We start from the raw sequence: 288,358 nt of genomic DNA, 5'->3' as shown, positions 1-288,358 counted from the left end.
GTTTTGTAATTCAAGTCAGTTTTCAAGGGAAAGACTGCTTACCCATGGGCTGTGTGTGGTCTACCAGGGTAATTAATCTGGCCAGCTTCCCAGGATAATTTGGAAGAGGTCTGTAGGCAAAAGAAGTGGTTCTTTGCCTGGGGTAGCCTGCTCCTAGCTATCTCCTTTCTGCTGTCCTTCCCACTTATCATGTTATAGTGTATGAGCAGTATATTTACTTGTGATGGGGGAGGGAAGGCTGAAGCATGTGGCCCTGCATTTAATTAGTGGCACGTAATGGTTAGGCAAAATTGGACTGGGTTGGTTAGGAGAGTTCTGATGTTCTTCTGACTACTTGCAAGCAATGGGGCTTAAAGAGGATGTTCATCAAATCTTTATGGCTCTTCCAAAATTGCGGGGAAACAATGAAAATATAACTGGGGTTAATGCATTTCATCTGACAATGAGGAGCAGGAAATTTATGCAGATGAGTGCTATCTACCTGCACAGGATGTTTTTTTTCTCTAACAGTCACACACTTGCTCCTTAGACATGTAGAAACACCTTCTAGGTATGGGCAGAATCTAAGCCTGACCCAGTGGTGTCTTCCCACAGTCTCTCTACTGGTATTTCCCTAGGTGTGGCAGTTGTCAAGCCAAAGAATATTTATCCCCTTAATTTTCTAGAATCTCTAGACTAGAAAGACTGTTACCTTCCTGCTTGGGAAAGGTGTTAAGCTACTCCTCTCGGAAGCCAAAAAGCTGGTTCGAGGTAGGAGCAGTATAGATGATGCATCCTAGTTGCAGTGGTGGGAGTTCAAGGAAAGTCTCTTCCCTTATTGTCAAGTATTCAATGCAGTTTCTTCCTGTGTGCAGATGAGAGCATAGGATCTTTGATACTGTTTGAGACTTCATGCTTCCCACTGTATGGGTGTTCTGTCTTCTGCAAATTCCGGAAAGTAATAAACCCTTGAGTTAGACAAAACAAATTTGAGCAAAGGAATTGTGTACTGTATCAATAGAGAGGGGATTGTGCAGCTAAGGAAGAGGTGACACTTAATCAGATATATGGTCTTAAATTACTTGTTCCTAACTGTCATGAAGTTCTGTGAACTCCTCTCTTTCTAAATTGCCTGAAGTGGACGTTACAGCCAGCTTGTGTGCCTTGAAGACTGGGTCACAAATCTGTTGTGTTGGCTGGCTTAACCTATCTGATTCTGCCCCCCTGCCCCTACCTGGAGGAAACAAAGCCTACTCTCTGTTTCAGCTCAAGCCACGGGCTACCAGAGTCTTAGGGGACGGTTTACAGTCTGCATCTGGTCCGTCTCTCTAGAGGCATATGGCTATGGTCCTAAAGCTGCCAGGCTCCTCTGGGCAGGTTGGGTGGTGCAGACCCCTTGCATGTGGATCCATACCATGTCCTAAACAAAGTCTCCCTCCCTATGTGTAGAGAAGCTTCCCCCTCTGGGTGCCCTCTATCACTATCTTGCCTACTGCTAGTTAGAGGCTGCTCAGCCCATGAAAATCTAGTTAGTTACTTATTGAGAATTAAAAAGGTTATAATTTGATTTGGTTTCCTTTGCAAGTATGTTAATACTTTACTTTTGATTGAGAGTGTTTGCAGAGGGACTCTATTTAATCATTCAATTTTGAAAGCTGATTCAGGTTAATATTCTTCAGCATGTGTTGTCCCTTCCTTCTTGTCCTGTATACTTGCTCAGGATTTTAATTCTTGCAATATGGGAAAAGCCTGAAATTGTGAACCTTAGCCTGGGATAGCAAAAGCAAAAAAAGTCTTAAGAGAGTAGTGAGAAAATGGTTTTGCTAACCCCATATTCAACTCCTGATATTGGATAAATTGCATGTCTGTGGACCCATCTGGCACTGCAGGGGAGTAATATCCTTTATGACAAAGACATTTTACTTAAGGTTTTCTTCCAGCTCTGGTCCAGAAGGGGGAAATTGATTTAGCCTGTGATGTTAGAAACCAAAATCAAGGAGTGTTGAGACAGAGGGCAAGCTGCACTGTGAAACCTTCTGTGCATTCAGACTAGAAACAGGATCCTTTCCCTATTGCAGTGATCTCTTCACATCTGTTGCTCCCTTCTTGCTCAGACACATGCAAAATCACATGTGCTGTGCTGACAGCACTGCAACTGTTCTCCTGGAATCAAAGGACTGCTCATATGAGCTCCTCTGCTCTTGTTGTAAATGCCAGCCTACATGGGACAAAACTCTGAACTTACCTCATCCCAAGAGGAAACCTTTAGAATAAAAAGGTTTTTACTGGGAGTGTTTAGGAAGAGTGTCCTAAGGGGAATATTTTTTTCTTCTGTTGATTCCTATCTGACTGCTGGCAGCAGTTTCTATGAAGCTGTATTTCTGAATAAAAAGACAAGGACCTTTGGAAAATTTTAGACCCTTTGCCTCACATGGGAAAGTGGGACACAGTAACTAGATTGTGCCTGTTGTATATTTGATGTGTAAAATGATAACAGCTTGTTCATAAAGTGCCAGAGGCTGTAGTCCTTTCCTAAGTAGAAGATTAGGGCTTAAATATACTAGTTTTGAGGTTGCTATTGTTGGTTATTCTTTTCAGAGACACCCTCATGTTACAGCATTCATGAATACTGTGTAGCTCCCTGGCCAACATCAACTCTTTTTCCTCTGATCTTGTGTTTGGAAGCTCCTTGTAGAGCAGGAGGGCTGCACAGCCAGTGATTGTGTCTGGGCTGAACTTCTACATGAAGGGTCTTGTTTTAATTTCTTTTTGCTTATTTAGGTTTATGTAGCTCACATGGTTTCTTCTCTCCAGTAACCAATAGCCACAGTGTTCGTGACAGCAGTGTATCAACCCTTCTTTCTAGGGACTAGTAGGCCTGCCAAAGCTAGTCCAAATCTCTGACAGAAGGCTGTTTTCCTGGGGTAAGTGCTTTATATGAACCAAAATATCATGCCAGATTTAGGTTGATTAGGGACATTGTTTTGGAAGAAGATGAAAAAAATTCTACTGATGTCATTCACATTTCACCTTTTGGGAATTGAAAGTTATTTTCTTTGGGTTCCTGCCCGCCCCCCCCCCCCCATGATTGGAAGCACCTTTTCATTTTACAGAATTTTTTAAATATATGTACAGTATATAACTGAAGTGAAAAACAGACATTTAGATTGACTTGTAATAATTTTATGGGAAATGGTTTCACAAATTTCCATTTGAATTTGGCAGAAAGCCAAAGGTTTGAAAGCTCAGAACCTTTCATGAAACCAAGCCTCTGTTCTTCACACAGCTTTCATGCTTGTCCCTGCAGTGCCTTCCACCTAGATTATTGCAGTATACTGCAGAGAGAACTACATGTGCAGCAAAGGCTTCAGCCTGGTGGGAAGTCTCTGGTCCTCTCCATATGAACACCTGCGTTTTCACTTGTGTGATGCTAAAATTTGGCAGTGACAATTAGCTGATAACATCCTGTTGCTTGCTGGTGACTGTCAAAATTATTGACTGTAATGCTTGGAGTATGAACGAAGTATTTAATGATTATTTTGAGCGATTGTATGAAATTAAGTTTGAAAAATCCTTAATCTCTAAAATACAGGCTCATTCCAACCATCTGTCAGTGCAGTGCTACAAGTGCACCACAGGAGAGCTCATCTAAAAGAGGAGCCGAAGTTGCTTTCAGTACTATTAAAGTCTGTGAAACTTTGTCTCTTGAAGCTTGGACTGTAGCTTGTGCAAATTGTTTCACAAGGTATCCACGTGAAACCCATTCCATAACTATTCTGAGAGCTACATTGACGGGTAACTGTCAATACTCATATTTCTCTCATTTTATCTAAAGAAGAAATCTCACGGTTTTTTCTTCATACGTTGTAGCTTCTCCCAAATCTTTGGGGGAACAAAATACACACAAAAGCAGATGTGAGTCTTCATGTGTGCTGTCACAAATACTCCCCTGAAAAATCATAATGGGAAGGATGAAGATTGGTGTGTTTATTAGGAGAAGCAGCTTGCTAGCAGCAAAACATGGCATGGAACTTCCTCCTTCCCAAGGCTGATAGTTCACACGTGATTGCACATTTATACTCTCTGAGGGATTAAAAACCCAGACTCTCGAAAGGCCAAGATACCCATTATGAAGCTATCGGGCTGGAAAGCTGCCACTTACTAGATTAATATGAGCCTGGTCAATTTTTCAAAACTTACATTATAAAAAGAATAATGCTTAATGTTTTATGTTTTCAAGGTGCTTTCAGCCGTTAATGAAATCATCCTCAGAGATAAAAAAGATGTGCTAAAGCAGAGTTCAGAAAGCATTTAATTCAAGATTTACTTAGTCATTGTAGAAACCAGTAAGACTCTGATTCTCAAACAGTTTTAACTTTCTCCCTTTGTCCTTGTACTCACTGTCATCCTTATTTGAGACTTGTGAACACTGTGGGAGGTGCCCAACTGGTCCACTGTTGTAGAGCCACTAGGAGAAGGTGGCAAGGCAGATGTTGCTGTGGGTGGTAGGACTGGCTGGGAGAGAAGGTGCCCTACAGAAGAGGGATGTTACACGCTTGTCCCAAGTGTTGTTCCTTATCCAGCTTGGCCTGATTCCCTGTCTCTGGGGGGTCTGAAGTGGCCTTCCAGGCTTGCCTGAGCTAAAAGTTCTGCTTTCACTCTTGCTTTAGACTCACTCACTTTCTTTGTTTTCCAGTTTTTCTTTCACCTGGGACTAAGGAGCAGGGACAGGTGGTGGGGAAGGCAGCTGCTCTGTCACTGAGGTCAGGAGGGACTTGGAGTGCCACCAAGCTGGGAGGTATGTGGGTGGAAAAAGCAGTAAAGGGGCTTGAGGTGGTGCCTTCCCCTCTAGATGTTCCCTGTACTTCTTGCTGCCTTTTGCCGCCTTGGCTACTTCATCTCTTGGCTTGGCTCTGCTGCCTCCTTCCAGATACTGCCCAGGTCTGCTTCTTCTGTTCTTTCAGATAATGATTTGTGACGAGAACAAAAATTGCATGTGAACTGTGCTCTGTCCATAGCTGTGCAAGTGCAGGAGTGTCCAGCAGAGAGCAGAGCTGTAGGGACGGGCTGGCCTTCCATTGTGCCTTCCATTGCACCTTCCATTGCGGTGCACAGGGGAATGAAAAATAGCCCAACTATGTCAAAAGACCTCTGGTACAAAACACGCTTTGCTTTAGCAATTGCCCTTATTTTGCCATTAATGGATTAAGAGAAAAACTGTCAGAGTATTGGAACAGGAAGTTAATGACCTGAAAAGTGGAAAATGATGCTTCAGGTGACAATGAGAAAGGGCATTCACAGCTTTAATACAACTTGTAGACTGGTTGGTGAGTTGCTTCATTCTTTGTGTTCTTTTCAGCTTATAAAATGATACAGAGATTAAAGATTATCACGCTCCTTTCTCACAGTTTTGGTGATTTAATATAAACACTTTAGAGATGAATCAGGAGTGTTGCTTTGCTTAAGAAAGTTAGCAACACGAGAAGTTTTTATGAAATTTTCCTTACATGTTTAGAATAGCAGTAAGCATGCGGTATTTCATCCTGTTTTAATGGTCTGGATGTGGCTGCCTGGAAATACAACCCCCTGGGAAAATCTCACACTGTTAAATGTATTTTCATTCTATATCAGACCCTTCTTCTCACCAGTCCTCTCCCCCCAGTTCTCAGGTTTTTCATTAAATGGAAAGTAATTTTTGAGACACTCAGTCTTTTCATTTTACTAATGTAAAAACATAAATATAATCTTACAGTTTTGGTACAACTGAAAATCACATCACTGGAAAAAATAACAAACATTTCTTGCTTCAGTACTTGTCAAGGGAGTTCAGTCATTGAACTATTCTTACAAAATGTTTAGGCTTTTGATAAAACTGTATTTCCAACAGAGAATGTAGTTCTGGCTCACTTTGGCTTTCTAAGACTAGTGCTAGCCAGCAGCAATCCTACTGACTTTGCCTAAGATCTGGGGTACCATTTAAAGCAAAAGCTTCAGTGTGTTTACATGTTTGTGCATTTCTGAGAATGGTGCTTTATATAACTTCAGGGACCTTGTCAACAAGAAAGAACAGAGAAACTTGAAGCAAATTTGGGCTGCTGATGGAGTGATATATAAAAGAATGACAACAACAAAATTACATATAGCATTGCCAGGTGAGATTTTTTTTGTTTTATTGTTGTAGTAGCCAGAATCCATGCTTTTATGCATCATGATAGTTGAAACCAGTTATTTATTTGGCACTCTGAGCGATAAGAAGAAAGAAAATTGATCTGTAATAGCAAAAATGAACAGTCTTGGATCTTAATTCGTGGTTGTTTTTTTTTTTTTTTTTTTTATCCCTGGTGAAGGTTACGGATTCTGGTCTGTTCATTCTGTAAGCTTTTTTTTTTTTTTTTTATTGCTAGCGTATCTTTATGCTTTCTTTTTCTTTTAATTTGAAGACTTAAAGCAATATTTTTTACTGTCTATAAATGAGTGTTTCTTTCAAATATGCCCTGATGTAAAATGCTGAGAGGGTTAGCTTTGGCTTTTTTCTTTACCTACTGTATACTTTTTCTGACATGTTAGATTAACTTTCAGCCGCAGGGCAATCTGTCAAAGAAACAGGGAATGTCTCCTGCTATGACAGATTTGCCAGAGGCTGAGGTTTGAAACAAGCTGGGTATTGCTTCTTACACAAAAGTAATTTCTCCCTACTGAAGAGAGCTATCACTGAATCAGCTGAACAGAAGCCTCTGACTTGCATTACTAGGTTCTGATCAGAAAATCTGCAACGGGCATTTTTTTTTTTTTTTTAATAAACTTATATGCCACAAAGGAGCTCTGGCGGTATGACTGTGGGAGAACTTTCAGCAATATAAGGTCAAAATAATTTCCTCAAGGATATCAGGAATCCAATATATATTTAAAAAAAACTTTCCCTGGTTGACTTCAGTATTGTTATCATGTCGGATGAATATACTGCTGCGAAGATAGACCCATAGGTCAGACTTTAACATACAGGCAGGACTTGCACTATCTTCCTAGCATCTGCTCCAAAAATAACCACCCCACTCCTTAAACCTGACTCAATTTACTGTATGAGCTGAACGAAATTGTGTGCTCTGCACCCCAATTGTCCTGCCTTGGTTGTAGTGCTGAGGGGCTGGAAGATGCTGTGCATCCTGAGCTTCCCTTTGCAGTGTATCTTTTTCCAGGGGGATATAATAGCCAGCTTGCAAAGCAAGTTCAACTGTGCAGCAAAGCCTAAGATCTCTGCAGAAATGGCTAAACAACAATATCTATTATGGGCGTCCCCTAAGAAGCAATCTAGACAATCACGCAACAGCTACACTGCTGCTGGGTAGTTCATGTGGTGAAATGAAGTCACGGTTCATTCAGTTGGGACTCCTTTTGTGGCAGACTGCTGTTTTCTCTTTTCAGGAGTGGCTGGCAGAAGGCGTGTGAATAGCACAAGGAGCGTTATGAGAGAAAAGGAAGGATTAGGCAGGGAGCCCTTGCTGTCTCCTTTGCCTTCCCTGATAGGAGTGTTAAACACTGCGAGCAGTGCACTGCATAAACTGGGAAAATGGCTTTTCTTTTTTCCTTTTTTTTTAAACTGAATTTTAGTACCCCTTACATGTAAGCTAGACTCTAGGATAGTATAAGAAGAACATTTTATTTGGCTTGATGAAGGAATTAATAGATGTCCTCCTCAGGCATGTGTCATAAAAAAGAACTGACTTAGACACGTATAATGGACCCCTTCTGGCACTGGAATAACTGAAGCTATGCCCATTTCCATTGACTAATTTAAGACAGTACAGCTGTATTAGGTTATGCCAGCCAAGGATCTTGCCCAATTAAATTGGAATGACAAACCATGCTAATTTTAAGACTTTCTCCAGAAATGCATGTCTCTGCTGTATTACCTACTGATCACAAAGTTCATAAGCTGCTGATTATAATTTTAACTCCCCTCTATAAAGTGGAATCCCTATTTGGATTTTACTTTAAAAAATATATATTTGTGATGATACTAATTTATATTATCATAGTACCCAGAGGTTCTTGTTTCCCCTTACAGCTGCACAAAACCACAACAGAGTTCAGAGGGCTGTGAGGAGGTAGGAAGCATAGCTTTATATTACTGTTTCTTTACTGAAGTCCTTGCTGCCAGGTAGAGTCCCTGGGTGCGTTTTAAGAAGAAAACACTGTTGACATGTGGTAGGCTTCTGAGGAATAAGAAAGCCTACAAGCTTACAGGTTTAAAAGTTCAAGGAACACCAAAAACAGGTTTCACATCTACTTGAAGTTCCAGAGAATGAAGTCTATGTGGGCAAGGGATCTCCTCTTGCCAGCTCCCCATGTGGGCCCCTGCAATATGACTAGATGTTGTAGAAGAGGTGCGGGAAAAGCAATGTCTTTTTCTTTTTGAGGTAACAAAAATAATAAAAAAAAGGGAGACAGAATGTTTTTAAGCTACAGGAAACAACTGCTGGAAGATCATAGCAAGAGACTTTATTTGACAGAATCATGTAGGGCTGTTTCATTTTGAAAGTGTGCAGGGCTTTAGTGATAACTGTATAGGAACGTGTTTGTACAAGAGATGCCATAGGAAATGTGTGGCAGCTTGTTTTAAGGATATGCCACCAGATACTGAGCGAGGAGGACTTTTACACTGGAATGGCTTAGAAGGTACAGAATTTGCCTTTGCTGCTTGGTGTTTTTTTGGTGTTTTTTTGGTTTTTTTTTTAACAGCTCTTTTGCAAGTCCTGAGAAAGAAGATTGAATTTTAAGGCATATTCAGGACCACTTTATTGTTTTATTTTATTCTTAATAATAAAAAATTATTTAAACACATAAACAGTGAGGATCTGCTGCAGAATATCTCAGGAAGGATGCTGAAATTTTGGGTTTGATGGAACCAGGAGAGTTTTTCATACAAAATAACATTAATGTTTTATATTTCTTGGCCTGTGTCCAACTCTGTTTTGGTGTAAGGTACTTCAGAGTAGGGGGAAAGTGATCAGATTTCATGGATAATGAGATTAGGGAAGAGCTTTTCTAGCTACAACCACCCCATTCTGATTCAACAGGAAAGTTACTTTAGAGTAAGACCCAAAGGACAAAAAATTTTCCTGGGTTGTAGTTTTGCTTGGGAGTTCTAGTGTTGCATCAGTCATTTGCATCCTAGCCAGACTATCAGTTTGGAAAAGACATTTTGAGTAATTCACTGGATTGTGTTGATGGAGGGATTAACCTTTATACCCCCACCTAATTCACTTGAGGCAATGCTAAATACTGTTTTGTCGACCTCAGTTCTACAAATTTCAGATTTATTTGCTTTGTGGACATGAGGTGGCATGTTACAGGTGCTATTTTTTGCTGGAGGTGGTGAAAATCAGTGTTAAAATGCTTTAATTTGAATCTTAATGCTACATGCTCCAAAGGCAGTGGAGTATCTGAGGAGGAGAAGGGAGACACAAAGGAAACACTTATTATAAAAGTTTGTTTTCTGAAAATAGATGTTAAAGTATACTTAGCATCTATGCAGTAGACTATTAGAGGATTACAACATGCGTTAGGAAGGACCAGGAGATATGAGGCTCACAAGTCATCCTGGTGGCTCTCTTGAGCTTAAAAAGTTAAGACAAACGGTAGGAAGCTGACTGAAAGGAGAGAGTTGCCTGTTCTGATAGGGGCTACAGATGGCAGGCTGAGTTGCGTGGGCACTGTGAAAGCTCTAAGATGATAGAATAACTCCTGTTTTACTCTGGGAAGGTCAAAAGAGGGGAATGGTCAAAAGAGGAAAAAGTGCATGTTGAAAATACAATGAGTGAAAAAATAAAACCCAAACAAATGAGTGAGACAACAAAGAATTGAGTAAAGTTTAGCTTCAGTTGTTCCTGCTCACTTTCCTGAAGCTGGAACACAGATAAGAAAGCTCCTCTCCTGCCTAGGAGGGACTAAGAAATTGTAAACCAGCCAGGGTCTTGGTCTGGGTCCCCGAACAGAAAGGTAATAAAGGAAAAGTGTGCACTGTAGGATTCTTCAGGTGAGATGCTCCATGCTGCAAGTGGAGAAAAGCAGAAACGTTATAGTGGCTCTTCCATAAAGAAAATGTGTGTGGAAGAATAACTTTCTGTGGAACAAAGTAGCTGCAAAAGGCAGAACAAGGGAGAGGCTGAGACCTGGGTTCTAACACAAGTTGGGGGAAGTGACTCTAAAAAGCCAGGTGTTAACTTGCAGCTCAGAGGTCTTCAACAAAAAATACATTTTTGCTGCTTGCTGGGCTGATTTACACCAACTTGGTTTCCAAGGTCCAGGTGTAAACAGATGTCTAAAATGGCTACTGTAGCCATGTAAGCTCACCAGAAGAGAGGAAAAACTCGCTCTTTCTTCCTCCATCCCATCTACAGGAGAGGTGGCAAAAGATTTTCCACTTGACCTGAAGCAGTACAGCAGTGCCTTAATGCAGCTAAAATTTTTAGCCCACTGCCAGTATATATGTGCCTGCAGTCAGAGCTGAGCAGTACAAGCCATCTTGCTGACAAACATACCAACCTGGAAATTGTACCATCTGTCATAGCTTCTTACTATTAAAAAAATCCAGCAGAGAGCTGGGAAGAGAACTAAGAACAAAACTACCTGAACAGATTAATGTACAGGTTAAATCCTTGATGCAAAATGCATACCGTGGAAATGCCTCCAGCACTGCAAAATGGCAAATTTGATGGGTCTCAACAGCCTCCCCTTTTTTAATTGCCCCAGTTCTCTGCAGTTTTAATAACTACATGCAGTAGAGTGTTCATATTTACCTTTACAGTTATGCTGCTGCCAGAACTGGAGAGATGCAGCTAGCCATTGGTATTGTGAATCTGTCCTGGTCATCCTGCTGCAGATCATCTGCAAATGGGCTTTTAATCTTTTTATAGACTTAGCCACCATCAGGATTAATCAACAGAGAAGTTATACTGCCATGGTTTAGTCTAAACTCTTTATGGTGACTTCTAAGTTAATTCATTGTTTGCAGCAAATACTGATTGCTGTTGGTTGAACAGGGCACCTGATGTCTGCTTGTGAACTGGAAGGCACCTTACTCATCTGCAGACACTCAGTGTGCCTGCACTGCTGATGTGCAGATTCCAGCCCACAGCAGTGATTCTTATTTGTGATCATTGTGATTCTTAATTCTCCTGAATGTCTCCAGGGCCACAGCCTTAGCTCCTCAAGCAGGCTGAGCGGAGAAGATTGTGCAACCCAATAAACAGACATTGATGGTGGGGGCTTTTGTGCTTGTTCCATGTGCTGCTGCACTCACTGGTATGCTGTGGAATGTTAGGAGACTAAATTACACTTTTGAAAAATAAATGAACAAAGTAAATGATGTGCTGTGATACCCTTGACTGGGCTTTTTAATAGCATTTGTTTGCTTACTTGCTAATTTGCAAGGTCTGGTAATCTGCGATCGGCCTCCTAGTCATTAGCATGAATTAGTGTGATTCTATTATATCAAAGGGACAATAAAGTCAATAAGAAAAAGAGAAGCATTCCACATTAGTGAAGGTATAGGAAAATGGCTTGAATATCTTTGCACTGTTTAGTGTGGTACTTGCCTCAAAACTATTGCATATTAGTTTAGTTCTCAGTTCATTCGCTTGCATGTAAATAGCTGTCCAAAAAAGAAAAGTCTCTCCTAGCCTTTAGTGAAGGTGATCTCTTGTTATTGTTTGTTTGAATATCTCCGTTGTGGGCCTTTTATCATTTTTACGAGGGTGTAAGAAATGTGTCATCTATGTAGCATCTGCACAAGGTTTGCTGAAAATTAAGCTGGTTTAGAGCATTATATTTCAAATCTGTCATAGCGATTTCAGTGGTGATGTTCTTTCATTTTAACCAAATTATTCTGAGGTTTTATGTGTTCAGGTTTTTTTATTTTTTTGAGAGAGATGGGGAATGCTATCTCCTGACAAAGGCCTTAAAACATCTAGTTTGAAACTCAGTAATGTTTACTGCCTTACAAAACTGTTCTGGATTTTAAAACCACCAGTGGACAACACTTCCTATATCCCATCATTAAGACATTCCTACCTGAACTTTGCATGAAAGGATGATTTTTCAGTCATAAATGTAGTGATAAGAGCTCTCAGAAATGTCTTTTCCACCACTTCCCATTTTTCCTTGGACATGCTTAATGTCCTTAAAAAGAGTGTTGTTCAAAAGGCAAGGTGTTAAGTAGTCATTCTTTATCATATATAACTGGCTTATAAAGATCTGTGAAGTTTCAATCCACGAATGTATACTAAATAAACTAGATGCACACACATGTGTAAGAAGTCAATCCTCTATTGCTGGAAATCAAGAGAATAGTTGCTGTTTTTTTCTCTCAAGAATAAGAGTAATTTATGGGGTGATTCTCTGGACTCTGTTTATTCTGTAAGAAAAGAGAAGGAATAGAATAATGCATGTGAGGAACAGAATCAGTAAAACTGGGTGTTGTCCTTGTCTTAAAATTATTGCTGCCAATGAAACTGTATGTGTTAGTGCAAAATATTTTTTTTTTTGCTGTTCAGAACCCTTTAATTGCAGGTTGTGCTTCTGAGGCTAGTGGCAGGCAAGGTTATCCACTGTTTGGAGTTGATTCCCCTTTCCATCTGTCACTTGATCCTCTGTTCCTATAGATGCCAGATGAATATTTCTTCCTCATTTTCCAGCTCCTTTTATTCTGTAATATGCTGATGCATAGTTCATATTTAAAATTCCTAAAATGATATAAAGCAACCTGAATGCAGAAAACATTTTATTCAGGAGCAACTTTATTTTCCTTTTATTGTTCAGCTGACTAAGGCAGAAGACAGTAAGGTGAATTTCCCCAGGGACACATTAAGATTAGCTGGAGATGCTGGCAGATACCTTCCCTTCCCCTCTAAGGTTGGTTATGGGCTGGTTTACACAAGTTTTACTGGCCTGATTTTTGGTTTTACACTTTAAGGTTCCCCTTTATTCATGGTTCAGGGACACAAATAGAATGGGTTATACTGATACAGGTCATTTTGTGCCAGCTTAAGACTGTGAACACCTGGGAATGGAAGGGGATGAGTTGTAATTTACTGTTAAAATTGCACCGGAAAACATTTTGGGTTTTAGTGAGAGTTATCTGATATACTTAGCTGAGAGATTTTTCTGTTTCTGAATGAGGTAGACAGTTTCATTGCTGTCATATGTCTTAGCCTCTTCTTATCTTAGCTTTATTATACAACCTCCATTATCACGGAATCTAAATGATGCACACTTACTAATGGACTGCTTTTACCATTTGTTTGCGAGGGCATTATAAAGATGGAAAGCAGGATCACTTGACTGGTTAAGGGCCAAGTCTGAATAGTTTAGGTATGCCAATTAATACTGAATTTAAATGCAGGAAAGCAGTTGGTGATTGGAACTGTCTGACCTAGAGTGTCTACAGGCAAGTGTGACTGGGGAGCCAAGGTCTAGTGGTCCCACGTGGAAGGTTGCTTTGACTTCTTTAAGCTTTCTTTGTCAAGTAGTAGCACTTGAGTTAGAAACTTTCAATGCATGGTCTAAGCAGTGCCTTGACCTCGGTCTCAGCCACATGATCTCTTGATGTAGCAGAGGCTTGAACCTGAGTACACATTTGTGAATGTCAGAATATCCATCTCGTCTGGTGAGGACCCTTCACGTCTAGCCTAATTTTGTAATATCAGCCAGGAGGATGGGGTCATCTGGTTACATTACCCTAACAAGGTGCAGGGTGCTTCTTGCTATAGCGACGTGTGTGTAATATGTTTTTGTTTTCCATACCATGACTGAAACTTCATGCAGAGGTTTTTTCTCTGGATGTCCCCAAAACTGCAGGTTGATCTATAAAGTGACAAAGAATTGTCATTCCATTCACTTTTTTATTTTAGAAAAAAATCAGCATGGCCCATGCTAGTCAAAGGTGTGTCACAGGAGCCTGCCAAAAATGACCAAGCTTTTACTAAGCTTAAGGGGAAACTGGGCAGGGTTACACTGGATGCTACAGAGCTTTTTGCTCCTCCTTCAAGGCAGCCTAGAGCACTGAACAGAAATGCTCAGTGAATGCAGAAATCTGAATTTCTGTTTTGCATATGCCTTCAGGAAGAAGATGGGTGAAAAATCACCCTCACAGGGGCAGTCTGATGTAGAGCAAGGCATGCTGAGTTGCTGGACTGCTCGTTGTGTTTGTAGCATGTCTTTGGGGAATCATCTTTTCATGCTTTTTTTTTTTTTTACGTTTTTTTGTTTGTTTGTGGTGGTGGGTAAGAGATGAGAAGCATTGTCAGATTCAATCAGCCCTTAACCTAACTAAGCTGGACACAAGTCTTATGAGGAGCAGCTGAGGGTACTGGGGTTGTTTAGCCTGGAGGAAAGGAGGCTCGGGGGCGGCCTTATTACTCTCAACTACCTGAAGGGGGGCTGTAGGCAGGGGAGGGTCTGTCTCTTCTCCCAGATTCCTTTTGTCCCATCGCTAGTTAACAGCCTCAATTTGCACCAGGGGAGGTTTTGATCGGGTGTTAGGAAAAAATGTCTTCACTGGAAGGGTGGTCAGGCACTGGAACAGGCTGCCCAGGGAGGTGGTGGAGTTGCCTTCCCTGGAGGCATTTAAAAAAACGCATAGATGCGGTGCTCAGGGACATGGTCTAGTGGTGGGCTTGGCAGTCCTGGGTCAATGGTTGGACTTGATGATCCCAAAGGTCTTTTCCAACCAAAATGATTCTGTGATTCGATAAGTGTGTATGTATGTGTGTATGTGTATGTATATATAAAATATATGTATGCATAAAATTATTGTTCTATTCCTGTTTGTAGACATTATAGTGCTTCCCGCTGTAACACTTCAGTATAACTACTGTGATGTTTACCCAGTAAGTATATTACTGCTTTTTTTCCTCTCCTTGGAAACTTTTGGTAAACCTTTCTTGTCTGCATGTCTTATTGCTTTGTTTCATCAACCTACACCCACCCTGGCACTTTTTGTCCTTTAAAAAATATCTCGGACAGCATTTCATTAAACTGTATCCCTGTCCGCTTTGTTAAATGCCCTGTCTGTTCTTCTAATGTCCTGGTGTCTCAGAGGTTGGTCTGAACAGGCTTTGTAAACAACACATCTGCTGCTGTTCAGTGGGTTCAGACTACGGTGCTGCTTCGACTGTACCACAGCCAGGCTTGGAATAATTTTTTCTATTCAGACCAAATGTATTAACATTTTAAATGATTATTATGTATGACTCAACTAAAAAGATTAGAGGAAAAAACATCATTGGTGAAACAGCATGAAACGCCTGTGCAACATCTGTGCCAATTCTGGGTTCTTCTTAGTTTAACTCTGATTTGCCAGCCATTGCGGGTGTGTTTGGCTAATGCTTGAGGCAAGGTTTGGTGATGTGGGTAGGATTAGGAGAAAATATTCTTCCCTGTTCTGTATCTTGAGAATATGGTGTCTGTTCTACTGGGTTCTTCAGGAAACATTTGTGCAAAGAAAGTTACTTGTGGGGCTTTTTTTAAATGACTTTATTGTTAATACAAAGGTGAACTGCAGTAATGGCCTTGGCAGGGAAATAGTTGGGGGTTTTTTTTGTTTGTTTGTTTTTTTCCCGAATATCTATCTATGCTTTCTTTTCAAACTCTACATTATCTCTGGTAGTTTTGTTGAGTGATGTTTTAACTATTCAAAAACCATTTGCACTATTCAAGGGTTGTTATACTGAATCATGTGATATGCTATGCCAGTCATGTCACCTGGAGTCACTGAATTTAACGCACTTTTCAAATTTGTCTGGTAGTGACCTTGCTCCCAAGGGTGTTGCAAGTTCAAGTTCATATTCGCAGGGTATTTCCAGGTTCTGAATTTCAGGGTGGCAATGTAAATGCCTCCTGAACAGGACATCTGTGACCCTTAACTCTCTGGACTGTATTAGAAAGATTTGAGAAGACTCTTCATTTCTTCAGAGCTCGTGAATCTGTGTATATATTAAACTGTGCAGACTGAGGAAGCTGTTGTGAAGGAACCAAACTAAAACTTTTTTTTTTCCCCAGCCAAGGACAGTTTAACGTTCATATTAGCATGTTTTAGACAATGGATAGCTTGATGTCTGAGGTCATAAATTTTTTAAAGTAGCCATACTGTGTCACATTTCTTTTTGATCTGCACTTAAATTTTCATTTACTTTTATGTGTTGCTGGCTGAGGGCCACTAGTTTTCTATCATGAGAAATGGTTGCTGAATTAGATTTGCTTTTTTCCCCCAGCTCTGAAGGGATGTGCATTACCAAAGCAGGTGTTTGGTTCAGAATAAGAGAGGAGATGGTTCTGTAGGGAATACACTTAGCAAAGCAATGCCATAAATAGGTCTTGTGTCAGTGTTTGCTGTAATGTCTTGATATGTGTCATCATGAATTATATATTATTTCAGATTTATCACTTCTTCCACTGATAAGGGACATTGCTTCTTTGAGTGAGTTTTCTTCATGGCTTAAAAGATTTACTGATACATTGAAATTCCCTGTATTGGAGATTCAGATGAACTTTGGAAACTTGAGATAAGAACTATAAATCTGCTATAAACTAGGAAGCCATTTTTCAAAGCGTGTATTTATTGACAGAGTTTGTACTAACTTATTCTTCTGCTTCTCATTTGTGTGCATCAGAAGAAGTTTTCTTTTCAACAGTATGAACAAAAAGTGAAAAACTTAATGTTGGTTGCACAATATATAGGCAATTTGTCAACGAAGTAATAGTCTTCATTAGAGATCACCAGGTATTGCGTCAAAAGGGTAATTGGGGAAAGAGTATTCTGAAAGTGTCTCGAGTACTGCTTTCAGATTTTGTTCTTTTGATATACTGTGCTTTTGGGGGTGTATTTAAATACATCTCTAGACTTAAGTCCTTATTTTTGAGCTCTAAAGTAATGTAATTAAAAATTCTGGGCTTGACAGCTTCATTTAATTTAAGTTCTTTATGCAAAGTTGGCTTCACTTAGGCACATTTGACAATAAGATCATTTAATGATTGGTGTAAGGGCAGCAGGCAGAGAAGCCACTATAGAGCTTTCATCAAAAAACCCCAACTGTGCCTTTTAGAGGGAAGGAGACATAGCATATTCTTGATCTAACTTGACAAGACCTAACCTGCATGATCTAACTTGCATGGGAGAGCAATTGGGACAGTATTACATGATGCAACCTGCCGTTGGATCCCCAGCAGGAAAATTGTACCTGAGGAGATACACATATAAGCAAGACCCTGAACTCCAGACTTTGAGCAGATTCATGTAAGGAGAATCTGAAAGTTGTGTAAAATTATGTTTCTTTCCTAGCATTAGTAGGATTTTAATCAGTGTAAAGCTACTGATAATGATATACCTGAACTTGATATTTGAAATCTTAAATTTTAAAAAATCTTTAATGAAGATTAGGCTGTGGAAATGAAATCAGTGAGGAATACCTCATTTTTAGCAGCTGTTTTTCTCTGATCTCTGCTGAGTTACATTTTTTGCCTCCTTCTAGCTCTCTTTATTTTGTAAAATATTGACACAAAAATTGATGTTGAAATTTTGTAACAGGATTTCATAACAAGCAGCTTAGATACAGAATCTGTCTTCTGTTCAGATCTGCTTTCATCACGTTTTATGGTTCAACTGAATTAAAGATAAGATGCAGATGATTTTCCCTGGGGACCTATTAGATCCAGCTGGAGACTTCTCAGTATCACTTCCCTGCCTTTTACCTAAGGGTGTGTTAGGGGCTGGTTTATTCCATTTTACTGATATGGCTATAAGGTGAATAAGCACCACTGGAGAGGTGCTTTGTATTGCTGTGACTTCATCTGCTGTGTTACTTCTGTCCACTGAAAAATGTGGTAAGGTAGCGTTTAAATTTTGTTCTTATTGCAAGAATGAAACCTCTTTCAGACCATGTAAGTCTCAAGATACAGCGTCAGTATTAAAACAATAAGTCTCTTCATGCCGCTCCCTCTTGTCCAAGTAGTCAATCATTTATCAGCTGGCATGGACATTATGGGCAAATTATTGAAAGCTGGAGTCACATTGCAAAATGCACATACAGAACAGAGAGATTCCACATATACAATTGTGGGATAATTCTGTTAAGTCATCTTTGATCCAGGTGTATGCTGGGGAGGGATGAGTAGAAATGTTTTGCATGAGAGTGCAAGGAATACTCAAATTTAGCAGCTGATAGTATGAAGAAAAAGAATGTAGGAATACTTCCCCTATCCCCCAGCTGTGTCCAGAGCTTAAAATCCAAAGCCTTCAGATTCTGGCTATTTATCTATGAGACTTTTAAGGACAATTGGTACTGATTAAATGTTGAAGCAATCTAAATCAAAATAGTGTCACTTCCTGTGCTTTCTAGTTACTAAAGACCTGACTCTTCAGCAGCAGCAGATACCCTGGCATCTGTGCAAACTGTCCAAGGAAAGCATCAGCAGCTGTAAGCTGCTGCTGTTTAGCTTGTGCGCAGCCCCCCTGAATGCATCTCAATAATTTTCAGGGCTGAGTTAGCTCCTGCCTGGCCAGTTTGTCACGTGTGCGTCTCTGCACCTGTCCACAGGTACAAGGTTAATGTGATGCATTGGTGTGTGTTGTAAGCTGTTGCAGTGCTCATGCAGACACAGCCCTGGACTTCACGTAGATCTCCCCCAACTCTGGAAGCCTCTTTCTTCCACAAAGTTTAGGGTTGGATTGCGTTTTGCATCTCAAAACCCCTTCACTCTGCTGAGACTTCCTAACTGCACTTCCAAAGTTTGTATGAATGGAGGTTTTCTGGTTGTGTTTTAAGTGTCAGTCTTGTATTTCAGAAGATGCCAAACTGTAAAGGGGGAGGCTGAATCTTGGCCAGTCATGATCAAGCATACAGTTTGCTGCTCAGCTGGGGATGAGTGGTAATCTTTTAGCGATGGGACATCACTATATGAAAGAATGCTGATTCTATCTTTCAGTACAATAACAACACTTTAGATGGTCCCATGTTATTAAATGGTACTAAATGATAGACAGAATAAAGAAGGTTTTGTATTCAAGCGTCTCTTGCTGAACTTACAAAGCAAGAATGGTTAAGCTCTTTGGAGCTTTAGTTCACACACTGACTGGCTGCTGGGATCAAGAACAATTGATTTTTGGCTACAATAGGTGCCATGAGAAGCAAACAAGGATGTTTTCTTTCTACAGTTGGTTATGAAGGATGAAAGCACTCGGTGGTGTACAGCAATGAATTGGACCAATGATGAATTCTTATGTCCATCTGAATATGTGGTGTTTGTGGAAATGGGAGCAAAATAAAATATCTTTCTCTAGGGGAGCTGGGATGAGGGACTGTGTATTTGTGGGGGTTTGTTTTGTTTTGCTGCAGCTCTAAACCTAGGTGAATTTACAGGAATGTCTTTTGAGATGTTCTTGTCCCAGGCATCCTAGCTCAGAATGTCAAAGCTGGTTTTATTCTTTCTGTCAGACTTTTTGACTGTGATTCTGGCAGGAAACTTATGCACACACAGTGGTCTGTCTGCATAGAGCTGCTTGCAATATCAGGACCTGTATTTTTCATTTTGTCTTCCATAATTGGAAGTAAATCCTCTAGATTGAAAATAGAATGTATAGCTTGTTGCATATGGGGGAAAGTCTGACCAGTGTAATAGTGATGTATTTTTATATTTGCTGAGATGAATTGATTCACTTTCTTGCATTTCGTTTTGCAGAGCTACTTTCCAGCTCTTCTCAGCTGGACAAGATGAGGAGAATAGCATCCAAGTAGGAATTTTCTTACCCAAATCTGTAAGCTGTTTTCAGCATTGCTGATGTGCAAGCTGCTGTTTTGTTTTTTTTTTTCCAACACAGTATAGGTGTGTTTAAATTAAGAAAACTATCACTAGATTTTTAAAGGCAGAATTTGCTATCCTAAATTTTAGTGTGTTACATTTCTATGCATCAAGCCTGATTCTTCTTTGACTTCATGCCAATATAACTGGCAGCTTCACTCAGCCCAGGATTCATCTGTCAGTAATTAGTTTGATGAGAATCAGCATTGTGTCTGTTTTTTCCCTACTAGAATGCATATATTCACATTGCTAGTGTATTAATAGCACTGATGCATTTGCCTGGATCTTGATAAATGCAGTGGGATGTAGTATATGAGTATAAAACACCCACAACTGCTGTAGGCTTAATTTCTTTGGCCAGCAAGGTGTAATTTGCATGTGTAGTCCACTGGCAGGAATGTATTTTAGGTAGTCTTCTGTGTCTGATACAGAAGGTGTGAATTATTACAGCTACTAGAAACAAGCCTTAGTGCTCTATTCAAGTTGGTGCATGACGTGCTTTTAGCTGTGGAGATCCCCAGTGTGCTGCGTGTGGGTTGCAGTTGTCTGTTAGTGTTAGATGTTTTTATAAGCAGTGTACAGAGGAGCACACTGAAGTGTGGGACAAGAAATGTATTTTATTGGATGTTACTTCAGCATTTGCAGTAGTGAACTGAAACTAGTAAACACAAAGTAAGCGTGTTGCAAACTGATACACAACTGATGTTTGGCATTTGTGCAGACCGTTTTGAGGATGCACCCATGAGGATCATCTGTAGGATGCTCTAAGCATCTGCAGAATTTGGAGTAGAGCTGGCTGCTGTTTGCCCAGCTCAGCATGCAGGCAAACAAGCTGTTGCACACGTCCGTCTCCCTGTAGGAGTGCTGTTAATGTTGTTAGCTTCTGGCGTGCTTGTAAAGACCAGGCTGTCTTTGCAGGTAGGTCACATTCAACCTTAAGAGTCTCTCTGCACCCATAAAAATTAGGACTAGGGCTAGGTTTGGTTGCTTCTTAAAACGAAGTCTTGGAGCAAAAAGTGTGGCTGCTGTAGCAGATCAAGCTCCAGTGGCTGTCCTAGCTCAATCACTATTTACGCAGGACGGAGTAATTTGGCCATGTTAGTTGGAAAGAGGCAATGTGGGAAGAAGGTGCCCTCTGCAATTGTAGATTATTTGTTTTATTTTCTTTCCCGGTAGTGAAGGTTACTAGTGTTATGTAAAATATCAGTTAATCAGACAGAACCTGCAGGAGTGAGGCAAGTTCGAAGCACAGCTACTTTCAAAAGACCCCCTAACATCATAAGGGAGTAAAGTCTGGCAGACATTGTAGGTTTACCGTGTCCCTAGTCAAAAAGTTGTGCTGGCTGGCATGCCGATGGGAGTATTGTTGAATAAACATAATACAGTCTTTGCACTCTGATTAAAAAAAAAAAAAAAAAGACTCTGTAAAAGGAACTGGATTTTTTTCCAAGACTTCCTGTTTTATTTGGTTTTGTATTTACTACTAGTATTGCATGGCCATGGGAATATAAACTTGCAACTATCTGGATGCAAGAGATGAGACTTTTCATATTTCACCGAGAGCTTTGTAAAATGGAATCCTTCCAAATGTGTTCCCTCAGTATGGTAGCTACATGCCAAACCCCTGATTCTGTGTAAACCATGGCTCTGGACTACTTTCCTCTTCCACTGTGCCCAGCTTATTTTGTATTATTTCAAGCCTCTACTGAAATATTTTCTCAGTTTACCCTTTCTTGAGCTCTTGTTATAGAGAACTATACTTATAGACCCACCATGGAACGAAGAATTAGCATCGTAAAGCTAAAAATACAAATTTCCGTAACTTGCAAGCCAAAAGCACAGCCGTGTAAGGTATTTTGACCTCTCTGAATAGAAACGTGATGGTCTTAGATCAAGATTCGTGAACTTATTTACAAGAGTAACTTACTTTAATCTTTGCATCATTGGAGTTGGAAGTGTCATGCAGTGAGGATTCAAGGAGGTCTTGTATTTCCTGCATTGGATCCTTGTGCTCTAAAGGCTATAAGGCAAGACCTCACTTTTTTTTTTTTTTTTTCTGTGCAGAAGGCTCTGGTTTATGTCCCTGTACTACTCTGAACAAAAGAAATAATGAAAGGAGGCTGAGAAACAGGATGAAGCATCCCTGTGGCAAGTGCCATGTGCCCATGGGTCTTTGGCCATTTGGGCTGCGCCGTGCGTGCCCGCGGTGGGGCCCCGCTGGCTGTGGTTCGTGCCTTCCTGGCGCTCGCACCTGCAGGTGGCAGCATCCTCCTGCTCTATGGGACGTGGTGGCCAGTTCCCGGGTTCCCAGTGTGACTGGGGAACTGAAAATTAAAAGCCAGATCTTCCCACCCCCTTTTTAAGGTAAACATTCTCCTTTTCTACGATGTAAACGTAAGGCAGGGCTTGTTGACACCTCTGTCAGACTGGCTTGTTCTTTCTCCATTCGCTTTAAACATGGCTCCTCCCTTTGGTTCTGGGTCAGTTTTTCTTCTTGTATTTAACTCCACTCTCTTCTCAGACTTCCAAAGTCTAAAGTCTGTTTGGAGGTAGAACCAGGGACTTGGAGAAGGGCTCTCTGAAATGCCATACTGGCAACTTGGTAAGGAAGAGCAGTTAATGGGTATTGAGAAAACTACATTGTTTCTACTCCTGTTCAAATACATGTAATGTTGTTGGACCCTGAAAAGGTCCAAAATAGCTGGAAACACATTACTTAATGTTTTGACTTTAAGAATGTCATTCTGATTTCCTTTGGATCCTTGTTCTCTGAATTAAGGCTGTCAGGAGAGAGACATTGTTATCAACTTGAATAATAAATGTGTTGCATTAATATGTGAATATTAATAAGCACAATTAAATAAAAAGAGTCTTAAATTTGTTCCAGCAAGATAAAAAGGCAACAGAGTGATAGAAAAAACAGTGGGAGAAATCAGAATGGTAAGAGAACTAGTTCTAGAAAATAGTGAGAGGGGAACAAGAATTTATTCTTTTTAAAAAAAAAAATTAACTACATTAACTACTATTGAATTTAGGCTGCTTTTTCATTAAAACATCAAATCAGATCTCTAGCTGCTCTGTAGGGAGAGTCCATAATAGTTGTAGCATTGGGGCACACTCTCATAAGGATCATCTTCTAGCAATGACACAGGGTGACTACTGCCCCTCATTGCTGGGTAGTTAAATCGGAGTCTGCAAGAGGACCAGGTGTAGGCAATGACCAGAGACAGGGTGGAAAGATGCTCATGTGACGACTCGCAATAAACCCAATCAGCTAAAAAAGAGATGGAAGCAGGTGTCCGATGTCTCTTGTATTGCTTTTCTCTGCCCAGGGATTCCCTTTTCACGGAGGATTCACAGCTACATAATTAGAGCAGCCTTCCAGTACATGAAGCAGCTAGAGAGGTATTCAATCTACTGTGTTTCTCTACTGGTGGTAGGTAAAGTCACTGTTCCAGAAGGACACTACAGTATTGCTTCGGATAATACTGTAGCTTTATCTGCCTGGCTGCTGTCCAGTAACTGCTGCTTATCTCGGCAATGATATCAGACTGCATCTTTAGATTTGCCCTTTGTATTGGAAAATGAGGCCCATGTGTGTTCTCTATACCTGTATCGCAGATTGCTTCATACATGCTAAATCTTTTCTCAAAAGGAATGTAAACAGTACCCCTTTTCTGTGCAAAGGATCCATAATGCTCCTCTACAGCTTTTCTTCTGGTAGATGAAGCTAAGAAATGCCACAATTTTGGACGTCTAACTCATCTTCCTTCATAATGTGTGGATCAAAATTCAAAATCCGTTGTTCATGCTGTGAGGACATGACAGTATGTTTGACAGTGACACAAGTTCAGCCCTCAAAATTCAAGTGCCATGCCCGCTAGGAAGTTGAATGGTATGCAACAAAACACTGGTTGTGGCTAGAAGGCATTTTTGTCTGGTGCAAGTCAGTCTGGGGTGTAACGGATTTGAAATTTGGCTTCAGACACAGACTGTAGAATCCTTGGGAGGGTAATTAAAATAGGAGCTCTCTCACCATCCAGGTATTTAAAGCCTCTTGTTCTAATGTCTTCAAATATGCTATGAAATGTTCTGCTGTATGTAGTCTTCACGTTCAATTACCATCATCTGCCCTGTTCCACACCTCTTGTGCATGTAACTGTGGTGTGAATTACTAGAATTATCCTGCGTGTGCATGTGTCTTTGTTAAAATGTGTGGGTCAGTGCTGCTGTCTCCTCTGCTAACAGCACTGACCCTCGTCTATATCAACTGGCCTCTCTAGAAATTGAAATAATACCCCTGGCAGGTTTTAGTATTGTTGCATAGAAAGTACATTACACATGGGGATGTGTCCTGCCACAAAGAATTGACATCGAAATTAACACAATACCATATGCGACATTTGAGGGTTTGCTTTGCTCTGTGTTTGCAAAGCATTTTTTTTCCTTATATATAAACTGATTATGGGTATCTCTTCCAGAACAGAAAAGAAACTGAGAGGTACTCATTTTCCTGTTTGGTGGTGAGGTGAGTGTAAAGGCACTTGACAAAATGAAACTCTCTCCTGTCATGTTAGTACAGTTGTCAAAAGCTAACCCCTCCAGGCACTTTAATGACTCTCTAAGGAAAATGGAGCTGGAGAGCCTGGTCTCCTGCTTGGTCTCATAGTAACATAGTAACATTGCAACGATGCATCTGTTCACTGTGTAGGTGTGTGAAGATGCTCAATAGTGGGACTCCATAGGGTTAGCTACAGTTTGTCATGATCTGATTCAGACTAGAAAGCAGGACCAAACATTACTATGGATTAATTCCTAGTTATCTTTAACAGGCAAAATCCTTCATTATTTGTCTACTAGAATTGGAGATTCTGCAAGGCTTATCTTCAACCTCTATCTTGATTTCTCAAAACTCCGGTATGTGTACATGCAGAGAAGTCTTGAAGGATGGATATAGTTACTAAGCTTTGGTTATTTGAACATCACTGTCCATGTCTGGTTCCTTTGTATCATCAGTGCTGAGTAGAGAGCAAAGGATGAAACTGTTTGGTCATAAGAGGAATAAAGGCTGTATTAAAAGGTTCAATAAAGGGATGTAAAGTAGGAACAGCTAGACCAGACTTCTCCATGGAATCTAGTACTTTGCTGCCATAGGCTACTGTATCATGAAATCCTGCCAGTGAAGCTATCAAATTCTACCTTGCCCACTTTGCCACCTGTGACTTTTCTGCTACTCTTGTGATGTATAGAATTCCCCCAGGCTTAATTTGCTAATTATGCATAGCAGCATCTCTGCACATACAAAATAAGAGAATACACAAACCGCATGCTTTCGTGTAAGAGTGCCCAATTTTGATAAGGCCTGTCTTCCACAAATTCAAATTAAAGGGGAAAAAAGCTATTCTTGCTATGACTGTTGAGATGTGAGGAGGGGCCAGACCCTTTGATGAGGCTGAGGCTGCCCTGTTTTTGCTGTGTTTTGATCTCAGAGTTGTTACTATTAAAGTGGTGACTATATCTAAAATAGAAGGATCTTGTAGAAAACCTCATATTATTTGCTTCTTTACTAATTATACATAATGCTTTTTTTGAACAGTGTGACACAATACTCAGTAATTTAGTTGTTATTGATCAACTGTCATGTGAATTAATTCTGAATTATGATTTTGTGATAAAATCCAGATAAACGTGCAATTTCTTTTCACTTACATTTAGGTTTATAACACATGGCACTAATTTCCCTGTCTGGCTACAGAACTGGTACAATGAAAGTCCCTTTTGGCGCCTCTCCGGTTTGCTGCAGAGGGCAGAACTGGGATGTGGAGACCCATTTTTTGTGAATTGTTTTCTTCCAGAAAGTAAATGCTTTTCAGTCAGGACCATTTTGAGATTTTCACCAGAAAATCCCGATTTGGCAATAATAATCATGGAACCATGATGGTTCCATCAGTGTTTGACAGGAAGTCATACTTTGCAGGTAGGGAAACATTTGTGTCTTTCAAAACTTAAAGTGTACTTAATATGAAACCAGTACCAACATATTTTGGGATAAGTCCCAGGTTGTGACTCCTGGGAGTCAGAAATGTAATTGTGGCAGGTTCTTCTTCAACAGTGTCTCCTTAGATGACTGCTGAATGTGAAGCACGGACAAATAGCACTCAATTAGTTCTGCAGAGCCTGTAGACATATTTTTTTGGGTTGTATACAGTTAGGTTTATATGACACACAAATGTTCAGTTGGAAGTGAGCCCAAGATGATACTGAACACTTTTTTGTTGTTGTTTTTTTGTTTTGTTTATTCTTTCTGGCTTCTGTGATTAGTGAAGTTAACACAGCACCTTTTGGGTTTAGGTCCCTAAGATTTCTGATAGAGGTACAAAGATTTTTTTCATACAGTGCTTTCCCCAAGGTTCTTTAGTACCCATGGTGTTAGTCACGAAGGCTGATATTTTTCAAAGAGCACAAAACTCAAAAAAAGACCCCACCAAAACAACAAAAAAACCACCCCCAATTTTCCAGCACCACTGACTTTTCATGGGAACCAGGAACTAGGAAGTATTTTTATAGAATAAATAACGGACTATATTGCAGCCTGTGATACATACATAATGGATACATACATTGTTATTTTTCTTTGGAGAATTGTTCTGATTTCAAGAAGTTGATGCCTTATCTAAATGATAGGATTGCACATTCAAGGCTGCATGAGTAAATAGCAAACAGTGACATGTGTTTTTATTTTTGCATTCAGCTAACTTTTCTACCATGATCAAAATTGCAATAAATTGAAATGTTGCTGCTAAGTCACAGCAGAGTCAAACCAGAATGTCTCTTTGATTATTCAGAAGCCCGCTTTTTTTTACGATGTGCTATGATGGTAAAAGAACTTGTGGGCTCTAAATATTTAAACAGCATTTCACCAAACAAAAGCTGGGAAAGTTACAGTAATAGTTTCTGTATCTTTCATTGCTATTCTTTTTAGATTGAAAGAGCAGGTCACTTAATGGTATAATATAATATCAGACAGCCTGTTTCCTCAATAACAAAATGGGGATAATACTGCAAAGGACTGTGTTGTGGTGATTCATCTTTATAAAGCTCTACAGGAATGGTAGGCGTTATTAGCATCCCGTGTGATTACAGTGACAGGATGATGTGGTAGTTTGTCTGAATTGCTATTAAGTGGTACTGAAGATCTCTCAAAAAACCTGTTCCTTCTGGATTTTCAGGCATCAGAGATTTAGAACAGTTTGGATAAACATCTGGACTGAACCGAAATATGTCCGTTTTAAACATTACCTTAAACGACAGATGAAGGAACCGTATATTGTGATAATCTTCTACCTGAAGGATCTCAAAGTACTACAGGAATCAATATACAAACTATATATAGATCATATCAGCTCTGTCAAGTTAGGGCACCGTTTGGCAGAACACAGTGAAACAAAACATGTGATAGAAATGAAAATGGAAAAACACAATGTTAAACTCAAAACCCTGGGAGAATGTAGTCAGAGAGAAAGTAATTGTCAGCTGGGACCTGGCAGGAAACTGGGAGGTGTAGCTTCTTTTCCCACACAATGTACCATGTGAATCGGGGTCTGAACTTACAGGCTCAGAAATGCCTTTATGGCTTGTGTGAAAAAATTGTAACTCCAGGAACAAGCAATTTGCTGGAATGCAGGTTAAATAATGTTTCATATAGAAGAATCATAACTGCCCGTTTGTCAGCATAACATCACAAACCCCATGCATTTTAAACAGTTACATCGCTGACAAAAAAGTGCTGCTTACCAGATTGGGTGGAGCACTTAGAGCAGCAATGTCTTTGGAAGGTGCTCCCTTCTTTAACCTTACTCAGCTTGACTGAGATTGCAGTCACATGTCTGATATCACTTACATTTAGAAAAAATAAAAACGTTTTACAAATACATTTAGTCTAAAAAAAAAAAAAAAATCAAGCATGGAGAAATGTTGACTCATTTTTAAGAAGTTGCTTCTTTTACTTTTGACCTTGTGCAACTGCCTGGTTTTGACTCTTTATGCTCTCTGCAGCAGAGAATTGATGCAGCTCATCTGAATCAGCAAAAGCTGCTTCTCATCCTGCCTTGTTGCTCTGATGAAGATACTGGTAAGAGCAGTCTTAACTAGACTATTGTTTCTAATTTTTTCATCTTCTAGCAAAACAATGAAGCTTGAGAAATTATGCTTTCTGCTTTTCAGCTGCAGAATCCTATTAGTGCTCAACAATATGTCAGAAGATTTGCTGTAAATCTTAACTATCTAAAATAAATGTCCAGGGTTTAATATTTTATAAACAGTGGAGCTGCTCACAGAGATGGAAATAATAGAAGTTCTGTGTTCATTTGCATGATTTTTATCTAATTATCATAGCCCGGCTGTCACCAGACTGTATCTTAGTCCCCTGTCTGGTACATGGGGCATATGACTGACTAGTGATTTACACTGTGCTATGCTAAAATTCCTTCAAGTGGCAATTTGGAAACAGCAATTTAGAAGCTGATCGGTGAAAGCTGGTTGTGCTGAATCAGTCAAAATGTTACACTGGTTCCCATTTAATGGATTTGCTGAAATTAATTATTTAAATGTCCAGTGATTCTCTTTCCATCTTCAGAATAATCTGTTTTCAAGTGGCCCTAAATGAACATAAACATGTGTTTTCCTCCTTTCCCCTTTTTAATATTTCACCAAGTTTTCCTGTCACTGTGATAATTAAAGAAATTGATAATATGTCTTTAGAGGAAGGCCAAAGGGCCCTAAAGGGCAGTATCTGTTCCTTTCAATCACTGCTTAGCATTTGCCAATAAGTAAAGAAATGCTGAAAGTCAGGAAAAGATTTACTCTACATATAGACTAGCCATTGTGTTAGTGCCTATTGTCTGGCACAGAATCTTCTCCTTAGCCCTTCTCCAGGCCATGGCCCGCTTCCAAAAGTTTGAAGTCCTGAGGATTTATCTGGGAATTGATTCCTAAAAACTGTGTGAATCTAAGATTTTGTTAGAAAGGCATCATCAGAGAAGTGGTTAATGGATTTACATGACTAAAAAATGCTGAATAGATTGTAAATAAGTGAATGGAGATGCAGAAACACTCCCAGAACTCTAATGGCAATTCTTAAGACCTAGAGCTCAAGGAAGTAAACCTGGGATGATATTTCTATAGCTAATAACCTGAATTTGCAAGCCTGACTCATGTTTTCAGGTATGCCTCCTCGAGAACAGAGATAAGTGGTGGTGTCTGATAGTATTCAGCTCTGGAGAGAATACGTAGGATTTGTCTGATGGCTTGAGAAGAAACTTCAGGTGTAACTGAAGGATTTCTTCTGCTTTCATTGGTGTCAGGGTTAAGCATGAGTCTCAAAGGAGACTGAACACTCTGCTTTTTCAGGGGAAAAGCAGAAGTAGGTTGATTCATAAGACTTTAGAAGAAGACCTCTAAGCATGCCTGCTGCTGATGGTAATGGCTCCTTCTCTGATGGCTTGAAGACAACTGGGAGCCTTTGATGTAAGACAATTCATCATCAATTATGGTTCTGCTATTAGATGAACAAAACCCAATTTGCAGACTCACAAGTCAAGTGTGTCCCGTTGCTGTAGTGTAACCTCAAAACAATAGTCTGTATGCTGATTTTCTCTAAGGGTATCACAAAAAAGGAGAAGCTTCGGAGAGCTCTGGACTTGAAGGGTGCAACACTGTTCCAAAGAAGTTATTTGTATTCAGCCAGTACGAGAAGGAGATAAGCGTGGCCTCATGATCCTATCTTCATAGCAGTAAAGCAAACAAGTGTGTTGCTAAAAATATCCAATAATGTTTTTTTTGGTAAAAATTCCTTTATAGCAGTATTTCTTAATACAGGCTGTAGTCCTTGTGTCCCTTTTTTTTTCAATCCTATGTATTGCTGTAACTTAAAGCATGCAGCATTAGAATTTCTTCCAAAAAATCATGGTTGTGTGATGGGTTTTTTCCTCTTCCTCACTTGCAGCAAACAAATGCTTTAAGAGGTAGAGACTACTTAACCAATTTGTTGTGCTTTCCCACAAAGCTTCAGTGGAGTTTTGAAATTTTTACTTTTAAAAATATGCTTAGGTTTGTTTACTAGCTGGAACATGTTACAGACTAGACCTACTCTGGTCAGTTTTTTTACATGAGTTACAGCATCAATGGGTGTGCTGAGTTGTTTGAAACCTGAGTAAAAGGTTGCTGACCCATTGTGTCGCGTCCATGTTCATTGTGTTCGGGTCTCTGCCATGTGCCAAGTCTAACTTCATATAACTGTTCACAGGCCTCTTTCCAGACTATCTGTTTGGATCTGTATGTTGCATAGTTTGGGTGAATGAACTCAGTGGGATGAGGTGAGGTGAATTTATTTGTCAGCCTGTACATATGAAAAATTCCTGTTGCTGGGCCTTAGAAAGTTTAACAGAAAACAACTAAAACTGTCAGTACATTTAGTTAATCTTTAGAATGACATACCAAATAGACTTTGAAGGCATACAGGTAATGAAATATTTTTTTTTTTTGTGAGTACAAATATCTATCTCAAGCAAGCAAGCCTGACCACCTTTCAGTATGACCATCTTTAACTGTAAAGATTTTCCTAAGAAAACTAGAGGGCCACTCCTGAACTGGATTGTGCCAGCCCATCACTTCAGTGCTTAGTTTGCAAGGTCCAGATGGTGGCAAGCTGCAAATGGATATTTCTGCAGTTGAAATATCTATCCCCCGGCAGACTCAAGAGACGCTGGTTCTGGCAGATTTAGACTTGTCTCTGGCTATTTAGCACAGTTGTACAGTTAATGGGCTGTTGGACAATTTTGTCAAACTTGCTATTTTCTGGTGACTTGTTTATAATTCTGGGAATGGAGCGCACGGTTAGCCATTTGTGAATAATTGGAAATCCTCTTGAGATCTCAAGAAAAACACTTCCATTGTTAAATAGGGTTGATTCGCCTGTTTATTTAGGTAACCTAGATAGAATCTCAATACTGACCTTTGAATGCTCCATATATTTCTCCAAATTGGATTTTGCCTTCTTGTGTGTGTCTGATGTGTTTTAAGAGGCCAAGGTCTTAATTACTGTTGTTATGCCTAGTTTACCATACGATTATAGTTGATGTTAATTAAAATGGGAACTTTGCAAATGCGAAAGGCAGATCTACAGGTTTTATTTGCTCACATGTACGTTTTCATGTGCATCCACAGGTATATAAATATGAAAGCTTTGTCATCCGCTTTTATTTTTTCCTTTACTAAGTTTTGGTTTACTTCTGATCAGTTCACTGATCTGTTGACTGATCTCCTGGACATCAAAGGTCTTGGCCAGTCTCAAACCAAAGTAAAACCTAACTTAACTTACCTTCCGATTAATGTCCTAAGTACAAATCCTCCATTAGAAACCTGTTTTCAGTACCTATCAGGCTTGTAGATGAGAGCATTGAAAAGAGATGAGTGTCATTGAAAAGAGATGTGATCTAGCTATCCAATAGGACAGACTTTTTTTTTTTTCTTCCTTCCCCCCCCCTCCCCCGCAGTACAATCACAGTCATTCTGTACAGACTGAAGTTGTTTTGGACAGTTCTGCCATGAACTAGAAAGCTAAAACCTTCATCTTCTTCGAAGACTTGCATTATGATCACCCAGCTTTACAAATGAAAATGCATACAAATAGCACTGATCACAGTTTTAAGACCCATGGCCCACGCTTAATGCACAATGATATAATGCTAAGGATAGTACTGTCTCTGGATGAAGATGATACGAACTACTTGTTTGTGTCTCCCTAAACCTGTATAATGAGAATCTGAAATACAGATAACATCATGTGAAGAGATAGATGTAATATTGTACCTGCACAGAAAAACATGTGCTTGACAGAGATTGTTCAGTGGCTGGGAAAACACAATTTATATTTTCAAACTGAATTGTTTTAAAATGCTAGATGATCCTGGGATTGGTATTCTGTGTAGCAGACTGGCATTTTGCTGTATTTTCTTCTCTCAGTATAGTTTAATCTGTATTAAAGCACTGTGCTGTCACAACTTTCATAAATTATTACACAGTTAGCCAATAGAAATTACATAAATACTGCAAATATAATCATCTGTTCTTAGCAGAAAGTCTTAAAGGACTTTTAAACTAGTTACAACAGAAAGTGGTAATCCTTCTATTAAAACTTTCTTACCATGTTATAAGTTTGCTGTTTTGCAACATTCTTCACTTTGTCAGCTGAAAACTGTTTTTCCAAAAGTAATCTAGACCTTGCTTTGCTGAGATGGAAATAAAGGGAAGTTTGTCTTGACTAAGTGCTCTGTTTTCCCGTGACTCTGAGCAAGTAGTAGTTAGAATGAAACATTGGAAACAACAGTAATTTACTAATCAGGAGAAAAATGGTTGTTACTGAAACATACCCCATGTTTACTGCAAAATTGATTTAAAGCGCATTTTAAAATAACAGCTCAAGAAAAATAGGCTCACAGTGAGCTCCAAATTCTAAATGCAACATTTGCAAATATATGATTAAGTGCTGCAGAATGGACTTTGCTCGAGGTTTCTTAGGAGCAGGGAAGATAGCAAGGAATGTGTTGTTGAATTAAACTGCCTTTGGAAGTCTGAGGAGCGCTGAGCTCCTGATCAGGCTTTTTGTTGCCCTTGTGGAAGGTGCTGAAGCAAAGAAAATGCTGGAAATAAACCTGAATTCTATGATACCTTCACCCAAGCCGTAGACTGTGCTTTTACTGGATTTTTAATAACCACAGCACTAAAATGTAATTAGCTTAAATTACTGCTTGCACCCTCACAAAATAAAGATGAGAAGGGAAGAATTATCTGGTGCTAGTGCTTTTCTTGGAACAAAACGGATTAAACATGGCTGTTAATCAGGAATAGACTGAGGAACACAGACCGCTATCCAGGAGAACGAATAGCTGAAGATATGAGATCAAGCAAAAACCTAAGCAAGGAAAAATAGTTCAGTATACACTCTTCTGCACAGCTTGTGAAGGAGGGAGTAGGGGTAGCTTTAAACAGCATTGGCAGAGTGGAGCCTAAAGCAGTGTGCCATGCTGGGTATGGTGCTGGGCTGCAGCAGGGGCTTTGGGGGAGAGGCAAGGACAGAGCCTGATTAATCCCTACAGTGAATTATCCACCCCTAGATCCGCAACAGTTGACAAAATATGGGCACAAGAGTAGTAAAAAGGGGAGATATGTTGAATTAATTTTGTCACTTGTAAAATAAGTTTCATACGAACTTCATTCTGACAGATCTGGTGGTAGAGACAAAAGAATGGAGGTTGCTGCCAGGAGCCGGTTTCCAAAGAAAATGATTTTCAAAAACTTGTGTGGCACACAGCAAAAGTTATCATGAACAGTCTTCTCCCTTTTTGCATTTGTGTACATCCTGCTTTTATACCTGTACGTACTTCATGTGGTAATAAATATTCAAAGATTGATTTACAGTGGTTGCAGCCAAGTTGATGCTGGTTATTCCAGATGGAAAGATCATTGCATCTCAAGGTACTGTAACAAAAGACTTGGCAGTTCATAAGTAGCATTCCTGCTGGGAGCAGGTGTCTTCAGTTTGACAAGATTGCACTTTATCCATGAGTGCTTGAAATGCATTATAGCGGGTATATTACAGCTTCAAACAGGTCTGAATTTTTAAAGAGAGTGTTGTAAGGCTTTGGTAATGAGCTTGAGATGGTGAACAATGACATGCAAAACTAATTACCTGTTTACTAACGTCACAATAATTCAGCCATTTGTCTTGACTGGAGCCATGCTGAGCTTTGGCTCCTTCTGCCAAGCCTACTTTCCAGCCATTGAGTGATTGTATATGAACTGTTTTGCCAGAAAAAGAAGAAAAAAAGAGTGAAAATGGAATTCATTTAACTGTTACAACCTAGATTTTAATTTACTGACCACATAAGAGATAGAGGGATTAGATTTGCTTATATGTGAGGCAGGTCTCTGTGGGAGCAGTGTGTTTTCACTGAAAAGCATAAACTGGACACCCAGCAGAAGAGTTAATTATCTGAGTACTAATGTTCTCAAACAAATATATAATGCATCACAAGTATTAGCGATGAAGTGCTGGCTGGCAGCATAAAATCAAATTACCTCTGGAAGTTTTATTGTTGAAATGTGATCACTACCCTTTGCAAAGCTCCAGGTTACAAACAGACACCCAAGAGCACGGGGGCTGCAAAGCTGTGGTGAATTTTTCACCAGGAATTGCACACAAACTGCTTTCAGTTGCTGAAACTGTGTGTTTGTGGCTGTGGGCTCCAGGAGTTAGGGTTAGACTGGCAACTTCATATGGTTCTCTGGCCTGGTGAACTCAATAGTTGTCCTACTATAAAACAACAAAAGGCAATTTTAAAGAAGTTAAAAGAGAATGTAAAAGGCTGACATTTTTGTCTTTATTCATCATACTCTTTGGCCACACTAGTTTATAGTTCATAAATCAACTTCTGTGTGATTTGGTTGATCTGGATAAGCTGCCTTTGTTTGATTGTATCAAACGTTTAGCCTCTGTAATTCAGTATAAAATTACCCCCTGAAGTAATGTGTATGTATTTCAAACTGCTAGGATTTAGTCAGCAAATAGCTGCACAGCACTTTGCTATCTGCTCGGTTCCCCACCCCACCAAAATGGGAAGATCTCTTTCTTGTGGCTTCAGTGGGCACTAGGTCAGATGCTAATTTTACTATGAGTGTATTCTGTGTTTTGACCACTGAAAGTGAAATGATGGATTACACTTAGAGCTAGCAACTGGGCAAAAATCACCAACTAAAGGCAAGGAAAATGTTTCATAGATTGAAGAATTTGAGCTTGTTTGCCTGTTGGTGTACTGAGGGGTGTGTGTGTGTGTCTGTGTCCATCCAAGGGATGTGTTCTGAAAGATTAGTACCTGTCTCAGAAATGAAAATCCCTTTTTTTCCTTGAATGGCAATAATTAAAAAAAGAGTACTTTGGGGCTCAACAGCAGAAAAACTAGGAGACTCTGACTGTTTTCCATGAATTCTGTTTCTAGCATTTCTTATTTGTAAAAACTTCATCTTTTATAAATCAGTCTTCTGAATTATTCAACATGTATTTCATGCAAATAGTTTAAGAATACTGAACAAGGAAGCATTTTTCTCACCTTACCAGAGTATAGCAGATAAGGTGTGTGATTTGGAACTGGATTTTATAACAGGTGTCAGTGCCCAAAATTGGATTTAAATAAAAAGAAAAAACTCTGATCCAGTGCAGTTGCTTCTTGGCCCTAGAACTGCCTCAGTTCCAGGAATACGTTTTTAGTACTGACATTCCTGATCTTCTTGAAATGCACTGTAAACATCCAGAAAGTTCCAAATCAGAACAGTCCTCTATGCAGGACTTATCCAAATGTGATCAGGAGCAGACGGTGGAATTCCTCCATCTGCCTCCCCTGAGCAGCCTACTTTGGCTGATGTTTGTAGCACATGTAGCGTGCAATGAGAGTGCTGAGCATGCTGTCTGTGCACTAAGGAAGTCAGAGTTCTCGATGAGGGTAACAGAGCTGTTCATGGGAATATTTTCTAATTGGTCTCAGGTATCATCTGCAATCTAAGCTGAACCAAGGTGGTGATAGTGGGGAGGGCAGTAACAGCAGCTGTGAACAGTAACTTCGTCCCTGATGCAGCTAGATCCAGAAAAGGATGTTGGCGTATAGTCTAATTTGTTAGGTAAAGTGATGGAGTGTGAGGGGATGGACAGTGTCTTGGTATTAGCATTAGGGAAACTTAAGTTGAGGTTATGACTTGGGAATTTTATATAACGATCCGTTTTAATGTTGGTAGTCTTTTTTTTTTTTTTTTTTTTTTTTTTTTAAGGTAGGTGTTGTTGAGATGGAAGATGGCATTCTGGTGTTGTAAGAGCATTCTGAGCTATGGATCACAAGCAAACAGATATTTAACTTCAGTTTCAGTCCTGAGGGAAGCTTTCCTGGGTTTCAGTTGCCTTCCTGTCCTTTCCATTTCCTCTTTGCTAGTATTACAGGGTTTCTAGTTGAATATGCACAAGTGGTCCCTGTTTAGTGTGGTGTTTTTTCTGAGACCATTGTTAGTCCCTATACAGTGTCTCAGGAGACATACCTTCTTCCTAGTGCAGGAGCTGATTAGGTTGATGGTGTTGCTAAAGAAATGTTCCTGGAACCACAGACTTGGGTCCAAGCAGCACAACCAGTTTCTGCTACACCCACAAACACCTGAGTCTTATGCCCAAGAAAACAAGGGAAGAAGGAACAGTAAAGGCTTTTCTTCCTCAAATTTTCTTTAAATTCCAAGTGAGCTATCTGCAGTCCCCTGTAGAACTCAAAACAAATTCATTTTTTTAGATTAAGTTTTGGTTATGACTGTGCTGCTCAGACTGGAAATGACATTTTGACATTTTCACATCCAAGCGGGGTCTGAGAAATAAGACTATTACAAGCAACTTTCAGGAAGTGATCACTGTTGCTGTTGGAGATATAACAGGTATTGTCTCCCCAGTTTGGAGAAATTTACTCGTGTGTCTTGAGTCTGCAGAATTTTCCTGGAAATGAACCAACAACAGAATTTCTCGTGAGATTTCTCTTGTATCCTGGCAAGCTTCTTTCCTGGAGTGTGTTTGCAGGCCCCACAGGAAGAAGCTGATGAGAACAGTAAGAAAATCTCATGAAAAATAGACATGTAAACTCTGAGATTAATTCTGGGGAAGAAGTAGCTTGAGGTTTGTTTTTTTTAACCTAATTCAGTCATTTTTACACTTGTAATTCTAACTAAAAAAGGGCCAAATATGAGTCAGCTATCTGAAACTGCAGAGGGTATTCTGTCTAGGTTCAATGGACTTCAGATCTGGTTTAGTCTGCAGAATCACAGCTTAGCTGATAAGCTTTTTGCAAAATCTAAATGGTTTGTGTGTACCAGCTGTACTCCTCGTCTTGGGCTTTGCAAAGACATTTGAAATTTTCTGTGTGCTGCGAATCTAGTAAAAAATAGTTTCTAATGTTTCTGATTGGAGTAGGAGACAGGAACTGAATGGTGCACTAAAACACAATACGTAATTTTCATCAGTGAAAAGTAGTAAGTCCTTCAGTTCTAGTGGATAGTTAATAAGGGACCTAAGGAAGTAAGGTAGATGGATTGCTAGAATGGATGACTAAATAAATATTCATAGCAGCCTAATGTGAAACACATGCATGATTCTTATTTATTCTATGCCTACAGACATGCAAAGCACAGATTTCCTTCTGTTCTGAATGAAAACGTTTCAGAGGATAAAACACTATATTGTAAGCTATAACATTTAGGAAAGACAAGACAGGCAGGGAATCAAGATGGAGAAAGGTGGTCTTAAGGTAAGTTTAGTAGCTATTTGAAAAATCAGAGTTGGGGAGGAGACAGGAAAAAAAAAAAGAAACATAAATTATGCCATTTATGCTTTACTACCTGTGGTAGATACTCCAAGCGCAACAGTACAGAGATGAGAATCAGATGAGCTGAAGGTAATTTGGATCCAGCCCATCGGTAAGGAGGTGAGCACTGACTACAGGATCAGCTCAACAGAGGCCCGTGTTATACTGGTGATTAGGTGGGGGAAAGCACCAGGGCTGAAATCACCTGCAATTCTTAAACAGAAAATGGTATAACTCAGTGCCTGCCATGCAAGAGCACGGAGCAATTACAGTAACAATGCTCAGCCCCATTAACTGGAATTCACGTGGGGCTCAGCCATATGAGGAGATCATTGATAGACTTCAGAGCAAATGCAGAGGTGCTGGGAATCCTGTGGTCGTGTACAGTGCAGGAGCTAAGGAAATCCAGCACAGAGACTAAATGGTGGATGTGGTTTAGGAGCACTTGGAAGCTGCAGAATGTCATGCTGAGAGGCGGTGATGTGATGATAATCTCACCCCATGAAACTGGCTACTGCAGAACCCTTAGCAAAGCAGTAAGGGAATAAGGGCTTACCTGAAATGATAGAATCTTGGTAAGACTGATTCTTATAAGCAGAATGTAGAGTTAGGAAGGTAAAATATTCATAAAGGAGACCTTATGGAGTGGTATTGTCACGATTCAGAAGCATTTGCAGTACTTTTGCAATGTAGTTCAGAGGTGAGGTGTGTGATGGATTGTACCACAGGAATGGCTGTTTTTACAGTGAAACAAAAAAACCTACCCGAGGAAAGGTTCAAGTCTGAGGTGTGTGCTGTAGTTAAGCTGTGTACCTTCTCAGTGATGTGACAGGCAGTAATAACTGTCTGCTTCACAGTTGTTGAACACCAGGCTCCCAGTTTACATGAAGAATTACCTTGTGAAACCTCCTCTTAGGTCATCTGCACCAATGTTCAGGTATGACACACAAGAAAAATACTAGATCCTGGTACTGATCTGGAGCCAATTCAAGTCAAAATTGCACGTCTTTCCATTGTTATGTCTCTGGGTTTGGATCAGACCCAGGCATAAGGAAGCTGAGGGCATGAAACAAAACCAGCATGATGATGTGGATCCTATTTTGTAGATCGCTACAGGCTGAAGAAAATTCAATTCAAAAATAGACGTAGAGTGTGTATGTACAAGTCTAAATTCCTACTCAAGGGACTTATTTAAGCAGATGCATTCTCTTTGAGAGGAAAAGGTGCTGGGTTAGCTTCATTTTAAGTGGGTCCAGATGAACCAATACTCAAGGCTTGTCTTTGGTAGCTGAAGATGTTTGTAACTTGACCCTGAATGCTACTTGTGAAAATTGTACTCTTTGTTCAAGTGCATGAAAACCAGCCCCTTAACTTTGGGATGTTTGACACACGAAATAGGATCAAGTTGACTATAGCTCCATTAACAGCTCGTGACTGTAGCATAGAGGTTTTGACTGATTTGTGTAGTCCAGTGTTAGATACTCTATAAATGTGCCTGGTGTTTACAGGGTGGTTGGTTGGTGGGATACAGTTATGGGACGGATTTGGATTTGGTGGGAGAATCTGACTACCATCTCTTGCATAGTGAAGGAGGCACTACAAGGCAATAGGCAAATCACTTTTAGCTGCTCTTTTTTTCTTTTTTTCTGGTTTTACTCCTAATGTATATTAAAGTTATATCAGATCTGAGGAATGGAAATGGTAGTTGGAGTATGATTTGAATGTTAATAGAATTTTATTTTCTCTGCACTTTTCCTGCATAAGTGTTTTTTGCAAGGTTTGCAAATGAGGGACGTGTGACCCTGCTGTTTGTTGTGCATGTGTATTTTCAGACTTCTAACACATAACAAAACAAGGTAGCTTTACTTTAGGTGTGAACATGAATTGTATTTACTAAATATTCTGAAGAGACAAGTTCAAACAGGAGGAAAAGGTGTAAGGACACCAGAGACATTTTGATCAAGAAAGATATGCTTAAAGCAGAGATCTATCCTTGTACTCAGAGAACAGTAAGAAAGCAGTCTTGATTTTTCTTACCATCACAATATGTCAAGGGCAGTGAGCACACTTTGCCTCTTGATTTTTACAGGCAATGCTGACATGAGCAGAATACTATTAGGGAGGACTGGAATGTTATTAGTGTGCATATATATATATTTTTTTTTTTCTCTCACCCCGGCCTTGGGTCTGATTTCTCAGAAATCCAGTGCAGAATGGTACATGTTTATTATCAGCACAAGCTTATTGAAAGCTACAGCTTAACGGACAGATCCTGCTTCTCAGTGGCTTTGTACACTGGAGGCAGAAACAATCCTTCATGAAGGAGGAAAGATGATGCAAAGCTGTCAGCTGTACATAAAAATTACCCCCAAATTGCAGAGAGCAGATGGCTGTTAATGGCAAGTGTTTTTAAGATAGCTTTATTGTCCCATATTGGGACATTAACTTGTCTCTCTGGTTTTTTAAAAAAGTCACTTTGTAAAAATGACACCTTGGCATGACTTGTATTTTTCCTGTTTGGTTTCCATGTCATGTTTTGCTCAGATATGCTTGCCCAATTTTCTGCACTTGATGTGCTCAGCAAGCCATTAGTGTATATTCTTTCTGTTTCATACATTCTCAATGATTAGTAACAAAAAACAACTATTTTTTGAACAACTGCAATGAGTAATTGTTTTGCTTTATTGGACTGATTCTGACTGCAAAGTAAGAATAAATGCTGCCTGTTTCTACATGCTAGGCTGATATTTACAGGACTAAACACACAACATCAAACTTGCTTGGACTAGCAGATGTGATAACAGAAGAAATAGAAAAATGCATATGGAACACCCTTAGCTTTTCTGTTTTGTTAACTGCAGGTTGAAAGCTAGCTTTTGGGTGATTAAACTTTTCATTTGGTTATTAAGTGATAGACATCTTGCTGAACTCAAGCATGCTGCTACAAGCACAGGAAAGAGTGTTTATTTAAAGCAGACACAAAAGATTGCACAAAGAGACCCTTAAACAAAACACAAATGTCAGCAAAACTAAACAAAGTAATCATGCACAATTTAAGACAGATAGAGGCAGGCAGTAAATTGATGACAGTTCCTGAATAATCCTTTAGAAAAGAGTCACCCTGGTGAGCTGGGAAATCTATTTGTTTGTTGCAGTTTCTTATCTTTTCCCAAGAGGAAATCTAGGAAACCTCTATATTACAGCAGTGCGTTCAGCAGGATGGGCCTGAAACTGCTCAGTTGACATGTGGGTAGCAGTGTCCCGCAGCAGTGCAGTGCTTGTGTGTGCGTTCCCTGGAGATTTCAGACTGGAGAGCTGCAGCCCAGCTGGGGTGCTGGGGTTGGTGCAGGGAGGAGCCTGGCTAGCTTTGCCACCTTCTCTGTTGGTTCATGCTGTTGGTGTCGGAGCTGACTGGTGCATTTCAGTGCTGTGTTAGAGGCTGCCCATCAGAAAGGTTACGGTCAGTCCTGCCAAGAAGTGGGGTGACGGCTAAGACACTCAGCTTGTGCTGGAGCTTTGTGCTGCCGTGACTATGCTACAGATGTTTTTGCTCTGAGCTGTCATCAGCAGAGGAAACTTGTAGGGACTTTGTGGGGTCACTGTGACACTGGGAACCAGAAGATCTTAGCCAGGGCTCTGGTCTTGCCTTACTGTATGGGAAAATCATCTAACCTTTCCGTGACATGATTTTCCTCCTAAGTGAACGGGTGATGTTATTTGTTATGAGTTCTGTGGATTAGGAACACTACGCAAATATCCAGTTCTGTATTTTGAGTGGGGTTTTGGACCTGGGAAAAGCCACATAGCTGGCGATTACTCTGTAATCAATTCTTCTCTGTTATGAATAGAACGGTAGTCATCATCTTGAAAATCATCCAGCTTCCCTCTTCCTGCCAGTCTCAGCTTCTATTCTTCTCTCCAGAGCCCTTGGCACAGCCATTAACCACACCAGAGTTTCACCAGTTGCAACATGCCGCTCCTCTTGAGTGAGAGAAAGGCTCTGAGAACGTGGCAGGGAGGGAGGGAGTAGTCACTGCAGAGAACAGAAAACTAGTAACAAAACAATACAAAAATTTTCTTGCCCCCCCCCAGCTTTCTTTTCTTTTTTTTTTTTTTTTTTTTTTTTTAAGAAAACCAAGGAGAATGGATGGGAGGAGGAGAGGTGGAAGAGCATGAGATTGAGAGAGATATTTTGGTGGTAGTTTCAAGAATTGGTGCAAAGCAATTCTTGGAGAATAGGAAAGATGCATTTCTTGGTCAAACAGTCTCTGAGGGGCATTACCAGTAAAGAGCTGGGGGGATTCAGAAAATTAATTGGAACATTAATACTACCAAGAAATCCACTGGACTGAGGTCACATTAGCCTCATTTCCAGAAAAGGAGCTCTTCTTGTATTCGTTCTGCCTGGACGGAAAACCCAAGTCTTTCAGATAATTAACAATATTTTTTTTTGTGTGTGTTAACCTAAGGCCTATCTTTTTTTGTGCTTTCATTGCCAAATTTCAGTTCCAGCAAGTAGCTGACATGCATGGATAGCAGCTATGTTGCATCGTATTGAAACTGAATTTCATAAAGCAAGATGAAGGCAATAATCAGTGCATTTCCTTGTTCTGCAGTAGAAATAATTGTACAGCTGTCAAATTCTCACTCAGGAAAACAGATCCAGGACACTGCAGCAGTGAACGTGTATTGGCCAGTACAACAGCTGACAAATTCTCAGAAAACAAACCTATACAGTGTAGGAATAGATCTCAGTAGGCTAGGATAACTCAATTTCTATGTGTACCTTTGTGTTTTCTGCTGCTTTGAAAACATCTGCTCCTATTTCATTGATCAGTAGAAGTCGCTGATTTGTGGTTTCCATGTATAGGCATGAAGTTGCTCCATAAAACCTGTTTAAAAACAGGAAAGTATCTGTAATGGCACCAATGACCCAAATAATATAACTTTCAATGGGCTGTTTCTGCACTCTTTTAATATTGGCATTTTTAATTAAATGTCTTTTTGCAAGTCAGTGACTGAATTGCAATTGTGAAGTAGGTGCTGTTGAAAGAAGTGCTAAAAACTGATCAAAACAAAGGGTTGGAAATAGTTGCACACACAAATGCTTTGGTTCCAGAGCTTTAAATCAAATTAAATGGGGGATCAAATTTTCCAGTCACTAAATTCAGTGGAAAGCTCTGTATGACGTATGCTGCTGTATAGATTTTAGAATCATTAAGAAGCCTAATTCTTCTAACACAGTATAATCTTTTTCTTTCAGTACGCAGTACTACAGCTAGCAGCATTTTTTACTGGCTTTACCTACAATGTTTGGAGTTATATTTATTTTTCCAGTAGCATTGTAGCTGCAAATTTTGTATTAATCTTTGGAATACTTGGTCAATTTATGTATTTGAAAAGTACGATTTTGAATTGGGGGAGTGTTTACTTAAATTATGACTATGATACTAATGTACTTTACAAATACTGATTTTATGCAGCTCAGAATATGGCCAGGTTTCTTTTTATGGCTAAGATTTGAAGGATCCCCTTATTTGTATTCTTAAAATTACTTTTTTCATACCAAATGGGATTCTGTGGTTTCTAATGAGTAGTCGACTCAGCATTTCATTGAGCTGTTGCTTCTTAAGAAGATTTTGCAGTTGACAAAAATTTTACCAACCAGTATAAAATGAAAATAGCAACAAACTATAAATCCTATTCCATAGAAAGAAGCTTGCACATCAACCTGGTATGATGCATTTAATTTTTTGGTAGTCTAGCAGTAACAAAAAGCCCTGGTTCTTGACCATAACCCCAGTGTCAGGTGGTGTACAAGATCAAGTGAGGATGTGACAAGAGGCAGCCATAAGGTATAGGTGTGGAACTGGAAGGACTCAGGAAAACTGTCTCAGGCTGTACAATATGCAGTGATGGCTGCTTGCTGCTGTTTAACTATGGTTAAAATCATTAATCTCTTGATATTAAGGCTGTAAGTATGTTAGTTGGTGCTTAATATATAGGTAGTGTAGTACCATTGTCTGTAATATGAGTGCTGCTTGTCTTTCAAATACATTTAAGTCAGGGGTTGAAATGTAAAGTAGAAACAAAACTCATTATCAGGTTGGAAGAAAAAAGAAATGGTAGCTTTCGACAGATGCTCATTGCCAGTCATTTAAGCTGGACTCTGAAGAAGATTTTGCTGCCTATGATAAAGCACACTGTGCATGTAATTCAAAGGTTCTTGTTAGTACATTGTCAGTTCTTTACAGTAAATAATATAGAACCTATTCTGAACTGTAAAACAAGGAACACTTGTAGGTGTATACCAAGCCAGAAGTTCCTGTCAGATGGCGACAAGAATGTGGCTATTCAGGTCTTGCTGGAGACTTCAGCTAAATCCAGGCCACAGAGTAGCTGAAACTGTTGGGATCCTGTTCTGCGAGAGCCGATTAGATTCCCTGTTCTCTTTTGTGTCCCAACAAATTGAAGAAGATTTTTGTCAAAATAAACCTTGCGAAACTGTATCCAACTGCTAATGTTAAATTTAAAAAGAATAGGAAACTATGGTTACTAGGTCATTTACTGAGTCTACACCTGAAATTCTGGGAGTCAGATGAATTTTCTACAACTCGTTTCAGTGGATTTTTACCTTGGACTCTGCAGTAGTTTTGAAACTCTCTGCTTTTATTAGTTCAGTCTTCCTGCCTGGAAAGGAATTGTCTGGAGGAGGTGACTGAGGCTATAAAATACTAACTGATCTCACTTATTGAACTATGAATATTTTAGCATAACAAATGATGCTATTCCAGTTCAATTCAGCAGGAAGTTGGAGAGAGAAGTAAAATTTCAGGTAATGTGCATGAATAAGTTACATTAAAAAAAAAATTTCAGTAATTTTGTGCATGGATTTGAGTTCATGGCAAACTTTTGTTGTGTGCAATTTAGGTAAAGCAGGACAAATTGGTCTAAAATTCTAAAAATAGAATAATAAAATTCTCAAAATGTAATTATTCTATTCTAAAATTCTAAGAATTCTAAAAACATGGGCCAAATTACTTTTTGCTGCAGTAGGTACTGCATATTGGATCACTTGAGACAAAAGTGATACTAGTTAGTGCAGTTCCTATTTTCTCAAAGGAATAATTGCCAAGCTCCTTTGCTGAGTTGTAATACCTGAGTATGCTTGATCCAGCTTAATTGTCTCTTTAGACAAATTAAAAGCATTACAGCTAGTTTATGTAGCTTAGGCTTACTAGGTAAGCTTTGCAATAATACGCTGTGATGTTACTTAAAGCATTAAATGTTTTTTGTATGGAAAAAACAGGGCTTAGAATATATTGCTTAGACTTTTTGTTAAGACTTTCATTGGAACAAAAGAATAATGTCTTTCCCTAGTCATACTTAAACATTTCAGGGGGGAGTTTTCTTACCTGATGTTGCTTGAATATCTGTGTCATTTATAGAAAAAATGCAAAATATAGTCAATGATAGTGCAATGGTGACAACAGGAAACCATCCATTTCATGTTTAATAATAAGCAACACCTTACTTTAGGGTGAAATGTTGTATTAATGGAATTCATTTTATCAAAACACCCTCTCTTGACTCCTAATTGCGCCTTAAAAGAGCCCAGGACCTTACATGAGAGAATTTTCTGGTGAACCTTAAAAGACAACATTTTCTATGCAAAATACTCTTAAATTTATAGGCAGTGTTATTTCCTTTCAACTACTTGGTACTAAAGGACAAAGTCACTTTGGAACCATACTGCTGAGGTCACTCCTCTGAAACAGAAAATGCCAGGGTTGCTACTGATATAAACTCATTGCTTACATGATTGCGCAAGGTGTGTGTCAGGAAAAGGCCCCTGCCTCGAAGAACCTGTAGTCAGGACAAAGAAGAGGAAAATGTTAGAGCGCAGCAGGGCTGCAGGTAATGCACTCCCGTGATCGTGAAGTGGAGAATGAAATGCAGGTCCAGTCTAGCACCTCATTTACAGGGCATTTGTGTCTTCTGCACGTTTCAACAGAAGTCCGGTTTTTTTGTGTGTTTTAATTAATTATTGGAATAATTTTGTACAAGAAGTTTGGACATTAGTGTAGCAGCTCTACTGATATATTGGTTTTTTGGTGGTTTTGTGTGTTTTTTTTTTTAACTTCCCTAAGTGATCAACAGACTGGAGCTAGCTGTGAACTTTTTGACAAAACTTTTCCATCAGAATAGGCAGATTTATTGATCCCAACATATTTTGCAAAAGCATTAGTTCTAGTGACTTTCTGCAGAGACATGGGATGGGTTCTGACAGGCTTCGCGCCTGATGCCATGGCTCCTGGTGAGCTGTGAGGTCTGTGTCTCTAGGATAGCCTTGACATGCTGGATGTCTCTGGATATCCCTGAAGACCTGGCATACGCCATGGGTACTTTGAGGACCTCTGAGCAGTGTGTCACACAGCTGGAAGTGTAGGAGCCATGATTTCCAAGCTGTGTGGTTTCTTGCTCTCTTAGGGCTCCCAGGACTTTGAGCTCCTCCTTGTTGGTTCATTTGGGCTGATGGGACAGGGAACTCCACAGCACTTGGAGTCATTGCTGAGCCAGGAGTTTTGGAACTGGGGAGCTGGTGCTTTCAGGCTCAACCATGTTCTAAAATTATGTAAATGTGGCACTAATTATTTCCAACAGATTGCTTAAAAAGTTCCCTTCTGTGGGAAATGTCGGTACCTGTATTGCACATGGCAGTGTACTGCCTGCCTCCCCTGCCACCTGCCTGGGGAATTACCTGCGGACAGGATGGCCACCGCCTTGTGACTCCCAGAGCTTAGGGTGCATCGGGGCTGTACTGCAGGTACCTAGGGCAGCTGCAGGTGATGCCTTGGACTAGAATCAGTGTGTGACATATCACAGGGAAGCAACTGTCTCCACTGACATTGAAATGGCAGTTATATTCGTAATATTTTGGTTCCAAAGGGAAGCCTGTGTGTGGGAGTACAGTGCATATATTACCTGTGTGTGTACAAACAAGCAAAACTTAGATGTACACATATCTATATAAATGTCACTTTCAGCACAACATAGGATCCACAGATCCTTCAGGCAGATGTTAATATCAGACGAGTTGTGATGGTTTCTTTGTTACATATTGCATGTGTTCCTGATACACTCACGTTGTCATGAGGAATGTTTATGATGTGAATTCTGAAGTGGTCTTTCTAAAACCTCAGTATTTTAAGGAAGCTAAATAGTTGTGTTGTCTTAGATGCTGTGGGGCACTGTAAAACTACAGGCTTGATTACACTGGAAGACAAGGGATAATTTCAGTAGTTTGAAGGCCTTTGAAACTCCTGGAGGGCAAAACCAGTCATTTGATCTATATTGTGAGTCTGTGTAACATGTGCAAATGTGTGCTTTTATATGGGTGTACACTTTAGAATGGCATTTGGTTTTACAATGCAAAAATTGTAGACACGTGTAAGTAGCCACAGGGGGAGATTTTTGAAAATAAAAATGCCAGCAAAGTTATCCCATGCTTGCTGACTTCTGGATCATGGATCATCAGTGAAAGTTAAATTCCTGGCTACCATTTGGTGCCTTTGGCAGTCTCCCTATAGACTTCTAGCAGCTCACATTCTGATGTTTGCTGAGAGTGCTCAAGGGTGTGCCTATTTCTCCTGATGTGAAATCACTGGAGTCAGAGATGCAGAGGTAAAATAGGAAAAGAGTCAAATGAATGTTGATTGCTTCTGAGAATTAATTCCACGCTGCCTTTCTGAGGGTTCAGTGCATATTAGCTGCAGTGCAGTGGCATGACGGACTGGTAAATATCACTTACTGAGCCCATCATTCATTGCGGAAGAGGACCTGGACCATGCAAATTGGATGATGCTGTGTTTGAAAACTAGACAGCCCATAATTTTAATCTGTTAAAAAGGATTATGAATGACATTGGTGAAATACAGTGTCAATTCTTTGCAAGATGCCTTTTCTCTGCAACAGCAGCTGGAAGCACAGCTCACCATCAGGCACTGAATGCCTACTCTGAGGCTTTCACCAACTTTGATCTTTCAGGACTGAACCTAAAACAATGTCCCATTGGAAACCAAGGAGGCAGAACTACTTTGCCATGCGGAGAGTTAAACCTTCCTACATACATGTTTCATTAATGTGAACAAGCTCATACAGCTGTATTAACATCATAATGTTCAGAAGCCTTTAAGCTGCCAGCAGACTTGTTTGAAGGCAGTCCAGTGCTCCCTGGACACACTTGACTCGCTGTTCTGTTTTGTAGCAAAGTCACTGTTACGATGTTAGAAGAAGATATTCAGTAGTTTCTACTTTAATTGATAGGTATTTTTCAATAATTAAAATATGATTTCTTAGAAACAATTAGGGAGAAAATTCATTTCAAAGCCATCGCTTTCTCCTTAACAAAGTGCATTGTCTGCTGCTCAGGACTATGAAAGTTTCACTTCCTTTTCCTAATAAGCAGGCTTCATAAAATGCATTAAAAACCACCTCCAAGCTGTGTAGTGTTAGATTTACTTCCTTTTGGAAGGAGATGAATCTAAGTTGTGCATGCGACTAGATTAACCAAAATCTGCTTTGTAGAATTTGATGAAATACCTGAAGTGTAAGTATTGAATGCATCTAGCAATAACGCTCCTTTCTCGGCTTCTTGTTATCTGTATCTTTAAAATACCAGATATTTGTGTTTGAAGACAGTTAAAAAGACCAAAAAAAAAAAAAAAAGTTAAAAAGTGCCTGAATAAGAAGCAGAGTCCCAGTTCCCCAGATTTCTCTTAATTAATCTTATATTCCCTAAACTGTACTCAGGGCTTGTAGACATATCATCTGAAAGTAGAGCATTTCTAACGCCAGCAGTACCCAAGCCAGTGTCATAGAAATTGATGTGAGCTCTGTATCGCTGTGATACTCTCCTGTCCCTCGCAGGGACTGGGGGATAGACAGTTATTAAGTGTGACTAGGAAGTGAAATTTAAGGAGTGATCAGTTCAATGGCTACTTTTTGCTAGAGGCATGGTATGTAGTTGGTTGACCTAGGTAAAGCAAAAGCAAAACCGACCCCAACAGCATGTGATAGATCAAAGTACAGAATTTATATGGTTACTAAACCCTATTCAATAGCTCCTTGATAATTAAAATTTATGCTTCCATTTCCAATCTGCTGTATTAATAATAGTCTAATCCTGTCCATAAATATACCTTTCAAAATTAATTTATTTAGGTATGAAAATACTGACTGCTCCAGCACCACATTTAAGATCCTTTCTGGCAAACCTTAACTCACATAAATGTCATTCAAATCCATGACTACTGAGCATGAGTAAGCCTTATGTGCATGCAGAGACTTTTTCTGGGTAAGACCTGTAACTGTGTTTGACTGGGAAGTATTGCCAGGATTTCTAAGTGTGAAGTACTAGTAGGACACCAAATACGTACAGATAACTTGTTTCTAAAAATAGCTGTTGTGGGTGTTTTATTTGAAGTGGTAATACTAGTAAATATGACCTGAGGGAACTTACTTCTATTTTTATGTTGGTTACTCTAGCAGAAATCAAGCACATAGAAAACACTGTGTTATACAGCACATAGAAACCTCTTCAGCCACTTGCTTTTCTAATGCATAATTGTCCATTCTATTCATGTGCAGATCTGAGTTTTTTCATGCTTTTTTACAGTTGCATCACTTTGAACTTTTTTGTAACTTCTGGGTCATGTAACTGTAACCATACTCAAACTAAGAAAACCTCATTCAGCCTCCTCTTATCCAAGTGCTCCCGGGGTTCTGGCTGCCTTTTAGCTTGGTTTATCCAGCTGACAGTCCTGAGGCTGGGACCTGGCACGCTTAAACAGTCCAGTGACCTTCTCTGAAAGTCCTACAGACCTAAACCAACACAAGGCAGAATAAGGGAACGAGATCTCTCTGTATGACTGGTTCCTGTGGAACAGGCAGTAGAACAGCTACGTTGCACGATATTTGGGAAGGCCGATTAGCCATGCCCAGGCAGGAGCATCATGTTAACATGACTATTGCTTTTAGGACCTATGATAGCTGTGAATGAGTTGTGCAGAGATTGAGTCATGTTTCTCTGCTTGGCTCCACCTTGCGCTGTGCAGACACGCCTGGTGTTGCAAGGAAGAGCTGCATGCCCCACGTCATGCAGCGTGGCTCTACCTGTGAAAGCACCTGGCTCTCCTGTTCAGCCAGGTGCCATACCTGCTTGAACTCTTGTCTCCATCAGTGCCTCACAGTGCAGTTTATCGCAACCGACTTGTGCTGAGCACTCCACCAAACTTCTTGCCTTCTGTCAGAACCCTGAATGGTGTTTGAATGTTGTGCTAATATTGTTTGCAGTGGAGACAAGTTCTTAAAACAGCTTGCGAAGGGATTATCGTGCCTGTTTCTCTAGTCTACCCTACCATGCTGTTTGGCGTGGCTCAGTTTTTAATATTATTGCATAACTTCCAAAATCAATGAAAAAAAACCCCAGCAAAATGCACCTTCAAACACAAGTTGCATTATTCCTGGATTTGGCAAATCCCCTCTGTCCACACAGGAGTCTCGAGATCAGTTACAAGACTAACTCAACTTTTATGAGCAGAGAACAAAATGGACGTTGTGGCAAATATCTCAGTAAGACATAAAAGTCCAAACATTATCAGCACTGGCTTATCTGCAGTATGTCGTGCAAGCATCCAATTGCTAGGTTATTTCTGACTGATGTGTGTCATTTATTGCATCATTTTAATTGCTAACACTTGGGTGTCTGCACTTGCTTTCCAAGAGGCAAACAGCAGAGCCAGCTCTGGGTCTTGGAAGAGCAGGCCACTGCCTACTTCGTCAGCTGCAGCTGCCTGCCAGGTCTGCCTGGGGATGAGCTGGTGACCGGCTGTTTTGGCTTGTGCAGCCCTTCCTGCCTACCTGGGGAAGGTTGGGGGGAAGAACTGGCAACGTGGGGTGTGGTTTTACTACAGAAAGAGCAGCTCCTTTCTAGCAGTTACCATCACCTTCTACCTCAGCAATGGCAGGGACAGTGAGCCCAGGTGCTCTGCAGCCCCCAGCACCACCTTCTTCCACTTCTGCTCTGTAAGATAAGGGGCCTCATTGCCTCCTCTCATCTCAGAAGGGGGGTGGGGAAGCCTATGGAAGTTTTGCCCACCTAAGAAGTCTTATCTAGACAGCCTGTCTCCTGAACAAAAACGTTTTTTTCAGAATTTTGTTACTCCTTCAGAAGGTGTTTTCTGCTGGCTTGTCTCTAGCAGTCACATTTGGCTTGTAGCTGCAAATGAATGTTGGTTGTCCAAGTCGCTCTGGAAGTAAAATAGCTTACTGGGGCAGTCTTCTGTTGTAAAACCAGGGCTGAGATTATTTTTGAAACAACTAGAGATACTGGTGAAAAAACGTGTTATTAGCAATTAGAATAAAATGAACATTGAATTAATTTTAGGTCCCTTGATATCAGAGCAAGAGCTTCCCTTGCACCTTTATCTTCTCACCATTTTTAGTTGAATTCTCTGCTTAGGAGCTATTTTCTTTTTCTTTCAGCTTGGTATTTTACTTTTATCAAGAACCATACAGGTGCAGGGATGCAGGGAGGTCATGTTTGCTGTAATGCCACTGGCAGAACTGGGTTTTCCAGGAATAACTAATTAGAATGAATTTTATTTCTGGGTGGGAATAATGACACCTCCATCTTTTTCTCTCAGGAAATATTAACTATTTCCCTTGGAATTACTAAACACGGTGTGGTGGGTTGACATGTCTGTTGCCAGCTAGCTGCCCACCCAGCTGCTCTCTTACTCCCCTCTTCGATAATAAGCTCAAAAAGCTTGTGGACTGAGATAAAGACAAGTGACATCACTTACCAGTACTAGTAGCCAGATAAATGCAGTACTGGGGAACTAAGGGAGAGATGGACTGGCCGAAGGGTGGAAGGGCAGCTGCAGAATCCCCATGTGTGTGACCCCCAGCCTCTGGGGGAAGGTCCTTTAGGCAGAGAGGTTTTTCACCATGCAGGCTTTTAGCAACTCTTCCTTGTCTCGGTGAGCATGAACACATTGACGTGAGAGTGTATGATCCAGCTTTTTAGTCTTACTAAAGGTTTTTAAAAACACTCTGCAGAAAATAAGGTGGCACAATGTCGACGACCTTCATGCTGAAGACAGGGTTTCCCAATTTTGAGGTAATTACCCTGTTCTGGAAGCTCATGGGGGGTTTATTGCCTGCTGTGGTGGTGGTCAGAGTTTCTGTACATGCACTGCTGTTAATTCCTTTGAGATTTGAAGCAATACCTGGGGTGATCTGAATTTACACTTCCCTTTGGTCTATAGGTTCTTTCAAATAAATACCCACATCTTATTCCAGGTTGTGCAGCCTTCGGTCCTACTCATGGGTCCTCTTTTGCAGTTTTTGAGCTCTCTACTGACTGCAGGGCAGCTGTGATAGAAGATCTTTTACCTTTCTCTGCAGCTTGTGAACCCCCTTTGTGTTACATACCCACCCCTGACAAGCCAGGGGCTCTGCAGGAAGAGCACCAAAGAGGGCTTGGGGGCTCTGCCTTTTTATTAAAACCTGCAGGTTGGGATGCTGCAAAATCTCTAGTCAGAACTGGTGAGGGAGTGAGCAATAGAGCAGCAAACAACTGCTGTCAAACATGTGTGGTTAGTCCAGCAGTCAGATGTCACTGCTGAAGCGGGTCAAACAGCCCTCTTGGCAGTAAGTCCAGCTTGATTTTGTTGAGTTTGTGAGTGGGGGCTCAAACTGCTGGCAAGGTCAGCAGTAAATGTGCCACTAGGCATAGAGCTTGCTTTGGGTGGACCGATGGTCACTCCCTCACTGGAGGTGAGCCACGCTGACAAGTGCTTATTGCCCAATACTGCCTGGAGAAAACAGCTACAAAGCGGCACAATTATAAATGGTGCATCGCTGCAAGGTGGTTTAAACTTCACAAATGGGATGACAGTGAAGAGTCTTTTGGTATGTGCTGGTTCCTGCTCTGGTTCTGGTTCTGAAACACTGGCTGAGCAACCAGAGGAATACTGAGGGCATAATGCAGCTGTGGTGCATTTTCCCTCCTATTGCTGTGCCTGATTCTTTGATTTTAATTTTTTTCCCTGCATTGGATTTATCAAAAATGTTGTTTTGTCAAGTGCAGCAAAGAAGTGCACACCTTCATGTACACAGTGGAGTTCACTGGGGAAGTGTACCATAGATCACAGAGCCTGCTTTATAGCACCAGAACATACAAAACATACAGCAGATAGAGAGTATTTGAACACTAAGGTGGCTGTGAAAGATTGCTTATTCATCTGGATACTTACTTTTTCTCTTGCCTCCCCGTCTTACCAGAATTATCTCTTGCTTGCTCAGTTTTACTTTTATTGTGTCATTTTCTTAACCGCTTCCTACCTCTCCCTTTCCCACCTCTGAATATATCACATATTTTGTTTTCTGTAACATAAAGTATTGCCCTCACTTGAATTTGGATACCTCTGCTTGACATTTTTTTAACTTGGATAAGGAACCTGTATCCTGCAGAGATAAAATGCTGGAATGTTACAAGCTCTTATTGCTCTTCCTGACTTTACATGGGTTGTAAGCTGAGTTTTAAAGGTGGTTCTTTCAATGGTGTGGATGCATGGTCTGTGCTTAGTTCTGGCACAGATGTCCATGAGAACAAGTCATTCACAGTCACACTCTTAAAAGAGCTCTCTGCTTTTTCTTGAGCCACTTAAATGTGGTAGCTGGCTGTATCCAGCAACCACAATAGGAGCTTTGAATCCTTTTGAAAACTTTCCTTTTAATACTTCCCTTTTTCATGGAGACGTTATGAGGCAGTTGGAAATGACAGCTACAACAATTATGAACTAATATAAATGATGGCATCTTCAAAGTCCTGAAATAAATGTACATAGTTCAGCAAGGTTCCCTCTCCTAGCCATTCATTGTGATAGTATTAAAACTTAAATGACTTAAGAGGCTGTTATGAAGGCAGAGCAAAAAGCAGCATTTTTCAAAACAGGAAGCAGAGCAGAACAATTACTGTTTAATGATACTGGAATTGGAAAATGTATGATGAAACAGGAGTGTCAAACTTACTGTGTAGATTGCTACTAGGGCAGGATGCTTTTGGCAGAGCTTACCCAATTTCTGGTTTTCTGCTTATACATCTATCCTGGCAATATGAAAGGATTCTAGTAAAAGCTAATCCAATTCTTGGAATCCCCCATCATGCCCCCCCTTCACCAATCTAAGGCTTGTCCATGACACTGCTTCAGTTTTTCAGCTTCAAGGCCAGCAGGATTGTTCTCTCGACATATCAGAATGCCGCAACCCTTTGCGGGCTAGTTACTGCTATGGGATGGTCCTCATTAGGTGAAATAACCCAGAGGTTGTTGCTGCCTTGCAGCGTATCTTCTGACAATGCTGCCTTTACTTAAGCAGCTGTGGTTAAGAATGATATTTTTTTTTCCTGCTTTGAAGATCATTATATCAAATATCAGTCAAACCAATATCAGAATTTCTTAGCACAATTAGTAACTGGAAAGACAGCACAGGGCCCCACCTTCCACAAGACTAAAGTATCTTTATTTATTTGCCAATAACCTCATCCAAATTGACATCAAGATCACACATGATCTCTTATTTTTCTTGTATTTTTTCACCCTGTATCTTAAAACTCCAAACCTAAATTTTTCTTGCAGTAAGGTTATACCAAGCACTTTTTATATTTAAAGACTGCTCATTTTCCATAGTAGTTTTGAAAAACAAATCTATTTTTAAATCCTTCGGCGTGTACTAGCTTATATGATCTGTGTCTCTCTATACTTACTGTCCATTCACCTGTGGCATTTACATGGAAAGAAAATTTCTGTTCCTTAAAGGCATCTATACCATCTTCCAGTCTCCTACCTAAAGTTATAATCCTTTGCATATGACATTGCAGTTTGGTGTGCAGATGACATCTCCAGCAGAGGCCTGGCTTCAATTGGGGAATCAATGCCATGAGCAGATGAGGTCTTGGAAGACAGCTATTCAGCTTGAATGGGAATTTTTATAATAAAGATTGACAGATGAGAAAATACAGAGATTTAGGGTATGTGGTGTATGAGCCAAAGAATTCCATTTGCAGGCAAAGTGTACCATGATTATTCGTTCCTTCTTGAAACTTTCTGTAGGTTAAAAAATGCTCTTAATTCAAAGTGAAATGGATTTGGAGTATTTTAAGTATGCTAAATTGTTCAGGCAGGCACTTAACAATGATGTTCCTGTTCGCTTCTGCACTGACACTGCCCTGCTCGACTAACAATGCAGGTAATACTACTGCTGGGATTTTTCCCTTTTGGATGGCTACTTCTTTTAGCCCTTGTGCCTCTCTGTTGCAGCTTCTCTTTACTGGATATTTTTCCATTTACACTTTAATTTGAGTTCTTGTAGCTCTGTGGTTTTCTTGAACGGTATTTTGTAGTCCAAATTTTTACAAAGCATTTCTAGAGGTTCAGTGTGCTCTTTAAAAATCATGGCCTGCTTAGATCTGGTAGAAGCTTGCGGGGGGTGGTGGGGGTGGAGTGTGGAAGAAGTGGTGTTTATAAGGTTTATTTTCAAGACAGAAAAGACTTGCAGTGAATACTGTTGTGGGATTGAAATGTAAATGTCCATTTCCTCTCTATAATCCCTTACAAGAAATTGAACTGTCCTTTACATTAGCTTTTGCTTGGGTCTATAGTACTTGGGAATTTACCAGCTCTCGGGAGAGAATTGCCTTTAGCTTAAATCAGAATACCTCACTGATACTGGATCTTCCATAATTCTGGCAGCGAAATACACCCACCTCCACAAAGCAGCAGATTTTTCTTCATTGTCACCAAGCTCAGTGACTGTCTCTTGTTTACTGAAAAGAGAAGCCAGACTTGCTAAAAAAGTTGTGATATTTAGCAATATTAGTTAGAGTCACTACATCACCCTGCTGCTTTGTTTTCTGCCTTTGCTCACTGACAAATGACAGAGTAGTACAAGCAATATGTAACTTGGCTTAGTTTGTTTTGATAAGGGCAGGATCTAAGTGAAAAAAAATTTTAGCACAATACAAAGAAAAGGAAGGTCAGTGCAATCAGGTAATCTGGTATAAACTCACCGCTTAGCCCCATCTCACCCCTCATTTCTGAACCAAAGTTCAAACTCACTTGAACTGTTTCATGTCTTTAACTTAAGTGATACAACCTTGTTTTAACGATGAAGTGGTGGACACTTCTGTAGTGACACCTGCCATCCTGGCTTATGCAGCTCTGCTATTCCCATTTCAGGAGCTTGTGCTATTTGTGAAAATGAAATGAGTTACCACTGGCAGGGCATGATCCAGGTTTTTATTTACTTGTTTTCTGTAGGGGTGGATGCAATGGTATATCCTAAACATAAGCTCTGTTTTGAATATCAGGAACACAGACAACAAAACAAAGCTCCCAGCCATGGTAAGCTCCAAGAGGCATCTCCACAGTCTTGCTAGTCAAGCCTTAATCCATAACAACAACAAGCAATATTATGTTTATTCAAAACCTTGAGCAGGTTTTCATAAGATCTGTTAGTTGAGCAAAAAAAAATAGACATTTTTATCTTTGCTAGACCTGCTGTGTAACAAACCCACTGTTTAAAAAGCCCTCCAGAGAGAGCTTGTAGGAGGGGATGTGTTCAAAGGGCGGGTGTTGGTATGCTTGATGCTGGCTTTTGCAAAAGCAATACGTCTGTTGCCTATATGAAGAGTTATGCTGAGGGTTAGGGTGGCAGCGCTCATTTTATCCTTCAAGGCACAGGTCACAGAATTCAGGAAAACCAATGTTAGTGGAGACCGGTGTCTCATCTTGACGTTTTGTTGTATGGTCAAACCCACTTCTGAACTGAAAAGTTTGGGATTTTTTTAGCATTTCTGTTAGGGACTTAGATATTGAAAGGGTCAAGAATCCTGCTTATTGCTTGCAACAGTAGAAGAGGCTGCTATCAACAGGAGTCTAAACCTATATTCTGTTTTCTGTACTGGTGCATCGTTTCAATGTAATTATAGGATTAGATTTAGGATTAAGGTTTGCTACTGTGGTGCTGAAGGTGTTTCAAAACAATGAACAGTGCCTTATGTTTTTACTCTAAGGATTGATTTTACTGGTCTGAATTAATGTTTGCTTTGGTTTGGGGTCAATTTATGTCAAAATTGACCCAATTTTGGAACATCATGGCTCAAGATGCCTTTTTTTTTTTTTTTCTGGATTCTAGAGAGTACATAGAAATGGGAGGTGGCTGGTGCAGATAAGTGCTGATGTCAGCATTCCCTGAGTTTGGGGTATGGTTCTGTGGGTATGTCTGAGGATATAGCCGAGGGCTTCAGAGGTGGCTTTTTTGGGGGAGTGGATTTCTTTTTTTTTATTACTATTTTTATTTTTCAACCATGCTGGCTGACTAGGTAAAAATATCAGCTTCTCCGCATCCAGTCTAAGGACTCTACCATGCTCATTCCTATCTCATCAAATGATCTTTACCCTGAGGAAAGAGTGAGGAACCAAATGACAGCTGCGGCTTTTCAAAGTCATAAAAAAAGGAAATATGTGTGTATGTACTTATTTATTTATATTTCTCTCCCTATTCTGTATTTTATGCTGAGGCTATGAAGCCTATTGAACTTTTTTTTTTTTTTGAGCCCTTAAGGTATATCCAATGTCACTCAGACATCAAAGCTCCAGAGCTGAAATGGAAGGAGAACAACCAAATTGCATTTAAAGGTTAATAAAATAATGCTTGTGTTTTCTGTTGTCACAGAATACTAAAAAGAAAAACATTACCTTCATGTTTACAAAGGCAAACAGAAAATAAGAGAAATGTGAAGTCAGCTGTGATTAGCTTAGCCTTTGTTCTAAAAATGTTGCATCCTTGTGTTTTATCACAGACAGGATGGGCTCCTGAAGCTCTACTTTTTTGTTTTGCCAGATACTAAATGATCTCAGTGGCCACTGATAACTCTGTTGTAGTTTATGAGAGTTTATTACTTCTAATTTAAAACTAAAGTTTTAACCTAATAATATGTGAATTTCCTGTCTTTATTCTCTGGGAATCTGGCTGGCTTTTGCACGTGTAAAGCTGAATACTACCATCCTTACAATGCACATATTGGCTATGCTTATAGTAGGCACAAAGAATAAAATCAGGGAGGTTATAGCCATACAGCAGAGCTGCGTTAATACAACCAGCCCCTTTGGCTCATATGGTTGAGTTTAACTTTGCTCTCCCTCTGTCCTCAAAGCACAGATGCAGTTCTGTGGGTGTAACTGAGGAGGGAAAAGAGCTTATAACTTGGAAGATACACAGCGTGTGAAAACAAGTTAAAACTCCAGAAAACTTACCGGTTCTTTTAAAGTTTGTTCCTTCTCTCATACAGACCGAGGCCGGTACAGCAGCTAAACGTTTCCTTCCTATAAATTGTCACTCTGCAGGCCAAACCCCCCCATTACTCAGTGGAATCAAGATCCTCTGGGACTTTCAGTACTGTCACTCATGTTATTCATGAAACAGGTCACTGAACACTAGGAGAGCAGAAAGTATTAGCAGAGTGATCAGAGCTTGTGAAGCCCGCTGAGTTACTTGAAATTCCTCCTGTGGTGAGGTCCAAGTACCCAGCTGACTGATGCTAAACTTTGGGTCTTACTTTAAAAAAAAAGAAAAAGACATGTCATGGTGGCTTGGAGGCCCAGCTGAATCCAGCAAGGAGGATACTGGCAAAATTTGCTGTGCATTTAATAATGATTCTTTTTCCCAGGAGTATTATAAAGTGATCTGTTATGTGCATCTGCTTGTTCTATTTCTGTTTCTTAGCATAAGATTCCTAACACAGGAGGCAATAACCCTGCATCGTGTTAGATCATATCATGTCACATTGAATGTTGACCTTGGCTGACATAACGTGACATGCTACAGTTGAAGTAATGTAATGCGAGCCAATGTATCATGTGCTTAATGTTAATCTGAAGTTATTATCTGTGAACATAGCAAAAGGTTTGGATAGTGTGTTGTGTGGAACTGCCCTCTGTTCCTCAGGCAGCCTGAGCTGCATGTGTTCAAGCTAACAATCAAAAAACAGAGAGAAAGAAGAGGGGCAAAAGCTAGACAAGTGTTTCTGTAAGAGTTAGTAATAAAGATGCTAGTCGAGTTTAGTAGGGGTCTGTAGCTGATTTACTAAAAGGCATTGCATCTCCCTTGACACCACAGTAACCACAGGATAAGTGTGATCATGCAATTGGAGCACTGGATATCAATCAATTGTAATCTTTGGAGTTTTTGGTAAAGCAAGCTGTTCATATCCATTTCTGAGTAGATTTGTTGTTGAAGGTATTGCTGAATATATTTATTGACATTATTTTAGTTAAAACATTTAATGTGTCGGGCCTTGTGAAGTTAATAAATTTTGTGACATTTCCTTTGTTTGTGTTCTCACTTTCTTGTGAACCACTGCAAAATAGTGCCCAATACTACATGGGTTGATCTCTGTTGTTCTCTTAGGGAAGAGTCAGAAAAAACTCTGTCGTCTTGGAAGATATTTTGTAAATTACACGTCAGATTGAAGCATGCCTGCAAAGTAATTGCTTGAATTTCAATATTAAAAAAAAATAATATTCAGTGCTAGAATTACCTCTTGTTTCTTCAGTGGTTTAGTAGGGCTTAGAGCCTGCTTCTGGTTCTTCCATTATGCGCTCCTCTAACAGGATCATGTTCTTTAATGTGATCACTGGCTGGCTGACTTCTTTGTGCCACCTTCATTCTTACTCAGCTAGATCTAACTGACAGGGGATATTATTCCTGAGTTTTCGTTAGGCCAATAATTTCAATCCTTGATGCTTAAAAATTAGCCTTATGAAGCTGTAATTGTGCATCTGCTTTGGTGAAAGCACTAGGCAACACAAGCTGGAAGCATTTTAAAATGAGTTAACAGTGTACCTAGTGGCCTAATTTGATGAATACTGGCATGTAGATTTACTGCAGATGATAATCAAATGTTGGTCTTGTTTCAAATAGGGGAGAAAAGGACAAAAAAAAAAAAAGGTACTTGGGTACACAGGATTTTTGAATGCTGTAAATCTTGAGCGCCATAAATCAGACTTTGGAGTACCTTAGAGTGCTTAGTGAGAAAACCAGAAGCTGGATCTTCTTCCTTTGGAGGAAATACCTTTCCTTACTCTGAGCTGCCCTTTTGATCATAGATCAGTGCTGCATTCTTGATACACTGAGCCTGATCGTGCTCACATTGAAGATAACTAAAGATTCCCATTCCCTCCAGGAACACAGGTCTAGACCATAGCCAGTACAATAGCCGTGTATGTGGGTGAAACTTCCTTCTATATAACCTGCAAAATCCTCAAGTCTTTCTTAATTAAAATTATTTAATGAAAGCTACTTTGTCTCTTATGGCCTTTTAGTTTTCTCTAGTCCTGTTAATCTTTAAAATTATGGGCTGGTGATAGAAATATTTTCAAAAGTTTGTGACAGAGTAGCACTGCCATTACCTAATAAGATAAGTAAAAGGATGGTAATTTGTTCTTGTCACTGCCAGTATTCTAAAAACGTAATTAAAAAAGAAAGACAATTACATGTATTTTCTCTACCTCTGGACTAGACTCAGCTGTGTTGCAGACTTTCCCCCTGTGAGGTTTACTTAGCAAGCAGCAGAAATAGGTAATGATCTGCTCTGGGTGCTTTGCTGTAGATTATTGTGGGGTCTTGATAGAAAAAACACAGGAGAAGAGATGAAGCAGCATAGCAACAGATTTGCAAAGAAAGTAAAAGCTTATTTCATACAGATTTCTTGCCTTCTGTTTAAAACAGTATCAGGAGCATGGGAAAATTAATTTATTTTGCCAGAATTAGGAAACTTTGAGATTGTCAGTTGCCAGGCTCAAGTGGGTCATCAAAGCACAGAACTCAGAAAGCTTAATGCAAAACCTTAATGGTATTTAATGTAACTCAAAATTGGGAAACTATAGAGAAATCAGGTAATTTTGAACACTGATTTCCAGAGAGGAACATCATCCCAGACCTGAATGCAGTCAGGAATAAAAAATACATTTTCTTCAAATGTCAAGCTGAAGCAACACACTGACAGCATCTTAAGGACAGAACTATTGCAAATGAATTTTCAACTCCTTAGTACATAGATCAGCAGTTACATGAATTAAACGTGTAGAGAGAAAAGGGCTCTAGCCCTTTCTAGCTAGTGTTGCTCAGCAAAAGGGATATCAGTTGAATAAGATACTGCAGGAAAGGCCATAAAATGGCATGCGGCAGATTGTTGATGACACCTGCAGTTGCCAAAGAAGGGTAGAACGAGTGTGAGGAAGAAATTGCATTTCTGTGTACAGTAACCTCTGACCAGCCAGATAAATCATTGCTAGTCAGAAGTTATTCCAGGGCTGGAAACTCTAGGGCAGCATGCAAGGCAGAGCTACTTGAGCTGCTGTAAGAGGTTTTCTATTTGGGGAAAAAAAAGTATAAAAAGAAGTTTTCTGAGAAAATAGGATGCTGGAGTTAAGGGAACTTAAATAAAAACACAAGGGGTGCTGGGAAATATAACTTGTGGATTTTCCCTCATTACTTTATTCCCTCCTTTTTGAATTTAGTAATACCATGAACATGCTGTAAGACTGAGCAGTAAGTATCGAGAGAATGCAAGAAACAGTCCCTTTACAAGGGGAGTGCTAAAGGTGTAAGGGAATTAATGTTTCTACAATTGAAAATTATTTTTTGAACAGAATGGCTGGTGTGATTAATTTAGAAATTACTATATATAGTGTTAGTAGAGCAAATAATTCACTATAATCTTTGTCCCACAGGAAAGTCTAATAGCGCATATACCCCCCTTCCATGTCCCACTGAAGTAAGCACGCCTTTGTAGACATCTGTCATGGGACTGGGTCTAGAACAGGAATAAAACCAAATACCTCTGGAAGAATGTTCCAGAAATAACATGGGACTACATTTGGAAGAGGCTGTGGAGAATGTGGAGTTTCATTGCACTTCCAAAAAGAGTCAGACACGTTCCCTCTCCTTTCCCCCAAACAACAAAACTATCAAGACTCACTAAAAACCCTCTTCCCAAATAATTTGCTCTGATGCTATTCTCATATTTACTTTCCTTGATTTGCCTTTTACAGTTTCTAATATTCATAGGTAGTAATTCAGCTGCCCAGAGACACATGCCTCTGCAGTCTGAAGCTTGCTGGGACCAGGCTTCATCCTACCAGGCCATTGCTGCTGTTTCTCCACTGCAAAGGTATCAGATTATGCTAGTTTCTTTCTCTATTAGGTCTCTTGCCCACTAATATTAAAAAAAAAAAGCACTTTCTTGCCAAAAGATGCTGAAAGGTAACCCCACCCCTCCCACCCAGGCTATCTTTTGTCCTCTGGTAGGAGGCATCAGAGGTGCTGAGGAGCAGCTGTGACAAGCTATGTTTCAGAAGTGGGTAGTGTCCTGTCTTACAGTTAGAGATCTGTTCCGTTAGTTTTGTGTTTGTGCATGCACTGTGCGAATGATAAGCATTGTCCGTGTGCAGAGTATCTTCTCTACTGAAGGATCGTAAAGCTCTTCGTAAAACAGTTCACAGGTAGGACTACCAAAATTCAGTTGAGAAGCTCTGAAATCGTTCTCTTAAAGCCCACATAAAAACAGGTTCTCAGTTTTTCCAAGTCTGACTTGAAGATGAAGGGGGAATTAAAAATCCACAGGCATTGCATTCCCTTTGCAAGGAAGGGAAAAAGCAGATGGAGTTCCTTTTTTTTCTGTGTGCTTAAAAGCAATGAAAACTTGTCGATATTTTTCATTTGAATTTTCATGAAGAGCTAAGAAACTCTGCTGATGCTGGAGGGGGCAGGAAAATGTTGTGACTTTTACTGGCAGAGAAATATTTGAACGGTATTGACAAAGAGCACAGTGCATGGAATGTGCTTGGGCTAAGCAGAGTGAAGATGTTTGACGTATTGGCAATACAGCGCCGGGTCAGGGGGTGACAGATTAATGTTGTGTTTCACAGTCCAAGCTAATACTCACTGCATGCCTTCGTATGCTCTTTGTTATTGCACACATTTGGAAGGACAAACTGGCTCTGCGTTAGTTAAACCTATGTACTGATTCTAGCATGAAGCTGGCTTATTTTGGTTTGATCAATTAGGCACAAGTGTAAAGTAAATCTAAATAAGGTATTCTTAGACTAAATTGAGTGTGTCATGCAGGAGTTTGCATTATTTACATTAAAATCAATTAAATTTCTTAACTGAATTCAGGGCAACAGTGAATGCAGGAAGGAGGGAATCATTCCCAACTCAGTGATTCACGGCAGCCTGTGACAGTGAATACTGTGGTATAACCATAAGCGTATGTCACGGCCAGGCCTGGTGGCTCTGGGTATGCTTGGAAAATCTCAGGGCAGGAGGCAGAGATTGCAAGAAGGAAAAAATGCACGAACCCTTAAAACCCCACCTCTTGGCTTGATGCTCTCCCTGGCTGTCTGCTTCTGGCCTGCTCCCTGGAACAAGTAACAAAACTGAATCTGCTTCCAGCAACCGAGACCAGGAAGCCAGCAGATACGTTTCAACCCTACAGATACTTTTAAAGAATAGGAGGTAAAGGAATGAAATGGAAAACAGATGATGGACAGAGGATGGTGAGAACAGAAGGAATGCAGTGCAGGCAGCCCGTTTGTCTCAGAGTAGCTGACATGCATGCCCGTGGAAGTGGCCAAGCCTGTCAGCAACAGTGTCTTAAAATAATGGAATAGTAATGCCTCTCTCCTGGAAGGTGCTGAGCACTTTGGCTTTGTAGTGTCACTGCACTGTGAAGGACCCATCTCCCAGTAATAGATATTTCACATAGCTGTGCAACCAAGGACAAGTGTGGTCAGTGGCAGAAGTTTGCATGGGAGGAACCTACAGATGCAGAATCGCGTGCCAGTCCCTGCAGTGCCTGGTGAGATGGGCACATGCATGAGAAACAGCTCTGGGGGTTTGTGAAAGCAGAGTGTGGTCAGAAAGCTGCAGGTGCTGAGTTCTGATTTCCAAACCCCTCTGGTACCTGGTTGAAGGATAGTTCTAGATGGATTTAATCTCTGTGTTGAAACAGACTTTTGCATGTTTATATGTTTTGTACCAGGAGCTGTTTTCAAGGCAAAAAGCCCTTTTCCAGTGTGGTTCCCTGTGCTGTACATATTTCACAGATGAGGAGCTGAAAATAGCCAATTAATGACAATAAATTTTCTTCTGCTGGCTCCAGATCATATTCCTTAACAAGCACTTGAGAATAGCCGTGAAACGGCAGCAAAGGGAGAGCCCACAGGGGGAATGACCATGGGACTCAGATATTGGCACATTCACTGGCACGTTGGAAGTGATGTTACACCCTGACAGAAATAACGTGGGTGGGTACAGATCCCTTCTTTTGAGGTCCAGGCAAGTACAGACATGAGGAAAACACAGGGAAGAGTTTATCTAAGTACCATTCAGAATGCAAAGCAGAATGAGCAATATTTTATTACAGCCACCTGAGCATGTGACGCGGATGGCTGGCTGAGTTAGGAAGGCTTTGCTATGGAGAGACGCCGCCTGGTTCTTGAGTAATAGCTGGAGCACATTGCAGTAACTACATTGCTGTAAGTGTGCTAAGGGGCTTGTACCACCTTAATAACACTGTGTGTCAGCGTGGCGATCCCACTCTTAAGGAGCTCATGTGAGGAGAATGAGCTGTGGTGGTGGCTTAAAGCCATTTTTCTATCAATATGCATCTATCAAGCACTGTTTCGCTTTGGGAGACATTGTGACGCTGCTGCTCCAGATTGCATACCTAACTGCAATAGCAATAGTTGGTAGAGAGGCTGTCTGCAGACCAAGCAAACATCTCCCACAAAAAGCGTGTCTGCACTGCAGCAGTGGTGAGCACCAGTTGCCAGGGTGGGCTGCTGCGCAGGGGGCTCCATCCCTCTGCACTTGAATGCTGTGATTGCGACTCCGGCTTCTGCTGAAATCGCAGGGAGTTCGCCATTAACGCCAGTAAAGGTCAGCCCTGAATTTCTCAGGTGGCCTCACATACACATCTCTATCCATCCTCACTCCCCAAAGCCCCTTGGAGAAGTTTGAATGGTGGACTTCACTTCTTGTGCTTGCTCAGCCCCGCGGTATCTGAGCACGTCACATGTGCATTATCACATGTTATACCTTGTTTGAACAGAAACAAAAAATTGTTAAACAGTATAGTTTTTATTAGAAGAAAACCAATGAATTTAAACAACAACATTTTCTGTTTACTTTCAAGCTTTTGCGAAGTTATTGACAGACTATGCAATTTTTTTAAAAAATAAATAAGCTTATTCCCAGGACCTTTTATAAAGAGGCCTTGTCCCACTCAGAATTTAGGAAATGTAGCCTATTTTCTGAGTCTTGCAGTTGAGGTCAGCCTGTCTGTGATTGTGAGCATCTCTAGACTTTGGCACTGTGCTGATTTAAGCCCTAGGGCATGCATTTAAATTGTCACATACAGTATGTCTCATACTGACATCTTCTTCTGTAGAAGTGAAGGATAATACAGCACTTGTGCTGCAGAATAAGACAGTGCTCTCTCCTCAAGCATGAAAATTGTCTGCAAATTTCAGACATGTTTTCCTTGATTGTGGCGGCTAATCAAGGCAAAACCCAAAGTTCATTTTACTAGGGGATGAACAATGCCTGGCAGTGTAGTGAATGTTAATGCAGTTAATTATTCCTAATGCCTTGTCTGTCCTCTGAAGAGTTCAATATCTCTAGACAAGGCTTTAACGATCCACAGCCGCCCTGTGGTTTCACCCAGGGGATATTGCCTCTTCAGGCCAGTTTGTAATAAGCTGTCCCTCGGTCTGCACTCCTCCCTGCTTTGTGGCATGTCACATCTGTTATGGTGAAGTTGGGTGGGTGTTTTAAATAGGCTTTCTTTTGTTACAGAACTGATGGTTATATTATGCTTTCTGTTGTCTGGTTTCTTCACACTCTGTGTATAAGCTTTTGACAGTGTTGAGTGGGGAACCTAGAAACAAAACAAACAAACAAAAAAAGAAAACCAAATCCACATGTTTACCTATGTGGGGGAGTCAGTAATAGTGTTCCAGGTCCCCATAGTGCTCGGTGTCAGTGGAATCCCTAGGACACATTATAGGAAAGTGAGCCTTAACTTGTACACTGATGGGAATAGATTATCTTTGATAACACCTGCTTGCTGGTGCACTTTGATTCCAACTTAGTAACAATGATATCTTTCTATAAGTTGCGGCTTTTATTGTATCAACTTAGTCTAGAACTTCATGTTGTTTGTTTAGGGCATCTGGGAAATCTTAATTTTAAAATTGTATATCTCTACACATGAACAACTCTGATACTGGGGGAAAAAAAAATGAAGACACTATTTTCCAAAAGTTTTCAGAGAAATCAGCTGCATACTTGATTCTTGAATGCATACTTGCATTCTTGAAAACTATGGGGTTTTTGTTTGGTTTTTTTAAATTATGTCAGTTTTGGGACAGGTCCTGTAAATTGAGATTTGTGTGTTTTACCCTGAATACACTCTCTTTGCTATGAGATTATTGACAGATCGTATTTCTTTATCTGAGAGTTTACAGGGCCATATCATGTACTAGTCCTTTGTGTCAGAATTTTACAGCTGGGTTTTTGTTGTTTCTGTTTTGAAAAAGCCAGTGATTGGAATTGCTTTAATTTTGGAAGTTGCCCCCCATGATGAATGTGTGGTTTGTTGACAGCTGGGTGCAATGCCACTTTGTATCAGGAGCTCCAAGCAAGGCACTTGTAGTGTGGGCATGTAGAGCAACGATGCCGAAAATAAGCCGCTTTGCAGCAGAGCAGATGGGTGGAACTTGGCGGCCTGGTTGTACCTCTGCACAATAAGCTGCCCTCTCTGTTCAAGTCCCGGTGTGCTTTCTTAGAGCATCCTGAACTGAACCAGGTATTTGTCCTAAGCTCCTGCTGATGTAACTGGGAATCCCTGTGTAGCGATGACTTGAGAAGTCTTGCTGGGTTGGGTCCAGCTTCCATTAGAACACTCTGACTTTACTAGAATTGGATCCTGCTATATTTTAAAGAATTTTTGGAAATGTTCTGTTAAAAAGTACTCATTTTTTACAAAGAAAAATATCTAAAACTATCTCAGACTTCTTAGAGGAGATTTTATTGAAAGTTCTCATACAAAACTTTAAAATAATTTAAAAAAAAATTTTTCAGCAAGAAGCCATAGTTGTCTTCAAGCAATAGAAAATTATTAATGAAGCTCCTCTTATTTACTGCACTAAGCCTTCTTGAGATTTAAAAGTCTGCTATGGAAAATGTCCACAATTTGAAGTTATTTATAAAAGAAATTAGGCAACATACAGTGTTCAGAGCAGAAGATAAAAAGCTTCTAGATTTAAAAATTTTTATTTCAAAGTATTTTTCTTACTGAATTCTTGACATATGTACTGTTAATTAGGCAGTAATGATTTTCTTTCATTTGCACTGCATATTACACCAATAATTATGCTTTTATTCACAGAATATATTTTGTTAACTGACCTTGGGTTTAGTGTGGAATACAAAATGAGGAAGAATTGTTAAGTTCCAGTAGATGCTCTGAGATTCCTAGGGAGTTCTGCTTTTGTGAAGTTTTGAATTTTAATTTTGGAGACACCAAGAAAGATATACAACAGAAAGGTTTTAGCTAAATATATTACTTTGACAGAAGTCACTGGGTTCTACAATTAATTCTCACCAGTAGATCAGTGCACTTCATAAGCTGCAAGTCATTCTGACAAGATGAAACAAGTACAATTGTTAGTGAAATCCTGATAATTTGGAACAACGGCCTGTGAAACTAGGTCAGTTTACATCTTCTTTGAAATAGCTTTCCCTCCATAGTATTTCATACTTGACTAATCTTGATAATGCACTTGACATCTTTGGTGACTGATCATATGCTAATTTAAACTCACAATGTATGTGTAAATTCAGAACATAGGGAGATGTTTCATCGTGATGACAAAAAAATTAACAAGTTAATTTGACTGAAATATTTTCTTGTTAAAATATATAATTTTTTTTTTCTGAAGAATGTAAAGGGAATCAGATTTTTGTTGTTTAGAGATAGGTATTTTAATGACTTGGAGCTTTTTTTTTTCTCCCCTGTCCTAGTGAAATACTGTATTTGACTTTTTAGGACAGGTTACTTAGAGGAATAATGTCTTCTTTTAGAGCTGCTCATCCAAACCACTACAGGCTGTTGCTGGGAATGCTTCTCTCAGGAGTGTCTATGATAATTTATTGGCCGCAGTCCTGCTCCTGCTGGTGTCAGTGGTAAAACAATTATTGACTTCAGTAAGAAAAGTATGAATCCCTTTATCTGCGTATGATACTATTTAGATTTTATGATATTTCTTGGAGCATATATTCAAATTAGGTGTTTCCTACTCAGTTATGTAGAACCCTTCTATTAGGTGACTGTATAAAGCTGCCATGCCCTTCTTCATATATTGCTTATTGTTCTTTGTCCTTATCATTTTTTCACCATAGATGGCTCATAGACTTTCAGAGGTGAAGGAAATGTTTATAAAGGCTTATTGGGCAGGAGGGCTGCTGACAGGTGCTAGTATGCTGTAAACAGTTTTGGAAAGGAAGAACTCCTTTTTTTGTTTCCACTAAGAAGAAGTTTGATTCAAGATTAGATAGCTCTTTTTGTGACTCACTGATACATTCCATCTGTCTGCCTCTCTCCTCTCTCTACTCTTTTTTCTTTTTTTTTTTTTTTATTTTTAAGGTGTGAATTCAGTGAATATTTGTGAGGCTGGCTGCTTGTGAATAATAATGAGAGAGGGTGCCTGGGGTATATTGTATATTTAATAAGAGACAAAAAACATATAGTATAATATTTGGAGAGTTTTGGACTTCAGTTCCTGTGTTATGTTTGCCTCTGTTTTGCACTAATTATGCAATTATTAATTACCACTTAGGGGGAATAGAAAAGTTTACTTTAAAATTAGGACAAGAAAAGGAGACTTACTAACACCTTTATTTTTTTCCTCGTAAGTCTGAAATATTAAACTTGTAGAACTTGAAATAGCTTTGTAAGTTAGCTTTTCAGAGGTGTTGAGCACTGACATCCTCTTTACCCCGAACATGAATCTGCAGAACAATTGGCCACTTACGTTATAAAAAAACCCAAACCACCAGAAAAAACCTGCAAACCCTGCATAGGGAGTAAAGTCAAACTAAAATCCATAAACTGGGTATTTTATCTCTCATCTTCTTTTTCTGTCCTTTTTCTCTATGAGTGTTTTTCCAAGTGGCACAAAATAGCTCCTAAGAGACATAATCAGGATAAATCTAGGGCAATGTAACAATATTTATTGTCCTTTGCAACACAACAGGAAGAACTGGCAGTTGCTCAGAGACAAGTTTCCAGCTCACACTGTTTGTGGTAGGCTTTCAGTCCAGGGAGACCAGAAACAATCCGGCTCAGGAGGTTATGGCCTTTCCAGAGAAATTTCACTCTGCAGAGACTGAACGGTGAAGAATCAGGACTCACAACCGCTCTTGAGAGTACCTTGTTAAGGACAAGGTATTGTTAGTATATTATCAGTGTTGGAAATAGTATTAAATAACATACTAAGCTATAATTTTCTGGTGTTACGATAATAGAGCTGCAACCTGATCATGTCCCCTTTTGTAGATTTACTTGCTTTCATGGCTGAATTTTTGGTGAGTTTTCTGGGACTCCGGCTATGTACAAGGACTCTTGCTTGTCACCTGCATGGAAGGCTGATGCTCTAATCAATTAAAAGTTTTAAATAGCAACCACCTCTGACTGCGCATCTGCTTGGGATACTGGCATGCAAATAATAATAGATTATAATTAAACTTCCAAGTAACCAAGAGAAAAGAATTTGCTTCCATGGCTGGAAGCTGGTTCTATGTTGTTTTGGTTTTGGGTCTGTTTTGGGGTGTTTTGTTGCTTTTGGGGCTTTTTTTGCGCTTTTTTGGTGTTTGTGGGGTTTGTTTTTTTTTTAAGCAGGTATTTTAAGCCTTTCAAGTTTTGCTGAGATGTTAATACCTCCTCACACTCTGAGATTTTCTCAAGAAAGCACTGTAGTGTGTTGTCCCACATATTCACTGAATGTTTGTATTTCAGCCAAAGATATGTCTGTACACTGAGTGGAGTGCAGAAGTGTTGTGAGCCATTGTTTTGCACAGAGAAAAACCCAGGTGCTGTGCTGTATTTTCAGATATAGCCCAAGCAACACAAGTTTATGTGAAAATGGGAGTCTTTGAAATGTGAATGGGTTTCTTTGGGCATCATTGTCCTGTATGCAACTAAACTTCAGCTAGGCACAGATGTGTGGGGTGAGGGGGCTGCACTGCAACGACTTATCGTGAGGGTTTCTTTTGGCAGACTAGGAAAAATTACGATGTGAATAAAGGGAACTTGTTTAGTTCAGATGAAGACTCTATTAATGAGACCCATTATTCCTATTTTTGGAGAGTGTTAGATTTTTTAAAAAACATATACAATGCTGTATTATTTTTTTATTACAGCAGCATTCACTGGTCACTTTTATCTTTGTGTGTGAATTTCTAATTATACATGTTAGAGGAGTGATCATTACTGTAAATAGTAACGTGGTTTTCTTTCACTTGATCCGTCTGCACTGGATTCTGTTTCATTGTTCACTTTCTTCATCACAGTGTCTTGCTTATTTTATCTTTCAACAGACATTTCTTTAAATCCTTTCACATGGTCCTCCCCTCCCCCTTGTAACTTTTTGAAAAGAGCTTTATCTGAGCAGGCAGTTTCATTTGTCTTTTGATCTGTTTTTTGATGGATGTGCGTTCACTTTGGGTAGTAAGCCCAGTGCTGAAATCTATTCAAGGCCAAAGTGTGGGAGCTTGACTGTGACTTCTGGGTAAGGCTCTTAACTGTGATTTCTTAGAGTTACTGGGGAACTTGGGGGACCAGAGATGTTTGTTACTTAATTGTGTGGCTTTCAAACTTTCAGGTGATTCCTCTTGAGAACTGAACAATGGAATCATTGGTAACTGCTAGACACTTCTGGAAAAGTAGAGCTTTCACCCCTTGTGCGCTACAAGAGGGAGCGCTTGCCTTGCTCTGGCATGTGCCTCACGACATCGAATCTCTCCCTGCCCATGTGGCAGCACGGTTAGTCTGTGCGCGAGAGTGAAGGGCACTTGGTGCCTTCTGATAGTCCCACGGTGCCTTATCATCGAGCTCTTCCTTCCATGTCCTTACTGAGATCTTCTCAAGGGCAGAGAAAATGAATAAAGAAGGCAGAGGCTGGCTCAGAAAAGTGCATTGAAAGATTTGTAAACACGAGTAGTACTGACATCACTTTTGGGAGAGGGAATAGAAACTCTGAAAGCAGACAGGAGAATCACTTAACTACCTGGAGATGATAAATAGGGAAACCCAGCAGTCATTCAAACCTAAGTCCTTCCCTACATCTCTAAACCAAAATAAAACTGATTTGCAGAGATGACCAGTGACTGGAAATTCAGGTATTTGTTTTGTTCAGATTATTTTTCTGTAGGTCCTCAGATGCAAAATCAAAGCCAGATCCAGTTCTCCTGTGCAAATGTGAGTGACTTAAACCCAGCATTTGTATGTTAAACAACTTGTTTAATATAGTACTACGATTTGGAGAGTCACAATGAGGCTTTGAGGTTAACACCCCATTAAGATGAATGGGAGATGTTCATACCTCAGGCTGTAGATTCAGCAAGACAGCAGAGCATTGATTTGCATAGTGAAGGCTGTATCTTGGCAAACCAGAAGGGCTACAGAAATCATTTTTCTAAAGAGAAGCTTCGATCCCAGTGAACACAAAACAGTCTGCAAAAGGCCCCACGTCAGGAGAGCTGCTGGAGCTGGGTAGCCGCTGGCTGTAACTTTAAATGGAAAGACATCAAATGGGCTTTTCACTATAAAAGTTGACATCTCAGCCAGATGCTCCCCACCCCTGTCTTGAGACTACCTTTTCTTCCCGTCACCCCCTTTCTCCCAGAACTGATTTTCTGATAGGTAACATAGGCCGAGGACTTGGTGACCTTTACTGACCTTAATGTTATGCACATTTTTGTTGCCTTTTTTAACCAGTATGTCTCCCTGTTTGTGCTTAATCTTTAGATTCCTTGTTTCTTCCATAGTGTTTTTTTTTTTATTCTCTCATATGTTGATGTATTATTACATTAATTCCTTCCTTCCTTAGCTTCACATTTTTCCCCAGAGGACCTCTTCTGCTTGTCTGTTTTCTTGATTGCTGTCCTTGCTGTCTGGCACACTATAATTTTTCTCTTGCTGTCCTCCTTAGGAGCTCCTCTTTGGACAGACATATGTATGGATGTAGATTTTCTTTAGATCTCTCCCACATAAGCTCTCCCCTGCAGGAGGGTAAGGCCCTCCTGTAAACCCCAGGATGCTTCTGCCTTGGGCACACAGAGGGGCAAGACAACCCGGATTTTGCAGTAAGGTCAAACTGCAGCCGTTGTGCTGGTGTGTTTTGCAGCTGAAAACCTTTTCTATTTTTTCTTTTTTCTGCCACAAACTGGCTTGATTTGGACACCAGTCTGGATTGCAAATGAATGTGGCTGCATTTTAGTTCCAGTTGGTTGCACTGCAAAACCGAAGCATTGCTGTTTGGCCTGGCTGGGGAAGGGAAGAGCAGGCACTAATGCTGAGGTGTGTTTGGCAGGGATGAGGCTTCCCCAGCAGTAGCTGCTTCTGCTGTGCTGCAGACACTGCTTATGTCTTTTGTCACTGAAGCCACTCAACTCTATGAGTAATTATTAGAATTATCAGCTTCTAGCAAGAGAAACTAAATAGATTTTTTTTTTCTTCTGAAGGACTTCTAACTGCTTGTGATTTTTTTCTTTGCAGTAATGCATTCATTTTTTACTAGTCCAGCTTGTGTAATTAATTAATCAGTCATGGATGAGACATAGAACTTGAAGCTTTTGTTTGTTTGACTGATATTGCTACACACCTTGATTTCTTAATTTTTTTTTCTTTTTGTAGTACTGCAGTAGAGCTGGAATGAGGGTCACTCACTTTATTAATGACTCTTTGTTGCATTGCTTTCAGCAGCTCAGCCATCACTGTACGTCACACAGCCATGCATTTGTAACTCAATATAGTCACTGTCTAATAAGCTTCATTTTCTGTACCACTAGCCTTGTGTTCCGTAGTATTAGTTTCCCAAGCATGGTACTAAGCAATTTTAGGAAATGCTGGTACAACTGTAGCAATTTTCCTCAATTTGTTCCTGACAAAGAACTCGCTTCAAAATTGAGTTTGCTTCCTTTTTGTTTGAAACACTGGTAGACACAATTAGCCTCATTAACCCTGGTTTCTGTTTCATAACAGAAAATTAGCCTACAATCACTGGTTTGCTGGAAAGCATTGTTGTAATTAGTCCTCAACAGTCTGATATGAAAAGCCATCGCGTTTTTAATTTCTCTGACACGTCATTGTATACAGAAAACATGCCTGATTTCTCACTTATCTTGGGGATTGAGATAAAGTCAAGGACCAAGTCCTCGGCTGGCTTGGAGCAGTGTTGAACAGATTGGACAAACATCTGTCAAGAATGTTGTAGGTGCATTGGTCCCGCCATGCAGGAGGGCAGTAGGTGATTTCTGGGGGTCCTCTCTGCCTCTACAAATCTGTGGAGTTCTGATCCTTCAAAGAGCATGAGACCCAAATGAGGACCATTAAAATCCTGGCCCCACTGACTGAATGCTTTTCCTTACTAGTACTCCCAAAATGCCTTATTATTCCAGATTTATGCCAGATAAGAGCTCTGCCTTGTTCCATCTCTGAGATGGTACTGGCACTGAAGCCACTGCCTTTTTACCAGCATAGAAATGGACTGACTCCAAGGTGAATCAGGCTAATTATTCTTAAACTTCTAGATAATCTGAAAATGATCAGGAGAGATTTATCATCACTTTTAACACCTATGTCACTCCAGTGAATATATTAAGGACTGTGGTTATATTCTTGTGAAACAATCAAGTTTTTCAAGACTTTTTCCAATCAGAGAGGAAAACTGTACTTCATGTAGGTTGCTATGCCATTAGCTGGTACATGGTACATCACACTCCTCAAAGAACTAGTGACTAGTGCTGCTGCAGGGCAATATATACTAGTTGAAACTACTGTGAACTGGTCTCCAAATTGTATCAAGCTCTTACCCAGCCACTGCAGGGCAGAAATAGAGGAGGTGTGTTACATCTGTGTGTGTGTGTAGAAGTGTACCCAAGAAACCCTCTGGGAATTTGGATACATCATTTAGGCCAGCTTTCATTCACCTGTGAAATGGCTGAGATTTTAAGTAAACACAGACCTTTTTGTTTACATTAGGAATGAGAAGGTGACCTTAATTATTTTGAATTCAGCATAAAAACTCTAAGGGTAACTCTTAATTTAGTTCTGTCTTTTCCATACCTCTTGCAATCCAGGAGAGAGAGGCGGTGATTGCCTATCTCTGGATGTGTCTTGAGTGTCTTTATTGAAGGATGTTGTAGGGGTAATGGCTTTAAACTGAAAGAGGGTATATTTAGATTAGATATTAGGAAGAAATTCTTACGTATGAGAGTGGTGAGGCACAGGAACAGGTTGCCGAGAGCAGCTGTGGATGCCCCATCCCTGGCAGTGCCCAAGGCCAGGCTGGATGGGGCTCTGAGCAACCTGCTCTAGTGGGAGGGGTCCCTGCCCATGGCAGGGAGGTTGGAACTAGGTGGTCTTTAAGGTCCCTCCCAACCCAAACCATTCTGTCATTCTATGTTGTGTAAATGCTTAGTAGTATTTTAGTGAAAGACAAGAGAAATTATTTGTATAATTACAGCATCTTAATTCTTGCATGTGGGACAGAGGGCAGGTTTAAAAATGCTCCTAGGGCTGCTTGCACAATAGGGAGCTGAATACTGAATCCTGTCATTTGTGCAGGAAAGGGATTATCCCACAAGTCTCTAGCGCCTCGTGAAATCTTTGCCTAAGGGACATTTTTCTCCTGTATTAAATGTTCCTCTTATTTCTCAATTGTTCTCTCTAAATGCATATGGCACCCTAGGGATATCTCCATTTGAATGATCTCAATTGCTTCTATGTCCATTTGGGTGCCAGGCTAGAGGGCTGTGAAGTGAAGCTGAGCTATTCTATCTTGATATCTGAACTGCAAATGAGGAATTCTGTAATTCAAGTTCAGGTCCCTACATATGTTTGTTATTAAGTTCTTAAATAACCAAACAGTAACTAAATAAATGGAAATTTAATTTATTAGGTGCCCAGAGCATTTATAGTCAAAATGCTAGCGAAATTAATACGAACTTGCTTATTCCACAAAGAAACATAAAAGCATTGACAAAAAGCAAAGCCTTCAAACACCATCTTCATTCATGCATGAGGCACCCTGTGTGCAAAATGATAGTGTTAGGAATGTCAGCCAATCAAGCAGTCTAATTGGCCAAACTGCTTAAGTGCCTCCTCATATGGAAATGGGTTTTAACCTTTTCTTTGCTACAGTTTAGCTCCTCCAAAGTGTGCCTGAGGTTTGTTGCACTTCTAGCTTATCAAAGAGTTTTCTTAGGCCTCTGCTTGAAGATCTGCATGATGTGTTGAGCTGTGAGCTAACACTTCACTTAATTGACAGCCTCAAGGCACATACCTGCCTCAGAAACCAGGTTATGGGGAAACCTGCAAGTAGCCCATGGATGGGACGGCAATAGCTCCTATTTCTTCTATTCCAGTGTGGCATGAAGGCAGGCTGGTTCCAGCTGGGTTTCAGGGTACCTGCAGTCTCACTTCTGCCTGCAAGAATGGCTTTGGAGCCCCATTTGCCCCTTTGCCACCATGGCTAAATCACCAGTTATGTGAAATTGCCTCATCACGTGAACAGTAGGTGCAATGTTCAAATACCAGAGGTGGGCTGAATGTGCCACAAATTACAGGTAGCAAGGTGAGCAGGTAGTGTTTCAGCCTCTGCTGGTGAAGATGCACCAGCGAATGTGTGCTCCAAGCAGTGTTCAGGCAGATGTCCTCTCCTGGTGAAGGAAGAAGTGCATCCTCCCCAGGTGTGCAGCAGGGGAATTCCCACCACGCAGTGTTAGCAGTCTGCAAGGGGGAAGACTGCAGAGCAGAGATGCTAATTAGAGCCTCATGAGTAGCAATTTCCATGTTGTACTCCAAGCTTCTTCACTGATTTTTGTGGTGAATGAGGATAAATCATCCAGACCATATGAATCAAGTTACTCTTCTGTAAAATGATTATACTGGTAGTTTGATTGCCATGTGACTGAGGGATTCCTTGAGATCTTGCATGAACATTGCTATATAAAGGCAAAGTGCTATAACCAAACGTCTGTTTCAGAATAGAGTAAAGCTCTGCTGGGGAACAGTTTACTGTGCATGCACACACAGACTCCATCTCTTAGCTTGTTATTTGTCAACATGTGTTTGTCCATCTTCCTTTCTCTTGTTTACTTTCTTTGGTTATTTCACACCATATTCACCCTAACCTGAAAGAGAAGGGATTAGGTTAGATTATTTCAAACATCTGCAAATGTAGTAGAATGCGCAAGGGGCATTTTTGGCATTAATGTTCTGTGTATTTTGTTTGTGTAATTAAGCACGGAAAGGTCACCTTGTGTTCGAACAGGAAGCATGGAGAGATCGCAGAGAGAAAAGTGAAATTTGCGCAAAAATATTTTAAAGAGAAAGCATCAACACATGACAACACATTATTTCTTCACTGTTCCCCAAGCTGCTACATTGATTCCAACCCTATGCCCATACATTTTGTTTTCAAAAGCTAATATAAAGTATGAGGTTGAATACAAGGTAAGGGCTAGGCAGCTCAAAGAGTGCCCGCTTTGGACAGCCATTTGGCAATGTTTGTCCTTTGGGACAAGCATCCTGATGAGGTTTGTTCAGAGCACATCAGCCATGGCACTTTGTAACTCTCTCAAGGAGAGGGCACATGTGGAGGTCCTTTCCTTGTCATATACTTATGTGCCTTGTGAATACCTTATCCTTAAATTTAAAAAAAAAAATAATTAAAAAATCTTTTTGTTTAAAAAGGAATAAGAACAGTGGGTAGAGTTTGATTATAAAGTTCCATCTGTTTTTTTTCCTGAAGCCTTTCCCATCCCTGAGAAGCTTCTCCCTTTCTCACTTTGCTCCTCATGATTTTCTGTTTGCAGCTTAACGCTGCTTATTATTTGCATGGTGAATGCTTCCAGTGTAAGTCACTCACTGTACTCAGGTGAGCTTGGTCCACCTTGTCCCTTCCTGAATTAGGAACACTAAGAAGGGATTAAGCTGTTGGTGGTTGTTCCAACAGCAGCTCTGGGGCATGAAGCAGGGCCAGCTGTGAGTATTGTGTGCACACACAAAACCTGTCTTTCCCTGTGAGAGCCTTGCAGCATCAGAGAGGCTAAAATAGCATAAGGGTGGTTTCTGGAGGATGATCTCTGCTCTCACAGTACCTAGGATTGGGAGGTTATATAGATTTCTGCCTCATGTAGGACAGCTGAGTGAAATGGATGAATATAATAAGAACCCATTTTTATTCTGCTCCTGGTTCTCACAGGATATATTGAAAATTTACTCTTAGAAGGCCTCCCCACCTCATCTGTGAGTGGGGGGAGGACTGTCTCTACTATGTGGATTTGTAATTTATTTATTCTTTCTACTTGTGACCTGGAGTTCTTTGAGTATTTCCCCCCTCTTGTGGAAACAGTAACTCTCTCTCCTACCTCAGTCCTACATACTTTCTTATGAACACTCAGTAAAGATGTCATTTCAGTTTTCTGCAGTCGTTATCTTCTGTTACTGAATAACCTTGGCACTCTCTTAGATGCCCTGCTGACGTTTTGCTGCTTATATACTTGATTTTTTTTTAATTTGTCTTTATTCCTTGAAAATATTTTTCCATTCTTCCTTTCAGCCTTTCCTAGCCAAATTTTATTTTTATGTTTATTCCTGCAATTCCTTGTCCACCTCATCTCAGACATCTGTTTCATACCTTTTAGTTACATAGTCATTCATTTCTCTTTCTGTGTCCTTTCTCCCAGTGATTTACCTCAACAGATTAACTTTATTCTTCTAAATCTGCTGAAACACAAAATACTCTAGGGTGGTTTTGGCTTTTCCAAGGCCAAGTAACAAATTTAACAGAAATGAAATAGTGAAGGTTTGGTGTGTGTTTTATATCTAAAGGGAACACCTTCAGAAAGATTGGCAGTGTTTCAGCAAGCGGTAGACCCTCGGTGGTGCTTGTCCTCAGTGAAACTACTGTCATGTTTAAAGCTGACCTGCAGCACTTGCTCTTAAGGACATAGGGTGGCCCTTGTTCCTGGGGGTTGGCTGCTCTATGAAATAGAAGCAGCATAATTATCAGTCACTCCCCCAGATTCTTTCATGGCAAACCCACAATTTGCCTTTAGTTTTATTTCTCAAAAGCTGCTTCTCCTCCCTTACGCTCCCTCCTGAGGTGTTCTGCTTTGAGTCTGAGAGTGCACCTATTGACTATGGTAAGACAGAGCTTCCATTTGGCCTGGTTTCACCACTCTGTTTCAGCCTAAGCCTTATCCCTGTGATTTCTGGGTCAGCCTCTGCTTGGTATGCAGTGTCTTGCCTGAAGCTCTGAGCATCCTGTTTCACTGTGCTGCTGGATACTTTAGTGTTTCTCCTGATCAGGCCCCTATATGTGCTGGCAGAGCCCTTGTTTAACTGCACCACTTTGCCCAAAAGCAAAGCCGGAAATTCCCGAGTTAAAAATGCCACTATGGCTTCTTTTTGTGACTTATATTCTCTTAAAAGCTGTCACAGTGGGCCACAAGCACACTTTCCAGCAATGCAGTTACTTAAAGCATGGCTTGGGGACTTCAAAAGTGTTCCTGCTTACCACGCAGGAAAGACTAAAGGAGGATGATAGTGCCTCTGAAAGCCATTATGTGGTCTCAGGTGAGATAACCACCTCTCCTGGTTTCAGTTTAACTTTTGGTGGCAGCAGCTGTACTTTGGAAGAGGACAGGATGAAACAACAGCCTGAAATTACAGGGAAGCAGAAGGGAGCCTCCAGTAAGACACACAGAAAAAACCTTTACGTCTAAGCCTCTGATGTTGCAAGTTCAGAGCAGGAGAGGAGAGAGGAGACACCAAGACAGTGGTTTGGGCTGATAGAATTTAGTTTTACACGAAGGAAAAAAACTCCATTGTCTGCAACCACGTAATTGTCTTGCACGGTGTGCAATGTTTATCAAGAACAGAGGGTCACGTATGGCTGGCTGTCAGCAAGGAACAGCAAGCTTGAATTAGCATTAAAAAAGCTGAGTACTTAAAAAATAATATAACTACACGTAACAAAAGTAAACGGTTTCAGCTGTGATAAGAGAACGGTCTTTCCTTCCTTCAGGCTTGGCTCTATTTCCTTCCGTAATTTCTTCTGTCTTGTTAAGTTATTTATAAAATACATCCTGATATGGAAAGGGTAGGACCTAAAGCAGCCAGCTTCTTTATTAGCCTTGTGGTCAAGGTTTAACAAATTAACTTAGATCTGCAAATGAAAAATTTCTACAGCTCTTAAGTATTGCCACATCTGAGGAGGTGAAACACAGAGAGCTGTTGTGCAAACAACTCATTTTGCGACATCTTTAGAAGCCCACGTTATTCACTTACTAGCCTAAACAGCCCCTGTAATCCAGTTGTATGATATTAGGAAAGGGAACAAGAGCTGCCTATAGATAACTAGGGCTGGCTTTAACTGTGTGGGATACTTCTATGTAGGAAAGAAAGAGCTGGTTCTCAAGGAAAGAAAATAAGCCCAGTAAGAACTGCAGTCTTCCCTCTTCATCTTCTGCTGCTTCCTGGGGGTTAGGGGTGTCAATGTACAGTGCTGTTTTTTAACACTGACTGCTGATTATTCAAGTGACTATCAAAAAAATTACACTGCTGCAAAGAATATACTGAAGATACAGTGCCCAGAAAATGCCATGCACTTCAATGGTGAGCTTTTGCCAGAGAACAAAAGGCCTGGGGCTGCAAGAAAAGGCAGAAGGAAGTGTGGAGCCTGTGCTTCCTTGGGGGGGGGGCGCGGGGGGAATCCATTAATTTATATTGATTATACCCCTAAAACATTTTAAAGTATTTTCCCCTCTTGTTCAAATCTTGCTGCTTCTAAGTCATAGAGGAAAGGGAAGAAAATTACAAAGAGCAGACAATGGTAGCTTTACAAGGGACAGAGGAGAGTGAATACAGCTTGCCCATCCCTTCAGTTCTTTATCCTGCCTCCCACTTATCTTGTTGCTACTCATGGCAGCCCAATACCGGCAGTTTGTGCGGGCTGAAGATGACAAAAGGAACTGGAGAGTGGAGGGTAGAAGGTGTGGGACAGCTGAGGGGTTGCTTTCTCATGACTGGAGCTGGGCTCCTGAGCAGCCTGCCAATGATGCCCAAAGCCCATTCAGAGTAGAAAAGGGCTTTCTCCTCTCTTCTCCACTGTGTTTTCTTGATCATTCATTGTTAGCTTTATTGATTAGAATAAACTGTCATTATAGGGAAAATAATGAAAACAATGTTCTGTTGAGACAGCAGCTATGGAAAGCAATAAAAGAAGGAGCTTGCAAGAGCGCAGTCTGACAACTGGAGTTGAGGGGGTAGCTCCTACATCAATGGGAGCCACGGGAGAAAGCTTTTCCACACCATTGCTCCCAACCTTCTCACAGTTATTCACTCCCCTCCATGTGTCCATCTCCTTCTTTCTGCTGTTCTTTCCGAGAGTCTCTGAGCCTGGAAGATGTTGGATTTCTGCCTATCCATTGGATATGGGTGAATTCTGGGAGCCCTGGGAGGGACGCCTCTGACAGCTTGTACTCTTTCTGCTGCTTTACCTTATGGCCTTTTCTTCCTAACAGGGCAGAAAGGTGAGGAAAAGGGGACAGAGAGAGAGAGGCTCCTGCAGTCTGCCTGGGGCACTGTGATTGCAGCTGTCCCTTGCCGGATCAGAATGGGCAAGTATGTAACAGGCCTGATCTGGTCTGTTAGCACTGCTTGGCAGAAGGGAATAATGTTATCTTGGACAGGGCAATAATGCTTTGTTTAATTTTAACATTTCAAAAGTGTACTCTGTGTATGTTACACATTTGCAGGGAGCTAGTGCCTGCTCATGCAGAGCCCTGCCGCCTCCCAGTGTGATGATCAGGACACATTATTCAAGTGCAGTGGTGTTGTGGTTTAACCCTGGCCAGCAACTACATACTATGCAGTTACTCACTTGGTATCCACCCCCCCTCTGGTGTGATGGGGAGGAGAACTTGTGAAAAGGTAAAACCCATGAGCTGAGATAATTGAAATAAAGTTTAAAAAAATAAATTATATATATATATATATAAAATAATGACAACAACAATAGTAATAATGGTAAGAAGAGGAGGAGAGGAAGAGAGAGGAATAAAGCCTAAGGGAAAAACAAGTGATGCACAGTACCACTGCTCACCACTTGCTGAGCCGTGCCCAGCCAGTTCCCAAGCAGTGATCGGCAGCTCCCGGCCAGCTGCCCCCAGTGCATACACTGGGCACGACGTTCCATGGCATGGAATATCCCTTTGGCTGGCTCGGGTCGGCTGTCCGGGCTCTGCTCCCTCCCAGCTTCTCGTGCAACTGGTCACTGGCAGAGCACGGGAGACTTGAAAAGTCCTTGATTTAGAGTAAGCACTATGTAGCAACAACTAAAACATCAGTGTGTTATCGACATCATTCTCATACTAAACCCGAAACACAGCACTGTGCCAGCCACTAAGAAGAAAACTCTCTCCCAGCCAAAACCAGGACAGGTGTGATGGCAGATGCAGCAGTTGTTTCCTTGTTTTCTACAAGAAAATAAGTAATGTTTTTTGTGGGGAAAACCCCCTTCATTTGAAACACAATTCACTAGAATGTGAAATAGGCCATATTCTAATCCCATTTTCTGTTAACTTTGTGGTGACTTTATTTACATGCTTCACTGGAGAAGTAAAAGGTTTCCATCTAGTTTGTGTACTGGCTGACCCGTGTGCCTCCAGCCCTGGCTCTTCCCTGTAGAGCCAGCCTGCAGTGGCTTTGTTATCTATCTCATCCCTCCTCCTCCCGGCCTTTGCCTCTGCCAGAGCAGCGGCTGGCCTGCCCTGCACGGCTCCCACGGCTGCTCTCCCCCCCTGCACTCAGTTCACCCTGTTGAGACCAGGGCCTTGGGATGTGTTTTACCATTGGGGTGTGTACTTTTCTCCATGGTACTATTTATCACATATTCTTTCTTTCCCAGTTCATTATTTATTCAAGCATGCAGTTCACATCCTCCCACAGTGGGGATTAGCGAAGGGTCCTGCTTTGTAAATGGGAGGAGTTTTTACCCATTTACTTTTTATCTGTGGTAGTTCTTTCATTGCTGAAGTCACTGTTTCTGGCACTGCTGTGATTTCCATGCTGTTCTCTTGTTCAAATGAGCTCCTTGACACTCTTGTGCCTCTTCTCCAAATGATAGGCATTGCCCATAGCTTGATGTGTTGTTTTTCAGTCAGCTCCAGCTATGAGTTCCTTGCACCTTTCCCCTTCCAGTCTCTTTTTTCATGGCAGTTTATATTCTCTCTCCTGTCTGCAACAGAAGAGGACTGCCCTCTCCCCATCAGTTCTGGTCTAGACCGACTGACTTCCTCTGCTTGGCAGGTTCAAACAGCTTTCCCAGAAGCGCCTGTTACAGCCGAGGCTGGTGCTTTCCTGTTAGATTGGTCCTAAATGTCTCTCTGTTGCCAGAAGCCGCTTCTGCAGACTCTGTTTTTAACGTGTCTCTGAGATGTTTTAATCTGTTGTGGTTGCAGTTCGACTCCTGCCTCTGTATTACCTCTCCCTGCTCAGCCTTCTTTGCCCCGATTAAATGAGAACTGCAAAAAATGTCATCTTCTTCAGGACTAACCTTGGCCTGAAAAAAACTCCCTGCTCTGACAGTTGCTCTCTTTTTGGCAGCCGCGTTACTGTCTGCAGCACGTTTTAAACCTTCTCTGGTTGTATCACACATTCCCAGAGAAATTCCAGCTCTGATGGCACTTCTAATTGGTTTGTTTTTTCACTGTATGTCTTATCTTGTTTTACTCTAAGTACTTTGTGTTGTCCTGAAGTCACCCTGAGCCAAAGAGGGTGGCAGGGATTTGCCTGGTTCAGTGTCCAAGCTCCAGCAGCCTGGCATGGTGTAACATGAGAATTGGCATAGATGGAAAATCAGTTTCAAATGACTCAAGCCAGCGCACGTAGGAATGTGTTGACTGCAGACAGTGTGTTGTGTGGATTGCACAGATAAGCATATTCTCTGCTATACCATCGTTCAGTGCACAACCTGCCCAAAATGCATGTATCTGCTCCTTCACAGATGGACTAGTTCTTAGTGCAGTTCTGTTTTCTGTAATGATTTATAATGTGTTCACCACCTTTTAGTTCTGTCCTTTTCTAGCTAAATCTGTCTCAAATATACCATGCGCCACAGGTATCTATGAAAGTCAGATGGCTCTATAAGGGCTCCTCACCAATTAAAAAATATCCCCTGTGGATGAATACAGTCAAGTGCTGTAGTTTGACCCACCAATAGACTCTTTTCCTGCAGCACATCCAGTTATTAAAGTGCTGATTGTAAAAGAAGAATGCCTTTCTATAGAAATTAAACTACTGCTGAAGAGTCCTTTGGTGGGGGACTTTCACCTCTCTCCACAAACAGCCCAAGTGATTGAGGAGGGCTGGAATTCACCTGCAGAAACTAAGAGCAGCTTCTCTATAGGTGGTGTTCCCATTTCGAGACTGAAATAATGGCCTTGGCCCCTGCCCTACATGGAAGGATAATGTGGGAGTTTTGGCCAATGGATTTGCGCAAGCGTGGAGCCAGCAGGGAGAAATATAATACAGAGCATTTGTTAAGTACCTCCTTTTCTTGATTGTAGCTCGACAGGCTGTACCTGTTTACCAACTCAGTTTGCATATTCTCACTTGGTAACATCTGCAAGGCACCATGCTGTACTATGTTAGAAATCCCCAAGCTGGCTCTGAGAAGGTTTGTGCCCATACATTGCTAAACTGCATGCAGGTCTGGAGCCAGTTCAATGCTGACTGAGCTGAGAGTCCCTGCAGCACCCTGCCTTGCAGGGGAGATGCAAGCCAGCTGTGTCCCACGCTCTCTATGCGTCCCCTGGGTGCTCTTAAAATGTAAGCAAATGTCACTGCATGGCAATGAGATAACAGACATTGGTGAACAAGTCAGATTTCACTGAACCAGCAATAATACGTGTGATCTTCTACCTGGCCCAGAGTGGTTCACAACTGGAGCTATCCTTCCTTCACAGCCCTGAAAAGAGGACTAGTGCCTACTGCTGATCGTCAGTGTTTTCTGACAGCAAAGAAAATAGCTTTTTAAAGACAATGACTTGTTTACTTTTCATTGAAACTTGGATTGAAGATATTTCATAAGAGGATTTGAGCAAATTTACCAGATGTTTCATCCCACTGTGCTTTTCTGGCAGGTCTACAAGACAAAATGCTGACTAAGGCTAATAAATCAGGCTGCATATGAAAGGCTTGGAGAAGGAATACAATATATATGCCTGAAACCATAGGAATATCTTACCCCATTGATCCTTGAGAATTCCTGATGTTTCCTGTGCTTTTCTTAGAGACTGATCTCAAATACAGGAGGGGAAGGGGGTCCTGTTCTGTTCTTGTAGCCTACGGTGAGACACAGCAATGTCTAACAGCACTCCTTGTGCTGGCATTGGAGATCATAGACATAAAAATGATTAATATATTTCTATAGTCAGGCAATTATCTATCCAGCTGGGAGAGAGTGGGAAATAAGAATTTAAGGTGCATTCAGAGGCTGGCTGTGACCCAGCAAAGTACTGTATTGCTCTACAAAATAATATTCCCTTCCTCATCCATCTCCCTCTCTTCCAGTCCCCATCCTTTGCTTTGTTCAGGCTCTACTAATCTCTTTGCTCCCTTGTTGCGCTATCCAGCAGAGCTCCACTGTTTCCCTTGGAATCAGGAAATAAAGCCACCTGTAGAAAACTGTTCCTTTAGGGCCTTGCATTGCATGTGTTAACATCACAAAACTGTTTCAAAACACATTTCCAGTCCCCTTTTAGTGACTCTTACAGTACCTGGTTCAGTTTACTGACCACTGTCTTTGCAAGTTTGTGCCATACAGCCTTCTTTTGCCCTGGACACCTGCTTTCTTTTCTCTACTCTTGCTTTTATTTTCTCTTACTGTGCTTCTGACAGCTCTCTAGATATTCCCTCCTTGTCTCTCTCCTCTCTACATATCAGGAAAAAGCAGCTGAAGTTTCCACGCCATCTTCCAAGCAGAGGAAGGTGATACAGGAAATACTATTCCTGTTTGACTGCAGTAGGCAAACCACATGCCTAACACTTCACTGAAGCCCACCAGACCAGCAACACATGCTAGTGATACCTGGTTCACTAGGGTGGAAGAGGCTTTGGGTTCAACACAGCATCATGTCACTCTGCCCTTGCTTGGAGTGACTTAATTAAAGTGCCCTTGAAATCCCTCTGTGGCTAAAGACCATGCTAGCTGCAGGGCTTGCAGTGCTGCTCCTCCTGTAGAGCTATTTTTGAGGATTCTTGCTCACACCAGGGTGACAGTGGTACCAGGCAACCTGTCCTTCCGTCCAGGAGGTGTGATATCAGGATACTGAAACATAGCAAGGTATTTTTAAGATAAAAACATGGACACACACAGACCCACAAAGAACGGGTTGCCTTTGAATAAAGTTTGTGCATCTGAATAGCAGTGTCAGGTGAAAAGAAGCTGCATTTTTAAATAAAAATCAAATTATTTAAGCAAGTGGTATTATTCTGTGTGTCACCTTTATTTGAAGATCACAGGCATTTGTGATTATCTGTCATTTTACCTTCATATAGCTGTTTTTGTCCTCATAGGTCACAGAAATTTGCCACGTGGCAGTAACGGCAACTGCCTCATCCAGCATGTTACAAAGGAGCAGAGAAAAGGGGAGCACCTAGCCCACGACTGCTAGAGCAAATCGCTGCACTTAGAAAAACACCGTAAAGCCATTCCACTCAGTTTTTAATGCGGTGTCTGAACAGCCTATGCTCAGTGAATTGCATGGCGTTCAAGTTGTCTGTGTGAGATGAAGAGCTGAGCTGGATGCACTAGGATTAAACCTGGGCTTCTTACGGTAGTAGGGTATTCCTCGGCCCATGCCTGGGGCCATGAAACAATCCTGAAAGCAGGGCTCTGAAAATACAGCAGCATCTTCAGGGTTAAAGGGCTGGAAAAGGCAACGCTGACTACCCTCCAACTCCTCAGGTCTTAAAACCATCAATACCCAAAGCTATTGTGATGGTTCAGCCTGTGTCTGCTGAGTGCATCTGCACAGCTGGCACCCCTCCAGCTGCAGCTGCTATTTAAAGTTGCAAAAACTGCTTGGGAAGTCTTTGTTAGAAATTATTATTTTTCTCAGCTTTGAGAATAGTTCAGTGTCCTGTCGTCCGTCCATCTGTCCCGTCCTGGCCCCCAGCAGTTTCAGTTTATCCCACCACTTGTACTCTGGCTGCAGCCTTAAGGGAGTGCAGACCAAACCTCAGTAATTTTCAGCAAGGCCACAGAGTGGTTGGAGAGGTTCCCACCGACGACGACTTCTTCGGTGAGCTCTGAAAGGCAGGCTCCAGCGCTCCCAGTGCTGCTGTAAATAATGTCTAGGAAGGGGCCAGATAAGGAAGAGGGGGTACACACGGCCTTGCTTCGAGCGCATCTTTCGTGTCCTTTGTCTCTTTTAAGAGAAATAAGGGAGCTAATTTCATGTAACTTGGCACATAGTCTGACTGTTGGGCCCTTAGGGGTCTGTTCAGTGCTGCCTCTCCCACCGACAGGACTTCAGGCTCCAGGCTTTACTTAGAGGAGCCAGAGAGGCCTCTCGGGTGCCTGGAGGGGAGAGTGCAAAGTGTTAAATGCAGGAAGAGCATTGGAAACAACACAATTTTCTGGCTTTGATCTGTCACTTGGCAGATCCTGGAGAGAGGCTCTTCTGGGGCTATCTCTGTAGCAGAGTCTAGAAGTGGCTGAACAAGGCACTGCTCAGCCGGGGGGATCAAAGTGTGCTGGAGACCAAAGGGGCACTATGTCCTCTGTCTGAAGCAGGAGCTGCAAAATCCAAGTGCAGTGCTGCTCTCAGCTGGGAAGCCAACAGGGAGGATGCGTTTCTCTCCTTTCCCTCTTCCTGTGCGGTTTTCAACAGGTTAAGTTGGATTTGGTTGTTAAGGACTGCAAGTACTGAGAGAGACTAATGCAGCATGTGCAGGTAGAAGAAAGGTAGGATTATCAGGGTGGGGTTAGTAGCTAGGTAAAGTGGCAAATATTAAGTTATGGAAACCTTACTGTATCATTCCCTTAATTCAACAGAAAATGACAAGGAGACAAATTAAATATAGAAACTAGACATGACAGAACTCAAAGAATGTCTGTGCTCTTGTTCAACATTAGGATACAGAATGCACAATTTCATGCAAATCAGACTTCATTTATTTTCTGTTTTGCTTCTTCAGTTAAATATGAGATGAATGAGAACAAGAGCTTTTCTCAGCATCCCATACCTAGTAAATTCATTTTGGGAATTGAGGAAATAGAGTGAATGTGATTCTGGACAATGACATCGCCAATGATCCAAAAATATTTGCACTGGGTGACCCGAATAGTCTCTTGAATATAAATGAACCACAGGGGAAAATTTCTATTAAGAGCAAACGCAGTAGCTAAAAGGGTGATATTGCTGAACTGGAAATATGCAGAAGGATTAAAGCTTGCTGAATTGTACACAAGATTAGGTGAATTGGCACATGTAGAGAAAATAATTTTAATAATAAACAGGGTTTTGTTCTTTGGGAATCTTTCTGGGAAATAAAGTTGTAATTTTCAGAGACTTATGGCTGAATTGTCATACTATACATAAGTTACTGCTGTAATCTAGAGTGATGGAATTTGTTCATGTGGTAAAGTGGTGATCCATAATCATATTGTTAAGCTAGACAGTGAAAAAACATAAACATTTAAAACAAAATTAAACTTTGTACGTTAAAGTGGGTATGTTGCAATGTGCTTCCTTCTGCAGGACACCTTCAAAATGACAGTTTGCTTACTGTGTGACTACAGAGCACTTTCTCTTCTGGTTGGCCCTTGTTTACCAATGGGGGATGAAAACACACATAGGGGCAGGGACTTTTGCTAAGGCCATGCAGAAAGGAACTCAATTTCTTGATCATCTTTTGTTTGCTGATCCTCCATGCTACCCCTCTGTATGGGGATCCTGTTGAAACAGGGACAAGGAAAAGCAATAACTGGTGATCCCGTTGGGAGCTAGGTGGTTATGGTTATTACTGCTCTTCTCCTACAGTCTAATGTCTGCCTAAGTCATGAAAGTCTTCTTAAAGTCAGTCAACCTGGGCCATCACAAAAGCTTACAAGTGTGGAGGTTAAAAGCAATTAAGCTGGACCAGGCAGATTGGCAAGGGCTCTTTCTCCTCACAAAATTTCAGGCTTGTTGTTTTGTCAGTGCTTCGTATTTCTTATCAGGTTAAGTCTAACTGGTTACAATTACTATGCATTGAAGGTTACAGCAGAAAAATTATTGTTACATCTCCATTTTTACAGCCTTACAACTTCCCAAGGTGCTCTTTGCCGTTGAATTTTTCCATGCATGGTCTCCGGTAAGTGTTAGTCATTTTTTCATTAGTCCCTTTGAGTTCTTCAATGAAGCCAAGTGATCAAATCTTTGCAACTTACTGGGGCAAGAAGTACATCTTATCTCCCTTTGTGTCGCATCACAGTGTTTGCTTTCAGTAAACACTAACAATTTACTCATTCATTAATGGGCTGTTAGGTGAGTCTTCTAAGACCTAAGTTGTACAAAATGATTTTTAGCACCTATGCTTAATACATATCTTATGTGGCACTTGAAATTTTGCATCCAGCCTATAATCTCTGGTTTTGCAGCACCTGTGAGCAAGATAGTTCCTAGCTGAATATTTTGAACATAAGAGGTCCAATACTGGCTAATTCGGGTAAAGCGTTACATTCTGATAAGCATTGAAGTATAAAAGTTTCCCCTGAAACAGTTATGACCTGCCTGTTTTCCATGGCTTTGAGGATTAGCGAAGTCTTTATTTCAATTGACAGAGATTAAAAAACGTTTCTTGATGAAACAACTGTTATTCACATGATTAGCAAAACCACTAATTGGGGAGTGGTGAACAGCAGCCAAAGAAAAGCTCTTTGACTCCAGCCCTGCAGTTGGTGCCAAAATACTGACGGACAATATGCAACTTTTAATTATTGCATACAGGGACTGTAGATGAATGAAGAAAGGCTCTGATCCAGCACTGCCCAGTGTTGTCTTTGAGGCCATTGCAGTGGTGCAAAGAGAGGGCAGCTTGCTGCTTGGGGTGCCTGGCAGTCAGCACTGCACCTGGGGCTCTTCTTTTGGTGTCCTTTGTAGTACAGAGCTTCTTCCTCTTTGATGGAAAAAAGCGTGTGAACCTGGAAATGTTTATGATGGTGGCCGGGGACTTGATTTGTGCTTGGTTTTGCAGTCAGTTTGCCATAGTAAAACCTGAGGAATTGATCCTGAAAAATGCTAAAGGACAGAGGTAAAGCATTGTGCTAGTGATGTCGTAGGATATGGCAGCAGCGCTCTGCTCCATGGCTTTCTTGCCCTTCCTCCATGTAGTGCCTGAAACCATTACCTGTCATAAACAGTTAATTGTATCATGTATTACCTCCCCACAACAGTCACTTGGACTATAGAGGGCTGCATATGTTTTTTATAGTAGAGAATCAGGGTTTTTTTGTTGCTCTTGTCATCTGTGCTGGGATTTGGTTTTAATGCTCAAAATATGCTTTACACAGACGGTGGGGATGTAAGGCGTTGTGGCTCTGGGGAGTTCTTTGCAGAGTCTTGCCTGAGATAGTATCCCACAGAGATGAGTTTTACTGTTGTAGCAGAAGGAAAATGTGACCCCGTTAAAGGAATGCAGTTGGTGATTGCATTTCTCAAATTGCAAAGAGGATGTTCTTGAGCAATTCTGTTGCTATGTTGGAGAGCACCAGGAATGGTCAACAAATGGCCTTGACCTATGGTCCCGATGCCTGCTGTATGTCAGTCTTGAATAATAGTGACTGAAACACAAATCACTTGAATTTGAGTTATAAATGAATTATAAACCATAGTACTGAGACCAGAGTAGGAACTACTTTTCTTTACCTGAAAGGCGAATCAAATGCTGGTTGGTTGTAGATAGCTGGAGTCCAGGTGAATGCCCGAAAGCTCAAGTAACTATATAGAAGATGGCTGTGCTATTTTGGGTGCTGAAGCCCTGCTGAAGATGCCTGCAACCTTTGCCCAGGATTTATGCTCCAAGAAGGGATGATGCTTCAAATGTGCCCTCCTTTGTTGACGTTTGCTACGGTAGTTTGGCATGTGCAGCTTTGGATCCCTTCTGACGTGCTCAGCCCTTTCCTGAATTTTGAACACTGTGGCTAGATGGGCTTCTTGGGATGGCACCAGCGCAACTTATGAATAATACATAGCATTTCAAAAATTCTGATTTTTGTGTCTGGGGAAATGGACTAACTACAGTTTGTTTTATTTAAAAGCAGAAAGTCATTTTTATTGTAAAACCCCAAACCGCATTTGAATATTCCTGCGCTCTGCTGTCTCCCATCTCCCATCTCTTGCTCCCTGTCAATAAGCAAGATCTTTCAGTGGTTTGCTCAGTAAGGAAGTGGTTCTACATTATTTCCTGCAGAGGTTTCTGCTGAAGTGGGCTGGCTGTAAAAAAGCAGAAACTCCTTTACATTCAGTAACCATACCATTTTCTCTATCAGCATGAAGCATTTGACTCATGTGCCCTAGAAAATAACTCCTCACTCCCACTATGTGCTCATGTACCGAGCTGAGATCTAAACCTGACCTGCAGTTCTGGGATGCAAACTCATGATCAAAATTGCTGGACGCAGGAGGTCAGTGTTTCAGTATCCTTAGTCTCTGGGGTAAGAGTCCAGTATTTAAGGAGTAGTGTTGTGAATTCAAAACAGGTTAATGCTTTCTAAGGTCTAGTGAAGTTACAAAAACACAGTACAAAAGAGCATGTCTGCCTTAAATAAAAGCTGATTATAGAGCTCAGTCCTGTTTCTATTAAAGTCAATCGGGGAACATGCTTCTAAATTTCACCCAATCTGGGTTGGGGTCTTTTATAGGGGGCAAAAAATTCCTGTGTGAAAAATTGGTTTCCAGCACAAGCAGTAATTCTACTCTTGCAGTAATGCGATGCAAGTATACTCTTCAGGGAGTTTATTTCATAAACAAGACAAAAATAGTGGTTCTGTCTACAGCCTTTTCTCCTACACAGCACCTTGAACTGTATTGAGTACTGGGCCTTATGGAGCAGAAGGCTAACCTTCAACAGGATTTTACACTCCCCATAGTCCAAGGACTGGGTTTTCATTACAGTTAATAAGAGATGAGGTTACTAATATTTTAACCCAGATCTGGGGCTGTGAATGTGTAGCAGAGTTTTGGGTGATTTAATTTTCTTAATTTGATACTCCCAGAACGTGTGCAATCCAGAGGTGCTCGGTTGTAAAGCCTGGAAGTAGGTTCACCTCCTGCTGTAATTATCAGAAAAACTTCTGATCTGCCTGAATACATAACTGGATATTTGTATGTACACATGTATCCACCAAGCAAAAGCCTCTTGAGATTTTTGGCTCACTTTTATTGGCAACTTTTTGTTTCATGATCCTTGCTCTGAATTTCTTGTTTGTTATTCCCTATTTCCCCTTACTGGAAACCGTGTAGCTGAACTCACCTAATAAAGGGGAAGTGTCTGCTAATTGTTGCTCTTCAGGGGGAGATTGTGATGAGCAGGCTGGGTTTTCAGAGAATGCTGCAGGAGCCTACCTCTGAAACCTGTTTCTGACAGTCTTACTCTCATGTAGCAGCACCCTTCGCTACGGTTAACTTGCCTCATCCAGACTGCCCTGGCTTGTGAGTAATATTCTAGTTCTTCTGTAGCTACCCACAGATTTGCTAAGGAGCATATATTGAAAGTACCCTAGAGAGTAGTTAGCCATGTGGCTGCTCCATTAATTTTTGCGGTGGCCCTGTGTTAGACCTCTGTATGTTCCTGTGGAAAAAAAGTGCCCTCTGAGTTTTAATTCAGGGATCATAAAGAACTAATGGCACTTTTCCATAAAGGAGAGAGCAGCAAACAATTCCTCAGTGCATTTTGCCTTTGTTTTGCAGCATGTGAAGACAGGGAGGTTTATGAGTTTATTTGTTATGTTAAAATCACTTGGTTAGTGCTGCAAAACATTGTTTATGGATATTTCACAACCTTTTTGGATGTTCTCAGAGACAGAAACGAGTATCATGGTGTGACTAAGTAAAGGAAGTGTTTGTTCTGAAGCTCCTTTCTATAGAAATCAGTGAAGTATTTTTAGGAATGAATTTTGAATGCATTGATTTGCTGATCATCTTCACCGTTAACCAGAGAGTGACAGAGAAGTGTCAAGTGCAGTAACCTCAAGCCAACGAGGAGAGCTGGAGAACAGCTGAAGGCAGACTGCTCAGCCAGTGCTGGTTTTTTTCTGCTCTGATCCCCTTGCTGTGGAAGGGCTCTCTTCAAGCATCGACTTCTCTGTTTAGTAGTGCTAGTAAATGCAGAGGGACTGTGCACTCACAGCTCAAGGTCCCTCTGTGCATGCATGCACAGTAATATCCCTGCCCTAGGTGCCACTTACAGTGTTATGTGTTACCTTCAGAAGATTGTTTCCCTCCCACATAGTCTCAGCTTTACCAAGGTTGGATCTCCTTCAAAGAGAGCAGCCTTCACAGTCCTAACAGGCTTTCATCCGTATGGCTTCTCTCTTTTTCTCCCCTCCCTCTGCTTTAGCTTTCTCTTGTTCACCTGTCTGCTCTGCAGCTTGCTTGGATGCATTACTTGGGAGCTCAAGATGAAAGATTCTTTCAAGGTTTCTGTCCTAGCATGCAGCTGAATACATTCAAAGAATCCCAGATGTGACTCTATGGCTGTGAGCGTGTTGCATGGGATGAGCGAAGGGCTGTACCTGTACCCAAGCCACTTTCCAGCTCTCTCACAGCACTTCCCACCCCCACTGGCCGAGGAAGCCATACATCCTTTTCCTGGTAAGTAAAAGAACAGTTCAGAGACCTGCCCCTGTGGTTTCCTTCCTACCATTAAACAGATCCATCTCTACACATCAAATATAATTTTCTTTTGCAGCCAGTCAACTCTCTTGATTGTGCTCTTTGCTGATCTGGTAGTTATTTTCGTTGCATCTGCAGAGGTCTGCTCTCAGCACACCCAGAGCCGATGCTCCTGACAGGCAGCACAATCCTGGAGTGCCTTGGCAGGCTGCCTGTGCCTGTCCTGCAGGCCCCGGGGAGACTTACATGTTTTGCTGCTTACTTTCCTCTTTCCTAGAGATCTAAAGCAATTTTGCAAGTAGTCACTTGGAGCCATATTTCCCTTTGCCCTGGAATATTTTTTTATTTATTTTTAGTAAACGTTTGTCAGTGTTTCTAACATTGCGCCTCCAGCATCGTGGCCTGGACTGAAGCCATGCAGCAGTCTGACAACCTGTTAGGCGAGTCTCCTATCAATTAGGCTGCAGCTGTCATTGGGTCTATTCTCAGCCTCCTTGGTACGTGTTTGCAAATAACAGGGGCTGCTGTTTTGCAGCTCTTGATATTTTTTTCTCCATAGCCAGTCAAGAACATTTTGTCCCTAGAATTCCTCCTGTCTCCTTTGTTTTTGCTTTCTAATCATCTTTGCTTTATGTTCCTAAGGATATATGCGTATCAAGGATATTTCTTGTAAGTAAAGTATCTGCACACTCTTTTATTTAATGCACAAAACAAGGAATACCTCCCCCAAAGAAACAAAAAAAGGAATATCTCACTCAAGGCTATACCTTGATCCTTTAAGTGTTTTCAGACTTTCTCCAAAGCATCCAGACTGCTTCTTACCTGTGGGGAGCTGCCATTTTGAAAGCCTGTCTTGCATGGAAGCTCTCCATGGGGGCTGCCTTGTTTCTGCTGATGTTTGAACTTCGAGATGATTGTGTGTTTTATTATCAGGTTTGCCACAGCTGGAGAGAGAGTCTCCTACAATGTACAATCTGTTAGAATTCCCTCTTATACCATCTACCATTTGCAGTTTTCTCTTCTCCTATAAAAATAATGAAAATTGCTCCATAACTTTTTTCCAGATGTTGCACGCTGCATGGTGGTACTTGATGCTAATATTTCATTCAGTAATCTATGGAGCACAGCTCAGTTTGTATTAGACAGATCAACCACACACAGGCATATCAGTTTCTTGTTTTGTTTCCATGTGAAATGGGAAATCAGAACTGGGGTGTTCAAGCAAGGCAGAAGCACCCATGACACTTCATCCTCGGGCTGGCTGAAAGATACCTTTTGAGACTGTGCTGTCACTTCTTTCACAAATCAGACTCTGGCTTTGCACAAAAACAGTGGAAACCGTTCCATTTTCCTCTCAATCCATAGGTCCCAACAACGGGTCTCCAGCCAGCTTGCAGCTTTGGAGGCAGAACTAGCCCATCATAGGCAGATTGAAACAGTTAAGTTTCGATCAGCTCATGCTGAATTGGCAAAAGTCCTTACAGTTGCCTGGTGGGAGACTAAGGACAGAGCTTTTTTCTATCCCCACTAAGTAGCACAGAATACTGCAAGATGCTTCTCCTGCAACATCGCTTGGTGTTTGCTCTCCAAGAATATCCACAAGGGTATACCCACCTAGTGCTGAAGCTTTGCTGGCATTCAGAGGCATCTTGAAGTTCTTGCATGTAAAATTTCTGCAAACTAGCTGTGTGTTCCTGTGAAGCTCTTAGGCACTGTGTTAATACAGCATGGCCTGTCTACGCTGTATTTTGTGGAGTATGAGAAACCCACGACAGAAGGGCTCCACTAGGATCCCAGCCCTGTGAGGTTTGGTGTTACACCACCAAGGTACGGGGCAGCTGGCTCATTGAAGGGAGTCTGCAGAGCTCTGAGCAGCTGCTGGGCACATGAGCAAGAGGGGCTTCTGCAGGGAAAATTAGGGAAGCTGGAACATACAGAAAGCCTAGGAAGGCATTGCTGGATTGCCTAGTAGTGCATTAGTGCCTCACAAAGACCTGAGTGCTTTTGTGATCCTCTTCCAAGGAAAGGTGGCTCTAAATCCTTTAGGAAGCTGCTGTTTTGACTAGGATGCTGGTTCCCAGAGCACTTCAGGTGTTTCATGAAATACTTGTTGGAGATAGATGCTGTTGAGCAGTGCTGCAGATCTTTGGGCAATCTCAGGCTGAGACGTTTAAGGTTTTCTCAAGTACTTATTTAACGAAAAACACAATTCACGTGTATGTAGCATACCACATTGTTCCTGCTCAACCACTGAGCTTTCAACTCCTTGCAAGTATAAACATAGTTAGAACAAGCTTCCAGCCTGTAGACGAAGCTTAGTTGGCAAGAAGATGTAGTTTATGCAGTATTTATGTTCTCCTGGTAAACAAACACAAGTAAAATGCTTTACTTGTTAACATCAATTCAAAGGAAAAGCAAATGATGGCATTTGCTGTAATCATGTTACGTGTTCTGAAGGTGTCTGAGTGTTCCACCTTTATTCTAAGCTCTTGCTTGTGATTTGCTTCCTACATGTAATAGCGTGTGACTTTTTCTGAGAATGCAGCGTATGACTTTGTTTCAAGACTGTATTTAAGCAGAAGAGTTCTCTCTGGACTTTATAGTGATAGTATTAAGTGCAGCAGGAGCACTGGTTAAATAAGCAGGAGGGGGCTGAGCTGACTAGTTTGGTGTTCGTTTCTTTGTCAGCTGCCGCTGGAATAGTGTTCACATTAACGTGATTACTCTTTGCAGTGGCTGCAAGTTCATAGACCAACTGTGCACTTGTGCACTTGTATCAAAGCCATTAGAATGTTTTTAGTCCAGGTTTCCTACCAGAATTATTTATATAAAATGCATTTGAAATCCTATATTGGCTATTTACACGTGAGGATGTCTATTTCAGGAAGCTTTGGAAACAGCCAGGATCTTCAACTGCACCCTTTCCAAAAGATACAAGATCCTTTTAACATTTAATGATGACTGAGAAGGTGCTTAAAAATAACTTAGAAGGACAAAGCACATTAGTGTGCTTCCTACCGGTTACAGGACTGGTCTAACAGTTAAATTTTGGATTCTATTTGCATTTCTCATCCTTTCTTGCTTCATGACCTGAGATGAATTGCCTAGTTCCCCTTGACAAATGAGCTTAATACTTACCTATTGTCCATATTTACATTATTACATTTAGGAAGTGATAGAATCTGAATTAATATTCTCTGAGGAAAGAATTGTAAAACTCTGTGGTGGTCAGGTAGTAGAAGTATATAAAATATATCCTTCTGCATGACTGCACATAGCATTATCCACTGTATAATTTGCTGGGTATCAAGTCCATTTCACATGCAAAAGGTCCCTAGTTAATGATGGTATAAGTTCTTTTGGGAGGGATTATGCTTACATATATATTTGTACAATATTCAACATAATAGCAAGCTAATCTTGACTGTATCATTTATGCTTTGCTACAATTTATACAATATAGGTAATCAATTAGTCTGATTCTTCTGCATGCTGCTAAATGGAACATGAGCGGCTCATAATGGGCAGCAGTAAATAGACATTTGTATGTACACAGGTACACTGTGCAGTGAAACAGGCATGCAGGAAACAAGGTGCTGAACAAAAGCCCCACATAAAACCAGGCACTCATTTAAAGGAAGAAGAATGTTGCTGAAAGCTGCAAGATTATTAGCATTACTATGCATGAGGAACAGTCAAAAAAGATGTTACAGGAGGAAGAGAGACATTATTCAAGTGTCTAAGGAGACAGACCATCATCAGCAGTAGAGAGAGAAAAGGCTTCCAAAGGAATAGCATAGCATTTCAAACATTAAATTATAAGGGGACTGAAGCTTTAAAAGGTATGTTGGAATCTCTGCATTATTTATTATTCGAGATTGCCTTTCCCCCAAATGCTTAAGTTTTGTTCCATTCACACAGAACAGAAAAGTCCTCTCCATACTTCTCAACTTTCCAGGGCTTTCTGGACACTGAGTCAGCTCTAAGTCTTGAGATATGATTTACTCTAACCACACATTGATCACCTGCAATGCTGTAGTGGCTCAGAGCTGCTTACTAGAAAGGCTGGGGAAGTGAGAAGGATTTGGCTGCCATTACTCTGGAGCGTGGTGAAGCTGGGCTTGGAATTCATTATTATTTTGTATTTTTATTGCATCCATACCTACAAGCTGCAGGCACTGACAGGATTTCACAGTGCTAGGTGCTGTCCTTCCTCCAACACAATTTAAGGTCTTGTGGAGACCTTTTTCAAACCTAGTGCATAGCTGCACTGACAGTGCAGTCACTCAGCGTGCAGAAGCTTACATTAGGAAAAAGCCTACAAAAATATAGCTTGCATCAGTTGCCTGAGTAAAAGAAGCTGTATTGGCAAAAAGAAACTTTTTTTCCCCTTTTTGCTCATATTACAGCCATGTCTACGTTAGGGCTTTTGCTGGCATTGCTGGGGAAAAAAAAAAAATAAATAAAATCACACTCCTAGCTGACAGGGATACGCTGTCAATTTTTTTAAATAGATGAGTCTGAAGTATTTCCACATGATGGATCAGCATGTGTTTCTGTGTATGAGGAAGGGGGAGGGGTGAACCTGTTCTAAAATAGAAGTTTCTAAAATTGGTTTGCACAGATACCCTTAAAATGGCAAGTACTGCCCTTGCCAGTAGCTTCCCACTACCTGGGCCTCCAGCCCTTGCCCAGGCTCAAGACCCCAGCCCTGTGCTCCCCCTCCCTTCTGCCTTGTCTGCCCCGCACCCTGGTGTGTCCAACTGGGGACTATTGCCTGCTGTCCTCAGTTTTCCTGCCTGGTTTCTGCCCTGGCATCATCCCACCTCTATGCTTCTGCCTCTTCTCCAAACACCTTCACTGAAGCTCCAGCCCATCGCCTGTGCTACCAGGGGCTGGCTCTGCTCCCTCAAATGTGCGTTTCTTACCTTCCTGTCCTGCTGCTGTCCCCAAGGCCTGTGTTGGGCACGGGGGCTCAGGCTTTTTACACAAACAGAAGTCCTCCTTAAGCTCTGTGCCACTGCAGAATGTTTCATTTCCTGCAGCCAAACTGCATGTTAAGTCAAGAGAGAGCAGAGGGATTTCTGTTTCAAACAGGGAGGCAGAGCCTTTCCAGAACATCTAGAGAATATTTTGAGGAAGAGACTGAGCTGTGGTGAGATCACAGGACTGGAGGCATGAAGGTCAGTTCTGTTGCTGCTTGTCCTGACCAGACAATTAACTAGTGTTTACCTTGTCCCATCAGCTCAGGCTGGTTATGGAGTCCAAATGGCATGTAAAGGTATCGCGTGTACTAGCTCCTGGGGAAGGAACTGATCCCAGAGCTACTGTGATCTTTCTGAATCACCTTTTGGCAGAAGTTTCTGCCTTAGTGCCTCAATGTATAAAACGAGACTTCAGAGTCATGAGGTATGAGCTTTAATTTGATCAAACTGGAAAGGAGGTGAGGTCCAGCTTGAGTTTGCTGAAGTGCAAGGAGTAGGGGTTAGCTGGACTTCAGATGACTCGCACTCCTTTAAAAGTACAATTCTGCGAAAACAGGTTGCTAAATAACCTGAACGCAGCGTGAGGGAGTGATGGGTCAGAGGGAAGCAGGCTCCTGAGCAGACAGCAGCCTGGCCAAACAAATCCTTGAATCACCCACATGTGTCAGCACGCATAGCCGGCACCCCAGAGTCCTTACTGGTGGTTATTGCAGATAATTCATAGGCTATACATCTGCAAATGAGGCATATGTAATAATTTTTAAAAAGAGCAGTGAGAGGACTTGTTTTAATTTTTTCTGGATATGAAAGTTTAAGCATTTAAATAGCATTTAACCAAGTAACCCGCAGCCCATTGGTATCAATTATTTGTTCAGTTTAAACTGACGTTTCATAAGTATGTTAATTGATACCGCACTAACTTACTATAGGTATCTTCCTAAGTGCCAATTATCTGCCTCAACATTCCCCACAATTTAAGTTTGTTAGTAAGAAGCTAATTACACTAGTTTATTGCTGATGGAATTACATGAAGAGTAGATTTCGCTCTTACATACTTATTAGACCTCAATAAGTGATCCTTAGCAGCCTGTTGCTACTCAATTAACAAGTAATAACTTCTTTAATGAATCTAATTGAAATGCTTATTTCAGTCAGGCACCTAATATAAAGCGCTTTACTTTGAGCACTTTTCTGAGTGCTAGTCTTGTTTACTTAACAAGAACAGAATGGGGCCGCTGAGGAAAACTCTGAGATGGTGATGAGAACTGAACCGCTGTTGATAAATCCCTGCCAAATATGACCAGAAGTAATTTGCCAGGTGATTTCTGTTCTACAGAAATATCATGGGAATAAACCAAGACACTTCTCTCTCTGGGGGTTTAAATCCATGGAGGGGATTCTGCAGCATGATATTCTTCTAGCACATTACTTTTGCCTCCTGTGACAGGTGTAAAGACTCTCCCTGCTCTGCTGGGAGCTGCGGAGCTAAAGCTCCAGTGTGCTGCTGCCGACGCTGTCATTGGGTTCTTGCTGCAGTTCGACTCTCTTAAAATCACACTTCTTTGTGAGTCTGCACGCTTGGCTGAAGAGGTTGATAGGTGTATAATGGCTGTATTTAATGATCTAAAACTATCAGTATAATTATAGCAAAAAAGAGGGTATAACTGGAGGGCTTTATACTGTTCCCTGTATTTCAACAAGATGACATTAAATCACCTTGAATTTACTCTTTGCTCACAAGCATATCCTGTGCTGAACTGTCTTGAGTGACCACTCAAAGACTGGGCTAGCAAACCCCAGCTGCTTTGTGGAGACAGCTTCTTCACAAAAGCGGCGAAGAAGGGTGTGCAGTGTATCTGGGGCTGTGCGTCCTGCACCTGGTGAGCTGTTAGGTTGGGAGTCTCCTTAATGGGGAAGGGGAGGTTTCTTCACTGGGATTGTGCAGTCTAGGAAACTAGAACCTGCTTTGTCCGTTTATGGGGTGGGAAGACCCAACAATGGTTGGCTTCTGAAGCTATTTTTAGTTTCAGGATGAAAGGTCTGGCTTCTTCTGTAATGAGGATTTAACAGACAAGACTTGTGTTTGTGGATAAACGCCAGAAAATCTTCTCAACCAGCACTAAAAAATTATTCCATTTGGCAACATTAGTGTATGGACAGTAACCTTTTCTCAAGAATTTTTAGCAGATAGATTTAGTGTCAAAAAACCCCCTAATAGGCTATAATATCTTCTCCAGTCTATCAGTTGTTACCAACTTTTTAATGTATGCATTCTACTCATTGAATTGAAAGACCTTATTGATCTCTTTGCAGCTGAACTGATTATTGGGGTAAGAGAGAGACTTCCTGAAAGAAGCTAAGAGAAATTATTCATTTAACATATTCTGATTTTAGTAAACTTCCATTTAACCTCCAGGGTTAATTAAAAAAAAAATATTGCTGGTTGGTTGGCATGGATTTATTAAATCAGACAGAAACTGAGTTCAGGCTAGTACATTTAATGTCAACTTCTGTAATATTATTGGGGAAAAAATCTACACAGACTTATTAGTATTCCAGAATTGCTTTATTTTAAAACAACAGCCATAACAGCAAAGCAACTCAACTAGAAAAATAACCCCCAAAATGAAAACATGTTCTTCAATTTTGGATAATTCAGAAATACTCAAATAAGGTATTGGGGACTTCACAGGTCGGTAGTTATGGACTGAAACACTATCTTCACCAAGAGGTATTAGCTACTTGGTGGCTGTAGCTTCTTTGGGTTGGAATTAGGGGTTTTGGTATGTTTTCCAGAGATGCCATGGTTCTTCCCTGTGCCTACAGGGTGAATGATACACATCATAGCTGGCGTCTTTGTTATTTGAACAGAGAGCAAGGATTAAATAGGCCTAACAGCTGAGGGGATTTTCAAAGGCACGAGTGGTATTCAGGCATGAATCTCCTGCTGGTTTCTATTGGTTTTCCAGACTTACTTTTAGATTCCTGGTTTGGTGTGGGTCTGTCTCCCCACTGCTCTCCCTGACCCTGCTATGGACAAGCTACTCACGGGTGTTTGATGGAGAACTAGGGAAATTTTCAGAGGTACAAATGTTAACACCAAAGTTACACGGATGGGATGGGGGACCCCATGCTCAATAGGAAAGAGCTAATAGAGAAACATCCTGGAGAAGCTTCTGCCTTGTCATTATGCTGTGACAAGCACAGAGGTGAGATCAGGTAGTGTAACAAAGGTGCAGTATGACTTTTTGAAGTTGGGCTTCTCTGACCCTGACTTGACTTTGCATCTGAAGCAGAGGGGGGTGGGGCTAGAATATCCTATGAAGCAGCAGCCACAGAGAGGAGGCACTTTCATTGGAAGGACTTTATGAAAAACCAAATGAGCACTAAAACACTAAAGTGAGGTTTAATTAACAAGAGAGGTTAGCTACTGTCCTGTGCAGGACTATGTTTTAGAGAACACAAGGAGTATAAAAAATCCAGTCCTGGATTTAGATAGAAACTGCTGACATTGTTAGCTGTGTGGCATTTGTGGGAGATGTTGTTAGAAGCCAACATCATAAAGCTGTCCATTCTGTCAACCAGTTTCAGGCAAACTTTTTCTCTCCCCCTGCCCCCTGTCAAATTGAGATGACAGGTTTCTAAGTGGTTTTAGTCTGAAATGTGACAAAATGTATATTTTTGGCAACTGATGTTGCTTTGTGTCCTATGTGGTGTTTAGTCCCTCCTGACCTGGAATATCTTCCAGTTAGAGGCTTTTGAGGCATACCCCCTCCTTTGGAGTATGGGGAGGAATTCTACCTGGATTTTTGTTCCTGTGGAAGAGAAAATCCAGCCTTTTACCAAGTACTGCAGTTTAACTGAAGCAGCAGGAACTAGCAAGGAATGCTTGTAATATGGACGATATTGTGTATAGTAAAATGTCATTTTCAAGTATATTCTGAGCTATCCATCCCAGTAATGAAGCAGCTCTGAAATATCACATGACTTTCTCACAGTGCGTTGCATGCCGGATAACCTTGTCTTTGATCATGATGTCACTTCAGATGAAAGGCTCGCATGGAGAGTGGTACGCTGTACGTTAGGATCACCTGATACCCTCTGGGATCTGAATAGTGAAGGACTATTTGAGATGTGCACTCCATGCTTCTCAAAGACAAGTAAGTGCTGCAGTAAAAATAGTAGTTGGATATCCAGACACCTCAGTGTGGGTAGAAGGAAGACTTCACCTTTATGCATGCAAAATGATCTGCTTCATCTGAAAGTTCTACTAGAAAGGATCTTTAAGGGTAAGTAATAATTTTTACTGACTGTCAGCTCAGGGTCCTAATTCAGCTCAGTGATTTCCTCAGTGCTTGAGTAGCTCTAGGTGGCCCTGCTTGAGCAAGGATGTTGGACCAGATGATCTCCAGAGGTCCCTTCCAACCTCAACCATTGTGTGATTCTGTGATTTTGGTATTTTGATACCCTTTACTTGAGTGTTACCAATAGAAATGAAACAAGCACCCTCTTCTGCTTCCCTTAGCACCAGCAGCTCCCCACAGGATAGTCTCAATGAGCTCAGTGGGTACCTTTTATGTAGGTCTTCTCTTGTGCCTGGGAGCTTGGCATCTGGCACATTGTCCCAGTTGAGTGTAGTATGTGAAGGGCTTTTCTAGTGAATTTAAAACCAGACAAACTTACAACTACACACACTGTGGTCCAGGGATGGCAAGGGGACTCCACACACAAAATGCTGGCTGGCCTAAGCAAGCCTGTTCAGCTCCCATTGAAGTACCTGCTGGAAAAGCTTCCAAAGCCCAGAAAAAGCAGACACTTCTTACAGAGGCATTTTTCTTACTCTGAAACCTCGAGCTCCTTATCAAACAAATGTGGCCAGAGATGACGATGGGGCTGCATCCTGTTACAGCAAATGCTTTCCTGCAGATGCGCATCCCATTTTGCTTTGGCTTTGCTCACACCTCCTTAGCATTTGCTTTCTGGGAATGTCTGAGTGATTGAGGGTGAAGTCCTGGCCCCATGCAGCTCTGCCATCTCATTCAATGGAGTCAGTATTTCACCCGTGCTAACAGTGACAGAGACTGAATGTCAGAGCTGCATGCACAAGCTTTCACAGAAATCAATTCTCACATACAGCATTAATATTGGAAGTGCTTTTCGCTCACCTAATCGTTGGCGAGGCACAATAACCTGTGACTAATAGCCATTCATGGTTATACAGCACGGCCTGATTATAAAAATTTACCATTAGTCCGTAACAAAAAAAATCTCAAGCTGTTAATTGACCAACATGTATTCCTGAGGAAATCGGAGTAATCAGATGGATATTCATTGCACAGAAAGGGAAGGTACAGCTAGCTCGTGCATTGCTTTTATGATTCATCTTCTCTGATGTACTTTTGATTATTTTTCCTCATGTGAGGCCAGCATTGTAAATCAAAAGATTTGAGAAATAAGCCTGTGCTTAAAGCGACCCAAATTAAAAGCCAGTTGCCACCTTTCTTCTCTTACTAGGCAGCCGTCCATTTCTGTGCAGGAATAGACATACATTAAAAGCTGTCATACAGCTACAGAAGCAAACTGGTTAGCTCATGGTCTGCCTTTGCCAGTGTTTAAGGTCAGCTACTGGAAAAAGTTACAAAACAGCTATTACAGCCAGGTATGATCCTGCAGAAGGGCCTTCACTGAGAACTGTTATTCTTTGCTGATTTTTGTGCAAGTCAGTGAGACTCTGCCCTGGAAGAGCAGCCTGTGATTTGCAAAACAAGGACTGCAAGATGTGGGCAGGTTGGTTTCAGGGTTGTGGGTTGGGTTTTTTTTGGCCATTCAAGTTTTCCTGTTGTAAACTTCCCTTTTTGTTGACAAACAGGGACCATTCCTGAAAATGGTCATGACAGCTCATCCATGTGGTAGATTTTCTTCTCCTTCCTTACCCTTAGTATTACAGGAGCTTGAGCAACACTTTCCCTGGCTGACACGAAGGGCAGAAGCACCAGTCTGGCAGAGGCGACACAGCGTTACCATTGCAGCCCAAGGAATCCTCAAACTACTTAAACATGGCGACCCTCTCGCATCTCCACTCTGGTCAGTAGTCTTCACTGGAGGACACAGACTTGGATCTAGCTATGATTTTAATGAGCAGAGCTCAGAAAAGTTGTTGGTGACTGTATGAAAAAAGCAAGCAAGCAGACCATAAATCAGGTCATCAACTGAATTCAGAATGCACTAATAAAATCAGAGCTTCCAATAAATTTAATTTCAGGCAGAGTAGAAACAGTTTCTCAGTCGAGAGTTCAGGACAGATTACAATTTCAGATGTGTGTCAGGCCAAAGCAATATGTCTACAAAAACGTTTGCAGGCAGGCAGCAATGGCTGGTCCGGAGTCAGGCCCTCACACCAGTTGCACGGTAGTAGGATTGACTAAAAAAGCAAGAATCTCTAGTTCTTTGAGCAAAGCTGAATCTAATTAAATATTTAATGTTGGTCTTTTTTTCCGCCCTCTCCCAAATCCTTTGGTTTCTTGCTCTTTCATACTGTGATATGATGACATTTGAACAACAAATGCAGTCTTGGTAGGTTGGCCTCCTGGTACCGCTTTTTATATGAAAAGCTTGCACATCCCAGCTGAAGTCCAGATGCTGCATTTATGAGGTATTTTTTCGTGATCAATTTCTAAAAAATATTTTTCCATCCTATGAAATTAATAGGCACCTGGGGAAATACCAGCTAACTCCTCCCCGCTCCTGCAAATACTAACCTTTCCCAGATGGGAAGGGATTTCTCTTTCCCTTTATTTACCTGCAAGATGTCCTTGCTGGTGCTCAGAATCACAGAGGGAGAAGGAAAAATAAGAAAACCTTCAAAAATGGAAAAACGTTACAAACAGTCCAACTGCACATACTCCAGCTAAGAACACTGCTTTCTGAGGATCCATTACACTGGATAAAGCCGGCAGAATGTTCCCAGGGTCAGAGTGAGTCATTAGCAAGAGGGCACAAAGACAGAGGCATCCTGATTTTTGTAACTACTCTGATTACTTTAAGACCCCAATTTAAAAGGCCATAGGTTTGTGCTGACAGCACAGTCATAGAGGTAACTACTCACAGCTTTACAAATTGGTTTTCTTGCAATCATCTCGTTACTATAGGCCTGCCACCCTTTTTTGTTTCATCTTTTGTACTGTCTGTGTTCTGTTCAAAATTATTTTTGTTTTTTCCTACAAAAAACAAAACAAGCCAGGGATGAGCAGGAACCTCTCCGGTGCCTTCACGTGCCCACACCAGCCCCGAGCACCGGGGCCAGCTCCATGCTCTGGATCTCCCCTTGCGAGCACCAAGCACCCTTCCTGCACCCATCAGCTAGTGCTGTGGCTAAGGATTGTTCTTCAAGAGAGACTTTAGGATGCTTAAAACCAACCAATTGACCCAGGAGAGCATCTGAGGAGAAAAACTGAAATTGCTTTAATTGCTTTTACTTGCTGAGCTCTTCCTTATTGTTGCAGCTCCCTTTCAGAATGGGCAGTCTGTAGGTGGCTGCTTTGGCATCGTCACTGAAGAAAAAACAGTTTGAAAGCTGATGTTAACCTATGGCTGCCACCTTCCCTTGCTGTTAGTAGAGTTTTTCATGTGCTTATTTTTTCTAACAAAAGCGGTGAGTATTTGTTTTCATAGACTTCTGTGGTGTTTGCACCTGCCATGTAGCCTGGCAGAGCGTGTTATGAAAGATGATCCCCTGGCTAGCCCCATCCAGCCACCACCGCGCTCTGGTTAAGAGAAGATTGCTTCAAAATAGACTGAAACAAGTAACTGTGGGAAATGCTCCCTTGACATCTTTCAGATAGAATAAAGAGAGATATTTTTCTGAACAAAAATATTTGTGTTGTAGATGCGCGTTTATATTTGTAATTTCTTATTACAGCTCTTTGCCTGACTGAAAATTACAGCAATAGGCATGCTTCAGAAGGTACGCCCCCCCCCCCAGAGGGAACACCTTTAGCCACGCTGGCTGGCACTCTGGTGTCAAGGGCACAGGTAAGCTTAAAGTGGGAAGGCTGCACAGGCGTGCAGCATAGGACAGCTATATGTGTTTGACTCTTCATTTCATATAGACATCCAATGAAAGAAGCCTGCATCAATCAAAAGTTGTTTAAATTTGCTTCTGCACTAGAAAAAATACATATTGAGCCATTACAGGTTTGGGATTATTTTTTTTTAGCACTGTGTTTCTTTGCCCTTTGAAAGTTGTTTTTTTTTTTTTTTTAGATAAGATACAACTAGGTGCCATCATATTGTTACAACGTGCACAGTAATTTCAAATGATTAATACCTTGGAGAGCATAATCTCATAACAAATAATTTTTATCCATTATCTCAAATCACCTTTTAATTAAAAGAATGTGTTATATTTGTTTTCTGATACTAAATCACCCTGATTATTTTAAAATTACATGTGATGTTGGCACATACTAAATACACGGCATGTGTATTTCTGTTGGGCTCTACTGTCTGCCTGAAACCTAAATTTCAATTATTAAGCATTAACAAGTATTTAGGAATGCCCTGCTCTGTAGGGTCTGCAATTAATTTTGCCAGGAGTTATCTCTATCTTTTAGTAGCCTACATTTTAGAAGGAACACACTATCTTCTTTCAAAACTGTATTGTATTTGCACAAAACTGGTATTTCGCTAACCTTAACAAGAAAGTTTCGCAGGAACCAGTGCCCAGCTGAAACCTGGATCAAGCTCCGGTAAAGGTACCTAGCATGTATTTTCAAATTCAGTGCATCTTGTTGGTGTATCCTATGGGTAACCCAGACTGTCCTACACTCTAACAGTGCATGCCAGTTCCTCCTTTGACGTTTTATATTTAAACTCAGGAGCCTGAAAGTCATCTACAGACACTCTCCTTCAAGAATATGCATGTCAACATGTGGCTGCAAAGAAAATGAAGGACACCCGTGTGAGTCACCGTCCACCTCTGCAAGTCTGATGGGAGATGTCTGTGCCGCCTTCACAGAGCTTTTAAAGGCAAGCAGTTTTCCTCTATTGTACCCCCAGCAACAATGCACCTAAAACTGGCTTCACTAATAATGACATTAGACACTAGGTACATTGGAATATTTTATTTTGACTTTACATGCGGTGTTAAAAACCCAAAGAACGTATTATTTACACATCCACAATACAAGTTTACAAGATATCTATACATGTTAAAGTACTCTATAGTATAGAGCAGCTTCATTTAAGGGTTACTTTTTTTATGCCGTACCATTAAAAAAGATACAATCTGCGTTTACCTTTGCACAAATGGATAAAGCATCTTTTATTATTAAATTAACAGAATAAGGACTAGGTTGAATGTTAGAAATTTCAACATAAATACTGAGAGAACTCACATTACCATCTACAAGGCAGCACAATGTTACAGGAGGTTATCAGGGTTCACATACATTTATCTTTCGGTTTCACACAAGTCGGTATTAATATTTGTAAAGTGAATTCGGATCAGTTTGTGTCTTTTGACAACCGAGTATATTTTTAATAGTTATTAATCTGTAGTGTTTTAGTTGCAAGATAGAAGTGTTTAGGAAGAGAGATCATTGATTTTTGGATCCAGAGGTCTCAGGAAATAAATGTCCCTTACAGCCTTGCAAGAAAAAAAATACTACTTCTATCCTTTATTCATTGTTCTGTAACAGAGATCCAGTTTTCAGTGACTAACCTTTCCTCCCCTTTGAACACGTAATATAAATCTCCACCGTCTCTGAAACCCATTGCAGTTATTTGTCCCGCTAATTCATGAATATTCCTCTGCCATGGTTATTTCTATAGTTATGCTCAATAAACAATGTGGTAGTGTGTATTTTGCAAGCTAAAATAGCCATCTGTGTTGAACATCAGCTGCAAGTGGATACTGTAAAACCTACTAAATAGCTTACACAACTTTAGCAGGTGTTCCATTACCCTAGAAACCTCATTTGATTTCACATTATAACTGTTTGATCCTTCGGAGAGCTGGAGTGGAATGTTTATCATGGTAAGGTGATTTAATGCTGCTGTCGTCTTGGATTGTAGGCTGCCTTTAGTTACCATTAATTATTCTTGCTTTTTATCTTTCTTTTCTTTTTTTTTTTGGGGGTGCTGTTGAGAGATTTTACAACTGGCACTCGGGAGATATGTGCTATAGTGAGAACACTTGACAGATTTTTTTTTTTCTTTTTTAGTACTTTTATCATTTGCATGAATAAGGCACAAAATGCACAGATTCAGGTAAACTCACACATAATATTTACAGAATATTGTCATTACCTGCATGACTTTGGAAAAAAAAAACCAACCCTTACATAATACAACAAAAACAAATTGATTGCACTACTGTTGAGTTTTCACAGACTGCTTCTGCCAGGCCAATTAATGTGTCTTCTTTTTTATTGACAAGATCAATGTCAATCAGTGTGTAGGGCATTATTAAATGCAAGAAAAATGTAACCTCTAGTTACACAGGCCTTTATCAAATGAATTGATTATTAGCTGCCCTCGATGAGAAGTACAGGGGCTCAAGTTCACAGTGGCCAGGTATTGGATGGAGGCACTGTGGAAACACAGTAAAACCCCCCCGTTCCAGCCCAAAACACTAGATTTGAAATGCACAGCTCTGAATCAATAGCAGCGTAACAAAGAGTTATGAAGAATTAAACAAATCTGCACTCTTTCACTGGGTGACTATTTCATCAAGGCATTATCATTCAGAAGGCTGGCAGAGATGTGCAGTTCATCATTAGCTGTCTCCAAACTGAACCCAATGGGCTGCAGAAGGCAGAGTCATCTGTTTGTTCAGTCATGCTCAATGTAAACAATTCCACAGCATAAAAGATGCAATGGGAATCTAAGTACATCCTAGTGTGTACAGTACACACGCACATCCACACACACACAGCTTTATCTGTGGCACAAACAAAATGCCACACACATGGAGAGAAAAAAAACCAATGCTACAGTTGGGCCAGAGACTGAATTCCAGCAAATTGATTATTAACCCAGATATTCATTGAGACATTACCATTTTCTGACATTTGTGCAAGAGGCAAGGTGAATGCATACATATTAAAATGTTCACATTTAATGGGAAGGACCACGCTTAATGGCAGTCTAAAATGGAACCCATTTTTCAAGTATTTGCTTACTGATTTTTTTCCCAATAACTTTTTCTCTTAGCTATTCAGAACAGTAAAGTAGCCCCCACCCCATTGTGCTACATGTCTCCTTAGCTCCAAACAAAAGAAATGTAATGACCAGCACTTTCCTTTGTTTTGTTTTGTTTTTTTTTTGTGTTTGCTCTTAGCAAGTACATTGAAGCCTTGCTATAGCTACATGTGGCAAGACACAGATGTTGCTGAAGTAAAGACAGTTTCTTTGGCCACTTTGTTCTCTTTAATAACAAGCAAGTCTCTGTCTTATGTGTCTACCATGCCACCATCTCACAACCTGTACAGGTCAATGCCACACTCGTTTTTAGCACAGACATGTCCTAGTAACTGTATTTGTTCAGTGGTCTGACTGAAGTAGTCTGAGGAACGAATGACGGTTTTGGTGGCACATCAGGTTTTAAGGAGGGTGTCCTCTTTATTCCTGTACGAGGAAGGGTGCCATTGCTCGTGTAACTGCTTTGCCTAGACAAGGAAGGCTGGAGGTGAACGCTGACAGGCGTCCCTTGCATGTAGTCCATCTTTGTGCCTGCCGTGGGAGGCATGTACCCCCCACGATTAATACTAGGCTGTCTGGATAACAAAACACCATTTGGTGAGTTTAAGTTTTTAGGAAGGGCAGATATTGAATGCCTTTGTGAAGAATTTTTGTGATAACCTCTCTGCCTTTCCAAAGAGGTCATTGGTACTGCAGGAGTGGTGGGAACGTCCACTCGTTTTGTGGGGCTGTTTCTCGGAAGAGTTGATGGAGGAGAGTATAAAGACGCCTCCCTGTTGGGAACCTTAGGTGGGATCTCAGACATATTTCCCATGGGATCCAGCATTAAAGTCTGGTGGGCCACTTGAATCTCTCCCATAATTGCTTTGGGATTACTAGTAGTTTCATTTAAGTGTTTCAGAAAATCATTCAGGGTGTTCCTGGAATCAACAGACCTCCTGTGGTCTCTTTTGCTGGACGATTTTGTAAGTGGATGATCAATATGTTGCATCTTTTTGTCTGCCTTGTGCGCATTAGAATTTGAGAAAGATGTATTGTAATCATGGGTAGCATTGGGAAGAACGATAGCACTAGGAATATGTCCGTGACTTAGAGGAGAGTGGGGTGGAGGACTGGAAGGAAAAAACTGAGGGCTTTTCAGTGGGGTCTCTTTTCGTGAAGCATTGAGGTTACTATGTGCTTTGTCCGATTGACTTTTCATAGCCTGCAGAGTCTTTTGTTGAAGAACCGGTGTAGATTCAGGAGTTGGAAGCGCAGCTAATTCTGGAGGCTGGCCCCTGTGGTCCACCATCATGGACTTCGTATCACCGTTTGGTGGCAAATCCTTCCTGCTAGTCAACAGGTTTGTGTAAAGTTTGGGTGAATCAATGTTTTGTTGATATTCCTTGACGGGACTATCAAACAGCCCATTCAGTTTAGCAAAGCTCCCACTGGAGTCAGTACAGGACTGAGCTGATTCTGCATCTTTGTGTATTTTTCTGGATTTCCGTACAAATAGATCCCGGTAACAGTAAACGGCCACTCCCGCAATAAAGGCTCCCAGGACAAAAGCGGCAAAGACACAAGTGATTAGGACATTCATATGAACCATTTGGTTGGACTCTCCCGATTGTACTTCCCACCTTACACCTGCAAAAGACAGGCAGTGTATCATAAATCTACATGCGCTTCATACCGACACATTTCAGAAGGCGGCAGCCTCCCTCCGGGAAGTGCCTATGCCGTGTCTGTAAGTGCTCTGTGTCTAGTGTTAGTGCAACTCGGCTGGATCCTGCAATCCACAGCACTGGTGAATGCAAATAATTTAAAAAATAAGAACGACTGTGTGAGCATTGACCAGTCTAAATGAAGACTGTCCATTTCCTCTGATAATGAGGAATGCTTGTCAAAGCTTCTCTCCTCATATTACATTCCATTTAGCCTGTCCCCAAATTTCCTTTAAGGCTCACAAATAGGGGCCTGCATGCTATTAACATTAATGATTTCTGCTGGAAAATTGAGGTTAGAAGGTGCTGCTAGGCCAGACAGCAATTAATAACTCATGGATAGATTTCTCTCTCAATTTTCTGCCCAACTCATAAATCAGTATCAAAAGAGAGACAGGATTATGCAAATGTGTAAAACTGTATAATGTACATACTGCATTGTTATAACCACGTTAATGTACTATGGTGCAAAGCTTGTAAACTAATACATCCATAGGTTGCTAGCCTTGGAGTACCACACCTTGCATTATATAGATGTACATTTTTTGAAGTTCAAGATTATGTCATTTTCTTAGAGCACTGATTTTTCTTTTCTTTTTTTTTAAGTCAATAATAAACATAAATACTTGCATAACATGAAAAAAACCGAATTTGCAAGGTTAAGTTATTAGAGAATGTTAAAATTTAGAAAACTTTTAGTTTAGACCCAGAAGTTTAGATTAATATTGGATTATTAACTAATATTGGATTAGATGTTTTTTGTTCGTATATTAACAACAAGCTCCCTCTGGTTTTTTGAGATTTTTAAAGCAACCACAGACATCTTGCAGCTAAGACATTAGTTTTTAATGAAAGTAATTGTGTTAACTATCCCAAGGGATGTTAAAAGGAAAGAGCAAGACGGAAGGAACAGATTCACTTTTGTTAGAGGCAAGGCCTTTGAACATTGGTCATGTTCAGGGTTATGGGTTTTAATGGCACTGTGCAGAAGAGGAAAGAAAACGCGACTGAAGTTCACCAATAGCTATGACACAAAATGTGACTCAGAACCAAGAACAAATGGTAACAAAAACTTAAAGCAAAACAGAAAACAACTGCAACAAATTAAAATGACAAATGCACTGCCATAATGGCTGATAGGAAACCTGATATGTTTTGGTGAATGGTAATAAAACACGAATGGGTTTTGGCTGGTGAGATTTTCAGTAAATACAGAATGTGCAAACATGTCTGTCACGGGGCTCTTCTGTGTACTGATGGAAGAGTTGTTTTAGGTTTTGGTTATGGGCTTGGAAGCTTCTCAATTCTTTGGTTGACTGCAACAGTCTACTGAATTAAAGTCTTTGTTGCCGTTAAGAGCCTAATCAAAGGTCCACTTAGCTGAAAGAATGGCTACAGAAAGATGAATTACATGCAGAACGTGTTTCTTTTTGTGTTTGGCTTAAAAACTGTGTGTGTCTGTCTAGAAACTGAGATCATCTCTGAATTGATGCTCATATCCAGAGAATAAAAATTCAGCACATCCTTACTCAGATCTGGCCCACGTTCTTCAGAAACATGCTGCAGGTAGGCATGGATTTAACACATGGATCTGTCACGGAGCTGTGCTTTGTTTTCTGTTCACCCACCCACAAACCAAATGAAAAAACCCCAAACCATTATGTTCTTGTAAGCAACCATTCATGAGGACTAACAGTCTTACCCAAACTAGACTAGTCTGAAAACAACCACCAAAGGTGCATATAAGTCTTGAATGTAATTTTTTTTAATGCATCCAAAACTCCCACCGATTTTAATGGGAGCTTTGGAGCACTCCAGGAATAAAAGGCTGAGCTTATTATCGGTGTTTCCCATTATAAGCTCTAAGCAGTGCTTTGTACACCAGATAAGTAGGTATGAAAAACATGATTGCACTGTCTGCATATTCACAGGAAAGGGGTGTACAATACAGCCCAACAATCATGGCTGTTACATTTAAGCCTTAGACAATGCTGAGAGACTATCAGGTTTCCATTCAGCTGCAATGTATTCCCTGGTAAGGCCTTACCCTTTGGGACACCTGATAACGGATCAGAATAATCAGAAGTGTTTGGGTCATCTTGAACTACAAATTTCCGAGAGCCAGTCACTTTAGGTTTCCAGGAACCAATCACTTTAGGTGATATAACTGGGATACTTGCCACTGTGGTAATGGAAGCTGAGGAGAACTCCATGTCTGTGGTGGCAAACAGATTTTTATTAACGTGTTTCATGGCACATCTAAGCTATAGCTGGAGACAGTATTTAATGGGAGTTACATGTCAGAGCAAAATGTGACCCCCTACACTCTGCAGAAGTACAGTGGGCTGATTAAAATCAATTGGTTCAAAAATTTTAAGTACAAAAAAACCCCAACATTAAAACATCAACAGCTGCTAGCCAAAAAGCCAGAGAAGTCAAACATGAAAGCAGTGCAAAAGTGAAAGTAAGCAACTGGTGGAGATGAAAAGCACAACTTCTTCTACTTAATAATTGCTATATTCTTCACTGGAGACAACACAGTTGGCTGCCTTTTAAACATCTTAAAAAAAAAAAAAAAGTTACTTGGAAGGATACGCACTCGTGACAGGTTATGCCCGAGAAACCAGATCAGCCCCATTAGTGCTATTATGGTATACCAGGAACTGCTGAATGAGCCATTTCTACAGGTGGAGATGAAAGGAATGTTTTTAAGCCCTATTTTGTAATGGTTCCTAAGGAACAAAGTTACATAGATCCTAGCTCCTCTGTAGCACATTTGCTGAACGGAACCATCATAGCCTATGAGAAAAGGCACACGAGGAGGAAACACATCAATTTGGGTTTACAATCCAATGTCTACTTTGCACCACTCAAGCATTTTGTGTTTGCTGTCCCAGTAGGTTTAGGCATGAAAGTTCATGGCTCAAGATCTGACTGAGAAATGTACTTCAAAAGCACACTTGAAAATAAAGTTCAGTTGTACCTGTGTCCTAAAATATCACTTTGAAAATTCAGCTGATAAACACTCATGGCAAGCAAGGCAGCATTTCCACGTAACACAGTTTTGGTTTGCTTTCCTAACTGAGTCTCTAACTTACATTATGGGTAAATACATCTGGAAAATATTAGTCTCAAACATTACTTCTTGTCAAGTTACAGAAGTGCAAATATCAGAAACCAAAACACAAAATAATATTCTTGTTGCACTCTTACAATACACACAAATGTATTATTTTTGTATTTGTCAGTCAGAAATGTGCCCGTGGTTTGGAAGCAGAGACCCAAGTTCCAGGAGCAAAGACTGGAAAATAAGGGCTCAGTCTTGCTCCTGTTGGAATCAACACAGGTCCTGGTTTGGATTCAAGAGAGGAGCACTGGGTCCCGTCTCCCTGAGCACCAGGGGCTGACGGTGGAAACACTACTAGAAAAATCACTAAAGGAGAAAAGGATGTGAAAGTCCATCTGGCAACAATGCATATAAAGTTTTTTCTAAGCCACATTTGTCTACACAAGTCCTCATTCAGCTACACAGTTTGTGATGTTAATTTTTTTCCATTAGCATAAACTACTTAAAACATTTCAAAAATATAGAAATACACATTTTAGAAAATGTGTATTTGTGCAAAAAGCTTGCTGGGAAAGAGGAAAAGAGGAAAGGATAGGTAAGGAGGAAGATGATGAAATTCTGCCATTCATCTACTAGAGATGACCAATAGGGGCATTCACAAATGCATGGCTGGGGAAAAAAAGAGTAAAGCTTAGTGGACTTTCGTGCAGTGAAGATGTCATCTATGTTAATCAGGCTCTTTAATAAAAGATGTCTCAATAAATAATGAGCTGTTAACATGCGGCTACACAGGGTGAAGTGCTGAGTGAGAAGAGTCTGACTATCTTTACCATCAGTGGGAACATGAGTAAAAGCACAAAAATGGAGGATTGCCAACTGTGCAAAAGGAAGGAAAAAAGGGCTGAAAATGCTGAACTGAAGGAAAGTAAAGGTCATTAATTCAAAAAAATTAAAAAAAACTAACCAGATGTTGGGTCGCCAAATATTTTGTAATCTGGTGTAGCTGTAGTAGGCAAAATTTCTAAAAGAATTAAAGGAACAAGTAATCAGTAAAAAGTAACAAAAAGAAAGCAAAAGATCTCAAACCTGAGTAATGGAAAATAAAAACTAAAATATTACTGGTTACAAAAAAATAAATTCTTCAATACTTTGCTGTAGACCCCAAATAGTTGCAAACTGGTGAAGGAAAGACAAAACTCTGCCACCCAGGACCAAAAAGCTCAGCTTTGTGAACATTCGCAGTAACACCAGGTGATGGTTCATCGGGTTACTGAAAAGCTCATCACATATTTAACATCCATAGTGAGGTGTGGCCACAGACTACTGTTGAGACATAAGAAATGAGCAGCCATGACTCAGCCTTACCATGGCAGTCCCCAAGCTGCGCCGTGTTGCCGTATTCAACATCTTGTACGTATCCTCCAGTGCTGTGGTTGTATGAAACAAACAAAGAGAACCTGCAATTAACAGTATTAGTAGGGAGACAAATTGTGATTTTTTTTTTTCTGGAAGCAGCAAATGGAAACATATACAAGAGCTGGTGTATGGCCCAAAAAAATTCTTTTACAAAATGCACAAGTTAGTTATAACCAGGCTTTAAAACTCTATGTACCTGCTTATGCCAGGAAATGGAAAGAAATAAAAAAATGTTCCTTTTTTCAGCAACTTCATCGTGTCTTCTGCATCGGGCATGCTCTTGGTTTTAGTTACAACTGTCCAATTATACTAGTTAAAGCTTGCAGTGGCCTGCTACAAAGGCCTCTTTTAAGATACAGCTGCTAATGCACTGTATATTACAGACTTGATTTTTGCAAAATGCCTTTGGTATGCATATATATATCACCCCAGCTCCAGCGTGGAGGCAAAACCTTAACTCTTTTCCCACTGTGAATCCCGTGCCTTCACATTTGCAATTGACTGTGCCCTGGCCGTGAGCACGCCTGGGAGGGGATGCTATGTCCTGTCCTCTCTGAGCTGCTCAGCTTTGCAGGCAGCAATTTCTTGCCTTCCTGCTTCCAACTGCTCTTCCTACAGGTCTACTTGTCCTCCCACACATACGTAAAACTCCTGCTAAAAGCGAGTCTTCACCTAGAGACTGCAGAGTTAGGTCAGACTTTTTCTGTTCTCTTGGACATAGAGCACACCGATAAACCACCTTTAAACCACCTGGAAATATCTTAATTGAGTGCAAGAGGAGAGGAACAGGATACGAGCTCGTGTGGTCTCTAGGGCATACGTAGAGATGCGAGGCCGATTTGGAAAGGGGTACTTACAGCATGCCTGGCGTCACTCTTCCACACACCTCGTGGTCTAACCAGCCACAGTACGGGTCCCGTGAAGCAATACATGCCCTTGCAAGAGAAAAACCCCAAGAAATCATGCATTTTTTACTTCCTTCCCAAGAAATGTTGGTGCCCTTCCTTTAAGGGAGAGTTCAGGAATGGGGCCGTACTTTTTACATGACCCGTGACGCTCACACCGACTCAGAGGAATTCTAATGACGCAGCTGGAGAATGCCACGAACAGAGCATGGTGGTCTCTATCCAGCTGAAGGGAAATGACTCTTCTGTCCTCCTCGCTCTCAGCATTACACCTGTTCATCAAAAATAACAGAAGGCCATAGTTTTAGTAACTGTCGTACTCTGTGCAGTGCTTACACTGCAAACATTTTACTGTCCCTGTAGCTACTGAAAAGAGACTTTTTACATATAGAAATGTAACTTAGTGGTCTTTGCTGAGCGATTTCTAAACAAATCTATGGATTATCAAATGCCAGCTTCTGGCCCCTATTTACAGCTAGGTGAACAGTTTGCTGAACTATGTAGGGAAAAAATCCAAATCCATTTTCTTTGTTCTCTCAGTCGGCATAAATATCTCAGCAGAACAGGAGTCCTGTATTGGACACCTGTACAGTCTAATTGGAATGCTTCCATTCCTAAATTCTTTGTGCCAGAAAAAACAAGATTAAAATGATTAGATGCAGTTTATACATTATTGGTCACTCTTGAGAAACCCTCAAGATAAGCTCACATCATTCCTTTTTAACAGCAGCGGCTAGTTCTGACGTTTCATATTCGGGAAGAAGCTATCTGTTTGCGGAAGAATTAGACTGCATCACTGATGTCACTGGAATGGAATTAGGTTGTTCACTCAACCCATGCAAAACAGCAAGTGACCAAATATTTTCAGGTTATTCAACCTGAGGAACACCGTGCAATGACAAACAAGTGGTGATGGTGATAATGAGTTGGTTTTCGTTTGCCATAGCTTGTTTTAGCTAGGTACCAAGGACTAGATGAAGAGCTTAGGTGTTATGGTAATACTTACTTTGCATGATTATACGCTTCAATCTCTTCCAGTAATACGCTGTCATTCAAAGAAAAAGGCCTGGTCTTTGCCAAGATTTTGAGTACTACTCCTGCTTCAGAGCCAACAAATATGACTGTGTAGTTCTGGTAGGGCCCAGCAGCATGGTCTACAGCAATTGCCGTTAATCTGTATCTATCAAGACCAAAGGGCATATCATTAACAGTGCATTTGCTTGGTTTTCCTTTTCACGTGTCATTTCTGAATGGTGTCATACCTGACACGTGTTTTGGTAAACCAGGGCTCCTCAATGACCGAGGGAACAGCTGAGTCCATCAAAGGATGAGATTTGATGAAGGAAAGTGTTTCGTCTGGGAAATCAATGGAGGTTTTGTAAGCCTCTGCTAGGCCGTGTTTTGCACAGCAGCCAGGTCTGAAAGGAGAATAACATTGTTTTCCTCTTGGCATTTTAGTTAATGAGAAGGCAGCCTGCTAATGAGCATCCTTATGGCTGAAGCGTAAAGCTCTGCTTTGGTTTTCACCCGACAAGACACTCAAGAGTGCAGCTGATTTAAGGTAGCTCTTTGCAAGGCCAATATTATGGCATTCATGAGCAAGAACCTTTTACCTTGGCTTTGGTACTTTGTCTTCAGGTACAGCTGTCCAAACAGAGTCAGGAGTCTTTTGTTCTTTAAATCTCCCTTTGAAGACTTTCTCAATGTCATCCATGCTAAAAGCACAGACTGCTGAACCAGGGATGCTGTAAAATTAGAAAAATAGTTGTGAAAACTCATGACTACAATGGCACCAATTTCAGTGTAAGAGAGAACCAGAGAACTGCCTTTGATGTAAGGTTGCTCATCTCTCACCTGTTAAGCTGCGTGGTGAACACACCGACAACCATGGGGACTCCATTGATTTCTATTATGTCTGTGATAGACTGCAGAACATCAAAGTAGAAGAATGAATCCCCGGGAACCGAACAGTTGAGCCGAGCTTTCAGAAAGGATGTCCAATGTTTCTCCAGGACTCTTTGGGACCCCCCCATGTCATTTTTGCATATGCGTGCCACACGGGAATACACAGCCTGTGGAGGAAAATAGAAAAAGAAAAAAAAAAAAAAGGGGGAAAGGGAAACGGAGAAAGGTTTGAGAGATACAAGGAAAGCAGTGCTTGTTTCTGAGCTGTTAATAAAATACCAAAGATGACTTTGTTAACAGGAAGCTGCCGTTTACGTGCACAGAAAGGATGAAAGCAAATGGTGTTTAGTTCGTCGTGCACAGGCATCTTAATGTATCACCAAGCAAATGCAACAATGCAGCTTGTCCCCGCCCTTTTTTCCCTTCAAAATCATATTGTTAGTGAGATTTAAAGACTTTAATTAACCATGTGTAAAGGATTTAATAATTTATTATAGAATATCCTTCCATGGTGAGGCACGAGTATTATACTCTGTACTGGCATGACTGAATTATTCAATATCCAGGGACATTAGAGAAACTTCCTTGAAACTCTTCTTTTGTGTTGTTTTCTTTTGTTTCTTTGATAAGCATGAAAAAACCCCTCAGATTTTCCATTACTTGCCACAACTGTTAAGGGAACAGCAACACTACAGCAACAGCAATACTAAAAGATACCAGTAGCAAGCTCGCCTAACAGCAAGGCATAGAGACCAGAAACAATTTTTTGGTTGAAGAATCCACTGTTCTGGTTCCCTTCCCACCCCTCCCCCCATAAAATATACTGATGGGAAAATTGTGCGAACTCTGTACCAGTCCACACTTCATATTGTAAACCGTGCTCGTTAGTGATGCTGTTTTAGGATGATCTCATCCTGCTACGACTCATGGCTACCTGACAGCTCGCTGTGACAACACCTACCTTGCCTAAATTATTGTGCTCTACAGCAATTTCTCGGAAGAAGAAGTAAACGTAGTTCCCGTATTCTATGGCATGGAGGAAGTGTGGTTCTGTAAGAAAGAGCAAGGAGAAGGTTACTTCACAGAATTAGACAATTGGCACACAACACTCACTATATAGCTGCGTGACTTGGTGGCTTCTCCACAGGTCCATACCAGCTACCGTGAGCTCCAGTCTTCTGGATATTTTAGGATGTCCAAATGCGGGTGCACTGGAGCTTAAATGAACTTGAAGTATTTAATATTGGCTAATGGACTGTGAAAAGACCTCACAGAAATTGCATTTCAGCTAAGGTATTTTGTTACTGAAGATTCATTCATTCATGTATTGAACAAAAATTTTGTTTTAATTGTATTAAACTGCTTTTTTATTGCAATCGTACTATATCGAAAGCCACATATATGCTGACATTGTAGCATACGTATAAAGCACGCTGGCTGTGAATTACCTGACCCTCTGTGTCACTGAAATTACATTTGTCATGTGATGGGAAAATACTCCCCCAAATTACCTTTTATCCATTTGGAATCATACTTTATTGTTCTTAGGGCAGATCCATCCCCCATGCTGCGATAAATAACAGCATCACTTGCCAGGAAATCTGCTACTGTTGCTGAATACAATTTTCCATCTACAACGGAAGTTGAAAACGTGGTATTAAGAGGCCTTTAATAATCTACAGAATTCCGACTAGCCTGTATTTTTCACCGTTTCTTTACTGTCACTCTTCCCCAAATTGCCGTAACCTATTTATTAACAGCTCAGCTTCTAATCCTTTGGAGCCCCTCTAAAAAATTCAAGAGCAGGGGCACCATGACACCTTTAGCTTTCCTGTGCTTGCTTTAAAAGCTCTCTGGCTCCTTTGGCGTCATTAATCATTTAGACTCATTACAAGCAAAAGTTCTTACCAGCAAAGAGGGCGACATTGGTTTGTCTGGCATCAAATGGGCACCTTGCCAAACCACTAATTTCCTCCCCATCATACTCTAAGGTATTCAGCTAGAGAAGAAAAATGGGTGATAGCGTCATTTCTATTTTGTACACTAGCATAAAATCATAACATTGTCTTTCCACAAAACTTAATTCAGCACATTGGCTTCTGTCTGGTTTTATTTCACCTTGAAGCACGCTCCCATCACACTAGATGTATTTGCTGTAGCATAATTAGAGTAAGCAACACCAGTAACGGATCAATGACATTTTCAATATTCTTACCCGATAGTATCTGCACATAGGGTTAAATGCATTTGTTCCACAGACAAACACCATCTCATCGTTTCTTGGAACAAAGACTTTAATGAAGTTATGGCATTCATCCTGAAAAGAGAGTAAGATGTATTAATCACAGACTTTAGGTATGCAATAAACATTAGTGTTGTTTTTCTAGAATGTATATGCTAAACTTACTTTATGTTTGCCTTTCATAGCACAGTTCTCTCTGTCCTGCTGCCTTGACCTCCATGTTAATTTCTGTTAAATCAAACCAGAAAAGGACATTTAATTTCCTTTCCACGAAAAGTTCTTAAAAAATTAAAACCCTAAGAAAATACCTCTCCCTTGCCTGCAGCTCTATCTACTCACCTTGCTTGGAGTAACTTCTGATTTTGGAACTTCATTTAAGTTTACAGTGTAAACTTGGTCCCTGTTTGCAAAGAGTAAAAACACAAGTAAATTTGGGCCTTGTTTTTGATAAGCTAAATCTATTTTTAGAGTGCTTTGTTAGACCAGAAACTTTTATGAAATGCTCATGGATTTTCTGTGTTTAATACAGATCGGAGGAGGCTGGTCATAGGCAACGTGGGGTGGTTTTGATTTTTATTGGTGTGGTCCTTGGAGAGCACCCACAGTGTCCCGCTGTCCACTTAAGTATTTAAATGTGTTATCCTCACTTCCTACATCCCTGATGTGTCAGTCCAAGTTTAAAATGATCAGGAGAGGTTTTTACCAGGGCAGCAATATAAAAGAGCGAAAAGAGTATTTGATCATTGGCTTTAGCATAACTACAGTAACTGCAGCCTTCAAATCCAATTTTCATGCACTGGCCATAGATACAGTATATTTCTCTGGGAAGTCCTCCCCCAGTTCTAATTTTTATCATATTCCACAGATTTTTCCAAATGAATTTTACACATAAATGCAAAACCAGAAGAGAAAAGAATTTTAATCTAATGAACTGAGTGAGGGAAAATTACCTGCCAGTGATATAAAGTGTGTCTCGAATTTTCAACATCAGTTGGAAGTCCAGTCTGTGCTGAGATTCATTGCCTGAAGGGCGTCCTCTAAATACTGGATATTGCCTTGAATCTGCAAGTAAAAATGGGCTACACCATCACTCAGGATTATAGAGCTAAAGAATCAATATATGGCATTGATTAGCTGTATATACTAGGTGTAGAAGGGTTTAAACTAAATTCCTTGAGTAATGTCTTGAATATAAATGAGAAAAAGATGGCTAATGTCAGCAAATGTTCTTTTTCCTGAAGTTATTGCTGTATTTCTGATTGCTTTTTTTAAGAAAATGATTAAGTGTTCTATTAAAGATACAAAGCCAGTAAACACATTTCAATTTGAAAGGAAACCGACTTTTTTTTGATTTTTATTTTATTAACTTCCTAAGGTAAAAAACCCCAACAAAACCCAACATTAGAACTTCTCCCCTAGCGGTTAGCACCATTTGCAGATTTACTTACAGTGGTAGTCAACGACGTTAATAGGGTCCTCGTCTTCAGGGAAGCTGACAGCTCGGCACTGGGAGAGACTCATCAGCATCACGGAGGCACAGAGCAGAGGAAGCCTCATGGCTGGTGGAAGGTCAGTACCACCTTTGTGGCTACACTGGTTAGCTACCTGGGAAAAGGAACGCGCCGGTGAGCTTTTGGCAGCGCATGCGACTTCCTACGGCAGGAGGGTTTTCCGTTTGTATTTGAGCACTGGCAGCAGTGGGCTAAACTGGTGCTTATGGAAGGCTCCTGGATGTACGTTGATGGGAAACTGCTGCGTGACATATCCCTACGCAAAGCTGCTCTGAAACATATTGATGTTTGCTAATTTTTAGCTGGATTTACAGGCATTTCCAAAGAAGCTGTCGACTGTCAGCCCATTTAATTCAGGGGAATCACAAACAGAACATGCAGGCTGCTGACCTGGCAAGAAAAATTGTCAAACTTGGGATTAGAATTTTAATTAAACTGCAATCTCTTTCCATCCTCTCTATCACGGATTGTCATCCAATAAAACCCTTTCCCCATAAAATACCTAAATCTGATCCACAAAAAGTCATGACACACACAAGCTGTCTGAACATCCATACCACGTTTTAAAATTATTGCTTATTTCTGGGATGTGCCATCACAACACTACCCTGACATGCTCACTGCAAAAGACCTGATGTCTAAGACCAGACACTTGACGTGTTGCCTGGTGCAGTGACATACACACACGTATAGTAAATGCAAAAATGCTGCCTCTGCACTGTGACAGTGCTTGTCACGTGCTTCGCAAGGGCGGCAAGAGACTCAAATGGGGGCACAATGCTGGACTGGGTTCCAAAGATGCCGCTTTCCCCCAATTCTGTTTGTTACTGCAGAAAGCTGGCAACTTCAGAGACTTTCACGGTGGGGTGTTTTTGTGTGTGTGCGTGCACGCGCGCTCTATAGGTTATACGGCACGTGTTATGATAGCACCACAACGTTATACAACAAAGCTTTGAAGAGGGGAAGGGAAACATAGCTTCTCCAATTAAACCGCAGGGATATTTTAGTGAGCAGAATGTAACTACTCAAGTTGCAATTTGGGTAGGATGCAAGAAAACGCTTCTCAAAGTGAAACGTGATCCTTAATGTGATCCTTAATGACCACAAGTGGTCCGGGCAGGGGTCAGATTTCTTGTTAGAAACCTGGCAAACATCGCACTATTCCCTCCTCCAACCTTCTGGAGGCATTCATTCAGGCCCGATTCGCAGGTCAGAGCTTTGAGTCACCAGCTCAATGCCTTGCAGTTGCTGAAATTGGTTATTAAACTCTTTGTCTAAACAGGAAAACAGAAGCCTTGCCATTTTAATGTTGCAAGAATCGCTGCGAGAGGTACACCTTGCCAGTACAAAGTGCCAGGCTTGATCCAGCAAAGCACATAAGTATTAATCATTTAATAATTTGAAAAGCAATTAAAAACCCCCTTCATAACAACACTTAACCTTTCAGTAATGTTTACTGAGGATGAAAATACTGTATTTGTTAATTGATAGCAGGGCTGGCTAGGGGCAGGGCTTGGTCCTTCCACGAGGCTGCCGAGCTCAGGCGGATCAGGCTGGGCTGCGAGCAGAGCAGCTCACAGGCTGCCAGCATTTGGCGACAGGGTGGTGTCTGAATGCCCGTCCATTACAGACTGACCTGAAAAGAAGCATTTTCCACCGTTAATGATATTTCTGTATCTCAGTCCACCAGTCCAGAACGAATGGGCTGTGCTCCTAGTCAAGATTGATGAGTGCAGTGGTTAATAAACACTAATGATTCCTGGCACTTTCCCTCTGCTCTTCCTTGTCCTGACATGGCCCCTTCAGCTGAAGCATCTTGCGTTAAATTACTAATGAGCAAACTTAAAACAAACTGGAATTAATAAAGTTAGTCAAATTAGCTCTTTCTTGTGAAAGCACCATTAAGGCAAAGTCCTGCAGCACAGTGGCTCCCAGACACAATAACAAATCATTAATGGTTACACAATCTTTCTTTTTTTTTGGTCCTTTTTTTTCCCACCCTAAGAAAAGCAGGCTCCAAATATCCAGCCCACTGCTGTCCCAGTGGAAGAAGAGAGAGGGGAGGCACACAAACTGTACGTTGAGTCAGTGCAAAGTAACATCTGTAAGGTGCTTAGCAGAAGTCCTCCCTGAAGCCTCATCTTCTTGGAGAACAAATGAATACAAATTGCCAAAGAGCAAGAATCTCTCCCAGGCATGTAGGCTTCAGTTAGCACAGGAGATGAGGTTGTTTGTGACCCACACATCATGACTCAAAGAGACCCTGGCCTGGCTGCAAAATGCATGCAACCTGCAGCCTGCACAAGTTCTGCCAGCAGCACGCACGGGCATGCATTAGGAAGTTTCCTTTTTCCTCTCTTTCCTTCCAATATTCCCTCTAGGAGGAATTCACTGGGGCAACAAATACAAAACTTGAATACAACCTGCCTTCCAAAGGCAGAGAATGTCTTCTGGACTGGAGGAGACGGCTGCAGAGGACAAAAGGGCAATCTGCTACCTGGTGGCCGCAACAACCACACTGTCACAAAACCAAAAAGGAAACAACCAAAATGCCAGGTAGACAAAGAGAGTATCGAGTTCTCTCAATTAGATTCAAATTTCAGGGTGTATATCATACTCCCTAAACCAAAGCAAACTTTTCTAAATGTAAAAACACAGGATGCGCCTCCCTGGAGATTGCACCGAGAGCAGGAACAAACGCATGTTGATGTCTTCCTCAGAAACCCCTCAAACCCCTGAACATACTCCAGAGACGAACTCTGAGAACATAAAAGGCAGGAACAGTTATGTTCAGCAATCTCTTTCAACTAAACATCACCTGTCGCAAGTCTTGGTGCAAGCAAACACCTACATCTCATGAAGCACAGACCCTTGTCCTGCGAGGACAGAAGAGCGGACAGAGCTGAGCCAGATCAGCAAACCACAGGCAATTGTATCTATTCATTATTTTTCTTGTTAAAACATTACAAGAAGAGTAGCCCTGATTTCTAGCTACATATGAGAAGAAAATGCATTAGCTGCTTGGACATAGGCTTGAGATCAGAACCGCTGAAAAGAGAATAAACTTGGAAGAGCAGCTGTTCCCTGGATAATCAGAAAAATGGGCTCCATCTAGACCTTGGAACAGGCGTTTATGACAGCCAGGTGTATGCTTCTGGTAGGCACAGATACCGTGGTGCGAGAGACATAATTCTTGCCACATTCAGACCTTTTAATGGAGGCCGCTGCTGGGGACTACGAATAACAATGCTGAAGTATCTGTTTGGACCAGAACAGCTGATGATGAAACGCTGGCAATGCCTACCTTCAAGAAAACGCAGAAAACAATCACACTCTGGGCCTGATTATTTTTCCCCAGCCAGGATTCAGACCAGTCTGATTAATTTCTCTTATAAATTGCATTCCTAGCATTTCTGCTAGGAAATAATTCATGGCAAGTGCAATGTTTGGAAATTACCATATTACTATCCCTGTTTATTTTGCAGCTGGGGAACTGAGGCACAGATCAGGGGCGAATTTGTTACTGAGGCCAACCACCAAAAAAGCCTTTGCAAAGGCACTGAGCTGGTGGGGGTCGTTCCTTGCAGCACACGCGAACGGGCCAGTGCCACTGGGTGGAAAAGGCAGTACCAGATCAAAGATCTCCGGGCCATTTGGTCTGTGCCGTAACTACTTTTGTCTGCAAACACCAAGAAAGGGAGGTGTAAATGTTAACTGGTGGCACAGATCCACACCGGTGAAGAGGACAGCAGCCTGACTGAAGCAAGCCTTCAGGCCAGGGCTCTTGGTCAAGTGGAAGGCAGGTGGTTGTCCCAAGTCACAAACTGGCTCCTTGTGGCTGGCACCTCTCAATCTCACATATGAATCCCATCCTTCAATTCCTGATTGGGGGAATCCAGAGGAGCAGGGTATCATTTCTGTTAAAATATGAGCCTGCCTTCAAACAATCACACATGAAGGGGAACAGGCTGGTGTTTCTTGCCCATTAATCTACTCCAGCCTTTGACAACGCGCTGGTGACACTCCATCAATCATCTTTCCGTGTGCTACCACGTAAAAGAGGAGGGGGGAAGGGAAAGGGCATTCAGCCAGCTGGAAAGAAGCAACACATAAAATAGCTTCAAACCAGACTGATGCAATATCTTCTATTCACTCAAAAAAAAAAAAAAAAGTATCTTAAAAAATCTCCTTAACACAATAAATGCTTCTCGAAATGCTAAGCGCAGACAGGAGTGTGGTACAGCAAATCCAGGCTGAAGTTCAAGATAGGTCAGAACAAAAGATATATCCTAAAAGTTAGTTCACTTGTGGAGAGCTTGGCGAGGCAAAGGAGAAAAAGGTTGCAATAATAAAAGCTGAAAAACAGGCACATAACACGAAAAGGCTGAAATGACTACATGGTGTTCCCTCTCCCCCAGACACAGGGCAAATCAGGCCGTTAGGTGAGATCAAGGGTCTCCTCTGGGCTTGGGGGTACGCGTTAACCATGACAGCGAGGGGGGACAGGCAGGACTGATTAGCAACGCGCTGAGCTCAGTCAGTTCATGTGCTGCGGTTTCCCACAGCCCCAAGTGACTGGACTTCAGCAGATCGGGAAATCCCTGTTGTCCTCTGCTCCTTCCTGCATGCAAATGGCTCCCTGAGGGCACTAATTAGTGCAAATGCACTAACTAGTGCATTTCTGAGATAGCATCTTCTGAAATTTTAAGCATGAAACCACTCTAATAATAAGATAAAAAGTTAAAGCAAAAAAGTCCTTTACTGCTGTTTGTTCAGAGATGCTCAGCAGGTTTCTTGGGACCTACAGCTGAGGCTGCTGCTCCTCTCCCTGATGGAGAGCAAAGCAGACCCTCTGCAACTTCCATTCCTCTCAGCCCTTGAGACAAGCCCCAGTGAGGGTCACAGTGCATCCCTGGGCAGTGCCTGCAGGGCACCGAGCAGCTGCCCAAACCAGTGCTCCGAAACTCTTTAACCAGAAGACCACGCAAACAACACAGACCTGTTGGCTGGGCTACAGCAAGTCACAGATTGCACTTGCAACCAAATAAAAGTCACGTCAGTCTCCAAACGGGAACTTACTTGCGTCAAACACAAGGCACACCCCTCCCCTCCCCCCCCCTTTTTTTGGATGTAAAGGACTGGTGTAAAAAGGTTAAAAATACTGTTTACTATGGCCTCAGGGATTCTCGCTTGATGTACAAATCACCGACGGTACACTAGCTGCAGGCTGAAAAACACTAGCTGAAAAGGGTATGGTTCCCACTCTTGGCTTCATGAAGTTAAAAGCCGTGCTGGCAGCGACTGCTGCGGGGGTAGGACTCACATCGGAGTTTACTTGCTGACGGTAACTGCTCCCAGGTGGGAGAAGCTCAGCTTCTTGAGCCAGGTGCAGGGAACAGCTTGCCGGCGAGGTGTTGGTGCTGCTGCAAGGGCTGGAGCCGCACTTCACCAGTGCATGGTACAGAAAGGTACCTTGTTGCTGAGTTTTGGTCTATCAAGCAGGTCAAGCTTTTCAGAAGACAAAACATTTCGAAGAAAATACATGAAGGTGGTACAGGCCGCCTTCAGCAGTGCTCTAGACCCGCTGCAGAAACGTATGCGGTGGCAACCATGGGTGCACCAGCACGTTCACTCAGAACAGCACCTTATCTCTGCTGTGCGTGGAACAAAATAACTACTGCAGAGCCACACACTAGGGGAACCAGGCCAAAGTGGGTTTTGGTAATCAAAACACGAAAACAAAGCATTTTTCTATCATCCATGCCAAAATATAAGACCAGCATGGTCCCGCGTCTGGTGGCATGAACTCTAGAGAAGGAGCAAACAACCCTTTGTCCTACCTCTATTTTTTTCCAGTCTTGCTCCTTTTTTCTATGTCTCACTGCATGAAATGGGTATAATGAGTCATTTGCTTACAAGCCAGAAAGTATTCCACACAGAATGCAACATTTGCCTTAAAAATCTGCATCAGTATCTATTAGATGAGAAGCAGGGGGATCAGATTCCCATTTTAGGTCATATCTATACATAGGTTTTCCAATGATGCAATTGTTTTATAGTGTGGTAAGTCCTCCCAAAACAAGGGTACAACAGCCAGCATCAATACAAGTGTGATTTTTTTAATATTTTTTTTTTCAAATGGCATTCCAGCGTAAGCATGCTGCTTCTAATGAAGGCTGACTTCAGTTCCTGAAGGCAATGCCTGACACAGGGGTTTAGTGTACATTCAAATCTCAGAGATTGTCTGTGATGTGATAAATTTGTATTGTGGAGTTCAGTGACAGATTGTTTCAGCTAATTATCAAATAACACAGGAAGAAAACCTGTGGTTATAATAAAAGAAACATACTTAATTCTTGTAGTCCCTTTTAGAAACTTAGAGCATGATTTTGCATGAATAAATAAGAAAAAACGTCAAATTTCAACTTGCAGTATCTAGCCATCCTTTATTTCTATAACAGCTTTAAAGTCTGCAGCTCGGAAGAAAAAAATTAGGATATTTGGAGCCATGATATTAATTGAGCATGAAAGTGCAAATAACAGGTCTGTTATTTTAAGATAATACTTGACGACTTTTAAGGATTCTGCATTAACACCTCTTGATCTGTGCCTAAGTAAAAAAAGATAGTTTAATAATAAAGTGATGAAACCCTACCACTGAGCATCACAGCTTTCATCTTAATTGGCTTATGGTAGTGCTAGCTACACTTGGGTTGTTTGCATGCTTTTAATGTTGCAGAAAGCACACCCCTCTTGCTCTGGAACAAGCTGACAGAACGCTTGCAAAATGGATAGGGTGACTTTTTAACGATGCAAATGTTTAGTGGTTGATTAGATGCACTTTGAGGGCTAAATTCTCCTGTGATCAAAAATTGACTCGAACACAGGTAGTTTCAGCAGGAAAGGAAATAAAATGCTGAGCAAACTCTAAGTGATTGCTTCAATTATGTTTATTTTAAGTTAATTTTTGAGAGTTAATGTTAACTACCTTCCCTTACCAGGGTGATACAAAAGTCCTCCAGCTGAAACCAACCTTTGATTTCAGCTCACATCTATGGCTGAATCGGTTCCGTTTCACAAAGCTCCCGCAGGACATGCTCCCCTTGAAAGCTTGCCAGGGTCGAGCTATCGGTGATAAAGGGCAAGGTTCTGTAACCGACGCCGGGCTCTGGATTCCCCGTTGTAGCAGGTCTGCGTTTTATGCATCCAAACTGCTCGTGCCCAGCTGAGACCGCCCTAGGAAATACTAAATTTGTCCGTGAAAGTGCCCAAGGACCGGTGCAGAGAATGTCGATGCAATGATGTTCAGGGCTGTTCTACGCTCTCAGTGCTGACCCTCCGTGAATTCCTGGCCATGGGCAACACCGGCAGCAGGAGCCCCCATCTCTGCCCCAACCCCCAGCCCAGGACTGCAATGCCATCGTGCCGGGGAGAGCAGCCCCGGGCGGCAGGGCGAGCTCAGCTCCCGCGCGCCTCCAGCTCACAGCCAGGGCAGGGCGGCCCTGCGCCTCCATCGTGTTTTTCAGTCGGAAACACTTTTATCCTGGAAACTAGAGAGAAGTCTCAACCCATGATGATGAAGATCTAATTACTTACAGTAGAGACTTGGATGCAACCAAACCACCCCCCGTGGCCCCAAACAAAAGCCCCAACCCCTGGCCGAAGCGTTCCCTTCCCCTCCCTCCAGGAGGGCTGGCTGCTGCGCTGGGTGAGCAGCCCAGGCGCAGAAGTGTCCCTCCTGCACGCCCAGAGCACGCCATCCCATAGCAAAACTGCCACGTTTCGGCATGATTAGGCATCATCTTGATAAGGCAGCTCTGGGACAGGTACAAACCAGTATTCGCAGGTGAGGCCATAATGAAGGTCTCGGGCAGAACTTGCACAAGTCCAGCTGACGCCACCGCCAGCTGCTGGCGGCACCCCTGGGTCTCTGTTTGCAAGCCCTGCCACCTCCCAGCAGCGCAGAGAGCAGCCTTCACCTCCAGCTGCGCTCCAGCCCCGATCCCCGAGATAAGCACTGCCCATTTTAGACCTGGCTGGAGCCCAGGAGGTCAGGGCTTGCCTACACGATGAAGTGAACGGGCTGTTTTGAAATGGAAGGGAGGTTTGGGGGAAAGAACACGCCCCAGCAAGCAGGCCAGCTGAAGGAAAAAACAGGGATTTGCACTGCGGAGAAGGCAGGCACATCCACTGCTCAACAGGCTGTGCTCCAGACAATGTTGCTGTCAACCTCACTCCAGAAAGCATCACTTCTTCCCACCCACTGCTCTCCTCGGCTATAAACATCCCTCCAGCATCTCAGCACTGTGCCTTGCTCAAGCATGGGGCTTGCTGGCTTCGGTTGCTGCTGCTGGGGAAAAGGCTGCTGCATGCCACTGCTCTCACTTCAAAGAGAAAGTAAATGGCTGCTGGAAAACGCCAGGAGAGAGGCAGGAGACTGTCAACTGGCAAGAAACACATCACAGCATCTCAAGCACTGCGCCGGTGTTAGCAGTGTGCCATTCTCGGGGCTGGAACGGGCAGCGCCTCGCCTGCGGGAGTACTGCCCGTGGAGACGGGGGAACAACGGGGTTTTAGCTAGGCTTGGTTTTCCTGCACGGACAAATCTGGGAGCTGGCCGCCCAGTTAACCTGTTTGTATATGCAAAGCATGTGCTCTGCCACTTTCCTGGGCACAATCAATTACATGTACAAAATGCAGGCATGAAAACCTGGAGGAAGCCTGAGCGCAAAGTTAACATTTACTATTATCTTGTTAAGCATTAAAGATTAACTATGCCAGTGAAAGGATGTGTTATGAAATGTCTTTCCTAGGCTGGAAAGTAAATAGAGGGAGAGTTTCGTGTTTTTTCATCTCAAAACCTACTCAGAATTTGGAATAATTGTTTAAACTGCTGCTTTATTTTACCATAATAGCAAAATGTAGTCACTTGCCACGTGACTGCTTGTATTTTCATTTGAGATGTCGTGCAGAAACACATGGAAATCTGGTGAAGGCAAACCAATTTTAGAACATGTTCCGAGCAATTGTTTTGCAGCACTGCCCTACAGTATGAAGTCTCTTACATTTCTTAAATTGCCTAATCAAATGCAGACTCTGTTCCAGTCACGCTAAATTTTCACATAATGGCAGAAAAATACTTCTTTCTAGCCTAGCACCGAACAGTTGGATCACATTATTACATTTGTTGCTTTTGTAGTCTCCGAGTGAGTATTTGTAAATGTATGTATATACATATATCCATGGGGGAGAGCAATGGTGCTCATGCTGCGAGACCCTGGGGACCATTGGAGGGGCAGAGGTACGTCTTGAGAGGTGTCTGTGCTGAGGGTCTACTGGGAATACCTGGCTTATCAAGAACACAGAGGGTGGCAAACAATTTATTTTTTAAAATCAGACAAATTAGCGCAGGATTTGATCCAGCTGATTCTTTACCCTGCAGTCTGCTGAAGTTACTAAACAGATACAAATGCAGTTAGGTAAGTTACACCCGTATTACTGCCAGCTTGGGGTGGGAAGCAGGACTGGTACAGCGTGCAGCCATGGCTATCCTGCTCTAGGTCCTGAGCTTGGGCATGTCCCTGTACCGCATCCCATCCGCGTGGGGGATTCTCTGCATCACAGAACTACCCGCTCTCCTTGGGCCGAACACAACCTGCAGAGCCACGCTCGGCACTCACCTGGAACAGGGCTCAGCCAGAGCTGGGCACCACCCTCCCCTCTTTGACGTGGGCTACATCACCCCATGATCCCACTCCCCCTGTAAGGCAGGAGAGTACTGGCATCACAATGCTTTGGCATTCTGACTAGCGAGCCACAAAGAAGCCACAGATCAGACCTTTAAAAGTAAAAAAAAAAAAACCAAACCTAAAATAATAAAATTTGAAATCAGTAACATATGGACTGCAAGTGCTTGAATCAAGGTCACAAGGAAATCTGTGGCAAATCAGGGAATGCGACTTAGGGCTTTAAAGCTTTACATGACAGCCTGTCCCGTTCTCTCCTCCATACCAGCCTCCCAAGATCCCCAATACAATTACAATGTTTCCCTAAATCCTTATGTTATCACCCGTAATATCGGGCCAGTGTAAGAGCATAACTAATCACATCGGACCCACACGCCATGTACCTCTGCAGTTCTATTTTCCCTCCACAGCTGCCCCAAATACATGCCGGTTTGTGCTGGCCCAGTTTGCCACGTCAGACCACTGTGCAATCAGAGCGGTGCTTGTCCTGTCTTTGGCAGGGATGAAAACCTGATGCTTTAAGGGGAGGAAAAGCCATAATCCACTCTCACAGCAAAACCTGTATAGTGGCACACAAGACACAAAAAAAAAAAATCTAGCCGTACACTTGCAGGGAATCAGATTAATCCCCAAAGCATGTTTTGTCTGAGGTTACCATTAAGGAAAAAAAGTACATAATGATAAAAATATCCCCACAGCATTTACTTTACGAAGAAAATATGTTTTACCGAGCAAAACCAAATTACTGGCTTTTCAGTGTTAATCTTCGATAAACACGTGCTGGGTTAAAGAAACTGTCATGGAGAGCAGAAGTTTGCAAATTGAAAGGAACCATTCAACTCTGCAAGATGATTTTTTTCTTCCCCCCCTTATGACTCCTTTCACAAGACACCTGGGGACACTGTTCGCACACCACTGACAGCTTTCACACCGCTGCTTCTGCCCCCTTATCCTCACCCTCCTCGTCCGCACTTGTCTCCAGGTGGAAACACACAAAAGAGCTGTATTTGCAGGGGGTGCCAGTGCAGGCTCTCGGACAACTGCTGGAAAGCCAGAGGGCCCCCTCCTGCCCCGCAGCCTGGCCGGGTCAAGTCACGTCCGCAGGGTGCTGAGCCCCCCGACCCAGCCAGGCAGCACCCTGACGTGTAACACGGGGTGCTGCATCGCTGGGGGACCACGCAGGCTGCTGACCGCGCTCTTGGTTTAATGGCCATCACACAGGCGGAGTGGCAGCTCCCTCGCGAACAGTGGGCTACAGCCAAACCCCATCTAAAATGTTAATTCTGTAGCCTTAACTACGCGCTAAGGCTCCTGTCAGTTAAATACACTTTTTTTCTTCTCTGGAGTCTTCCAAACCCGGACGGTTACACGGCCCAGTAGGGCACGCCAAGTGTTCACACAGCACGGGAAGGAGGTACCATGTGGGACAGAGAAACAAGGGCTTGAAATACAAGCGTGAGAATTTTCTGTTGACCCCAAAGTGCATCTCTCGTGATAGGCACGCACGGAAATAGCAGCGACACGTTCCATCAGTGGCGTCCCTGCCGCAGCCCCGGCACCCACAGCCACACCAGGGAACACGGCGGCAGCACTCCAGGGGAACAAATGCCTTTTGTTTCACACCACAACAAAGCTCTGCGGAAGGTCCTGCCCAGCAGAGGTGCGAGCCCACACCTGGGTGATGCTGGGGAAAGCAGGGGCCCAGCTGTCACGGCCATTTGTGACTCACATTAAGAAAAGCCCGTTGTCGCAGGAACAGCCGAGCCCAGCAGCCAGCTGCTCGCCTCTCATCCCCTGCGAGGTTCCCTCCCGCCCCGGGGTGGGCAGCCAGGCTGTGATGCTGGTCCCCGCTGCTCGCCCATCCCCTCCGGTGAGCACCTCTGTGCCCCTTCCCCGCTGTCCCCTTGCGCTGGAACAGCCTCCCAGCACCCACCTGCCGATTACTGCCCCGCTCTCATCCTGAGCCCTCTTCAAAGCGCTCTCTTGCCCCTGCCGCCTACAAGCATTGTGGCCCCTTCCCGACACACGCAGCTCGGCTCTGTTTAGGCAGCCTGCACGCCAGCATGCTGCTGCTGCTGCAGGCCAACGCAGCCCCCTGCTCCTGGGGGCCGCTGCCTGGCTGCACCCATCTGCCAGCTCTGCTCCAACCATCCACCACCAGGAACAGCATCATCCTTCTCACTCTGCCTTTATCCCGCGCCCATCGAATTAGAAACCTGGGCTGCCATTTGGCTCCTGGATGCAACGGTTAAAAAAAGAAGTAACAGCAACAACAACCCCTTTTGCAAGAGTATCTGTGTGCAAATACGACCTCTGTAATGCTACCAAGGTCAGGCGGACCAAGGCCAATCTCCTGTGTGAGAATATAAATCAAAGCTGTCCAGGGACTGATTTCATTTGCAAGGTTTGTAACCATGCCGGACAGAACAAATGTCACTTGCTTGCTTGAGCTCCTTGCTCCTCCTCTTCCACCAGCACTTCTTTGCTCCTCCACCTCCATCCAGCCCCTCCCTGCCTGGGAACACCTCCTGACCTCCCCTGCTCTTGAAAGCAAGAGTTCTCTTCTAGCGAGAAAGCTGCGGCTCACGCATGACAGCCAGCCACGCTAGGCCAATTTATTTAAATCACGCGAAAGACTCAACAAGTAAAATTAGCACAGAGCCACAGGCAGATTCACCTGCCAGTTACCTGCCATTTGCAGCGCACGTCAGAATTAAAACAATAAATCCTGCAAGGACTTCATTCCTTTTGCATTCATAGACCTGCAAAACAAACCAAGGAAAGCATCTGTAGCAAGTATTAGAGTCTGGGCACAGATCCTGTGAAATCACATGGTTTCCGTTGTGGAACTAAAAAGGCTTCTACAAGAATGTGTGAAATACACAGCCGAAATTCTCCATTCCTTTCTGTGCTCTCTGGCAGTTTGCGTGGCTAAGTTAAAGCAGCGAGTTCTGTTTCTGTAGCTGGCGGCTTTCAAAGCACACCCCGACCTGCAAGCGGAGCGAGCACAGGGTTCAGCTAGCAAGCTGCCTCCTCAGCAAGCTCGGAGTTAACGCAATCCCACTCCCAGCAACAGGTTGCTGCCTCCAAACTGGAGCCTTGAAGAGAGGAGCCCAGTGGCTGCCCCAGTCATCTTGCAGCCCTTCTGCAGGTGTGCCGCTGAGCGGCACCGGGGGCTGGCCGGGGGGCCAAGGCTAAAGAAACTTCACGTTCTGGATGTTAACTTTAGTTACCATAGCCAGACAATGCCGCCAGTGGTGTGGAAGAAAAAATTGCTGTAGCCAGCTGTGCTGTTCACAGTCGGATGGTTTCTGTGGAGCTCCAAATGGTTATGGAGCCAGTAGCCTGTTGTGGCCAAGGACAGAATGATGGATGGTCTACACACACTGTCCAAGCAGGGAGAATGGCAGAAGTTCACTTCAGGGTTGTTAAAATGCTAATCTGGGTTAGTTAACAAAAGCTGAATGGAACAGAAAAGTTAGGGAAATAAACACTACTCAAAGTTATGTATGTGCACTACAGATTTGATCTGTGGTTAACACAAACATTTGACTTTGGAAGTGGGACAATTCAACAGTCTTCCCATTTGAATAAACTGAATCAAGTTCTGATATTAGCTGTACTGTAATTACTGTCAAGCCATGAGGAAGGAAAGAGGGCTTCAGCAGACAACATGCAGAGCTCCGGAAAACAGCATCAGAAGGGCAGTAACACGATTTTCGCTGCACACCTCTTCCATGTGACATGGGAACAAACCAGAACCTACTTTCTTTTGAACTCGAGGCTGGCAGCTATTCACAGAACAAGTAACAACTTAATAAAATGGCTTAGATGGATTTTAACGGTAACGGCAGTAGCTTATCTGATGCATAAGAAAACAGATCATCTGTTCTAACAGCAGTTTTGACGAAAGCAACATCTGAACTGTTTTAATTACATACAGAGCTGCTACGACTGAAAATAACTTGTACTACCCAATGCAAGTAATATGCCTTCCATCTTTTCTTAATTACTTGTGGAGTAAATTATCACTTCATCCAATGGAAAGACATCCAATATTTTTTTTTCAAACTGGAATTATAGGTCTAAGACATGAGCATGTAATCAGCCACCACCTTCTCTGTTCAGTAAGCAAAGCAAACACATCTAGTATTCCTTGAAAAACATCAGACCACAACATAAGTCAGCTTAATGTAAGCTTACACGAGCACAGAAGCTACTGATGCAACTGTTTCCTTTGTCTTACAAAGAAAGACTAGAATTGAAACAGCCTGTCGTGCCACTTCTATGACACTTGATGAAAAATGACCATATTCACATAGGATCTCCACTTGACTTCAGATTTCAAATTTCTTTTTTTCCAGAAAGAAGCATAACAAAGGCATTTCAACATTTCTGTACTGGTTCTGTCCAGCTAAATGGGCTTCAACCAACTTCAAGGGATGCTGAATCCTGTGTTAAGTGCAGTAATTTTTTTAAAATAACTTAAACCCCATAAAAATCAAGAGCTGTAATCCTGTATGTGACCAACTGAAGTAAGACCAGAAGATATGTTATTACAAATGCCTAAAAGACGCTTTGAAGTGAGCTGCTATGACGTCCTTTTCTTTACCTTCACAGATCTCGTATGACAGGACCAATCAGATCAAAGACCAATTTAGTCAGAATTACTTGCATCTATAATTAAGCATTCTATCTAAATGAGCGCTCTTCGTAAGTCTACATCAAAGTTACGGTGGCTCCAAGGGCTAAAGCATCTGCTCTGATAGCCAGCTCAGACTGGCCGTTCAGGGGAGATGGGGATGCTCAGATGGTCCAGCTCCGAGGGCGCGACAGGCAGGGGAAAAACCCACAGCCACACAGCTGGTTCGTCAAGCTTTGACAGGGCCATCACCGTATTCCTGGCACACACTCCTGCATCACACAAAGCACGTTTAGAAAATGATGTTATCTTTGTTGCATCTTGACCATAAAGGAGAACAGGTAGTGACAGACTGCGGGATACGAGGGAAGGAAGGTAGCTGTTCCCTAGAACTAAAGGTGTGGATGGAAGCAAAAAGCTAGTTAAATAAACTGATTTAGAGCCTCTAGGTTATACTTTTTTGGCTGTCCTGAGCTACATAATTCAGAGCATTAATTAATTCTTACTGCAAACTTTTTCTTCCTGTTTTTAAAACAACTGAGCTTTATATTAGTTACTACAAGAAGTGTTAAAGTTCATGATTATATAGAAAAGGAATCAGAGCACTCAACTGGCAATTTCTATTTATCTAAGCCAGAGTAAATGTTTATACAATATCTGCCAACATAACAAAATATGCCTGTCACTTACCACATTAAACATGATTACATACAGCTTAATTTACTGAATAGCAACTTAAGCAGACTTTGGAGGTGCACGGAATTTTACAGTATGAATAAAGCAGGAAAAACGCCTATTCTCTTTTGCCACAAAAGTGATTGCAAAGCTTTACAATGGGCTTCCTGTTGCACTGGGAAAAAGGAGAGAACCTCAGAAAATTCTGTGTGAAAGTATCTGTATGTGAGAGCAACAGACCAGCAGCAAAAGCCTCCAAGACAGAAGGAAGCTGTTCCTTCAAATAATACTTAAGTCTTTTCTTAAGAATGTTTATTGATTCATTAACGATATGGAACACAAAGGTATCCCGATAAGGATGCACGTTTTTCCCCAAAGGAAATAAAACCAGGGAAAACCCCCACCACCCATTTACAGAGCACAGAACGGCATTTTGGTGGAAGTTTGCTTTAATTCCGGCACATTATGTGTGAAGCGTGTGTGTGTGTGTGTGTGTGTGTGTGCGCGTGTGTGCGTGCACGGATGAGCCACAATACCATCTGCACAGCAAGTGCCACATATGTGAGCGTTACGAGCCATCACCGCCGCTGCTATGCTCAGAAGTAGATGCATTCTACGCCACGCACACACACAAATACAAGTGACTTTACGCACCCAGGGCTGAATTTTGCTGCCCTGACCCGCCCGGCCATGCAAGCAGCATCCCGGCCGCCAGTGGGGGACAACTCGCAGACCAGCAGAAACCCACTAAAAAACAGCTGTATCCACCGAACAAGTAGGATCTCCAGCGGACCGCCCGGATTTTCGGCAACCCCGGCCTGAGGCGCCGCACCGCCCTCTGCTACTCACAGGATACACGGGCACGGCGCTACACGGACCCCAGCACGGCCGCCCCCGCAGCCCCCGCGTAACACCCACCTAGACAGAGCTGCGTGACCTTCCCTTTTCATCCCGGGCTTATAAATAATAAAGGCGGCTTTAAACCCTTCCTAATTGCTCTCTGCAAGCCGCTGCATCGGTTTCTGCAGCACCCGAGCGCCCCCTCCCCCCCCCACAAAGTTTCTCCGCTCCGCACCTGAGCGGCGCGATGCGCACGGCGGCGGTGGCGACCCCGGCCCTGCGCGAGGGCAATTCCGGCCGCCTCCCCGCGATTCGTTTCCATCCGTAACCGATGGGGAGCTCGGAACACGGTTCCCGCCGCCTCCCTGCGACCGGCTGCTGCGGGGAGCCCGTAAATCACTCCCCGCCGCTGCCTCAACTCACCCCGAGCGCCGCGGGGTGATCGCGCCGGGGACAAACCGAACGGCTCCGCTGCGGCTGCGGCGCCCCCCCCGCCCGGCCCGGCCCGGCCAGCGCCGGCACCCGCCGCGGCCACCCGCTCCGCTCGGCAGCGCCCCCGCGTACCTGCCGCTGCCGCCGCCGCCCGCCGGCGGGGCCGCCTCCTCCGCCCGCTGTCCCCCGCCGGGCGCCCCATCCCGGCGCTGCGCTCCGGACCGAGCCGCGCCAGCGCGGGGGCGGGGCCTCGCAGGTCCCGCCCCCCGCCCCCTCCCGGCCTCTAATGTATCGATTCCCGCCCCCCCGCCCCGCCCCGCCGCCCCCGCCCCGCCCCGCCCCGCCCCCCCCGCCGCGCCAACAGCGCCCCCGCCCCGCCGCGCCCGCTGCCAACTTTCCGGTGTGTCCGTCCGCCCCCGGCGCGGCCCCCGGCGCCCCCGGCAGCGCGGCCCCGCCACGGCGGGGGGGCCCCGCCCCGGCCGCTGACCCGCGCCTCCATCCCCCGCTCCCGGCCGCGGCTGCGTGCGCGGAGCCGCCGCAAACTTCGCCTGTAGTTCTGCCGCTGCCGACCCACCTCGGCCAAACCTGGCCCCCCCGCCCGCAGCCCCCTGCCCCCCCCGCCTCCAGCCCCCGCGCCCCCTACTCACAGCCCCCTCCACGTCCAGTCCCCGCCCCCCCATCCAGCCCCCTGCGCCCCCCGCAGCCGCGGAAGGAACCGCGGGGCGAAGCCGCGGGCAGGGCACCCCGCTCCGCGCCCGCGGTGCCGCCGCGCAGCGCCGGTCATTCCTACTTGGAAAGGAAAAAGTCCCAGCGAGCGATGCCATTGCGCGGGGTAACGAGCCTCAGTTTTGCGGAGGAGTGTTTCGGGGGGGTGTGGGGGTGGCTGTCCTTGAAGTGACATCTTTCTAAGTGCCTCTCCAAAATCCCCACAGATAGTCCAGAAACAAAGGGTTTAATCCCAGAAATGAAGTCCAGGAAATAGCTGTCACTAATTCATTTTTCTTCGCATGAAAGATAAATTAATTAAGGCTTACAGTGCCACGAAATATTTTGGATGCCCCTGCGAGGAAAAAAAAAATAAATAGGCTTAGTTGCCAAACTGTATCATCTGTGCCTGTTTGACTGGAAATCAGAAAAAAATCTGAGTAAAAACCATTTTTGCCGGGGAAACATCCCTGTGGCTCACATGTGGCTCCCAGGTCCCTGCCCCGAGCCGCACGCTGCCACCACCGGCTGCCACCATCGCGAGCCTCGGAAGGCTGGCACTTCGTACTCCCAATTTTTTGGGCTGATCCTGCAGGTTTTTCCGCATGCAGCAGTCACAGCGGGAGCGTTGCCTCTTGAGAACTGATTCATCCAAGGAAGGGCGCCAGGATTTGGCCCATAGTAAATCCTCTTTAGAGATGATGCCAACAAAATCTCTCGGCCATGGGAATAGGACGTTTTTGGCAACTCCGTCCCTTGGCTGTCTCTCTCTGATGTTTCCTAGTGGTGACAGGCTAAAGGCGAGATCATTACGGGCTTCCTCACAGCAAACACAGCACAGCTATGTTGCACCCCAGGAGCTGCCGCCTGGTTAAAGGTGCAAGGACGTTCGTTATTTTCCCTTAAAACAGCCCTAATCTGGAAACCATCAAAATCTGCACAGTGCATAAAAATGCTGCGATAGAGCCTACCCGCTCGGTTAGGAATCAGATTGCAACCTGAGGACAAAAAAGCTTAGAGTGCCTCAAAGAGGAGGATTTGGCTCACAGATTAGCTCCGTGGCCTTTTCGCTGGAAGTCAAACACCAAGCAGACCCACCGCCATGTGGATTTATGGAGGGTCTGGGCACCCAGGTGCAAGATACCCACACCAGGACGTTACAGCTGGGGTTTGCTTCTTGGATTTTGAAATGCTTGCTGGTGGTGCCAGCCAGAAAAAACACAGTCCTAGAAAAGCCACCCACCTCTTCATTTGAGACACGGTTCTTGTGACGGGCCTCGCCATTCGCACCGCCGGGGCACGGAGGTACGGCACAGCCTGCGGCATCTGCTTGGGCCGTGGCTGCGCACTCCCCTCTGCTCCGAGAGGGGCAGCTGGTGGGAACAGACCTTTCTTCTCCACTATACATCCCAGCCGCAAGCTGACTCAAGGCTTCCATATATCAGGATGAGAGATTAATACAGCTTAAATCTCCTTCTGCTTCCATTAGGCAGATGACACTACGCTGAGAATCTGATCGCGTTCCTGCAGGGCAGAGGGTTTCAGTCTAGGACAGCATTTTAGAGGATTCTGGCATAGCCAAGACTAATATCTTGTGTCTGCATTTAAATATGGTAGTTTATTATAGTTTCAAAATTTGCTGCATGGCTAGAAACCACTTTATGTAAGGCTTTAAAGCATGTGCACTTACAACACGTGTGCAGTCAGGGAATTACACAGCCACAGGTTTTTAAACACAAATACATGCAGGCTCCTATTGATATGATAAACTATCAGTAACATGTGCTGCAAAGCTTCTTAAATCCTCATTGACACAACAGAGCACTATTGTGTCAATAGTGAGCAGATTAATGGGGTATTGTCAGGCTATTTCAGGCCTTAACTTTCATTTATCCTAAAACTTGTTCTTCATTGTAACTCTTAACCTTTGGATTCTGCCAACACAGTTCTTGTCACAAATATACTAATGGAATTAAAAGAAACCTGGCTTTTAAATGTTAATTACCTCTAGAATGATTGATTTGTAAAAGAAACACATCAGCAGAATCTGAAAGTACAGAGGCACGATAAAATGGAGCGAGTGTCAGCCCAGGAGGCAGAAACGCTGGAGGACCAGCTCTGGCTCCATGCGCCTGTCCCTCCCTCTGAGATGGTAATGAGAGCACTTACTCACCTATCGCACAGGTATAGTTTATGGATTATTCCTATTGTCTAAAGTACTTTTCACCCTCTAAGTGTTTTACAGACTTAGGCAACACTCGTTCATGAATTTGAAAATGTAAGCAAAATACTCAAAATTTACATACAGATAAAAGAACCACCATCTGTTAGAACAACAAATTGAGTTTTTGCTTCATTAAAATACAGATAATACTAAACTAATATGTGTTTAAACCAGACATTTCATTCTGCTTGAATGCCTCCATTGGGTTTATAACCAAGGCTGAATTGATTTCAGCAAGCAGAAGCGTTCATTACAATCACTGCTTCAGCCACACGGTGATTTGGTACGCGCAGTGCAGGGCAGTTTGCACGTTGGGAAACACTTTCCCAGCACGACTGGCTGGGAAAGTGTGAGCAAACGGTGCATCCCTAGGAAACACCAAGCGCTGAGGGGAATGGTATGGATGGTTTCCCCCTGCCCGAGCCAGAGCTGAACCAGTGACTCAGCACAGTACACGGCTTCTGAATGAAATATGAAACTTGTATTTTGAGGACGTGTTCATTTAAGCTGTGTCATTTCCAATAAAAACAGCAAACGTCAGTTACAGAAGGATGGTCAAATCACAGTAATGCCAGGAGGCGTTGATGTTATATCCTAAGAGTCATTATAATTTAGCTAAAGATTTTCCTCCTCCGTTCTCTTTTTTTCCTGCAAAAAGGCACCACATTTCGCCAGTGCATACAGACACCTGCCTATGGCATGACATTGTATAGAGGAATAGGTACATAATTTAATATGCGTCAGATATATAATTTCCGATGAAGTAGATATGCACAGGTTTTATATTCACTGGCCTTAAATCTGAGTTGCAAAGTGCGGATGTTATGACTTACCTTGACTGTAATTAAGTTTGATAATAAAAGAGAGTAGAATTTATTTATTATAACTGCATAAAATTTGTTCGACTATTTAAGGTGCTATTCAATGAATAATGCTCCCATAGCAGGGGTAAATATTAGCCTGCCTGATAATATTAGTGTCTATTAACAACCTAGAAAAGTTATTTTCATACAGCTCTGGTTTTATGTGCCTTCGCGCCTTCTCAATATCTGGGGAGCCATTGCACGGGGCAGGGCAGGCGTGTATAGTATGTGAATAAGTGTAGAACAGTTTCCCTTTTCATCCCTATTGACCCGTGAAGAATTCTCTTCTTTGGATTTTTAAGAACGTAAATGTAGAAAGTGGGAAACTCAAGCTAAAATGCTTTGCAGCTCATCACCGGAACAGGGTTAAAGCCGCATAAGCTGAAACTGATCGCTCATTGCGATCACCATTCGCCTGGACAATGCAGAATTACATGTTTTCTAATGCTTACCTCTGTTAGATGGATGCCTACTGTTCCTGGCTTTAGCATCCAGCCTCCATGAAACCCTTGCTGAAGTTATTGCCTATTTGTAGCCACTTACTCACCCCTGTACCCCATGGTTTAGATCCCAAGAAGATGGGTCTTTAATCTGCCTGGAGTGCACTTAGATCCTATCCCTGTTCCATCACCCTGAACCTTGTTGCCTGGGGACAGACAGGTGAAAATCCCAGTGTTTGGCTGGCAAAACGATAAAACTGAGCCAACTGTTTTCTTTCTCCTGAAGTCCTGAGCTGGTAGCAGTATCAATGCAAGTCAGAAGTGTGACATTTCAGAACATTGTCACTTGTGATTTACACCAATAGGCTAAAAATAGCAAATTGTTAATATAACAAGGCTGTGCTGTGTTGATACAGGCAAGTAATTGTTTATAAGTCAAGTACTGTATCAAGGGTGGTAAGTTTAAGAAAAGACATCCTAATTTGATCCTTGTAAAGAGTATCCGATTCAGGTAGCACTTAAGTGTAGCTCTTCATAAAACCTGAAGGAAAGAAAGTAATTCTCTCCTGTTTTCCAAATGATGTGCAACTCCCCCTTTTTCACCTACAAAAGGTGAAAATCACCCTTGCCAGTTGTCAGAAAATTAATAAGAGGCACTTAAAAGTGATTAGCATTTTGTAAAATGTAGGAAGACACAAAACAGTTTCAATGCTTTCTTTTAGCATCTTCTTGGGTACTGTGCTGAGAATCGTTTTGAAAGAATTTCTGACTGTCAAAACTTCAATTTATCATCATTGTTCTCTTTTTTATATATCTTTCTAATCTGCCTCCTCATTTGGAGGGATATGTAGAAATCTCAGGTTGTATGCCTGTCACTTGAAGGCGTAGTGATAATTTTCTGCTAACACTGATGGGCTGTGCATCCAAACTTGGCAACTTCATCCTGGCTCTGTATAGGATCAGCATGTGCATATGCTTCCACTCTCGTCATTTATCTCTCCAGCTGGTGTAAGGAATGGGTCCACACTGCTATGCCATACCCACCCACGATCACCTGACATCAGCTTACCTTGAGAAGCGTACAGAACACTATATTGAATATTTAAGCGATAAATCTAATAGCTGCTCTCAGTTCTTACTTAGGCAAAAGTCTGACTGAAATTCAATACACTGGCTCTCCAATTCCTCCCATCTACCTCTGGGGAGGTAAAGGAGATGTGCCAGTAATTAATAAAAATAATTGGGAAAATAATACTTTTTTAAATGCCTTGGCAGTATACTGTGGGGGTCAGCCAGCGGGGATCATGTGGGATCCTGCACGGATGAACCTGAGGCCAGAAATTCCCCCTCTGCAGAGGCTGTGGGGCTGGCGGAGCCCCATGTCAGCCACGGGGGGGGGTGGGGTGGGTGGGAAGAAATAGACACAGACACAATATTTGTGATGTGCTGTCCTGTGTATTTTCCTACTTGAAACATGCTTACAGTGAAATCTGGATGGCTGTACGTCAAAGTTAAGAAAAGGGATTCAAGCAATAAACTAACTGGGCACAGGCCTGTAAAACTGGTCTTTCCGGCCTGCAAGCTCCCAGTCAGGGCCAACGCTGAAACCTGGCGCTCAGGCCAGCAGTTCTGGCCATGGCGCTCTCCTGCAAAGGTCACGGCAATGGTAGGATGTGATTAATTCCTGGTCCTTGCAAAAGAATAATCTTGTAAAAAACCTGATCCCACAGAGGGACAGCTGTACAGGGCAGAGCTAGGAACAGGAGAGCCAAGCGGAAGGCATTGCCATGGAGCCCTCTGGCACGGAGTGGGGGGTGCTGCCAGCTCCCCTCAGCGCTCACTGAGAACAGGATCAGGATCACTGAAAGCAAGAAAACGCCATTTTCTGTACAATGGGCTAGGTATATTACGTCACCTATCTTTTGATAGGGGATTAATTTCAGACATCTAAGGTATTATCAACAAAATATTGTACTTGGATTTAATGGCACACTTCCGAGGTGATCTTCCTTACAGCCCACAATTTTCATTTCCAAAATTTCTTTTGTCATACTGCTACTCAGTACAGCTCCACCGTCTGCAGGGTTTACCTACGCTTTTCCTCACTAGTAGTAAAATATGATGCCATTTCCAGGCATAGACAGAGGAAAAGAAGTATTGGTAACAAATCTATGTTCATGGCATATAATCGCAAGACGACAAGACACTTAATGTTATCTATTTATGTTATATATAGCACCTACTGTTACACAAAATCGCTTTTCAGTCCCATTTTAGGGGATTACCTAATCCTGTAATTGATTCTGTGTGACGAGTCCCCCTTGTCCTATGGAGACCCAGTGACCTTCAGAACAGGGACAGGCCTGAAAACAGTCCATTATTTCACTGTTATTTATGTGTAAATTACAAGATAATGTGGGATGGGAACAGATGATAATTTTATCTTTTTATTTACTTCACTGGGCTCAGATTTTACATGTTTTTTGTCCCGGCCCAGAAGAAAAATGACTCCCTGTCAGTAAGAATGACCAAGGACAAGACTGGTGTTTTCTTTAAGGTAAATCAAGTAGTCCCTTAGAAACTCAGCTGATCATACAGGTTCCCAAACAGCTCAGAGCTACAGTAAAGCTACTATCTACTGTAACTGCCACATCTCAAATCTTGCAGTTAAGGGGTGAGGCAATTGCTCACTGGTTATAAATACCAACAGATTAGTTTATCTATAGATTGGTATCTTATTACTCATTCCAGAGTCCATAAAATTCAACACGAATCAGCTTGGCTTCGTGTATCAGCAATCCCATCCTGCACAAAGGTGAGTCCACAGGTACTGGCTGATGACATTTTATGGTTGTGGAGGTTTTAGTATCACAGAAAACAAGCAATGGGGCATGCGTGCATGTGTAGGCTTACACAGACACATCCACAGACACACGTAAGCCTTGCTCCTTTGCTGTCCCACCAAATATAACTCCCTGGATTAAGGCCTTAAATAAGACTCTAAGAATGTAATTTAGTACAGTCTGAATCTCCCTTGGGCAAGCCTGAGGTGGCTCCTTGGGCTGTCACAGCTAAGCAGCTGTCCAGCCTGACGCTAGCTCAGGAGCCAAAAACCTGCCTCATCTGGGGGACAGTAAAACACTTGTCAAGGATCAGACAGACATTGTTCATGGCTGATGGAGGGAGGGTGCTTAGAAAATAGTTAATGCCAGTAATCACTAAGAATAGAAAGGTAAACAAACTGCTTGTAAATTTGTGTTTGCTCGAACTCTGAAATAAAGCCTTACCACGTTTCCCCTGTGCATTCCTGACCAGCAAGGGGGTGGACTCTCATCCTGGGTTTGGGGAAAGATGATCAAACTATTTACTTACGCCTCTGTGACACACACAGAAAGTTCACAGCCCACACACCATCAGTTATGACAGGACTTGGCACGTTAACTTGAGTTTCTTTTTAGCGTATGCCCCTTGACATCTCAGTATCTGACTTGAGCCTACGATATTGTGTTCTTGAGGCATAGGTGGACACCTTTGATTATTTTTTCAACACTTACGGCCTTATCTAATATTGCAGTTTGTTTGAAAAAATGACTTCTAGATCTGGTGTACTCTCGTGTGCTAGCTGTGGGCTGAAAAATCTGCGGAGTAGCCATGATTTCTATTCAATAACCATAACAGAGCCATCCATGAAAGGTTTGCTTTTCTCTGTTCTGTGCTTTGCATGTTAGTGCAGAAGAAAAATTTCCACTTACAGAAAGTGAGTGAATACAAACAATTATTATTCTCTAGATACCACATTATCAAACCGAAGCGGTGAAAGTGAGTGCAGGTGGCTTTGTTCCTTTGGAGTTACTGCTACTCCTTCCCCCCCACGGACATTTGAAATGGGGCACCATGTCTGAGAGCCACCCTCATATTACTGATCCTGGGACATCTCTTACTACTTTTCTTTCATGGGTGTAAAATGACATATTTTCGCCTTTGAGGTGATGGTAGGTGAGAAGGAGCTAGGTGGCCCATGTCATCCCCACGTTGTTTCACTGATCACAGTCTGCCAGCTGCTTGTATGACTATGCATGTCAGCCCACTAATCTTGAGTGATGCAAAGCTCCAGGGAGTCTGGGGTAATACCATTGTCTGTGACAAGTCATGCAGGAAACAGTCATGCAAAGGAGCTGTCAGGGAGGGGGCTTGGTCTAGAAGAGGAGGGGTGTGTGGGGTCAAAAGTGTAGAAAGCGCTTTGGATCCAAGGCAATATAAATTAGCAGTGGCACCTATTCTATCCCACAAAATCTTGTTGCAGCACATACTGGAAGAATTAACATAGGAAAAATATACAACAAAGAAGTAACCAGTGATCATCAAGTTACTACTAAATCCCCTGGATGGTGCTTGACTTGGAAAAACAGGTTCAGGTAGGAATGCCAATACTATTATCTGACGTGGCTCCAAAAAAAAAAAAAAAAAAAAAAAAAAAAAAAAAGAGTAAGCCGTGACATCTCCATTCAAGCCCAGAGACTGCTGCAGGCACTCTGTTCCCTCTGCTGCTTGCAGTGATGCAGTCGTGGCTGCCGTGGCTGTTAGCTACAGATGTCCCCTTTTCTGTGTCTTTGTGGATAAGCGGAGGGTGCGAAAAGTGGTTCTTTATCTGAGAAGCAATGGAAGAAACAGCACTTGTGGCTCCAGCCAAAGTTTTCCAGCTCCTTTTATAGATTTGACTTTTTAAAATTAGTTGCATAATGAGGTGCCAGGATTTTAGCAGCCTGTTATTGCAAATAAATCATTTTATAATAAAGTCTCTACTGTCCAGTAGCCAAAGATAACTACAGGTTATTCTCAGCTTTCCTATCAAAAGCTGTTTCAGAGTTGGGTATTTTATCCGAGTACTTCAGATGCTGCCTGAAGAACTTCCTGTGTTAAGAAGAACCCTGTTTATTTTGTGCATATGTACTTGGCATGCTGGCATGGAATGCCTGGTTGGTGCCTTCTCTCCCTGCCGTCATTAGCCACACGTGTGCATCAGGCCAAGAGCTCAACACTAAACCAGAGAGGGACCGAAACGTCTCTGCATCCTCCTGTATCCAGACCACACAGAAACACTCCTCATATGTGGTAGGGGGGACGCGGCTGCATGAAGCAGAGGCTCAGCTGGCACCCTGCCACCTGGCAAGTCCCCCGGCTCTGCCCCAGGCTTGGAGCGTGCTGCCAGGTGGGACAGCACTTTGTCCTGGCAGCGACGAGAAGAGAGTGGAGCTGGGGGAAGACACCAGAGCAGAGGGGGGAGAAAGCAGATGGTCCAATGCTTAGCCAGGTGACAGGTAATTTAAGAGCAGGTCAGAGCCGAGGTCAAGCTCGGACTCCTATCATGTCACATTGCCAGGACGCAAGCTCAGGTGAGCTTTGGACATGTCAGGAGAGGGATGTTAGGCCATACGACTTCGTAGTACAAGACCCAAGCCAGCAGCTCTCTGAGAGGTGGATTGTGTATCACTCCTGCCCATCAGTAATGTCATGGCGCTGATGTCAGGCTGACAATTTAGATTCAAAAGCCTTCCTAGAAGGATCAGGATAGCACGTGTGCATGTGTTCCTGGGGTTGCTGGCCATCTGGGCTGCTCCTAAAGCCGTGTGGTTTTACACCCTGCCCACGTTTCAGGCATCCTGTATCCAGCATGTCACCAGGGAGACCTGCATGCGCTAACTTGCTCTCTGATCTACACCCCTTCATAGACTTTCAACACAGCCAAAGCCTATGTTCTCCCTAGGATCTTCAAAACCCTTTCAAAAAAGACCTGATGACAGAAAGCCTTGATTTCTGTTGGGACTGCATGAAGAACGCTCTTTTCTCTCAGTTGCCAAACAAACAACAAAAAAGTGAAATGTATTTTTCAAACTCTTCCTTACATATAAAATGTCCTGGCAGGTTTATCATATAATATCCATTGCAGCAGTGGAAAATATCAAAGGGTCATGGTTTGAAATTAAACAAAAAAGCACCCTTTGCTGTCTCAAAAGCAATACACTGTTCCCTCTTCCTCCTTTTCCTTTCTCACCTGCAAATTGCCATGCAGTTTGGTGAAGCAGGATTAAGTAGCCACAATAAACATACCCATGTGAGGCCAGCAAGTGCAAATGGAAGGAATCGCTTTACTTTTTAGCCCAAACCTTCTGTTACTGCGGCAAATGGGATTTTTTTCTTGCAGCTGACTAACAGAAGCCGATTTAGGCCCTTTGCACTTGCTGCCAGCCAGTGTTCTCATTCCAAAAATAGCCTATTGAAGAAAGAAGTGTCAGTTGCTGTCTTCAACAGGCTGCTTTCTAAACCCATTGTTAGAAGGTACCTACTTCAAATGAAACCTGGCGCGTTACCATGTCGGTGGGCAAAGTGCCACCTAACAGATGGGCAGTGGGTAGGCAATGCCAGGGATTCAGCCTGTAGATCAACCTTGAGTAACAAGGTTGTATTCCCACCTGAGAACGTCAAAGCCTGTAGCTGTGCTCTACCATAACCTGTGTCCTTACATGCATTGCTGCCCAGCCACCTCTACGGAGTATTTAAAACATATTTCTTTGGTGTTGAGCCCATACTGCTCTGCTCGACAGGGCACCAGGTCTGAGTTTTGGCTGGGTGAGCCTGGCCTGCCACTCTCTGCGATGAAGGTGTGGGCAGGACCACGTGAGTAGTGTGTGTCTTTCAGTGCCTTTCTCCCCACGGTGGCATTTCCCAGCAAACATGTGGGAAAACACTTCAGAATGCTGTAGTCGTGGCAAAAGCTTCCAGAAACACCTCAGCAGCTGTGGGAACGGTGAGAAACCACAATGTAGGTATCTCTGACTTGGGCTGCGGGAGTCCAGCACAGGGTTAATCTCAGTGCTCAGGTCCCCCCTACACTTAGTGTTAACATACGCCCAAGTATCAGGTGGTGAGAGCAATCCTGCTCTCATTTTGTACTAGTCTCACAAATCCCCACACTCTCAAGTGCGTCACAAGAGCATCAGGCCTCGATGAACTGGGATTTGTATGCCACAGCCTCAGGAGACGAGTCTGATGATGAAATCTCCACCTTTCAATGCGTCCTGTGCAAAAAAAAAAGCCTCAGCCTTCGAGTGAAATGCCAGCCTGTGCGTGGAGACTTTATCTAGGTTCTTCTGTAGTACTTATTTGTATGAAATGTGTTACAGACAGTCTCAAATTAATGCATGTAAACTCTATCTGCATCTTTTCAAAATCCCCTCTTATATGTCCCATGAAGCTATTAGTTTAGCTATCACTAGGTATTAAAATTTAAAAGGGTCACTAAATGCATACTGCTAGAAGGAAACAACATTAGTTACACATTACCAGAACAAAACTAAATTAAGAAACAGCTCATTTCCTTTGTACCATCAATATTTTACTCAGCCATAGCCTGGATGCTTGTACTCAGAAAAAGGAATTAATCATTCATGTGCTAATGTACATCCATTATTTTTAAATCATCACTTAAGTAATCATTTTTGTGTGTGCTCAGATGTGTGATGCCTGCTTATGGAAGTGCAGGAAAAATCAATACAAATTAAATAAAATCTAAAAGGTGGGTATCTGTGAAACAGATGCAAAAGAGTCCTCCATGCAATAAAATCGTAATCAAATTTCTGTAAAACTCTGTTAGGGAGCCATAATTTGAAAAAAATACCGGTCTAATGCTAAACTTATTTATATGCCATGCTACCCTCTTTATTTTGGTGCAAGCATACACAATGCCATTCATCACAGATTCTGTCTTGAAACCTGCGTAAAACTGAAACAACAAAAGCTTTATTGCCATTTAATTTGGTATTGCCACTTCCCAACAGTTTTATTTACCGAGAATCGCAGCGCTCGTATCGTAACACGGTCTGTGTCTGCACTCGGGGCAGGTTCCCCAAGCCCTTCCCAAGGGAGGTGCAGGAAGCCCCGTGGAAGCGCTTCCAGGCGCGGCGTGCGCAGGGCTCCCTGCTCGCACTGCGTGCTGCACGCCGGGCGTGAGCAACGAGGCACCGCGGCTCAGCACAGACAACGTTTTCCTTTCCTGCAAAGTGTCACACAGCCTTTAACATCTACCCGGTACTGATCACAATAATCAAAGTCTCCTTTCCCCACCTCCCTGAAATGGACTAACGGTATCTCCTGGGCTGGATTTGCTGCTGCCTTGGGCTTGTCATTTACACCCATGGAAAGTGCTTCCAACTGGAGAGCCCTGCTTTGCTCACACGTAAATTACAGCTACTTTACTCAGACATAAATGTCTATCTAAGGTGCCAAGTAGTGAAGAACAGAAGTTAGTGCTGGCTGCATATAAGAAGAGTTAAGATGGTCCTATTAGATTGGAGCCCACAGTCCCACGGAAATTAAATTACCTTTGCTGAAAGTATGATTGCTTCTTTTGGGCTACCCGTATCAGTGAAAGAATATGGCAAAGCTGTTAGATCCCTGCAAGAACGGTGAATTTCACAGAAGAGCAGCGTAATACTCAATGCAGGATTTGGTGTAGAGTGCTGTATGTTTTTTTCTTCTATTGCTTCAGTAATTTTATGGTGATGTATTTTGATGACAATTTAAGGGAGCTCTGTGTTTATGAGGCAATAACAAAATCTCCTGCAAAATAAATTCCAAGTCCAAGTTGTCTATTAATATATATATAGTATGGCTTCTTGTGAATTAATGGAGATGAGCCGGAACAATGCTCAGGAGAAAGCAAGAGTGAGCGTGTACCTTGGTGGGAAGCCTTGGGTTCCTTTTTCATCTCAGACCTGACATTCTCAGCCTGTGACATGGCGACACTGGTTAAGCAGGCAATACTTCCATTTTGCAGCAACGTCTGAGGGCTAGCAGTGCGTCCCACTCAGCTCTGCACCAAACCCAATGCTTTCCAATATTTTGTTTTGAATAAAGGACCTCTTTTCCTTTTTTCTTCCTCTCTTTCCCTTCTTCCTACATCAAAATCTTGTCCAGCTGAAATTTCTGTGAAAACCAGTGCATCTCTGTGAACTGTTTCTCCCTCACCACAACATCACACGTCCAGCCAGCTCACCTGCAAATGTCACTGACTCTGAGCAAAAAGAAGCACGTAAGTATAACCAGCTTACTGAGAACGGGTAACAGAAGCACCATGAACTGACCGTGATCCAGATGTAGCATGAATGACTGTATTTTAGACTGCAAGGAACTGAGAATTTAACTTATCTTGGAGAGAAGTACCTGGTGAAGCTGGGTTTGGCCACAGCCTAGGGACTCCCCGAGGAGCACGCAGCAGCTCAGTACACGCCATGTAGGCACCAAACCAAGCACACCGTTTACATCCCCTGGCAGTGCAGAGCAACCACTGATGAGTTGCCAGTCCAGCACACAGACATAAGTCCATAACCCTGGAGAACCGGATTGGATCTGTTTATTTAATTTCAGCCTAATTAAGTGACAATGCATGGTCATGAGCAGTATACAAGGCAAAAAAGCCCCCAGTTGCCAGATGAAGCATTTACCAGCTCCGAAAAACGCTGCCAGTTAACTGTGCAGGGCAAGCACTCTTACAATTACACAAACAGTTAAATAAATACGGATTTTAAAGTTCTTCTCACTTTTTATCAAATACAGCTGTTCTCAAGGCCTACAGCAAGAGGGAGGGAGGTGAATGGGAGGGCAATGAGCTTCTCAGTCCCCATGAGTGCCACCTGGGTGGGTGGAGGGAGGACCCTCTTCTAAATGAGATGCATTTGTGTTGGTGACACAGGTTCTTTGCATGAGCCGTCTGCAGGGATCTACCTGACCACTTAAGATTAAAGTTGCTGTTGATACGAATGCAAAGTTTGACCTATAATTAAAAAACCAAAACAACCCAGGTCATTTTTCTGGGTGCCCAAAGGACTAAGGGGGTCTTTCCCAGTTCAGAAGCTGCAGGTTGGCTGGGGAACACTTGAGAGATTCAGCTTTCTGCGTGCCTATGGGCCTCCAGAGCTCCCCATGCAGAGGGTCCTTGCAGAGAAACCAGAGCGGGAGCTTGCACAGATGTAGAGAATTGCCCCAAACCTACGTCTGTGCATCCACCGTCCCAAAACACGCACACATACGCCTTTTTTGCCTTTGCTCAAATTCAGCAAAGTGTTAAGTGTCCTGAAATGCACTTCATATGATGTGAAGGATAAAAATGTCTCCGTCTTGCTTGTGCCAGTTTATTGCTAATGTGGGAAGGTGATTCATCAATGGATGAAATGAGATTTTCAAGTTGTTTTAAAATGATGAGGTAGTTTTCAGAGCTCACACAGTTTGTGACTAGATACACGATTTATGAATATATTTGTCAAATAATGTATTTGACAAGTTTTAAAAACATTTCTGGCTAATTGCTTTTATTACTCATCAATCCTGAAAGGGGAATAGCAAGAGAAGATTGTATTTTACAATTCGTGTTTTTCTAGTCTCCCTCTTGTCACAGCTCAGCGAGAGGGATGGCAATGTAAACACTGGATCCATGTCTTCCCAGGGTTTTTCTTTGGTTTCTTGTTGATTTTCTTTGTTCAAGCTAGACTCACCCTTGCAAGTGAAACTAGACAGGAGATTGGCCAGTCCCAAACTTCAATTTACAGTTTTGTAATTGACTGGTGCAATTATGATTGCTTTCAGCACTGTGTGACTTTTTCACAGCCCTTTGACTGATTTTTTGTTTTGATTTCACTCTAAACCATGCCTACGTTTCAATCTATTTCTTACTGGGTCCCATTCAGATGTATCATCTTCAGGATTACGTTTTCCTATTAAAAGCTTGATTGCAAGATGGATTCAGGGCTCAGACACATGCTCACTTAACAAAGCAGATGCATCAATTTCCTCAAGCTGTTTGTTACCACCTGCTTGTCAGACGCCGCGTCCCACCGAGGAGTGGATGGAGAAGACCGTGTGAGCGTTCAGTAGCTGCTTCAATGCAAAGTCTTGTGGCTCAGTTAAATTCCCTGGACATGTTCCCTTCCATCTGCAGATGGCTAAGCCTCGAGCATGCATTTAAGGCCCACTGACGTAGGCTAGAATTATTAATGATCTGAGCAGTTTTCCTGATGGAGACCAGAGTTTCCAGACCTACGATGAGATACACCAGGGGACTTCCAAACCTGTCGCAGGCAGCCGCTGGGGCTCTGCTTCGGCAGAGCAGGCTGCCAGCACCACCGCTGGTGCAGGACCAGGTGCTCAGGCTGGGCAGACGCAGCCCCTCCTGCTGCTGATGCTCATTACCAGGCACAGCTGCTTTTTACTGCCCCTCTGCCAACCACTGCTGCCCTGTAACTCTGCCGGCAGAGCAGACGACGTGCCTCGTCCCTGCACTCTCTGGGCAAAACCAGGCAGCCGGCTTAACCACCTGCTTAAACGATTTAAACCTAATATAGTTTTAAATCCATCACAGCCTAGAGGAAAAATAGGGAGAGGTCTTGGAGACCATTCTGCTGAATACATGTGGGGAAATTTCTGACACTGGACTGGTAACTGGGGGAAGTAAAGCAGTGATGTCCTAAACCGCAGTAATGGTTTTGTTAACTGATATTGTGGGTTTACGGCCACTTCTCTGGGACTACTAGAGGAGAGGGGGTGGGGAGTGTTACTCTCAGATGTAAATCTCTGCAAGATCAGCATGTACACACCCTTCACAAACCTGCTCATGCAGCCTGCACATAAGTCTACAAGGAGTTGTTGATTCAGGTTTTTCTTAGTATCACAAATATGTTTTTTGGAACTTAATGCAGTCTGCTAAACTATCTTTTAGTAAAAAAATAAACCAGAACAACATAGAAGGCATAGCACCAGCCAGTGCTGTGAAGGCCAGACTATTATACTGAGAGCAAGAGCCTGTGCACGTACACTGAATAAACTTCTTTTCCGAGAATGTGCCTTACTCAGATCCAGCCCTGCACACGCACTCTGCTGGGCTGGCTGGCATGGGACAGTTACTGCCTGAGCCAGTCCTCACAGACAAGGGCAAGAGGTGTGTTCTTTACCACTCTTTCTCAGCCTTGAAAATCCATCGCTAAGACACAAAATTCAACAGTCAGCTTTATTTCACTTGTGGCACCGTTTTTGTTTTTGTTTTTGTTGTTTTTGTTTTTTTTTTTCTTGTATGTACATTTTAAAGTTATCTGTGCCTTCAGCAGAGGGTGACAAGCTGTGGTATTGTCACCCAGACAGCTCAGAGATGCCAGCTACAGCAAGCAGGGTGAGCAGAGGCATTTCAGAAACTAATAAGAGTGGAGGGATCTGCATATTCATAGCAGGAGGGAGACGGAGCCACACATACAAACTGAGCAACTGCCACCAATGGGCAAGTTGATTACTATTTATTTGCAGGGGTAGAGAAATGAATTCTAACTGGCTGAGATGCTTTTGTTGTTGTGAAATACATATTTGGCTACAGCAAATGGCTTCAAATCAGAAAAATGACATTTTTGTGCTGGCTGTTTATAAACAGGATGTAGTTAGGGTAAGGCACCCACAGCTGCAGTAGCTGCAGATTTTCAAGGCTAGATTCAAATGCATCGTACTTTATCCTTAGTTTCATATTTGCTATCGCCAAGGCTGTGCAGTGGAACAGGGAACCCAAGAAAATAACCTGACTGATTGGTTGGCACTCAATGTTGTCTGCCAGCTCATTGTTTTCAAGAGAGTTTGTGTCTTTAGCTGAAACTTTAATCAAAGCGTCACAGGCCCAGTCCTGCTTCTGGGAAAGTCAGTGTCAATGTCAGCAGCCTGGTTAAGTGCACAGCGGGGTCTGCACTCAACAAAACTTGAAAACGGGGAAACCTCTTCAATATTAAGAGTGAGTTTAGCTGAGATGAGCGGCAGAACTTCAGAGCCTGTTTCTGGCTGCCTGACCCCAATGGGATGGCAGCTGGAAATGGGCAAGGAGAGGGGTAGGATGATGGGGCAGCATCAGAGATACAGCTTTCTATAAAGACAGGGGCAGCTTTAATCCAGAACTTACCTGTCAGATATATCCTTATCACTCATGATAAAATTGGTGGGAGTGATTTGAGGAAATCACAGAAAAAAGCTATCTTTTGCGTAATTGTGCTAAACTAATTCTTGCTTCTTACAAGAAAAACATTCTGGAGGTAAGAGCAGCTTTCTAAGGCAAAGAAAAGGAAGATAGGTGGGACTATATGTGAATACAATTTAAGAACACAGTAGTTAGCAGATGTATTTTACTGATGAGACTACGTCTGGGGTGCTGTATCCAGTGCTGGAGTACCCAGTACAAGGAAGACATAGACATACTGGACGGAGTCCAGTGAAGGAGTGAGAAGATGACTAAGGTCTCTGAGCATCTGCCAGACATGGGGATTGCTGGGTTTGTTCAGCCTGGGGAAGAGAAGGTTCAGGGGGATCTTACTGGTGTGTATAAATTACCTGATGAGCGGGATGTAAAGAAAACAGAGCCAGACTCTTCTCAGCAGTGCCCAAGGAAAAGAGGCAATGGGCACAAACAGAAATACCAGAAATTCCATTTAAGCATAAGGAAAACTCTTTTTGTACAGTGAGTATGGTCAAACACTGAACACTGGAACAGGCCGCCCAGAGAGGTTGTGGAGCCTTCGTCCTTGGAGGTGCTCAAACCCCAACTGGATACAGTCCTTTGACAGTCTGTTCTGGCTGATCCAGCTCTGAGCAGTGGGACTGGGCTAGATGATGTCCAGAGGTGTCTTCCAACCTCAGCTCTTCTGTGTGATTCTATGATTATTTTATACAGGGAGCAACTGGGAAACATCAGCTTGTTTATTTTATAAAACTTTGTCAGGGGCATTTATGGGTAAGGAATAATGCAACTTGACATGGTGTGGACTACTACTGACCGATGGGTGTCTGCATCTCAGTGTGGTTCAGGAACTACAGTAGTGAAATGTTTAAGCAGTTGACAGAAGTTGTGCTCCAAACTGGTATACATAGGGTTTGCTTTTGACTCCAGTAATAAATAATGCAACTTATCTTTTGCCAGCAAAAAACATTCCTGTGACACCATCAGAAAACTGCAGTGAGGTGGCCATGGTATTCATCATTCTTCAGCTTCCACTCTGTGGACAACAGCTTTTCTTGGTTTTTTTCCCCTATATCTGTCAGTGATGGTACTAATAAGTTTTGAAGCAAAAGAACAATTTGTTACTTTAGAATTAGCACCGTGACTGCTCTTTGTATGGAAATAAGGTTATTCTGCTCTAATGAAATTGCTGAGCTGAATGCACAGTTTGAAGTTCATGACCCATTGAAATGATGATTTATGGACCTTTCTGGCAAATTACCTGTGTTAACATCATACATAATATATTTCTATCACTAGACCTTTGAAAGGAGTTTTCTTTGGCAAGATTCTTCTCTTGTTTGTTGTAGATACTTTTGTTCCCTCAATACTGTCCCATAGGAGGGTTTAAATTTTACAGTGCCCTAGAAAGCTCTTAAGTTTCTGCTTTCAGATAAATGCTTGGTGGTGTCCAGGCTCAGTCCACTTGGGTGGATGTTACAGTGGAAAGCCTTTCTTCTGTACTATCACCAATTTACATATGATCTCAGCTCTGGAAAGACGGGTCATGTTGTCAAGATCTGCACCGAGATGTGACAGAGAAAGAGGTAAGGAGAAAACCAGCAAGACTTATCAGTATGGCCAAGGAAGCTGCAATGTGATGATGTCTGCTCCCACATCTCCCCTTGCCTTCTCGTCTGTGCTCAATGTTAGACTTGTTACATGAGAAGATGAGAAAAATCAATGTGAGATCAAAGAATTAGGGCAAGATCATGGTGGATCAAGAAGCATGTTGCTTATGTAGGATTATAATACAAAGGGCAAAATAAGTATGTGGAGCAAAAAATGCTGGCAAATAGGAAGAGCATGGTGTGGATTTCCCGCTGTTGCATTTCATTCATTGAAAATGCTCAATATATGGCAAATATTTGGGAGACCAGTGCCAGAGCAGTATTTTGTATATTCTGTGGATGGAAGTGTACTGGGAATCTGGTCAGCAGTGTAATTGTTTATATTCATTATAAACAATCTGTGTTATTTGGCAAAAAACCCTGCCTTTCTGAGTTGACTCTTGTTGTTGCTGTTGAGATAGTTCCATCAGCTGGTTGTAATTTTACTTCGGGGGCATACAAAAGTACACTGTATTTCTTCCAAATTATCTGTGGGAGAAACATGAAAAATACACTAAAGGCCCCTTACTCTTGTGGGACATCCTCTGGCCTTCTTTCAATAGTCTTTAAGCACCATAAGAGGATGCAAATAAGTTCAGTTTGTGCGTGCCTTGTAGCACTGTTACATACCTCTGCATCTTCTTTTTCAGTCTTAATCCCCAACTACTTTTGTCTTAAACAACGATAGCAGATAAAATAATGAAGAGAATTGCTATTGAAGGTAAAACGGGGCAAGGGATGGGGGGGCAAAATCTTGCTGTGAAAAAGGTAAACCCCTATTTGGTTTTAAAGATGAAGCAAATAGTAGAGAAGCCATTTTCTGAGCCCTCTGCACAAGGCTGAGTCTCTCCCAGAGAGGTAAGTAGGGTTTCTGCAAGATGGGATGTTGCACTTGTCCTAGCCACCCTGCACCTGAAGCACTTGTGCTTGCTATAAATATGTACTTGTGCTCCTGCCTAGAGCATGGGGAGTGTAAAAGATTTTCTATCTATCAGATATTTGGGAGATTCCAAGTGATCCTTTACTGTATGAGGAAGAATGTATCTTCCGCCCCCCCCCTTTTTTTTTTTCTGCCTAAAATTGCACAGAAAAGGTCTGACAGTGAATTAGCCAGTAAGCTTCATGTAGTCTCAAGTCTGCCCAGAAAGGGTCAAAGCGAGGACGTGAAACCTGAACTTTTACATCCCACGTGTGTGTTCTAGCTACTAGGAACTGGTCACTCCACAGGAGGATTTCTCTGTCACTCCTGAGCTCTTCCAATTTGTAGGAATAATTAAGTATTCATTGAACTAAATGAGAGATGGATTCTACAGTCCAGCAAGTCTGAGCATTCACCTTTGGTGTCACTGATGCAGGTTTGAGTCTCTGCTCCAATGACTCCTCAGAGCAAACAGGCACGGCTGAATTGCTGGGCTGGGATTGCTTTTGCTTGACTGAAGTTTTCCAGAAAAAAAAAAAAAAGAAAAAAGAAACTTTAAACCAAACTGTTTGTTGAAAGAGGCCTGACCAGCTCTGCACAAGCCCTCCCACACCCCTGCTACCTCTCTGACCGCAGACTGATCACACTCCAGCAAACAGCCCGACAAGAACACGTCCCAGCCAGCAGGGTTTTTGAAGCGTTTCACCAGCAGCTTTACTTCCCTGCCCTCCCGACGGCCCCCGCTGCGGGGGAGCGTGTTGTGCTCACACCTGCGCTTAGGGATCGCAACTGCACGAGAACATCAAAGAATTCTCCCACATGCATTAGGTGCTTTAAAATCTTCCCAGTGATTTTCTGTTTTTCCAGCGTTCTCCCCTCGCCCGGTTTTGTCGAGCCGCCGCTCGCCAGGCGTGCAGCCCCCGGGACCCTTACCTGCAGGCAGCGCTGCCAGGGGAGCGCCCGTTCGCTTGGGCTCTGATCTTCCTCCAGGAAGGTGAGGCTCTACTCTCAGCTTACACCCAGGCTATCTGGGCTCCACCGACTTTGACCCAAGGACAGAATTCAGCTCCTTGCAATCTCTGGTGCCAGAGGCTGAGCTTTAGCTCTCCTTCAGCAAGTTTGGCTCTTTCCCCATACCTCCTGCTCTTGGAAAGCGCAAGCGGCAACTTCTCCAAATTTTGATCCGGCCATTTTCATTTGTTCGGTACTTGAAGAGCAGGGTTTATTTACTGAGGATTTACATTTCTCTGAAGTAGAGAGAAACCAAATAGCACTGCTCTTTAAGCGTGCCTCCGCATTTAGAAAGCATTGGGTTACATTTTCCATTTGAAGCTTTTCTTCTTAAAAAAATAATTCAGACATCCCTGCTGAGACTTCCCGGCATTGCCCGCTCCCTGTAACCCAACCCCCCCGCCTGCAGCCCGCTCGCTACTTGCCAGGTGTGCGAGCCTGTGTGTCACACCAAAGGGTTAAGGCGTAACTGTCGGCAACACGAGCTCTGAAAAGGCATTCAAAGGCAGCTTTATGTATTTTTAAGGGTAAGGTGTGTGCTGTTTTGCTAATGGGATTCATTATCTGTATTTTACTGTAAATGCACCTTTCCCTCTATCGGCTGTGAATGAGAAATTAATTTTATTGACTTTTTGGATGGCTTTTGATTAGCGATGGCTCTCTTCCCACAGGCATCCTCTGACATCCTTCCTTTACCTGAGTGCTATCAGAACTAGTAGGAGGCCACCACCATCTCTATTTGAATGAATTCTCTTGTTATTATAGTGTCAGGCACTCAGCATTCTCTGACCCTGCAATCTAGAGGCCCAGAGTTTCTGCACTCCTGGGAAATACTTCTGAAAAATAGTGATAACTAAGATAATAATAATTCTCAGCACTCCTGTAAAGCTTTTAATCCACTGATCTCAAACCAGACAGCGGCACTTACTACTAGAGGAAAGCTAAATATGTGGCACGAGGGATCCTATCATTTGAAGGAGGAAGCTTGCACAACACGGTGCACTGGGCTGGTACAAAGGACAATGGTCAATTGTATTGGGCAACATACTGATCTCACAGCACTTAATGGCAAAATGACTTCAGTGAAGCCATAAACACAAAAAAGTGTTGTGAAAAGTACCACCATGGTCTCAGTATTCAAAATATGCCTTTTGCAGCAAAGCACTGAAAACTGTACTGCGGATGTTTGCTATCTGTTGCCTATCTTGCGTGCCACACTTGCTGTTTTTGACTGTTTGGTCTCTCTGTCTATCTAATTTCTTTCAAATTTGAATATTCATCAATACAACCTAGTAAAGAAAGTGAAATACCGCAAAAAACACTCTGCCAATATTGTCACTATTTCAAACTGATTTACTTGTATGCCAGATTTTTTTGTTACCTTTCATAGAAAATCAAGGAACCTCATTATTTTTGGCACCAGTACTTATGGTAAATGGCCTTCAAAGCATCATTGAAGAGATTTTGGTGAAGAAAAAATTACATCCGCATGTGTGCATGCCAATATTTGTTCTGGAAAAGTAGGCAAACACATCCAGCTAGGAGGGAGACAGATAATCACGTACCTATATGACAAACTATACCTAATCAATGCTACATGACTGAGAAGTACTTTATAGCCTCAAAGACAATGCACAATCAATCCAAACTGCTAAGAATTGTGTGTGTGTGTGGGGAAATCCTATTTCTAAGATAGGTTTGAATAGCAAGTGCTTCTGAAGCAGCTGTGATCCGCTTATGGATTTTCTACAAGCAGAAGGAAAACCTAGATTTCCCCGATGAATGACTTATTGTTAATTATTCACTGAGTCCCATTCTCCCACCTACTTTAATGAACTCTAATACAGTGAATCTTAATACCCAATATAATGAAAGCAAATTTTCACCCTCAGTGCAGTGTGAATGGCACAATCACTTTATTCTTTTATTCACAAAGTGTCAGTCATTCACTTCAGCTCTGGATCATTCAGCAGAACTAAGATGTGCAGTGAATGTGATTCCAGTCATGTCATCCTGTTAGTGCAAAGTGATTCTCAACAGCACTTGACAGTACACTGCTGGATTGGCTCAGTGCATTAAAACAAACCAAATTATTCTGTTTTTATGTACATATTGGTACTTGTTGACATACTAGTAAATTGTTTTAATAGCCTGTACTTATGAAGGTGTATATCTTTGTAGTTAAATTCCAATACATTGTAAAGTATACTTTACATAGAAAATATTACTCTCTCAGGAAAACTGTAATCACAAAATTTAGTCTCAAAAACCACGGCAATGCTACCTGTTTTATCTGATCTTTGAATAGCAATCGTAAGCTAGATGTGTGTGACTGAATCAGAAGCAAGTAGCCCAAGATGCAGCTTTGGAGCGAGGGGAATATAATGTGCTGTCAGTTACAGCCCAATTAAACGCTATTCTACTTAGCTATTTGTGGGCATAGCTGTGGCCTTGATGAAAACCAAACCAAGATATTTTTTTTACTTAATCCTCAAAAATAATTTCCTTTAAGCAGTTTTTAGACCAGATTCATATCTTCTGTCAAACAAAGGAGATGATGAATGCTTCCCACTTTCATGGGAAGGGCGTGCATTGGCCTAGCAAAGCAATAAATAAATCCACAGTGATGAATACTGGCACTCGTTACTCCTTATTCCTGCCTCTGCTTTCAGATCCGTGCTGCCATGCCAACTCAGATGTACAGAAAATATCCTTAGTATGTATCCTGTTTATGAAGATCGACCAGCGTCCTCCAATGTGTGGTAGTCCTTAAAGCCCAGGAGGAAATAATTCACCTCACTAACCTTTAGGGACTTTAGTGCACAGATGACTTGCCAATGTTTTTAATTGGTTCAGCTGTACAAGTTTGATGTGGTTTGCTACACTTGCTGCTTTTGTTATGAAACATCAAAACACCCAGGAAATCTTATTTTAATGCACATCTAACCTCTCATCTACCCACGCAGCTATTACTGGATTGTGGTTTTCAGAATTTGATCAAAGGGGGGTCTTTCAACTACCAGATGAATTAAGATTCATTCCTCGAGCCCAGATACTGAGGGGCAACACACACTGCTGATGCCAGATAGAAACTTTGCCTGCTACTAGCATATCTCCCTGATGTGCCTATGCTTTGCCTGATGGTGTTCACATCCACCTCTCTGTAGGACTTGGCGTCATCTCTCAAAATAGCTGGACCTTTGCCACTTAAGCATTCGATCTGACTCCTTTCAGAGCACAGGTAATTCCTAAAAGCCCTAGAAAACTGGTGTCGTCAATTTGAATACCTTCAGCATTAGAAATATATGAGCTGCATCTACTTTGGGAGGGAGAGAAGAGGATGGGGTAATGGGGCATTCCAAGAGTGGGAGTGGGTCATTTAGGGGTCCCTTTAATTTAATATTGCATAGTTTCTACCAGGAAAACCACAATCATACTGCAAACTTGCCTCCAGGGGAGCCCGATCTGAAAAACTTACAGGAAAGATCTGCAGGGTGAAGTTATTCTCAAAATTACTAATTTTAGCTGCTAGTCCATTGCTGCGTTTTATTCTACAGCATTGGTTGGGAATTGCTGTGTGTTCAGGGCAGAGCTATAGAGCTACAAATGGTTTGTATTTTGCAAACACTGATGGAATGTGATATTATAGAGGCAATGCAGATTTCCTATGGCACGGCTGTCCACTTTGCCCTACTCACCTGAATGTCTGGCTCCCTAGCAAAACTTTTGGCAAACAGGAGAATTCTCAGTAAATGTATGCTTTTGGATGATTCCATCTGAACACTGACGGGTTTTTGGTTGTATGAGTATATATATAGACAGTAAGAAATCTTAGACCAGTATGAGGCAGCAGAAAATAAAAATAAAACAATCATACAAATAATCTGGAACTGCCAGGACACTGGAATCTGGAGATCTGAGGCAGTTTGCAAAACACCCACAAATGAAGCCTGACCTGTTGGTGTGGTGGTGCACTGCTCCCCCTTCTCCAGGGGGTTCCACGACCCATGGAGCTGCCAGCAAGGCCTTGGTGCCTTGAGTAATGAGTTGGGCGGTTAAGCACCCCTTGACTGCACCAGTAACTCTTACTCAGCTAAGGCAGAGAATGGCTCTGTCCGTACTGGAACTCCCGTTGCCTGGTCGAAGCAGGGAACAAGAATGGAGACAATCAGTTATTTCCTGACAACCCCAGAGTGCTCCTGACAGAATGCCAAGGCATTAGACTTGAGTATTTCACTGAACCTATGGGGATCTTTTAATAGATATACCTTTGCTGTAATAGACATTGCAAGCTTGAAGTAGTTAGGTTAATTAGGTAACTTTTGTGACTTAAAACAAATTTTACTGATTTGCTGCTAAAATCTTATGGATAAATGTGAATTGTGAACACTCCCTCTCTCTCTCCCCACTTTACATCTAATCTGTTGTCCAAGTCTGAGACGAGGAATAGATCCACCCGCACCTAAACGCTATGAGATTTAGAAAGCAAGGGGGTCTATTCTGAACCTCGTGACTCAGCAGAAGGGCCCCCCTTATTCTCTACCCCACTTTCTGTATCTCTCCTATTAGAAACAAACGGTTGACCAGGTCTGAGACTAAGATTGGATCCAGCTGCACCTAAACACTGCAAGGATATAGAAAGCAAAGGGGTCTACTCTAAACCTCATGACTCAATGGAGAAATCTCCTTTACCCTTTTATGCCTTTGATCTTTACAAGCTGTTTCCAACTCTATTCTAGCTTGATTTCAGCTTGATTTATGTCTGTGCATTTACTCCATGTAGTAAGTAATAGTGAACCTTACCATCAAATCTTGTATAGTCACATTTCCACACACTTCATATTAAGCCTGTTTCACTAAACCCTTTGGTGGCAATTCTTTAAGCAACCTGACCTAAACTGTTCCTTCTGTGACAACTGGCTACAGTCCCTCATAGAATCAGAATTGTTTAGGTTGGGAAAGACCTTTAAGATGACGGTCTTTCTCCTTCAGACCTCCTGGAAGCTTTATAACGCATCCTCAGACTTCTATTGATACCTCCTCAAAGTGCAATGCTCCACTTGTGCACAGAAACTGTTGGCTTCTAAAATGCTAAAACTCTCTGCAAAGATGCACTACAACCATTAACAGCACAAAGGAAAAAAATTATTTACTTACATTTCAATCACTGATTAAACAATAGTATCTGATATAACAATCTTAACTGGACTACGAAAAGAGTAGAGGGTGCAGAGTTCTGTATATAGAATGTAGAAATAAAAAGCCCTTTTGCTTGCATTGTTCATGATGGGAACTTGATAGACAAGCAATAATGATAGTGGCAGAAGTGCAATGGATAGATTCTCTGCAAGAAAAGAAGCCAGACCATACACATTTTCCCTCACACTAAGAAAGCACAGATTATTAGGCATATGCAGTTCTTGTATGCGTGAGATAAAGAGAATACATGGTCCACTGGAAGTATTGTATTTGCATTAGTGTATTCCACTTGCTATAGCATATAATACAGTTGTGGCAGGAATGGTATTACCTTTTTAATCTTTTACAGTATGTGTTATATTTTATAATATTTATACTTTGAAGAATACCTAGAAGATTTGGCCTTGTCCTTATTCCTGTTTCTCAAATGTCAGAACCTGTTCCCATTAAAATCAGTATATTTTGATTTTGACTTCCATGGTATCAGGGTGCAGTCCCAGTACAATCTGTCTGTAGAATACTGTTTTTATCCAGTTTTTGCAATTCAGTAAATATTGTTGATCTCATCTGCATGAAGTATGTGGTCAGCTAAAGGGTGCTTGTGGATAACTGGCTAGCTGAAAAAGGTCTCATAGACATAGTCCAGCTGGCTGGACAAAAATGCACATCGCTCTCAGCTTATCTGAAGTAAAGCAAAATACACTATCCTTGGCTGTCCTTGTTACACAATAACAGGAAGATCGCGGTGGGAAAAGAATGTTGCAGGTGGGAACAGGTAACTACAGAAGAGAAACTAGGGGCGGGCTTGGTATTTAGGCAACTAACCAATAATGAGCTTAACTTTTGTAATATGTATGAGCTAATTATAACAAGGCATAAAAGGTGACTGTAAGGCACAATAAACGAAGTCTGCTGATCACTCATATTGAGTGACTCTGTCTTCCCTCCGTCGCGACAGGTGCTCATCTTCATTAGAAATGAGCATGCTTTCTAGGCTAAACTGTTTAAAGGGTTATATATCAAATATGCCTAAAGTATATTTAGCAATACCAGAGGTTTTACAAATTTTAGTCTTAGTTTCTCCATTTTTTAAAAATTATACATATACTGGAACAATAGTAATCCCAACATCAACTGCTGCATACCAAGCTGCTCCCACCTCAATGAAGTGATGGAAGGGAGCCCGAGGGAAAAGGGACTAACCTGGTTTGGCAAAGGGAGAATCGCATCTCCTCAGCCTGTCTCTGGTCTGTTCACTTAGGTGTGGACAGGTTTCCATTGCTGGTTGAGGAGGTAATGGCTTACTCTGATCAGCCAGCTGAGCTTCAACAGTTGCCTCTCACTTCTAACCCTTCAAGTCTGCACATTTTGCATAGTGAGGATTTACTTTGGCTGAAAGGAAGGAGAGAGGCATTGCCACAGCAGTTCAACTGGCAGCCTGGAGCGAACAGTAAGTTCTTGCAGGCAGGCTGTAACAAACTGCTGGAGGCAGTAAAGAATATGTGCCCAGAATTGTGATTTTTTAAAAATCAGGATGGAAAAAACCAAACTAAATGCAAAAAAAAAAAAAAAAAGGGAGAAGAGAAAAAGAAGAAATTCCTTCTACATATTTTTATATAAAAACTCCACTCCAAAGTTCATTAAAGTAAATAGCTTCAATAATCATTGAATCAGGCAATCTTTATATCCAGGACTGAATTACGATCCAGTATTAAAAATTTCTGGAGTGGAACCAACTCCAAACCTCTGGCCTGCTGCTAATAACACAGAACACAGCACCAGCCTGCCTGAAAATATTATATTATTTCATCCCACTGCCACATACAAATCATACAACAAAGAAGCTGTTCACGTGAAAACAAAGCCTGGGAGCAAGGTGCTTGTTGCATCCATTTCTTTTGTCTGTTTTTAGTGTCAGGTTTTGGGTTTTTTTTGCTGTTTTAATGTTCACAAAAGCCGTTACAAATTATTTGGGTCTTAAACTTCTCTTGGCTGCATACACACAGCTCCCAGTGGTGTTCGAAGAAATGAGTCACTCTTCACATGAATGATAAAGACAAACGATGTGATTCATCTCACCCAACTTCAGCCATAGGCATTTGGATGGATACATTCAGTTGAAAGAATTTGGGAGGCATATAGGTCCCAGTCCTCCTGGCTGAAGGGAGCCCTCAGCCCATACCACCTCTTGGTCCTTTCCCTCCCCTGGAGGCTGCTGCTCCCTCAGGTCAGCCAGCTCAGCTACACCTGGGAGCAATCCCAAATTTGTGCCAACCAATGTGAACCAGGTTAGCTTGGAAAGTTTCATCTTCATACCAGAGCAGGTATCAGCCTCCTTCTGCTGCAGATAGAAGGTGGCTACAAAAAAGAAGGTACTAGAGAAGACAAACTACTACAGATCATACTGAAATATGGCACTGCTCTTCTTGTTAAATTACGTACAAAAGCTCACTGATGATGTTCATTTCCTTAACATCACTGTGGACTGAAGAAAGCTGTCTTATCCCTGATGTCAGCATAAACGCTTGTTTTCCTTTTTTCCTTCATTTTTATAATTAGTGTATTTTTACAATCTGTTAATTCTAACTTGTCAATTGTATATTGTAACTCCACAAACCCAGCAATAGTTGCTTTCTCTTGCATTCACTAAAGCAGAGCTGCTTAGAATGAGAGATGGAGACTCTAACGAGAGAAAAAGGATGTGAAAAAAATGTGGCTTCTCACTTAATTCAGCTGAAGACCTTCCCAGGCAGAAAACAGAGAACCTGGCACTTTTTGTAGACAGCTTTAATTGCATGACAAGAAGAATGTAATCAATCTCTGCTGTATGCATTGTTCCTACTATTTGGATTTGGAAATTTGCAAGTTTTCTAAATTTGCAATATCCATTATTTGCAAAAATGTAGGGATTATTTAAAAACAATTATCAGTTATCACAAACATTTAGTTACATTTCTTGCGGCGAGACAAACGGCATCTCTGTGCTGAGCTGCTGGTTCTGCTGTTTTCAATAGACAACGTGACTTTTCAGAGAAAGGCTACAGGCACACACACCACCAACAGACTCCAAGCCCCAAAATGACAAAATGCCTCCCAATTCAGCTGTGACCAGAGGAACGGATGTTACTGGGAGATCTTCATCCAGGGCCAGATGTTTTCACCCCCATTACTGAGCAGTTTAGCAGCTTTCAGCTGGCCTCTGTAAATCCCTAGGGCGTTTTCAGACTACTGGAGGATGACTTTAATTTGCATGTTAAAAGATAGGCAGGCTTGCTTTCTGGGTTGCTTTCCTGCAGTCCCTCACAGTTTGTCCCATAGGTGACAACCTCCCTGCAGATGGCACGAGAGCAGAAACAGGAATTTCTTCTGTATGTGTACGTATACATATATATGCTTTACATCTTCCATAAGCGTACATAATTTTTTTCATTCAGTGAAGGCATCTGTTTCTGCTCAGGCCTCCAGGGGAGCCTGACCCCAGAACCTTTTCTCCTCAACCAGAAGGAGCATCTCAGGGTACAAACGTACACAGTGCAACTGCACCAAATTAGCTCAAGGGCCTGCAGATCGCAGCTACGGACTACACCAGCACCTGGATGGGTTTTACTTTGGCAGCAAGACAGCAGAAGGAAGGACTGAAGAGGCTGGTGAGCAGGATGCCAGGAGTGGGGTCCCCCCTGCAGCAGCACCCCTGGCCGAGGCGAAGGCTGGCTCCACCGCAGCAGAACAGCTGCATGCATCTAGCTGGATTCATCAGCTAATAGGGCATGTCCGTTAATTTAGCAGTTTTAAAAGCGTTCCTGAAATTTAGTCATTGACAAAGGGGAAAAAACCAGAACCTCCTCTCTATGCCTTCTACCTGCCTAAATTAGCAACTAATGAAAACAAATTGTTTTTAAAGGATTTTAATATTAATTAAGTTAATGATGACATATTCCAAGTAGTACACTTAGAATCAGTCTGTAATAGCAAGCCAACAGATGTTGGCATTTTTACTATTAATTATACATTTCATTATCATATGATGATTGTCAAACATCATTTGACAGCAAAAAAGTACAAATGATTCACACGTTTTATATTGTAAAGATTATATTGTGCTTGATTTTTTTAATATGCTGACTTTAATATGCTAAATAAAAGATACTCTTTGTTTTAGCAACCTGAAATACAGACAGCTTCTGCATAACACCAGCGACTGACTAATCTAATATGGGCTGAAGCTCTTAAAAAGAAACAAACCAAAACAGCTGTTGCATCTGAAGGTGAGGCATGTATTTTAAGATTATCTCAAGTAGCAACAGAAAGTAAAATATATCAATGTATATATTTAACAAGCATCATTTGCCTCTGTCATCATATGATTATGAAACAAATGTATTGGGAAATACTGATGCTAACAAGTTGCCATCCAATCAAAATAACATTGGGAACAATTTATAAAACATTTGCAGCATGAGTGCATTTTACTTAGAATTTGTTTAAAATTCATAAAGTTTCATCTTTAAAATGAAGCACTGGAGTTATCTCATTGATTTCAAATCACATTACGTGTATCCTTCAGAATGCAGCTTCAGCAAAGCCTGCTGTAGGTACAGTAAATATCTCCAAAAGAACATTTGGGGAAGAAGTGTAAATCTCCACTGCATGTCAGAGCAGACAGATCAGAGCTCTCCAAATCAAATACTGGTATGCTTATCTTTATAATCACCCAGGATTTTTTTGCTTACGGTTTTCTAGATCAGCATAATCTTTGTTCATTGAATAAATGTTAAATACTGTAAATGACAGTTCTCTGAGGGCTATGCCAGTCTCAAGACATCATTTAATCCAGTACAATCAAACGGCAGTCGTGTCTGAGAGAAAGGCGAGTCCATTTCACAGGCAGCTTGATTTTTTTTACCAGAAAGGCTCATTTAGTAATTGTTAAACAAGTCATAAACAACCTTGCCAAACTCCATCACTTCAAAAGGCATGATTGGTAAATGAAAATGGATCCAAATTACCCTCTTTGCTTCTGCAGGGCATGAAGTGCTCGGACACAGTAATAATTCTGTCTTCCTGCGTCCCTCACGCACGCTTACCATTTCAGAATTAAGCTTTTCCAATGATCTCTCTTCCCCCTTTGTTCACGTTTCACAGTTAGACCACCCTTCCCATTCTGTATTAGCACAGTTCACAAGAAGGCTATTTCAACTTAGTTTTCTAACACTTATCTGCTTAAAGTGCACATAATGTACCTCTGAAATACAGTCATTATCCAGAGTTCTGATTGTAGCAGATTACTCTTAGCTGACTCATGGAAAATTGTTTAACCCTAAAAAACTGGGGTTTAGACACAGGAGTGGTTTTGAAACTTTAGCAGTTCAAAATTTGTCAGGTTGTTAGAATAAACTTGATTTCTTTTAATTAACCAAGGGGTGTTGTCTCATTAAAAATAATGGATTTTTAAGGGCACAGCAACAACACAGGGCTAGCTCCTAGCAAATGGCCACAAAACCCACCAGAGCTACGGAGGCTGCATCGGCTGGTCATCTGTGTTAACATCTTCTTCAATAATTACTGTGCAAGGAGGTTAAATACTGAATTTCTGCTTCTCATTGCTATGAATGTCTTTTGCTTAGACAATGGAAATGAACAGTCTTTTCCACAGGGTATTTTTCATGCAACAGCACAATACTGAACTGCTGGGCTTCCAGGTGCCCCAAGGCAATTTGATTTGTGGCACCCCTTTTCCTAATGTCTGTAGTAAAAACCTCCACTCTTTTAGCAGAAGATTTGCTTAAGGCTGAAAATAAGGAGAAAAGGATGATATTTACATTGACATTTTCTAAGTTGTACCATTGCCTGAATGTTCTGCTTTTGTAGGATTACTCCTAGAGGATCTATTCAGGGTTGGTTCTGGTCTGGTCTTTTTATGTTTTATTTACCCTGTGCCTGTTTATTGTTTGCAAAATACACTGAGCGTGGAATCTCAAAGGGTCATTTTGCATTGCTGCCCTCTGCTGTGTTATCAGCAATCTGTTCTCCAGCATGTGCAGAAGCCAGGCACGATTCAAGGGCATAAAGAGAAATTTCTCAACAGTCTGTGGTCACAGACTTTCTTGAGTCACATGGCCCCGTAATAATCTTCTAGGAAACCTCTCAATCCGCTCCTTGTTGTCAAGCTCTTGCTTCTGTGGCTTCTCTGTGGGTATCATCACTCTTTCCTGGACATTAGTGTTTGACATAGGATACTACCCCCTCAGCCTGGCCTGCAGGCTGTGTTGGTGGCACACATCCAGTGACGATGTTTTGACCTAATTGCCCACAAGTAGTATTGAAATTCAGTGTGGAGTATATCAAGATCTACTTTCATTTCATTTGACTTTCCATCACGAGGAGTACTGAGAACCTCTTATCATAAGCGGTAACAAGGTTTCTTCTTGAATTACGGAGCCTCAGCTGTACCAGGACCTGGCAGATTTCCAGCACAACCTATAAACTGGCTGAAGCTGAGTAAACAAATTATAGCGGATTTATAGTGCACAAATTTAGCCTCTCATTCTGTTTGTGATCTGTCAGTGAACAGTTTACAGCTTGTTTTGCGTCATACATAATTCAAAATCTTTTGGCAAAGCATTTTGGCAAATAATCCTATACTTGTGTGTGGTGAATTTTTAGGAGGTCTTTGGGATATTCAAGTCTCAAGAAGTGTTAACAAATTTTCATTGAGGCACAGGCCTCCATCCCTTTCTTTTGACTAGGTGACTGTTAGTATCGAGTTTGTTCATATTCAGCACTCCACAGAAGTTGCTGCCTGGCTTTTTTGTGTGATAATGAGAAACTTTTCCTTAAAACATTATGAAGGCAGAAATGTACGTTACAGAAGTAGCCATCAAAGGGCGGGGGGGGGGGGGGGGGGGGGAAGGCCCAACAAAACCAATGGCCATTGCACTAAGTTTTAACTGCAAAAACCGAGTCACAAGCAGGAAGACAGGCTTGTAGCCTAAAGGTCTTTCCCAGAGCAAGGTTGCAGCCTGTTGTGAATCCTATGGGACTAAATCTTAACAGAAGAAAGTGCTTATCTATTCAGTGTAACCCTCAGTATAGTAGAAAATCACTCATCTTTTCCCTTCCCAAGTTAAAATCATGTTTCTTACTACATCAACCCACATCCCATTGGCAAAAGCTAGGACCGAAAATCCTGTTGACAAAAGCTAGGGCGGACTGGGTAAGCACACTTCCATGCAAAAGTTATGTTCTCTGGTGTCAGAGGTGGCTGCACTAGAAAAGCCAGGGTGATACCAGACACCAGTCCCCAGCAATCACGTCAAACCCAGAACCAGGCTCCACCATCACCTCTCCCTCCTGCTGTAGCTGCTGGATAAGCAGCTCTCATGCAAGGACTACTGCTGCTCTTCCCAGGCTCCTGCCTCATCCTCTGCTTTCTTCTGCAGAAGGTGCAATATGAACACTTAAAAGGTGTCAGGATAACAACTAAAACCACACTGCTTGCTGGCTGCTCTTGGCTGTACAATGCAGTAATTGTCTTATCGCTAGACTTCATTAATATGAATCTATTAATGTTAATACCCTAAATGCACCCTTCCCAAATAATTACAGGCGCCTTAAATATTCCTATTTTGCCACTGCATCCTTATGTAAAGAGACTGTCATTGGTCAAAAAAATTACCCCAAGCTTCTCAATTTTACCAGTGATTCAGGCAATAGCCCACTTTTTGCTCTGCTCTACTTGAATTTTACTTAACAACAAGCTGGATGAAATACAGCTGGGTGTAGAAGGCCATCTCGAAGCCTGTGCACCTCTTAAGCTGCATTAAGACGTCATTCCAGGTTTATTTCAAAGACAAACACGGTACTTAAATGATACAGACTTTGTAACTAAACTTCTAACAGGACAAAATCTACCTATCTTGAGCAAACTCATTTATGTAAGTATCTGTGGAAGGAAAGATAGAAGACACTGGGACATTGTCAAAGAAAAATCCTTTGTAAAAAAAAGGACGGAAGCTAATGCAAGTATTAAAAGCAATTATCCAAATGTTTCTATATTTGTTCAGCTGTAAAGTTAGCAGAAAGATTGGTATAAAAATAAAGTAAAGCTTTAGAAATGTTTTAATGACATATAAACCAAGAAATTTTCAAATGATAACAATCCAGATGGCACAATATGCTTTGGAACACGGCGGTAGTAGTTCACCACAAGACACTACCATCCATCCTGGCTCTGCACCATCTGCATTCATGAAACTCACCCAGACCTCTTATCTTGACTCACTAACCTGCTGCCAGGCATCCACACTTATGGCAAAGTGTATACAATTATCAAATGCAATCAGAAAGCCTTTTTTGCTTCCTCAAAAAATCTGTAAATACCATGAAGCCTACAATGAATTACCAGCAAGAAGTCACACTGTACATGCCTAAAATGGTCTGGAATTCTAGATGATCTTGAGTTACAGGTAAACCTGATGAAACCTTGCATTAAGCTCGTGGCCACCCCAGGTCCAGGTCTTGCTCCAGATACATATAATTAAATGGTTTCATACATTTCCGTCTCTCTCTCTCTCTCTCTCTCGCACACACATATGCAACTGGCAGAATCAGCTGATTGCTGTTTGGAGACCTGGGAACCGTACGTTTGCCTATGCTGATACACATTTGAGAGCTGGAGGACAGACTAAATGAACTGATTAGGTTTTCAGATGTGCCTTGGAAATGGACTCTGACCTGAATTCACTTCCCTCTGCTTGCGATTATTTTACTTACCCTTCCAGCCTACCATGAACCACCAGCAAATACAGTATTTCAAACACCCTCACATACTCTAAAGGTAGATTTACAGAAAAACCTCAACCTTAAACAGAAAAGGAATGCTTCAACAAAAACGGCAAAAATACCATTTAAACAAGAACTGTAAGAACTTTATAGTATACACAAGACATTTTTAAAGTTGGAAATTACGTTCAAAGACTGAGTATTTCTTTAAAATTATCCTTTTGCTGTGTTAACATTTTTCCTTCTGTGCTGTTGCAACCACTCTCCCACTCAGTTTATCTGACTGATATGGTAATAACAGGTCCTAGGGCCATATGTTCAAATACATTAGAATTCACGATGACTTTGTTCTAGTTTCTTGGTTCTTATTAAGGCTGACAATCTTCAGGGAAAATGAGCTTTTCTAGCACCACTTCCTTAACGTTGTAAAAGATTAACATATACAAATACGATGTTTGACTGCACAAGTGTTTGTGTATTGATTGGGGGCCTGATCCTGTCCGCACTGACTTCTGGGCATATTGGGATCAGTTGCCTTGCCTTCAAAGGGATTTACTGGCATAAGCAGGAATTTCCACGATAAGGCCCTAGGTATGCGTAGATACAAGTGAAGACGACCCTTTGGCTGGAGATAACAGGATGAGGGTCACACAGCAAGCTGGCACATGTGTTCTGAAAGGAAGAGGTCCTCGCCGGGGCCTGATCCTGCCCGGCTGCAGGCAAGCTGGGCTGACCACGACCCTCTGCCACGGCCCCATGGGCAGCCGGGCTGAGCGCGACCTTACGACGTAAAGATGTGCCTTTGAGGAGTGATGCAAGTCTCAGCAGTACCTGCGTGTTAACTAGAGGAGGCTGAAAATGTTTTCAGGGTACATAAAATTTACGGATGTGCAGATTCTGAAGGAATTAAAGTATTCAGAAAGTCAGATCATGTTGTAAAATAGTTTGGCCAAAAGAGTAAAACCAGAGAAGTATAAATGCTATCCTTTGACATTTTCTAGGTGGAAAATTTTGCCTTTTTGTTCCAAAATGACATTGCATTTTGAAACTGACAGACCAATTTGGTTCTTGGGATTAAAAAAAAAAAAAAAAGGGGTAAATAATCCTCTCACAAAATAAAGTTCTTTGTCTCAGGTCAGGCAAAATGTTTTGAGTCAGCTGAAACTGACATTTAAATATATTTTTTCTAGGCTAGATATGAGCAGAAAAATTCAGCTCTAATCTTGAGGCATGCTGGTAAATGTACAAACCCGAACAATTGTTTCCAAATACGTACACTATTGGGAAAAGCAGCATTGTTGCTTCAGCTTTCAAGCAAGGATGCAGTAGTTGAACTGGGTTACTTGAAAAGCACCCACCACTGAGTTTTATTAAAAGGTCTTTCCAATTAACAAAACAGCTGTGTTTAGGATTACAAAAAACAACCACAGACTTCCTTAGAGCTTGTCTAGCTATAAATCTGCCATTAGACATGCAAAGATTTTCACCTCTCCTCACATAAGATGTTCCAAGGTTCTCCTGGCCAGCCTTCAGGACACAGGGTCCCATTTTATGAAGTTTAACTACTTTAGTCTGTGACCTTTAAGATTAACTGTTCAGGGATTTTCTTCTCACACATATTTTTAATCTCTTACCCGATTCGTGCAATTGTTTTAGAGCAACTGTGCTTATGAAATGCACTTTGTAGAGCTTGAAAAAAGGAGTAAGTGCTAAGGAAGGCTTCTTATTTATACAGCGAGGCTGCATATTACATTTGCATAATATGATATCAGAAGAAATAAATGGCACCAGAAATAAGTGTACAGAGGGAAGTGCTAATGAGCTGTGCAGAACAGGGAAAGACAGTATTTTTTCACAGAGGCAATGGATCTACATTTTGGGAGAAAGGAAAGTCATAGAATTTTTCTCTAATGAAAACCTGAACAAAGAGATATTGGATCACATTTTTTCCCCCAGAATTTGTTAAGATGTTTACAGATCTAATTCTGAATATTAATAAAACATGCATACTAAGCTTTACAGCCAGAAAACACAAACAGCGGAGCATGGTATTGCAGAGGCAGTTTAATGTGCTAGCTCTGCTCCACTAACATTACGTCAAACAGTGAATGTACCCGAAAAGATCTAAGATGCAGGTGCATATGCAAACACTCAGGCATGAGAAAAACTTGCCACTGAAGAGTGTTAGCCCATGTAAAACAAAGGGAACCTGAAGCAGAGGAAATAAAGCCAGCTGGAGTTGACCTGTTTTGGAGACCTCTAAGAGACGGTAGTTAAAGTATGACAGTGCAGGTTCAGCTCTGTGTTCACATCCTTCAAATGTGATTTTTCCACCCATTCTATCCCTGTGCTGTGCAGTCATTTGAGAGAGGGACCAAGCTGATGCGCCTGGTTTTGGAAGAGGATATCCTGTCGTGCTAAGCGTACCGCAATTTCTGTTTAAGTCGATGGGAGTTTTACCATTGACTACCATGGGAGCAGAACTAGCTCCTGTGCTTTAGCAGCTGCCTGCCTTCTCATCTGGTAAGATTAATCAGCGTTCCCCAAAGACTTCAGGACCCACTGACTGATGCTACAGCAATACAGCAAAGGGTGGAAGAGGGGAAGGAGGGACTGCACGGTTTATAGCTGACAACGAACACACCGCTGAGGTGTACCTCTCATTAGAAGTGTATATGTGAATGTAGAAAACCAAAAAGACTTGAACGGATGTTAAAACGCCTACTCATTAAACCCAGCTGTTAGGGTTTCAGAGAACTGCTAGAAAACATTTCTTAAGAAAGAGCTAACACCACAACACTGATTCACTGCAAGGTTTTTTCTTGGACAAACATGCTCACCGAAGAAACAAAACAAAACCAAAGCCCAAACCAACAAGCTGTCCCCTCGATTTATGGTCCTTCTACAATACCTTGTATTATTGATGGGACATGGCTTCACAATTTTTTTTTTTATTTTACTTTTTTTGACATTACACAGAGAGGAACGCATAGTGCACAGCCAGTCACTGCATCTGGTGGATAATTTTATATCCCGTTCAGATGCTGGAGTATATATGGTCCCGTGGTGACTACATCCAATAGACTTTTTTCTTCGATGGGGCTATAAATACAAGTAAAAGCAAAGTACTGCACATAAGGTACCTATATATTGCTTTAGTGAGGGCTTTTCAGTGGATTTTGGTTGTGTGGATTCATTCTCTCTTACAGCACGCTGAATAAATTGGTGTCTTTGTTCATGGAAAGGTGAATTTCTCCATGGCCAGTGTGTTTTAAAAAAAAATTCTCTAAGGCATCAATTACGACTATGGCGTTTTTTGCCCTGCTATCCCTGTCTGGGATGCAGTGTAGACAAACTTTAGTAAGATCTGCCACTTTCTTCTGCTTTCTCCTGGTGACATTTTAGAAAGAAGGTTCCTGATGCATGTTAAGCCTGATGGTGAACTATATTTGGAACTTTCCAGCTTCACAATTTACAGCTCTCACTCTCATTGCTAACACTGGCATAATGGCCATTTTGCATATTTTGGAGTGTTGCTAAGGTCAAGTAAGATCTAGACAAAACCGTGTGAGAAAAACAGTAAATTGCTGTTTTGCTCAAAACCTTCTGTCAAGTTGTAGTCTTGGCATCTAGGAAAAAATCTAGAAAACAGAAAAAAACAGACCCCCAACTCAAAAACCTGTATTTTTTCCTAAAAATCCAGAGGCACAGTCATGCAACACTGAAGCCTTTAGCTTACCAGAGTAATACTGTGGAGTCCTCTGAAAGAAGCAAGTATCAAACCTCGGTCCTGACTTACATCTTCGTGACTTGTTTGTACAAGTCAGGCAGCCTAGTTACATTGTATTTTAACAGTCCAGCTTGGGTTTGGAAAAGTGCCTGACACAAAGAATGTGAAAGCCTCCTCCGTTAACGAAAATCTAGTCTAGACCCACAGAAGAGTACTTTGTAGCTCAGGTGGTCCCAGTGAACTCGCTGCGGACACTTGTGGAAGAAGGGTTACCCAGTTACACAAAATTGCACAATCCTGTCCTAAACCTGGAGCACCAACAACCAAGCAGGTGGCAAGGCAATGTTTGTAATACAGCAGAGTGCAGAGCAGTGGCTTAGTCAAGCTGCACGTAGGGAAGTTTTCAGCAGCCTTTGCGTTATAGCATGAAAAGGAAAGAATTCTACTGCAGTATAGTGGGGGAAGTGGTACCCTTCTTACTATACTTCTGAAAAATATTCATTTGCTTTTGAAGGGGTGTCTGAATATTTCCCCTCCTGGTCAGAACTGAGAAGTCTTCTGGGTTTTTTTCTCCTCTGTCCAAGCTTAAGACCTACACCCTGGGACTCTGACCTACCCAGGGAAGTTTATCTTCTCCTTTAAATGGTTTAGACCGTGGCGTACTCCTGACGAGTACCTGAAAGCAACTCTAAGAAATCCATGTGCGGAGAGAGAGAAGGGAGAAGTAGTATCTGTCCATGGATTGGACCAGACTCTGCTCTCAGCCACTGCAAGCCTGGAAGGGTTCCATGTTGGTGTAGCATCAAACAGGCATGTACATCTTTTCTGAGGGCTGCAGCAGGATGCAGTGATCCTGGGTCTGCTGCTTAGCTGAGCTGGCACACTCCTGCCTCTCAGTGCTGTCGAGTAAGGCTAGGCTAACGTGTAAACTGGAGGCTGCCTGGCGATGCTGGCACCACACTGCCGCTGAACTGTGACAGGCCTTTGCTGTAAAAGACCCAAGGCACCAACCCTGAGGCTAGGGGCTGCTGGCATCACCCCTGACAGGACACTGCAGCCATGCCTGCCGGCAGGCCACCCCTCTTCTTCTGCACCCAGTTATCCTTGGGGGGACCAAGCGCATCCCTGACCTGTACAGCAAGAAGCAGTCCTGCCCCTTCCTACAGCCAGCTCATTTATGCAAGGGTCTGGTTTGCATTTCCATGGTTTGCCTTGCAAGGTGTGTTTACAAGTTTCAATCCTGAGAATGAAGTGAAGTCAGATTTTGCTTTTGGCTTCCTAATCCATAATCCGCAGCATTTGTTATCTCCATTTCCAAGCACCAGTGTTTTGTCAATCAAAAAGTCTCAAAACCACACCAAAAATTCTTATACAGCAACATGTGTTTAGCCAGTAAGCTTTGTCAACTCTGGCTCAGAAGAGTTAGTTATCCTGGTTAACTGGATCGATGGTGACAGCTGTAATCACTATAGATGAGATTGCCTGTACTGTAATTACACTTCAATCTTCAGTGTGAGCCGGACTGTAGAATATATATTGCAGATTCCCCCAGTTACAAACAGGTTATGGAAAGCATAGTACTTCTGTGCTAATCATGTTTGTTATTATATGGAATAAAAAAATACGGCACCAGCTAAAAGAATTGTTAATCTGAAGCAGCTTTGCTGATTCAAAGGTATTAATCCACAAAGCTTTACCGCTACGTGGTTTTTCAAGATAACCACACTATAGAAACACAGAAGGGTTTTTTTAACCTAAATAGTTGCTAGCTATTCAGCACATTACAACTGCCAGTACTAGCTCCAATATTTATGTGCAGAACATTAATAAAATATCAGTGTTTATAAGAAAAAAGCTCTGCTTTCAAAACCATGCATTAAATATAAGAATAATTCTTTAAAGTCCAATGTAATATGGAAACACACACTATGTCTGTAAAAGCTTGTTCCAAGAGCAAGGAGAAAGAATAAGGAAACTATATGCATTTGGCCTGTGCTTTAGGTTTGCAAGATATCAACAATGAATGCAACTTAAAGGGAAAAAAAGTGTTTGAAGGTAAAAGGATGCTGAAACATTTATTTTTCAAAACTAGTGAAACTATTAAAGACAATATTGTATTCTGCTTCACTGAATACTCAGCCTTCTGTCATCATGGACTCCTGTTTTGGCTTTTCTTGAGAGCTCCGAAGAGGGAGGATTATATATTTCTTTAACTAGGTTTAAAAATGTCACTGATTCGAAACCACATGTATATACGAGTATGTATTAACTAGTTCTGTTTCCCAGGAAGGCCACTTCACCTTGCTTTTTATGCAGCTCTTATTCCAATTTTGCTTATTTTTCAGTGCTGATTTAGAAATATCTATGATTTGCGTTTGGGGGACAGAGGAATGAACCAATATATCTTTTTCTCTTCTTTTCTTTCTTTTTTTTTTTTTTCTTTAACTCCTGAGGCTCAACTATGTCTGATATATTAAGGACCATGTGGGTTTAATGAAATCCATTTATGATTTTATGAGTAAAATCTGTCCCTGAGCACCACTTAAGCTCACACATATGCCATCACAACAGAACTGAAGTGGCATGTTAGCGGGGATGAGGGTCTTGCTTCTGCTCTTTGCAGAGGGGTGAATTTGAGTTTCTAGTACTGAAATCCGCAGGTTTGCCTTTGGGTCGCCATCACATTCTCCGTTGCAAGTGGCAAGCGATGGCGCTGCAGAGAAGGCAAGCACCATCTGGCCCCACGGCGCGTGCTCCCCATGCAGTGCCCTACAGTGGAAAGGCAGAGTGGTCCTTGCAGGAGGCTGCTACTCTTGCCACTGACCCTGCAGCTCCTCTCCTGGCCCGCCTGGTGTGGAGCTTTGGCTCGCTGCAGCAAGGTCTGCTGCAAAGGGCGACCTGTGCCAGGAACAGGCAGGTGCACACGAACTCCCCGCTACAGCAACCAAGCGTCGGGAACTCAAGCGATTTCCTGCATCATCCCAGCTCCTCGGATCCAGCACGCTGTCCCATGGGCCTAGTGGGAAATCCACAAACTGTCCCCAGCTTTTGGGGAAAGAATCTATTTTTTTTTTTTATTTCACAAGTAAGAATTTTCCAAATAATGTAGCCAATTTGGAGGGGAGAAGGGAGAAGTAAGTTCTATAGTTCAGCTCAAACCTAGATTGAATCTGCCTAAAGCATCACAGAAATGTTAGTGTAATAACAATCCACAGCACAGTTTCACTGTTCCAAATAGATATTAGAAGAAGTAAATGTTTGGATATCATATATTCTGGATAAAAGCGATTTCTAATTATAGCCATTTTCTTTCACTCATTTTTCTGTGTATAACTTGCAATTACCTTTTTTTAACAGTTTGACCCTAACCATAAAACGCTGTGAAGATTTTTGAATTAAAATTATGTTATCTTATCAGGCACTGTTACTGAGCCTTATACGATATAAGCTATTGGGTATATTCAATTTATTTAAGCTATTTAAGCTATGATTTCCCTAATGTTACAAATAGGTTAGTTCACTCCTGTCTGTTTTGAAAAGTTTGGTATTGTATTTCAAAATGAGCCTGTGGAATCGTGATTAAAAAAAAAATGCCCAGGCATACATTAAACCTTAAGCATGCGATTTCCTTGAAATAAAAGGTTCCACTTACATATTCAAAGGTAAGCATGTGCTTACTGCTTTGTTGAGTTGGGGCCTCAGATATTACCAGAGATTTTGATATCACATTTGCAAACCAGATGGTAGTGCCTTAGTTCAGTAACAATGGAGCGAAGTGTCCTTCGTTTATACTTTAATCTCAGAAAATGAGATCAAGACATTTTCAGCAACTAGTTGATTGATACTATGTGAAAGCTGAACAACCTTGTTAATTAGGCAGTCCTGCTGGAGTGTCTGAAGTGCACCACAAACCGTAATTAAAATATAACATTACAGTGATCTGTAGAGGCAACTTGCTTTAACCCTCCCTGAAGAACAGGCTTTCCTGAAGGTGCACTGCGGCATTCGAGGGGCGGACAAAAGAGCGCTGCCATGTGAGCCAGCTACAGAGGTTAGCAGCTTTCAGTTCCATAACAGGATTAATCAGGCTGGAAAACCAAAGACAAAACCTGGCTTTCTCCAGCTCAAGATCTGAGTATTCAGCAACTACATTCCATTTTATTTGTTTGGATTCCCAGTTTGCAAACACAAATAAAAAAAAGTAACTTTGTGGACTCCTGAAGGCTTGCATTAATGCCTTGTGAAGCAATGCTTTTTGTCACAGCAGAAAGACATGGATGGCTGATGGAAGTTTCTCATCTGCACTGGCCCAAGGCAATGAATATTCAAGAGGTGCTTACCTTACAGAGCGGACAAAATCTTCAAGGAAATTGGATAGGGGAAAGGAGAGGGCAGAGGGTCAAGTTCATATAATAACTTATGCGGTAGAGGTTGGATTTGTTGAGACCCATCCTGGAATTGCTTCATTACAGCTGCAGTGAGAACTGCAATGGGAAACTTCAGCAAACGAACTTCTTCAGATAAGTTTTCCACAGCTACTTAGTAACTTGCTTGGTTTGCAGATCACATTCCGTATTTTCAACTCGCTCAGGAAGCTAGAACAAAGCTCACAGATGGATGTGCTATTTTGATGCAATTAACTGTATATTTAGATATACTCTTATTACACTTTTGGACTCTGTATAGAAATGTTTGGTTTAAAATAACACCAAGACAATTGATGTTTCTGTAGTTTTAATTACTGTCAAAATTTGTAGCCACTTTCTAAGCTGATTTTGGCTTGGATATTTGTTTTGTCTTTATTCAGAGACACTTTGTGCAATTTAAAATATCCTTTCTGGAGATGGCAAAATGTAATGTAAAAAACCCCAACCATTTCAGTCAAAACTCTGCACGCTTGATAAACCTGAAAGTGTTAAAATAACTAGGACTGCATACAATAAAAAAACTATATGTTGCCAAGTTTAATTCAGAAAATCTTTCTCTACAACAATATCAGAGTCCCTGCAGGTAATATTGTTTCTAATTCATTACGCATCAGCATTCAAAACACCGTTTATTTCAAAACCTGAAAAAGCAAACAATGGAAGGATGTTAAAACCCTATTATTTATTTAAAAATGGTAAACAATGTGTCTTAAGTTACACAAAAATTACCATATTTTTATTGGTTCTAAGCTCTGGGAAGAAATGTGTATGCAATTATAGTATGTCTTCTGCATCCGTCTGCTGAGTTTATAGTAAGAATAAATCATGGTTAATCATGTACAGTCTTGTATTTGCTCATAACCACAACAGTGATATGTATGCATGGAGCATCCTGCTGTTTGTTATTGGATTTTTCCTAATTCATATAGTATTTCATGTTTTGCTACTGACGACATAAAGCTTTCAGTCTTGCATATATTAAATACAATAACATTATTAAAGTGACCAAAGTTCCCAAACCTCGCTGATTATCATAATGTACATATAGATCAATGTATCTGCACAGCTTGGGGCACGGGGGTGGGGGAGGAGGAGGAGGGATATTTACGTAAATGCTAATGAATATTAGGCATGTCTCCTGACAAAATAGCAACATGTGCCCCAAATAGGAAAGAATATTCTTATTTACAGTTTGACATTTGTGGGTTTTTCTCTTAATTTTCAAGTGTGGATTTTTGAATTAACCTTGCATTCAATGAAGAAAATTCCCTCAGGCACTATCTGTTCTGCGGCTCACTCACCTTTGTGATTCATTTTTCTTTGACCTTGCCATTCCAGTATGTTTGATAGTTTTAGTCTGAACAGTTGAAAAGGCTGTCTCTGTAAAAATCAAAACTAAAATGCAGAATTTAAATTATCTGCTCATAAAATTAGTAGATTAAATTTTGCCTTTCCAGTACTAAAACAAAGCAGATGTGGCATTCTTTGAATCCAGCCTACACGAGGAGCCAGGCCATCCACCAGGTGAGAGCTCCTCTAGCTCTTGGGTAGGTAGTGGGAAGGACATGCCAACCTTGCCATGCTCTGTGAGATGAGGAGTCCTAGTTTTAATTATTCATTACTTGGATATATCCTGGGAGATTAGTACTAGTGGCTCTAACTTGTCACAAAGCTGTCTAGATAAAATGTATTGCTACCTCAACCGCTGTTCTACTAAATCAAAAGAAGACTTGTGATATGCCATATGGTTATGGTCAATAATAATGGAATCTAAGATCTGACTTGATGCAATTTTGATTTTCTGGCTTGGAGTGTATATACAGAATAACACTATTTGGGGCTCTGAGCCTAAACCCACGAGACCAGAGGGAGGCATCAGATCTCTCACGCTCTATGGATACACTCAAAATACAAACCATCTCGTTGCACAGAAATACCAGATATAGAGAAAACAGTTTTCTACTGACTGGATTTGCACTTCTATGATTTTTTTAGGATATATTTAGATTAAGAATTAATATTCCAATTGGTTCATTTGCAGGGAGTTCTGCATGGTATTTAGATGCTAATTACTGCACAATTAGAGGGCTAAGGTCAGACACATCTTCCAGTAATGGAGCACAGAAATATACAGTGTTAAAATGTCAAAATTATCCACAAATACAGATATGGGAAGGTTTTTAAGAACACTACGACGCATGGGTTTCTGCAGTTCAGAAGCCAAACTTTGCTCTTGTTAATTATACTTATGTGAAAGGGAACAAGATTTGACCATAACGACTACAGAGCAGAGCAGTGCAGGTTACATGCTTCCTCACACTGTGAGCCAGCATGCACACATTTGGGTTTTTGGCACTTATGCTCACTCTCACTCTCTTCTCTGGCCAAACACCACATGAACCCATTCAAAATTTTTCATTAACTACCACACAATAGATCCGCATGTTTCTTACTCAAACGCTGAAGGAGAAACTACTGTGTAGAGTTAATAGTGTAGCTACCACCTTTTACATCTTGATCTGAAATCTGGATGGAGGAGAAGGATTTCTAGGTTAAGGAATGCTGGCATCAGAAGGCACAGCAATCATAAAGCATTCGAGAACTGGGTGCACCGGCAGGGCACAATCTGTTTTATTACCACCACATCTTATGATCAGAACCTTTGCAAATGCAGGCTACTGGAAAGGCACAGATTTTTATTTTTCCATGTGTTACAAAGAGGTAACTCAGGTTCTTTTCTAGTTTGAAACATTTAAAATCTGTCTTGCATTAGGAACAAGGGTTTTGTTTCTTTCCCAGTAATAGGCTACCCCAAAGGTGCTACTTTTTTGCATTCGATGCTGCAGAAATTATATCTAAATTGGAAAACTGGTGAAATCATATAGGAAGAAATATGTGCTTCTGTCTTTAGCCAGGAAAACAGTGCCTGAATGGAAAATAGCTAGTGAGACCTGCAGAAAGGAAGGTGGTCCCATGCCCACTGCTTCTCACTGAATCACTTATGGGCATGGGGAGCAGCACCTGGCTGAGGTGTGGTGCCAGCAGCCCTTGCCAGGGAGCCCTGTCGCTGCCACTGCCCCAGCTTTGAGAGTATGTGTGGGAGAGGAATCAAGGTCTGGGGAATCTTCCTTCAGCCCTAGTGATGAAGGGCCCTTGTCCTGAATAACAGGATTAGCTTCGCTGCTCAAATGAATGGTGTCCTGCTCTATTCAACTGTGACCAGAGCAACATTCATCAGCAACTGCAAAACACTTCTTTGTCCTTCTAGGGAAGGAAACAATCGGGCTAAGTGGAACTTTTCCCTAGTAACTAAGGCCACGTACAACTTGGGAAATCAAGGGAAAATTACACTAATTTTTGTTCCCTAATATCCCCTTTTGCAGGGGAGTGAGGGCATTTGCATTTCCGTAACTCTTATCTGAAAAAAACACCACCTAGAAAGCATTTTTTTTCTTTTTTTTCCATTAAAAAAAAGATTGCAAAGCCGCTGGTCTGACCAGGTGGAATTGCTGTTTAATGATGAGACAGGAGAAGGAGTAGCATTAATAACAGAAAAAGACATACTGAGGTTTTCCAAAAGTCATGGCTCCCTGAAAGTTTTGAAAGTATATGATCAGCTCACATCTATGAGCATCAATACTTCTTTTGATTCATCCCAACTCACCATGAACCAGCCTGTTTTCATAAGCAATCTTCTCTTCTGAACAGACAGAATGTAAAATTAATTCAGGAGCATCTTAACATACTTGTGGAGGCAACTGAAAGAAACACAACAACTGTTGACATATTCACCTAGGTCTGATGGCAAGAAGTACTGATGCCTCGGTGTAGGGATCACACACTGTGATTCGCTTCCCACTGACATCCAACTTAGCCAAGAAGCCTCAGCCTACTGCTCTTCAGCTTGACCTCGGTGTCAAGGCAATGATGGGCCAAAACAAGGAACCAAGAGGAAGCGTCATCAGCAATCCCTGGATGTCACACTTTCTAAGGACCGGTAACACAAATAACACACAGCAAACACACATCCTCAGCCTGCACCTGCCCATTTGCCATCTTTCCTGCCAGCCTCCTCTCTAGCAGGTCTTCAGCCTCAGTTTGTCGGGTCCCATCTCCCAGCACACAGCCAACATGCTCACCCACCGACTGCTGTGGCTGGGCAGCCACCTGTGGCCACCCTGCGTGCCAAGGCTTGAAGCCAGCTTGTAAAATCTGAGCTAACCTGTGTTCCCTGGCTCATCCCCAGCTTTTGTATCCAGATCTCTTCTCCTTGGCTTTGCTCTTGCAAGCGGAGGGTGAATTTTCACCCTCTGCCTGTGAGCTCTGTCACAGGAGGTCCCTGTGGCGTGGGGCTCCTTTTTGACTCTCCTCTGCCCCGTGTTCATACGGAATTACCGAGGGTGATTTTCTTCTTTTGCTGTTGCATGTCACTCTGTTCAGGCCAGCGCTCCCTACGCTGTGGGCTGGCTGCACTCAGGCCAGCTCTGGTCTCGAGGCTTCGTACCAGCACAATACTGGTTATTTGCCAGCCTTAGCATAAAGCTAATTTCTCTGGGTTTAGTGCTCTGCTTAGCCCTTTCAGAGTGCAGCTGGGTTGCAACTGGCCAGCCCGGGGGTGCTTGTGGCATGTCTGCAGCCTCATGGTCCCTTGTGGAGGATCTCAAGTTGTTGCATGAGATAGCACAGAACTGCCTGGGCTGGTCCCACCACTCCAACTTGTGTCAGCTTTATAAAACAAGACTGATGTCTTGGTTCTGGGGAATGGTAGAACTGAAAATCCAGCTAAGTTTCAATGCCTGCCAAGAATAAATGTTTCAGTAACAGAAATATTTTTCCCTCTTGATCTTCCATAGCGTGGCTGCTTTGTGGCAGTCAGGAGTATGATGAGCTCAGGGCACAAGAGTCCTTTTAAAATCAACACTTATCTACCAAAATTGGGGCTGCTAGGAGTTATATTGGACACAGGAGCCATTTTTAATGTCAAGCTCATGACAAATCTGATTTACAGATTAAAATAACGATATTATGGCATTTATAGAATGTATAAATTTAAAGCTGAACTGTACTAGCCATAAAATCTCGGATGCTTTTGTTACAGCTGTGACTAGCTGCAAAACAATACAGCAGCTATGCATCGCAATTAACAATCTCCAAGTATAACACATTCAAAAAAATCAGGGTCACTTTCAGAGCACATTACCAGGTGACATGAACATTGCATTGTCTAATGTCACATCAAACTTACTTCAGGCAATAGCTCACAGCTGACATAAACAGATGCAAAAGACAAAGCTCAGAAGAACATTCAGTAATACAGATTCAAAGAAAAAACACGTGGTCTTATTATCCAGGTTTAACTGTTGTTCTGGATTGTATATTTCCCACCAGGCTTTCACTTTCCTTTAGCTTGATGCACTGAAAAAATGGTCACTAAGAAATCTAGTCCTTAAGTGTCTGTACACTACAGCATTTCTATACTGTTTTGAATCAGAACTTATCCTGTGCTTATACGCTTTGGTAGTTAGCCATCAGGGAGTCAAATCCTTAAATTTCTAGGACAACCTGCTCTGCCTTTGGCCTGCAAGTGGGTGCTCTGGACAGCTTCCCTGTGCTAGGGCAGCTAGGCTGGTACCCAGGGACACTGCACCAGCGAGGGCTGCACCACGCTCTGCCTCCCTGCACAGCGGGTCAGGGAAGGCTCCTTCCCTCCTGATGGAGAAAACGTGGGTGCCACATGCTTTTGTGCTACAAGAAATGTGACAGTCGACACTACAAATACATAGTTTACAAGACAGATTTAAAAATATATGCATTTTTTATTAAAGGTTTGCTCCAGGCAGGATATTTTGCAGTATCAGTTCTCTCTCTGGCATGACTGAAGGTTCTCCGTTGATTTCCAATAATGGGTATTACTGGTCAGTAACTCCCATTCTGGTATGAGGAAATTCACACTGGAAAAGCCAACACTTGAAAAATGCAAGGGGTCAGCTGAGGGAGCAGACCTGTGGTGTGGGATCTCAGCCAGGGATAGGCTTTAGATCCCATTGCCTGCTTCCCTGTAAGAGGCTAGCCATAATTCTGCATGCACTCTGCTCCATGCCAGGCTTGTGGAATTAATGATAAAGTTAGGTGCTGCTGAAAATAAAAATGCCCAGAATAAATTCTCAGAAAAACGTGAAACTTGATGTCAGTTGATTGTGGCTGCTATGATGATCGTATTTGATTTGCAGCATCTTTTGATTGTATGTGGTGAGGGATAGCATTGACACCACGTTACTAAGAAATAGCTACTCAGAGAACACAACAGTCTGCCGTTTCACATGCAGTAGTAAAGTGTCCTGGCTCACCTTGTTCACCTAAGTAGTAACCATTGGCACGTATGCAAAATTTGCCCGTCATTCCTAAGCCCCCATTTTGCAATTAGAGAACCTGAAGCCTGGGTTTAAACACTGCTGAAGTAGCAGAGATGAGAATAATTACTGTCATGGTCTTCCACAATTTCCACCCAAGTCAGAAAAGTGAGAACTCTGTAGTGAAGTTCCTGCCCCACAAAAATCAATAGCTAAACTCCCTCCTTACCCCTGTTCCTATTCACTGAACCATAATCATGACAAGGGAGCTATTTGCATGTTTAAAGAAGCAGAACTGAGTGCACATAGACTCCTTATAATTAGTTTCACAGCAGCTGACTGTAAAAACACGTAATTTAGGTTCAAATAATATATACTTTTTAAAAATCCTGAAATGCACCTCTGTCTGTTTTCTGGCTCTGAAACCATAAAAATCAGCACAGTGTGGCTGAAAAGCGCTCAGTGCAGAAAAGGTAGAGTGCTGGGCTTTGGATGAACATATTGTGAGTCTGAAAGCTGTATAATCAATTAGCATCCTACTGGAAACCTGACAGCCTGTTGTGACCCATTAGGAGGTATTCTGTGCTCTCAGTAGCTGTGGCTATAGGGTCCATTTACACAGATACCAGGTAAGCCCCTACAAAGCAGAATATGGTAAGGTCAGCCCTTTGTTTTATTTTTAAGCGCTTTTCCAAGATGTTTTTCTCTCTGGTGGAATGAAAGTAGCAATGCAGCTAAAAATGGCAACACTGTATTTCAGGTAAGTGGGTTGAAAAGTCATTCTCACTGGGAAATGAACTCATGACCTTTTCAACGAAAGGTAAAGCTCAAGTCGTAAAAGTTTGCGTGTAAGATGCACTAAATATATTGTTGAGTAATAGCTCAAGAGGGCAATAACAACATAGCCTGCCTAACAGCTCATGCTAATGCAAACATAATGTGCCATGTAAAAAGAGATTAATCAAGTTTTCCTACTGGAAAACTGACAGCCTGTCGTGACCTGTTCTGTGCTCTCAACATCTGTGGCTACAGAGACCATTTATGAACTGACGAATTTGGGTGACTGGTAACACTACACCAGGACAAAAATAAAGTCTGAAATCAGTGTCACGTTTGTGGTCCTTTCCAGCACTCTGCTTATAGACATTTCACTTTCATTCATACTCTCTAATGTATGTACATAGCGTGCACGCTTACATGTACCTTGTGTTAATTGCAACATAGTGCATTAACCATGTAAATAAAGCAGAAACCTGCATTAGTTCCTACAGCCGCTGCTTTTTGTTTTGTGATCAGAGGTTCATAAGCTCAGTTTTCAGCAAGGAAGCACAATTAAAACTGGTAAGTACCTTCCAACCATATCCGATTCCCTTCACAAAAAAAAAAAAAAAAAGAGAAAACAACATCATTCAGATTATAATTTAATATCAGAGATGAGTAAATAAGATTTAATGACAGTATCAGCACTCTCTGATGAGGGCAACCTCAAGTCGCTGGCTCATCTCTTCTATAAATTGGAATCCACTCTGATTAGACTCCATTTGGCATTCTGCTGTGCATTAGTCAGTTAATGCAGTGCTTATACTAGCTATAGTTAATGAGGCAGCAGGCATGCCTTTGTTTTTAAGCAAAAGCTTATCTACAGGTCTACAGCTGATTTCATGAGCCAGCAGATCCTCAGACCCTCTTTGCTTTCAACCGAATGTTTGAAAATATTGTATCCTGCAGTGGAAGGTACAATACTGCTTCCTAAAAGCCAGGCTGCCACACGGAATGTGCTGTGTTTTTTTTTAAAAACAACAAGCACTGCCACCCCCACCCCCAACCCTTCCACACAGTAGTAGTTCTGGATATCTTGATTCTTTCTCTGCTGTGTTTATGAAAGCTGTGTTTTTCCTCCTTGTGCATATCACATTGTGATTATTTTATTAGGGATTTACTGGGTGAAGTAGCTAAGTGGACACTAAAAATTTTAAGCAATAGTTTCACCTAGCTATGTTCTAAAGTAAATGATATCTCAGTGAAGTAGAAGCTCTTGAGCTAATTGATTTAATGGCCCTGTAACTCCAGTCCATCAAAACATACTGGAAGACTAACTCATCACTCCCCCTGCCACTGCAGCTATTCATCCTAATGCACAAACCAATGTCAAAGGCTACCAGATCAGAATGAGAGCCCTATGCATTTATTTCAGCAAGATTACAAGGTATACTGTTATGATGAGTTGGGATCTGCAAATTGATGGAGGTAGGCCCATCCAGCCTTACTTATAATTACTTTTTTTTTATCTCAGAGACTCCACAAATCATGAATATTTTGATTAAAGCCAACATCATCTCCTCAATTAAAAATGTTGGCAATGTAGATGCATTATCATACTATATTTATCTTTATTTTGCCTGACAGAAACTTTGTAAACTGGTCTTAATGTAATCACATATGAGATCGCTTAGGCTACTGGCGTTTCCAACAGTAGTGTTGTGGCAGCGGAGGGGGATATTTAACAAGCAGTGGAACAAATCCTTGGCTGGGTTTGGAGCCCCTTTTGGGTTTACGTCATATCTGGTTAGCTTGACACTATCTTGGGCATATGCATCATGAATTATGCATAATGAAACACCTTTCACTGCTGAACAGAAATACTCTGTTTTAGCAATGAAAATTCCAAAATAATTTGAAGTTATACTTCGTTGTTGGACATGACATTTGAAAACAGGCAACATCCCCTACTGTCAGTTAAAACCGACTGCTAGAAAATCACTTCTTTTTATATGTGTTCTTAATTCTCAGTCTCAAGTATGATAGTTGGCATAGTTTATTCTAATGATAAGATGTTAAGCTTGCTCTGTGATTATGTTACTAACTTTGGGTATAGCACAAAAATAGTAATGAAAAGTCAGTAAATGTTGCTATGAACCAAATACTTTGATAGGTTGCACTATTCCACCAAGCTATTCTTGCCATAAAATATTTTTAGATGTCAAGATTCAAATGAATTAGCTGGTAGGTAGTTAGTAGAAAAATCTCAAAGAAAACCAAATATTTACATCCATATATGCATAAAAGAAAGCTACACAAGTGCAATCTGAAGCATGATAAAACTATAGATTCATTTACAGCAGCAGAACAGATAGAATAAAGCCAGGCATGACTCATGGGTTTGAAGTACTCCCTTACATCTATCTTTTACATTTTCTACCCCAAATCATTATTACAACAAAATTAAGGCTCGCTAGTGTGCCACAAGTCCTCATGGAATATCACGTACTTCTGAATTTTAATCTTTGACATCAGGCAACAAAGAGTTAGAATTCTTAATTCTTCAGATTTCTTAACTTCTTCCCCCAGTTCCTTAAATCTGTATCACAACATTTAGCATAGAACAGTGGAACTAATAAATATTTACCATTTAGTATGAGTGCCAATAAAGTCTAACATCCTTTTACTACATCACACCTGAGCTGCAGGTAGTGAGAACTTCAAAGGCCTAGCTGCCGAGCCGGCTCCCTTGACGCCACCCCCGCCTCGCTGGCTTTACCCCCTCCTCGGTCTCACCCTGCCCTCCACCTTGCCCTTTGCTAAGCCCAAGAGCAACCATTCTCCAACAGGGCCACATTCTGCTGCCAGTCTTCTAGTGAAAAAAATCCTGTGCACCTCTAGTGACGCCGCAGACTCAGCCACCAAGCGCAGACCTTCACGACAGGAATACCTCAGCCTTCGTTCCCAGCCAGCTACAGGGAGCCCTGGCCGCGTGCAGGTGACGTAGGCACTCGAGACAACGTGTGCAATGGTGGTTGCTCATGGCTTTTCCCTCTCTGTAATTCTTGACACTTCATTTACTGGCCAATTTGTGGGGAGCTTCAGGGGATGTCAGAGAGTACACAGCCAAGATGGTCAGTTTGTACCTTAACTGAATGGAACCACAGGAAAAGAAAAATTGTTAGACGGGACCACTGCGGATCGTCGTCTAGCCCAAAGTCTTGTTCAAAGCAAGTCAAACTTCAAAGTCAGATCATGTTTCTCAAGGATTTGCCCAGCTGTGTTTTAAACCCCCCCAAGCACAGAGATCCTACAGCCTCTCTGGGCAGCCTGCTCCTGGCTGCACTGCTCTCACTGTGAAAAATTATTTCCTTATGTCCAACTAAAATTTCTCCTGTACAAACTTGTGTTTATAGCTTCTTGACTATTCACCACGCACTTCTGAGAAGGATCTGGCTCCATCCTTTCTGTAAACCCCTCTTTAGGTAGGGAAAGACTGATACAAATCCCCCTGAGCCTTCTCTTCTTGAGGTTAAACCAACCTGTCTCCCCCATCCGTTGCATGTTCCAGCCCCTAACTATCTCAGTGGCTCTCCACTGTGCGCTTTGTGTCCTCGGGCACCCCAAAACTAGCTGCAGTATTCCAGACACAGCCTCAGAAATGCCAAGTAGAAGGGGAAGATCAGTTCCCTTGTCCTGCCTGCTCTCCAGCCAGCTGTCCTGCCCTCAGCAAGGCAGGAGCAGTACACCACAACTGCAAGCCTACATTAGCAATATTTTGGGGCAGTTTATGTCGATCAAGTGCTGTTTATATGGAAACCAAGAAGTTTCTGTAATCATATATATTTCATCTGTTATTCCCTTATCTTACCATTTTCTCTGTAAACTCTGATTATTGTGACATTTTGGCAGGACTGTTTTGTGGGCAGTTCTTTCCCAATTCAGCTAAAGCAATGTGATGAGAAGCAGAAGAGATTGCAATACGCTAACATTTTAAATGTGCTTTTGAAGAGGCCTTTGGGCACAGATGTTCCATAAAACTGTATTTATTATTATAATAATCTGCTGAAGAGCGCAGCTGTTTATTCAGGGGTCTGAATACTGAAGACTCCCTAAATCTAATGAGTCTGCGTCTGCCCCACTCACTGCACTTCCAACACTAATAAGAAATACAAATTTGAAAAATCTATATATACTATATACCAATGCATTTTAGAGCACCACGGAATTAACACTGATTTACAGTATAAATGCTGCTAGAAGAAATCTTTCAGATGGAATCCCTTCAAAAATAGGTGATGTCAAAAAAGCTTCTAGGGAAAAGACTCACAACCACAACGTGGAGGTATGACTTGAGTTCAATGCCTAACCCACAGAAGTGCACTAGTAGTAGATGCCTGCAAGTACTCTGGCTTGTAACAGAACTGCTACACATGGCCAAAGACTCTGCTTCATCAGCTTTAGTCAAGACATGGTGGAGATGCAATTTTAACCTCACATGACTTTTTGGACAGTGTTACTGGTCATGATTTCCCAATACTAGTTTGGAGAGGGGAACAATAGCTTAAACATCAGAAATGTGCAAAAATCTAGGATAAATGTGTAAATGTCATAACTTTTTTTTCTTCAATGATGTGGTAACTCCTTGCTCAAACAACCTCAGAAGTGGGTTACTAATCCCATCTAGTACATTGTGATCGAACAATTTTTTGTCAGTCAAGGCAGAATAGTTAGAAAAACATGAGTGTAAAGCTGTCGACTATTATCATCTAGACCCACAACTATTTTATCTCTTCTGATAATTATCTCTTCTGATTTTGTCCCCAGAAAGCTGACTGCAAGCCAGAGCCTTCCTGTCTTTGCTATATGGGTGCCACAGCGAGAGCTCCCCTGGAAAGGTTTTCCTTACGCGCTGGGCTCATCCCCAGCGACGAGCACTGGGAGCCCTTGGAGCACCTGGCTCTTTAAACAGACGTTTGGCACATGAGGCTGGGGGTTGCCTGCTGCAGATAAGACTGCGAACAACACAAATCACAATAATTATTTACCTTTATCAGCCTCAGCAGAGTTCAAACTGGCATCTATTTAATCATATTGTATTTACCACTATTGTCAGGAGCAAGCTCTGAGGAGTCTCCAGAGGAGACTGCCTGTAGCGCTACAAACCTCCTTCTGAGCCTGTTCTTTTATACTATGTTGTGTTCTCAGCCCTTTCTGAAAAATCCAGATTCTCTATATCTACCTAGTCATGAAAATGTGTTATTCTTAGAGACATTAAATTCATATGCTGTTGTAATTCCAAAAACATTGTATTCCACTGTGGAAAAGCACTATTTGTTCATCTGTTCATGAACTCTGCAGTCTGTAGGTTCACTGGGGGGCTAAAATACCGCTGAAACACTTTGTCTGTTCTTTCTCAGTGGAGAAACCTAACTGGAAACTTCTAATTTTTCCATTTCATAGTTTTGCTTCATGCTTTAACTTCCTAGACAACAAATGAAGAAATATTTGAATTATTTGTTTGCTGGTGATCGTTATGGAGGAAGATGCTTTTGCAAATGGAAAAGGGCTCACGTACCCAGACCCAACAATTCCCACACGTTGCGCTTTCAGCCCTGAATCTACTGCAACAAGCCCCTCTGCAGAAACCCCTGTGCTCCTTCCTTCATCTTTTGCCTTGGCAGCTAGGGCTGTGGGAGGTTATCATGGCAAACCCGCTGGCAGGGGGTTTCCCAGAGGGTGTGCTCCCCCTGTGTCCTCAAGAGTCACCAAGGCCTTGGGCTGACTCAGGAGGGCTCATCCCTGTGGTGCTGGGGCGGGGGGAAACCCTTCAGAGGTTCAGTGAGACTGCTGGCCCCTGCCAGTGCTACCAGGAACAGACTCCGGGATCAACAACCAGGTGTTACTCACATGTACAGCGGTCTTAGCTGCGATGTGTATGCATCCCCCAGGATATTCACACACTTCAAGGCCAGAAGGATAAATGAAGTTAGTCCAGGCAGGGGTGTTTCTGGCTACAATATGTACTCTGTGATAATAAAAGATGCAGAAACCAGCAGTCCTCTCAGCAGAGCACCAGCTGGCTCCACACGCTGCAGTAACAGGCTCTGCTCTGAAAACCTGGGCTTCCATATCTTGTGTACCAAGTACAAAATCATTAACTGGTCTACAAACTGCCTACAGCTTCTGAGTGTTGTGGTTCAACCCCAGCCAGCAACTCAGCCCCACGCAGCCACTCGCTCACTCTCACCCGCTGGGATGGGGGAGAGGATCAGAAGGGTAAAAGCGAGGACACTCGTGGGTTGAGATAAAGGCAGTTTAATAGGTAAAGCAAAAGCCGCGCATGCAGGCAAAGCAAAACAAGGAATTCATTCACCACTTCCCATGGGCAGGCAGGTGTTCAGCCATCCCCAGGAAAGACCGGCTCCATCACACGCAGCGGTTACTCGGGAAGACAAATGGCATCACTCTGAACATCCCCCTGCTTCCTTCCCCTTCCCCCAGCTTTGTAGGCCAAGCACGATGTTCCATGGTATGGAACACCCCTTGGCTCAGCTGGGGTCAGCTGTCCCCGCTGTGTCCCCTCCCAGCTTCTTGTGCCCCCCAGGCTGCTCGCTGGTGGGGCTGTGAGAGGCAGAAAGGCCTTGGCTCTGTGTCGGCACTGCTCAGCAGGAACTGCAACATCCCTCTGTTATCAACGCTGTTCCTAGCACAAATCCAGAAAATAGCCCCGTACCAGCTACTATGAAGAAAATTAACTCTGTCCCAGACAAAACCAGCAGAGTCACCACACAGTTTACTGATGCAGAATAAAAGAATACTTTTAAGTTCAGTCTTTTAGAGCAGTACAGTAGCGGCTTAAATCTCAAGAAACTTCCACTCTACAGTATTTTATACCTTTTTAGTGGGAGCGACGTGCCAGGTGCAGGTATATAGTGTAAAATCATACTTAGCATAAGGCCTGATGTCACAGTAGATTGAGTGTAAGGGAGAGCTGAAGAAGCAGTAAAAGTGGGTGCAATGACATGCATCTTTACTTCTTCCAGTACATAAATTTATCATCTTTTCCCTACAAGATTAATTGTCTTCTTGTTCACCAGCCATGGAGCCCATTTGCTTTTGGAACATCAGCACAGAACGAAGGCCACTGTTAAAGGACTACCAAGTGTGAGTGAGCAATGGTTTCCAAGCGCTCAGCAAAGCAAAACACATTTTTACCGGAACAGCTGAAGGCACCTCTTCCCCCAGACACCTGTCTCCCTGCCAGATTTAAGCTTCCTAGCCCAACTGCTGTGGCTTTCGACTTGTTCAATAACAGTCACATGCAATTTTTATAATGGGAAAAGTGACCTTTTTGCTTCACCTCATTCTCAAAAACAATGAACCATTTTTTACTCAAGGTTTATTAAAATCAATTTTCAAATGTAATAAAAAAAAAAAAAAGCCACCAAGGACAGGAAATTTTTGCTTGAAAAGTCAAAGATTCAAAAGATATAAGCAGCTGCCCAAATAATCCCTGAGCTGAAATGGCCTTGGTCCCAGGAGGTTGGTATTTAAGCTGGCATGTGATTTTAATGGCTTGAGTAATCCCTAAGAAACAAAAAATCAAAAATCATGTGCTGCAAGTTACATGGAAGTACAAAATCTGGCTAACCTGGGACTGTGGACTGTAAACATAAGCCAAGACCAAATAACTTCTATATTAATGCTTGAAGTTCCACACTTATTCAAGAGTTTGGAGTAGACACAACATAATGCCGTTCTCAAATTGCTACAGTATTTCACAGAGTGCTACGGTAATATATTCTGCTGTATACAGTGTGATGTTAATTTTTATGCCTTACAGTAGAATGTGCAGTGAAGTCGAATTACAATTGCTGTGGGAATCGTAACACTGGAAAACATGTCTAAATCTCAGCTTTAAGGCTGAGCTAACGTATCTTTTACATTTAATTTCCTTTAGGAAAAAAAGGGGAAAAAAAAAAAAAAGAAAAAAAAAGGAACAACTGGCTTTTGTTGACTTTGCCAGCAAAAAGAACCAAGATGTTCCAGTATGGGTTACCTCAGGATCTCTGTCACTTCCCCACTTGCTCTCTTACCAGTTTGTTCTTAGCAATTACTACTCTTAGAGAGACACCCCGATGAAGTCTGCTCTGTGATACCTTCATAAGGCCTTATGCAATATTAGATTACTGGAAAAGGGGAACAAGGATGGGAAAAATCTTTTAATCTTCACACATAGCCTCAAGGTTGTTCTGGATTCACAGTCCAAAAAAGAAATGATGTTCTGCAAAGTTGTATCAGCTAGTAACCAGGGACAACTCAAGGCCCCTCCATGGAAGAATCACAGCAGAAAGGCACTTAAAACAAGGTGAAAAAAGGAGAAAGAGAAGCGAAGCTGACATTCCCACTGAAAAGAGCCCTTATCATTCCTCATGTGATGCAGGAGCAAGGTGCAATAAAGACTCTTTATAGCCAAAATGTCATTTTGTTGACTACTGACCTCCTGTATTCTTTGCACTTTGGAAGTAATTTTAACTGACTCTTTTAGTTGCCTTTTCTTTTTTCTTAGAGTTAGCAAATGGCCTTGTTAAACCTGTCCTTTTCTCAGATTCCTGGCTGTTTTAGTGGAGTATTACCAGTATTAGAACCACTCTGACAGTTTTCTTAACTGTGGATGTTTCTATTTTACAAAATATATACAGAAATTATAGGCTTTTTTTGGTTTTTTGGGTTTTTTTCTTCCTCATAGGGATGAAAATCCATACAAAGAGGAGAACACTAAGGCTGAAATGGGAAAATCACTAGGTTAGGAAAAGGAAGGTGATACTGTGCTCTTAGTACCTAAAAGCAGCTTTCCCAACCCATATCGGTGCTGTGAAAGACAGTGCTAAGAATGAGAAACAGAGGGAATGAGTGGGACAGGTCAGCAAATTTTCATTATTTTGACTCCATCTCTCTGAACCCACACATGACATTGTGTTAGAGCAGTACACAATGGAAAGAGATGAGCAGGTTCATATCTATATGTCTCAAACACCAGGAGGATTACACAATTCCTGGTTTTTTTCACCTGGTGTCTCCTCATGGGAACCTGACCAGTGTCGTCATGCACTTGTGCCTGTCTGTGCACGGATATGTATGCACAGATGCTGTATGTGTCTACCTTCCAAAAACATCCATCAAGGGCTTACAGCTTCTAAAAATATATACATGCTTTTGGAGCTTGGTATTTTTTCTAGCGTTTGCCATCTTTCATTTAAATTTTTCTTCCCCCTCCAAAAAACGTATGTTGTTTTGAGAAACAGGCATGTGTATCAGGGGTGGTCTGCCTCATGAGCCACAGGGCTTGGGGCCAGCCAGCTCTGTTCAATGATCAGCTCTGGGTGGGAAGTGGTCAGGTGGTTCCTATAAAGGCTGAGGGACTGCACGTGGAGTGGGGGGCTTCTCTGAAGCCTGTTTTGGCTGATGGGAGAAAAAAAGGGCTGAAACTAGACTGTACTAAATTCAAAAAATAGCCTGACTCCTGAAGGCGCGGTGTTAGATCTTGTTGGGCTAGGGGGCTACCCACGCACCCTACGTTATGGGGACCTATGTATACTACCAACAAGTCCACCAGGCTTGTTTGCATTATTTTAAAGCACTGGCCACATCAAAAAAACCAACCACCTTCCCGCTTCCAGAAAAAAAACCCAAACCCAAAACAAAGCAAGAACACAAAGATAACAACCCAACCTCAAAGAACCTACCACGCACACATTAAAAATTCTGCCTAATGCACACACAGCAGAAAAATAAGTAAGCAATCATCCAAAATGACTTTTGTGCTATAGATTGCTCCTGAATGAGGCCTAATGGTGGAAGCATCATTGCAAACTGTTTTCCATTTCCAGCATGCATTTATGATAACCATTCTGCCCAATTTCCTGTTCTTTTGCTGGCAGAAAGGGACAGATTTCCCCCTCCTTTGCACTAAGGCTTCTTCGAGCTGCCTGGGCTATGCTGCACCTGTGCTCGGACCCTTCCTGGGAAGCTGGGGCTGGGAGGTGGGATGATTATTGTTATGCAGTAACTATTTTTCCTTTATCTTTTTCTGATGGGGGAAAATGTACAAAACTACTGGCCACAGCTGCAGCGTACCAGTTAGAGATAGAGAGGACAGGTATTCAGTCTCCATGGAGGGTTCAAGGTTAAAGAAAATTACCCACTTTTAGCAGATAACAGAATCCTAACTATCTGCCTTAAACTGGGATTGACTGTTCACTATCTGAGCTGATAGTAGGTACAATATTTCATCCAAAGACAGGCGTATTTGCCTTCTAGTTTTACCACTGTGTAATATTATTTTGTTGACCTTCAGTCACATTGGCACAGGAATTGATGTAACATGAAGGGATGTGACAGAAGGCAATCAACAACACAAGAAGATATGAAAAGCCTAAGGAAGAACTTATGTCCTCAAGAACAAGACACCTACTATCTAGTCACACATAGTTTTGAGTTGCAAAGAGCTACCTGAAGATACAATGTAAATCAATATATGTCTACTTTATTCACAAAATGATGGATAATGTAGCAGGCCAGCTTGATTTACCTTAATTTGCAAATCGATTTCCTACACTTTTTTTGGAAAAAAAAAAAAAAATAATCCCCCCAACCCCCAAACCACTAATCAATTTCAGATCAAAATAGCCTGAAAGACAGCAGGAACTGCCAGCCCCACCTGCACAGCTGAGCCCCTACAGCTGCGCCCTCGGGACAGCTTGCAGAGCCGGGCACCGGGCTGTTGTGGGCACGGCCAGCAGGTACCGGGCTGTTGTGGCACAGCCAGCAGGTACTGGGCTGTTGTGGCAGCCAGCAGGCACCGGGCTGTTGTGGCAGCCAGCAGGTACCGGGCTGTTGTGGCACAGCCAGCAGGCACCGGGCTGTTGTGGCAGCCAGCAGGCACCGGGCTGTTGTGGCACGGCCAGCAGGTACCGGGCTGTTGTGGCACAGGCAGCAGGTACCGGGCTGTTGTGGCAGCCAGCAGGCACCGGGCTGTTGTGGCACAGCCAGCAGGCACCGGGCTGTTGTGGCAGCCAGCAGGTACCGGGCTGTTGTGGCACAGCCAGCAGGCACGGGCTGTTGTGGCAGCCAGCAGGCACCGGGCTGTTGTGGCACGGCCAGCAGGCACCGGGCTGTTGTGGCAGCCAGCAGGTACCGGGCTGTTGTGGCACAGCCAGCAGGCACCGGGCTGTTGTGGCACGGCCAGCAGGTACCGGGCTGTTGTGGCACAGCCAGCAGGTACCGGGCTGTTGTGGCAGCCAGCAGGCACCGGGCTGTTGTGGCAGCTAGCAGATACCGGGCTGTTGTGGCACAGCCAGCAGGCACCGGGCTGTTGTGGCACAGCCAGCAGGTACCGGGCTGTTGTGGCAGCCAGCAGGCACCAGGCTGTTGTGGCACAGGCTGTTGTGGCACAGGCAGCAGGCACGGGCTGTTGTGGCAGCCAGCAGGCACCGGGCTGTTGTGGCAGCTAGCAGGTACCGGGCTGTTGTGGCACAGCCAGCAGGTACCGGGCTGTTGTGGCACAGGCAGCAGGCACCGGGCTGTTGTGGCAGCTAGCAGGTACCGGGCTGTTGTGGCACAGCCAGCAGGTACCGGGCTGTTGTGGCAGCCAGCAGGCACCGGGCTGTTGTGGCACAGCCAGCAGGCACCGGACTGTTGTGGCAGCTAGCAGGTACCGGGCTGTTGTGGCACAGCCAGCAGGTACCGGGCTGTTGTGGCACAGCCAGCAGGCACCGGGCTGTTGTGGCACAGCCAGCAGGTACCGGGCTGTTGTGGCAGCCAGCAGGCACCGGGCTGTTGTGGCACAGGCAGCAGGCACTGGGCTGTTGTGGCAGCTAGCAGGTACCGGGCTGTTGTGGCACAGCCGCAGGCACCAGTACTGTGCCATGTGGTGCCACACCGCGCAGCCCCTGGCAGGTCGTGCATGCCTGCGTGCGCTGCCTCCTGCCACGCTGGAGCTCGGCAGAGCCAGCGCTAGCTGTGCGCCGGGTTAGTCCCCTGGGGAGAAGCTGGCGAAGCCCAAACGCAGCACTAGCACTAGCAAGACGTTAGTGTTGAAATGACTGTTGCCTGCAGATTCACCTTGAGGAAGCCCCGGATGCTGCCTGGCACTGGGATGTTGGTACTACAGAGGAGTTTGGATATATGGATGAGCTGGAATTGCAACATGTGAACTTTATTGCTTCGAGAAATGACTGCAGAGCAGGCAGATCGGAACGAGAGACAACCCGCAGGCTACCCTCATCCCTCCTGCCCACCCCAACACACCCACCCCACCACCATTAGGTTCTCACAGAGCTCAACCACTCTGTGATTGCTGAGTCCATCTCCATGGCTCCTGCATCTGCAGCTGAGACTGGTCTTGCAAATCTAGCCCCATCTTTTTATTCTTACATGAGGGCAGAGGAGAACAGGCTGTTGATAGTCCTCTTCTGTGTAGTGCAGGCCAGCTGACCCACATCAATTTTTTTTTTTGGTCAAAGCTATTTTAAGACATGAAATTACAAGACTCGATACATGGAGCTCTGTGGGATTTTACGCTTGGAAAACAATCTTCAACATGCCCTCGAACATGAACTGTACTTTTCTGTGGTAAATCTGGATGGGAGCTACACATAGTCTCATCTATCACACTATCTTATCAACAAGTAATTACTGCATAGTCTTTTAACCAACAAATCCTTTAAAGGGCTTGTGAGTGAGGGTGCAGAAGGAAACAGATTTCAACGGACACGGAAAGTATTTCCTATGTGAAGATTTTAAAGGGAAAGCAGCTGTAAGAATGAAGATATTCAGAAAAAAGATCAGATCTGTTAAAATACTCAGATACTCTTCCGTGTCTGTGCTCAGAGCAGCACTTCACAAAATACATGCAAAGCAAACTTGAGTTCATTTGTCTCATTCCACTCTTGGCTGTTCTTTTGGAGGACTGGGAGAATACAGCTGTAGAGTACAACAGTTTAAAGCCTGAGCTCTTGAAACATATGAGGGTAATACTTCTCCATTTTAAAATACAGATGGATTATTTCCACAGATGATTTGCAGATGTAACATTTAGCTATTTAAAGACTAGAGCTTTCTTTCAACACATTTGGAAGCGCAGTAGAAACGCTTGTTTGTGGCAGGACTTAAACTGAAATTGTAGAGCTGTTCCATTAGTACCCATAGCACCCATCACATTTTTGCTCTTTGTTTCAGTCAAGGGTTTCCCTTTTTTGTCTTTGCCTTTTCTCTATCTCACACTTGGTTCTTTTCTGCTGGTGTCCATAGCAGCACCCACTGGTAGATTGCAATGATGCTGAGATGGACTTCTGCCAGGGGAGGAACAGAACGAGCGAGCAACAGGCAATGCAGTTCAAGGTCATTCTGGGTTTTTTCCCTCCAGCAACGTACCCTTCTAAGAAGCAGTACCTGACTATTCCTTCAATCTTGATAATCTTGGTAAAGTGGGACTCATTTCGGTTTTCGTTTTATCTAATGTCTCAGTGGGAGGCCAGTAAAAAACAGCTAGGCAATGAAAGTTTATTGCAACATGTGCTAACAAGTACAACATTTAATGCAGGACTTTTGAGTTGCCTTCAAATGCTTCTAGGACTATTTAAAACATATATTCGCTATTGTGTATAGCAGAGAAGGTGCCTTGAATGTATTTATATTTCTTACTATTTCTGTGTCTTAGGGAAGACACAATGTGCCAGGCAATTGCTGCTTATTAAAAGATTTAATCCTACCTTAAGACTCACAAACAAGAGATCGTTGTGTAGACAAATGTCTAGAGGAAAAATACAAAGAAAATATGATGCTTTTATAACTATTTATGGACTTCATACATTGCTACCTATAAAAATGGTTAAACATTGCCAAGTCAAAGCTTTAAAGAAAATCTGGCATCATTAGGATAAGATTGCCCACGTGGCTGAGTTGAAGACTTTATGCATCCATGTTGTGATCATTTTGTCCAAAAGCATAAAAATACTTGGGAGAGAAGTGGATGGAGTAAGTAAGAGGTGTATGGATGTTGAGGTCATTATTGGAAGATGGCAGGCATAGATGAAAGGACACAGAATAAAAGGCAAGATTAAATTAATACAGAAGGATTTTGTGGGACATGCCAGAAGCAGTATGTATAATGGAACTGTATTACTTAGATGTAAGTACTGACACATTTGGGGGCGTATGGGGTTTGAAAAATGTAAGAACTAAAGGGATTGAGTGTGCTGTCACCCCAAGGAGTGGAATAGAGCCAAAAAAAGATCATTTGAGGTGAAATAGAAAGCAAAACTTACTGACTGTGCCATTTATTTGCTTCACATATTTGCTTTCAGTTACAGCCATCCATTCACTGTTGGCGTGTGTCCAAAGAAAAATTTGTGAATCTCACAGATTAATTCTTAAACCCTTTCTTATTCAATCAATGCATCATAATTACCAATAATACCCTACAAAAGAAATCAAAACAAAAGAACCACCACCTTTCCCTACTCCTTTATTTTTTTTTTTTAAAAAAGCCCAGAAAAAGAAAGCTTGACTATGACACATCCCATAAAGGTCAACTAACTGGAAGCCTCTCGGGTGGCATGAAACAAGTATCCTTAGACAAAAGCAGCTTAGCAAAACCTCTTCAAATGTGGTTTTTAATTACTGCAAAATCTTCCCCCTTAATCACATATGATAATTTGTCCCGAGTACCAAAAATTATCTCTACATCCATGAAACATCATGGAGAGAGAAAAAAATATATCTTTTCTTGGGTATGTGGACCTTGGGTTGATAGATGGAGAACCAAGAGAGGGACTCAGAGGGGAGGTAAGTACCACATGATGTAGGTGCTATACCTACATATGGAAGATAATTTCTTTCTCTGAAATATCCAGTTTAACATATAAAACAGTGAGAAAAGGGGGAAAAAGCAATTATCCATACAGAGACTTATCTGTTTCTTTAAATATTTATAGATGGAAAATTAAAATCTACAGACATTAAACCCTAAACCTGGAAATCACCCAGTTCAGACGTGGGACTTTTTGAAGGTTATCAAAGTTAACCACAAGCTAGTTATACACCACAAACTCAGCTCATTTCCTGCTTAGTCCCAAACCACTATTTTAGCCACTGCCTGTGTAATGCTGTAAAAGTGACAGCAAGTTTGCTTTTAACTGCTAGGAACTTTGACACTTCTGCAGAGAGACAGAAATGGGTAGCCCTTTAAAAAAAAAGGAATGGTATGAATAAATTTGCAACTAAGCTATGCTATCACAGAAACCAAACTTTTAAAATTATGTGACCAAAGGCTGCAAATAATGATAGAGAGAAAAATTGTGAAGTTGCTATGGTAACTATTAACAATTCAGACAGGCTGTTGATATGAGATCTTATTAAATATGTCAAACCAAACATTTTATTTATAATTTAAAACTCCAACATTGACACTTTGCAGTTACCAGAAATTAAAAAGAAATTCAAGATGTAACTTAATAAAGATTTGAGAGTTAAGACTGAGACAACACTGTCATTCTACCTTGTCATTTTGCACATTCTAAAACACCTTCAAAAACTTTTTATGCTGAAATTTTTCATGCTTGGCATAGCCTGGAGAAAAGCAGAAGCAAAACCATCCAGCTTCTTTTGAATTACCTTCTTTGGGAGGGGGAGAGATGGGAACATCTTGATTTTTTAGCTCCTGACACAATTGCTTTGGCGTTTAAAGATCACATTGTGATTGTGCACTATACACTGCTGTCCTTACTTGGAAGAAGTTATAGTTGCTCCATTGTTTTTGCATCAATGAATCTAGCTAACTTAACAGATGAAACAGCAGAAACTTTCCCAGAAAAACAAACCTCTTATAAGACACCAGTTCTACAAAGCACGGAACTCTTCACCGGGATTACTCATGTGCTTGAAATTAGGCATGAGATCAATTTACAATGCAGTCTAATTTATTCTGTGGTGCGATTGCAATTCTAAAAAGACCACTAACGCATTCATGTTGTGTTACAGAAGCTGGGGTCCTTCCCTGCTTGTGGGAAGAACTGTAGGTCCCTGGGCTTGACAGAGAACCTGCTGAAGGATCCCAGGTCTCACACCACTTCACTGACAGATGGCCTCTGAGACTACGTACGCGCTATACCCTTAGTTGCCAGCCTTGTTACTCTGACCCACCTTTGGGCATCCTTATCCCCAGAACGACACTCGTACCTTGGCTGTGAGCGTACTTGGGTCTGAGGGGCTGTGGCCACCTACAAGTACCAGCTGACATTGGGGCTCATCTTGTGGCCGGTTCATCATGTAGTATGAACAGTCAGATGTGCGGTGGTAGCCTGTTCACAAAGCCCTGGGTGCCGCCATGGCCACCTAATGCTAATTTTATGCACAACTGAAAGTTACAGAAGTGGAGTGGAGGAAGAGTAAGAATAAGCATTGTCCAGTAGGTTGGGTCACGGTGCGATCCTGCAGCAAGGTGCCTGCTGTAACGCACATTCCCAGGGAGGCAGGACTTGCTGTCACTTGAGAACTTACCACTTTGCTCTGCAAATTTCTGCACTTGTCAAGTAATAACCCTGAAATGGCACCGATCTATTTATAAAATTACTTTTTGCTGTAGAGAAATTCTGTAACATAGCTCTACTGTACAGACCCACAGCTAACTAGTTTGATGATACTTACCTAAATATCATGATACGTTCACTGTTTTTACCTTACATTGCAAATAAATTATCTGTTGTTTTACTGTTTTCACCTCTGCAAATCATAATTTTTTGAGCAAGATGTATTAGGATAGAGTAGTGAAACATGCATTATTCAAATGTCAAACTACTTTGTTTTGAGCCGCAGACTGGGCCTTTGACAGTGTTTCCACAGGCATGGCTGGCTTCAGAGACTCCCACCTCCCCCTCTCCCGAATCATCATGCAGTCGTGCCCTTGGTGTTGCAATTTCCACCCTTTCAGAAATTCTACAGACATCTGCTTGCGTCACCACTCAGTAGCTCAAGTTTTAAATAAAAATGCACTGGAAAAACTCTGCTGTGGCAGCCTGTTCTAACCATCAGGACATTTCAGGTTTCCTCATGGAACAAGGTACATAAGAAATGGGCTCCAAACCAGTCTATGTTTTCCTTGATGACCATTTTAAACACAGCCTTTAATTCTTGATCCAGTTAAAATTCAGTGCTTGCATATTGCATGCAAAGTTTCTGGTTACTGTTTACCGTATACATAAGGCAGGCCAAGACACGCCTCTATTCATCCAGCTATTTGCAGGTGCTGTTAAATCTCTAGCAATCACATAGCCTACATCTAATACTTCTAATTAGCTTATTTAGTAATCGTGACGGAAACAGAGGAACACATTTACTGGTGTCCTCTCAGATATCCTTAAAAATGAGGAATGTCACTAGGGGGTTGTCCTGATGTGGGTGTTTTTTCAGCCCAGTCAGTATGCATCACTTTAACGTGACTGTGATCATAGCCCCATTGTGCCTGCCATTCCCAATTAACAGAATCACCCATCCTAGGGCTGAATTTATCGCTGCATGTGCAGCTTACTGGGACATGAAGCAGTAGTCTTGTAGTCTTCAGGCCTCTGAAAAGAAGCCATGCCTCTGGGAACTGTGCTCAACTTTTCTCAGCTGTGAAATCTCTGTGTTGCAAGACATGTTCCTGTCACATATTTTTCCTTACGGCAGGCTGAATGTTCCCCTTTTTTGATGACTCCAGTATCATCAGTGAAATATCAAGATAAACAGAAATATATTCAGGAGATAGACTTGCTGTTAATCTTAAAGTTACCATTCAGCCTTGAAAACTAGGACAGGTTTGCTTATCACTAGGAACATTCAGTTTGCACCTGCACAATGAGTTATTACATCTGAACATGGAACAGCATCAGGCTTTTTTTTTTTTGCTAAAAATTGATGTGTGTGCCATGTTACACTTTCCAGCACACAGCTAGTGTTGTATCATCTACATTGTATTGCATGAATACGACAAAATTCATATGTGAGGTGCCTATATGGCACAGCACCAGCTTTCTCCTGCCAGCATTAAGCAATCTTACTTTTGGTGAGTAGAGGAGCCGTAAGCCACTTTTATTGTACAAGACCTTTTTTGGCAAAAAGATAGCACCAAGAATTTCAGCAGCAGCAACCAAAAGGCTGTGCATAGTGCAAAGACATGCAATATCTGTTTGTATCTCCAGGGACTTTCCCTAGATTCTGTGGCAGACAGAGTGCGAAGAGATTGCTCGCAGATCTTTTGTTCCTTCATCTCTTCTCACCAATTTTCATTTAGAATCAAACGTTTTTGCTGGAGGCAAAAGGTATATTTTCTGGCTTCATGTCCCAGAATTGCTGTAAATTGTTCTTGCACATGTCTGCAGCTGACACACGAAATATGCGAACTCTTCTCCTGATTTATGCTTTATGCTCTGCATGGAGCCAGCATAATTGTGAAAAAAATAAGTTTTCCTTGAAATTCAGAAAGTAATGTACACTGTTTGAAAATGATCCTACAGCATCTTACTGCTGCCCCCACTGGAAGAGTTAGTCTCCAGTGTGTATCTTGTAAGAAAAATTGAAAAGAAACAGCTTTTTTTTTTTTTCAACATCCCTAGTTTTAAAACTCAGCATTAGAGAAGATTTCCTGCTCCCATCACTGCATTTGGTAAGAGAGAAAACTTAGGAAGTAAGTTTAGGAAATTCATTAAAGGCCACTTTTCCAAATGGACTTCCAACCAAACTTTTAACTACAAAACCCTAGGCCAAATTATCAAAAGAGTTCACCTCCCATTTGGCACAAGATGAAGGACAGACTTTTCAAAGCATTTAGCCACTTGAAGTTCTCAGTGTGACACCATTGGCCAGATTTCCAAACTTTCCACTCACTTAAGGACCTAGAAGCGAGCTGAACGCCTTTGAAAACGGTTATTGGGTTTGGACACTTCAAAACTATATTGTATTGAATATAGTCCAGATGCTACACAACGCTACTCTAAGTATTTATAATTACTTGATAAAATACAAATGTTTCCTTCAGTTTCTCCATGAATAGTTTTTCTATACTCCTCAGAAAACTTCTGAGTCTATGAACAGAAAGTTTCCTTTCTGTACTCTTCAGAGTTCTTATTCAAAAGCTCAGATTAAATGGCCCTTGGCAGTTTACTGACAACTAGAGTAACTTCCCCCCTTTCTCTTCCAGATTCATAAAGAAAACTAAGATTAGCTCTCTTCACAAACAGCACATTCCTTTATTTCCTTATAAAGACTTTGATACAACACTTTGGCTAGGAACCGCTTTTATCGCTAAAATTACACTCATTAGAAGCTGAAGATACTGAATGAAATAGAGCAATCTCAGATCAAAGTAGCCCGCTCTTAACTACATAAAAACAAATCAAAGCAACTAATAAGAAACAGGCTAAACACATCAAGGACCTAAATGATTAATTACATTTAGCAATTATTTTGACAACTTACTAAAGCAAGACTGCACATTACTGACCAGCTTTTTCTAAATTAGAGCTGATCATATTTACATGAAGAAAGGAACGATAGTTTAGCCATTTAGCAAGTTCTTTCCTACCAGCAAAGAAAACACAGCATTCTTATCAGAAATAACTTGACCACTATAAAATATGACTCTCTAAACTACATCTCTTAAAGCTTTCTGAACATTGTACAGTGATCCTATTGATTCCATAGTTACAAACTGCAGTAGCAGTAATTGCATTTTACTGTGATCACAAACCCAAATATTTAGGGTTTGACTACACGCAGTATTAATTCATTTATAATTAGCAAGACTACACTATGCTTTCTATTTCTCAATGATTTATCTGTGCTATCAGACAGCTTTGTGAAGGTAAGCTTATTATTACTTCTTTTATCTGCAGAAGTTTATTAATTTTTTTTTTTTTTTTGCTTCTCCTGATATGGTTTCAGTTATTAAAAAGGCAATGGAAGAAGAAGGGGAAGTTTCGAAGTACAGCAATACAAGACCAGAGTGAATTTCACACAAGGAATGAGGATTGAGCCACCTGCAATAAGAGTTATGTTCACTTTTCATCTTTGGCAGCAGAGATTAGGTTTAGCATGTTAATGCTGTATGGAATAAAATGGTCTAAAGTCCCCAGACAATTCGATATATCCAAAGACAGACCTGCAAGTCTTTTAACGAAATCAAGCATAACATCTAAACATATTAGTGCGTTCCACACTAACTCAACTTTGTATTTTTAACAATAGAGTCTGATAGATATGACAGTGTTGGACAAACAATTTATATTTATCACTTGCTGCAGTATGAAGATTATTTGTATTCAGACTCAATTCTGTCTAGGATTTAACACACTCATGGACCAAATAAATGTATCTTATTTGTTATCTCATAACATACAGGAAGAGTGATGGTAATACGTATCTGGTGTTGAATGGGCAGGTCCACAGGCTGTTTAGGATGGCTTTGTGTCCTGTGCAGTCTGTATCAATATATAATACAAATATATTCAAACTTGATATAAGAAGTAGATTTTTTACAGTGAGAGCAATCATTCATGGGAACTACCTCCCCAGAACATGGTTGCGTCCCCATCACTGGAGGGTTTTCAAGATGTGGTTGGACAGGGTGCTAGAAAATCTTATCTTGGCTTCCTTTCCTGCACAAGGTTGGATGGACCATACAGTCTTTCAAGGTCCCTTCCAACCTGGGCTGTTCTATGATTCTGTATGACTGTTCACAGTAATGTTCTGCAGGTATGCACAGGACAGTGCAGAGATGCAGGGACTGCCGTATCATAGAGCGGTGTCCCCACCCATGCTCTTCTTCCTCATCACCCTTCTCAGACATACCCCTGTACAACCACAACAGTGCTCACTATCTTCTCAGACATTTAGATATGTCTAGTGTTTCAAAGATTTACTTGTCAACTGCTGAAGCTAAAGGTTTAGACTTACAGAAAAAGCTTAGGTTCTGGAATACAGTTACATGGCAAATTGGAAAAAGAAATATCCAACACCCTAGTAGTTATGTGGCAATTCCCATGGCAAATTCCCATAATTGTTTTAGAAATGGTTGCAAATACATCACTGTTACTTTACTTCTAGGTGCAGAATTACTCTGTGCCTAAGAATTCTGGGGTACTTTCAAAGAGTAATTAGAGTCCCAGAAAATACCTGAAGTAAGACATGTACAAGCATTACCCCTCAATTAGACAGTGGAGCTCATCCTGGACTTACCAGTGAAGTCCAGCACTGAAAAAACCCCAGTGGGTGAAAGGCCGGGAGACTTGAATGTTCATTTAAATATACCTCCAGCCCATGGGCATGTCCTGGTGGATGTCCATTTTATAGAGCAGCTACCAGCACAAAATGTATTATCTGAGGCAGACGAAGAAGAGTGTCTGCGGCAGCACAGATGGACACAGCAGACATAACTGCAAGAACTGTTTCATGGAGGTGGATATCGTGCGACCCTTCTCCCATGCTCCAGTACTGGCAGCATAGAGGACCTCCTGGCTCGCTCGGAGCGCCTCTGTTACTCAGCGCCTGGCGGCAGTGGCTCGAAGCACCTTGTAGATCAACCTAAACTGACGTTATAGACAGATGCTGGCAGGTGTCAGTAGCTTGTTGGATCTGGCTGGGGTTGGGACTACTGGTATAGCCACCTTTGACCAGCAGCTGTGAGCTTCTCCCTGCCGGGTGCCAGGACCCTTCTGGAAGGGCTCTTCCCCTGCAGCCTGCAAGGCCGTGCCCAAGGGCATCAGCAGGCTCCACTGCCCGGGACCGCGCTCACACTGCTGTATGAGCTGCTGCACAGCTGAGGATGGTACAGCAGCGCTGACGTGGAAGTCCTGCATGTCCTTCCTGCAGCCAGTGTTCGGGGGGATGCTATTTACCTTAACAGAGGGGTTTTCTAGATACATCATTTCATATTTGTTTGCATTTTTGGGCCCCTGGGCCAGACTGTTTTGAAGAGACCTCAGGCCAAATTCTGTTTCCAGCTACAATGCAGCTGTTCTGAAGGAATTGCTTTGACTTCCATTGCATTGCTCTGGATTAGCACTGTAGTAACAAAGGGTAGAATTTGGATCATGGTATTCTTTCTCTGCCATCCAAAGAAAAAGCAGGTTTGTATCACAGTGCATCAGATGAAGAGTTTTGGAGAAACACAGAAAATGAGTCCTGACAGTTAAAAAAAGAACCCCAAAACCCAGGTAGCTCAATTGAAATGACAAAGTCTGCTTTTCTGACTGCTTGGTTTCATTTATCAACACCATTTAACTGTACATATACTTTTAAATTGCCTAAAAATAACAATGTGAAAAACCCAAAGATGTTTTTAAGCTGTCCAGGGGAACCTTAATCACATTCAACTAAAGTGCTCACTCAATTCTCAGATCTAGTTTAAACACTTATTTTTGTTCTCCTGTAAGATTCATGTGAAAAGCCACCATAGCCTGGGGTTTTGAAGTTGAAAGATTATAATTTGGCCTTCTGGCATGTATCTTTGTCAGTTTTTTAATCTCTATATTAAGTCTTTCAGCTTTAGAGAGAGACCAACTGACGTTCCCTGAAGCTTGTATATTCTTTCAACACCATAAAAGAAGTCAGCCATTGTCATTTTCAATCTAGAAGTTTTATTCTCTTTGTTCTCACATTAATTTGGCTTACTAGTTCAATTGCCTGTGTCGGGTTCAAAAAACAAGAATTAATGTAAACTGATTTCTACAGCTATCTATAGGCTGCTGGTCATACAGCCTGATATCCGAACGTGATACAAATATACTCAGCATAACCAGACACCTCAAATGGCTTAAGAGATAAAACCCTTTAAATAAGCTTGAGACAGATCTGAATTTATTTAAATGTCTGATTCTAAATGTACTTATGCCTAGTAGTAATGTTTACCATCTGCCTGATTCTGTCTGATGAGGTAATTGTAAATCTATAAATAGCTTAACATATGCTGCACATATTCTGGCCTTAAATATAACAGCCTTTGTGTAAAACAACTGGAAATAATAAGAAGTTATATTAGTTTGGGCATTATTCAGGGTAAATCGAGAAAGAAGTATAAAGGGTTTGCACTGTATTATTTGTATCTTCTCCTCCAAAGGCCTGGTTAAAACCAAAGTGTTGTTTATAGACCCAATTCTAACAAGTTGTCAGTACTTTCTGTGATTCATACCTACTGAAATAGGCATTTGAAATGTAGTAAAGCAGTTACAGTCAGAGTAATGTATACTGTAAACCAATATGAGAACTACATTCATTTAAGAGGAATAAATAGTTTTTACTCCGTGAATGACTAACACCACAGTCCAGTGGATGCTTCCTTTTCTTTTAGAGGGTAGAATATGGGAAAATGATGTACCGGCAGAGCAATTATGAAAGCTCAGCTTGAAAGAATGGCTTTAGAGCCAGATTAGGGGATCTTGACACTACTGTACCTACAGCCATTGTATGAGCAGTCAAAGTGCTGTTTCATAATTACAACTAAGAACACCATTAATGCCAATTATCTGCAGAAAGAATTGTAATTGCTCATGTGCACTCACCTAGAATAAAACCATAGGGAAAGGAACAAAGCACTCTGAAATCATACAGCTTTTGAAACCACGCTTATGGGCTCACATCACTACGTGATGGGGAGACCATGAGATGTAAGCCAAGAAAGCCCTACGGCTCGGTAACTGGGTGATATTCCTTTCTGGATCACGGTTCTTAGAAAAAACATTCAGTTAAGAGAGAGATCATATTTTCTCTTGCGTGATTCATGTTCCAGAATCAAGACTATACTGCGTATTTCCACAAATTAGCTCTGGAAATCTGACATCAGCCTGTTCATTTCAGCTGCTTGCAATGGCACCCAAGTGCAGGTGGGGGGAAAGTGATACGTTACCAAGTTAGAAACAAAACAGCACGTCACCCTCCAGACCCCCTCCCAGTGGCGTGGTCAGTCTCTGTCTTGTCTGTAGCATTGACACCAAGCTTAGAAAAGTGCCCAAAGATAGGTTCAGCTGCCTGCTCCACACAAGTAAAATTCTTAATGTGGAAAGCCAAGAGCAGGGATTATTCTAAAGTTTCTTACTGAACGCTGGATTCATTGAGCAGGACCTTGGCTATGATGCTGCGAGCTGTGCGGTTGCACTCTGCGACACATGTGCAAAGAGGCGGTTATTGTGTTTCTTGCACCATTAATTAGTCCCTGATGTTTACGTGGGCTTTTAATTTAATTCATCGAAAAGTCTTGCTCTGTTTGTATTTAACGAGGGTTCTTCCTGAGCATCTGTTTCTTGACCTTCAAAGCCCTCACCTGGTCCAGGACTCTTCCCAGGTTATTCATTATCAGGATGAAACTTCTGGAAAGTAGGTGAGAAAAGACAAACCAACTTCCAGCTGTGTGCAACTATGCCCAGCCAGACATCTTCATACCATATGGGTGGCTAGACTTCAATCGGGCAGGACTGAGAAGCTGAATGGCAGACGGAACTGTCTGAGAAAACTCATCTCCCCCAGAACTATCATTGAGAGTGCCTGCACGTTTGATGTAAAACTTTCCTCTGCCTTCAAATGCCCTGTGAGGCTGGACACCCAGCTAACTGGATCAAAATGTGCCCAGTTCTGCCTGGGATAGATAATACAGTTCATCCTGGCCTTCCCAAGGGGTGCACTGCAAATGTGCACATCGCACTGCCAAAGTACGGCAGCTCTGCCTGCCCTGAGCACAGCACAGACAGTCTACACGGAGGAGCAGCAACCCTCGAAGTGAACTGGATGGAGGTAGGAGAATGACAGTAAGGAGACTGAGCACTGTGGAAAAGAATAAAATAAGTGATGAGTACGCAGCAGAAGTGGTTTTAGTGAGAGGGCAAAGAAGAACAGGGAGAACCAAAGGAGAACTTCAAAGCATTACTTATTATTTTTTTAAATATTTAAACAAAAGCATCATCACAATACCAATTAGTGCACTTAATTATTTGTTCTGCGATCATCAGCAAAGGATACATGTATTAAAGAATGACAGATACTTACAAAAGGGTTTTAGAAATGCGCTGGGGTATTCCTGATGTGTTCTGCACCTCCAGTTATGCAGAGGTGTGAGCTATACATTGTCTCACTTGGGAAGTGGGTGGAGGGTGGTGGGAGGTGAAATAAGGAGGCAGGGTCAGATGCTCCTTTGACGGTAAAGGAATAATTTAGTTCACAGATTACAGAATTCATGTCAGTTGAGCTCAGAGTCTCATCCTATTTTCACTAAAATAGATTTGATGAAACTTTTTTTTTTTTTTTTACTCCTCAGATAAAAATTCTAGATAGTCATTTAAATACCTGAATCTCTGTACCACTTTATTTTTTTTTATTACTTCATTATAGGGCCAAAGCCACCTTCTTTTATATGAATACTTTCAGTCATTTTACCTAACTTGCAATTGTGAACAGATTATGACCTTTATTTCTTTTGTATCCACTGGTGATGTAGCAATTTCTAAAATAAAGACAGAATGGAGCTCATATCAAAGCAGACTGTACTTCCTGCCCCTCTGAAGTAGTAACAGATGCTAGAAGAAAGGAAGCGATGAGGTCCAAGACAATAAACATCCAAAACATGTGGAAAAGAAAATGCCAAACTGTCTTAATTCAGTTGTGCATCTCTACTAGCTTCTCTGTGATTTACCCATAATACTCAAGAAAACAAAAATACTGATTTCTTACATAGCTGGAGTGTCAGGAGAATCCTATTTCTGACTAGGTTGCTTTACAGTGACATAATTAAAACCCTTTATGATCTCCATGCTACATTCAGACTTGGGTAGTCCTCACCCAAGACACAGTCTCTATGAAGTCATGTAAAATTGAAACGGTATCTTGCTTCTCCCATTTACTCACTTTAAGCTCTCAGGATAACCAAAATTTGCTGGGTCCCAGACACAGCCTAAATGTGTGCAACATCCACATAAATCTTAAAGATTTTTTTACAACATTGCTAGGCCCCTGATCTGAAGATAAACTTCTGGAAGATTCATGCAGTTTAAATTGCTGTTGGGCGAGTGAAATCAATGGGATTACCTCAAATTTGGGTCAGTGTAAATAGAACATGAACTATGGCCAGCAATGCCAGCGTGTCTCGGTTGCATACGCCAGATGATTAGACCTGATGCACTAGGACAGGGGTCCTCAAACGTTTTAACCAGGGGGGCGGTGCATGGATGAAGTGGCAGGCAGTCATCTGCGGCTGCTTGGGTTCCCCCCCCCAACCCCCGGTGGGGGGGTGTCTGTAAATACCGGGGGCCGGACTGAGGACCCTGGGGGGCCGTATCCAGCCCGTGGGCTGTAGTTTGAGGACCCCTGCACTAGGGTGAGTGAGCAGGTAGAGGATGGAGTTGCAGGGTGCACAGCAATTCCTGAGGCCAGTGCCATGAAAACAAAATATAATATTACTTCACTTTATCGTAACTCGCTAGTACCATTGCCTAAATGCCTACACAGCAAACGTTTGCTTGTACCATTATTTTATCTGTCGCTGGGAAATTATTAAGATAGTTGCTGTTACTGTGCTGATTTAAGGTACTGGGCAAACATTCCAAGACATTTTAAATTGTTTCATTTATGGTAGAACAGAAGGCAAATGACTTCTATCTTTGTTCTCCAGTATCATTGTAATGCTATGTGCTGGAACAGCCTGTGGATGGTAATATTAGTTAACTGCTTTTACAGAACAATGACTTAATGTCAAACCCCCAAAGCGGGGCTTGTTCCACCTTTTGTTTTTGTAATGATATCATGAAATGAAAGCTACTTAAAAACAAGCACATGAAAAACATTTGCCACCCTATCATATCTCACACACATTCCCACTGCATATTTTCTTATGTAGTGACTCCATTTCTCCTTCAGTTATCTTTTGAAGCCTTCTTCTCTAACACTTCTCTGATACTGATAAATTTCGCTCCCTATTTGAGGGCAATGTGAGCTTGTATATAAACAACAGGGTTTGTAATGCAAGAATCCTCAAGGCTATCTCCTGAACTTCCTTACACTAGTAAGGGGTTGCAAGGGTACAAGAATCCATCCTTGAGGGAGGCACAAAAGGAAGCAGAAAGCGTTATGTGCAGTGATGCAGGGAAGCAGAAAAGTGTTACATTTTTGTATCAGTAGCTAAATCACACTGTACCATGGATCAACTATTGCCAGTAACAGCACTATTTCAGGAAGAGAGATAAGGATTTCAAATAACTATTACCAAAAAGCAGATTGTTCGTAACAACTGGTACACAAAACATGAAATAAAATCAAGATTTTTTGTCATTGAATTTAGTGGGAATAATCTAACACATGCACTACCTAGCCTTTACAATACTTTGGGTGGAATTCAATAGAAAATTGTAGATTTTCCCCTACCATTTACTTGAATCTACCCTAGAGAGTTACTTAAGATTAAATGAAGAATTTGCCTATAATAGCTATTAAGAAGTTCATTACGTTTAATTAACTTTTAAATTATTTCAGTCAGGCCTCTAAGTGAACAATGGTTTCCTTTTGAAGGAATGCTGCGAATAACTCCAGTGTTGAATGTTATTGTATGATTAAATTAAGGATCCTATAATTCCAACATATTTCATAGCAACAACACCATGGTCTTTTGGCTGTGGTGCTAAATGGAGATGAACAAAAAAATCAAGCACAGACTATACACCTACGGGCACTGGAAATAGTGTCTTCTTACGGGTCATGGAGAAATTCAGATGCAAAACTGCAAGACACATACTGTACTTGTAGGGGGTAGGAACAGACCTGCACTGCAAATTTCAGCAGCTACAGGGGCTGGACAATCTAAAAGATCCTTCCTTAGAACTGCACATGCATCAGCTGTTGGTGTACTCAGTACCCAGCCAGGGCAAAAATTTCTCTGCACACAGACTGCCGTAAGAATGGTATAAGGCATTTGCTAGTCAAATAAACCAATGGCTGCTGGAAGAACAGACTCAAGTTATACCACTTCATGTTTGGTACAGTCTTCATAATGAGCAGGTGGAATCAAAGTTTTAATCCTGCTAGCAGGTGACCTTTTCAAAATTCTGTATTTTTAATGCCTATCAATTTTCTCTCTTTCTTCCAAGCTCCTGAGATTGTAATCAAAGATGAACAGGAATTGCCAGAGAATTACTGAATACTGAAAAAGCCAAAGAGTTAAAGACGGCTTACACCCAGGATACGCCCTAATGCAGCCACGATATCAGATTTTTAATAGATTAGGTGCAAATATGCACATTAGCAAACTAAACAATGTAGTAATATCCACAGAGAACAGGTTTCATCGATTAAATCATAAATATAGTATCTTATTATGCTTTTGGGGAAACAGGAACATGAAAAGCAATGCATGCATTTTTTAATTATAAGAGGAGGGAATATGGCAAACCTTTCAACAGCTGTTTATCATGAAAAAGAAGTTACAGTTACCATTCCCCAGCCATACAGTCTGAAAAAACTAAAAATTGTACATTAATAAATTATAACAATGATGCATGAAGCTAATATAAAACTTTTGAAGGCAGTTTCTTGGTCCAGAGGGAGTTGTCAAATTTGCTATTTGTGACTTTAATGTTACTTGGAATTTCTTCTAGGGCATTTACAACTCCTTTTGTGACTCTTCATCAGCAGTTTCGCAGACAGAAAAGGCCTTGACAATATACATTTTCACTTTCTGCATGGCTGACGGACTTCATATGCTATATCCAATTTAAGGGTAGAGCAGTAGATTACATTGCTAGAATATAGAGAGCCATTGCCATTGAGACTGAATCATTGCTGTTTATAGTAATTCCTACTATTTGGTTTTTGACAGCCCTTTGTGACTGGAATAGAAGATGATGCTGAGATTATTGTCAAGCTACTGTAATGGCTAGTAGTGCATGAAGTCTGCAGCAGATGGACTTGAACTTATGAGCTCTCAGATTCTCAACAGCCTTTCAAATGAGCAGTGTCCTCCTTGGCCAAGTGTAATGCCACTGGCTTTGACAAATCCTTATTTCAGAAGATGAAATATTATTTCAGCCAGCTTTCTTTGTTCTATTTGAAATGTTTTATAGGGCTTAATTTGAGAGGTAGCTTAGAATTGAAAGAGAACAAATTGATTTTCAGTTGTGTGAGGTACACTGCGTTACAGGTACATCCAAGCTGAACAACAACAAAGTGACCTGACACAGCCAGACCACTTCCAAAAGGGCCTCCCAGCCATTTCCATCACAATACGCAATTGGTCTATATCTTTCTTTGGCTAAGCTCTTAATTTTTCTCATGATCTCCACTAATTCAAACAGACCTTTAATCTGGCAAATGTGAAGCAATAGTAAAAATTTGTTTGGCATATGGTACCCCAGAAGGATTCTCTTGTAACACAGACAGCTGCTATTGACTTGGATGCCATTTTAGTTGCTGTCAAGAACATGGATGGACAGCAACTAGCTTGCATCGCTGCAGGAACGTCTTACACTGGATCTGCCTCACTAAAGGCCCCTTACAGAAGCACTTTTCTCTCAGGTCACTAGTTTACTGACTGCTTAGTGCAGTGCAAACTGACCATTGTTCACAAACAGTCAGCTGTTCGTGCCAGAAGCGGACAACAGAAATCCTCTAGAGTGAGCTGAGCTTCAGCAGTTCTCTGGATATGATCAATGTACGCCAACAGCCCAGTGCCTCCCGGGCAGGCAGTCTAAGAGCCAAGTGATAAATGCTCCAAGGGCTGGTTTAAGACTTTGTCAGATTATTTTGTCCAAATCTAGAATCTTTGTATTAGGATCCATCACTCCTGAAAACCTTTTGCTCTTTTTTGCATATCATGAGCCTGTCTTTATATTCTAGCGTTACAGTTTGATCTTTTATTGCATTGCTGCTGTTCAAGATTCTATAGTTAAAGTTGTGTCAGCACTTTTACTACAAAACCCATTTACGAGGGGTTTATAACGCAGCCATAAAGATGTACTACAGAATGAAAGGTGGTGTACAAAGTCTCAGCGTGGGGCATTGTCTTTGGTTTTTAACACTTTTTTATAAACAAATTAGACTTGCTATTTTAAGCCTTTATGAGTGTAAAACAATTCCAGTTTATAGGTTATTGCCTATATAATGTGGCAATCAACTGTTATTAAAAAAAAAAAAAGTAAAATGAACCAACTTATAAATATTATGATTAAAACTGATTATGGAAAAAGTGGAAATTTGTGACAGTAAAGGCAATCCAGTTACATGTTTCCTTATGCGGGTGAGCTGTGCACTGAGAACATGCTGAGATATACAAACCCATTTTCCTCAAGTGGATGGGGGAGTCCAGTTTAGGGGGTAAAGTAGGAACCTGGTGAATCGATTCCCCTGGAATCTCTTTCCCTGTGTTTGTGGTGCAAGGACACCAGTTCTCCAGTGGAGCAAAAACAGGGTAATGCATTCTTCCCTCCTGCAATACCATTGGAGCTGGCTTCCTGAAAAAAAGGTGACCACAAATGCTTTCAAGTCACAGAATGGTCGGGGTTGGAAGGGACCTCTGGAGATCATCTAGTCCAACGCCCTGCTAAAGCAGATTCTCCTACAGCAGGTTGCACTGGATCACATCCAGGCTGGTTCTGAGTATCTACAGAGAAGGAGACTCCACAGCCTCTCTGGGCAGCCTCTTCCAGTGCTCCGTCACCCTCAAAGGAAACAAGTTCTTCCCCATATTCAGATGGAACCTCCTGCGTTTCAGTTTGTGCTCCTTGTCGCTGGGCACCACTGGAAGGAGCCTGGCCCCATCCTCCTGCCACTTGCCTTTAAGGTATTTGTAGACATTGCTAAGATCCCCTCTCAGTCTTCTCCAGGCTGAACAGGCCCAGCTCTCTCAGCCTTTCCTCATAAAGGAGATGCTCCGGTCCCCTCATCACCTTCGTAGCCCTTCACTGGACCCTCTCCAGGAGTTCCCTGCCTCTCTTGAACTGGGGAGCCCAGAACGGGACACAGCGCTTCAGCTGCGGCCTCACCAAGGCAGAGCAGAGGGGCAGGATCACCTCCCTCAACGACCTGCTGGCCACCCTCCTCCTAACGCACCCCAGGATCCCGTTGGCCTCCTTGGCCACCAGGGCATGCTGCTGGCTCATGGGCAACTTGCTGCCCACCAGCACCCCCATGTCCTTCTCCACAGAGCTGCCCTCCAGCAGGTCAGCCCTGCGCCTGTCCTGGTGCGTGGGGCTGTTCCTCCCCCGGTGCAGGACCCTACACCGGCCTTTGCTGAACTTCATGGGGTTCCTCTCCACCAACCCTCCAGCCTGCCCAGGTCTCGCTGAAGGGCAGCGCAGCCTCTGGTGCATCAGCCGCTCCTCCCCGTTTTGTGTCATCAGCAAAGAGCAAGTTGCTCATGCACCTCTTAGGTGTGATATGTTTCAATAAAAATATGCTGATGGGGTTCAATGAAGGCTCGAGAGTGCCTGTTTTGGACTGTGGTTTAACCTCATTACTGGGCCTCCAGCCATAACTTGGTCATGAGTATACTGCCTTTCTTCTGTCTCAGCCACATAGCGTTACATTTTGAGGCTCTCTGCAACCCCCCTCCATGGTTCAGAGGATGCTAGCTGGTTGATCAGCTTTCCTTGATAAACTGCTTCAGGACACTGGGCTTTGATGAATAAACTCGCAGGTCCTTACCAGTGAGTCATCCCCCAAGATGAGGGCCCAGTAGCCCACTCAGGACCCACAGACCACAGGAAACAACACAATTAATGAGCCCAGGGGGACTGCCAGGGAAAGCTGGTCATACTGCTTGCAGTAACTGAACTAGCTTGGATTATCTTCATGGAACCCTGTGTTGGGCCCTGGGGACATGTCCTTAGGTACACACAGTTCCCAAGATGAGCTGATAGATTACGAGTGTCCCACTAATTGACTGCATTTGTGAGTTCACTGACGGCCCTGGCTTTGGCTGTGGTGTGTTGAGACTGGGAGACTAGTGTCAAAGAGCATCTACTATAAAGGGCGTTCGAGTGTAAGAGCAGCCCTGGCTATGTACATGTATGGAAGTTATCTGCTAAAAAGCCATAGGAAAACTCAAAAGCAACTCATGCTGTCCCTGCACTGGGACCAGACGGGTACTGAAAGCTGCCCCTGTGAAGGCATTGGATGAGGCTCACTGGCCAACTCGGACATCAAAAGGGAAGCTGCATCAGCACAAACTTCAACCCAGGCTGCTCACAGCTTCCAAAGGCTTTGGGTGCTTCTCAGCTGAAGTATGTGCTGCCACTGCATTAAAAGTGAGGTAACAGATGCGCTGCTGCCTGCAGTGTGGAGAGCCCTGAAGTTCAGGTTCCACTGCCTTTTACTGAATCACGGATCTGAAGTCATTTTAAAATGTTAATATCTTGCACTCAATGAAAATGGGGCTGTCTTGGATTCTGATCATGTAAGCGCTACACAGATAACTTTACACATGGGACTTCAGAGAGCTGCCTAAATCACAGTGTGTTATTACAAACTCCAGTGAAGACTGGCACAGAAATCAGGAATGATTTTAAAAAACAGACCACAAATTCCAAAGGAATAACTACAGGCAATGAAGGGAAAGAAAAAAAAATAAATCAGGTTTTACAATGGAGCTAGCCACATATTAACAGAAGACCTATTGTTGTCCTTCCCATAACTACTGTGTATTAAAAAAAAAAATAATATGCTACAAATATGTTTTCAGGGGGGATGAAGCCTAAATTGTCTGCACATAAAATACCTGTGAAATATTAAAATAAACTTTTAACAGGCAAATTATTAGAGTATATTTTCCAACATACCTAGGAAGGAATCACTAAATTCTAATCTTTTCCTAAATATTTAAACCACCAATGCACTGCTTAGGCTAACAATGGGTTTCTACTGATGCAAAGGGTTCTGTAATAATTTAAAACAACCCTAAGAACTGCACAATCACCTCTGAGTGACCCCTGTTTTTTCTTCCGTTTAGTAAGGAAGGTTGCTGGCAGCAAGGTTGTTACACGAACTGACAAAAGCAAGTGGAGACAGCGAGCTGTGCTTATTTAAGTCTCTATTCTTCCATGCCACTCAGCTTCAATCCTGTGCCTGGCAAAACATCATCAGTATTCTCTGCCTCTTTTAACTAAAGGAAGCAAATCAAGAACCAGACAGGCTAATGGGAACTGAACCTCATTTCTTGGCCTCTCGCTCAACCTGTGAAGCCAAACGGAAAGCAGCCCACTTCTGCAGGCCTCGCGCTCCCCTCGCCAGCTGGGAAGCCGAGCACCTCCTCGCCTCCCGGCCCCGCGGCAGGCAGCACGCAGGCTGCTCTCCCGGCTGCGAGCGCCGCGGGCCAGCTGGGAATCCGACTGCTTCTCCAGGTCTCCTGTCCACTTGCCAAACAGAGTCTGCAGGGCTCCTTTTCCACTCGCCCCAGCCAGTTAGGAGATGATCTATAGGGCTATTATCACAGTTAGCTAAACAGTCCAAAAATCTCCATATGAAAATGAAGTTTGAGGAAGGGGGACCAAAAGAGGAATTTAACAGGGAGAGGGCACCCCCTGAACTCTTTCTCCATTCCCAGCGTGTGAAGTCACATTCAGGGGCTTTTATTTCCACCCCTTCTCCTAACTCCCCTTAACCTGAGGTGCATTCAGCTGGAAATAGCAGCGACATTAGAGGGAGGAAACCGAAAAAGCAACAGCTACCGACTAGAGCTGGTTGAAAGGTTTTCAACAAAACCTGAAACTGCACGAAACCCACCTCGTTTCATATTTCACCGCAACTTGAAACTCAAAGCAGATTTGTTGAAAGCTTCCCCGAGGATCGTGGTTCCAGTCCCAACTGGCTGATCCATTTATAGTACAAAACTTTATTAGACAAACTGAGGCCGGTGCAGCTGGGCTCTGCCTCACAGCTCTGAGCCATGGAGGAGAAGGGCAGCCTGTCCTGCCTCGCCGGACCCCAAACCCAGGGAACCGCCTCGCCTCTCCGTCTCAGACCGACATGTGACAGCAGCAGAGGGCATATCCCCCCAGTTCCCCTTCCGTATGGGATAACCAATTCATTAAAGGATCCTTGGAGGTCAAGAGCCTCGGGAAGGACAGGTGCAAAGAAAAAAGCCTCCTCTCTCCCAGCCAGGAGAGGTCAGGTTGCTTTGCCCCCCTCCATGCACAGGCAGCCCTGTCTTTGACCCGTTTGTCTGCTTGCGGTTTGTCCACAACCAGATGACTGTTTTTACTTGAATTAGCTGCTGCATTCAGTGATTTAACAGACACTTTCTGTGAACAAAGTTCTGCCTTCAAGCTGCTTACAGACAGACAGGCTGTTCAGGCACCGTCCGCGCAACTGCACGCTTTAAATAGTCAGTGCAAATCAGACTGTTTCTGGTCAGTGAGTCAGTGGCCATAATTTTTATAGTTTTATGTTGCCACTGCTCACATCCATGTGGATGCCAGCAAACAGAAAAACCCTCAGGCAACCTCAAGTATACCCGCAAGCCTCAACTGCCCCAAATGGCCACAATCAGCAAGTACGCCATCATCCTGCCTGCGCACAGATCATTTCACCAGCTTTATTAATAGCGATACTCAAAACTACATTTTCCTTTTCCTTTCTTTCTTCTCTCCCTGTATGCTTTTCCAGCTCTAGTTTGAGTTTTGTTTTGAAGCACTGGATTCACTCATACATCAAAGGGAAATCTAAGGCGTCAGAGCCCACATAAACAGAAAACAAAGGCACTGTTTACCAGGCAGAAACTTGCTGAGAGAGAAGCAGCTGAGTTTTGCAAGGCTCACCCACTGACTGCCACCTTGGAGGTACATCAAACATCATTACTTGCTCAATACAGTCAAAGATTTCTCTTTCAAAGCCTCCTAACATAATGTCTTATTTGTATTACTGTAATACTGAAAAGTCCCAGTCCTGACCAGTGCCCTAGGAGTACCTCCCCCATCGAATCGGCAAACTTAACTGAGTTTTGCTGGACGAGAAGCAGTCCAGGTCTATGGGCAGAGAAGTCCCTTTGGGCTAATCTAGACAAAATTAGGTTGGAAGGAGCCACTCCCTACCGTGGTATCTCTAAACTGGGCATCAACGCTAAGGATTAACCTTCCCTCACCCAAGGTTTGTACTGAGGCAGGGGGAAAAAAGAAAAAAAAAAAAAAGAAAAAAGAAGAAGGAAAAAAAAAAAAAAGAGATGGTTCTTGTTCTAAAGAGTTCCTGTGATATTTACAATATACTTAGACTAACATATAGGGGGATTTGCCCATATCTTTGGGGTCTTCTCTTCTTATTCTCACTTAAATAAATGTCTTCCTTTTTGAGTAGTGTCAAGAGAGACTCTGGCATGGGAATGCACCAGCAAACTGGCAGTTTCACACACAGCATTGCACTTTCCAGGCCAAGTATAGAAAGCCATAGTAGATCCAAACCCCATCTTCCTTCCATCTGGCAGAGCAGGATACTGATATCCTTCCTATCTTGTAGTTTCACCAGATACGCTTTCTTCCCTTGGCTGAGAATTATTAATTTTTGTTAGAATGTCTGTTCACTTTTTTTTTTTGTTGTTTTGCTTATGCGCCAGGCTGCATACAATGTGTCCAGTATTCTGAAAATACAGCTGAGCCTACCAGCCTTGCACTTTCCTTTGCTACACTACGCCTGTTCCTTAGAGCCGAGATGAAAAAGAGGGGATGGGTATTTAAAATGACGCTCATCTCACAGCCTCCATACGGTATGAATATTTTTCCTTCATTCTGGCTAAATGTTTTGGCAATTAAATGAAAAACACACAGAAATGATAAACTTATTCTTCCATGATACTTATCCTTTATCAGTTTCGAAAAAGCCGACATTTTTAGCTGCGCTACTTATTTCCAAACTGCAACAGTGAAGAAAGCAAAGAGAAGGGCGTATTTTGGCATGCACAGCTTCTAACAAAATACGTGTAATTTAAAACTTATCCTTCCAGAAGCTTACAGAGATCTACCCAGAAGCTAATTCAGGGATACAAAATTCAGCCTGCCACTGCTTGCTCCGAGGAAGCACTGACTCCAGAGTGCCTTTGCCTGCAGAAGCACAGCGTGCCTTCAGTCCGCCCGGCCTTCGCACAACATCAGGGAGCTCCTTGTTGGTCAAAAATCAATGCAAACAAAACCCCCAGTTCTGATCACAGCCCAGAGGAAGCCCACTCACAGGGTTGTAAGGATTTTGTTTGTATTATCATCGCCATAAATGAGAACAAAATAGAGGGCGTTACTGCAAGTTCTGGGTAGCCTTTAGAAATTTGTTGTTAATGTTTATTACACTGGATTTATAATCATGCGTTTCATATTAGACTCAATTTTCTCCAGTCTTGCAAACACAAACCAGAGGGTTTAAATCGAAATGATTAGTTTCCTTTTAAAATGTGGATGTATTAATTTGGCCTATAGGGTAATAGCTTTATTCTAAGAAATGCACAATAAAGTACACTCCACAGAATATAATTCCTAAGAAATGTGCTGGACTACAGTATGAACCATACCTATATGCCAGGCGGCTGTTCACACTGAGAAGGGTATTGCTTGCCTATGCCTTCTTTCAGAGGGCTGACTAATATTTCCACTAATGTTGCCATTGGCTTTACGGTGCTAGGTCAGTGAGCAAGAAGATATGAGGCTTATTCAGAGTTTACACTTTCATCTGAAGCAAGATGCAACAAATAGCAATGACAAGCAAAAACAGGGAATGATGAAGAATAAATGTTATGTGTAGAAAAATCGTAAGCTAACGAAATAGCTATTTCACACTTCAATGATTCCAAAATCATCTGAAAGTTTTTAACAAAAATCTCCACCTTTCATTCTGGCTATCACAGAACCCTGCTCTCCCGGGGTGTGAGTGACTTCTTGTGGCATCACAGCAGACGACGCTTTGAGGAGAGAGAGAGACACAGAAGAGCAGTGTTTTACATGTTCATTAAAGTATTTCATTAGACAAGCCATGGAGTGAAAAACAGAGATGCACATGAAAATGAAGTACTCCAAGCTGGCACCACTGGTGTAAGGAAAAGAGTAAGGGGCAACATAGTATTTTGAACTATTTTGCTTCATGGATTGTGGTCTGTATCTGGGACGAAGGATCCAGCAGAGCTTGACTGGCTGTCACCAGGGGATCTCAGCTGAATGCAAAGGTACCAGCTACTGCTGGAGCAGTAGCACCCCCGTGTCAGCACCCTGCCAGCTGGATGGGCAGCTCCACTTCAGAGCTAGGGATGCTCAGAGGGAGCAGAAAGAGGAAACTGCATTTTGTTTCATCGGAGCAAAGTAATTGATATGGTGGAATTGTTAAGGGAAATTTGAAAAAAAAAAAAAGAAGAAAAACCAAAACAGATTTACATTTCTCTGATGTGTAATCCTTTCTTCAGACAGGAAGATGTCTGAAGAAAATCTTCCCAGCTTCCAAAAACTTAAGGCCTATTTCACTATATTCGGTGTTATGATCCCAAAAGCCTAACAAGCAAGACCTGTGTCTTCATTCTTTAGGAATAAAGCCATTCCTGGCCAGAGCGCCATGGGAAAAGGAGGCACGGAAGTGTGGGTCTATTTAACCTTTGCCCCTCTAAGGCAGAGTATTGTGCTATGGGCACTCGATCCTCTTCTGTCCAACACATGCACTCAAAACACCTGGTGTGAACATCAGTCCATGTGCTGATACCTTGCACATCTGACACAGAGATGGTGTTCAGCTAATTCATTCTGAAATTTCTGAAATAACACTTCTCTTTCCTAAGCACCAGTGACAACAATAGAGAAAGCACACAATAGCAAAGAAGTAAAGAAACAGACATTAGTAGAGACATTACAAGCCAAGATACATATTTTAATCCTAAGGTCTTGTCTTCTCTCTTCAAATACACACCCAAATTGTCTTGTTCTACATGCATATATAAAACTACATATGAAACCTCAGGTAGGTATTATGAATATTTTTCATTAATCAGAGACCTATATTCATTCAGAAGAGTGTTTGGAAGTCTGGTTGCACCAGGAGTTCTACTTCCTGCAATCATTTAGTACATTTCTTCTGTGATCTTTTAGAAGCTTTTACATTAAACCCCATGCTTGCTATAACACTTGAAATAAACCCTGTGTGAACCTGTTTCTTCTTAAGAACCAACTGCTGCTTTCTCTTATGTAAAGAAAATTAAAAGATATCAAATTATTTGAATGTCCTAATGAATACAGTATCTACCAAGTAAATATGAAGTTATACATTGTCTCTCCTCCCAAATTCTGTTACCTGGCAAAAAAATCTGGACAAAAATATCTCACTTGAATTCAAGATATATATACGTATGTGTTTAACAGAGTTGCATTTCTAACACTTACATATAATAATGTAATAATAATAATATCTAACACTTACTAATAAACATTTTAATAATTGATTTCAGCTGAAAAATTCCTAAGGCTGAGCATAAACAAAAGAAAGAAGTATCTGCCTCTTGGTTAATGTTTCTATTCAAGTGTAGAGGTGAAGCTATAGATCCCAGAGATGGAAAAAGCAATTTGCTATTCTCACTGATATTTAGAACCCTATTAGCGGGTTTGTGGGAAAAAATGTCATATACTTCAAAAAAGCACACTATGAATTAATGTTTATAGATTTTACTACTTTTTCCAGCTCACTCGATTTTTATTCTCTACTCTTTGTAATAGTCTTAAAAAACTTAGAATTATAATTTTCTCCCTACAGATGCTGTCTTTTTCTATCAAGCAAACACCGATCCCTTGTGTTTCTCCTCTTTTCCTCCCCTTCCACCTCTTTATTTTGAATGGACATAAAATTATCCCGGATATTTCTGTGTTTAACATCAACAACTTCATTTTACATGGGCCTAATACAGGGTCCACAATAACAATCATAGTGCTGTATATCACGAAAGATTTCAATTCTTTCATCGCATGGCACTTCTTTTCCTATTGACTTTGGGCTGGACTGGGAGCGCAGAGCCTGCTGTGCATCACGGGCATGTGCACACCAGCAGCCACACAGGGAACCCCAACCTGCTCAGCTGACACTCCCAGGGAAGAGCTACAGGTGAGAATCTGTTCATCTCTACCTACTAGAGATGACCTTTCGCTGTGTACAGGCCTATGTGGGCTGCCAAGAACACCAGCAGAAGGCAGATGGACACGTATCAATGGCTCAGAAAGCCTGAACCAAAAGTATTGCCAATCATAGATAGGGGTACATGAAATTTTCATCTGTTCTGATCCTGGAGGTCTATAGTTTAATAATTGATTGATACAACATAGTTCACTTTATTCACTCATCAAGTCTGGGTTTTGCGTTCGGCAAGGAGCTTCCTCTGAAACTCAGTAAGAGCAGCAAGAGACTGACCCCAGTCAGGAGCGTATGACTTCTCAAATCCACCAACATGCACACTGGGACAGCTGCGCAGGCTGATCTATCAAGATTAAGAAACCAACAGAAAACTTGATGTGGGATGTCCCCAAATACTCCTATTCTAACAGCTAACAGTTCAGGCTGTACTGAAACCTGCTGAATCTGGAAAAGCTTTCCTTCATTTCTTATATGAGGATCAGATCAGGGCAACTGACTTTTCACACGGAATACATCGTGCTCCTAGTCTTTGGCTATTTTTATGCTATGATACCAGGTATGATTATCTCCATGGACAGAGTGAGGCACAGGTTGTTAAAAGTCTAGTTAGACAAAAATTCCAGGATTCTCCCTTGCACCCCAGAAGTTCTCTTCCTCTTTAATTGTGGTATTTCCAATGGAAAAAAAATATATCTCTATTGTAATCAAAATCTTTGGCATGGTATTTGTCCTAGTCAGGGAGGACAAGTTGGGTTCACAATTGTCCTGGTCTCAGTTGCGCTGGTTCACAATTGTGCTGGTGTAACAGATCTGAATGATGGCAGAACCAGACCTCAGAACGTTTCTGTTACACTGCTTTTACTGCACCATTATTTTTAACTTATCCTGTGATGAGACATAAAGACAACAAACCCCCTGGATTCACACCGATAGAACTCCCCTGACTTCGGGAGAGTCAATGCTTGTTTAGCTGTTATTAACTGCCCCGAGGGTGTTGTGAAGTCCACAACTAACATCTGAAATACATGCCAAGATCAACAATAGGATGCACCAGATAATCTTCCTCTCTACTGAAGACTGCTCTAAACTTTAAATGCTTCTCTTCATCTCATGTCATACACATTAAAAATGACTATTCAGTCGCTTTTATAAAATCCATATACTCCCAACTCTGTACCCAGAGGGCTATTTACTAGATTATAAAAGGACAGATACCTATTTTGCAGACACCTGCCCTTTTTATAATTCAGTCTGAGAAAAGGAGAAACAACTGGGAGTTGGAAGACCTCAATACCAAAGATGTACCGGTAATGAGTAAAAGGAAAAGTTTGATCTCTTCAAAAATTCATTTCAAGCGTAACTGAAGTGTGACAGGCAAGCTGACGAGGACACCATTTGTGGTGGACACTCAGATGGCTAGAGACAGAACACTGCTCCATTGCCCAGCCAGCACAAAACAGCGTACCTCATATTCTTACCTGCCAGGCCAGCAAACATCAGCAGGATTTTCAGTAACTGCGGAGCTGCCACGCAACATGGGGTGCGTGTAGCTTCAACATGTCCACAAGTTTCCACAGGGTTATACTGAGTGCTTTCTGCGCTAGTTTGTTTATGCACACTTCCCACGAAGCCGTCCTGGGAGCACCAGCACACCTGGAGGGTCTGCAACACACAGGTACCCCCTGGCTCTCGCTAAGAATCCTCCTGAGCCCTGCAGGGAGCACCAGGATCCTGGGTGCACCCAGCCCCACTCTGCTGCCCCTGCATTTGCCTCCAACAGGGAATAAAATGTGGGAGGGCAGCTTCTTAATCATAAATGATCACACAAAGTCATGATCTTTAAAAATAAAATAAAAATAAATTAGAGAACTTCTAGACAGTGCAACAGCTAACTATTTCCCTATGGCCCTCACCTAAAAGAAACACCTTTGCATGTTTTCCCTAGTGAAATATGTCAGTCCGTAACCTCAGCTCATACATGCTCGCAGTAATTAGGTCAAGGAACTAGACAATCTTTTGTTGTTGCTGAAGCAAGTCACAAACTAATCTTCATTCTGTTGGAAGTTTTCTTCCTTTTAAATAGTTGAAGACATTTATTATTTAACTTCCTGCTTTTGACAGAATTTTATTAAAAGAAATTGATTTTACTAGCTCAGACTATTACATTCTGCTGAAGGATAAAACATCATACCTCATTTTCTTTCCTGATTTTTGTTTGGTAAGAATATTTTAAAAAATTCAATAAGCTGTTGACTGAAATATCCAGTATTATAAGTGTCATTCTTTAAAAGGTTATTTTTTTTAATCAGATAGCAATACACTAGAAACTCTGTAAAAAAAATAAAACCCCCAAACTTACTTTTAAAATATTATTTTAGGAAGATTACATTTTAACAACCAAATGCAACAATATGTTATGTTACATTCTGAGCAGAATGTTTACCTTTCACTGAGTTTCTTTGCCAGCTGTGTCAGCGTTGACTGCAATGGTTTATGTATTAAAAAAATATTAAAAAGATCTGTTTATTTTTTTTTAATTGCCACAATCATGCCAAAAAACACAATGTGTGGGCTGCAGGCAGAATGCTGGGAGCAATATTATTCATGTTAAAAACTGTTGCCTGATTTGCTTTCTTTGAAAATTAGGATACTATAAATAGGAGCCCACTGGGATTTGTCGATTGTAAGTTTTCTTATAAAAGCTGCTAGGACGAAACTTTTGAAAGACTTACAAAACATAAAACAATCAGAACTATTGCATTATGGCTTATTATTTCCCTTTGGCCTAGATTAGACCTTTATTTTTGAAGAGAGTTACGTATTCGAGATGGATCTACCTCCTATTTCTGTGCATATGTCCAAACACTAGATTTTTAAAAACGTTATAGAAAGATTTATTGGCTTTTTACATCTTAAATTCTTTCAATAAGCCAACTATCTTTAGTCACTGTTTTGTTCATCATTATAAAAAATGTTGTATCACCAAACTCATAACAATTCTACGTTGCTTGCTTTATGAAAATCCCTCACAAATCACTTTGAACAACTCAGAAATTAAGTTATATTACTCCATTACCAAAATGTTGTGTCAAGCCAGCATCCCACAAGAGTACCACAGTTGTCCTTTACCTTATTTACCACTACATTAGCATTTTAGTGCATTTTCTTTGTTGCTTGCTTTATAGCTGATAGAAGGCATGCTTCCACCCCCCCACCGCCCCACCCCCAAAAAAAAAAACCCCAAACAAAAAAACAAAAACCAAAAACGCAAGCAACCAATAAACTCCCCAAAACACAAAAAAAACCCTTATTTGAATAAAAAAGCAAGAAGAAAGTATTGCAGAGATTTTATCAAGTACTTTTTTCTATGATAAATTATACATGACATTCACCATTAGAAAGCTGGCATTTTGACCTGCACTTGGAATGGGAAGCAATGGAAGCTATTGGGATATGCTGACTTTTTAACAGTGAACACAGGGAAAGAAATACGAGATACTGCTATTTTCGCTGTGAGCAAAGGGCCAGCAAAGCAATCGCACAGCTTTTAAGACCTATCTAAATTCCTAGCTTTGCCCACTGGATTCTGTAAAGTACAAAGAAACATTTTTTCCAAACACTTCAGTGTTTGGCTGTTTTTCTTTATGAGAAACAGTTTTTACATATGCATATTCATACTGCACTGCTTACATCAACCACACATCTTGAAAGTGGCGTGGGATTTTGGTGTCCATCTTAAAGCATGAAGCAAATGGCTTGATGGCCATTTTCCTGAAGGCACAACCTTTCATCAGGAAACTGGACCCTGTTCAGAGGAGTTTCAGCTGAAACACTTGGCATTACTAAGAAGTTGACAACCCAGTCAGATGCGGCTCCTCTGTTCTCTGTGTGTGACCTTGGAGTTTACTTAACTCCATGGTCTCAAACTTGGTTCAGCCTGAGATCCCAACCACAGCATTCACGCTGCAGGACAGAACAGCAGAAAACAGAGATGAAGAGGAGAATGTGGGAAACAGAGATGTGGTAACAGAAGAGAGGAACATCACCTTCAACACTGTTCCAACAAACTTTTAACTAGTGCCAAATTTTCCTTTGTAAATACTTGATGATGTTTATCACACTGCCATCATTATCTAAAGACATCTGCTGTCCTGATCTGAGGGTTTTCTTAGTAGAATTGTAGTTGAGTGAAAAACAAGAGCTCAATCCCATGTTTTGGTCTAATCAGAATTTAAAAAAAACACATTTAGCATAAAAAGGTGATAATTATCTCCTGTCCACCACAAAAATTCAATCAAAATGCGAAAGCTTGGATTTATCCTATGCAAACCATGAAAAAGCAATTAAGAGTGCAACACAACACCATCATATTTGATCAGGAAAGGTGACCCTATTCCAAGGACAAAATGATAACTAGTATCCTGAATCCAGCTCAGTGACCTTCTGGAGCTGGAACTTTCAATTATGCCAAATTAGCTGCGTCACATAGGCTGGCTTTGTGAGCGAGGCTGGATCAATGCAGTGCATTTCACTGATGATGACAATGATTTAATCAATCTCAGTCACTCAGTGGACAGCAGCGAGGATGTGAAATAAGGACCAAAAAAAGAACAACAGGATCTTTCATTGTCAGGGCTACCTTGCTGCTCCCTGCTTGCTCTTTTTCTTTAAATGCTAATTTGAAACTACAAAAAAAAATGTTAAGTAGCAATTTTGTAGAAGGGGTTTTGTCACATCTATTCAGGCTTATATTCTGCATGCCAAATTGCAACCTGGTGTTCAATAATGCTGTTTTTGACACTTCCGTGTAATAAAAGCAAAGATTCTTCTTTGCTCAAGGATGTCTATGACACTTTTGACACTTCTCTCCCCAGAATTGCAGGCAGCCCAGATGTTCTTTGCATTAAGCAGAGCATTGCCACAGCTGCTCGGGAATGTTGGAGGATATTGGGCTCTAGGCAAAAGTAGCAAAGGGCATCTTCCCTCTTTTTAACTGAGGAGTAATTTTTGGAATGTAAAAACCTTTTAATGTGCACGAAGTTAAAGCCTCAGAGGGACCGTATAGGCAAGCGACACATAGCATTTTCTCTGGCTCTTGTTTCGAGGTAAGTCAAAGCCATTACAGAGGAGCTGTTTCTGCTTCTGTTTGGAAAAATATTCCTTACCCATCTCCGCCAGCACGGCATTGCTGTATCTGTTAGACATCTGGATATGTTACAAGGCAGGCAAAAATGAGAATAACAGCACAGGTCTTGGTGATACCCTCAAGCCTTGATTTCTGTGGAGTCACAAGGGTGCAAGACCTAGCTACTCCTGGACTGTTTGGGCTTCTCAAGACTTGAATGTTTACAGTCACAAGTGTCTCCTTCCACAGCAGTGACCGCTGAAGGAGCCTCGGTGACATGCTTTGCCTCCGTACCCCAGTGTTCTCCCCAGTTGGGCTGAAGTAAGCGAAGACCACATTGTGTACCTGGAGGAAAAAGGTCTTTGCTGAAAAATAACCAGGTATTTTCTGCATCCTTATTTCTGCCCTTGCACTGTCCCCAGAACAGATGCTTGTGGGACTGAGCAGTAAACTGGACCTTTTTCCTCCTTTTTTAAAAAAATACATAGGCTCTTCTATTTAACAGAGGCCACACAAACAGTCGTTCTGTGCACAACAAAGTAACGTGGGATGCAGGAGTCCACGGGTAGCTCCCTCAACAAAAATACTCTTTAAACTAAAGCCCCAGGGCTTGCACAAGCCACAGCTCCTGTTAGTGGGTGGGCAGATGAGTCGGGGTCTTTCCCTTCCTCCTGCTGCACTTCAGCTCCATCTTCTGGAGCCACCCACCGCATGGGAAGAACCACCCTTCCACACCATCACTGCCTTTACAGCAGAAACAGGTTAGCAGAAAGTCTAATTAATCAGTTTCCTCAGAAAAACACATGTGCTAGAATGTTTTATTTTGAAATAAAACTTTTAATTTGGAAATTTCAGTTAAGGGATCTATTTTTAAGTACTTGCAACAGACATGTCTCTACTGGAAGGATTATTTTTTAAACAGAAATTCTTTCTGATTAATACCACTTTTAAAAGGTTTAACACAGCTCAGAGAGCTGTTATTTATGCCCTTTTATACACACTTCCAAAATTTAAGGTAGTCATGCCACCTTCTTTAAAATTACAAGAAATGGAACAATATGTTTTGTAAGAGTCACTGGTATGTCTCTTCTGGTATCTCCAGGGAGCTGTGCAAGTGGCACAGGCATTTCTTAACCAGCATCTTACTGGGATTACTCTTTGCCTGACTTTTGTCTGCGGCTTTATAACGAGCTCACTGGTGCAGGCTCTGTCTGAGATGTTGGCTTATAAGTGAAGTGGGAACAGCAGCAGCCAAAGTGCGTAGCGGGGGAAACTGGGATTTCTGGGTGCTGCCAGATCGGACTAGCACAGTTCCTGTAAAACTCCCATCATCTGGGAAGAAAGATTACTCGTGGCATCCATACTGGGATTTTTCTGTTGCACTGCCAAGCCATCTCAAATGCATGCCAGCTTTATCGAGGATCCATTAGCATACCAAAAGAAAGGCAAAGAACATCAGCAGGCTTTGTTACACCCTGCCACCAGCTCCTAAACAATACCTGGGATTGGGATTCCACCTGGCACTGCAACCCTCCCTGGTCCTGACCAGACCCAGACTAGGGCTGTCCCTGGCGAGTGCAGGGCTTGAGTCTGTTGACTTTGTGGTCCATGTCATAAATTTTTGTCCCTGTTTGGGATAGAGTGCTACAAACCCATCAGGGATGATGCTACTTTAGCAACAGTCGTCATGTCTGCTCCTTTTCTAGACATATTCCCTAGTGTGGGTGTCACTTTCACAGTCAAATGCCACTGGACGCAGAGTTACGGTGGTGATTGCTATGGAAAATGAGAAACCCAAGGACAAATCATTTTAACCGAAGAGTCAGCAATGGAAAATGGCACTCATCCTTTTACACCATAGTGCCTCCCAGCTGGACCTGGGTTCTGCAAAATGGGGAAAGGAGTCCAGAATTGCATATATCCATTATCCTGTATGGTTCAGGAGGACAAGCTCATTAGGAACTATTGCTTCATTAGGTAGTAAGAGCTGCCCTGTTGTCAGGCTATGATCTATTTCTTAGCTTGGATTGTGCCACAGATTTTGTCTCCCACATACCAATCATAATTGACTACCACACCTCGCTGCTTTTGGTGATGGAGGGTAGATTTTGCTTTAAGAATTGTAAGTTAGAGTTTCAGTAATACCACAGTAATATCTGCTAAACATTACTCAGTATAACCCATGTATGAGTATGTCCTTACTTCTCCTTTCTGGTATGGAAAGCGATCACTTGCCAAACGTCTACAATTATTAGCAGCTCTCGTTACAGGGCTAATCTACATTCAATGATTACATATACCTGAGTCCACACTAGTAACAAAACCACCGAACCACACCTTGCCAACATATGTTTACCATTGCATTTAAGAAATGCCCAAATGCAAATCAAATAGTAAGATGAAACCACGAACACCAACTAAAAATATTTTTTGAAAATGTGACTGTTTTGAAGACACTGAAGGGTACAGGGGAAAAAAGGCAAGGCGCTCCTTTATTCTATAGGGGTCCTTTTAAGGTTTGTTTTTTGAAGGCAAAATGGATTAACATTTAATCTGTCATTAAAATGATATAATACTTGCAAAGAAATGAGTCAGAAAACGATGATACCTTAGAAAGTTCTATGTTATTTCTTAGGCTTCTAAAATAAGTGCTCAGACACAACTGCATAAGTAGACTTCAAAAGATTTGATACACCAGCAGCTGCAGCAAATACATGGCTTTTTCTATTTTAATAATCCACTACTTCTAATAGGCTCTACAAGACAAACACGAGTAGAGATCAGAGGGGGATCCAGATTTTATGTTCTACCTACACGATTCTGAAAACAGGGTAGTAATTACAGAAATGGCTGAAGCTTGCATGATGGTTGGTTTGTGTAAGTGAAGTACTTCCCCAGTGTTTCTCTTCTCCAAGTTCAATGATTAACTCCACTTAAAACCCTATCCTTGTGTGCCTGTTGACAAAAATCTCTGCAACATAAAAGATTTAATAGCAATGCTTGGCATGGAACATTTTGGCAAAATGAACCAAACGTCACATCAAACACAGTTGAAAGGCAAACTTCCCAGCCAACAGAACAGTTTTATCAAACTCCAAATTCTGATGTTCTTTTATTGTGGCATAATCAAAATTACTTCTATCTTATAGAATTTCTTTAGTCAAGGTGAAAGTATTTTAGATATTGTTATTTGTCTTCTTTGCATGGATGTAGTACATATTCTCTCATGGCAAGACTCTCTGCTTCCTTACTTGAAACTCTAAAATATATCACTGTCCTGTTTCACAAAATTTAAAGCTGTTCTGTCGAATACACAATTTTCATTTGGATTTTTTTTTAAAAAAATCACGCCTCATTTATTTAGAAGCTCTTTCCCTTATCTCTGCTCCAGCTATTTAAAGCATTGCCTTTCTGTTTATCAAAGCCAACTTTCTTCCTCCTCCCTCACATTTTTAAAGATAAAAAAATTAAAAAGTAACCTTTCCACTGACATTATTCTCATAACACATATCAAATCGATTTGAAAACATTAGATTTGCCAAATTTCTCCTGCATGTTGAACTGGAATCTAAATATAGCTCTTTTATTTATGTAAGTGGAGGCTTATTTATTCAAGAGACAATTTTTGGAGGATTTTCCTAATGAATATGGAGAGAGCAGCTAAAAAATTTGAATTAGTTTTTAATTTTTGGAACATCAATTTTCAGACAATTTTTGGACATATAATTAAACATGAAGTTAATTATCTGTTTACAAGGACTCTTTTAATGCATGGCTTTCACTGCAGAGAGGCTGTGCAGGCAGGCTGTAGTCGCAGCCCAGGGCTGACACTGCTGCCAGGCAGGAGGCTACTGCACATACCGCACTGCTCTGTAGGGCGCCCTGAAGGGACCCCCAGCAGAGGCAGGACCCAGGGAACAACAGCTCCAGGCCCTTTCATCCAGCTTCTTCCTTTCATGTCCACTAAGATGACCAGACTGAACATGCACAAGGGGTTCCCTCACAGAGGGGAAAGTTTTGGCCCTTGTTATGACAGGTTGAAGTCCAGTTGGAAGTGCATCCCATGAACTGGAAATGTGTTCTCAGCAAAAATCCCTGTTTTCACTCATTTTTAATTCTCAAAACCTGCAGCTTTCCTGCCGAGCTGTTACATGATTTCCACAGATATTTGTAAAGTTCAAAGGAAATCCCCTTAGATTTTTTTTGTTATGAAAATGAGATCAAAATAGTGCTTTTCCTGTTTTATAAATACATTTAAGATAATCCAAAAGCTAGCTGAAGCTCAGAGCCTCACATTTCTCTTGAATATTTACATCATGCTAAAACTTCAAGGCACTGTCATGCCTGACCCCCCTGCGCTGAGCAGTGTCCCAAAGAGCGACGACCCTGCAGACATGTTTGACATGCTGGACTGTAAGCGGGTGAACAGTCCTCACTGAAGTAAAGTAACACAAAATAAAGTCAGAGGTAATGGGAATTTTTAAGGCTCCACGAATCCTACAGTGAGCCCTGCACAGACTTGGAAGCCTGTATTTTTGGAGTTTCTTGAACAAAGTCTAGATTTTTTTTTGCTGAACTATCACCACAGAGGTAACATCCCACAGGTAAACACATCTACAGCACCCGAGCACCAAAAGCACTGCACACTGTCCCTGAAACGGCACTTGTTGACACCCACCTCGTCAACAACCAGCTGAAACTACATCTGTTCACTGCTGCCCTCATTTCACAGGCATGTCAAACCTATGCTCATGTCATCCCAGTGACTACAGGCAAAAAATATTTGGTGATTCCTAACCGATCTCCTTTGTGCACACGGGAACGGATCACCCATTTCAGCCAGGGGTGTCATGGAATCATAGAATGGTTTGGGTTGGAAGGGACCTCAGAGACCATCTAGTTCCACCCCCCCGCCACGGGCAGGGACCCCTCCCACCAGCCCAGGGTGCTCCCAGCCCCATCCAGCCTGGCCTTGGGCACTGCCAGGGATGGGGCATCCACAGCTGCTCTGGGCAGCCTGGGCCAGCGCCTCGCCACCCTCACGGTGAGGAATTTCTTTTTAATATCTAATCTAAATCTACCTAATATCTAATCTAAATCATGTACACATCCTCTGTTTTGTTCACTCCAACACAATCCACATCACTAGGTGGTTTAAAACCATTCCTAGTTAGTACATAGTCTAGTGAAAATAAAAGGAAACTCCAAATATAAAGTTATGAATATGCAGTTAAAACTCAGAAAACAGACTAAAGGGGAAACGCTTAATCCTGTACAGAAATATTGGTGTAAATGTGAAGTTGACTGCTGACATGAGTGGAAGATCTTCAAATTTATACTGGCAGAAATAAGACAATCTAGCTAACAGTTCCTAACTATACTAAATGAAATAATAGCTCTCAAATAACATATTTGTAACATAGAATAACCTCTCACTTAAACGAATCCCATGTCTATATTTTCATCAGAATAACACTTCCAATTGCAGTGTAAATCTGCCTGATTTGTCTGGAGATCTGATGTGCTAATATTTTTATCTTTCTCAAGCATCACACATTCTTTTCTCCATAAGAAGTATCCATGTAATTTCAGTACCTGCTGGCCTATACAATGTGACATGTCTTTTTTGTACAGATGTGAAAAACTGGGGTGATAGCATTGGTTCTGAAACCTTTTCCTACGAGAGGTGTCCTGTTCTACTAAGAAGGATTCAGCTTCTGTTTGAGTTTTGTTGTAGGATAAGTCTTGTTTAATTTTATTTTTCATGTTAAGTTGCAATCTTGCACAAGTAAGAGCTGGTATTTTCACAAAAGCTGTAATATTCTGCCCTTTAGTTTTCATAAAATCCTGTATTCTGAACATGTCTTCAGACAGTTATGTGAATTATTTGTTAGCTGTTAGGCAGATTTATGCTTTTCATCTTAGCCTGAACTTCTCTCACGAGCATTCAGATAAATTATTTTGAAGGCGTTCAGGAGCTAAGCATCCAATTGTATTACGTTAATATTACAAGATATCTATATTCATGCATCACAAATGACTGTGCTACAGTTTACTTAATATTTTGCATTATTATATAAATATGAGTCTTTATGCCAATGCATTAGCTCCCTTTTCCCCCGGTGTTTAAGACCGTACTGAAGTCCCATTGATGCCATAATTGAGGTTAAGCATGTGCATAAGTGCCATTTGAGCTGGGGCCCTATTCCCCAACGTGCCGTTTGTCTCTGGCAGATGACGGAAGATTGCTTTACTCTTTGCTTATTAATATAAATACATTTTATCCTCTCTTTGCACTAGCTATGTGCCACAGAATCATTTTTATGATTATGTTATTTATAGTCACGCACATTTCAGGAATATTCCATATACCTATATGTGGAATTACACCTGAAAATGCAGTAATTCAAACTTCAAATGCTATTTTGGGGGAAATACGGGTTTCTAACTTTAAAGTGTATTTCAGTGTACCCAGCAGGGGTAAATTAAGATTAAGCACTGAACTTTAACTCTGTGTTTACAGGCTTTGAGCTTCGTTGTGCCACCTTAACATAGAATATTTGTTACAAGGTTTCTTGAATAAGTGATTCTCATCCCCTTTGTAAGGAAAATTGACTCCATTACAGGAGAGAAGAGACATCAAGCTAACATTACATGAAGTCATAATCCTCTATTGAGACATCACACAATGACATTGTTAACATTAGTATGCAATATTTATTACAAATAAAAGAGGCTATTGAGGCCTTCAACCCATAAGCAGATCTGTGTGGATGACTTCACTGTAGGAACACAGTGGAGTTATAATGAGGATAAAAGATTTATTTATACCTAAATATGCTCTCATTAGTAATTCTGCACTAGCATGTAACAAAAACAATTGGAGGACCAGCAGGGTTTTGTGGTTTGTTTTTGGTTTTGTTTTTGCTTTTGGTTTTTTTTTTAATTATTATTTTTATTTTATTTTTTTAAATTGCTATTTATTGTTTGCACTTTAACTGTGAACACTGAGTAAAAAAAATAAAATAAGAAATTAGTTAATGAATTTATTGTGCTGTGTATTAAATAAGTCTCATGAATGAAGAATTACTCCATTTTTATGGGATACAGTAAGGTCCCATCACTCCATAACACAGAGATGCACAGGGCTGTTAGCTCAGACCTTGGCAAAAAGGGGAATAATTTTGGAAGAGGACCTTGCTGGACATGTAACATACAGTCATGAAGCACCACAGTGTCGTGTAAGATTTCTTACTGCCCTGCCTTTTTGCTATACTCTTTCCCAAACACCATTTTTTATATTTCTCTTAAGACTACAGTTACGGACTAACCCACACTGCACGAAAGGCACCCAAAGCCCTGCAGCCCCTTCCAAGATCTCTCATGGACTCTGCAATCTCAGCTCACAGCCTAGTTAAGGAAACTCAGCTTAACATCAAATCCTCCCTACTACCTCACTTTGTCTTACTGCTATAAATATCTCCCTCCTCTCTGGGGCCCGGGTTTTACTGTCAGACCATTGTTTCTCATTCACCTTTGTCAGGTGAAACCTACAGAAGTAAGGCATGGTTCAGAAATAAGAAATGGTTCAAGGTGTGTGCCCATATTTCACATTGAACTACCACTGCCTTTGTTCAATACCCAATCTTCCTTTTTGGCTAGCCTGACTTGTCATGCTTATTTTCTGTGTTTTAAACAGATCTGTTGGTAAAACTAAAATATTTGGGGATATTTCACTACTAATGGAACTATGTTACAAGACAAGTAAGTATGTGTATATATTACGTGGAGAATATTCCCTTTGTAACAAGAACCCACCCCATGACTGCCACTTAACAGAATCCCCAGGAACAAAACCACCCCAAACAAAAACCTAAAGGAATGCATTATTTTTTATCTTAGAAGAATGAAGTTCATCAGGTATTCATTTCTCATCTTGGGAATTACATTGACATGGTTCATCTCTTTCTAAAACTGCATTTAAGTTGATTACATGTAAGCTGACTGATAAGCAAATCTTATTCATATTGAAAAACAAATCATTTAAATTAGAATCACTCAGCTCGGCAGAGAAAGTCCTTACCAACAATTACAGAGAGAGCTGAAGAATTCTACTCCACCTCCAAATGTAGATGAAAAAACATTTACTCTTCCTGTTAATTCCAGCTGTTCATTTTCAGCAATAAAATCTCAAACATTTTTATTGAAAAATAAGGTCAACCCCTTGAAAAATACTCTTTCCTGTGATCTTAGCAGTCCTATGGTCTTAGACTCACCCTTTTATTCAGTCTTTGTACAAAATATTACTTATTCTGCTGAAAGCAGGATTTAAAAAAGAAAAAGCTTTAATTTGAAAAGTCATTTACAATTTTGAAAAACAAGACAATATTTCCAGCTAGATCTGCTTAAAGGAAGTAGCTGTAAAAAATTAAACACAGCTGATGTAAGTTACTTTCATTTCCTATGCCCTTTCTTTCACCACACTTGCAAACTCACATACTCCATTTAAAGAGGTAAGAAGATGACAGTATGTAAGTGCCTGTTACTATATAATGGAACAGAAAATTCAGAGATTGTATGAGTTTAATATAATAGAAACAACAGCCCGTTTAGATCCTACTACCCTGAGTCTGTGATGAAATGCCTGAGGGGAACAGAGAGACGAGCTTCATAATTTGGGTGAAATTCTTCCCATTTTTTAGAATTTATTTGCATATATGTAACCTTCTATAAGTACAGAGTATAGCTTTCCCAAGTATTCATTTGGGATTCAGATTATGAGCTTCAGCACACTATGTGACAATTTTTTTAAAAGTATTTCCCAGTTTATAATTCCATTTGCTTTGTGCTAATGTTGCACAATACAAGCGGGCTCGGAAGGTATTCCCCACCACCTCTCCTGTCAATCCAGCTCTCAACTCTAACTCCCCCAGGTTTCAGCCCAAGTCCCATTAAAACCAGTGGAAATGTTCCCACTGACTTCAGTGGAAGCCAGATCAATACAGATCTTAAATTCAGTTATTGGACAAATATTATTTTCTTATGATTCATGCATTTGTCAGGCATAAAAATAACCCAGTTTTGTTTCTTTAATGGGTTTTTCACAGTAATCTAGGTGGCTGGTGCATCTGCAATCTGACAAAACAGATTATCTCTTTTTGCAGAGAGTGTATATAAGTTTCCTCATCTATCTCAAAAAAAGTATCACAAAGCTATTCAGAACTCAGTACACGTTCTTTCCTCTTCACAACTCATTTTTTTTTCTTTTTTTTTTCTTTTTTTTTTTTTTTTGTGACAACCTAGGCAATAATTCACAGCTCACTGGGTCTCCTAAATAACCCCCTTTATATCTACATGGTAGGCATTCCCCCATTACCCAGCAGGATTCAGCTGTACTGGCAGGCAGTCATTAGGCATTCTTTAGACTTTGGAGGTTTAACATACCCTTCTCTAGTTAGTGTCTTTGAAAACACCCTGTATGGTTACCATCTCAACAAATATATAGCAAATCTTGACAATTTAACAATAACATAAACTGTGTCATTTTGTAATTTCTAAGTGGTTCCTTCTTTGGGTCTCATCCAGACTTCCACATGAAGCCTCTCAAGCTCAGAGGCACTTCACCCAATGGAGGATTGTTGTTTCTTTATTTTGCTGGAAATTAAATAAGCCAGTTCAGTCGCTTTGCTAAAACTTCCATTAAGTGTATACTTGCTTCACATTATGTATTGCAGTTACTTTAACCCAGCACCACCAAGAATTCCGGGGGAAATGAAAATGATGCAAAATCGCACATTCTATTCATGAATGGAGAAAAGTCCTTCTGGGAAACAGAGATGAACTCAAATAACGGTAGTAAAATGTGTTATGAGACAGATGCCCAAGTCTAACCCTCACAGAAGAGATTTTCACCACAAGGTTGACCTTCACTGGAAAGATACAACCTGAGCACAAAAGAAGAGTCAAATTTCCAGGGCTGCCGCTCTGACTGAGGGAGCTCCCTGACTGCCCTCCTCCGCTGCCTACAGAAAGTCATCAAAGACACTGCTCTATAGCCTGCCTTGACACTGACATCTCCTGAGTAAACTACTAGGTCACTTAGTCCATCCCTTTCCTAACACATGGACCACAGCTACAATTATAACAACTCTTTGAATTCTTTAGTAAGTATCAAGTTATATTATGAAGGCTTGTAAGAATATAAAAGAGAAAAAAAAAAAAAACAAACCCACCAGAGAAGGTAATTCATAGTACCATTACTGATGCTTGGAACTGGTAATTTTACTTGTTCTGAGGAAACCTCCAAACAATCCTGGAGTGACAGTTTGCCAATCATGCCTAGAGCAGTTTGCATCCTATGAGCCTTGAATTGACACAAATGTTCAAACTGGATTTGTTTACTGCATGGATAAATATTTCAAATAAATGTATCAAAAGGGCTTACATCAGCAAAAAACCTCAAGGAAAGTGATTCTGTTTTGAAGAAAAAAAAGAATACAACCATCTTATTGTTTCTAATTGGAATATTCTTTTCAATATTACCTGAAAATTTAATTGGGGTATCTGTTTCTTTGACGAGAACCACAGCCTCATAATATAATGCCTCATGTGTTGCATAAAATGTTGTTGGATATGCCCAGATTTAAGGAGCAAATTCAGAGTAAATCATAGAATAAGAGCCATTCACACTGATCAGAAGACATGACAGAATATGAAAAGTATGTGGTGATAGTCTGCAAAGTCATTGCTCGCATTAGCAAAATCAGTAAAAGCATTTTGAAATTTTTAAGACCAATAAGACCAAAAACAAGTATATTTTTCCCATGGTTACAAAGTTCAAGTAACACACTGACGGCACCGAATAATTCACCACCACACTTGTAATGAAAGGAAGGGGCCCAAACATACACAAATTGCTTGGGGTTTTCTTTAATCAATATGAGTAATTCTTGGTTATATTTTTTTCTTATGGCATCCTGCAGCTTCTGGAGACTCCTCTTTCACTTTTAAAATGTCTGTTGAACACAATATCCCTTTATAATTTGAAATGCTTTGATAATGTTTCTTTTAAACTGATTATTTGTTTAAAGTTCAAGCTAATAAAACTAACATCCTATTAAAAGAAAGCCTGGGTGCAGAGCAGTATTTTTGGATGCTAATTGGTCATGTTACCAGCCATCCATGAAACATATGCTGAAAACACTCAAAAGTGTTCAGAAATGCCTCTCTAAGTCATAAATCTTTTACAGGTACAATTATGTGAGAGCAGGAATAGGAAAAGCACATTCAACATCTGGAGTCGGATGAGTTTACTGAAGTAAAATTGCAAAATTAAATTTAGATGAACTTAATTAAAAAAGGGGATCCAATTTAATACGGACATTCATCAACTCATTGAAAACCTTTCTTGCCTCAAAAAATGTAATAAAGTATGAACACAAAAAAACATATAAAAGCTGAAACGAAGTGTGAAGGGGTGGTCAAATAAAGAAATGCACTAAGAAGTAACACTCTTCTTTCCTCACTTTAACACACGTGCATATACACACATTTTTTTTTTAATTGTACATAATAATAAACTATTTTTTGACTCTGTAACTGCGGAACAAGTGAACTGGTCATCTGTATGCCCTGAAGGTCATTAATCCTTCTGAGGCATATGCTACATATTTACTGATAGCGTGAACATGGAAATTTCTCTCTCTCCCTGTGTGTATTTATAGCTGGTCAAATTTTTCTCCTAGGTCCTAAAGGACTTTATCTGAAACCAGTTGTATTTCTTAGTGCTTATGTGTTTGTTACCCATGTTGCTCCTGCTGAAGTGAACAGGAGTTTTGTCACAGGGCTGGGCCTTGGATGACTTATAATGGATTTTCGTTTGCCTTCATTAAGACAGAACAAATGAGGCTCTCTTGCTTTCCTTTACTGGGTCATTAGTGTCTTCTGTTTCCAGGGGAAAAAGATCTAGTAGTTCAGTACCAGTCACTCCTAGCTTCCAGGAATTCTGTCTGTCAGAACAGCACTGACTTTCAGCTCTCCAACTTATGAGTGCACACAGAACTTACTAGTGTCAAACAACCATTTGAAAAGTTTAGAATTGTGTTATTAGGATCATATTATTTCCTTACAAAACTGCCTTGATAGTCCATTGTTCTGCACCTTGGTTATGTGATCAAGTAACATGATATGAATGCTGTATTCTTTTATTTCTAATAAAGTGCGTTACTAGTACAGTATGCTCTGAGGGAGATACTGTCCTTTATTAGGAACACATTCCAACATTATAACAGTTACCCAGCAATAAGGAAATGTAATCTGTCTTGAGGAATCATGATAACAAATTATTATGCTCATTTTTTTATGAAAAGAGCATGATCGGATAGGAATGCTATAGTTGTTGAACACACCTTTAAACTGAAGCAGAGATTTTATTGAACTACTTGGTTAATGATAATAAATTGCTAGAGGGATGCTGAATACTGGGGTTTTTTTTCCCCTATCAGAAGAGTTCTAGGTTTTGCGGTTGAATATACTTCAATAGCCTAGAATCATCAGGACTTGGAAGTGGTGATGCTTCATATGTGTATCACAGGGATCTAAAACCAGCATGAGCATGACTGGACAGGGTGAGGTCGAAGGGCTCTCTATATCCTGCCTCTAACAGTGGCCATTGGAGTACAGCGCGCAGTGGTATGCCTCCTCTGCCCTCCCACTTTCCCCAAGGTCCCAAAATATTTAATGCAGTATGTGGCATAATGGTGAGAATAATTTTGAAGAAAATATCAGCACAGACAATATTATAATATAAAAATTGCAACTTTCTTCCCGCAAAAGCTGAACACTTACAAACCAACAAGATTTCCTGTTAAAGAACTACCCCACACTACCCAGTAACATTTTTCCTGAAAAGTTATTCCAAACTGATGCAGAAGTATGGCAGGACTCAGCTGTTCCCTCTTCCTTTTCTCTTTAACCAAAGCTGAGAATTTATCTCTGCACCAGAAATTCTGAGCTTCAAGATGCAGAGAGATTGCATACCTTCACAAGGGCTCCACAGCAGTATTTGAGAATCTGACTCAAGGTCTGAGCAATCAGACTAGTTACCGCAAAGATAGCATTAGAGAGGAAAATAATTTGTAATTTTACAACTTATTGCTCAGTTTTCAGCAAGAGGAAACCACTGAATTTCCTTTTTGTGCATTTTACTTTCTCTCTGGAGCCTGCCCACCATCCTTCTGTAAATGGTTACATTCTTCAAAATGTACAATGTCAAGCCTTCTGAGAGGAGTTACTTAGTAGAGAGGACAATAAAAATGGCCTTTCCGATTTTAGCTTGATGAAAATAGCTCAGAACTTGCATTCTGAGCTCAATCCCTTGCAGATCAATATATATTCTTACATCCCTCTATCCTTGCATTGGTCAAGAGGAAATACTTCATTTTTCACACAGTTTCAGTGTAAAATAACAGAAAACGGTAATATTCTAATGTGGTTTGCTAAGGCATCTTTAGACCTTACCACTGAGACCAAATGTGAAGATCCTCAAATTGCTGGCATCGGTGTTCCTGTAGTCTGGCACGAATTCAGTTGAGTGATCCTGCCAAAAGTCAGAGGAAAATATTCATCAGACAGATGATTATTTTTAATCACACTTTCCCAGTACCCATGGAAGCCTTACTTTATAAATGCCTACTACAGGTTTAATGATAAGACCATTAAAATAGATCTGAACGCAACACACCAGCATGTTGGCTTTTCAAGTGACTGTGAACCTGAGTATTGATTCCCACAGGGTATTTTGGTACTTTCTATAGAGAAACTGTCCTTTTATGAAAGCCATGCAACAGATTTTACCAGGAAATAAACCATTCTATTGCAGTATTTGTTTTAATAAACTGCATTAGTAAGATGCCTCATGGACGAAACAAACAAAAATGCACACAATTGGCCAACCCCAAATTAATGAAGCATACACTCATGCACAGTTCATTTTCATTTCAGATCAAAGAGGTTTTGAAGCTCAAATAAATTTGCCTCCTAATAGTTTTATACAGGATTATCTCTCTTAACATCTGAAAAATAACATTCAGAGTTGGCATTTAACAGCTTATTTGTATTGCAGCAGTTCAGGGACAAGCAAACTTGTAATTTCTACCACATGTGGAACGTTTCTTTCATTAAAGTATTGAAATTTCTGTATTAAAAAAAAAATGAGAAACTCCAGCACCAGGATTATTTTATGAAATATATGTATAACATAGAATTATTTTTGCTATTGACTTTTAATTAACACATCCTACATTGTAAATACAGATATGTACATATATATACATTTGTTTCATTAATGCTTACATGGTTATTTTAAAAATTATTCCAATTACTTCTATTTAAGAGAACATAAAAACTATCTTGATGTGAAAGCAAAGAAATGGAATTGATGACAAGAAATACATAGGCAGGTGGTGCAGCGTTCTTGGGTCAGACCAGTTTTATGAAGTCATAGCACTCAAATCCAAGTTGCCTCTATACAACAACAGAGCAAATTCAAAACAGGAAGAACAGTAAGGGAGCCAACATCAAGCCCTAGATGAATACAGGGGGTCCCCACACCTTTCCTTTCCTCTTTTACTTAGGCTCCCAATGAAGATACTACCATTTTCACTATATAACAACAAATTCCTAAGAGTGAGATTTTCAAAGACATGTAAGAGAACTGGGTGTCTAAATCCCTCAGGCAGTTTTGAAAAGTGCACGATTAATATACTATATAGCTCCTTATACATCAAACAATTTCCCAGTGCACTTCACATTAATCTTTAATCTAGACACTTTAATCTTCAAATCTTCATACAATAATCTTCAATGAAAGGTTCTTTCTGGGAGTTTACAGTATATTTAACACAATTTAAAAACTGCTAGTGCATTGCCCTAGCTTTTAATACCCAGAAAATGTTTTATAAATTAGATCAACTACAACCTGGCCAAGGTTTCTGTATTTTTAATATCTTTGGAGAGAGATTACAACAAAAGGGTGCTGGAGGGAATGGCTTAGCTGGTTAAGCATCAGTTCACAATACTTTAAACCACCCCAGAACCATAGCTGCAGATCCCAGAGTTTATTCAGTGTTTCACTTTTTCCAAGGTAAGGACCAGCATCTCTGCGTACATTATTGAGGAAAACAGCACGGCTTACAGAGTATACCGCTCTGTTTTGGCAGCTCTCTGTGTGCACATCTGGCCACGGACATAGTTTCCATATCTGTGTTTTTGCCAAAAAATATTAACTGTTAGAACCGTGTGCCAGGCCCGTTCTGCAGGGATACAGCCATGACTTCAGCTCCTCCCGGCCTTTACTGGTCCCTTCAGTGCTGTTTACCACAGCACCTCTGCGTCCTGCTCATGGGCCCGGACTTACAGCATTAGCCCTACCTAAATGCACAGTGGAAAAAACTCCTCAGAATTTATACAGTGGATTGAGGACAAAAGGCAATTGGTCAGTATGAAGTAAAAGAAGGTAACAGCCATTACGTCAAGCAGTACTTTTTGTAGGCAGCCTGGCAAAGGCACATTTTGAGGAAAGATTTGAAGAATCAGGTTTTTTTGCAGAAGTGCCTTAAGAGTTTTGATGGGCGAAAGCATGAAGGTGCTGGCTTGAAAATGAGAGTTGAGGGGGAAATGGACATCATGACTCAAACTGAGGTTGAAGCTGTTGTTTTCATGCTGACTAAGATGGCACAAAGCAGCAAAAAGACAAATAAGCTGCCTAAAAGAGCAAAGGGAGAGTTGCATATTGCCTGAGTGTTACGGTCAGAAAGCAATGTGGCCAAAACAAAAAAATAAACTAGGAAAAGGAATTTTCTAACAGCATTATTTGAGTTGGGTAAGATTATGTTTGTCAAGATCTGAGAAAACAAATTTACAGTGCAGGAGGTCTGAAAGCCAACATGGATGGCCAGGAAGGATGACGTGTCTGACTTCACATGCCAGTTGGATTTGAGGTGGCAAAGAGAAATCTCAGTTGAAGAAAATGCTCAGGGAGTGAATTTGGGTGGCAGATGAGGTGACATCTTGTTAACAGACACCATGAGAAAGAGTAACTGAGAGGGCTTCTGCAGAAAGAATAAGGACCGGAGTTTTAGTTACGAGTTTAGTTTTGGTTTGAGATACTACTTCAATATTCACACGGAAACAGATTTTAGTTTGGGTAGGAAGAGGCAGGTTTGAAGTACAGAGGTCCATATCATTCCTAATAAGCCTCATTAACATGGTAGCTGAATTTGTGCTTTCATGGGGGACACCTCAAGGATAAACTAGGAAGGAAGTAAAAACCTGACCTTCCTGTACACTCCTGCAAAGTCTGATAAGGCAGCTTCACCAAGAGCACAGGGAGGAAAGGGCACTGTCATGGAAGCCCAAAGAAGAAAGGATCACAGTAAGATTATCAAAGTTAAATATATATTGAAACACCTGATCGGTTCACCTGGTCCAAGGGGGAGCACTGATTCTCTGATTGGACTGGAGAAAATCATTACAGACTGGTTTGAGCAGTTCCTGTTGACTGCAAAGAACGGGAATCAGATGGCAGTGACCGCAGTGTGCTCCAGGTGTTCAGGGACGAGAGCTTCTTAGAAGGGCGCGTGGGGTAAACGCTGGGACAGTTTGAAGAAGTGAAAGGCTAAAGCAAGCTTGAATTGTGTGAGAAAAGAGGATGAACAGAGTGACAGACTGGAGGAAACAAGGGATAAGATGGGGCCACTCCATAAAGTGGATGAGCAGAGAAGGCTAGCAGCTGGAAAACTTCATAACTTGTGACAGGCTAGAGGACTGCGTCAGGAATGAACAATGAGTGAAAGGAGGAGTTTGGAAGATGAAGATCATCTATTTACTAGATTTCACTGGGAAGCAATTGTCAAGATCCTTCTCAGAGAAAGAAACTATGGTGGGAGAAGAGGCTTTGAGGAACGAGTCAAAGGTGGTGAAGAGGAGATTAGCACTGTGGGTAAAGATTTCAATTATAGTAGCTAGGCATCTGACAGAATTGAGAGGGGAAAAAAGAATGACTGTACCATGGAGGAAGGCAGCTTGGTCACTAGAAATGCCTTGTTGCACAAAGCATCAAGCAGAGAAAGTATCTGTAAGAATAGTGGTCTTGAGGGCTTTGAGAGACTCCGAGAGAAGGCAGATGCTGAACTCAATCAATTCAGGAACATCGCTTGCTTTTGTGCAAGGAGACCAAGGGAGAAGAGACAATAAAGTCACCAGGCATTTTCCACCCTTGCTAGACCAAGTCATAAGCGGATCTTTATTTAAAAACTTGTGGTATCTCTCACAGATGAATAGAACTTGACATGTGGATGAGTTTAATTTACCATGGAGCTGCAGCACTTCAAAAATGACTGCAAGTCTCTGAATACCTGGTTTACATTCAGACACAAAGTCTAAACTGGCTAAAAGACACAGGGATATTTATTCCACTGTGCTTTTTACCTCAGAAAAATCCTATGATTTGTACTTTGAGGAAAAACATATGAAGTATTTCATGTTCATGGGACACGTTTCAGTGTGAGGACATGAACATTTGATAATCTGGGTTCAAATTTCTGTTTTCTTCACAGTCAAGTCCATTCTAGGGACAGAAAGATGCATGCTAGAAATCCTACTATATTTCTGGCAATCCAGAAGGATTTTTGAACATATAGTTTTGAGCAGAGGCAGTAGCAAGCCCCTCAAAGCATTGGCAGACAAATGGCTGATACAATGTCTGAGAATACTAACGTTATGATTTATATAAGGCAAATTTATAGTCCTGGGAAGCAAGGAGAGCTTGGGGATAATATGAGCACTTATGTTCCAGAAAGCTTAGCAAAAGTAAACTATTGTAAGACACTGAGAAGGGAGATTTTTTTGAGGAAGATATTTTGTTATTAATGATTCGGATAAAATTTTATACTGTTTTGGCAAAGTCAGTAGTTAAGATAGAGTGACAATGAGAGAAAAAAGTCAAAATTCTAAGTTAAAAAGCCTGAAAAGAAACATATTCTCAAGACGAATCCAAATGTGCATTCAGAGGGGAACAATTAGCTGAGAAGACAGAACTGATGATTCCCTAAATGTGAAATTTATATTGTGAAACACCATGGTCTGTGATGGCACCCATGACATCAGATTGCTAAACAACATGTCACAGATGGTATCAAGCACAACAAAGAGAAAGACCTTAGCAAGAGAAACATTAATCTTGACCAAACATTGACAAGCACTTTTAAAAATTTAGAGATGAGGAAGAGTAACCAATGGTTGAACTGATAATACCCTATAATTCACTATGAACCCAATGCTTGATTTTACATCTTATTGTAGTCAACTTGTCTGAATGGATTATCATAAAATACTCATTAATTTACACATCAGTTAAATATTTTACACAGACTAATCTATGTGACACAACAGAAGTCCAGTAGTACCGAATACATTTGAGAATGAGATTACTCACCATTTTTCCTCTCCTTCATGAATCTATTCTTCACCTATTGCCATGTAAATGCACCGAATTTAATAGATTTTTCCAAAATAATAATAATTTTTATTTCTGTAGTTGTATGCAGGTACATTAAAAAGCTGCATCTACCTATCCACCTTGAATAAAAATTGATGTCCATGCTTTATTAAGAAGCAATGCAGCTCAGTGCAGCAACACCTGCTAGTATATCTAACAGTGGAGTAAAACACTGGAAAATTACCACTGTTGTTATTTCCTAGAAATAATGTAAATCCAATATTGAATTGGTTATGTAACTAAGCTATGCCAAGGTTTCATACAGCATAGAAAAGCTGCATTTACGGGGGGAGGAGACTAGTTGTGAGGAGATGCGAGTTCTGTTTAACACTAAACCGCTCTTAATGCTGTAAAATACGTGGAAGCAAGGTTAATTGAAAAACTGAAGTAATATAAAAATACGTTCAGCCTTTAACAGGAATACATATGGTATATAAAGCTCCATTCAGCCCAGGTAGATAAGCGAACATTTTCAATGCACATTAGTTAAAGAAATGAAGTAGAAGCAGATAATAGGTATTACTGAACTGGAATATTCTGAAGGCCTGGAAGAGAGATAGAAAACCACTACCATGGAAACATTTTATAGATTACTTTCTCTTCCCGCCCAGCGAGTGGTAAGCTCCCCATTTCCCTTTAGACAAAGGTTTTTATTGGCTGTGGTTATCATCCCACTGTGGAAAAAGGGGTGGTTTTCAAAGACAGGCTTTAAACAGGAACATCTGGACTCCCCTGTAAAGACACTTCCCCAGCGAGGTACATGATTTCACATAGCAGCTCTCCCCTGCCTCAGCACCCCTACGTCCTACAGCAGCAGGAAACGAGCCTAGGACCACAGGTCTGCCTCTGTCCTCCAAGGATGCTCTTCTTTCCTTGGCCATGCTTTTATTAGGCTGGAGTTATTAATGATCCCCAAGAAAGTGTAGGAATCGCGGTCTCAATATTCATTATAACACAATTGTAAACATCCTATGCATTTGTCCCATGCTATTCTTAAAAACCACGTAAATATAACTGTATCTCTATATATAGATATTTATAAAGAGATATATAAATAAATAGATGTTTATTCATTGCCACATAAATTATTCCAGCATTTGATTCATCTACTACAGATGCATGTGGTAAAATGCCCACATTCTCTGTCAGCATAAAGCAGCTAATAGCCCAGGCCAGGTACAGCTGAACCTATTTGAAGCTGTATTCTTTTCCATTCAAGTATGAGTAGTCTATTCCATGACATAACTGTCCCCAGTTCTCCAAGAATTAGCCCTTTCCAAAATAATGCAGTTTGTTTAGCTGTCATCTCCACCTAGCCTCTATTCCAGAAGGATGCAAACTTCAGACTAAATACATGAATTTAATGCAACTCATAGGCCAGTCGGTCACGACCCTGGAAGTACACTAAAGCAGCAAGGCAGAGAAACCTCTTTGCAAAAGAAAGCTGAAAAGGTAGTTGCAAAGAGTACGCTATTTCAAAAGGCATGGAAAACCCAATAACAATGATACATGACGCTTTTATGAATGGCTATTACTTGATTATTTTAGAAGAATGACATGCTATAATTTATCATTTAAAATAATAGCTAATTGAACAGCTTTTCTTTTATCACCTCTGTATCAAAATATCCTTAGCGTTTTATAGCAATATTATGTTTTCCTGCATTTGAGACTAACAGGCAATAACACTCCCCCCACCCCCGTGTTTCAAGAACCTGCCTTAAGCACAATAATATATTAAAGTTTGAATGCTCAGGAGGATGTATGTGAAAAGCAATGCCCGTATTTCATTAGCTGAACCACAACCAACTTAATTGCATGTCTAGAACATGCTCATTTAAATGCACTTATATGTGCGACATAGTTTTGGAAACTGACTTAAATTAACAGCGTTTGTTGTACTTTCATTTTTCTTGCCACTGATTTACAAAGGACTATCATAAACCTTTGATTTCATTGTTTAATAGCAGGATGTTACTCTGTTAACAGTATCTGAAATATTTATGCAGGCAAGGATCCAGCACCTTCCAAGACCCATTTTGTAAGCTGGAACACTTCTGAATTCAAACCATTTCTTCCTCTTTACAAGACAGCGAGGTCACATAACTAGATGATAATAATCACATTCAAATTACAACTCAGTTACTAGGGTGAGCTAGAGAAGAAACATCCACAATCAAAGCAAAGCATTTAAACTTATTTTTATCTAGGTGTTGGCTACAAAAGGGTATACTGTCAGCTCCAAAACTTGGTTTTACGGAACTAACCATCTGTAGCTCACGTTTGAAGCAGTTTTCTCCTTTTGTAAGACATAAGCCTGAACCAATGAAGTCAATGGAGAAGGGTATTTGCTTCAACAAGAACATGCCTACATCTCTATGCCCCTCAGCCCCAGCATGTCAGTGCTTCGCTCTAGGCCCAATTTTTCCTCCAAATTTATCATTCCAAACCTGGCTCTAGATAGACAGACTTTTCTTTTTGGCACAGAGACATATTGGTGTCAATAAGTATTCAGGGCATCACTTTCATTCTTAATAAAATTAAAACTCTGCAGCTTGAAAGCAAAATAGTATGCCAGCAAACACTTGATTTTTCATCTTCCATCTGCATACTTAGTTATTTCAAAGACATATTTAGGTAATTCCTCTATTTCAGAAGATTTCCTTTGAAAATGTATTTGAATGAACGTCACTTTTTTCTATGGAGATTTGGCTAAACATTTTTTGTTACAGCAATTTTGTTCAGCATGGTAATGCAATCAGTATCCCAGGAGGCTCATCCTTCACAAGATGCCTGCCTGCAGTTCTACCTGCAAAGTTATATTATGGCAGTCTTCACAGATAACAAAGTACAGAAACTGTAAGGCATAAAGCAGCACAATCATCTGTCAGAGGCTGTCTAAAAAAATACCACAACAAAATAACAATGCCACAAAAACCCCAACCAAAAATCCCTCCCTCTAATTTTCAGTATAAATATTCATTGCAACCACCACGCTGACAATGCTTCATTTCAGGAACCACTGTGCCTAAGCTGTATTGCTCGTTCACTTAAATAGGAGATTCCATGAGCAATTTCTATTTCCTGGACAAAGCGAAGAGCATTAATGTTTTTCAGAGGAAAGGTGAGCAACAGTAGTGATCAAGCTGTGAACTGAATAGATACAATCTATGAAGTGATTTATTATTCTTACTGCAGCCAGCTACCAACAAAGTCAATCTCTTCTGTTGAGGCAGTGATTAGTAAGTGCAGTTGACCTGTGATACCGAATGCTTTTAATCCAATGGTTTCCACATTACGTTAAAAGCTGAACTGGCAGAATGATGTATTTATTCCTTGTGATACGTTTTCAGCTTTTTCAAAGATCTCTATTTTTACAAAGTGCTTAGGTAAAGGGCTATATATAATTACAAAGTAACTGAAAATAATTACTAGCAAAATCATAATATGGGTCACATTTGCATGTGTTTTAGCATCTATGGCACCGATAAAGTACCACAAGCTTAAATAAGACAATTTTGCTAAAATGGACTTGTAAACAGTATTTTTCAGATTTTTTTTTTCATATGCTTGAAATAATTTGGCTATTAGACACCTATTAATTTTAATAGCCAGGCATTCATTTTCAATCTGCAACTTTCACATGAAGCTCTTTTTACAGTTCAGCTCTTCTACTTAAAGATTAAAGATAACTGACAGGTTTCAGAGGAACTGTGAATCTACAGGCTTCACATTTACTACCACATCATTTCAAATTCTGGGGCTGATTATCATGATTACATGTTACACCTAGTAGTGTCCCATATGTGACAGGTGCCTTCTGAGCACCACTAAAGCTATCATTTTTTAAAATAACCTTCTAAAGAATAAAGAACAGACAAAAAAACCCAAGAGATACATGCCAGAAAGGCAGGAGGAAAACAGACAAATGCGATGATCAGGTAGTAGCAGACGTTTCACCCAATAAGAAAACTTTAACAGTAGCTATATTGTATCTTTACATACGGTCTTAAGGTTCCCATGTGCAAATATGAAGATATACAGACATTGTCAAATACAATCACAACAGGTTCGGAGTAAGAATCAAGTGTCTTGAGTAATCCCTTATGGAAATATGCCATTGGAGGAGTCCGGGGTGTCTCACAACAGTTTCCTCCCCAGGGGATACCTTGGCTCTCTACTGGTTTTGCAGATGTAGTGATAGGAAAAGAGGGAATGACTTTAATTGAAAGAGGGTAGATTTAGATTAGATAACAGGAAGAAAATCATCTCTGCAAGAGTGGCGAGACACAGAAACAGGCTGCCCAAAGCAGCTGTGGATGCCCCATCCCTGGCCGTGCCCAAGGCCAGGCTGGACGGGGCTGGGAGCAACCTGGGCTGGTGGGAGGGGTCCCTGCCCGTGGCAGGGGATTGGAACTAGATGGTCTTTAAGGTCCCCTCTGACCCAACCCATTCTATGATTCTATGGTGGCACTGCAGTTCAGCTAAGGACACAGAAAGCACTAGTAATAGAATTGGTTGATCCTCCTCTTTCTGCCCAACCAGAGCAGCAGAGGGGTATCCAGAGAGAGAACCTCAGGCTGCAACACCACTGAAATCACTTGTATGTGCACACTCCTACCCTGGCTCATCACACTTGTGCTAAGTCCAAGGGTACCAAATAACCTGCAATGCTGTCAGGCTGGTTCAGACCCCTAAAATGATGCCAGACCATTACCTATCATCAGGATAAACTACTGGGACCTGACCAGAATTGAGAACCTTGAAGTTCATTTTTATTAGACTTTCTCAATATGTATTTGCAATCAGGCTAGGAAACTTAAGCTGGAATCCCAAGCTACCTTTTTGATTGAAATAAAACACAGTTTAGTGGCAATTATACAGAAGGTGGTAGAATTGAAGAAAAAAAAAATATGGAAGGGATAATACATACAGATTTTCTAAAACTCTGCCGACACATTTTGCTCTAAGCAAAAGCCTTCACCTTGTCTTGCCTCCATACAAGTTTTCTCCTGAAAACGTTTGATCTGTTAGGTAAATTCACTACGCAGACAACATCTCTGCTTCATTCTATTCTTCCCAATTCAAACTTCTTCAGGAGAAGCTAATACTAAAAATAAGGGACAAAAATTTAAATATACCAGTCAACCTGTCATCCTAATCACATCAGTATGAAGACGTTACACTGATATCATTAATAACATTTTCAGTCATTTAAATCTTTATTCACAAAAGGACAGTCAAATATAATTTTTAATTCACCACTTTCCAACACGTGTACATTGTTGTGGCTTCAAGAATGCTGCAAGTATTGACTTATGTAAATCTTGAGATTTGCTACACAAAGAAACAAATGTATGTGACATTTGCAAGACAGTGAAAATGAAGCGTCACATGCTGGCCTGGGAAACAAAACTTGAAAAAAGAAGTTTGCCATATTTCACCTAGTCCATCATTGGACGGCTGGAGGACTAACTGCAAAAGAAAGTCTTGGCAGATACTGCAAATTACAAAGGCAGAGCAGCAACGTGTTTTGGACATACCTCACAACTACATTGATCATCACAGGACTTTCTGCACTGGGGCAGTCTAACACCCATACCCAGGGACAGCTTGTAGAAAGGAAACCTTCTCCACAGTTCCATTATTTCCAGATTTCTGATGCCAAGAATTGCTTTTTCTTGACTTCCTCTGTAAAAGGATGTTCAGTAAGGGGACAAATCAAGCCTTTTGATTGGTTATAAGTTTCAACAAGTAAATGAAAAGTATGCTTTCCGAAACCTCTAATAAAATACATAATTTCACTCATTAATTTTCAGACGTTACTTCTTAATAATTTTGGAATTCTTTATTTACAACTCCTATCTGTAATGGAAATCACTGGATAAATTATTGATAGAACTAATAAAAATACATCCCTGTTTAAAACTTGGGGTTTTTTTATATTTTTGATGCTACACTACAAACCTGGTCACTGATCTGAGACTCTCGTTCTTTGGCTATTGGGACTAATTGAATGACATAATTTCTTAAAATGTTCTGTGAGAACTCCTGTTACTGTCAGAGTTAAAATGTACTAAAACCTGTCTGAAAGAAAGGTGAAAAAACAGCTGACAGCCACAGCACAAAAAACACACTTAAGAAAAGAAAATAACTTTACTAACCAACTGCAATTTGGAAGAAGATGAACAGTGAAAAGAGAGAAGACTATATATGTTATGGGTGTTCTAATTATGTATTTCATCTGGGACTCCATCTACTATTTCCCTTGTGAAGAATATTCTTTTCCTGTCCTATGAAATTACAATGAATTACTAAGGAGCTGTGGGAAGACAAGTGGTTTGTAAAAACCTTGAATCATCCATACTTTATCAGCAAGAATTTCATTAAAATGCTGATTCTGAGAATTTCTGAGATTTTTTTCAGGACATTATTACAAAATCCGTAAAGGACTTTGGTATTTACTCCCAAAACACAAGTCTGAAAAAAATCATTCAGCTGTCAGTTATCTTGGAAAATGCTAAATTTCACAGGTGTTAAAATTCTCTTGCTGCCTATGGTTCTGTATCTGCAAATATGCAGCTGATTCTTAGTACAGCAGGGCCAAGCAATCCAGGTCTTTGACTCATTGCTCCTTGAATTTGGGAAAACAGGAGAAATTTTCTATGCTGGGCTTATGCCCAGAGCTGAGTTTTTTTTTGAAAATACTTTGCTTGAATATGTCACAATATAAATACATTTTCAAACAGTTATTAAGAGCTGTGGTACGGGGAACATTCCACTTAAGTTGCATTTAAGGATGTACCTTTTGTTTTTCCTAAGGGAACGCAAGTTTGGCTACACAAAAAACTTTGAAAGCTCTATTTGTGTAAGATCATTAGAGACAAATCAGTTTCCGGAAACTAAATAATCTGAAGATATATACATTGAGCATGTCCTGAAAGGCTGTCTTGGGGACACTCTGTGAGGGGCCTGGGTAGAACTGGTGCCAGATGTACAGCCAGGGTAGCGCTGGCCGCCAGTGCCAGGAGAAGCGGCAGGTTTAGGTGTGAGTGAGGTGAGGAGAAGAAGAGGCAACCTTTGTTTCAGCATCTATTACCTTTTGAGTGCTTGATTTTGCAATCTTGATTTTCTTTTGCTGCCTAAAAATGTTTTTAGAAGAACGGGACCGAACAAACATCATGAAACATCCACTATGAGAGTAGTATTCTTGGTTTAGATACTCTATTCTCTGGTGAAAATCATTTATGTTTAGTCAACATAAACAATAATCAGTTCCAGTAAATCTCCACTGTGGGAGTCTGAGGTGACTGATTTAAAAAAAAAGAGTATTAGATATTTTTCCTCTTAGAGAGGAGGAATCCATTTGTCAAGGAACCCTGACTCATCAAGAAGTGCAAAAGAGAACCAGAAAAATGTTTTGAGGACTCGAGTGAAGGTCTCGGGCTTCCAGTGTTCCAAGGGTTCTATCTGCTGAAGTTTATACAAAAGATTGAGAAGTGACCGGAACTGAGAGAATACCTGTTACAAAGACAATCTTTAATACCGTGAAGAAAGGGATAACATGAACTAATTGTTAGAAGCTGAAACAAGGCAGATTAAAGTTGAGAATACAGCTCCCTTTTTCTTGCCTATCAGAAACCGTAAGGAGGAGCGGTGCATTCACTAGCAAACTGGATTTGGTATGATTTAGCAATTTGTTTCAGTTAAAGAAACCTATTAAAACTCATGTTGCTGTAACCAAGTGGAATGCAGTGATTTATGATATATAAGGATATCCGACCTGGTCATCTAGCTGGAGTGAAACCTTCTGCCTTTAATGAGACGGGTACAAGCTGTGGACTGTGGATGCTAATAGGTCTCAGGGTTTGGCCTTCACTAGCTGACACGTGCATGTGAGCCCCTTAAAGCTGGAAGTGGTACTGCCTGGTACATTTTCTTCATACATTTTAAAAAAATAATCTATGCAGGAAACATTTCCCAAAGGACATATTCAGACCTTGTTTTACGGGGCATCAGCTCTTACTCAGGCTTTGACCATTAATATATATGATTCCATTATCCTTTCTCATTAAGTAGTCCTAGAAGTTTTTTGCTATTGCAAATAATACATGGCAGATGGGACAGCCCTACTAGGTCCTTTTGGGAGAAGAGAAGCTCTTTCAGATGTTTCCTGATTAGTTTAGGTATCCTTTGAGGGACATCACTAATCTAATTCCACCATTTTAAACAGGGGAAGCAGAAAAGGCTAGCATTACTGAAATAAAAGGTACTCTAGCATCTACCAGCTTCTAACACCACATCTCTTACTGCTCCACTTCTTTTTTGAAAACAAACATCATTTTAAAAGAGTAATGTATTCAACTGTAGGTGATAATATTTTTTGCCCACTGACATTAATTTCACTAAAATATGTAAATATGTACTTAATAAATCTGCTTGTTTATATGATTCAAAGTCCTACATTGAAGATTTTAATCAAGTTTATCTATAAAAAATACATAAATTAAGACATTTGAGATGCTTGCATGAATGGTAAAGTATTTCTACAAGTCTTCTCTCTAACCCTTGCACTTTTTCCCCATGCAAATCAGCAGGAAGCACATGCAGACCCGGCATTCCCTCCTTACATGGGTCGAACTGCACAGGTAATATCTGCAACACCGAAGCTCTAATACTGATCTTAAACTGGGCCCCAACTGAGGAAGATCTGCTTATCTAACCAGCTGCCCTATCTCTAGGGTGCTAGTAGAAGACTGCAAGTGACAAAAAACATTGTAATACTCTTCAAATATTTATTAACTAAATATGGGATTATGCTATTGAGTCATCAGGAAGTTGTATCTCATGTACACAGCAACACTATTAACTACATTTTTCTGTAATACCCATGCCTGTAGCTTGCTGTTTTCATCCCTCAGTTTCTAACTACTTCGCTTCCCTATACCAACTGTATAGTCGGGGGTGGTGGTGGGGAGGGAATCAAAAGAAATTTGGCATTATCTGTGAAGTTGTTATTCCTTCAGGGTTAAGCTCGGCTCTGTGAAGACAGCCCTCAAATTCCATTAGGGTGCTGCACAAGGGTGAATTTCGTCCTTGTGACTAAAGTTGCCTCTCAGCTTCTGCAACCGGGTATGGCACTGCAAAGCGACCAGTGAACTCAGTCAGACCAAGAAGGTGAGAGTGCTGGAGGAAACCATTAGTGTGTCTTGCAAGCCTCCCTCAGCACCAGTTCACAGAGAAGGTATGTTGTTAGTGCATATAAATGTGGCTCTTTGGGTGCAACAGCTTTTGCTTTTATCTCTGGGAGTCCCTGACTCCATTTCAAGCATAGCTGACAAAAGCTAGCTCTGTTGTTAAACGCTTGCCTGCCAGCGTTATTCCCAGACACACTGTGGTTTGATCTCTAACAGAGCAGACCGAGATTCAAACACAGCAATTTCCCCCATGGACTGCAACCAATATGACAGACCCATTCCTCTATGCAAACTGCAGCTACACGAGCCACGGGGTAGTTCCCTTTGTGATCCCTCACCCCCAAACAGCTCAGCAGCATAAGGATTTTCCATTTGTACTCGTTTTCCTCTTGTGTTGCTTTGAATGAAGTTATAAAACCCAAAGACTCCTTGTAGTGTCAGCAGAAACCATGGACATATTTGAAGCAGAGTCAGAATGTTTTAGAGCTCTACATCAAAGTAGTTGTGGTGGGTTGACCTTGCCCAGCTGCCAGCTGCCCGCCCAGCTGCTCTCTCATTCTGCACCTCAACAGGATGGGGAGAAAAGATGGAAAACTTCACGGTTTGAGATAAACACAGGGAGATAGATCACTTACCAATTACCATCACAGGCAGAAGAGACTCAACTTGGGGAAATTAATTTAATTTATTGCTAATTAAAATAGAGTTGGATGGTAAGAAACAAAGACAAAGACTACCAACACCTCCACCACTCCCCACCTGTTTTTCTTCTACACCCATGTGCTGGCAGGGCTGTTCCTCACACCTCACCACCTGTGTGGGGGTTTGCCTGCTCTTAAATACCTTTTGAGAGACACCACCAGCTTCTCTGATGGGCTGAGCTGTGGCTGGCAGTGGGGCTGTTGGGGAGCTGCCTGTGTCCGGGGCGGTGCTGCCCACCCCTCACAGAGGCTGCCCCTGCAGCCCCCCAGCTGCCAGCACCTTGCCACCTGCACCCAATATAGTGATATAATTAAAGTATCTTCAGTGACCCAAAAGATAGGAAACTTGTGCCTCAGGTAACTCAGATATTTATTGCTATAAAATAATTGTCCCCCCAAAACTAGCTCTCTCTTTTCCCTGCTTAAAGAAAAGCTTTACAATAACAAGCTACTCTTTTTGTGCCATTATTTAAATATACATGCATGAGTTTCTCATACTGGAACTCAGAGATATTTGACTAGCCGTACCCCAAGGTTTCTCTTGGTTGTTTTCTGGGTTTTTTTCCCCTGAGATCACAAAGGGTGAAATACATGACCAATGCCTCTGTGAACCTACTTCTGTTTTCAGCTGCAGAAATTTTATGTGCCAAAGACCCCAAGCTACCTGTATGCAGTCAATATCTCTTGCAGAAATTACAAGTTATTAAAAATAACTGTGCCCTAACTATTGAGTAAGTATACACATGCATATTCTACTACTGGTAATTGGAATGGTATAGAGCTGTCCCCACAGTGACAGGACCACCTCTTCACCAAACCTAGCATCAGCTTTAGAGGCTTCACAGTCATCTAAGACCCTGCAGGTCAGGGAACCTCAGTGTATTGGAGGTGTTGAGATGAACAAGATCCTGGTGAGTAACACTGCTGCCTCTTGTCCTGCATGCGGGGATCCTGTCAGTAAATGCAGAAACTGCACCAGTTTAAAGAAGAAAAAACCTGAAGTGACATTATAGCAACTGCACCATCTTTTTTTGTCAGTGATAGCTGTCAAAACCAATTCACTTCAAGTGCAACAGGGAAGTCACTGCTCTTGGTGCATGTGGGTGTCCTCAAGACAGCTGTGACAGAGTAAGCAGATAGAGAGGGTGTACAAGGCTGGATACAAATTTGCTAGTCCAGGACTTGCAACCCTGGCATCAGAGGCCAGACTAAGCCAGAAGAGCAGCACGGAATCAGGTTTTTGAGCAGGTAACACATCTGCCAGTGTTGTGATTTCTCATTTATGCAGGCCAACATGTGGACTATGATTGCAGTGAGGAAGCAACTCCGTAAGAGTCTCGTAAGAGTCTATGCTATCTCAAGAATTTGTGCCAGCAGCGGTTACTGCTTCAGAGAAGGAGCTGCAGTGACAGTTCCTAGCACTGCAGCATGCACCAGCCCCCAGGAATTACGTGGGACAGAGACACAGCGGTAGGATCAGAATGTGAGGAGGGGAATTGTGCCCCAGAAGAGGAATAATTCAGAAGGGCTTGTCTCCAAAAATCCCCCTGCTCTTTACCTCCTCTGATGAGGACTTCTCAGCCACACTGATGCACAGTATACCAGAGCAGATGCAGGCTTTTTATAAGATAATAAACCTCTGCCTGTACCTTTGACTCCTGAGAAACCAGTGGAGGAGTTCTAGTGTTTTGTCTGATGTCTCCTGCCTAGCAGATAAATGTGCTATTCAACCACCAGGGATACATATTTCTTCCAAGAACTACAGATACATACAGCATCTGCTTTGAATTGGTACAGCCATTTCAAAAGGACAAGACTTGTGGCCTTGGTAATGCTACCAGAGATTCAGAGATCGAATGAGATTTAGGAAGGAAAGAAAGGAACTGAATATATTTAAATGTATTAAATTAATGGTGATTAAGAGAGAGGTTGTACAGTACAGCAAAGGAATTTTCAGAGTCCTGACACAGGCGGTAAAAGGCATGGACAAGGAGATGTGTGAGAGCTGACATACAGGAGGCACGCTTGGCCTTCCATGTGTCCTGTATGATGCACAAAGTCCATAAGGCTGAATGTGTCCCTCAGGGATACTCCTGGCAAGTATTCAAGAGAAAAACCACACAACATATGCATTAGTAGAGGTACAAGAATATAACAACTGCTTGAAGTAGAAACATGGTGCTAAGCTGGTGTCTCATTAGTTTTTGTTTGCTAATACAGCAGCTTTATAATACCCAAATCCTATGTAGTGTCTGTCAATGAATACTGACATTTATGGCGCATAATTTTGTGAGTTTTCTAATCATATTTACTAGCCAATTTGCAAATTTTTCAGTCATCAGTACAAATTAACAGGACTCTGTTGTGCAGCCATTAGGATTTAAAATTTGTAATAAAGAAATCCATTAACCCTTACCTATCTTCAGTTTGGAGTCAATTCTGACATTAGAATAAATCAAACTCAAAAAAATCATTACTTACTTGCATTAGCAGAAAAACCAGTTTGCTAGAAATAAATGTTAAGAAAGTTATGATTCTTTTCTCTTCCTGCAAACATCAAAAATAATCTGTCTTATCACAAAATCTAAAGTATAATCAGAAAATAATTATATTCTAGCTGAGTTGTAAATTAAATCAGAATTGCTAAACATGTATTGCTATCTCAGACTGGATCATTACAGTACTAAAAAAATTAAGAAGCACAGGCCCCCTCCTGAGCAGAGCATTGTGATGCAGGACCCCACGTGTTCTGCCACCAACAAAAGGAAACACGGACATTTTGTAGGAAGTAACTTCATCACCTTCTCAATAAAAGCCTCTACATGTAATAACTTTTTCAAACCATCAATACAACCAGTGGATTAATATTAACCTTTGCATGACTCACAAATTTCTCATATTTTCTGTACTCCCCCTGCCAACACCCCCACCCCCCCCCCCCCCCCCCCCGCCCAACCAAACTCCAAATGCCACCAAACCCATCACTGTTTCTGGAGACATTTCACTAATTTTGTGGTGGGACCAAAATCACAATTTGCTTTTCCATCTCCCTGGCACAGCACTGTCATTGTTACTGTTTTGGTCTACCTGCTTCTCAGTTGTTTGTTCCTCTGTGTGTTTCCCATTGCCTTCCGTTTATTAAGCAGCCTTTATACTTCCTCGTGCTAAGAGCGCAATACTTCAGAGGGCTATGATTCCTCAGTACACCATTCTCTCAGTGTCAACCCATCTTTCCTTCTCAGATACAAGCTTCCAAGAAAAAAAAGAAAAACCAAAACCCACAAAACCAAACACATTCCCCCTCCTACCCATCCTAGACTTGCTCCCAGTATCTGTGTAAACAGAATTTCACAGTTGCTTTGACTGTACTTTCCTTCTGTTTTGTGGGTTAAGCATCGAATCACTGAGCTGAGTGGGGTGGAGAGTACCTTCTTTACCACTTTTCCAGAAGAACTGGAATCTAGTCGAAGATTCTGGTTTATTTCCAAACATTTTTGTACAAATGCCTCAAAACATTTCATTTTGAGTTAAAAAAAAAAAAGCCCTGCAAAAATACATTAATGCACATATCAATTTGTCAGAAATAATCTTCACTTTGGATCATTTCATGTGCTAGAAATGAAAAACCAGTTTTATTTACACAATTCAAAGTGCTCTCCCTGTGATCTGCTGTAGAAACTACCAGAACACTGGAGAGACAGACAGCATATCTAAATAGAAAAGCCATGCGTGTTTATGCACAGTAGTAAACAAGAGTTACTTGGAACACAGCTGTATTTCTGTGGTTTCTTCATTTTCTTATTGCTGGGTGCACAGCACAACAGTGTTAGATGATACTAGCTGCTGACAGCAGTAAAAAGCCCGATTACTAGTGCTCTAGATATGTCAGTACTTACCATCTAAAAAGATGGGCAGATCTGCCTGTCTGAATAGGAAAAAAGCGACTATTGCAAATCTGGCTCTGCACACAGCCTAAGGAATGAAGTAGGACGTGGCATAATCAGAACAACTGTAGAGGAATGTCACATACTGAGCATAACTAGCCAGCGCAGGAGTAACAACTTGACCTAGTCTTTCCACACAGTTCAGAAATAAAAGAAAGAAGAATAGAAAGAAGAAAAAAAGAAAAAAAAAAGTGCAGCGATCAGCAGTGCAAGCTGGTCTCTACATTAAAGCTAACCTAGACTCCAGTGAATAAAAGGGGCGAAAGAAGCGTGATCAGAGATTTGAAATGTGTAAGAGGGAAGGCAGAGCAATGTGAAAAATTCAAGGCTAGGACAACCACAGGAAATGATGTGTTGCTGGCAGACGTTTGTTTTAAAGTTTTCCACGACTCTGACTATGCATAAGAGCAGCAGCTCCCTCAGTGTGCCGCAAGCTGCAGTCAGAGGAGCACGAGTAACCTCGAGGGACAGCCACCAAAAGAAATTCTTCTGAAGATCACACCTCAAAATGCCAGCTACCTACTGTCCTTGCAGTGCCAGCTTGGCATGGCATTGCCCCTGGGCTGCCAGCCCCCAGCCCCCCGTGCTAGCCCCCCATGCTAGCCCCCCTCCACCGCCTCCCTTCAACAGATTGTGCATAACCAGGCTTCCAGCCTGAGGCGGATCTCTGGGCTTTGGCCCGCTGTCTTACAGGGACCAACACAGAGTTTCAACTTCCTTCACCCCTCCAAGATTAATAAATTTGAACATTTAAAGTCAAAGGCATTCATGAGACCTCTTCCACACCACAGGTCATTACATTTCATTAGTCGCTCCAATATTGAGCTTAAAATCCTGTGTGTGATCTTCCAAAAAGGCACCTCGTCCTGACCTCAGCTCATTGAGAGCTGGAAAACCTCCGTGCTCCCTTGGGTTTGTTCAAGGTTAATCAGCACTACTGTTAACTTTCTGTTTGATTTCTCATTTGAATTTGTTATGTTTCAGTTTCTAAGTGATTATTCTTGTTATGATTTTACCTGCTGAATGAAACAACTACGCGGAATAAAGAGCCTTTCTCATGGAGAGGAAACACTATAATCACCTTATCCTTCTTTTCAGCACCTTCCTTGATACATCAGCATCACTTAAAATTTTGGGCCTCTGAACTGGATAGAGCATTCAAATAGTGGATCCACAGATGTTGTATAAATTCTTTAGACCTAATTCATGGTTAATATTTTCCTTGCTTACTAAGTGACTTCAGACAATTTACTTTCTTTGTGTAATCAAAGTACGTTATCCTGCATCCTTCTCAGTACAGAATACAAATAGTAAATGAACACTTCAGTCTTGGTCATTTTGCTGGTGATCTTGCCACCCTTGTCTACTAGCAGGTCAAAACTACACGTAGAATGTGATCTGGTCCTATAACTTACTTAATTTTTGTGGCTGTAGCAACTAAATTTGTTGTCCTGACAGCTCTAAATTTCCATTTCAATTTTCTGTTTCACAGCTTCTTCATATGGATTACTATAATTTCTTTCCTTTGTTACAGGGTTTATTATTAATTTCTTATTAGTTCCAGTCGTCAAGTCTACTTCCAGTGCCAAGTCAGAGTAGCCTTTAAGCCAAAGCTTCCCTCATTCTTAAAAGAACACTTGGGTTTTTTCTAGCCACTAAATGCATTCTTCCTAAGCAAGCCCCAGTTTAAACTTGTTTTTGTTGTGTGTCATCCTGACCACCCCCCCCACCCCCCCGCAATTTCCCCATAATAAATTGTTGTCAAAGAGACTCTGAAGAGAGATTATTTCTTTTATGACCAAGACTGCCTCCTTTAGTGATGTGATATCAGAAGCTGCTAAGTTTTGCAATTAATATTTCTAATATAAAATAGGAGTCTGACATTCTGGATACATAGCAGTATGTCTCAATTAAAGGATCATATGAAGAAAGAGAATCATATTACATGAATGAGTATATTAGCTTCTGGAATTAACCTTCCAGTTTTTGTGCTGAATAGCACATACAAATGGTAAAGTTAAAAATTTACCTTTTCTGTGTATAAAAAGTATAGCACAAAGATCTGTATCTGACACTTGGCATATGAAAGCACAAGTGCATTGTCCATGGGGCTTTAGAAAACTCGAATTGTGTTTCATATGTACAAGTACACTCATCCATGCAAGCATACTCTTACACAAATGGACTTTAAGGCTGAGAGGCTTTCAGACTTGTGATTCAAATTTAATAAAGTATAATCTTTAATCCTTTGCACACATTATAGCAGTATGCTCCGAGTATTACTTCATCTCTGAATTTTAGAACTGCTGCATTTGTTCAAACTTTAAATGTCAGTGACCAATATTATATTGAATTCAGCTTTTGTATTTCAAATTGAACACATGCTATGTTCTAATTCAGTGTTTTAAAATAAACCATTTACTTTCTAACTTTTCTTCCTTCTATCAGAGTAATTTAACACATGTCATTTCCTGCATTGCTATCCAATTCACACATCAGCAGGTGGTATACAATTTTTCCTTATTTTTTTCCCCTCTTTTTACTGTACAGCATTTTGTGTGTTTAGATAGGACCCATCTTATTTAAAAAGCAGCAGCGGCACTGTAGTATAATGCCAGCTTCTACAGCATATATTTCAGAGTTTTTAGTGACCGTGTACCATTTAGTAACTGTTTTACTTTTAGAGATAACTTTGAGCTAGTGAAAGATTTAGTATATGTCCCATATTAATATATTCAAAGGGCAATTACCAATATCAATCAGCTAAAGCAATATGGACCAATTCACGTGCACCTGCTTAATGCAAATGATGAAAAATATAAATTCATCACTTGTGTGAAGGTGTATGCTAGACACAAGTATGTGTTTTTGCACATTCTTCCAATGCTTATCAGATAGACAGACCTTTTATAGCTGTTCCTGGTTACTTTGCCTGCTGCAAATGGTTACTTTTGTCAATATTGTTACAATTTTTCTCTGATTTTTAAATTTTTTTTTGTAATTTCTTCTTCTCTACCTTTTTAACCAACAGGAGAAACAGCAGAAAGAATGCATGTAGACACAGAGAGGATGATACAAGGTTTTCGAGTAAAAACAAGAATTTCACCAAAAAGCCCACAACATTTTTAAAAACAGAAAAAGATAACCTCAAGCCTACAAAACACCAAGATGGATATATGGACTGCCCCTTCCAACTCCCACCAAAAAAAAAAACCAAACCCAACCAAAAAAGGGCCCTAAAATAAGTCAAGTAAACCCCAGTGTTATTGTCAACCATTAATGGAGCTGGAAGGAAATCTGCAGTGAGTCAATCCTTTTTCTGTATTCTTTAAACACGTAAATTTATTGTCCTTTAGCAAACTACACATAAAGTAGAATAATAGCTTTACACAGCTCAAATGAAGAGTTTGGTTTTTCAGACTAACATTTTTGTTTCCTCCAGTAGCAATTAGAGGAGACACTAGGAGTTGGCTTGAAAGCTTAGTACAATCTATAAACACTTATTCATAGAACCACTGGGTGGACGCTGTATTGGAGCCAACTCTTATGTTCAACATTTCCGTTGTGAAACAAGTTTGACATGTCTGTCTCTCTCCCTTTTTATTTAAAGGACAAATCAATTTGTAACGGAGAGACAGCAGTTTGCAACCAACTGTGCGCAAGATCAAAATGAATTAATGATATTGAAATAAAGGTAACAGCACAGTAAAGAGCAACCAATTAGAAATAAAGAGTAATATAAAATGGAAATCTGAATTAGAAAGGCACAAAAAAAGAACATGGATTATCCAACAAAGCTTCTCGACTCTTCCTAATTTCCTCCTACTAATTCTTTGTATTGTAGTGAATTGATCAGCTGTTAAACACATGGTCACCTCTTTTAAAAAAAAGATTGCTATCTCTTGTGTTTGGCTTGAAGCTAACATTATCTAGTCTTTTAGAAAATGATACTGGATACCCCTTTCAAACAATGTCAGTTCTTTATCTCTGCTGCGCTTCCTTGTTATCCTGCTCAGATTCATCTCGCATTTCATGCGGGCAGACGTTATCTAGGGATCTGGCATAGCTTCTGAAACAACGGGATTACTGCATCTCTGACCTCCTCACAGAAAAAAAAAAGTTTGCTTGCAACTAAACATGTTCAGCTGAGGGCTTTATGGGCTCACATTTGTATATTCACAACTTACAGTTATGTTTATGAATTAAACAAGAATATCTGTAATCGATATTAGCAACATTAATAACAATAAATATTTGCAACAAGAAAAGACAACAGCCAAATTTCAACACCAATACTCATGCATCCCTTCTGAAACACAGCGCTGCCCTGCAGCTGGGCTAACCAGCCACAGCTGCAGGTCTGCAACGCCCTGAGCGGCTAACGTGCCACCAACTTTCCCATGTCCTGTAGGCACTCAGCAGGCCTGACAGTCCTCCGTGCCAGGACTAAAAGCAAGCTCAGAACAACTTAACACAGCCCACAGACTGTTCCAGTTCTGCTGGGATTGTCCCAGTATGGGTCAGGCCAGAGACCTTGTGTTAGGAAAATACAGAGAAACTGTGCTTCCCCTCGCCCTCCAGCTGTTCTCTGAAAGGCACTTGCCTCCATACAAAACATTTAAACAGTCACAGAATTGGATGCTGAAGTCCAGATGTTATGAGAAGTTACTGTCTTCGTTCCTAAGCTACCAGGCCATCCTTTCTCTTCTGCAGAGATTAAAAGATGATGCCACTGTCTCCTCTCCCTCTGTAAATAATGCCTGTAGCCTGTTCCTACTCTTTCACAAATGCCCCAAGTTAACCAAAATGTTTGGATTGCAACCAGTATTCAGAAATGGTTGTTATTGAGTAACTCGCTGCAGAGCCAAAGCCTCAAGATAGACATAAATACCACAGAACGCTTCCAAAATTAGCAGATCTAAGTTGGTTAGAAATGGGGGGGTGGGGGTGGGGTGTGTGTGCACACGCACACGTGCACGTGTGTCACAAAAATTCTTTCTTGGCAGCAAATTAAGTCCCTCAAAATTTTCCACTCGGGTCCATGTTAGATTGAGAGTCTGTAACTGCAAAATCTTATATGCCACTCTTTAGGCATCTCCAAAATATCTGTTAATGATACTTCAGCTGAACTAGAAACAGCAGTTCACATAATTATGGATGGCCACAGATATAATAGCATAGTGCCTCTACAGAAGACAAAAGGAGAGTGAAGGCAAAACTATGCCCATAAACAGATTCTGACATGAGCATTGGAAGACATGTATACTATGATGTGATGGTTATTGCAGCCAGGCTGGAAACATGGCACTGGTATGACTACAACAAGTTTTGATGAAGAGATTAGAAAGAACAATACAGGGGACTGAGATAACCAGTTCATTCATAAACAGATCTTTCCCCAACACTTAGCAAACTTGCAGTATCAGTCTGCAGCCTGTATTCAACTTTGCAGCAAGTTCTTTTTAGTATTCTGGATAGCCCCAAACTGTGCAATTTCTTTGATGTAAAACATGTCATTTCTAGGTTTAAAATCCATAAAAGCAGAGTTACACAAAAAACCCATGTCATAGAGTAGATGCTCTGGAAATTTTACAGCATCCTACGTCTGGCTGAACTTACTCAATTGCCAAGGAAAAAAGCCCTTTTAAATACAAGATTAGCACTCAGTCCTCGAACAGTAACGTCTGTTCTCTTTAGAATTTAATTGCAAATAACAGCAGAGGATAAAAATAAATAAATTGAACACAGTTATATGATGCTAAAGCCTTTCTTGAAAAATACTTAAAACAGAAATGGTGGAGCTGTTAATGATAATTTAGATGGTTGTCTTGAAGAAGCTACTTCAGAGTCCATGTTTTTATTACCTGCTTAGTCACACAAATTTTCCCTATTAATATTACTTCTATAAGTGAGTAAAATAGTTCTTTGGGATATTCACTTAACTAGATTAATACAGAAACTGGAAAAAATGAATACAGGAACACAAGTTGGGCATTAAGAGTCTCCTTGGTTATTTTACTGAGCAGTTCCAGTTTCTATTTCTCTAAATTATGTGACAGATCCTCTTCTGGAAAATGTTCATTTAGCTCCAGTGCACTTCAGCAAGTTTGTGAGTATTTGTCCCAAGACCATTCCACCACAGTACGGATCACTTGTTTAATATATGCCTATCATTGGAATTTTTTCTCATTATAGGAATATGAAACTGTGGCTCTGTTCTAGAAAGCTATATATGTCTGGTTTAACGGGAGCTTCATGACTGGTCATTTTGGTTGGATTACTTTTTGAGTAATTTTTTTTAAGGTAATCCCATGTGCCCTTTTCCCCTTTATTCCATGCTACATGTTTTCCACATGTTTCTCTTCTTGGAGTTGTCATGAACTCCAGAAGATGAAACTTCTACTTCTCCTTACATGCAATATTACGATGGCACAGCCTGTGCCCTGGTTACTATCCCAAGATAAGGGATAGTTGGACCTGCCATGACCTGAAATACACCTTTGCCCAGGCTTCCTTTCTGCTGCTGCATAAGGATCTGGCCGAAATAGTCCATAATGTATACATTCCATTTGCTTAAAAATGAAGAGAAGTTTTGAGCATTTGAACTAAGGCAATCTGGTTTTCTGCAGATTTGCGTCTTCAGCTTTTATCTGCCTGGTAAGGTGCAAAGTGCTGACTGATCTCTCCCATAAGTTAGGGCACAGAACTTAGGGAACAGACATCTCAGAGTTGTGAGCAGGAATTCCTTCCGCAGCTTTTCACTCAGTGTCACAGTCTCTCTTTTCCCCATCTGAAGAACTGAGAACTTATCATGAAGCTCTCCACATCTTTGCTTAATTTTACTGAAACTGGCCCACTGGTTCAGAAGTTACTAGGGCAGCAGGAGAGACAGACAGATGCAGACAGCATGCTTTCACAAGGCTCAGTTTGCCCTTGCAAAAAGCTGTGGGTACACAACACAAGCCAGTGCTACGTTGTCTGTATCTAGGGCAAAGAGGAGCCTGCCTACACCACTGGAATCTAAAATCCTATCACTGGATATTTTTTCACACGCTTCCAGTATAACTCTGAACAGGTCACTTGGTATCTTTGTATCCCATCTATCTTTACGAACCATTTACCTTTTAAGCAATTATGAGTGAGGATCATAGTTTACTGCAATTGCACACAGTTATCTAGGTCATTTGGACACCAATCCCAGACAGGCTTCTGTGAGGTGTAATATAAATAGTTAAAAATAAACTAAAGCTTGTCTATATTAAGTAGCTAATAGTTAACATGGAATTAATAAATTTTTCACACACTATAAACTACTATTACAATGCACTATAAATTGCACAAAAATCCCATATAATAATCTGTCTACAGTAAATATCCTTCATACAGGGTAGTTTAGCAGGTACAGTTTAGCAATCAGCTGGGAAATGGCTGTGCTCTCACCTGTTCCACACAGCCTTCCCTGGCAGAGAAACCCTTAGTGTTAGAATAGGTAAGGTTATAATGATATCTAATATAGAAAATAATTCATATAGAGAGGATAAGTGAAAAAAACCCACATTTTTTCCCCCCATCACTGTACTGGGGTATTGCAAATGCTTCTGGTGCAATACATATCTACACACACATCCAAAGCCAATGTGTACAATGACTATTTAAGACTTAGACTGCCCCTAACAAGAAAAAGCTTAATAATTAAACCTACCCATCTTAAAAGGAAAAAAGACATTTTTCTGTTTCTTGTTTAGCGTGTTTTAAGACATAAGTAAAATTTAAAAAAGTGTTCTCATATGCTAACTTTTATGCTTGCATTAAAATGCAGTCTGATCACTGTAATAATGAGCAAGATTCAATCTGAACCTCGTTTCAAGATAATTGCTGTCTTTTAGTGTTGAAGAAAAAAAGCTACCTTTTCAACTTCAATTGAAAAGAATTCAAAACTACAACAGCAGTTTCAGATTTTGCTCTCTAAGTAGTGTGGGTGAAACATCATGGAAAATTAAAATATATGGCAAGGAAATTTGCTAAGAAGGTATTACATCTATTACAAATTATTATTGTCTTTCCTTAGCAAGTCTTTAATACATTGTAAAGATGTCAAACAATTTGAAAGAAATTACATAAATCTTCTTATAATTCTAAAAGATCCTATCTGTTCTAGGAGTAACAGTGGCTTGCCTAAAAAAAAGCAAGGCATTTTGCTGAAGTCTCACTTTGTCCTACAGAATCATCACCGTGCAGAGAGGAACGCTGTCTCTGCTGAAGTTCTCTGCAGCCTTCCTATTAGCCCGAATTATGCCCAAGCAGTGGCTGGCAGACAGCAAACATAACCATGCAGGAAAGCTGAACGTCGAGTGACTGCAGGTTCTTTTTCTTGGAATTAGTAGGTCTCATTTTGTCAAATGGAACTGGTTGTGAGCCAAAAGCTTGTCATCAGCAATATCAGAAATAAACATAGGGCTGCTTCAACTTATTTTAATTGAAATGTTTAACAGATATTAGTGCTGTCAACACACAACTGGGAAACATTCCTTCTTCCCTGAAGACCGTGGACATTAAACGAGAGGAATGTGATAGACTTCAGCTTCCCGCTTACTAAAAATGCAGGCGCTGAAGACCATCACAGACTCCTGCTGATAGCTTCTGATCTCCCTTCGTTCAGGGTAGACAATAGGTAAAACCAGCCAGCAGTGTGCAGGCACAGATGCTGAGGGGACCAGATTCCATGTGCTACAAAACCAGGTAATAATTGATCATGGCCTCTGGAGTATCAGGAAACTCAAAGCAGGTCATCATCTAATACTGCACTTTTGCAGCGCCTTAACACAGAAAATACTGACTTCTACAAGAAAAAGAGCTGCCATTTGTCATCAGACTGTGTTACAGCATTTCATCCTCTGCTACACAGGCAGCAGAAGCAGCCAGAAAACAACGGGGAAATAGCACAACTAGCGGCCTGTCTGCGAGTGAAGCTTCAGAATGTGAAGTTTCAATACATATACCAGCTAAAGGAGGCAAACGTCATCCCAACAGGCAACAAAATACGTACCAGGGAGCTAATCCCTGCATTGCTCTTATGTCTCAAGCCAACAAGTCTTCAGCCTGGGCTGTTGAGCTCAACTTCAAAGACACAGATGTACCAAGGGTACTAGGGGATCTTTTGGTGTGGGGTTTTTTGTTGTTGTGTTTTGCTTTTTTTCTCCCTAAACTGAATTGCCCTTTTTTTTAAAATAAATTATTTAAGTATTGCTTATTCAATGGGTTTTTTATATGATATTATTAGGCTATATGATCTTAAGTACACCTCATTTGCAAATTCATCTTTCTTGATCAGATTTTTGTGCAACTCTGAGGTGCAAAATACCTTCCTAATCATGAAATATACTATATATCTCTTCGTATATCTAATATATCTGCTGATATAGTCAGAATGTAGAGATACCACTCATTTAATTCAAATGGGTATTTCAAGGTTTTAACTAAAAGTCTTAAAATATTTCACATCTTTATAATGCTTTTTATCTTGGAACTAAGCAATTATTTTTCTAATTATTAACATGGTTCTTTGCTCCATTGCCATATAACTAATATCTAAGTAATATTCAAGACATTAGCTACCATTTTATGCTATCAACAACTGTCACAAATGGTTACTTTTGGATTGATGAGGTCTTAATGAAAATACAGCAGACCACACCTTGCGATATCTTCATGATTAGCAAAACATAAAAATATTTGTTCAGCTCCAGTATATGCTCCCTTTAGGTTCTTAAATAAGACACAGAGAATTACTAAAAATGTGAATGAATGACTCCCGAAAGTCAGACTTTTTAGAAAAAAAATCATTTTTTATTTTTTTTTAAACACCTCCCCTTTCTAGTCATAGACTTGTAAAAATACATTCTTTGGGGGTTATTTCAAAAGTACATTTGATCATTCTAATTTTCTGCTCCGGGCCTGACTTCGAGAACCTGTTGAGTTCCTTGTTGATTGCAGACTTTGAAACAGTAGCGTTTTTCATTGCTACTCAGGGCTGTCAAAACTGCCCAAGTATTAATGATATGGTGTGGCTCTTTAATGCTCTCCATTTTTCTTTCATTGCCTCCCTACCTTCCAACTCTAATATGCTAGTGCGTGATGGAGACAAGAAACATAAAGAAAGAATAATTTCTTGCCAGGAATGTTTTTCTCTCTATCTTTTGTAGTTTTATTTTTGTACCTCAGAGTGAAATATTCCTACTGTGCTGCCAGATGTTCTATAATCCTATTTTTATACAGCCCAAAGGACTCAAATCCTAGGTAAAGTCTCTTCCATGATGACTTGAATGATGGGTAAATTCAGGCTTTAAAAATCAGGTAAGAGTTTAAGGCAAAAGCGAAGTGTGCTTTTGCTAAAACAAAACCGCTCTGTCTAATATCACACATACATAAATATACTAATATTCCTTTAGTAAAAAATGATGGCATCCATTTGTTATCACACTGGTGTGGAAAACAAATGACATATCTGTTAAATGTTCTGATGCAATATAAAAAGGCAAAATATTTTAAGTCTGGAAGCCTGCATATAGGTAATCTCCAATATAAAAGCACCAAAAAAGGAGCATCCTAACTCTATGAAGAGCTAGCAAAGTGCAGCTCTATCATAATCAATGGGAATTTGCTCAACTAAAAGTTTCAGGACCCCCCTTTACAATTCCAGATGCTTGCCAAAATCAGGAGTCTTGCTACAGGGCTAGAATTTTGATGGAGAATGTGATTTCAGATTTGCTGTCCTTTATGTTTCCTCACTCGGTAAGCAGATTATCACTGTTAAATCACTGCAGAAGTTTGCCACTCTACTGATTCACAGAGACGGTCTATTTAGAAAAGAGCAAGCACTTGATATCAATCCACCTTTACTTCCACTAAAGTCAGTGTTTTACTGCTGAGATTGGAAACGGAGGACAGCCCATGAGGAACATTTTGGAAGAACAGCCCCCCCCCCCCCCCCCCAAACAAGCAACACAAAAAAAACCAGCCTCACTTGTGGAACTGGATTAGCTATGTAATGGTAATAAGATAACAAGAATTGATTCAAAATTACACATCAGAAATTTGCATCATAAATACAAGTAAAGATGAACACGCTACCTTTGTCCATACACAGACGGTATATAACCAAACTCTTCTAGGAGCAGGGCTGGCACCTGCCCCAGTGGCAGTACTGCCCAATACCACAACTATACTCAGGGTCATGTAATAATGCAAAGTGCATGTCAGATGCACTTGCAAAGTCATTTTATTTGCTGGCCCTGATATCCACACTAAAAGCCACCACTCTCCAAACTGTATCAATAAAACTAGCAGGAGGCCAGCCACAACATATGCTGCCCTTTCCAGTGTTGGTGGAGAAGTTGTCCTTTCACTGTAAACAGCTGATTCCACCATTTACTCTTGAATTATAGGGTTAAATTTCCCACAAGGAAAATCAATACAAAGACCCATAAGGCAGAAGTACTATTGCAGTTAAAACACTAAACAGCTGCTATATGGCAGTAGGGTTTCTAATGATTAGAGAGACATGTTTTTAACAGAAATCTCTTCCTACCTTGGTACAGACCGAAAACAAAGCAAGATATCACATGCCAACTAGAAGAGTAGATTATTACAGTGTTTTTAAACAAGGAAGAAAAAAGATTAACATAACACAAGTAGGTCACAAAGATTTAGGTGTATTTGAAGGTGATGAATTGTCCTGGCTATATTCAGCTCCAGCTTCTACCACCTTCTGTTTTCATCCCTTCCTGAAATGGAATGTGAACATGAAGTATCGAAACATTGCCAACAAAAAAATCAATCAATCCCAGTGGGTGACAAAATCAAACTGTACACGTCTGATTTAACCACAGTTCAAGAAATTTGGGCTCAAAGAAATATACATCCCAGTTTTGATGTAATACTATTACCTCGTATATAATATTACCTAAGGCCACCCCTAGAATTTGATTCTTCACCCTCTTCCAGAACACTTTTTTCATGGATTTTAGGTTAGTCGGACTCTGTTGTTAAATTCTAGTTTCTAACTGCCAGGTCTGCAGTATCTAGTTCTTTTCTGAAATCTCAAGATCCTGGAGACAAGTGATTAAATGAGAACCTCTGTTTTCTTAAAAACAAAACAAAAACCCCCCTAAACATCCAAGAAAAAGCCAAACACAGAGTTATTTGCACTTGTAGTTACGAGACAAAAGCTTGAAAACAATCAGAGCACACCCTAAAAGCTCAAAAGCTGGAATAAAAAAACCCTTGTATCCTGAGGGGAAAAAAACATCAAAATTCTGGTAATTTGGGGAATAATGTCTATTTTGAATACACAGAATTACAAGAAAACAAGCTTTATTCTTCTGGAAGTATTGCAGAATACTAACCTGTCGTCATAGCTCGGTTCTCCCCCATGCTCTGGTGACTCTCCCTTCCAAAAATCAAAGATGTTGACAACCACAAAGAATTTTATCCTATTTTCCCTTTTATATCCATTTTGTTTATTGTGCCTATAAATTGCCTTTAGTCTTCATCACATGGTAAAATCTTTTAAAGGAAGAGTGTCTTTATGCTAGATACTGTCCCAGTGCTTGGCGCAGTGAGACTCGGGCCTGTACGGAGAACACGGAGCCTGCGACTATGAACAAGTCAGCCCTCATGAAAGGACTGGAAATCGCCATTCTGACTCTCCAATTATTCATGACCAGTATTTCTGGGCAAAAATCAATGATATTTCCATCGCAGTTTAAAAAATAAAGTCAATCAAATTAATTTCAGATTAAAATAATCTGAGGATCAAAGTGTTTAAATATTAATGGACATTTAATGGGCCAGAGAGAGAAAATAGAGATATCTTCAGATATCTCTAAAAGTTTTGAGATTGCCTTTATCATATTTATTCTGAGTTTATTTTATTTTAAATTCTCCATCCTCTGGTCACATTTTGTCTTTTCAAGCCCTTCTATTCAGTCATCAGAGATAAACTTCTTTTGCTCAAACCTATGAGACTAAGCTTCAGGGAGAAAAAGCTATCTATCATAAGCGTTGACCACGCTGGTGTTCTGAGGTTTAACAGAGCAGAAGCAGTTTAAAATGCTCACCTGGAATATCTGTGTCATTCTTCTTAATTCTTTTGAGTCATCCCAGTAGAAATTTCATTGTAACAGCTGCATTAATAGCTGTGTTTAGCAAATTTATATATTTTTATTAAAAAAAATAATCAAAGTAATTAAGCAGATGTGAACAAGTGTCACTGCATTATATGGCATGACTTCACTTCTAAGCAGGTTTAATCTTAATCTGCTGCACCATGTCATCTCCAACAGCTGGCACCTCTCATCGGAAATAATATTTTAACAAATCTTTTATTTCACATACTCAAGATCGCACTTCTTATGTTTTATACACAAATTAACTTTTCCTTACAAAATAAAGATTTGTTGAGCTGCTGCAAACTTCAGAATAAATGGATTTCTAATCAGCTATAAGAGTCTGATTTCTCTATACACCTTCTCGACTCCTCCTCTCAACATCTTATGGGAAATCCATTGCCACCATTCCTGCCGATCTAAAGCACACACTTCCACAATCTCTACTTTCTTTTAGCTTAAGAACATAAGAACAACAATGATATGGCATATACAAACAGCATGTAAACATGTTCTGCAAGTGTCAGCAAATATGTAAATTACATATGTCTATTACAATTTCTTTTGTGCTTGCATAGATCTATTTTTACATTTGCGGCCCGTTGAAAATCTGCATCACGTTGCTCACTCACCTTCTGGGTAATGTTTCCATCAATGATTATCTAAAATACAGTCATCTCAAATAGGTAACCAAGCAACCAACTATGCCGCCATTATGAAAGGCAGGGAACTGCCTAAATCGGGACAATTCATGCAAATCACTGTCTCCACAGTAAGCCTCAGATAGTTAAAGGAAACGCTGCACACATTCTACTCTTTCTATTATTGTTAGCGCAATGACAATGAAACGGCAGCATCTGAGCATCATTTAACTTGACACGTAACTGGATGGATTGCTAAAAAAGATTCAGTAAAACTGTTAAGTTGAATTTTCATCAAAACAAAATTTGTTCTGATAAAAGCCTACTCTCCCTTTTTATTCCTCAAGCTGTACAGAAACAAGAAACCTTAACTATTCAATTCACAGGCACTGCCAGGGGAATTGATGTATGTTCTTTTTTTCAGTGTGGCCTTCCTGGTACCTGTATGTTCCAAGAAGGAAGACAACCATGGAACAATTCTACAGTGCACCTGGAGTCATGGAAGCACAATCTAATCACATCATCAGATGCTAAATTTTGTGGCAAGAACCTAATTATCTACATATTGTATACTTTGAGTTGTTTTACTTGAGCCATTACAGCCTGGCCCCATGGACCAAAGGCCAGCTAGAAGCCAGAAGGCATAAGGTCTACACCTGCAGCACACCCTCGGATTAGTTTCATGCAGAAGACCTTCTGTTTGCACTTCACAGCTGCTCTGTCAGCAAATCAAAGCACATGGAGAAGGACTGGCAGATTCACTTCAAAAGCGTGCTTCTGAACCAAAATGCTAACGTAGTGGCATCCTGAGATAACCAAACTACTACACCAGTACAGCACCACAACCAAAACTTGTGGATCAAAAATAATTTACCAGGAAAATCCATCACCATTTAGTCTGATAGCGTCCTGTAAGAATGAGCAATTTTTTAAGCTTACGACTTTTCTTTCTCATTCTTAAATAATATTGCAATACCTAAACATTTCAACAGCAGGAATATGCCAAGTCACTGTTTTTTGTAGTCTATGTAACAAGAAAAATTTTTTGGGACCATTTTATACAGCGGTCTTCATTTACAGCCCAGTGAAGATAGCCTAAGCTCATCTATTCATCGATTACTTCCATTTCCACCACGGTTTGCTTACTTGCAGAAACAGGGTTAATTTTTGTAAGCACAACCACACAGTGAATTTGTTGCTTATGGACTGGGCTGCCTATGATCAATGGATCACAGATTAAGTCATACTTCTTTAACTGATCAGAATAAGTATAAAAATAGATTTTTTCCAGCCTTGTTCTCACTGCATATTTTTCAGGCTAGATTCTACTTTCAGTATGACAATTTCACAGTGAGATACTGTTCAGTGTGGGAAAGCGATCACTGACAAATAAAATGGTTTTCTTTTTGTTCTAGGAGAACTAGGGAGGAGAAAGAAGAGTACCATAAATCTTAAAACTGATAGAAATTGCAAGGGAGACTTAATTCTGTATAAATATTAATATTTGAAACCTCAAGATTTTTTCCTTTCCAAATGTCTACCTTATCGCAAACTTACTTTTTATCACCTGTTACACATATTTGAGATCATTTCTCCATATAAGAAAAGAATATAGAACCCTAGTTAGCAAATCAGGGTAGATTCTGGTACTCTTCATGGGAAAAATCTAAACCTTTGCCATCTTTAATCAGATCAAACTTTGCTTTCACTCCTGCTATTTCTTAGCTTAAATAGCTTTTAAGGGATGTGCAGAATCTCGATGATAAACCCAGAATGAATTCAGAACCTGTTCTCCGAGCACTTTCATTCCAAGGAGATGGACAATTGGACACACACATTTTAGGCAGACTAAACTGTTAAATAAACCTACTTGGTTTTCCTTTTCTATACTGATGTTGCCAGCCTTCGAGGTTGGTTCAATGTGGATTTTAAGCCCTTTAGAAAAATCACACAAGTTCTTCTTTTAAACAGAATGGCAGGCAGCCATTTCTTACTATAACTACTGTCTGCCTTTATATCAGATGACAACCATACAAGATGTCTCCTGGGCAAGTAACATTAAGTCCTAACAGTCAACACTTAAGCAGGAAATAATATATTTGGGGTAAATCTTTCTGTGCCCCTTTGGAAAAAAAATAAGAAAAAAGGTAGGAAAGGTCTTTAAAATGTGTAATTTTTAGATGTGCAAATTTTCGCATATTTTATGTGTAAAGTGTAATTCTATGTTAGATACCTTGTTTACATTTAAAAGTTTGTATAAGTAGAGATAAAAATCTTGACACAGAGGTCATAGAATGCTATGAGTCATTATTACAGATTGCTGGACAAAACCTGTAATTTTCCTCAAATGTAATTTTTCTATTCAATTACAAAATTACAGAAATACCTCAGACTATTTAATTCCAGAACAAGTTCCTGTTGCAGAAATGAGCTCCCATGCTTAGATACATTTCTCAAAAATCCTGTCATTTTGTTTCTATCCATCTAGATTCTAGCTTTATTAATACTATTATGTGAATGACTATGTCTGTTCAAGACAAAAAAAAAAAAACACCACCATGAAGAGGGTTTTTTGTAGTCTGTATAAGAGTTATTTACTTTCTCTAAGATTTTAGTCATGTGAAATAAATGAGCAGTAGAGCAGAACAATATTTTTTTCTAAGTCTGATGAATCAGAAGACTGAATATTGGCAAATGCTGTGCCACTTTTTAGTTCTGCTGTACAATCTCATTTCCTGCTCCACGCCAATCACTCTGCTGTCACTGTACTGAATACTATTGCAAGCTTTCATTAACCAACTCAAAAGTAAATTGTTTGTGCAAAACAAAGGTTATCATGCAATAGCCAGCAAAATTTGGAAAAACTTAATTAAAAGGAATAATGGGTTGTTGTGGGGGTTTTTTTCCGTCCCTGTGGTTAGAAATCACTGTATGCTAAGAGATGCAAACTTTTCCCTGTTGTCTCCTCCCAGACTTTCAAAAGGAGTTGAAAAAAACCCAAAAAACAGGTGGTGGTGGTGGGGGAGCTTATTTAAAAATAGGAGCACAAAGGACTGTGGAAGAACTCCAAGAGAGTGAAAACCGTCTTAGAAACTGTAAACAAAGGATGGTTATCAGTGGGAAATACTTCAAGAATCCCATAGAAACAGACCAAATAATATTTTATGAATTGGCTCCTTTAAGCCACATTTTGTAGACTTTCAAATAGCCTTTGGAACACACGTTCTTGAGATCTGCTATTCATAATAGTCAGCTTAACCTTTCTCACTATGCTAATGGCCTAAATTAAGAGAAGTAAATCTGAATGCCGTGGTTTAGAGATGAAATTTCAGTGTCACACATCAATTGCACAACTTTGGCTTCACAGGTCTTAGAGTCATCAAAAAGAGGTTCCACTTTATTTGCTTTGCCCAGTTCCCAAACTTTGCAGGATTTCATAGGAACTGAGCAGACCCTTCCTCCCTCAGGCCCTGAAGATACTAAAGGATGCTGGGTGTTTTTTGGGCTTCTTGGTATGTTTTTGTTTTGGTGTTTTTTTGTCTTGGTGTGGTTTGTTGTTTTTATTTTTCTTAAAGAAGAAACACAAAACTGATTTTCATGGTTACGCAAGTACAGAACACGACCACTAAAACCCATTCCATACTGACTAGCCCAGCTGCAGGTTTGGGCAAGCACCGCTTGCCTCCTGACCCAGGGTGCAGACCAGGGCTCTCTGTTTGCCATAGGCAGCAGCAGGGCTGGCTACTCACAGCCAGGAAAGGCTCCGTCACCTGCTGCTCTTCCAGTGTCAGGAGAGACTGCAGCAGCCTTAACGCTCCCATTGAATACACAGTTTTCATCCAAACACGGTAATACTGCAAAAAACAAGGACAACTTTGAGTACTTTTTGTATTATAACATAATATTGCTACCCACAGATGTTTTCTGGTATCACAATATTTATTTTCTGCACAAAAATACTTGAAGTAAGTTTCACAGAAATGAGGGAAAATGACTTCACTGGTGGAGATACTCAAGACACATTTTAAAAATTCTACGGTGGCCTCCAGACAAGGCTTCCTTTACAACAACCAGCACGCAAGAGCATCGTAATAGAGCATTAAGGCTGTAAGCAGAAATACTGCATAGCTCAAAATAAGTTTTACTTTTAAAGATTATATGATTTCTACAAGTTCCTGAAATTTACTTGCCTTTGGGATTTGATAAATGCAAGATGCCAAGTGCCATGCAGCCCAATCTAACAAGCACTGAAGTGCATGGGAAGACTTCAGCTGACTTGAATTTCTTTTTTGCTGACTGCATCTTTGATGATGGAATGGTCTGAGCTGCCTCCTTTGAATAACTAACATTTTTAAAAGTAAGATCCTAGCAAGATTGAGCCAAGACATAAAGAATGGCTCCTGTCCTGGTTGCTTAGGCACTTTGAATTTGCAGAGGGCGGCTCCGGTCTGAAAAACTAAAGAAAAAAACCTGACATTTTTTACTTTACTGATTTTCACAGTCTGAATATATAGATACAAAACTTCGCTGCATGTATTTTTGACTGCAATGTGTATTACGCCAACTTGCCCTTTTCAGTTACTGGTTTTATACTTTTTCTATTCCCTGTTCTTCACGGGGGGCGGGGGGGTGGGGGGGGTGGGGGTGAAGACAGAAGACTGCTGTGTGCGCAGTAAAATCTCCCTCTTAAAAGAGCTGCTCCCTACAACATGTACTCAACTGTGGTGCTATCACAGAAGCCTCTTTAGGAAAAATCTCCATCAAACTAAACACAGCAGTCCAAAATAAGTTTTTAAAAACATTGTATTTTAGGCCCACTTATTTCAGTGGAATAACATTTCTGTAAGAAATAACAGGGAGATAATGGAACCCTTTCCAGTTAGTTTCCAAAACCAACTGCCAGAAAACCTGAACAGAAGTGTTGCTATTATGCAGCTTCACAGTAACAGAAAGCTTGTTCTGATAGCTAGGAACTTCACAGATTCATAACTCAAATGAATTTCAAGAATTACTGCAGAGACACATGTTACCAAAAACTCTAGTATTGACGAAATTGAAGTCCAAACACAATAATATCTGTTCTAAAGCATGCAAGTTTCTTATCGCTGCTGACCTAAAAATAAAAAATAAAGCCTTCTCTCTTATATCTACTGATGGCAGGGCCTGATGACTATTTCTTTGTTAAAAAAAGGCAGAACACAAACACAGTATGATCCCAGTTAGTGACCTCAAAAAATGTTGCAGGTTTGGTGGGGTTTAGTTTTTGTTTGTTTGTTTACATTTTGGTTGGGTGTTTCTTTTATTTCAGTAAGTGTACTGTGGGAATTTACTCTCCCCATTTTCTTACGCAGGTCGATAACCTGAAATAGCCCGGTGCTGCTGGGGCGGCGAGCAGGCAGGACTGGCACACACCGGCACCCAGCTTTCTTCAGCCCCAGCAGCCTCGGGGTGCATCCTTCACCTGCTGCGCTTCCTGAAGGTATGAAACCCTGAGCCAGTCTCAGCGTTGTGACTGTTTGGGGAGAGACCTCTTCACTCACCCAAAGAGCGTGTAAAGTACTGCTCGGTAACCTTTCCAAGAAAGGAAACAAGAAAGCAAAAGCAAACAAAACAGGGTACAAAATGAACAGGAGAGCAGTTGCTGGTGATCCAAATGCTGTAACAGAAGAATTATGCTGGACAAGACTGTATCCACAGCGTTGTATATGCAGCAAGTAAAATATACCATCAGGACTACAGCTCCCCAGAATACTGTCAAACAAGTCGTGGTAAATTCTTGCACGTAGCAGCCAAAACCAGTGCAGGATAAGAATAAAGATTGGGGCCTTTTACTAACCAAATACAGAAGCAATGTGTAAAACATCCCGTTTGTTTCTCTGAGGGACTCGTTACCAGCATCATTATGAGTATTACAGGCTTTCCTTGCTCCTAGAACTCCATGTTTTCCTAAGTTTTCCACCCACTGTTTCACAAAGCTGGTGAGCGTTGCCTACTGCCTGCCTACCGCCCCACACACCACAGCTTTGCTTCCTGCACAGCTGCACCCACCAGCCAGCACTACCAATTGAAGCAGCACCCTTGCACACTGTCACACACTGAATAAATACAGTATCTTTTTAATATCTACATATAACACAACTTAAGTAATATGCTACTATTTAGGTCGCTATAATGACAGCTACAGCCACATTTGCTCATTTTAATACAAATCAGTTCTATAAAATTCCATGTTCATAAAAACTCTTGTCAGAAATTTGGAGTAGAAAATTCCAAGGTTAAAAATCAAATTTTTCCACTCCAATAGGTTATTCCTTTTCTTTGACTGGGCTTAAGTTGGGTTTGCTCTCAGGAAGAGGATGCAACTGAACTCTCCAAAAGTTCATAAGGTTTTTCATTTCTTATGTCTTAGTGAAAGAACATGCAGCACAACATTTTGGTTGTGTAAAGAGGTCTCTTAGGCACATCTTTATAGCTTGCGCATTAATAGTATATTTTAACAAAACATATAATTAGCTTAACAGAATATATATTATCAAATAAAGTCCAGTAAATAAAATGCATTTTTAAAATTATTTGCAAATAAATGGCACAGTCACATGAACTGACTAAATAACGAAGGACAAAATGAAAGTGTGATAAAATCACAAATACTGATAGAGAAAATGGAGTCTTTTCTCTAGCAAAGTTGCTCAGCTACTAGAACTGATTTTCCAGCAGAGCTCCTCAGTTAAACCTCTTAAAGGAAGTAATTTTAGAGGAAAACTGCTCTCTCTGTTATTACAAATAACAATAGATAGGCACAGACTGGAGTGAATTTATAGCTGTGTATCACTCCTGGGACTCTGTTTCTGTTCATAAACAACTCAGATACACTCTTATGGTTTGTGCTGTTAAGCAGAACCCCTAGAGGGACTTAAAACTTTCTATTCATGCAGCAACTATCCATTATGTTATATATTTTAGATGATGAAATTAACACCCAGGAGATACATTCTCAAAACATTACATGGGGGTTTAGCTCTGTGACTCCCCTTGATTTGAATGGCACATGTGGTTAAATCCTTCGCAAACCTTTGAGAATTTAGCCTAAGATACTTATCTCAGCAGCAATAACAGGAATATTAAGGGCTAATGCTCCTCCCTGAAGCACCATTGCTTAATCCATTTTCTTGATGCTGCCATCTTAGTCCTCCTGAAGTAAGCTCTTTCCCTTCCCATTCACCAAATTATTCAATTAAAAGCAAAAGGACTACACACATAAAATGACGTTATTCAGTGAAGAATAGTGACAGCATTAACACGTCCATACAGTCACTAGAACTGTCTTCTGAAAGATGATCAGCAGCAGTACATGTCAGTTCTACAGAAGGCATGTTGTGAATTAAATTACGTATCTCAATTTGCAAAGGCCTGTTGTTTGCCAGCTCATGGAAATTAAGGGACTGAAACCTGTATTCAGCCATGGCATGATCGTTTCATTTTTTCTGAGAGCAATCCTATGCCAAGAAAACAATGTCCGTAAGTATTTGGAGATATCAAGGCCAGTGTTAGAATAACAGTAAACAGCAAGGTGATGGACTTTAATCTCATGACACTGTGCTACAACAAAAAGATGTCAAGACAAATATCACAAGAACAGAAAAAAAGACATTGCCCTTTTAGATAAATACAAAAACAGTTCCCAATGAAAAAGCACCACCTATCCCTAAAACATGAAGTCATGAAACTAGAAATATTCATAGGAATTCTGGAAAAGAAAGATAGCATCCTCTTTTGTTAGTGCTTACAGGTAGTAAGGCAACACTTCTTCCTTAGTAGAAATTTAATTAGCTGTTTCATTCTTTCTAAACATTCATTTTCTTACTGAACTTCAGTCTTCACTACATTCCAAGTTGTGAACAGGTTTGCAATGTGAAGCATTGTGACAACAGTTGATGCTCAGAGCTGCTCTGGCTTCTGCCTGCCAGGGCCCATGTATGCCCTTTTGACTCTGCCTCTGGTGGGAGGGAGCCGGGTGGATGTGTGTGCATGTGAGACTGGAGATGACATCTTTTCTGTCAATGGCAAACAGCATGAACCCCATTCTCAGTGTTTTAAGTATCTTTGGAGAGCATCTGGCCCTCTGTGTATTCTCTTATCCTCTCCTCTTGCACCACACCCGTGCCCTTGGTGGCTATACTGGTCTGAATCCCCTTTTACCCCTATTCTTCTGGTCTGAAAAGAGACACAAAAAAAGCAACACTGGAAAAAGTTGCACAAAACCTAGAAGCAACGTTAGTGGGGAGCTACGCCTCAGTTCAGCAATATGATGACTTAGCTTTTCCAGCTGCCTTCCATTCAAGTCCTTTGGCCCACTGGAAATACATTTCCCTACTTATCTCTCCCACCACACAACTACAGAAGGATGCAAAGTGAAAAGATGGGGCAACATGCAAGCCTATCCAGCAGAGAACAAGGGTATTCCGACAACATCAATTTAAAAACAGGCTGAATGCACTTCGGCATACTCAATGGGTCCTCTTCAATATAGAAAAATAAACATTAATGATTTGTTTTAGATAGCTCAAACCACACAGACAATATTTGGAGAATGCTACAGGCCAACAGCAAAACTATTTTAATAATTCAATAATGAATGAAACCCAGTCAATATTCACAAGCCAGTAACTAAACAATGTCTCTTTCCTCTTCACAGACAGCAAAGTGCAAAGCACTCTTTATTAAGCCAGATAAATTATTTTCATTGGTCAAAAACAAAGTAGCATTTATTAAATTCTCTGAAGTAATAAGCTCCCAGTGGCTGCTGACTTCAAATTTTTTTAAGTATGATTGTATAGAAATTTAGTTCCAGTTATTTTTCTGCCCAGCAGCTAAGAAATTAGTAGCAATTGCATTTGAAAATCTGTTCCCTTTAATGTTGGGGTTTTTTTGGTTTGGTTTTTTTTTTTCCCCACAAAGTAGTGCCTCTCAGATGCTGTACTGCTTATAGAGCCATTTCATAACGGCAAATGGTCAGCTGCACTTGCTTGTATTTCTAATGTTCAAAGTAACTTAATGCCGACTACCATTCCTGAAAGCCTTCAAAATTTCCTACAAATCCAAATTCAATTATGCTAGTAGCAACTAATCAGTGACTACATGAATGTTCTCTTGGTATCTGGGACACTGTTTAAAGCCACAAATGCAGCACTTCTGAGTATTTTTCTCCAGCAGGGATGCTAAAAAAAAAAATAAATAACATAACAGAATCATTGCAGATAAACTTTCTCATTGCAAATCTACCTCCTCTATATTCACTCTGCCAGCTACAGACACTGAATAAAAGGGAGACAAAGCATAGGCTGAAACACATGTACAGGAAGGAAGAGAGATGCAAGGGCAGCTTTGGATACCCAGGGGACATCGAGACTCTGCAAGGCACATGGGTCATGATTTGGACTTCAGTAATGGGAAGTGTAAATAAAGAAAATGAAGCCTAGTGATTCAGCAAGAGAGCAATACCAAGATATCTGTGCAGTATATATGTGAAGGGGAAAGGAACAGGCAAAAAGGTTAGCTTTGGCAAAGTAGTGGTTTGGGGGAAAAACATGCACATATAAGCCACAAGCACACATTCATTTATACCTTCAGCTGCAGTGGTCACTGCCTCCAGCTTCATTCCATCCTTCCTTGGTGCTTAGCAGCTCTCTAGATCTACTGTTGGATTATGTCTATCCATCAAGCACCTGTACCAGATTTAGATGAAGGGTAATAAACTTAGAACAGCCTAACAACGAATATTCCATTATCCAAACCAGTAAGGCAACTGGAGGCAGGAGACAAAGAAAATGGCAATCAGACAGAGCCTGGCATTTGTCACTGTCTACAATCATCAGTGAGACAGGATTATAGAAGAG

General features: G+C 41.4%; 1 protein-coding gene across 11 annotated transcripts; it reads right to left on the bottom strand.

Annotated features, from left to right (window-relative positions):
- Positions 1-107,719: 107,719 nt before the first annotated feature.
- Positions 107,720-245,854, bottom strand: SEMA6D (semaphorin 6D). Of its 11 annotated transcripts, none has more exons than XM_027792527.2 (19): positions 245,776-245,854; positions 121,513-121,669; positions 121,015-121,126; positions 120,404-120,464; positions 120,230-120,292; positions 120,038-120,139; positions 119,731-119,821; positions 119,334-119,453; positions 118,784-118,872; positions 117,772-117,989; positions 117,531-117,662; positions 117,180-117,335; positions 116,924-117,097; positions 116,049-116,189; positions 115,870-115,947; positions 114,962-115,053; positions 114,561-114,617; positions 112,577-112,744; positions 107,720-110,452 (listed from the first exon to the last, which is right to left on the bottom strand). In XM_027792527.2, exons 2-19 carry the CDS (start codon positions 121,619-121,621, stop codon positions 109,149-109,151), a joined length of 3,267 nt encoding a protein of 1,088 aa, XP_027648328.1. In that variant the 5' UTR covers positions 121,622-121,669; positions 245,776-245,854; the 3' UTR covers positions 107,720-109,148. The 11 variants fall into 11 exon arrangements, with proteins under 11 accessions (XP_027648328.1, XP_055665645.1, XP_055665659.1 ...); XM_055809670.1 differs by lacking the exon at positions 245,776-245,854 and adding an exon at positions 138,043-138,152; XM_055809684.1 differs by lacking the exon at positions 245,776-245,854 and adding an exon at positions 137,902-137,921.
- Between the last annotated feature and the right edge of the window lie 42,504 nt (positions 245,855-288,358).

Source organism: Falco peregrinus, chromosome 1 (genome assembly GCF_023634155.1).
Source record: "Falco peregrinus isolate bFalPer1 chromosome 1, bFalPer1.pri, whole genome shotgun sequence".
NCBI lineage: Eukaryota > Metazoa > Chordata > Aves > Falconiformes > Falconidae > Falco > Falco peregrinus.
This window is presented reverse-complemented; position numbering and strand designations above follow the sequence as displayed.

Excerpts from the sequence above, each read along its gene's own strand:
- SEMA6D (XM_027792528.2), bottom strand. The coding sequence starts at position 137,800 with ATGGAAACGAATCGCGGGGAGGCGGCCGGAATTGCCCTCGCGCAGGGC. Across the intron at positions 121,127-121,512 it reads TAACGTCGTTGACTACCACT|ATTCAAGGCAATATCCAGTA; the intron begins GTAAGTAAATCT and ends TTTTACTTGCAG. Across the intron at positions 117,098-117,179 it reads TTTACCAAAACACGTGTCAG|ATACAGATTAACGGCAATTG; the intron begins GTATGACACCAT and ends TGGTCTTGATAG.